Below are 288,358 nucleotides of genomic sequence, written 5' to 3' on the forward strand. Positions count from 1 at the left end.
GCAAAAACTGTTTTAATTTTATCCATTAACTGGGCTTTTGTATTACTGGAAGTGCGATTGGTGTCTTTTTCAACTGCGCCCCATACAAAATAATCCATGGGGTTAAGGTCTGGGGAGTTTGGAGGCCAAACATTTGGACTGGTGAAGTCGTAGAAATTTTCAGACAACCATTTTTGACTTTTCCCAGAGGTGTGGCAAGGGGCCGAATCCTGCTGCCATACATACGGCCTACCATTGGCTACCCTTGTTATCCAGGGCTTGACTACAGTTAGCAACTCCACGAACAAAGCCCGAATTCCAATGCCAGGGTTCTTCAACACCTGTTCCTGCAGATTTGCGAGGAATTCTGCTGTACGAACGCAATCAGATCGTCTGCTAGGGATCTTTCTTCTTGCTACATCCTCGTAGTCACCATTGCAAGTCTCTAGTTCATGCCTGATTGTTTTTACTGTATTCAGGGAGCATTGGGCAGCAGTCGTAATATCCTTATTTTGATGGCGGGCAGGAATCATCATGATACAAGTTATTCTCTTCCATGATTCAGGTGGGTTCCAGCTATCCATCCTTTCTGACATCTTGTATATGAATGAAGAAGGGTCCAAACTTTTAAATGAAGAGAAGTGTGTGTTAATACATGTAACTTACGGAAAAATATAATTAATTATAAATATGTCAAATTTATCCCGAACACCCTGTATATTATTATTATTATTATTATATTCACTGCAATACAGTGGATTTTTTAAATAGTTAGTATTAGAAGAGATAGTGTGTTGATCCCGAAAGGCCAAGTATTCAATTTTTTTCGTCCCTCCCTCAAAGGATACAGCACATCTCCAAAGTCTGGTCTTACTCAGAATCAGACTTTAGGCTTCTGAGAGCGGTGCACTGGTATCACTCTTGCTCAGATTAGTGGCCTTCTAATCAATTTGGAAGCCTGTAATCACCTATTACAGGAGTCGTGGTGTCATTTTGTTTCAGCACATCAGTAGCATCTATGTGTGGGTGGGGAGGATAGTTTTCATACATCAGCAATGGTAAGATGTCCATCTTTAGAAATGTCTAAAATATCTGCATGATATCCTGTAACATTTGCTGAAGAAATCCTATGATTTTCCAACATGTTGCAGACTTTGAATTGCCCTTTAAAGAAGTCTTTTGGAGGTCTGAAGTGGCTTGAAAATTTTCCATCATCAATCATCAGCAAGATGTCATCAGAGACCTTTTCAGACTGTGTAAATATATATATATATATAGAATTAATATAAACAGGGAAAAAATACTTGGTCCATTTATGATAATAATTGATTTATTTTTAATTTAAACTTCTAGTACTATTTATGATAGTACTAGAAGTTTACAACCTTTGTAAACCTTTAGAGTGGAACCACATTTTCAGTTGCTATGGTTGCATCCAACTCAAATAAATCTAATCCACGAACCTCTATCTGGTTAAAAAGGTTCATGTCCAACTACAGATATGAATATGTCTGATGTTAAATCACAAATGATTATACTTAATTTCAATACAGAATAGATAAATGAACTTTTTCAACTCTTGAATGTTTCATTTCATTGCCATATACTATTGTTTTTACAATATAATCTTGTTTTCAACCTAGTGTAAACAAACAATAAAATTAAAGTATCTTCTAGACAGATGAGAGCATTTTCTCTTCTTCCTTCTCTCTGTATTCTTTAGGCTCATTCTTCAAGTAGCCAGTCGTGGTGATATCCTTTTTCATTTTTGGCTTACACCAGACTAAATGGCAGAAAACGAGAACATAATTTCTTGTCAAGTATAGACTTAATGGAAGAACTTGAATTCATCTGTTCATATTCTTTATTAACGAAAAAAACCTCTTAATACAAATAAATAAATAAAAATACAGTTTGATGTTGACTTTAATAATAGACCTAAAATATTTTTTAACAAAATTTAATTATTTAAAAGAAAATATGGAAATAGACAAAGGCAATTAAGTTCTGTTTTTGTACATAAAGTTCGGTTAAATTTCAAATGTCGTACTTAACAGGAGGAGAATTAAAATGAAACCTTTAATACTAGCATCCACTTGCTTATAAAATCATCCAAAATTGTCAGTGAATTGTTTGGTAATTAGGAAAGATACGCTAATGTTTCTTTTAAGTGAACTGTTTGTCTTTTCTTTGCTTGTTTAAACAAAGGGGAAAAAAAAAAACGTACAAAAAATAAGTGATCACGTACGTTCGCCTTGCTATTAAAAATTGCTAGCGTCTAGAATTATAGAAGATAAAAATAGAAGATTACAACAGTTCTTTTGTTTATCATTTACGAAATCTTTCTCTTGCCTAGTATAATACGCATGGATAGGCTTATGTGCTCGTCAGATATGTTGTAATAGGTTTCACGGTATGATAAGAACACAGACGGTTAAGAAAATAACTATTTATTAACTTAAAAGCTAATATTTCGCTGGTATTATATCCAGCATCTTCAGAGCACACAACACAAAGTTTGTTACAAATGCAAGACAACCACAATCCGGTGTAACAGTGGGGCTAGTATAAGTGATTGCAGCGTGCAACACAAGACTAAAGTTCTAATATGGCGCCATCTAGATTTTAAAAAAAAAAATTTTTCAAGCTTTGAAATAGTAGTCCAAATGATAGTCTTAGAAAGTTTGAAAAAATATAAATTAAAAAATAAAAGTAATAAATATTAATTTAGTCTTACGATGACTGTCTCCCAAATCTTTGGTAGATTTATACAGCCATACTTGTTAAGGTTTGGAGTATGTTTGAAGGCTTCTGTTGATTCCAGGAACAACCTCTCTGACTTGTAGAAGCTTCTGTGCATTACTTTTGTTTCTTTCCAATTGATCCTGTGCAGGGGTATCCAAAGCATGGTCTGCCAGACCCGACTTAAGATAACGAAAGTGTCGGATATATTTTTTGTGTTCACTGAGGCGGATGTCCACATTTCTTCCTGTCTGTCCGTAGTAGGCTTGATGGCAAGAACAAGGCACTTCATAAACACCTGGATGTGATAAAGGAGTGCATTTGTCCTTAGGTGAACGGATGAGAGTTGCTAATTTTATATAAGGTTTAAATACTGTGCGTAGTCGGTGTTTGTTAAGCACCCTTGATATCTTTTCAGATGTGCTTTTAATGTATGGGATGGTGATGGTTTTGTTGTAGTCTTCTGTGGTAGATAGAGAGGATTTATGATTTATGATTTGGGAGACAGTCATCCTAAAACCAAATTAATATTTATTACTTTTATTTTTTAATTTATATTTTTTCAAACTTTCTAAGACTATCATTTGGACTACTATTTCAAAACTTGAAATTTTTTTTTTTAAACCTAGATGGCGCCATATTAGGACTTTAGTCTTGTGTTGCACGCTGCAATCACTTATACTAGCCCCACTGTTACACCGGATTGTGGTTGTCTTGCATTTGTAACAAACTTTGTGTTGTGTGCTCTGAAGATGCTGGATATAATACCAGCGAAATATTAGCTTTTAAGTTAATAAATAGTTATTTTCTTAACCATCTGTGTTCTTATCATACCGTGAAACCTATTACAACACCTAGTACAAGTCTTCACTAGACGCAGCCTTATTTTTTAAAGCCTAAAATCGGTTTTAATGGGTTGAAATAAAAACACTTGTATTTTCTGAAAGTACATCATTGAGAAAAATTCTTAGAAAAAAATATTCAAATTAGCATTTTGCTCATAGTGATAAATTGATCCGCCAATATCGTCCACTTAATTTTTTTTTTTTAATTTATGTTGTGTCGTGTCTGCTATTTGCATACTACTCATGAATACTACTCATGCGATCATTGCAAATGTTCAGTTATCGGTCATATGCGATGTGTAGTGTGTATTTTCAAATCGTCTATTCAACTCCCCCCCCCCAAGATTAAATCATGCGTGCGCTACTGCGAATCAGTCTCTTTATAGCCGATCGGAGGAGGAGGTTATTATATACTAGTGTGAGATGACATGTTACATCACAGATTCCATACATTACAACAGGCACTTATCTTCACAAAATCATTTTAGCAGAATTACTAAATCGTCTGTAAATTTAGTGACTGTCGGTAAAAATTAACCGGAATCAGACGTGATATGTCAATGTCTAGAAATAGTAAGAAATTAAAAAAAGTTCTTGTGTGCACGCATAAGAAAGATAATAACAGTACTAATTGGCATATCCTACAGTCCATACTAGCGCCCTCTGTAATCAAGAGAAGAAGATGATAGTTGAGCTAATAGACTGCTGCATTTATAACCAATACCAATATGGTTATTACGAAACAGTCAACTGGGGATAATAATTAATCATTATTCCCATTAGTTCATTGCATATATGTCATTAATAAATCGTTCTAAATAAATTTAAAAAATGTCTGTTAAGTTTCCTATTCGCACTTAACATTCTTCCGATTTCATTCTTAAATAACTTTATAATAATAATAATAATAATAATAATAATAATAATAATAATAATAATAATAATAATAATAATAATAATAATAATAATAATAATTAGTTCATTAATTTCTACCGTGAAACATATATTACTCATATCTGCACATAACTTGCCATTCCAGACTTCGAAATTTGAGAACCACGACTATACACATAAGCCGTTGAATGTCTGAAAGTAGTTGCCTAGGTAACGGTATTTCGCAATGAGTATTACAGAGCTTCATATGATTTTTCATTTAATACGACTATGCTAAATGAAGAAATGATTGTCTTCTTGAGATCGTATAACACAAATCTTAATTTATTTCATCTCACTTTATTTCGTTCAGTCTATTCTGTATGTCTCGAATTCATGTAAATTCGAATTTCATTTCGATGGAGCTTTATATTGAAACCGGCAAGCCTGTGTACTCAATAAATAAATAAAATCATTTTATATGAATTATAAATGTATGAAAGATTTCATTTATATTGGTTCCACCTTGAACGCACGCAATTACTTTCTTTTTCCGATTAACATCAATAAAATCAATGTATAAATATGAATAAAATACAAATTAATTTTGCAATGTCTTCTTTACTTTTTTTTAAGTAAAATATCGTTCTGCTTTCTTGGTAAAGACCTATTTGTTTAACTATAGTATGCATGCGATTTTTTAAGTTATTTATTCATAATTAAAATTATAACAAAAATTTGTCATTGTAAGCCTTTATTATTTCTTTTCACTGATGACCATGCGCTCTAACACGTAGTACTAGCCGACATTAGCGTTATATGAAATAAAAACAAATAAATTGTAATTCTTAATATACCACTACATATATTTATCTAATCACTACTTTACTCTTTTTTTTTTTTTTTTTTCCATGGAAGAGAATTCCAGACTGATATGTAACACTATATTTGGCTCGTTTTTTTTTGTTTTTTACTTTATCTCATCCTGGCGTCTGCGAACTGGAGATAATAATTGGGCAACCGGCGACCGTGTAGGGTGTCGGCTGATCACACCACCGCTCAGTACGACTTCTGATTGGCTTACAAACACCACGTTAGGGCGCCTCCACAGACAATAATGATCCACTTCCTAAGGCGTCAGAAGTGATGTGGGAGAACCGTACTCTCGAGTACAAGCATCATTTGGCAGCAATCTGTTTACTCCTGGCTGGTGACTTCTCTGCTCAAAAGAGAGCCTTAATGACCCTTTCTCTCTTTCAATGAAATGTGAACTTGTTGAAGTTTGACACCGTCTACATAACACGGCTAATTAATAGCATGCGAGCTGAATAAATAAACTAAAAAAACTTTTCTGGACAAGTTTGAGTTTAGTAAACCCATTGGAACTATTGATATATTTTTTTATTGGCATTTATAACTATTTATAAACGAAACAGATTCACATAAACTGTCTGCCACTTGGCATGAGTCGTCTGCTAACTTGGCAAACGTAAACATATGGAATGAATACATTTTATGCTTTATTTAATACTAACGTTACTGTATTTTCAGTAGGATTTAATATATTACTTTTATTCTATAAGTAGTAAAACATGCTTACTTTGCAATTCACTAAGTTACTCAAATGCTCGTACATAGAAAATTGTGATCGTGTTTAGACAATAACATACTAATAATAACGTCATTGTTTTAATAGCGCCATCTTACTTGAAAATTTTCTACTATTGAGATATGTATATCGTTTGATCGGTGACTATTTGTAATTATTAGCAAAACAAATAGAAAGTGGTGGTAATTGGAGACTACAAATTCGTAGTGAAAATTATTTTTCTTGGCTTTAGTTCAACGTCTGTTCTGTACATGTATGTCGCCTGGTTATATAACTTCAGTTAACGCATCTTCGCGAGTTTTGAATTAATCTGTAATTCTCAAATAATGCATTACATATCTTATGAAAGTAGTTGAAGGTTAAGGTTGAAGGTAATGAAAGAAAGTCACACAATTTATTTTTATATGTAGCATACAGGAGAAAATATACAATTTATTATGCAACTTCTTTTTCCATTTTTATATAAGAAGGGGGATATTTTATTGTAATAAATTTAACTATGTTGTCATTCACTGAATAAGAATCGCTGATATAAACCTAAGTATAAATCATACAACTTCTTGGTGTCTTTATTTATATTAATACCCGTCACTGTACGAAATAGGAGATATGTGGCTACTATAAAATACAATAAATGTTGTTTGTGTTTGGTTTCACTCCTAAACAAACCTTTATTTACGTATGAAGTACTATCGGAATGCTTCGTTTATTGATAGCAGAATAAAAGATGTATACGTGTTTAGTTATATTGCAAAATATTCCTATCTTTGACACTTTTTCCTTCTACCTATCCCTTCCCACACATATCTACGTAAATAAATTCCAGAAACTGGCCTTTTGCAAAGCCATTTCAAGACATTTTATCGCATATCCCTATTCTTCTCTAATGAAAGTGTAATATACACAATTTATACCTTTCAAAAAGATAAAATTATTTATTTTAAATTTTATTTGGAATGTAGAACAAAAATAAATAATGGAACTGGTTAAAACTATGTGCACTGATTGTAAAGTTAAAGGTTTATTTATTTATTTTGCAACACGTGATAACTATTTGAATTACGAATGATTAAAATTGTTGGTATGTTATTCAAGCTCTTTTTACAATAAATAATAGGAAAAGTCATAAATGTTTATATTGTAATTGTTTATATTCAAATAATATTCCAAAAGTGAAATATTATCAGAACAAAGTAATTTTTTTTTAATCGTTCTAATGTATTTGCGTGATAGTTTTAGTACATTCTCCTAGATGTCGCTACACTTCTTCAGCTTAAAGCTAATTGACATGAACTAAGCTTCCATCTGGCTCGCTTTACTGAATGAATCTACGGTACTGGAGCAAAAATAACACTGCTTTTCATACACTATGTATTACTCAAAAATGACAGTATTTAGATTACGTTAATTAGATTAATTTTCAAATTTAGATTAAGTTTTATTTATGACTTGTGTATGCACATAGTAGAGGTTGATGATTAATATAATTCTTTATGTTATCCCCACATTTCGTATATCAGCAGATTTTTAAACATGTCAGCCGAATAAATACTTCTCTGGAAGGTACGTAAATATATCATAGGACGTGGACTTTCTTTTTTTTTTTTTTTAATGTCCTAATGAAAACATTCCTTGTGGTTTATTTCTGGTCGTAGTGCTTCCTTTTACTGGAAACACTCCAGTTCTTTAAGTATATTCCATTCTTCGGTAAATTTGGATTCCAAGAAAGTGTCGTCTGTGCTGCAGCCAAGAAGAGATGAATGGAAAGCAATAATTTTTAGAAACTGATTAACACCTCATGCAGGCAAAATGGTCTAGAATTAAATGGGGGTTACTTCGACGAGGAGACTCGCCAGAAGAAAAAGAAATGAAAAGAGAAACACAACATTATGTAATATAAATTATTGGAAGGGAAGTCACTGGAATATTTTTTTTTATGGTGAATCACACTCAAGGAAGATTGTAAACTCTTTTATTTAGTACCCTAAGTATATGCTAATCTGCTTCATCTTCTTTGGAGATTGGATGGACTGAGATTTAGATAATCCGGTTCCTGTTCCCAACATGGTTTTTCAAGTTATTTAGAAAATAATTTACCACCTCTTTCTGTGTTGCCTCTAAAACAAATTTAGTTTCTCTCTCTCTCTCTCTCTCTCTCTCTCTCTCTCTCTCTCTCTCTCTCTCTCTCTCTCTCTCTCTCTCTCTCTCGGTAAGACTTTCATGCTAATTTCATGGGCATAAAACTAAAAATAACGATATTAATATTTAATAATAATAATATTCAAACCATTTAAGTTCGACATCTTTAGTCGAATATTATGGCGGCTATAATCTGTTCTACTCTCATCCCTGGATGCCCGTTAAAATCACTGATAGTCTTGGGCCAGCTATTCTATGAATTACCTATAGTCTTCAAAGTTGGAGTAAACTGCCTCGCCTACTCCCTTTGGAGGAAATAAAATGCGTTATAGGATTTTTTTTATCGATATTAATACTTAGTACATTTTCTTTCAGCAGTGCACTGTAATTTTAGTGCTATCTCACCATGTGACAAATACTTCAACCTGTTTGCTAAGTCTGTAATAAGTTTCCTGGAAGTTTGTTAGTAGCAGTGTTCACAACTGTAGGATTGAGTTGGTTGTTTGGAATTACGTCTGAAGCATCTAACGCGCCATTAGATGCTTCAGACGAATGCGAAATATACGTCAGACGCAAATGACGAATATACGTCATTTTCCTATATTTGTTCGGTTCTTTTGCTTGTTTTACGGGATGAAAATCCGAAGCTTCTAGAAAAAAAAAAAAAAAAAAAATCCATCCTTCCACATAAGATACCGACTAACTCACTTTCATTTGAAAAATCTTATAAAACAGCACCGGAACGGTCCCAAAACATCTGTTAATTAACACTTGAACGGAAAGCATTCAGGAAATGCGTGGAAGTAGAACGACAGATTGGAAACATCTGCATACCATACCTAAGAGCTGGTTGCATGAAGCCAGCGTTCCAGGTGGACTGTGTGTACGATTGGATTTCCTCTGTGGAACATTGAAGTTGTTTTATTAAAACGTAAAAGGAAGACAAATTATTTATATACAAAAAAAAAATCGTCACAATAAGAATAACAATTTAAATAAGTTTAATCAAATTCTGTACCCTTGAATTTTTAGACTTCATAAACAGACCTGATTTAAGTTTTCGCTCTCTGTAGACACTACAAACGATGCTTTTTTTAGAATTTAAAATAATTATATATTAAAAGTTGTATAGCCTTTTGGCAACGCTTCTGATACCATAATGTAAGCTGAACTGCAAGAAAACCGATTTTAGTCTCCATTAAGGACATTTCTAGATATTTTTAGAACTATTTTCTAACTTACTCGATCTCTGGCACAGGAAAGCAGGTAGTTTTTTCGTCCCCCAAAAAACTGCAGTTTTTAATCTCACATTTCCAAAAAAAAAAAAAAATCGACTGTGGAACTCACACTGTTTCAAATAACATACGAGTGTTCTGATTTAGGATCACAAGATGGCAGTAGTTGTCTGCTATATTCTCTGATGTCTTGCAAGAATCATCAAATAGTCACGAACTCATTAGCGACATCTAAGGGCGAAGGCAAGTTGCCCACCGATTTCCAAAAGTTAGAGCTAAAAGAGCTCAGACTACTCCCTCCCTGGAAAATAAAATGTGTTATTCGATTTATTACATGCATTTTTATATTAAAAATTACTAAATATTAAAAATTTTTCTAACTATACATTACTTAAGATAAACACATGCAGTATTTGTCGCTGCCGATAAGTATAACAACCAAGATGTTAATTCTAAATCCGACTAGAAATTAATAGATTTTATCGAAATCAAATAAAACAGATGACTCTTATTGAGAATTTCTTCAACTCCAGGAAATGTATGGAAATAGTTTTAAACACGATCTACGCATGCGCCAAACTGACTTATGGAGAACTAACTCAGACTTGTGTTATTGCAACGTGAGGAATTTTTATATTTGAAGAAATCAAAGCTTTCCGGCTCTGTTCTCTTTTTAACCTCTGGTCTTTTTATTAGTTTATATTTTTAGAAGTATACGGTGCCCTATAAAAAAAATGAAAAGTTTCCAGAATCTTAATTTATTTTTAAGTTTAGAAAATAAAGAAAAACATGCTTTTTAGTCTTCGCTTAACAATGAAGCATTCCTTGTCAATCTTGTAACTATTCTGCATCATTCGGTTGTCAAGAAAAATGTATACAAATGACAGCTATCGTGATTTCTAGGAAGCGCCACCTAGCTTTGAAGATTCAACTGCAATTATGAAGTAATAAAAGCAGACGCCTTTCATAAGCCACTATATGTAATATGTTCGTTCGTTATGACGTTTATGTCACGTAATATTTCAGGAAATACTTGAGCACTTAAAATATTTCGAAAGAAAAAAAAAATTACTAGGTAGTAACAGAGCAAATAATTTCTGCCGTTTATACGATGATGTCACTCCTTCAAATCTTAATGCAACTGTGACGTATTTGCACAAACTCTTTCTCGACCTCCAGACATAAATGAGAACAAACATTCAATCAACGTAGCTTAAATTACAGATATGACATTAGTAAGCTCCTTCACATCTTGATATGGCTCAAGTTAATTTCAAGAAATTACACAGCCTATTACTAAGATATCGTTTCTGTTTCTAGTGACGATAGGCTTATCTGTGAGTGTCAGATTTTTATTACACGTACAGAGGAAACAAAAATGTTACGTTTGTATTTCTAATGTCGGAAATCAAGTACACGTGGACGCACGTGAATAAATTACATTCCTTAATACCGTATACGGGACTTTCGGTTAAAATTTATTTGACAGTTTTTTCTGAAAATTAAATTCTAATAATTGTTGCAATTAATTTATATTTTATTTAATACTTTATAGCAAGCATTGATATCATTTGCTTAATAGTGTTAAAATGCGTATATTTTTGTTATAGTGTTTTATAAAATATGAATAATATTTTAAACTTTTTATGATTAAATATATTAACAAATTTACAATTATTATAAATTATTAATATTTTATGATGCAAATGAAAGATCCAATATTCTGTATGGTGAAACTTTGTCAAACGTAAAAAAATGCGCCATGTAATCATATTTTATCTGTGCAATTAGCTGTAAATTATAATTGCAAACAAATTACTGCAATTGTTATTATTATGTTATATGAATCCTACATTGTGCAAATTATAAGGATATAAACTGGAATCTGAATGAATCCCGTATACGAACTTATAGTATTGCTTAGTGCTTAAATTTGTATAATATGCATGTAATTTATTTGAGAGATAATAAAGTGCTATTAATAAAAATTGCAATAAATTATTATTATTATTATTAAATAATAGTAATAATATTATAATGTGCTGTCTATAGTAAGATAACAGGTCCAAATGAAGGATAAAACTCTTTTTTTTTTTACAAAGAAAATTTATGTCTTGTTTAATCTTTCATTCAAGTTTGCACGTGAAGTATCTTCACGAGTGGGTTACTTTTATATAGAAGCATAATACATAGAATTATGTACATCAGGAAAGAAGTGTCTTTTGCATTACAAAATATTAAAGCAACTAAATGTGAAGTCCTTTGTCTCTATATGCAAGTAATCTAGTCGCGAAAATACTTCACGCGCAAAATTTGCTTGCTCACGTAAACTTAGATATATATAATTTCTTGAAAAGTATACTTTTGTTTTGTAACTAAGTGAAAAAACTTTAGTTCCACCTCCCACCCCCGCATAACATAATAAAACGACTTATATAGTCCTTATAAGGACTGGCTTAAAGGGGCGAAGCAAGAATGCTTTTCATCTTCCCCGTTATCTGTAGAGGACAGTGTAGGGATAAGGTGTTATTGAGCTATTAAAGCTCTGATCATGGCAGGAGGGTAACAGCAATAGCCGAGCCTCAGTTAGAACTTCATTGGCTACAGCATTGCATTCCATCACCCTCCCCTAATAATAATAAAACGACTGTTGAAATAATGCTTAAATATATTTCATGTATATAAACAGTTAATAGGTGTATCGCCTTATTATTAAAATACTCCGGAAATAAAAGAGATATAGAAAGTTTTTTCACTTGGTTACAAAACAAAAGTATACTTGTCAAGAAATTATATATATCTAAGTTTACGTGAGCAAGCAAATTTTGCGCGTGAAGTATTTTCGCGACTAGATTACTTGCGTATAGAGACAAAGGACTTCACATTTAGTTGCTTTAATATTTTGTAATGCAAAAGACACTTCTTTCCTGATGTACATAATTCTATGTATTATGCTTCTATATAAAAGTAACCCACTCGTGAAGATACTTCACGTGCAAATTTGAATGAAAGATTAAACAAGACATAATTTTTCTTTGCAAAAAAAAAAAGAGTTTTATCCTTCATTTGGACCTGTTATCTTACTATAGACAGCACATTATAATATTATTACTATTATTTAATAATAATAATAATAATTTATTGCAATTTTTATTAATAACACTTTATTATCTCTCAAATAAATTACATGCATGTGGGAATCGACCGTGAGATGCGGTGATTGATTCATTCAATCCAATACCCTTGGAGGGTAATGGATGGCAATGCTGTAGCTAATGAAGTTCTAACTGAGGCTCGGCTATTGCTGTTACCCTCCTGCCATGATCAGAGCTTTAATAGCACCTTATCCCTACACTGTCCTCTACAGAGAAGATGAAAGCATTCTTACTTCGCCCCTTTAAGCCAGTCCTTATAAGGACTAAGTCATTTTATGCGATTGAATTGAATTGGTGAATGACCAAGATGGCGACTCACGTATTAGTTTCGTGTATTATTGATGGCGAATCGCGGATGGATTGAGAGGAGATTACGGACCGAGTGACCGGCAAGTGATATTTGTTGTAAATGTGTCCATTATACCACGCCATTATATATCAGTGCTCTTACCCAAAAAATTCAGAGTCCTGCATAAGTGCCGGTAAGGCTTCAACTGCACGGTAAGCGTGTTTTTTTTTTTTTGTTTTTTTTTGTATGTTTGGTTTTTTTTTATTATTTATTTACTTTAGATACTTCACATTAATAGTCATGGAAAAACAGCTAAATGCGACAATATTCGAGGAAGTATATTATGAATTTATAAGACTAGGTGAACTACTTAACAACAATTGGCCTGGAAAAGTGAACCTTTACGACACGTTTCCCCCGGAAAGTGTCAGACGTTGTCGCAGAAGATCAGTTAGAATCGGTGCCTTCTACTCCTTCAGACTTTGTAAAAGTGCGCGCACGCAAAAAGCGAAGAACAACACAAGAACCGCACAAAGACAACGAAATGGAACAGAATGCTCAGGGTTCGTACGCCGCTATTTCTCCCAAAGAAAAGGTGCCTCCGATCATCCTTAGAGAAAAGCAGAAATGGGCAGCTTTAAGATCCACAATGTCCAATTTGCACATTGGCTTCATTAAGGCCAAAAACATGGATGAAGGCATAAAGATCCAGCCAGCAACAGTGACAGACTATAGAAGGTTGACCAAAGAACTGGACGATAGAGGCATCCAGTATCATACCTTTGCGCTCAACTCGGAAAAAACTTTAAAAGTCGTCCTTCGTGGTGTCTGTGAAGACATTGACACATCAGAAATAGCTGCTGACCTTAATTCTCAGGATCTGCCTCCAGCCAAGGTCAACAGAATGTACAAAGCAGACAAGACTTCCGTGCCATTAGTCCTAGTAGAGATTCATAAAATTTACAAAAATATCTACAACTTAAAATCAGTCTGTGGACTCATCATCACACCAGAACCACTCCGTAAAAGATCATCTTCTGGGCAGTGCCACAGGTGCCAGAAGTTTGGCCATGCCCAGAATCTATGTAGAGCGAAATATAGATGTTTGAAATGTGGGGACAGCCACCCAACCAATACCTGCACAAAGCCGAGGACCACCTCTGCCAAATATGCCAACTGCGGTGGCCCTCATCCTGCGAACTACAAAGGATGTACTCAGCACCCAAAGAACAGACGAATGGAGGCAGTCAATCAGCCCTCCTCCTACAGTATAAGAACACCAGAGGCCCAGGCATCAAAACCGGAGACTCAGCGACCACAGTCGGAGACCTCCAATAATAGAGACACCCAAAAGCAAACAAGAAGTTATGCCGATGTGACCCGTACAAATAGACCAATACCAGAACAAAATCAACCAATAGCACCTAAAAATCTAACAGCTGTTATTACGGCCTCACTAGCAAACATGCTACAAGATTTCAGCCTGTCAAACCCTACTGAAACCTTCACTAAAAGATTTCTTTGTGAAACAAAGAAATCTTCACAGATCATCTGTGAAACAAAGAAGATTTGTTTCACAGATGTGAAACAAATCTTCAATCTAGGTCATCCTCACAGCTCTCATAAATGAATAGTAACAAACTAATTCCAGCATCTCTTCAGATCGTTGCATGGAATGCAAATGGCCTCAAAACAAAATTCTAGAACTCCGAGATTTCACATATAGGTATCAACCAGATGTTATATTAATCAGTGAAACTCATTTATGACCCTCAGACAATCCTAAAATAAGGGGTTATCGCCTATACAGAAATGACAGATTACTCTACAGAGGAGGCGGCACTGCCATCTTCATAAAAAATTACATTAAGCACCACTCTGTGAGCAACCCTTCAACCACTAACCTTGAGATCACAGGCGTGGAAGTAGTCACCAGCTCCGCTGGCAGACTAAAAATCTACTCAGCTTACAACCCTCCCCAAAAATCTTTACTACACTCTGACCTAAACGCTATCTTATGCGTCAGAGAGCCCACCATTATAGCCGGGGATCTGAACTCCAAGCACTCTGCGTGGAATTGCACAACCACCAAGAATGGTTGCATCCTTTCCAATTATTACTTAGGATCAAGCAACGCTGTTGTTGTACAGGCCCCACCGAACCAACTCATCTCAGTACGTTTGGCACTGCTGACATCCTGGATATAGCTATCCTGCAGGATATCAAACTTCAATACAGCATCATATCTATGGATGAACTATCATCCCATCACAACCCAATTCTACTAGAGCTGAGAAAACAAGAATACCTGTCTCCTCCTTCTCACTCCTACATAGCATGGGAAAGACTGTCAACACCACTCAAGGATTATATTGGACCCGTTCCTCACATATGCACAAAAGAAGAAGTAAACTGCAGTTACAAATCTCACACACAACAAATTAATTCTGCTATAACGGTAGCTACCTCCTACAAGTCTGCCCGCAAGCCAAATCGTTTGCCTGAAGACATCATGAACTTGATCAGAGACAAAAACAGAGCTAGGAAAAGGTTCCGTAACACGTGTGCACCACAAGATAAAACAGCTCTAAAGAGACTCAATGGGGCAGTAAGAGATGCACTCAAAGCTCGGAGAAGAGGAGGCTAACATTTCTCAAAGAAACGTTAGCCTCCATTTCACCTACTGATCACTTCATCTGGGGACTACTGAAAAATATCAGAAACAAAGACAGATCCCTCCCCCCCCAATATTCTCTGACCAGGGCCTTGCTCACACAAATGTAGACAGAGCAGAAGTTATAGCAAACAATTTGGAGGAGCAATGCAGGCCTTCGTATGAAAACCTTGACTTTGATCACATATATAAAATTCACAGCAAGTCAGATACTCACTCAAACTTCCTGACTCCAGCACTGACCATATTGCACCAACATCACCTGCTGAGATATAGTACATTATTAAAAAATTAAAGAACAAAAAAGATCCTGGGCCAGACGGCATTACTAATCGGGTGATAAAACTTCTGCCCCGAAAAGCAGTAGCGCACCTGACCATAATTATAAATGCAATCCTAAGACTTCACTATTTTCCTTCCATCTGGAAACTGGCCGATGTAATTCCTATACATAAGCCAGGCAAGGATCCTCAGCTGCCTCAAAATTATCGTCCAGTCAGTCTCATCTCCAACCTAGGCAAGATTGCGGAGAAGGTCATCCTCCCACGTCTTCAAGCCTCAATAAATGAACTAGACATCCTTCCTAAAGAGCAGTTCGGTTTTCGTCAATACCACAGTACTACTCACCAAATGAATCCACAGAATAGTGGAATACATTACTACCAGCTACAACTGGCGTCAATACACGGGAGCTGTTTTCCTTGACTTATCCAAAGCATTTGACAAAATATGGCATTTTGGATTGCTACATAAATTTATCTCAGCTGGTATCTCAATGAAACTGACACATTTAGTTAGTTCATATCTGCAAAACAGGACTATGCAAGTCAAGATTAACGGCACTACCTCATCTCAGCGACCCATCTTGACCGGTGTGCCACAGGGATCACTACTGGCTCCATTGCTGTTCTCTGCATACATGTCTGATATCCTGAACAACCCAATGTCATCCATCATGGTCCTGTATGCAGATGACACAGCATTTTTAGTAAGATCTCTCCGACCACATTTCGTTACTAGAAAACTTCAAGAAAACCTTCTAAAATTAGAAAGATGGTTCTCCAAATGGAGACTGCAAGTAAATCCCCTAAAAAGTTCAGCTATTCTCTTCACAAAAAGGTCGATATCTCCTATAGGAGACATCTTATTATTCAACACCAAAATTATCTGGCAGACGGAAACAAAATACTTAGGTGTCGTCCTCGACAAAAAATTAACTTTAGACCAACACATCAAGGTTACATGTACAAAGGCATCTAAAGCCATCGCTCAGATATACCCCCTAATAAACAGAAGCAGCGAGCTAAACATCAGAATCAAACTGATTTTATACCAGCTGACGATTCGTCCTATAGTTGCTTATGCTTCTCCAGCTTGGAGCCACACCTCCACTACAAATATTATCAAATTGCAACGGGTTCAGAATAAATGCTTGAGAATGATCCTAAACGCCCCATGGTTCGTCAGAAATCATCAACTTCCCCGGATACAAATATTCCTTATATCTTCTCCTTCCTACAAACTTTAGCTGCAAAGTTCTTCCTAAAGACGTCCACTCATCCCAATGATCTAGTTGAGCAAGCTGTAGCCTACGGATACATTCAAACACAAAAGACCAAAAGCCATTTTAACTTCCTTCAGTGATGTATAATCTCCATGCCCATTCTGGGCGAGCAAACTGCTCATAATATTTTCCTTCACTGTGACCGTAACAGATACAGTGAGGTGTCTGAAACGGGGAATATGAAAAACTTTTCGCTTCACTCCTTAATGTGTCTTTCAAATAATCTTTCAATAAAGATTAGCAGACCTTGCGTTTGAGCCTTCAAGTATTGCTTCATGGATTTGCAGAACCCTTTTGTTGTAAGATGATTAATAAGTCTGGCAAAAGAAAGCCTTTTAATATGGCTGATATTGTTTGGCATTTCACTCTGGAATAAGATTAAAATTTGCAGTAAAATATTATTCAAATAAATACATCCCCCCCCCAACCTTGTTTTAATGCATCCAGAAAAAACCGTGGCTGCGCCACACGCAGAAAAAAATTAAATATAAACAGTTGCGATATTTTTACCACTAGATGGCATGAATATGCCTCTCCAAACAACCTTCGTAGATTGACCTTCCAATCAGTTATCTGAAGGTACAGAGATTCGGTAAACATCAGCAATGTAACTGCATCTTGTGAGTTTGAATCTATCGTGTGACCGTAAAATGTTGAAAACATTTCTAGCACTCTATAAGTTTCACAAACATCAGCAGTATACATTATGTGCGTGATCTTAATAAATAAATATATATATATATAGGAAATATCACCAATATCAGGAAGAAAATTAGGAAATATCACCAATATAAACTTAATATTTAAATAGCAAAATTAAAATTTTAAATTTTAATTTTAATTTAAAGTTCTTTAAAAAAATTAAAAGTTCTATTAATAGGCCTTATATTGTCCTACAAACTAAAAATAAGTGAACTTGATACAAGTAGCCTAGAAGTTGTTACCATGAGCTGAAGCTCATGGTAACTGCTTGTCATATTTCGTTATCTATTTTGGTTATTTTTAATGACATGTCAGACGTTACAATATATTTATAATAAACATGTCATACAACAATACAGAAATAGGCTATTTACAAATAATTCTTGGTGGTAGGCAGGAAAAGCTTCTGTTTGGGTCAAAGGATTGAAATCATCCACCTATCTGGGTCATCAGTTGGAGAGGAACCTTGACGCAATAGAAATACTTTCTATGGGGTTATAAGACAACTGTAATACTTTCCGAGTGCAAAGAAAGAGACTTCAAGGTCTGTGAATCCTGGGAGGGGGGGGGGATACTTCACGACCACCCGTCTGGTTAGAATGAAATGGATTTAACATAAAAATCAGCTTGTTACAAAATAACTTTTTCCTTTCTATTTGACATTCTTATTGTCTGTTTTTCCATACGTTGAGCAAAATTTTTACTTTAAAAATAAAACAATGTTCAGTAAACGATGTTTTATATACAAATAAGATGGATTTGTCAGCCTACTTGAAGTAACAGTAGAAATCCTGTATGAACCCGATCAGCTGGTAGAATTCAAACCGTGACCAGGAACGTAATTGGTTGAACCTAACCTTGAATAAACATGAATGGGAAATCAGTTGAGAAACCACCATTGAAGCCTACTTCCTGTTAGTCGAGGTGAGTCTATTTCAATGTATCCCTTTAGGGATAATTAGAGGGTGTTAAAAATAAATGAACGATACCTAAAGTAGGATACTTTCTCCTGGAAAAAGTATAGGGGAAAAATCTAAAAACAATCCTGGAAAAGTCTAGGAGAAAAATCTTTATTTTTTTTCTTTCTATGTAGTTACATAAGCATGAGGTAAGGTCTGTACGTGCTGTTGTAATATTTGATAATCTAAGCTAACATGCTTGCATAGTTAAAGGTGTTTTGTTGCTGCATAACTTGATGGAGTCCACTGCGTTTTATCAGTGTTCTCAGCAATGTAAATTCCTTTGGGTTAAGTGGTTTACATATCTTCAATCCGAATATTTTTTTAGTCCTAATCGATTGATTGAGGTTAGTCATAGGTATCTTATAAGTGAGTGTTAACAGACTTGATCTTTTACTTTCTTTATCTTCAGTTTCTGTTCCTGAAACACCTTCGCCACCTTGCGTTTACTTTCCACGTGAAAAGCATCTTAAGAGATCATCTATAAAAAGTGATCAACACGTGATTTCGTATTTCTGCTTATAGTGCAAAACTGACGTTAAAAAAAAATTCAAACTGCGGGATGTATACTTTATAGTTTTGACCATAGAAGTAGCGAGTTTAGAGTGTTAGCAGTAAATAGGTGGTGACTCGGTTATCCTAAAAATAATAATTGTCGTATTTAAAATATTAAATGAATATAAACAGAAGGTTTCATTGTCCACATAATATTTGAATCTATCTCATTCTAGATAATATTAGATACGTATTTTTGTGGTACATTCAGTGGTCCTCGGGCCATAAAAACTTGTGTTCAAATTACATCTAGGAGGCGAGAAACATAAAGAATTTTAAAAGCGGGATTTGCCCTGTCAAATCTGCCGTTGGACACACAAAATTGGCAGACATCATACAGTTTGATTTAGGAACTTAATCCCTCAATATCAGTTTATCCAAGAAACAAAAATCCTCTAAAAACTATCATCGTATACTTTGGCACAAGACTGCAACCAAATGTTCTCTGTGTTTTTTGCAAATCCGGGGAATGAAATTATCATGACAAAGCATCCACCATTATCACTGGATTCATTGGAGCAGTATTAGCGGATAATCCGTTAAAATGACTTAGATAAAAAAAAAAAAAATGTTGAGATAAATTGAACACATATCACTCTATTCTATTTGCCATCATCTTACTTCTCGGTTTCGTAATTCTTTAGACCCAAATAAACATAGACATGATTCATTATACACGCAGTGGCCAGCTAATTCGGAGAAATCCCATCATTCGTCAGTCCATCGGTTTTTTGCGAGACAGTGTACGAAACGGTGACTGTTGTAGGCTGTACAAAGGCGTAAGAAGATGCTATGTGGGTGGATGAACGCACAAACATAGCATAGCAATAATCTGTAACGTGATCCAACAGACAAGCAACAGAAACTCACCAATTTCTACTCGTGAAGACTAAAAGATGATTGGCTTGATTATTTTGTAATTATGACCGAAGCAACTAAGTTGTTGCTCCCATCAGTTCGTCTGTGCTCAGGGATAAAAAAAAAAAAAAAAAAAAGTCAAGTTTCCTGATGGAAAAATTCTTGCATTTCCACGTGAAACCAGCTAACTCACCTTCAAATGAAAAGCCTTTATAAAGATAAGATAAGGCTTCTTAGGCAGGACTGTCACGTCTTCCTTGCGACTCGTCTACTGGGATCCTGCTTAAGCTAAAAAAAAGCAGCAGCTACTATAGGTACAGTGTCTACAAAGTCACCGACATTGAAAGGTGTGGAAGAGAGTGGTAACACCTTTCGTTTACTTAGTCATGGATCTAATATAGGAAGCATGTAGAATGCTTGAAATTTATTGAAGCATTCGTCTTTATTTACATAACATAAGCCAAAATAAAAACAGGAGTGTTTTTGGTAAAGATATTCTTTCCAGTTAGTACAGCATAACTAAAACATCATAGATAAATGGGGGAAAAGGTTAGTTACAACTAACTCTGTCAGTCGGTAGGCAACTGGTTCCACTAACTCTGATATTGATTGCTTTTGTACAGCGTGCTAGGTAAGAGGCCATTTGCTAACCCTAACTGGTATTGAGTTACAGAATTAACTACTGAGTTTTTTTTTTTTTTTTTTCTGGGAGTAAAAAGCCCTACTTGCCCACGTCAAACATCGACTAACTCTGAAATCGGCTGGCAAAAAAAAAAAAAAAAAAAAAGGCCTAAAAATTCCTTTAATCACTGGCTGGAATCAAATCAATAACAGAGCTTTCTTCCATAGACAACATTACCGAAGTTACCACGATACTAACAGCTTCATTATCATTATATTCAAACATTTTTTTTTTAATTTATCAATTTTTTATTTTTATTTTTTAAAGTTATGAATCAGTAATTAAGATTAATTTAAAATGAAAGTATCTGGTTAAACAGGAATGAGTGTTCATTATGAACTGTGTGAATAGTTCAATTATCAGCACTTTTTTTTTAAAGACACTCAATCGTCTCCAAGAGTATTTCGCAGTGCACATGCACTGGTGATAAGCTTTCTTAGAGAAAAAGAAAATATATATTTATTCAGCAAAGCGAATTTTTTTTTTTTTTTTAATTTCTTTCCTTCACTTTGGATAAACATACGATAGACAGAAGGAGGAAGATAAATGATTTCAAGGCTGTCTGTTTAAAAAAAAAAAAAAAATTAAAAACGTATAAATATCTTTCAATATCTCATTGGTTAGCCCTGTTATCGTATTATTCCTAACGTTTCAATATCAAGAAAGACAGTCAAAGCATCCTCCATCCCAGAAGCGAACTTTTCGCTTCGTTTAGCCTCGTTGATACCAAATAAAAGTTGTGCGACTTTAATATTCTAAATAATTTCATCCTAGACTAAGATGGCAGATATACAAATAAGAATATAAATGCTTTTATATTTATAACACCGTCTCGAGACGCTTCTAACTATTGGGAATAAAAAAAATTAAATTTGCAGTTTTTTGCAAATCGCATGACTCGATCGTTCTATTTAAGCTCCATCAATTTGTTTATATTTAGGTTGAAGATCTTCACTCAGTGAGGATCTTCTAGTAAACTTTCCTGTATTGCCATAAAATATAAAAATATCCATTAGCAGGGATATTGATTTTATTAATATCCCTGCTAATTAATAAAATTAATTTTATTAATTTTATGTGTTCTGGGATTGACATATACTAGAGGTTGGTATAGAAACGGAAAGCGATTATTTAAATACTTGTTGAAAAGCCCTAACTTTCCCCCCCCCCCTCTTCAGTCAATGATGGGATTAGTATTCTAGATGTTTCCAATCAGTAAACAAGTCAACCGTCGACTTGCTCTGTTGCGTCGGAAAGAGTGCGTGCTTCGCTTGAACTACTTTTCTAAAGAATTTAATCAGAAAACTTTTAAAATTAAAAATAGTCATAAACTGATTTTATTAGCTTTTTTTTTTATAATTATTATTCTATGAAATCCTTTACTGGATACAATTCTTTAAACTAATAACTTGTTTACAAAAGCAGAAGACAGATTCATGACGTCATTACAGAAATCTCGTTCTCTGCTAATGCAACCATGACAACAAGCGACAATGGCATGGAAAAGGTAATATTTCGTATGTAATTAATTCTCCTTAGTTAATGAAAGTTTTTTCTTTTCTTTTTTTTTTTTTTTTGTCGTCATTTATGAAACGTTTCAAGTTGATGAGGTCTTCCGCCATCAGATAATAAAATTTTTGAATTAAGCACCTACCCACGCATTTCTCGCTTCGTGATGCCGTAATCGCGTGAACAAAGGTCACGGTGGGAGGCTCACGTGATCGCTGAAATGGCTTTCTTTCCGTTGGTGTTTATCGTTGACTCTTTTTATAGTGTTTATGTTTAACACTGGGTTAACGGTTGCTACATCGCATCTCGACCTGAAGCCGTCTATATCGGGAAACAGGTCAGAGGTCAGAACTGAATATAGAAACACTTGAGTAGAATGTCAATGTGTGTTCTAACGGGACTTTCATATGAAGTCGCCACTTGACCCGACTTATTGTAAACGCAGGGATGTCAACACTCACTACGCTACCCTCATGTAATACGCAACTTTTGTTTTTCCTAAGCAGATCACGATCGAAAAACTTGCCCAGGCCGTCTGTGACTGTTCACATGAAGGATTGCATCAAATTCTATCCGTCTTTCGTACCACATTCTTGTAGTTTGAGCTTCCCCTAACACGTGATAGTAGCTACTAAATTCACCTCAATTACCTTGACCATTATGCTGTGTGTAAGCAATTAACATCATACTTGCAAAAATATTAACCTAATATATATCAAAACTTTAATATATATATCTGTGTATGTGAATTTGCATGTTCTCCTGGCCGATTTACCTGTATGCGGGATAAAAAACCATGTTCCCTCCGTATCAGACCGTCTAACTCATCTTCTATTGAAAAGCGGTGTGAAGGATCATGTTATAGACGGGACTCGAACCCATCCTCCCATATTCATATCAGTAGTTAATCTAAATTAAATAACACAAAAAAAAATAAATAAATCTTTTTTTTTTTTTCATTTTTAACATTAAAGGCATTTTATAGATGCAACAACAAATCAAAAGAATAAATATAATTATAGTTAAATATGCCTAGAAGGGATTCAAGAGAATCATAAAAAAAAATTCCAGTCTCTTTACACAAAACATATTGCCTTATTATTAAAGTCTTTGTTTTAGTGAAAAATGGTTTTTCATTATTAGTATTATTATCTCCATACCTGTTTAACTTGTACAGCGAATACATTTTAAGAATGGCAGGGCTGGAGGAGTCTTCAGTTGGAATTAAAATTGGTGGAAGAAATATTAATAATTTGAGGTATGCAGATGATACCACCTTGCTAGCAGAATGCAAGGAAGATTTGGAAGAACTTATTATGCAAGTTAAAGAAGAAATGCTAACTATGTCCTTAAACTTAACCTCAAAAAGGCAAAAGTTATGGCAACATGTGAACTTAATGATTTTGAAGTAGATGGGGAGAAAATGAAAGTAGTTAACAATTTTGTGCTCCTAGGATCCCGAATTGATAAAGATGGGTATTGTACTGAAGAAGTTAGAAGAAGATTAGTACTCGAAAAGAAAGCAATGATAAATTTAAGCAATATCTTTAAAGATAAAGATATTAGCGTTGCAACAAAAATCAGAATCGTGAAAGCAATGGTATTCCCTGTGGCACTGTATGGATGTGAAAGTTGCACCCTGAGATAGAGTGAAAGAAGGAACATAGATGCATTTGCATTATGGGTTTGGAGATGCTTACTAAGAATACCATGGACTGCGAAGCAAACCAATAAATCTGTGATAGACAGAATAAAGCCAGATTGTTCCCTGGAAGCTATGATCATGAAGCAAAAATTGTCATACCTTGGACATATTATGCGAGGAAATGACAGTCTGGAGAAGATGAGGATGCTTGCTAAAGTTGATGGAAGCAGGAGAAGAGGAAGACCAAGAATTAGATGGGTGGATGGAGTTAAAGAAGCAAATAGAGTGCGCTTGGAAATTCTGAAAGATATGGTCCGGGAGAGATCTGAATGGAGAGTTCATTCAGATCTGTTAACAATGAATTACCGGTAAAAAGTATTTTCTGTACAACCGATAGCGCAAAATCACTCTGAGAAAGTGACGTCATCCTTCAACTTCCGGTTTCGTAATGCAACATAATGCAACATATCATTTCACGACTTCGCATATTTTAAGTTGGAAATCTTGACAGATTTAAGCCAAATTTAAAATGACTCATTAGCTCCCAAAAGATACCAATACTAAGGGCTTCATATTATTGGTGCACTTAAAGGAGAATCTAAATAATTATTTCGCATTCGTTACACGCACATGTGTCAGTATACAGATCTGCTATTATATGTTTGATGTTGAGAATTTTTTATTTCCTCATTTACTTATTTATATGTCTTTTTATTTGTTTGTTTGTTTGTTTGTTTGTTTGTCTGTTTAGTAGTACAGTAAAGATAGCGTTGTATTTTATGTTTCAGGAAGTCTTTTAAGTCTGTTTACTTTTTTTTTTAACGTATATACGAAAGCGTCTGCAAGGTATTAGATACGGCATGGCCTAAAGGAGACTCTTGTAAGCATTGTGTGCGTACAAAGGAATACAGGCCATGCAAATTGCAGACAAATAAACTTACATAAAGATCCACGTGAATCAAACAGAAATGCAAGTTCTATGCTTCAAACGACGCAAACATTGGTAGACAATGAAAGAGTTGCAGTTTACAGTGTACACACACACACACTTACATCGAAGCAAACAATGAGTGGTCCGTTTGTAAACTAATCCTTGTGTGCAAATCGATTTCTGGCAACAAAAAAAAAAAACACATAAAGCGCGGTGAATGCCCTTCGACTGTGCGATACTCGACACAAGGCTGAAAGAAGCCAAAGTGACATCTGAAGTGTACTGTGAACAAACGCCAATTTTCAGTAGCAGTACGAGATTGCGTAATGTCCGATAAGGCATCTCACTGGTTATATTAGGAGTGGCTGCAGCTAAATATACACTCTTTATCTCGTGCTTCATTCAAACCGTTCTTCAAGGGCTCTTCACCAATATCTTTCGAGTGTCTTAAATCGTAATCACTTAGTTAAGTGCAATCTTACTGCTTTCTTTCATGGTTGCCAGTGCCTAGTTAAAGGACGGGTTTATGTACTTTGTAATAGTTATATCTGCAGTTTTCAAATCATTGTAATCAAAAGTATACTAACGTGCAAATGCAGTCCGTGTGTGTGTGTTTGGCACATCTGTGTTTGACAGTATATAGAAATTAGAACAGCACCAAGTCCGTTCGGTTCCTGGGGCAAGAGTTCATAATTCTGTCCCCATTATGATAAAACAACATTCATTTTTACACGGAAAATCTGTGCCTTTTATTCCTTACTCACACATATGTTTACCCACTTCTACAACGTGATGTTATATGATCAGGGTTTTCACAAAAAGCATTACCTCGTATTGATACATCTGTTTTCGCTTCAATTAACGATTTGGGACATTATTTATTCCGGTGAAACAGAGTAAAGATCAGATGTGCTTTTTGTAGGAAAGGAACTGGTGGTCAAAATTCAGTAAATTTTTTTATTTTTATTTTTTTTTTTTATGATCGTCGTTAGGATGTTGTGTGCTGTTAACAACAAGTTCTCTTTAAACAAAATTTTTACAAGATAAAATGCCATGGAAAAATGGAATTGAAATTATAATAAAAGTAATTAATACTATATAATAAAAATAAAATAATTAATCATATATAATAATAAAATAATTATTAATATATAGTAATAAGACACCAAAGAAAAATCAAATGGAGAACGATACAGTTAGATCTGTAAGAATTGAATTTGACTGCGGAGGTAAAAACAAAAGAAAGAAGGTTGAAAAATTCACCCGTGTGTCTGCTGTTATCTTCTGACAATTGTGTATAATTTAGAGTTCGATTTGTCTGGTTCGGAGAAGAGAAAAAAATCTTAGATGTCCTAAAACTAAATTCTTTCGTTTTCGACTAACAACCGAATAAGCAGGAAAAGTGTTTAGAAATCTCTGTTTAAGTCACGAAATTTGAGTTTAGGTCTCCTTTCTTCAGAACATCATGCGAAATGAAACCTATCAGCCACAGAGGCGCCTTTTTCTGAATTATTTTGGTACTTCCAAGTGAAAAGGTGTGCCTTAGAATTCCGCCTACGACGTGAATAATCCTTATTGGGACTTTTCAATAAGCAAAAGTCCTGCAAAAACAAAGAAATTGTTCAGAAGAACACACGCAATTTATAGATATAAACCACTGACTTCAGAGTTTTAGTTGTCCTTAAATGCATTGCATTGCACTGAATTCTTAGATGAAGAATTCTATAGGTGGAATTTCTTCCTCTAGCAGCAAAACAGGCGCCTCTTTTGCAACAAATCCCATTCTTCTTCCACAACAGACTTTAGCCCAGCAAGTGACGAAGGGGAAGCGGCTATCGGCATGCAATGCGACGTCCAAAGACATTCCATACGTGTCCATTCGGATTTTTAAGCTTAGCCACAACAGTTGTTAGACATATTCAGTTTTAAATACTCCACCAATACTCCACTGGCATTGTCATGAATAAAAAGAAAATCTGGGCCAACTTCACTTCTACAAAGTTTCACAGACAGTTCGAGGATTTGTTCTCGGTACCTCTACACAATTAGGATATCCCTATCAAAAACATAAAGAGGTGTGCGCTTTTGATCATTACTCTACCCTAAACGAGAACACTGCCTCCACCGTAAGTGTCCTATCTCTGATGTTGAAGGGATGATACCGCATTTCTCATTCTTTCATGATCAAACAATGGCGAGAATCCGTTTGTAGACTAAAACGGGAATCATCAGAGAACAAGACTGTACCTCATTTGTCATGGCTCCAAATCATGACACCACTGGCTTCCCAGTTGAACATGTTTTCATCTGTGCCCGCAGTGCCTTACTTAATCTGGTCTAACATACAGGCCTTCTTGCAAGGCTACCATCTTAATGTCTTTCTTTTGTTCTCTGAGATTGAGCTATCGGTTCTCTCTCTGACTGTGCTGCGTATCGCGATGGCTGGTTTCCTCTCATTACATTTCTCCATCAGTGCACACGAATACTTACACTGCTCCGTGCTGCATCTACGCTCTACTTCCAATATATTAATGGCTTTCCAGTAACCTCAAATCATACCCATAATTTTGCTAATGATTGTGGGTATGATTTAAGGTTATATTTCATTGATATAATAATAATGATGAAAATGATATTATTATTATTATTATTATTATTATTATTAATCCACAGTTGGACATGACATAAATAAACTACTTTTATTGATTTTCCCTTTCCTTGAAATTTAAGAATACATTTGCATATCGTAATATCTTATATTATCCTAAGATCTCAAGTGAAAATATTTTTAGAGCTCACTGAGAGAATCTGTATTAAAAGGAATGGAATTAGCCAGCGTATGAGACAATATTTGTCTTAATTTATTTGGTCATGGTGCCATCTTTCACTCATCAATCGATGAAAATTGCTGCTTTCGAATACCAGTTTAAGATTCCTTTTCATTTTTACGAGTGTGTCAACCTTAAAGTTCATTGGTCACGATCGTGACGGAAAGTTCACGGTTCATCGTAGAGAAAGGGCAGGTGTGGTTGATCAATAGGTCACTGACTGATTCAGGACTTCTCTTGTACTGAACAGGCACAAGTAACATAGTACCTTTACTAAAAGGTTGTAAAAGAAAACAGCCAAACACTTGAAGGGGGGGACGAGGTTAACTTCGCGCGATATAAAAATATTACAGTGTAATAAATAAATAAAAAATCAACTCCTGAGGCACCAATTATTAACCCTAAAAGCCAAGTACATTCCATGTAAGGAACACCTAAATTCACAAACACTCTTTACTACACTTGAGATTTTATTTAACTTAGAATTTTTTAACTTATTTTATGTCAAGGTCAAAACATATTGTACAATAATCACACTAACAAACTATGTTTTAAAAAACTCCACAAATTACACAAATCTCAAATACAGTTGTAAAATGGCATAATTTTAAAAAGCAGACGAAAAATTTTATCTACAATTGCTAATTAAAGTAGGTGGCGCATTCTACAAGCCTTACATATTTCATGTTTGGCAGAATTCCAGGATTAAATGTAGCAGCAACAATGACAGAAAATCTGAAATACGAGTAGAACGTTTTCTTCAGATATAAAAACTCTATTAAATAAGGATGTATGGTTTCATAAAAATTCAATAAAATAATAAATAGTGATCATGGCAAATCTCTACTTTTAATTATGTAACTTTTCAATGTCAAGAATTACAAAAAAAAAAAGTTTAAAAATTAAAATAACATTAAACAAAAACAGATGACAATGTCAAATTCTGTGTGTGTGTGAGCGAGCACAAATATCACGAGTCTTCCATGATGTTAACACGAGAAAGCTGCTCTCAAAGATAACATTTATCACTGATACCAAAATACACCTAAACAATGCTATTTTAGCAGATGCTTATCCAAAATTATCTCAAGGACTATAAAGAAGCAGTGAACAGTTGGAAATTTCCAAAATATTCTTCTGTTTTGTTAGCAGTCAAGATTTTAGGTTATCTGATGAAATATTACATCATCTGAAGTGCTTTGCCTCCATACGATGTCTGACACCTTTAAAGTTATGTTATGAAATTAGAACTTGCATTTTTTGGAAAATGTCATCCATTTCAAGATTCAAAATATATAAAATAAATTAAAATGAATTAAATTGTATATAATATATAAAACAAAGCATTATTTCGCTTAATAAAAATAATTTTTATTAATTATACAAACTTGTGTTCTAGAACTTTGTAATTTTCTGAAATAACTGTTTATTACTTACAGAAAGAATATTTTAATAAATAAATTAAAAATATAAAATAAATTATTAAAAAAAACAATGAAACAATCATGTCATTTGAAAAAAATATTACTATTAAATATATGTTATTTGATTCGTGTTTGTCCTGTTGGCCCATTCTTAGTCGTCCGAACTCAATCTTTTTTTTTTTTTTTTTTAAACGATGACTCCACACATGAAAGGTCACAAGACCTATAACACTGCAGTGCCACGTGTGGGCAAGTGATTAAGTAGAAAATGTTTCTTAAAGAGTGAGAGTTGTACTCAGTGGGCGAAACATATGGAGGAGATTGCTCCAAAGAATACAGATGGATGGAATTGACGAAGTTGATGAAAAGTTAGTTCGATGTGTTCGGAGCGGGAGAGCACATAAATGTTGGCCAGTAGCTGCTCTAGTTCTTACATGGTTACAAATGGACTAATGGTAATAGCCAATTAAGAGGAGCAACGACCATGAAAGTGCCTGTAGAAAAGGCACATCGTTGAAATAGGGCGCCTATGGGAGAGTGACAGAAGGGAGTGTGTGAGGGAAGGGTCATCTATTAAGTGGATTGCCCTCTTCTGAATATCACCAAGAATTCTTAGGAAGGTCTTAGATGCTCCGCCCTAATTATCATTTTGAATTTCCATTTATTGAAATATTTGAGGACTTAAACAAATTTCCAGGTATTCATAAGCGTATTTGTATAACTTATATTTGACTGAAACATATCTATGGAAGCCATTCTCTCTCTCTCTCTCTCTCTCTCTCTGGCCTCCACAATTGTTCACGAACGTTTAGTGGCAATCAATTATTAAAATTTTTTTTCATGTAAATTAACATACACATTTTTTTTTTATAATTCACAGTATTCCAATTGCTGATTACTTTTTTTTTTTCAAGTTCTTGAATTTGTGTGTGAAATTAGAGAATGAACCAAAATTAAATATGGCTCAGTGAATTGATCTAAAAAAAAAGTTCTTTTTTATTTTTTGATGAATTTTCATTTGTCAGAAAATGAGATTGTATTAGTTCAAACATATGCAACAATCCATGAATTGCTGGAAACAGGGATAACCGTCTGCTTTTGGAATGATAGAAAAGTTGCTTATACTCAGTCTCGATAAAGCCACAATAACCTTGTAGCTCTCGAGTTCGAACTAAATATATCGAAAAATATGAATCATGATATAGTTGTGGAACCCTCGCATGACTCGAATTCCAAATCCAATAGTTTTAATTCGGTGCCATCATATTTAAAATCAAAATATTGGATTGTTACTGGGAACATCTTTGTTGACACGTGGTTACTAGCATCCTTGTAAACATTAACATATTAAATATTTTTTATATCATTCAGACATTGCTTGAATAGAAAATGGCTCAATAATATTATTTATTACTGCCTTCTCCTTCTTGTGCAACTCATCTTATTCTAAATGTCATAGTCCGGGTATATATATATATATACAATAACCCATAGTAAATGTACAATCTATTGAATTAAAAGAATTATGGCGACATACCGTGTGATATATGATGATGAATTGGATTTTCAAGCATTTGGATGATTTTTCAAGATTTTTTACCAGAAATACAGTAATCAATGTCACGTGTATCTTTGAACGCTACTATTTCAGTTGAGTTCAAAGATACAGTTGCAAATAATGCAAATTACGTTACCTGTCATTCGTATTTTCCTTCTTCAAAGTTGTATTTTCCTTTTAAAGTATCTTTGAAAATGTACTTTCTCTTTGGCATTTTTATGGATATCCGATATTGCTGTATATTAGAATAAATAAATTAATAATTTTAAAATAACAATTAAAATTTAATATAGATTATCGTACGTATATGTAATTCAAGATGTGAAGTGTAAATATAATTGTCATTAACTTAGTAAGGCAACACGCATAGAACTCATAAAACACATTGGTTGCCTTGGTATAACACTGCTTCGTTAGATCTGTTACTCACATTTTTTTTTTTTTTTTTTTTTTTTGTAATTGAATACCCATCCGGGCACCATTGCTAACCAACATTTGCTAGAGCTGCATTGAAAACGAGATACTTTCCAATGTGATCAGGAGCATAGTACGTTCCTGGTTATTCAAACTAACCTTTGTGTGTGTGCGTGCGTGTGGTTTAATTTCCCTATCAAAAAAAAAAAAAAAAAAAAAAAAAAAAAAATTCTGCCCCAGATATTTTCGACCAACTTTCATAGATTACAGGTGAGATGTTTCGAGGCACAGGTTAGGGGAGGAGTTAAAGGCTTCGGGTATCTTCAGAAAAACCAGTTCTACTTAACATATTTCATATTTGCCTTACTTTGCAATCAACTCGCCTAACTTCCCCTAAAGTATCGGGCGATCGACCTACTTGTCAATCCTACTTGTCATTACCATTTCACTCCCGTATTAACTCTCTTCACCCTGAGCTAAATTATGGGAAATTGCCAGATGTTATGCTTAAATATATAAATTAAAGCTACTCAAGTCAGGAGTAGATGCTTTTCACAAAACATACAACCCGATTTTTCAAACTCTTCTATTGGATTAGGCAGAGGAAAATGCAGTACTCGTACAATCTCAACTTTAATCCTTGCAAACAATATTGTCTAATTTTTAAGATCTGCACAGACGATTTTTTCCCTGTCTGTGTCTGCCTTCAGTGATTCCAAAATCTTCAGACAAAATCCAATTCTCCTATTTAAATGACGTTTAGCATTCTTTATATAAACATATTTCTGTAGTAACTAAACTAATAGCTCATCAAAGATGTCTTGGTTTGCACAACTTAAAAGACAAATACGCAGAGTGGTTTACTCAGGATCTCGCATATTCTAAGCACTAGTAAAATGGGCCGAGCAGCACAAACCAAAGCAACTTAGATGCTAAAGCTAAAGAGTACATTCTCATAAGTTCTCTGTCAGTGGCGCACCAAGAGGGGAAACCAAGGAGCCCTCTCCCCCCCCCCCAAAAAAAAGAAAAAGGAAAAAACTAGAATATTTTCCAAAAATCTTTTCCTAATTAAAATTATTATTTTTTTTTATTTATGTCGTGTCTTCTATTTCTATACTATTTATGAATTAGCGATCATTGCAGATGCTCAGTCATAGGTCGTATGGGATGCGTAGTGTATTCTCAAATCGCTGGGTGCGCTACTGCTCTCTGGTAAATTTCGAAACTGCTTTACGTTTTTCCTATATCTGGCTATAAAGTATGGATGGATCAATAATATCCTGCATTGTAATATCTTATTTATGGCATTTGAAAACCTTTCAGCTCTACGTTTCTTAAAATTTACCTAATAAAAGTATTAAAACTTCACTACAGATAAATCCAATTTGACCATTTTACATCTTTCCTCCCAATTCCTCAACCACTTCATATTAAATGGAACATTAAAAAAAATATTAAAGCTTTCTCAATTCAGTAACACATTTTTAATGTCTGTTTACTTATAGAAGGATTTTAAATCAATACTTTCGGTTGGTTTTTATATAGCATATATCATTGTTTAATTTTTAAACTATTCTGGAAGTCGCAGATATTGGCATACATTCAGTTCAATTCCAAAAAATAAAATAAAATAAAATAAAAACTGTTAAACATTTGTTTGTTCGGTTTGTTCAAATCGAATTGCATTTGTGGTATCAGTTATAAAAGATACTTCAGTGAAAGATGTTGATGAGTCCTTTTATTTGCATGTTGAAAAACTACTCCTTTTGGTATTTTCTTTTCTTTAAATCCATCAAGTAAGTACTCGTCAAACTCTTTCCTTATGAATATGGTTGGTTTACAGATAAAATATTGAGTGAATTGCTTTCCTGTTAGGTCTCGGTACATGCAGTTCCTTTGGTACACGTGATTGCTCTTATCCGAAACAGATATTCAATGTCAAGGTTGAGCTTCTTCCTCTTCCATTACCAAGAAGAAACTAACAGGAATAAACAGATAGATCGAGTCGAGGAATTACACGTGTTCTTTATTATCAACTTCGCAAACATTTCTGCTATCGAAATTTTACACTAGGTGGCGCTTGATATCAATGGTCCAAATTAGATACAGCGCAATAGATAAAATACTTAATCCGTGATAGAGAATCCTTTAGATTCCTTTTCAATAATATAATATAACACGATATTAATTAATTACTTAATTAATTTTGTAATTGAATATGTTAATAATAGCATGAATCTTATGCTGTCTTTTACTGTTCTATTTAACAGCCTGTATATTGATATAGGTTTTTTTTATTATTATTCAAAAGGTTGTTGGCCGGTCTCATAAAATGATTGGTATCAGAAATGTTTTTTTTTTTTTTTTTTGGTTTCAAACTAATGGGAGATTAGTTTGAAACGAAACAAATTAAAAAAAAAATCGCCATTTTCATTCCTTCTCAAAATTTAGAATGCCAAAACTAAGTTCGAAGAGGCCCACTTCAAAAGGTCATAACCGATACACGGATTAGGACGTCCTCTAAGATGATGAATCAAGCCCATGTAACGAGTCTCTACACCCTTTGGTATCAAAGTAATTATTTAAAAAAAAAAAGCATCTGGCCCCACAGGTCGGAACTTCATTTTTTAACATTCACTTGTATGAAGAGCACGCCCGATTGACGTCAATGCAAGTACAATGACGTCATTGAGTGCGTAGTCCCAGTCATTGTTGACAGGTTTTTAAGATATAAAACTCAAAGAGTGATGAGAACGCGACTTTTTTTTTTTTAGCAGAGTGGAATGATTTTAGTTCGGAATTTGCGACTCACCGGGGTGTAGAATCATTGACCTTTGAAAAAGGTTACTTTTGGAGAATTGCTTGAATTATAAATGTTCGAAAACGATGGGAAAATGCTCCAGGGGAAGAGAAAGGTAAAGTGTATGGAGAAACACTTTTTTTTTTCAGTCTCCTTCAAGAAAGTACGAATCATTTTACGTACTCCATTGCCTGTTTCATACATAGGTTACCTATCTGACTGTTTTGCCTGATGGAGCAACGTTTATATTATTTTCTCCAGTAATTTCTACATGTCCTGAACAAAAATTCAACGATACTTAAAAGATTATTGTTAGCCTGACTATTTTCTCCATGTTTTTCAAAACATTTGTGTGTGTGTGATATTCATTTCCTACTCTGCTGTTTAGATCTTCAACGATGAGTGGCTTTTTCTCTTTCTTGATGTCCCATGACACTAAAGACTCAAAATATTTCTTGTTTTCCTTAGTAGAAAGGTGGTCTTCACTTTCGCTTAGTTTAAGTTTGTTCCAGTAGTGGACTTTTAATGTTCGCTCTGATTTCCTGACGAAGACAGCAATTTTACGAACAATTTTATCAAATGTCTTGCCGGACATTTGATAAAATTGTACCATTAGAACTAAGCGTATGTTAAGCCAATACAGAATATAATTTGGTCGGATAATTGTCCAATTTCCAGTCGATCTTCGTTTGCTCATTACTCAGGTAGATGCATAATAGTTAAAGATTAGACATTGGATTAAAAATCCTTCTCGGTTCTCTTCATTCCTAACAAGCTATGTAGGAATCTCCTCCTAGCATTGATCTTTAAGCGACCACAACTTTCAAATACTTGAGATGATCCAAGTTTGTTTGTTCATTAATTTGATGGTTTAAATCTATGTTCGTTCTTTTATGTTCATGATGAACAAAACGCATCTGAAGTGGACATTATGATCTATGGTGCATAAATGACAATGTGTGAGTTGATTATCATCTCTAAGATATTTAAAAAAAAAAAAAAAAAAAAAAAAGCCTTTCATCTATGCAACAACGTCTATGTCTGGACAAGCAGACAGAGTTCGTATCTTATTGTATGGGAGTTCGTTCTTCAGGATCTTGAATACCAAAGGAAGATGGCGCATTATATTTTTCGCATCAGTAAATGATTTTCTGTTAATGAAATTAATTAATAAAATATCTGGAGAAATAGATAAGAGATTTTTGATAGCACATTATCACAACATCATTATTTGCCGTCATAAACACTTGTGAAGCGTACCAGAGATGGTGGGATGGTCCAACACCATTAATGATTCATTACTAGTTACTATCAGTAACTATCTTTCAGATCGATCTGTTATATGTTGTCAGACAATCATCTGGTATGGTTTTGTCTTCTAATGTTTTCCTACGTATATTGATGCATCCAACGAGATTTATCTCCCACTTCGTCAGGGAAGGTGGACAAGTGCAACTTTCCTTAATTATGTGAGAATAAATAACACGAGAGACTCATAAAAATTTGTACTGTATTTCTGCCTGATTTGACGTCGTCAAATCAGGCGGCAATCACTCTACTTCCCTCTGGATTCTTTAGTTATCACTAAATAGCTGAGTTACACTTTTAATGAATGTAGAAACTCACTGGGATTTTTAACTCGATCTCAAAAAAAAAAAAAAAAAAAAAAAAAACTTCTCTTGGTGCAGCCTATTAGTAGTAATCAACTAGAACATTGATCAAACAATCGTGTATTCTGCACTCGAAAAACTTTATCAACATCAAAGGAAAGGAGATCAATTAATTTAACCTTCATATGAAAAGTCCAGTGTTGCCCTCGCGATTACACTATGTCGCTTTGATGAGCAACTTATCATACGTATTAAACTAAAAGCATTCAAATGGAAACTTGAAACTTCACCATAACAATTCTCCTGCACATTTTTCTAACTGTGTTATCATTTTTGGCTAGTTTCCATTCTCGGTCGTGGCTTTATGCGACTTTTTCTTTCTCTTTTATTTTTCTTTTCTGTAAACTAAAAAGAACTTTAATGGACAAGATATTTTATGGTTGCAAAAATTAAATAAAATCTGCCCATTTAATAATATTGAAAGCAGTGATTGGATGGCGCTTTCAGCAACAATGAACTGAATAAAAGAATGAACACGAATCCTGAAACTTTTAGATTCGAGTCATATATAACTCTGTCCGATACTTTCTAAATGCAGGTCCAAATTCAGCCTCCGATCCTGTCTTTTTTGTCGTCTTGTGGATGCCGTTATCGAAGATGCTTTCAACTTTTTATGTGTCCAATGAGGACACATAAAAAGTGTCTAGTCGAGCCACATATGAGACTGCTCACAAGAACTTTCTGGACACCCTAAATAACAATAAAATAATTTAAAAAAAAAAACAGATTTTTTCCCCAGTAATTTCAAGGTCGGCAGCTTTTTACAGTGTGGTAGATGGCCATTCACCTTGTAGTCATTTCCTACAGGTTGAATAGCAAGGCGATGTGTCGAAATTCTGGGGAGATTCCATAGACTTGACCTTTATTTCTTTACCCCAAAGCAACTGATTTATCTCTCTCTCTCTCTCTCTCTCTCTCTCTCTCTCTCTCTCTCTCTCTCTCTCTCTCTCTCTCTCTCTCTCTCTCTCTCAGCGGAAAAAAGCTCATTACTGTGCTTTTTTCCACTGTCAACCATTTCGACTGAATCCCAAAGGCCATCTTTATTGACGCACTACTCATCGCGGCTATTGACATAAAAAAAAAAAAAAAAAAGTTGCCAAAGGCGCACCTACCAACCATCATGATTTCAAATGTGGATGACTTACCTGACAAGACAAAGAACAAACTGAAACGAGCAGTGAGTGTTGTTAATAAGGCATAAGGCTAATGTAACAAGTCACTACGTTTACTTGTGAGTGATATGGAGTGTGAGAAGGTTGTTCATTAGGATGCGTTCTATTAATGTTTTGGAAAATCCCACGGTGCAGACGAGTATATGAAGATTACACAATATGTACTAATACCTATTTGTGGATCTTTCTTTTCAGTCAGCTTAAATACTCATTGTGGAGAGTAGCAAGCCTTAGAATTTAGGTTAAGTCAGTTTCCCCAGTGGAACCTATGTTGCACACAGGAGGTCAGGAAACGCTGGACTGAACGAAGTCTTGCAACGCCATCAGGTCAGCCACTAGTGTCCTGCCCTGTTATGAATACTAATCGCGTCATCCGCAAGAAATGACGTCTGCGTTTTCTAACTTGTAGTGTCGGGCAAGTGTAAATTCATCTATATATACTTAATTTCTCTATTTCGATAGCAATAAACCATTCCGCCCTTCGCTGTGACCTCTGTAAGCGAACCTCCCCATCTGCCAGCGACATACAAGGTCAAGGTTCTATTACGTAAATCGGAACACTTCTTTCAAGGCCATGCGCACATGCCGACACCGTGAGTGGGAAAAGTCGACTTGTTTCCCCCCCCCTTCCCCATCCCTCGTAGGTCACCTTCTAGGGGTCGGCGAGGTGGTAAGCGATAATCACCTGGGTAAAGAATTGATACACTCCACTGACAAATACTGCTGAGGTAAGAGATAAAAGTGAAGTAGGGTTTCTAGAAGCTGTTGCTATGGTAACGGTTTCTAAAGATACCTCTCTTTCTAGGTGCTGATTCCATTGCGAAACTGAACAGGAAAAAAAAAAGTGCAGCGTACTTTTCTTTGAATGTATGTAAGAGTACGGGAAATGCGAACGACTTGCTTGGTCTAAAATACGCAAAGCTAAGAGCGTCAGAGGCCGACAGCTGATGTCGATGACTCATCCCTTATTGCAAACTGTTAAGAACGTCTAAGAGAAATTATTACAATTCCGTTTGGAATCACACGCAAAAGTTCAGGCCATGCTCTCTCTCTCTCTCTCTCTCTCTCTCTCTCTCTCTCTCTCTCTCTCTCTCTCTCTCTCTCTCTCTCTCTCTCTCTTTCTCTCTCTCTCTCTCTCTCTCTCTGAAATTTTACAGCAACTGTGAAGACACGCGAAGACAAACGACACTCATTTTGATCCTACCTATTTATTCAATGCATTTGCAGACGGATAATACTCGACGAGATTTCACTGACCTATTCGCACACTGTCTCTAAACTGGTCACATCCCACTGAATGGACAACACAAACCATAAGTACGATTTACCTTTTTAGGTCTTATAGGAAAGAATTCACACAAGGAAGAATTCGAAGTGTTCAACTTATGGGATGCTATTTTCTCTTCTCATCCCGAGTTAGCGGTGGGAACAAGAGAGACAGAAGGATTATGGGCATTCTACCTTTCAAGATATCAAAGCGTTGTAAAATTGTATGTAATTTAAAGAATATCCTAATACAGTATGTTTGGAATGGTATTATAATATTGGGTATCTTACCTGCATGTTATACATCGAAGTAAATAATGTTGATAAAATAAGAAATGTTAAAAAAAAGAGCATTTGTCAATTGCCCTTCAAACAAAGATTTGGTTTTGAACGTAGGCTTAAAAACAGATAGTATTTTGTCAAAAAAAAGGATTTTTCTAAAGTAGGCTATATATCACATTCTTCAACGAAGCAAATGTAAACAAAAAGTAAAAACGTTCCATTGCAATTGTGATTCATCATGAAATACATCCTCTGGTCTTTGAATAGTAAGAGAAAAAAATCCTACGCAATTTAAACTGTTACTAGTATACGTAAATTAAACTTTCACCTACAGTTAACTTAAACACTCTCCTCTTTGCAGAAGACCAAATAATAATTACAAATTCTGAAGATAACTTACAGAAAGCCATTTTAAATCTAAATGAGATATCCAAAGATTATGGTATGATAATATCAACAGAAAAATCAAAAACTATGGCGTTTAAAGGACAAGATCCAGCAAGAACTAAAATAGTATTACATAACAAGATCTTAGAACAGGTGAATTCATTTAACTACCTAGGATGTATGATCACTTATGAAAATGAAAAAGATATAAACATAAAAATTGCAAAATATTTAAAAATAACAGGAGTAATAAACTGTATATTTAAACCAAACCTAGTTCAAAAACAAACCAGGCTAAAAGTATACAATACATTAGCCCTACCGGTCTTAATGTATGGAAGCGAAATAATCTGGACAATAAAACAAAAAGACAAACAAAGATTAACAACAGCAGAAATGAAGTTTATGAGAAAAACTGCAAAGTATACCCTATTTGATCACAAAAGAAACGAAGATATTATGAAAGAATTAAACCAAGAACCAGTAATTGAAAAAATTAAAAAATATAAACATAGATGGATGGAACACGTTCAAAGAATGAAAACAGAAAGATTACCAAAACCAGCCTTAAAGTACAAGCCATTAGGAAGAAGAAAACCAGGACGTCCTCTTAAACGATTCAACGATGACTTCTAAGGCTGGAATAGGTCATGCTAGGCCTAAATCCTTGTCAAGTATGATGATGATGATGATGACTAGTTTTTTTTTTCTTTTTCTAATAATTCTATTAGAAAAAATTCATCTCATTTCTCATCTCATTTTCCTTTTTCCCTCTTTTATTTTGCGGTGTCGAGGGGTTATTAATCAACGGACCTCGCCGTTCACAGGATAAGGTGATCAGCCCTACGCCCTGGTGTATCCTATGTCCTGTAGTGTTCTCAAGGCCGCTTTGCGGGATGAAAAATCCCAGATAAACTGGGGAGAAAAAACCTGCTGTCCACGCCCAAGACCGGCTAACTTGGCTATGGCAGATCCTTAAGCTCCTCGCATCGTCGACGGGAATCGAACCTAGGACACGCCTTCCCCAGGCATATGGTTGCGAAGGGCACAGCCACTCCGCTAACGGACATTAGACAAAATTTAAAGGAAAAAAACAGTAACAATTTAAATTGCGTAGGATTTGTTTTTCTAATAATTCTAATTTTTGAGGATACATAGGAATTGGATGATGAAGGCTAATTCTAACTATTACTGAATGATCTGGAAAATGCTGCTAGAGATCAAACAGGGAACTTTTTGAAACCATCTCAGGTCTCCCATAACCCAGAACACCTGGTGACGAAAACTGTATACCACTTAAAGACGTTTACAAAACCCCACATCACGTGGGATTTGAACCCGTTTGGGATTGAGATTGATCGGAATTATAGAAAGAGCAGCAAAGACTCTCTTAACCAATGTATTGTCTGTTAATACATTGCGTAATCTATCTTATAGGCCTAATTTGTGAGGTGAAAAGTCGAATTTTGGGAGAGGAAAAGTCCTGTCATCACTGGATGAGATCGCTTAGCTCATCTCCAGTTGAGAAGTCCTCGTATAAACATCAAAATCCCATCGCTGTTACATCATTAAGAAAAGTGTAATTAAATCTGTCAAATCTGATTAGATTCAACTTAAAAACGTATTAACGTAAAACGTATGAATATACAGAACTCGTAAAATAATTGGAAGAAAAAACATGGCATCGAAATAGGCCAGGATAGAAAAAACATAATGATATATTATTATGATAATAATGTTAGTGATTTATTAATAATAATAAACCACTTTGATGTTGATAATATTAAAACAGAGTTGAATAGTTTTACGTTACCAGTAATAACTGATATTGGTACACTTCGAAAAAAATAAAAAAATAATAACAACAGAACAATCTTCTGATTCTCCAACAGTACATTCTGGGTCATGGGGGAGACAGTTTGACTCCTCGCGTATTTGCTGGAGAGAATTCCCGTTAGCATAGTGTTGGATTCAAAGTTGAACGCTACTAAGGGGACGTCACGCCTCCTATTTTCGCGATGTGGGTTTTGTCACGTACACCTCCTCCCGATAAGGGAATAAAGCGATGGGGGATATCGAAAAGATACGACCAACGACTTCAGGGGCGACTTCGGAGTTAAAATAAATAAACAAATAAAAATAAAAGTTGGAATTCCCGCTGTAGAGTGTTGGGATGAACAGACTGATAATGCTAGGACCGTATACTTCTTCCCATTAATTTTTCCAGCGAGTATAAAATATTTCACATGTTGAAGTATTTCAAAATAAAAAAAAAAATTATTCACCTAGCTATCGTTCTATTGATCTTCTAGTTTCCACATATTACATAAGTAAGACTAGGAAACCCCTAGTTACAGCGATCCGATAAGGAAGACGACCTTCTATGTTTTTGTGCTTCAAAAGTGACGTAATAACTGTTATCGTATGTTTCTGTCCCGTTAGCAACACCAGGGTGTGGTGATGTCACCTCATCACCTCATTGCCATTCCATTATGATATCCCTAACTCATTCTCGATCCTCCCCCCTTCATCTCCTCATCCTTTGATGAAAAGCTTATCTTCACTTTGAAGTAGCCCTTACAAACAATGGGTTAGTTGCCATGGCAACATGTTAAGAGAGCTGCATGTTCTTCGTTTCCAGTGCTACAATTGTTTTAGTCGTGCGTCCTCATAACCTTGCTTTACGATGAGACTTTTATTCATTTTTAATGAGACATAAGTAATGGAAGAAGAAATTACACACTTTCCAATAGATGCTATTATAACGCGCCACCTGGGAACATCATCGTTAAGTATTAAAGTAGATAATCACATCCCTTATGTTATATTTATGATCAGGTGTTTTATAGTTGACTAAAAGCAACATAAGCAGATTATGTAATGAATGGGAGGGAGGAACAAGTCAACAGGATGGAAGTTACGCACGTACCGTATCTAAAGAGGAGAGGTTATTTCATTCAGTAACTAGTCACGCTTCAAATGACATCATCCCTTGTTACAATGACCTGTGACATTGTAACAAGGTATGAATATGCTAACGAGATAACAGTTTCCCTTGTATAGTTTTACAGGGGCTCTTTCTCCAACTGTCCATTTCATTCTGTACTGTTTTTTGTATTTTTGTTTTTACATAATCCAAAATCCTTTTTAGAGGCCAAATAAACTTTTGAAGCCACTTCACACCTCCAACAAGCACAGACAATGATCTCACACCGGGCGATAAAATACGTATATCTCTCACTTGGAATATCGATGCTTACAGTAGGAATTCGAATCTCCACCTGTTGGTTGCAGATCGAGTATACTAACTACTCTGCCAACCAGGCCTGACAAGTCATTATGTATATTTACTACATATAATTAATTCAGATTTTTATATTTTGTTTTCATAATAATAAGGATATAAATAAATAGTCCCATAGCGCTAGACCGCAAGAAAAAAGATTCGTGAGTTCATTTCTTGTCGCTGAGTAATAAAAATTTATGTAGGCATTATTATTTTTCTGTTGGTTCTCAAGATCAGTCGATTGTATTTTTTTTTTCTTCCGGACAACACCAAAAAAAAAAAATCGAGCGTAGAACTCATACTAATTTAAACAGTTATGTATATCAGTTAGAGGTTAGGACCAGCAGATGGCGGTAGTTGTCTTCCGCACTCTCTCACCTAATGTGAAGTCATTCATAGCTTGCTTAGCTATCAGTGACTGCTAAAGTTACCGGCTGCTCCATATAGGACGTTTTTCCGGTTATGATCCTTCATTAGGATAGCTATAATAAAAACTACCGAGTCCAATAAACAGAATATTGCAGTGTTGTCCCAAAAGTATAGAAATGTTTGGCAAAGAATTAGATAAACGGAGACCCCTGCTGTGGAGAAGAAAAGTGTCCATTTTCATGTCACTTTAGGTAACCAATAAGAATAGGGATGGTGCTTGTATGCACTGGGTTAAGATGTAATACTAAAGATTTAATCCACAAACTTCAGTGGTGAATGAGATGGTTTGTTCATATGATCATCAACTCTGCGTTAAATCTTAAATAAAAGAAAAAAAGAAAAAACTTCGATTATTTTCAATAAGAATTCAATTAATGCTAATATCTTGTTTGTTTGTTTTTTACTTTGGTTTTTTTTTTCTCTCTCTCTCTCTCTCTCTCTCTCTCTCTCGCAATATACGATCAGTTTCTTCTAGACGTCTTTTGTTCAGAACTGGGCTGTTCTCATTTAGGTCAACATGAAAGCCTTTCAACATGAAAACATATAAATATGCGTTTCAAAAACTAAGGTAACAAGAAGTCCTTCTTGAAAGCCTTCATTTATTCTGACACGCATAATTCAAATTAATCAGCTGTGCTATGTGTTACTTTTCCTGTAGGAAAAACATCTGTCACACAGATTTATTTTCTAAACCTAACAATAATTTTGAGTAAATAAGACTTGTCTTTTCTTCTTTCAGTTAAAATATTATTCTAAGCGGAGTTCGATTATAAAGAAGGTTTATTTTGCAGCGAACATTCTCTATCCTCATTCATTTTTTTTCTTCTTTCTTTCATTCTCGAAGTAATTTCGGAGATACCATCTTCATTACTAGGAAGAAGTCGCCGATGAGATGTAGAATTTTCCGTATGAAACATGCGTAGTCATGTCGGGGGGGGGGGGGGGGGGGCATGGGCTGGAATTTCCAAAGAAAATATTTCACAGTGAAGCTAATTTCTTCATGTTCTTGTCTTTATTTTTACATTACTTTCACCTACAAACGAGAGAGGTAAAAGACCCTCGAGCACATCAGTGCCGGGTGTAGGACGAAGGTTAGAAAAGAAAGAACCTGTCGGCATTTTTCTGGAAAATCTGTAGTTGTAGTTGCTGAAGAACATTTCATAAGGAAGGCTGTTGCAGAAAGCAGAGGCAGATGGAATAAAAGATCAAGAGAAAGTGTGGATAGGGTTTGAGTTAGAAGAAAGGGTTTATTCATTTAGGCGATAAAACAGAGCCGCAAGGCAGTCAGCTCGGGGAGAGAGAGAGAGAGAGAGAGAGAGAGAGGAACCATCCACCATGACACCCATCTATACAGCAAGCATAAATAATTTCCCATTCGTTACATCATTTCTGAGAATCATTTTATTCATAATTCGAAGAACACGTGATCGCAGTAAAAGATAAAGTCGTTTAAGTCAGCGCTTCCCAAACTGTGGGCCGTAGCCCCTTGGGGGCCGTAAGTTTTGTTGAGGGGGGGGGTCGTGAAATAATGAAAACAAATTTCAAATGTTTTAAGACTAAGTAGATTTTTTTTATCTTAAAAGAAACGTATTTCATTTTTATTATTTATTATTTCTTTTTTGTTATTTTTTATATTTTAATGGAAAAATCCCACATTGGTGTTGGTTCACAAATTTTGCTATTTCGGCGCTTAATGAATATTAGTAAATATATGCTTATCCATATAAGTTTCATTTCAAAAGTATTGATAAGAAGCACAAAAAAAAAGCTTACAAACGCAAAATCTTGAATATAAATTGTATTCAATATAAACACAATAAATATTATAATAATATATGTCTGTATTACGATTTTTTTTTTTCGATAAGGGGGCCGTGAAATATTTTATTTTTTCCAAAGGGGGTCTTTACATCCATAAGTTTGGGAAGCACTGATTTCTGTTAATATCTGTTAATTATATGTCAAATAATTAACAGATATTTGGCTTTCTGTCTCATAAAACATCATTGGTAGGTAAGGATGAACAAGGGAAGCTTAGAATCCAACAGATTGCAGATTGGAAATCCGCGCTGTATTCAATGGTCTTTGATAAAAATTTAACACCCCCCCCCCCCACAAAATTAAATCTTATTTAATATAATTGAAACTTGCAGTCCTCAGAATGACGTTTGGCGAATGTAAAGACTTTGGCAGGTTCTTAAAAGAAGAGTTCTTTGATTAATAGGTCAAATGTCAAGAGAATAAAACTTTTCAAACATGATTTGAGATGCCTTTTAAGTATCGAATTGTTATTCTGCAAATTTCATCTCCATTCATTCCTTTGGAAAACAAACAGGCCGACAGGTTTCTGATTTGTTTGTATTGTAGTCATTCTGAAGTGCTTGCTTCGTAGCCGATTCCTTCTTTTGGAGAGTTTAATTTTAAATTTCAAAAAGTAATTTTAAATTCTATAATTTAATTACGAATTCTAAATGGTCAAATTTTATTTAAAATTTTTGAACTTTTAAATTTTAAATTTTTTTGCTATTTTTAATTTTATTTTAGATTTTTAAATGTTTAAATTTTGAATTTTTAAATTTTATTTTACATATTCAAATTTTATTTTAGATTTTTAAATTTTAGCTTTAATTTACATTTTAATTTAACTTTACATTTTTAAATTTTATTTTAATTTTATAAATTTTAAATTTTATTATACTTTTTTAATTTTAGCTTTAATTTTACATTTTTTTTTAATTTAAATTTACACTTTTTAATTTTATGTTACATTTTTTTTTAATTTTAAATTTTATTTTAGATTTTTAAATGTTAGCTTTTACTTTCCTTTTAAAAATATTTTAACACTAGATTAAAATTATACGAACCGTTAGAAAAAACCATACGATAAATCACAAATCATTAGATAAGTTTTCTGGTAAACCTGCTTTGGGATCAGAAGTTTTTTTTTCTACAGGTCACTTCAGGTCAATACAAAGTATGATGCCACAATGGGATTAAAATAGCAACAACAAAATAATAACGCAAATTTCCACATCACGTAATCTGCCTAATGTTATCAATATAAATAAATAAAGAAAGAAAATCATGGGATTACTTTAGCGTGTATAAAAGGATCTCGTCATACCTCTGTGTTAATTTTTGTTATGGCTATTTAACATCGAGCAGCCGATTTATTTCCATTCTTATTATCAGTATTTGATGTTCTAGAAGAGTTAAAAAAATAAAATAAAATAAAAAGGACAAAAGAAAGACTGGTCTCTAAAAATCTTCCAGCGGCATTTGCTTTTCCATTTCGCCATTCGCAGGTTAAGTTAACCCCAATCCCGTATGTAATTAGAGCATCATAGCGCTTGCTTTAGCACTTCTTTCCTGTAAGTGCCCCGTTTCATCAGCGACCGCGTAACAAATGCACTTTTCCTAGGTGTGGAGAAAGTAACAGTTTTTTAACTCTTGGTCGTATGCTTAGCATTCTCCTTGACCCAGTGACCGACCGCACACGTGGAACTCAAGCAGTCAGTTTGATGTTGTTGACATCATTCACAATAATACACGGCTCAAAATGAGACCCGAAAGAGGTAGAAAGCAGTTAACTGGAAAATGGTGTTGCGTATGTAATGTTTACATGTTACGCAGAAAGAATGACATTTTTGTATTTTATTTCAGAATTTTCTAAGACGAGAATTGTATAACATGTATATAATAACACACATTATCTGCAAATTATTCTTAAATGCAAATGATTGCAAATTATTTCAAGAAAATTATTTTAGAAAATGCCTATTCGGGAGTTATATTGAATTGCAAACGACATTCGAACTTTAGTGCCACAGTAGAATACCAGATGGCAGCAAGTGTCCAATTTCTTTAAATGACTATTGTATATGTGAAACTTGGAGACAGTAGTGTCAAAGATTGCATCAAAGGTACAAGTAGAACGATATTGAAAGCACGTACAGTTTATTAAAACACAAATCAATAGTTCAAGTATCGTTTGCTTAGTTAATCAATGAGGACATCGTTCAACTGTTGTGTACAACAGAATTAACATCGGTCGCATGTAGAAGCATGTAGTCTCCATATTTAGCTTAATGTAATGAATGCGCTAATAATAATAATAATAATAATAATAATAATAATAATAATAATAATAATAATAATAATAATAATGAGAGCTTAAACTAAACATAAAATATGTCTAATGTGAACCGATAGGGATTATTTCTGATTGGAAGATCGAATCAAATAAAACAAGTGGTTTATTGCGACAAAAAAAAAGAAGTCGATTGCGCGTATTTAATAACATTTTATTCGTCTGCCACTAAAAAATAAATAAATGAAAATAAAAATAAAGATTGATAAATAAATAACATATAATTTAATAAAAATGAAAATAATAAATAAAATATAAATAAATAACACATAATTTAATAAAAATGAAAATAATAAATAAAATATAAATAAATAACACATAATTTAATAAAAAATAAATGAAAATAATAAATAAAATATAAATAAATAAATAACAGTAAACAAGTGGCTTATTGCGAACAAAATAGTTCGAATGTACTTATTTAATAACATTCTCTTCATCTTTCACCAAAAATATTTTTTTAAAAATGAATAAACAAAAATAATAATGAATATAAATAAAAAATAAATAAAACTATTGAATAAATTCATTTAGTATATTACAGTTAGGATTCACACTCTTTCAAATTTCAAATACTGGATGCTTTATTGATGGAAATGGGCGGCAAATCAGGATTGTTGTAAACTTAATTTGATATTCAAACATTAGGGATGTCGTTGAATTTAATCTTTTCTCTTTCAGAAAGACGTGTGTGTTTACTTCTGAAAGTTCAATTGCACTGGTACTTTTTCCTCAACCTTGTATGCGTGTCACGGTACTATACTTAAAAAAAAAACCCTGAAGCGGGCCACCTTCTTTTCTTCCTTTAGAAATCCTGGCAATTATCCAAACCGTTTATAGCTCTACATACACACATTGAATACGGAACAAGTTAAAACACATTCCACTTAACTTGATGACGTAATTGTCATTTTTTTCCCTAATATTTAGATGTGTAGAAAATGGTCAAAATCAATTTCAATCCAACGCAAAGAAAATTAAACATTTTTATGTTAATAATATAAACTATCATCATGTAAGAATCAAAAGGGGTTCGGAGAAAAGAAACTTAAGTGTGACCACTCATATAAGACTACGCCAAGATTTATGCTTCGAAAATACTGGCGGACAAGCTCACTTCTGACATTACTGTTGTACTTTCACCTTTGATATTTAATGCTGTCTGACGAAAAATGGTTGTTCGCATAATGGCCGCTTTTACGAGAATAAAAAGGGATTATCTGGCTTTTAAAATTTAATACTCGGCATATAGCGGAAGGTGCAATTTTATGCACATATAAATCTTACAAAATATTGGAACTGTAGGTTAATAGGCAGATGAAAGCTGCTTAAATTCTTCGCAGTACATACGGAAGAAATATTCCAACTTGGCGACAATTCGTAGAAAGGATAGACATAGATTAAAAGCATGGTTGGCGTTGTCTGTTCTTAATTAAAAGGCAAGATCACCGGAAATATTACTTCTAAGATAGTATTGATTATTTGCATTGATTTATCCTGTCTGTTTACCAAAGTGGATACCCGTTAATGTACGTTTCGTATATCTATTGAAGGCAAGCTTGTGTTACAACTAGGTTCTTTCCTTAGAAAAATATATATATAACCGTAAATAATTGCTACGTCTTACAGGTTTCTGGCGATGTTGATAGAAAGAGATTTGGATGTAGAAAGGACAGACAAGAACTAAGATGCATGGCTGATGTTTGGGAACGAGGCAATTTTTTTTTCTCTCTCTCCCTCTCCTCTTCCTGCGTTTTTCAAAGTCAGGTTTCGATTTCTTGATGGTATTTCTAGTCTTTAATGACTTTAGTAAACAGAAAGAAGGAGGCCGATCCCCCCCCCCCCCACAGTGGCATGTTTCTGTTTTTATCGTGAATGGCCTTGGACCCAAGATTTAAAAAAAAATAATAAAATATTTGTGTTGTCCCATTTTGGCTCTATTATAGTGCCAAATAAGATACTAGATCTTATGTTTTTAGATGTGGGGGGGGGGGGGAATAAACACACGAATCCAGTATCTTAATAGTCATTTTTTGTCAACTTTTGACCTCGTGATTAATCGATATCATTCTAACGCAGACGATCATTTCCTAAAAAAAGAAAAAAAAATCTCAACTTAAGAATATCCAAACTAATTTCCCATCTATTTCAACATAATCTGGAAACCAAACATTTGGGAAGAAATAAAGAAGCACGAGAGTACTCCATCTTGCTTGTTACGTGTATTGGCTTGTCATGAGCAAGTAACTTGGTTTCTTAACCTAATTAACGCTCTAACTGCATATTCTGCTAATACTCATTTTCATGTGTTCTCTGGCTGGTTTGTTTGTCTCGCGGATGTACATGAAATTTACGGGAGTCCTCCACCTTGTATGAGACCGGAGTTCAAGTCCCGTCTAGGTGTGTCCCAGTAGCGCACTCAGGGTTTAATCTTGGGGGAGGGGGGGAATCGAGTTGAGTAGATGATTTGAGAATATACACTACGCATCACATCCGACCTATGACTGAGCATCTGCAATGATCGCTAATTCAAAAGTAGTATAGAAATAGAAAACACGAAACAACATTAATAAAAGAAAAAAGAAAAAATTTAATTAGGAAAAGATTTCGGGAAAATTTTCTAGTGTTTTTTCTTTTTCTTGGGGGGGACAGGGCCCCCTCCCCCATCTGTGTGCGCCACTGATGTGTCCTATACGGGATTCGAATTCGAGTATTTCTAAGGAATTTTTGTTACCGATTGAGCAACGGAAGTTGTCATCATAGTGTTTACAGATTAACTATTATTATTGACCTTCCACAAGGAGACATGTCTTCCATTAGTTTTTAACGAGTTAGCAACTTTGTACCATTTTTTTTTTCTAACATACTACTGCCAATTAACGTACTGTTGTTGATTCCAAAAATGTTCTGTCGGATTGAGATCGGAACCTTGCATGGTAGCATTTGAAATATGATATGGTGCATTATTATTTCTTCTGTCAAGTTAGAACAGTGTGTCGTATGTATATCGAACGGTTCCGGTTTATACAAATAGCAACAATACATATATATTTTTTTATTTATATGATATTTAAGATGTCGAACAAAAAAAAAAAAAAAACGGTTATTAAAATTTCACTGCTTTTATGTGAGTGTGCGCGCGCGCGCATATAGAAAAAGAAAAAAAAAACATTTCAGCTAAACTGTAAGTTTTTTTTTTTTTAGATTATAAGAATATTTCGTTCTATAGCATTATTTAACTGCTAATGTTATTATAATGTATTGTATCAAAATAGACGGATAATCAGCAAGGTTAGCTGCATTTCGCGAGTGTGATCACCACGTGCTGTAATCTTGCACTCCACATATACAGTTATTGGTAGCGTTTACAATGTTTCCACTCATCGTCTGTTATCAGCCATTTTTTTTCTTATATCTCAAGAAAGAAATATTTAATGATATAAAAATACATTTGTAGTTAATGTGGATGAGGTAAGAATAAAGTGCTATCTATAGTACACACAACAATCATTGGTTAAAAACATCTACTGAGAAGAGGGGGGGGGAGCGGTAAGATTGAAGACCTGTCAGTCAACACCCTCCAAGTACTCCAGTCAACTTTTAGTACGATTGCTTAATAGAAAGAAGCCAGTACAGGTGAAAACCACGGGGGGGAAAGTGTGATCAAATGAATAAACACATGGGATGCGGATGGGAGATAGCGATGAAGCTCTAGCAGGTGACCTGAAAGGTCAAACCACGTGCGCAATAACTCAAGGCTACGTTGCTATTGAAAAACGCCCAATAAGGGAGGGGGGGGCTTCAGAAGTAACGGAAGTCTTGAGAAGCAAAAAAAAAAAAAAAAAAAATCGTGATAATTTTGCAGAAACCATACAAATCGTAGTCGTTTTCACATAGCAACAGTGCCGTCATGTTCAGGGACTCACGATTGGCACTCCGACAGAGAAATCTGGCGAAGCTAACATTTTACGAAACAGTCAACAAGTTGACAGAATAGCATTATGTGGACGAGCCCAAAACAGAAGCGTCCTTGCCCAAGTTAGACACCTCTTGTGGTAACATGAGGGGGGGGGGGAACTGGTTGATGGCGGGGAGACACACACACACACACACACACACACACACGAGGAAAGGAACAAAATAAATGTTGGTGACACATACTAAAAGAAAAAAACAGCGGGTATAACCAGACACTATGGCGGCAAGCGGTCGAAAGCGAATGGTGTAACAGTTACAATTATTAGCAAACGGGCAAGGCCATTGACAACCGCTTGTCTGAGTGTTGAGCGTGTGATCACCGCCTCGTTATTATTTTCAGTCCCGCATGTACAGTTTCCGATCCTGTTTACACTTCATATCATCTGCACAATTTCTTTCTCATGTTTCCACAGGAAACGTATATATTTAAAGAATGAACAATAAAACTGACTTTATTACATCAATTTTTTTAAAAATTTATTTTGTTATTTTAATAATTTTTTTTAATTTTAATAATATATTTTATTAATTTCCAAAATGTTTATACATATAATTTTGACACATAATAATAATAATAATAATAATAATAATAATAACCATATGATTATAACAGTTTTTTTATATATATAACAATCATAATAATAATTTACAATTATATTGTTCAGAGTTACATAAGTTGTATAATATTACATGTTGTAGTTTACTTCTTTTTTTTTTTTAAAGTTTGAAAAGGTGTGATTATACAACAGTATTTACACATATGCAATCTAAATATTATATTTCCTTATTCTCACAAACATACGGTGTAAACTCATGATTTACATTTAAAAGAATTTTTTTTTTTTTTTTACATTGCATACATTTGTTACAGTTATTATATACTTTACATACATTTGTGTACATATGATACATTGCTTACATTTCTTTACATGTGATATTTACATTACGTACATTGGTTTACATATAATACATACTTTACATACACTGGTTTTCATGTGATATACATTTGGTTACATATGATACATCTTGGGTGAGATTCTTTGCTTTCATCCTCGAAGCTTTTGTGTAAGCTTATCTTCTGAGGATGACACCAGTTGGTTATTATGAATTGGGTTTTTTTTTCCCCCCCCCCCCACCCCCCCCCCCCCCCACCCCCCCCCCCCCCCACCCCCCCCCCCCCCCACCCCCCCCCCCCCCCACCCCCCCCCCCCCCCACCCCCCCCCCCCCCCACCCCCCCCCCCCCCCACCCCCCCCCCCCCCCACCCCCCCCCCCCCCCACCCCCCCCCCCCCCCACCCCCCCCCCCCCCCACCCCCCCCCCCCCCCACCCCCCCCCCCCCCCACCCCCCCCCCCCCCCACCCCCCCCCCCCCCCACCCCCCCCCCCCCCCACCCCCCCCCCCCCCCACCCCCCCCCCCCCCCACCCCCCCCCCCCCCCACCCCCCCCCCCCCCCACCCCCCCCCCCCCCCACCCCCCCCCCCCCCCACCCCCCCCCCCCCCCACCCCCCCCCCCCCCCACCCCCCCCCCCCCCCACCCCCCCCCCCCCCCACCCCCCCCCCCCCCCACCCCCCCCCCCCCCCACCCCCCCCCCCCCCCACCCCCCCCCCCCCCCACCCCCCAAACTGATCATAGCTAACACTACTGCCCTCAGAGGGCGAGCTTAATTGCTCACAAATCTCCCATTCCCAAATAACTCTCATTACAGATAAAGGGGAATATGAAAAGCACTTGTGCTTCACCCATCCTGTCAGTAACGTCAATGGTCAAAACCTTACCGGTCTGGGTAGTGACCCCACCACCCAGACCGGTAGGGGGTCACTACCCAGACCTATTTTTTTATAAATTTATATGTCTGTTTTATATATATATATATATATATATATATATATATATATATATATATATATATATATATATATATAATATAATAAATATTTATAATAACTATATATATATATATATATATATATATAACCGTATATATATATACACACACACTAGGAAGGGTGGGAACGGGTTGTAGGGGATGTATTTTTTCACCCGACATTATGGAATATGTTTTTCCAGAGAATTGTTAGACTTTTGATGACGTCAATTGAGGTAGGTGAGAAATTGATAAAAGTTTGTTTACCTACAATATTCTATCCATTTGGCTGTCATCTCGAGGAAGGGTAGACCTAAATTGAATCTTTATTTTTCGCGGCAGAAGGAAGTGTAAGCAGGAAAGGTCATCTATTATCTATGTCAGAAGAAAGACTCATTAGGACAGCAGTAATCTTTTTGAAGAGTAAACATCCATCTTCATAATGGACCAAATTCTCTTCACTTGATTGCGTAAAGGCCAGCGTTGTGTAACAACGCAAGTGATTTATTCAACCAATGCAGGAAATGCTTTAATTTGGTGTAGCGCACGGCTCAGATAGCAAGATGGTCAAAGAGGAAATGGCCTACTACTTGCAGTGGTCAGTGCATATGTTATTGCGTTGATTTCAGGCGTCAGCGTGTCGTTAGATGGCGTAGTTTGTGATGTTGGTAACTATCACCATGGGAACAGCTGTTATTTCTGGTTAAATGTTTTCAACATTTGTGCTACGTATGTAAATGCTCTGATGCGTCTAGCATAAGGGAAAGCCTCAATATCGTCCTTTAGATGCCGGTGTAGAGTAGTGGGAAAGTTACACAACATGTACCTTTGGTTCATATTACTGTAGGAATAATTTTTCGAAATAAAATGGTCTTTTCAGCTGAAAGTGAGTTACTCTGTCCTGTACAGAGAAGACAGAGGTTGTTTATTATTATTATTATTATTTATTCACATCATCGATACACAGTCAAACAAGATTTAAACAACAATTTGACTGGTGATACAGAACAATTCAGATTCTACCCAAGAATCTAAGAATAGTCTGTCAGGTAGCGTCGTAAAATATGATGGCCTGTTCCAAGTAATGCTGGTTTTTTTTTTTTTTTTTGTAGATCATATGGGGTCACGTCGTTGATGTTTTATTGCTGTAAATAGTTGGATGGCGTCTTTGAAATTGCGCCAAGTGCACGGATAACTATTGGGATGACTTTGGTGTGTTTAAGCCACAGCCGGCCAGCTTCGATCGCCAGATCTCGATATTTGGTAATTTTTTCCCAGTTCTTTGTTGTTAATGTTGTTATCACTAGATACTGCGATATCAATAATCCAAACCTGTCGATGTTCGATAATTGTAATGTCAGGTCTATTGTGTTCCAAATGACGATCAGTTTGTATTCTAAAGTCTCAGAGAATTTTTTCTTTTTCGTTTTCCAATACTGTCTCTATTTTATGCTGCCACCATTTATCAGAGGTAGGGAAGCCATATTTGTTGCATACATGCTAATGAACTATTTTGGCCGCTTGATCATGGCGGTATTTATAGTCAGTTTGAGCTATTTTGCTGCAGGCACTGATTAGATGTTCTACAATCTCATCTTTTTGATCGCATAATCTGCATTTGCTGTTATTATTGATGTTCAGAATTTTTGATTTCATTGCATTAGTTTGTAATACATGTTCTTGAGCTGCTAGAATAAATCCTTCTGTTTCTTTTTTAATATATCCATGTTGTAGCCATTGCCACGTCTTGTGTTCGTCAATTTTGTCCTCAGTATATTATCAATTAATCATATCATTTTTTAACATTTTATTATTTCTCAGATAAATTACATACATTACATGAACACAATTGTGCATAATAGATACTTGCACGTACATGTTTTTTAAATAATAATAATAATAATTGTTTACAACGTATATTATTATCATATTAACAATGATAATTATTACACATGTTTTTTTCATTTTTGACACTATAATATATATACAATATCAACGGATATAATTATTCTATATAATAATATATATATTTTTTTTGATAATATTATTTTTTCTATTATCCTCATACAGAGTATTTACATATGTACATTTAAGACATATTACATTTTCTGCTCTGTACAAAATTCTGTACGCAGTTTAAAATACCTTATTTCTTTTTAATATTTTTATCGTTAAATATAAATACACATAATCTTTTTTTTCATATCAGTATCATCATTTGTTATTATAAACGGTATTGACATATACATTACATTGTAATGTATATGTATATGTAATAATTTGCAGTCTATGATTATGAGGATTAGTTGAATGAGGCGGGCTAATCCCTCCCCTCCCCTACTTCGAAGCTAGGGTTAGCGTTTATGAAGAGAGTGGGATTAGCCTTCACTATTTATGTTGTTGCTACTGTTTATGGATGGAATGTAGGCGTTGGGTGCTGGTGATTTGTCATGTGTACACGTGTTAATGCTATATTAAATGTGTTGGTATATTTTCCAGAGTTCTTGTTTTAATGTTCTGTAATTATCTATGGGTTTTAAATTTCTTGGTAGGTTGTTGAATTGCGTGGGTATCAGATGCGATCTCACAAAAGAACCGTATGAATTGTTGAAGGGTGTAGGATAAAGAGTTGTTGTGGGTCGTGTTATACGATATGTGTTTCTGTTGTTTCCATGGGCGATGTTGAAGTAATTCCTTATTATTGTTATGTAGTGTTTCAGATTTTTAATGCTCAGGATTCTGTGTCGCCATAAGCGTTTCGGATATTGGCTGTTGTGTATAAGGTCTCCAAATCACTGTTGACACAAGTTTCCTGTGTAATATTTCTACTTTTGTTAGGTAGCTGTTTGATGTGTTTGCATAGATCGTTATACCGTACCTGAGTAGATATTCACAGATACCGTGGTATAGAATTTTTTTTTATGTTAGATGGAATCATGTCTTTTACTTGGAAAGTTTTGCTGCGATGATGCGTTGTTTAGTGTGTAGGTAATCTATATGTTTTGTCCATTTAAGGTGGCAATTTATGTAAGGCCAAGGTATTTTGCATGTGTTACGGGTTTGATTTCGGGACATTGGCAGGTATTTTTTGTTGTCAATGCAGTGGTATGTGTGACACTGTAGCGATAGTGGCGCGGGCGCGAGATTCTCGGATTATGTATTATTAACATCTGTGTCTTGGTGTCATTGATTACAATTGCATTTTGATAGAAGTATGTTGTGATTTCATTTAGGTCTTATTGTGCTTTGGCGAGAGACGTGTTGATGTCTGTGTGAATTGCTAGTAGTGCGATGTCATCTTCGTGCTGAAATATTTGACTTCGTGTGGCCAGGCTATTAACATCGTTAATGTATATGTTGAATAGAGTAGGTGATAATATGGCGCCTTGTGGGACACCGTGTTTTAATTGTATACCCCGGCTGTAACATGAGCCTAGATTTGTTACTTGTTCTGTTTGAGAGATAGTTCCTGAACCAGGTATACAGTGTTCCTCTTATACCTATTGAGTATAGTTTGGTGAGTAGTATGTCTTGTTCAAGGGTATCAAAAGCTATGGTTAAGCCAAGCAGTATAAGGACAGCGTACTTGTTTTTATCGAGGACTTTGTTTATTCCATCGGTGATGTCTTCTAATAAAGTGATGGTGCTTATAAATAATAATAATAACAATAATAATAATAATAATAATAATAAGGCGATGGGACAAATTGAAAGCGAATCACAATGCGTTCAATGCTTTCTTCGTATTTGGAAACGAATAAAAAAGAATTTTGATGTTAGCGGAAATTTTGTGGTCGATTTTTCCTTATAATTTAATAGATAATCATCTATATAGATGTATAAAATTTCCCTTGTCATCTTCAGATGTTTTCGATCACATTTTGTTTACTTCCTTAAACCAATTTCTCAAGGGGGGAAACTGCAGTCAATAAGCGATGCCATTTACCAGTCCTTGGACTTGCAGACTTTGTTCCTTAAGTTTTCTGTCCACGAGTCAATCAGTCATATGAAGTTTACTGAACAGAAATAACATTTGTTGCTTAATCTCAACTAAGTGTGCACATCTTTTGGTGTTGTCGTCAAAACATGACGTTATCAGGATAGGGATGTAATCTTTCTTGTAATCGGACTATTTTTTTTTTTTTTTTGACAAAAGTGTTGAGAAAACTGTCGTTTCGGATCAGAGTCCAGTGGAAGCGATGGTAATTTAAGCAATATTCTTTTCGGTCTCTGCATTTGTAATCCCCCCCCCCCCCCAGAAATTGATAAACTAATAAGTTTTTTTTTTTTTTTCTGTTTAGAAAAGCATTTGGAAACGCTTAACAACAACAACAACAACAACAAATCATTGAGTCCCGTATTTTGTTACACCTTTCCGTACAATATACCATAAACATTATCGCAGTGTAGATTCAAAATTGCGTTTGATGTAATACCACCGAATAAACAAATGTTATTCCGTCCTATGTAACTGTTTTTAGGAAGTTTAGTAAAAGAAGAAAAAAAAGAATCTCAGTTATACGGATAAGATTCTACGAATACAGTTTTTTAGATGCGTTTCATAATCTGTCAGCAGCTATTAGATCCGTTTCGTCTCTCTTTCTGTTCATTTGTACAAAAACTGTCTAGACAGCTTTCATTCTGATTTGGTACTTCACTAAAATCAGATACTAAATTTGAATGAAATCTGTCCAGAGAGAGAGATCATTGTTCGTTACAAATTAGGACATAAAAGTCCATATTTATGAACCAAAAATGACATCGGTTCAGCTGTTGTAATAGTGAATGGTGTCACAGCACATGGATTGCGAAATGCACCTGACTGTCACGAATTATTTTTATACTTGGGTTGATTCAGGTGTTAGTTTTATGATATATTTTTAATGTGAATCTCGCTAGAGACCAAACAGAATTTTGATTTTTGATTGTAGAGCCAAAGTCTGAAATATGAGGCCAGTATTCAACAACATGTGGTGTTATATTTATTTAAGATGGTTTATACTTTTTATATATCGGCTTATGGTTGTTTATTACTTTCTTCATTATGTTTATGGTCGGCTTATGGTTTATTCTTTATACTTAATTGGTTATTCCTTAATTTAATCCTTTCTTATTTTAACCTTACTCAATTTTGGTCCTACCAGCTCCTCTATTGTTATGTCGCTGCTTCTCTATATTATATCTTGTTCTACCTTTAAATAGCCCTCCTTCTAATCTACTGTCGTGCCCTTGAAATATTAATTCAGATTTATCTCCTCTTCGGATATTGGCAAAATTTATATTATGCTACGCCAGCCAATATCCTATAACAGAGGAGACTCTTGTTCAGGGAAATAATTCTAAATTCAAAAGGGATACACACAATAATTAATCTCAAGCTGGTGCTGTGCTGATTCAGATAGCAGTCGTGAACCGAATCTCACTTAAGCAATTATATCTATATTCCTTCCCGCCAAAAGTTTCTATTTCCTAAGTGATGGTTTGAATTCGTAATCAGGCATAAACTCGGGTATAAGGTACAAAACATGTTTATTGGAAAAACATAAAACATTTACAGTTAAGAAAATTCAAATACCCAATGGATCAAAATTCACTCTAAGTTAAGGTTCACACTAAATCACAATGAATCTGAGTATGCTAAATCCTTCGATTACGTAAGGATAAGATTAAGTACAAGCATAATACTACCAGGATATAATTCCTTTCACAATTTGTTGACAGAACACGCATTGAACACTTTCATTAATACTCTATCAATAACTATCTTAATTCTAAATCTCATTAAGTAAGCCTAACCATTCACAATCAAATTACTGCCTATCAACAATCCTTGCTTGTTCCACAGGGTCTTAATTCAATCAAATTCGCACTTAAAAGTTCTCTACTGGTGTCCTTTAGTTACAGTATACACAAATTTCTTATTCTTTTAAGCGATTTTTAACATAGAGCGAAAATCTTTACATTACCGGATCCTTTCAGATTTCATGCCGCCATCTCATGTAGATCTGGATTACCTTACTGTATATTTATTCATCGGCCGTCCTTTCGCCTGGCGATGCACTACGCTTTTTCTTTTTAATCGTTTCCGACTGTTGCGTGCTGCCTACCGCTCCGCAGGAAACTTTCTCCGATGGGACATTCTGCTAAGGCTCAATTCCGCATAGGCCGTCGTATCGCGATCAGCTCCGCTTGGAAATCTTCAAGCATTTCCAAGAAAAGAACCCGCCGTCCGTCATTACCGTAGTCGACCCACCGCTCTCTCACGACTCCCCCGACAACTCCCCTCAACTCGAATCCAGCCACCCGAGATCAAAAGATCAAAAAGCCTCCCTAAACGCATAACGCATAACGTTACTGGCTGGATGGGTGAAGCAAAAATGCTTTTCTTTTCCCCCTTTATCTCTGTAATTGATACTGTGAATGAGGTATTATTGAGCTACCTGCTCGCCCTGTTGGGGCCTGAAGTTAGTGATGTTCGCTGTGTAGTAGAATAGATTTTGGTCTTCTGTATTTGCAGTGTATTGCTTCACTGTAGTTGTTGGCTTGTTTGATCAGTGGATTTGAGTGCAGGGTTGCCTTGGAAAAGAATTTCTCAGCTAAGTCGTGGAGATGCGAGCGGATGTAAGGGATGTTTACTTCTCGGTGGATCTGGGAGTTTCTTATGTACCATGGGGCATCTAGGATCATTCTTAGGCACTTGTTCTGGATTCTTTGTAGTTTTTGTATGTTGGTTTCTGAGGTATGACTCCATGCTGGAGAGGCGTAGGTGATAACTGGGCGAGTACAGTTTTGTACAGCATTAGCTTGTTTCTTACATCTAGTTTGCTTTTGCGGTTGATCAGGGGGTAGAGTTGTGCAATTACTCTGGATGTCTTCACTCCTGTTAGTTTGATGTGATTACTAAATAGCAGTTTGCTATCCAGTTTCACACCAAGATACGTTGCTTCTGTTACCCATGGGATCTTGAGTCCGTGGAGCTGGATGTCATCCTTGCTGGTGACTTTTCTTCTGGAGAACAGCACAGCAGAACTTTTCAGGGGGTTTACCTGGATCCTCCAATCTGTTAGCCAAGTTTCTAGTGTGTGTTGATACTGCCTTGCAGCCTTCTAATTGCTAGCTGAGGGCTGCGAGATCTTGAAAGTATTGCGGTGTCATCCGCATATAATGCTGTAATGATATTTCTCGGGTTTGGGGGGATATCAGCTGTATAGATCGAGTACAGTAGAGGTGCTAAGAGGGAACCCTGTGGCACGCCTGCACGGATCTTGCGTTTGGATGACACTGTTCCATTTAGTTGGATTTGCATGTGTCTGTCACTTAGGTATGCTTTAATTAGTTTGACTAGTTTTATTGGGAAGTTAAATTGTATAAGTTTGTAGAGAAGTCCCTGATGCCATACCTTATCAAAGGCCTTCGCTATGTCGATGAAGACTGCAGCCGTCTGGAGATTCCAGTTAAAGCCTCCTGCTATGTATTCTACCAGACGGTGTATTTGTTGTGCTGTGGAGTGTTCTCTGCGGAATCCGAATTGCTCGTTTGGGATGATTCCGAGCTTGTCAGTGATTGCTTGTAGCCTTGTGAGTATAACCTTTTCAGTGACTTTTCCAAGACTTGATAAGATGCTAATGGGTCTGTAGCTTTCTGGAAGTTGAGGATTCTTACCTGCCTTTTTTATAGGTATGATATCTGCTGTTTTCCAGGTTGTCGGGAAGTGCTGAAATCTGATGATCGCGTTTGTTATATTAACAATATCTATTATTGCTTTTCTTGGAAGCAACTTTAGTGTTCTGTTGGTGATGCCATCAGGGCCTGGAGCCTTTTTGTTGCTCAGTTGTGCTATGATTTTGGTTATTTCCCCTGGGGTAGTGGGGGAGATGGGTTCTGAGGTATCAGTGAGATTTAATGCTTTCCTGACATGGCGATGAACTTTATAGATGAGATTAATGTTAAGACTTTTGTACGATGGGCTGCACTGCTCCTCCAGGTTGTCTATGAGGGCTTCTGCCTTTTCTTTGTCTGTGTGTACTATTCCTTGTTTGGTTTGTATAGGAGGTAAGGGCTGCCTTTTGGTGCGTAGGATTTTTAAGAATTTCCATATGGAGTGATCTTCTGGGTTGAGTGTGGTTAATTTGGTTTACCATTCTTGATTTCGATGGTTTTGTAGAGCTTCTCTGACTTTTCTGTTGAGTTTGTTTAGTGTTGTTTTGTCCTGTGGTGCTCTAGTGTTGTGATATCTCTTTCTTGCTTTGTTCTTGGTTCTAATCAGGTCCATGATTTCTTCTGGGATCCTGTTGGTGGTGTGGTGGAGAGTGGTTTGCTTTACTGAGGCTATTGCTTTCTGCATTTGGCTTGTTAGATTGATTATGGCTATATCTATCTCTTCTTTTTTCTGTATGATGGGTGGTGGACCAATGTATTCTGGTAGAGTTTTTGCGAGTTTGTTCCAAGCTATAAAGGAGTGCTGGGGTGAGAACTGTTCTTGATTGCCTAGCCTGAGCTGAATGGGGTTGTGGTCTGATGAAAGTTCTTCTATTGTTTCTAGTTGGTATTGGTATGGGATGTTTTTAAGTATTACGATGTCCAAAACATCTGATCTTCCTGTTGGGCTGTGGTGAGTGGGCTCAGTAGGTCCAACCACAATGGCAGAGTTGTGCATTGCATAGTTGTGTAAAATGTGTCCTTTGGTGTTAATGGATGAGCTAAACCAGGCTGTATGCTTGGAGTTGAGATCTCCTGCTAAGATTATGGAGTCTTTGGATCCGAGGATAGAGTCTAAGTTAGATATCAGTAGTGGGATTCCAGGTGGGTTGTACGCTGCGTAAATCTTCAGACTGCCTGCGTTGCTGGTGTACCTCCACTCCGGTCACCTCTAGGTTCATAGATGGGAGGTTAGTTACTGCGTTATGGTTTAAGTAGCTTTTTATGTAGACAGCAGTGCCTCCTCCTCTTGCACCAAGTCGATCCTTTCTGTACATGATAAAGCCTCGGAGTCTTGGATTATTTGCTGGTTTGAGGTGTTTCGTTGACTAGAATGATGTCAGGTTTGTATCTGGATGCAAATTCTTGGAGTTCCAGGATTTTATTTGTTATTCCATTTGCATTCCAAGCTACAATCTTTAGTGAGTTTGGTTTGTGTTTTCTATTCATGACAGAGGGCTGTTAGGATGGTTTGTGTTCCTTGTAGGAATCTCTTTCTGGAGGAAGGCGAGGCTTGTCATGCTAAATTCTTGCAGCATGGTGGCAAGCGAGGCAGTTAAGATTTTTTCTAAGTTGGAGCCTCGCTGTTCGTAGGATGTGGGGTTCTTAGGTTGTGCAGCCTCAGCATACGTTTTTGTCATGTTGGTTGGCTGTGTTGTTGGTGTGAACTGAGACGAGGGGTGAGTTGCCTGCTTGGTAGTGGAGTTGTTACTGGGAGGGGGTCTGAGGCTAGTTTTTGTTATCCCACGATTTCTTGGGTGGGACATGCACCCCTTGTAATTGGCAGGGTGAGGTCCTCCACAGTTAGCACAGCATGCCGGTGTTGTTTTTGGCTTGATGCAGGTGCTAGTCGGATGTTCTTTGCCGCATTTTAGGCATCTGTAGGGTGCTTTGCAGAGCCTTTGGGCATGCCCAAACGTTTGGCATCTGTGGCATTGTCCTGCCGATGCCTTCTTTCTTAGTGGCTCAGTTGTGATTTTGAGCCCACATATATTTTTTAATTCGTATATTCTTTTTTGCGTGTTTGATATCTCTACCAGAACTAGTGGCATAGGTTTTTTTATCCGATCTTAGCATTCTGCTCACTTTAACTGGGGTCAGGCCTTGGTTGATGAGATCGGCATTGACCTCGTCGGTCGTGATTCCCTTGGCAACCCCCCTGAGCACCACTTTAAGGTTCTTTTCACTGGCCAGTGCGAATGTGTGAAAAGGCAGCATGGAGTTGTCCAGCATTTTTGTAATCATGCGGTAGTCTGGGACTGATTCAGGTTGTATCTTTACCCCTTCGTCTGTGTTTCTGGCCCAGGAGTAGTTGATGTTCTGTTCTCTGAGCGATTTCGAGACTGAGGTCCACTTATGTTTGACTCGGAGAATTACCGGGGGTACCTTTTCTTTATTTCCCGATACTGCTTGTGTGGGCGCATTTTCTTCCGTGGGATCGTCCGCGGTCCTTCGCCTTTTGTTTGTGTGTTCATCTGCTGTTGGTTCTGTCTGTCTGTTGTCCTCGGGTGTGGGGAGGGTAATGTTTTGTTCTGTGATATCGTCCTCTTCCTCTTCGGGTTCCTCTGCCTGTGTATACAGTTTAAGGTAGCCTGGCCATTCCGTTTCGAACTTTTGAAGGAGTACCTTAAATAGTTCTAAGGCTTCGTCTCTGTTTATGTGTTGAAGAAAATCTTTAACGTTGTCCATTTCTAGTGTGTGTGTGTAGGGGTTCAAAAACGATGGTAAATTCGCATGGAACTTTCGTAAAAATCTTAAAGCTTACCTTTACCTGGGTGGGTGCTGGTAAGGACATAGGTATTGCAGTCTTCAGAGTCTCTTCGCTATCTCGCTGGTAACAGTTCTTTTGGTAAAGAGAAGCAGAATAATCCAAATTCGAAAGATCAGTTCGTAGTTCCCGATCAGTTGAAGGCATCACATTCAATCAATTCATTAAAAACAAAACTTAATCACTGCTGTAATAATACAAGGAGCGCTGATAAACACGTCTGTACTCACTGATAAATAGTAAAACAATCCTCAATCAATCAATCTCCAATCCTCATGCCTCCTCCAGCCTCCCTAAAATGGTGCGGTTCGTCTTTTATTCACCCTTTTGGGGCGCCCCCTATTCGATGTGGTTTTCACTCATGAACCCTATCGTTCATGCCCCTTGGTTGATCCTACACTCCCCTAATCTGTTAGGTTACATTATTCCAGGTAGCCGTTCTGGCGTCATTTTTCCGCGTAGGTGTAGTCTCCATCGCTACGCTCGACTCGTACAGATTATACGCGATTATTCCGGATTACTACTTAACTTATAATTTTTCTCAGAATTTCGTAATGTACAAGACAGCTTAAAATTGGGAATTACAAATAAGTCAATAATTCCCTTACACAATTCTTACTATTTTGACATATAATTCTCTGCTTCTCATTTCAGTTATGCAGGAATAACTCTCACTATATGGCACGCATGGACTAAACATCATGTAATAATACCTTATAATTATTAGCTGATGTGCAGATCTCCTTAATAAGTAGTAATTATCATGTTAAATCCTGAATAAAGAATTTACTTGTAAAGCTCTCCATTCAGGATCTAACAGTGGCAATTTGCCAGTTTTGGGGCATGACAATCCCGAGTTTTCTGGAGGCAAAAACTTGCCAGTCCGTATAAGATTAGCTCATCTTCAGCTATGCTGAAAGTGTTGTTCATTACGAATTCATTTGCAAGAAGGAATATGGTGAATCAAGTACAGACCAACAGTTAACTGGAACCTCTAAAAAAAGTCTGATGTCGCAAGAGTCCAGTAGTGAGGCGCTATTTAACCTTTTGGTCCAGTAAGTCATTGCCCCACTATGCAGATGCGTATCTTGCATTCAACTATGGTTAGTTGAATGCAAGTTGAAATTCCAATCAACATGAAGAGATAAGAAGGACGGCATTCTAATTAAGAAGAAATACGAAACAGTGGATTCCAGAATTGTATAGTGAGAAGTAATTCTAAGATAACCATGTTACAGTGGACCTATAATTAACTTGTCTTTCAAAAACACACACAAACTAGGGGGGGGGGACTATACCCCTTGGCGCCCAATCCCCCGTCTTCCGGACTGGTAGGCCGGTTCTCCTTGAATTCTGATGACTCGACACTCAGGGTAGCTCCTGAGTTTCGAAACGTGACATAAAAAGGCTTATCATTTTTTATATATATAGGGTAGATTAATATATATTAACTATTTCACTCACCAGTTAGAAATACCACAGTTTTTATAGTTAGACGTTTATGATTCTCTTAGCCATGATCACATCATTTTACTTCACAGAATCTTATGGAAACAAATGATTGGTAAATAACCAGTCCTCAATAGATACAGAGAATTGCAATATTTGGAAAGGAGTTGAATAACAAATCTCTTAGGGAAACAATCAAGTCAGATAAATGCACCAGTGGCGCACCCAGGGGGGGGAGCAAGGGGACCTTCCCCCCAAAAAAAGAAAAAGGAAAAAAAAAAAAAAACACTAGAAAAATTTCCAAAAATCTTTTCCTAATTAAAATTCATTTTTTTAAAAAAATTTATGTTGTGTCGTGTCTTCTATTGCTTATGAATTACTGGTCACATAAGGTGGGAATACGCTGTAGCTATCGCGAATCACCGCCACTATGAACGCAAGGCAAACGAGGTAGTGTTCGGGTGGGGCTGGGTTTGCCCGAGCCAGGCCAGAGGAAATCACGGGTATCATGTATTAGCGATCATTGCAGATGCTCAGTCATAGTCGTATGCGATGCGTAGTGTGTATATTCTCAAATCGTCTTATCAACTCCTCCCCCCCCCCCAGATTAAATCCTGAGTGCGCCACTGAAATGCACTGTTGAATTTTTACGGAACCTAAACTGAAGGTATTTTTACTGTGATATTTCCCTTATGATATTTGAATTTTAGTCATACCGTTTCGTATATTTCTTTTCTTTTCTTTTTTTTTTTATCTGCATTTGTTAAGCAAGTGATTCACCTCCCTCTTAATCGTGTTAGGCTCAATAGTCACGGCTGAGTAACTTGCCGGGATAAAAACCCTTCCAACTCTATGAAACAAGTTAACACATCTTCAGTTGAAAAGGCCTATAAAGGTTCCTCATATTCTATACAGGATTCGAACCCATGTCTTTACAATGAAAGGGTATTGACTCTACGGAATGAGGTATGGTGACTCTTAGGTATGATTTGATTCTAAAGTAACCTTAATCTATCGCAGACGGACACGATTACAACCACAACGCTAATTGGAATGAAGAATATCGCCTTTTATCTAGCACTCCCGGGAATGCACTCTACCTTGGCGATGGCGAGAAGTAGACACCCGCTACGTACCGATTTCCGAAAAAAAAAATAGGAACCAGAGTACCATTTTACTCCCTTCGGGGACTGAAGTGGCTTTATGACAAGAGTTTTAACATGGATGCTCATACCTCCTGGAAGTAACGTCACCTTTAAAGTTCGTGGCGCCTTTCAAAAATGAAAAAGGATATTTAGGAAGGCCAGTCCAACAGAAATAAATGCCATTAAAATTGAAGAAAAGCACTTTGATTTATAAAGATAATATTTTTCCCCGATTAACTGTTTGAAGTTATCTATATTTTAAATTAGGCTCCTTTTGTCCTTAGCACTCACATACTAACTCCATTTTGGTGTGGTAGGCTTTTAATAAAATATGTATTTTTTAGTTTTGTATGTCACTGCCGCCCACGAAAGGCTTCACTCCCAAAACTCTGAGACATAGGAGTGACCATACGGAGTCCAATGATGTCACATGTGAATAATTGACTAGACGGGAGCAGAGCTAGGTAGGAAAAGGGGTGGAACAAAATGAATCTAACAAATATTCACGGCATCTACCTTTATCCTATTCACAGGGGAACAACGTTAAGGGAAAAAATAAAAATTAAAAGCTGTTTATTGGTATGCCTAAAGGTGACACTTTTGTTTCTTCAATGACAAAGTGTGACCTTTTGTAGTTGCTTTTTTTTTTCGAGTGCTGTTAGTGTTAGTGAACTTATTAAAAAAGTAGCAACAACAGATACATAGAAGCTTGGTCTCTTCGTACGACCGTGAACTTCGTTTCTCATGTCAGACAGTGGGGGGGGGGGGTTTGCGAATAGAAAAACAAATAAAATAAAAAAATGATAAACATCTCTGAAGGAGTGGAGCATGGATCAATGTTTAAGGGGAAAAATCTAATCTTGTCAAAATTATATGGATGAAAATGTTTATGAAATAGTTTATAATTTTTTTTTTTTTAAATAAAAGGGCAATCTGGTCATAATGTGTTCCAAAAGTTTTGGAACCCGCGTTATTATTTTTTATTATGATGATAATAACCAGACAGTTATTAAGATAAATATTACATATCGTATTTGCATTTTATAAATTACGAAACATAACGAGTTTGAATTTTTTAAGATTTTTTTTTGTGTGTGTGTGTGTGTGTGTGTGTGTGTGTGTGTATCAATTTCTTATTGTTCTTCTGTCTTATTTCATTCACTTTCACTTCGAAAATAGCATTTGCGCGTTCCCGATTTAAGAACCTCTTATTAAAAAAATAAATAGTTTAACAGATCTTCCAAAGGGAGTGGATAGTAGTTTTTTAGAGTCAATTATTATAGTCCTTTAAGGTATTTTTAGTGTGATATTTCCCTTATGATTGAATTCTAGTCATATGGTGTTTATTATTACACGTCAGAAAATTAACTTTTCTATTATGAACATTGTAGTTTTTAAAGTGGTAACTATTTTGCTTGTATAACAGTTGGAAAATTTTACGTATAAAGCACGTGATTTCGCGTGTGTTGACTAATTCGTTCATCGGCGTATTTCTTTCCCCCCTTCAATATGAATTGACTCTTCTTGGTATTCTGCCAACGATAGCTCTCGCTTATGTGGTCGGACTATATAATTTTTTTTTAAATTTATGTATTTATTATTTTTTTTTTTTTTGTACTTGGTAGGTAGCCTATATCTACCTATCTACCTATCCTCCCATGGCAAGGTGGAGTGCATTCCCACGGCATGCTGGTAAGAGGCACATCACAAAGTCTGCGCTTTGATAACAAACAAACAAACAAACAAAAAAAAAAAAAAAAAACGGAGACATTTATAGGTACATGAAAATTTTTGTCTAGATCAAAATTAAGATAGTCTAAGAACTTTTACTTGAAAATAAATAAGATGAGAAGAGAGAATATATCCGAATAGGATAATATATAATATGTTTAGCCACAAACTACAGTCCAAGTTGAGCAGAGTATGCGGTATTAGTTTGATGAAATTTCCATTCATCCGATGTCCCTTTTTTTTTTTTTTAAATTGAATTGTAAGGATGCAACCAAATTTCCAGATTTAGATACGGATTCATGGTTTGATGTTATGGAAGGCATTCAATATGCAACTCCTTCGTAATCCAACAAGACATCGATCACATCGAAACAATGATCACAAACAACTAAAGCAAAATACAAACTGCCCTTGTCTACACCGCTGTTAAAATTGCCTGAAGACACAACACAAACACTTAACGCAGGCACAATCTCCCACACTCAGTTTTTAACCGAGGTGTTAGGATAAACTATTCATTTAGTAATGGAGACAATTTTTTTTTTATCCGATTAAAGCAACGAAGGATTTCCACTTTGGACGAGGTAAGGATTTAAAGAGAGAGGGGGGAGGGGGAGAAAGAATCATAAATGGAATAGCATCACGTTTCAGTCTCTGCATGAGTCGAAAAGTCAATTAAAAGAAGTAGCTATATCGTCTATAAAATGGTATTTTCGATCAAAATAGTAATTTTACGAACTTTTATTTGTTAATTATTTACAGTAAACACCGAGGGTCCTTGTCACTAATTACGTTCATCTCTAAGTTACTGGTAATCTATTTGATCTACTTGCGACAAACCAGTTAAACAAGTTGTTTACTTTTCTTTCTTTTATGTTCATTCAACTATCAAGTTTCGCTTTCTCGATCAAATTTTCTCTTCCTAAGTAGGTTACTTCTAAGCATAAACGTTTGTTTATGCGTGGCATTCTCCACTCAGAACAGATTAACTGGATGGGCACCAATAAAGATCGCTAAAGACCAAAGCAAGCAAATTGCTAAAATGAACTTGATGACCTTAAGAAGAAGAAGACAATAATAGTAATTAAGATACAAATTACGCGGGGTATGCTGGAATGATCTGTTGCTTGTCATGTGATGAACCAACGTCAAGTATTCGAAATGAGACTTCTTTCGCATTGTTGTTATACTGTACTAACATTAACAACAAGGTGTGACTTTTTTTTTTATTTATGAGGTTGCCTTGCCCAGTGGGACGTTTGGAATTATCTATGCAAGGATTAAGACCATACAATCTTTAATAGGTCTATCATTATGTTTTTCAGGAGAAAGAAAGAAAAAAATAAGCTATCTGAAGAGAGAAAATCGCCATCTACTTCAGCTATCTTGTTCTTGGAATTGTTTCTGACTCGGTATTGTCCTCCATGGTGTCAATTTGGTCCGACGGATTGGATTCCTCCTGCAAGCATTCCATGTGCTCCCCGGCCTAACAGAAGAATTATCTCCTGATTTGAATCCCATCGAACATTTGTGGAAGCATGTGAAATGCAGCATTCGTCGGTCAACGACACCAGTGCATCTCTCGGTTGCTAACTTTCAGGACATTATTCTGATTAGTTGGTCCAGAATACCTCAGGACATCTTCCGTGATCAACTGGAGTTGATACCAAGTAGGGTACAAGTGCCAATGCCGAGACGGGTGCAAGGGATTACTTGGCCAAAGGAGGCCCAACACGTTACTAGGGTAGGTATCTGGACTCATGAGTGTAGTCACAGCATAGGCATGCTTATGTTGTGAAAATGCTACTGATGTTTCATTAGTGGCATTGTAATTATTTTTTTTTTTCTTCTGCTGCTAGATAGACCTCGTTTTTAAGATCTATCTGGCGTGAACCTCCCTGAGCAATCGTACACAAATCAATTCAGAAATTTATTTTAATTCCGACTGCGCCACTTAATTGATCTAATTTATGTTAACAGTCAGGGCGAGAAGAAGACAAAATGTAATCTTACACTTCTACACAAATATCCAAAAATGCAAGTCGTGGTTCGCTGTGAAAATTTACTCCCCTAGGTTCGTTAGTATTTTCGGGATAGTGCATTGGCTTAGGAATTAGAATCAGGCAATTGTAAAAACAAAACATATTTATTTTGACTTCAAAGACATGATACAAAGCATAAATACTAACTTAAACAAAATGCACACATTAACTCATTATCTGAACATCATAGATTATAACACTTTTACCAGCAAAATTACTCAGTCTTACGTATCACAGAATATCCTCTATGGCAGCGCTTCCCAAATTGTGGGCCGCGGCCCCCTTGGGGGGCCTTAGGTTTTGTTGAGGGGGGCCGTGAAATAATGAAAACAAATTTAAAATGTTTTAAGACTAAGTAGATTTTTTTATTTTAAAATAAACGTATTTAACTTTTATTATTTCTTTTTTGTTATTTTTTATATTTTAATGGAAAAATTCATGCATTGGTGTTGGTTCGCAAACTTTGCTGCCTGCGTATTTCGGCGCTTAATGAATATTAGTAAATATTGCTTATTCGTATGTTTCATTTCAAAGCAGTGGTTAATTGTATTTACTTCGAATGCTCTCCAGGGAAGCTCCAAATCTTCCTGTCCCTTTCATCAAGCGTTCTTAATCAGGGACTGTTGATATTGACTTTATATACATATCAAAACTCGTTTTATATTATCACTGTCATCCGAGTTAGTTTTCTGTTACCAATAAAAGTTTCGCATATACTTCACACATGAAAAAAAGCTTAAACAAGTTCATGTGGGGAGATAGTAACTCGCTTGCAGTGGTAAACAACACACCCTCCTTAACAGTCACTATACTGCAGAGGCAATAAAAACAAGTACTTTTATTATGCCAGTGAATAAGGTATGAGCAGTCTGTGTAATATATTTCTCAACAAATAGTGCAATTAGAGACAACTGGGATAAAAACACACACTAATTAATGAATCACATGTCCCCTCATACAGAAAGTATGCTGTATAGACTGAAACAAAACCATATGTTGCATGGGCAAACACAGTATCTAACTAAAAACTATTGTTATTAATTAGATGTGTGTGAGTTCGATTTCGCAAGGCAGCAATAAAATTTAAGGAACTTGTTTAAATTCGTAAAAGTGTTAAAACTAAGTGTTAATTATATAAGTGTTAATTATATATATAATGAATGTTATGGCAGTTTCACATATGGAATTCGGTTGAAGAGAGTTAGCATTTCAACTCAATTGTCAGCTACGCTTTTATCTTTCGGTTGCGCGATCTTTTGTTAATATCGCACCAATCATATGCACGTTTTAATAACCTGCCTTTGCTGTCTGTTTCGCGTTAGGCTTAATTACCTTAAAGGGAGAAAAGTCACAAAAGAGAAAAATGTTCCTGGTCCGGGGATTCCCTTATTCAGGTAATATTCACTAATTTCATGTTATCAGTCTGTGGTGTGCCAGTATCGGTAAGTGGTGATATTATTTGATCGATTCTACGTTAAAAAATTTAACCCTGAAATGGATAAGTGGCTGATAAAAAATAAAAAAAAATTCCCGCGAACAATCAGAAGAAGCAGAAACAGACTCAAAAAAAAAAAAAAAAAAAAAAAAAAAAAGGACAGTGTTTCATATTTTACCAGAACAGCCCGCATCGTCTTCAGAACCAAACGGTAAGAGGCAAAAAATGTAATATTTGCATTTGATTTTTGCAATATTCGCTGTGCATATTTTGTATTGAATATAAATACAATAAATATTATAGTAATATATCTCTCTATTACGATTTTTTTCGAGGGGGGCCGTGAAATATTTTAATTTTTGCAAAGGGGGCCCTGACATCCAGAAGTTTGGGAAGCACTGCTCTATGGGACAAATATAACTCATAAGCATACACAATTGTTATAAGAACGTTATAAGAACACAGTTAATTCTCTTCCATTACTTTTTCTAATTAATTAAGGCTAATTCAGATATTGTATCAAACATCCCGAGAATCAGATAACATTAACGAAACAAGTTCTTCAAAAAAAAACAAGACATTTAGTTCACATACAGCCGCCAGTTAACAATCAGTCTCTTTCTTTCTATTTACGATTTCTAGACACAATCGTATCTCATACCGCAAAACAAAACGAGGGCTTACTTATTAACAATTTCCCGAGGGGAAAGTTCGATTCCTTAATGATGCACGTGGACACTTTTATCAAGTCAAATCCTCGATAGTCTTCTTCGGATTATGCACAGGAGTTCTGCCGTGGTTATCCGCAGCCTACAGCGAGCGGGCGGCAGAAGTACATCAGGCATCGGCGGCGGGAAAAACTATCCTCCTTCTACTCCGGAAGGAGCCCTCGTAGGTCCTCGTAGGTGCTGCGCTAAAGTCCAGGAAAGGTCAGCCACAGGTAGAAAAAAGCCCCGAACCACGTGCTGTATTGCCCTTTTATTCAAATCGCAGTTCTTTGTTCTCAATTCGGAACATTCCAGGATTAGCCACGAGCAATGAATGAAACTACGTCATCGCAGGCTGTTTGACCTTACGATCTTTTTGGCGCTCGGCGCTAATCCGACTTATGTCTTTTTAAGCTCTTAGTAACATTTCTTTAGTGCAGGTGCACTTTTAACAGCATACATCTTTACAATTCTTTTATTATTGCAACTACTTAGTACATTCTTATATTTTAATTTTCTAGACAAAAATTCTAATTGTAAAATAATTACCGAAAATCTGTTAAACAAAAACTTATTTCTCGCGATATTTTACAGCATTTTATCAACCATATCACAATCGGATCAGTTTACTCTTTACCAAAATGCTTAAAGGACTGTTCATGCAGCCAAAAATGTTACAGATATAATTGTTATCCTCCCTCCCTCCCTCAAAGGCAAAATTATAACTGCGATTCTGTATAAAACTAAGGGGATGTTGGTGATTTTAATACCAACCTCTTCCAGAAAACGTCAGTTAGTTTCAGTTTCAATGTTTCAGCACTGATGGAAAGTATTGAAAGAAATATCGCTGCAGATTTCTCTAAGAATTTCCAAGCAATGGATTAATAAAAGAGTCAGTAATATGAAGTGCCAGAAATTTGGGAAGCGTGTAACAAACAAGTCTTGTAAAAATATCGCCATTAATAAACGTATTTATATCCGAAGATTTCTCAAAAAAAAAAAAAAAAAAATCTAGCTTAAATCAAGGAATAATAGATTCGTTATGTTTCTTTGAGTTTTTTTTTTTTTTTTTAATCTATGACTTTTACCTATTGAGATAAGCCATAAAGAGGTCTTTCATTACCTACACTCATGCATATCAATACGGTGTCGTAAGGTTATTTTCCACAGGTATGATAACACCTTTGTCGTGGCCCTGTGGAAATATTCAAAGCAATTGTGGCATTACATTTAAGGCAGTGAGTGTCCTTTAGTTCGATTTTTTTCCGTAACACTTATAAAACCCTTATGACACATATCAACAACAACTCAGACATGAAGGAAGTCGACATCTGTTCTGACATATTGGAGTCTTGATGTACGATAACAACATTACCTTGATGGCTACGTACAACCTGTATTATGTTTGTCATGTTGATTGTCGGGATCAGTGAAAAATAAGAAACAAAAAATTACAGTGAAATCAATAAAATGGGGGAAAACGATCACCGAATATTACGAATACATTCATTTCAAGGTAAAACAATTATTAAGTCAAACATGAAAACCTTGCATTGAAATCTCTCGACTTGTTTCATTAGCATCAGTTCCAATTTAGAGATTAGCAACATCCAGGAAAGGTTCTCTTATATTCTGATTTATTAAATTTATCCTTGCCAAAACGAAAGTATGAAAAATCACCAGATAAAGAGATAGTCAGTATTTGTTTGAAAGTTTTCCAAATAAATTGTTTGTTGTCCTGAATAAATTGAATTATGAGGAAGCACGGGAAAACCCAAACGGCAAAATTCTTGTCATCTTCACAGATTAAAATAAATAAATAATAAAAAAAAAACATGTGTATCGAAAACTTGCATTGTAAGCCACTAATTCCTCTTCCTCACAAATTGCCGTACATTAAACGACTCTTATCATAGTCTAAACATTAATTAGGGATGTGAAATTTGTGAAGAAATCTTTTAAAGTAATTAAAATATCTGTTAATCGTGATAGAAATCCAAATTGAGCCACTGTACTCCGACACGATTCATTATATTGGGAAAGAATATATGGGGTTCGACTGCGCAGACTCACTTAACAAAGCTGTATCAATATTGTGGTCAGTTTTGTTTGATTGATGTAGGCCATCGTGAATGTAGTGTGTGTTTAGAAAAAAAAAAACTATATTAATTCACAATGAAAATTAAGAACAACTTAATTTTCATTATGAATTATGAAACACAAATATTAAGAAAGAAAAAAGAAAGAAAGAAAATTAACTGTTATGCAAAAAGCTTGTTCAGGTTCAAGGCTAGCTAATCATCTATCCGTATTAAATATAACTCTTTTGCCCTTTTTGCAATGTTGTGCAACTTTTCGTTGAAATCTGAAGGTCTTTGTGGTGATATTTTGATGTGCGATGCCTGACAAATTATAGTGTTTAGCTTTTTAAAGAAGAATGCAAATACCATTTTAGATTCTGAGAAACAAATGTTGAAATATGCACAACAGCATAAAATATTGTTTGTATATATATATGTTTATTTATTTATTTATTTATTTTTATTTGAAATGAAATATAGTTATCGTATTCCACTATTGCACTATTTTTACGGAGTGTTTTGCCATCTTGGCTACAATATACATACCCCTATAGCGTGTGTTGTGGTTATTCATGAGTTGCGTGTTTTTTTTTTTTTTTTTTAAACCGCATCACTAATTCTGGTGAAATTTAGCATTCGGGAGACTCTTACTAAAATTATCGACCAAATTCAGCTTAGACAGAAGCAATTAATTTCGAAAAATATAAGTAAAAAATTCACATATGCTATTACCATGAATAAGAAGTTGAATACACGAATCTCCTTAAACTGTATATAACTGCCAATTTATGGTACATATTTCCCCATTGTTGTGTATGTATGTACATTTTTGTTTGCAAGTACTCCAGCAGACTGAATAATCACTATTATTCAGGTACTATATCCTTCACGAAATAAAAAAAAAAAATGATAATATCCAGTCATGTTAGTGTACTTTTCTGGTTCAGGGTATAACAGCACTATTGTATCCCGGAACGACATTAAAAAAAAGAATTAAAAATTAAAACGAAGTGCTCCGAAAACAGCTAATGTCAACATAGCAGTTAGGCCTAACTCTTAAGCCTAACTAAGAAATGCAGTCATACTTGAATCCAAAATTAGGCTTAGTTAAAAACTGCACTTAATATGTCATTAAGGTTAAGTATATCTACATAATACTTAATGTTGTATGGATTACAGTAACCACCTTTTCTTATTTATTATTGTGCAGTCGGAGGGGAGGAAGAGAATCATTTGTAAGAAACAGAATACGAAATAAATATTACAAAGCACTACAATTGGTGTGGTGGTGATTTTAAAGGCAAGGTTTTGTAAATGGCTTGTCATACGTGCAATTTTTATAGCTACGTCTAGATTCAGTGTTTTTACGTGTGTTTACAAAAAAAGTTATGTTCCTTTGGTAGTTAAATTGTTTACTGACACTCCCCACAGAGAACTCACTTAGCATGTGTATGGGGTTAGGCACAAAGGCAGTGTCATTTGGTCAAGGTCAGCTGTCTTGGGACAACAGAAGCGATCGAGGCTATGAGACTGTAGAGGTAGATGCAAGTATTAGAAAAGACTGCGTCACGATTGACGGAGTATGTAGATAGAGGATGATGAGGACAGGAGCAAAGAGATGATCAGAGAAAAAAATGCCGTATGCAATGAATTAGCACTAGAACACTATTCCCAATCTGATCTTTAATTAATTAGGCAGTGATTATCATATTTAAGGTCATTCTGATTTTCCATATCTGAAATGGGTTTCTTGATATTCTCCTGTAGCATAAGCACAATTGAACTTTTCAATTTCTACATTTTTCGTTTGTCCTTGAAATGTTCTCTGTTTTTATTAGCAAGAACTAGGGAAAAACACTCGTGTTTGGCATTCCAAAATATTCTTATAAGAATGATCGAAAAATAAATAAATGCGTTTCACGTCTGTCTCAAACCTGCTTCGAATCCACCGACGTCGCGTCGTCAGAGATTGCCTTGAAAAGATATTTGTTAACACAAGCACACACACTCCAACACCCAGGTGTGTTTTAACGACTTCTTTATCATTTTAACACCTACTCGTTTATTATTAATGATTCCCCCCCCTCTGCTAATAAACAAAACACGTATAGCGATTCAAAGCTTATTAAGATAAAAAATAATTAGCTATTCATTCCTCAATGTCAAAATACTCGATACAGTAGACAAATTTCTCTGAATTATGTAAATGGATTATCTATGAGCGATGGATTATATCGATTGGTATGAATTCTCTATGTTTACTTAGTGAAACACGGAGTGCTATTCTGTGATACATTCGTTCGTGTTTCAGTGGCCGGTTTGACTGTTTTGCATGATGAAAACATAAATTTCTAGGGGGGGGGGGGTAAAACCCTCTATCTCTAGCGGTTACAGAGATGGAGAGTAAAATCCTCTATCTTTGTATGAAACCCGCTAACTAACAACATTCAGTTGCAAAGTTCTTTTAAAGGTTCTTCGAGTCGCTGATAGGATTCGAACCACACACACACAGATTGGAATGCGTAGGCACCTTGTACTCGGTTAATCAGGATTCGATTTCCTACTTGTGGAAAACCATAAACAAAGCCACAATGCAAAACGGTACACCGAAACTGAAAACCCTTCTCAATTAGCACCAATCGATATAACCCATCGCTCATACGTGGAATTAGCAAGGAATACTCATTTCATACTTCCTTCCATGGGTTAAATGCTGACACGATATAAGAAGCATTTTTGGAAATTCTTAAACCAGAATAAAACCTTATCTCCTTACTTTTAACAAAAGTGAATGTATTACAACGCCTGCTTTCAACTTTTGATTGTAATTATTAGTTGAAAAGAAATATTAGCAAGAAATCTTTCTTGGATTTTGTTATTAAAATAGTATATGTTAACACGACAAAAGTATGAACTTTATGTTAAAAGTATAAAAAACAAAGAACTTTTATAATTTGAAATGATTATTTGGTTCTAATCTTTGTTATTAATCTCTATCCACGGTTCAAGGATTAAAAAGGATTACACCAGACATAACCAATTTTTACTTATTTTCCCTTTACTATTAGTGTTTCGATCTTTGTTAGCTCTCATTAATATTATCCTTCGGCGAAGTAAATTGCACATTAACCCTACTAAGAATTTTTTTTTTTTCCTTAACCACAAACTGGTAAACAAGGTGAATCTCATACTTGCACTTACCTTTGGATAGCATGTTATCTTCGACCTTCAATGTTTCTTTATTTCCAAGAAATAAAGAAACAATGAGAGGGTGGGGAGAAAGAAAAAAAAACCGACCGGTGTTAATACCCAACTTGCATTTATTTGCCATTTTCCTCTTTAGAATTGAATTTTGTTTCTAAATATGAGAATCCTTACATTAAAACAGGATTAACAAAAGAATCCTCAACTAATTCTTGAGGTGGATGTACGTTAAGTAGTATTTCGACATTTTATTGCCTGGAGAACTGTCTGGTAAAAGGCAGCAATCACCTTCAAGATTGAAGCTGTCATCCTAACTATCAAGGCCATGAAAAGCCATATCCCGATAAGGGGGGATAGTCTTGAAGCGTTCAACATCCCTCTTCTGCTGTTCTCAATGACTTGTAATTAGGGGTGGGGGGAGTGCTGGAACCAGTTCGGCTGAACTAGTGTCTAATTATTTAAAACAGACAAATGAAGGCTATCTTTTAGTGACAACGTGTTATCACTCAACTCAAATGGGAGATGATTTTCATCGAATAATAGCTTCAGCGTCTTAAATGCTATGTTACTAAAAAGAAATCGTTCGATGACAGATAAAACTACAGTACTGACAAATCTTTGCATTTTTGGACGCAGTGAAGACATTATTCAGCTATTTTCGTTAACCAAAGACTTTGGATTTATATTGATAAAAGGAAAAACAAAACAAACAGATATAATCATCCATTACCTTCATTTATGAGGAGACTCCGTAGCATAGTCGGTATAAACGAAGCCTATATAAACGTTAGAAAGATCTGTGTTCGATTCTTCTACGACGCGAGGAACTTCATCAGGTGTTTTCGACTAAAGGTGAGTTAATCGATCTCATAGACCAGCGGGGGATTTTTTCTCCCATAAATTCGGTTTTTTTTTATCCCTAAAAACAAAACAAGCAAACCAATATGAACATACATATCTACAGACGTCCAACACTTAGGGGAATGTTGGTTTGCTTGCGATGGCCTCCGGCTAGGAGGTAGATAATTTATGACCAATACCTCATCTTGGATATTCTGGATACTCCCGTACGCAAACAATAGTAACCTTAATTTATTTTCATACCTTCAATTAGTTTCGTATTACTTTTACATTATCTTTAATTAGTTTCATATGAATTTACAAAAAGAAAAAAAAAAAGAAGAAGAAAAGAAAAGTAAGAACAAAGAGGAAAGATACGTGCAAGTAATGAATTTCCTCACAATGATAATTATCCTATTTTTTTCATGTGTGTGTGTGGGGGGGGGGTCTTGTTTTTACCCCAGATTCATTGTCGTTGAAACCGTCTGACAGAGTAGCTTAGGTATACGAGATGATCTTTCAGTCTGACTATTACAGAGGGGTAAGATCTCCAATATATTCCTCTTTTTCGTGTGTCTTGTAGATTGGCTATCGTTCAGATTTGCAGAATTCAGTTATTTGACTAATGTCTCTTAAATTCTCTATTCGCTATTCAACTGATAATAATATGGCACATTTCAATCACATTGCTGTGGAGAGAGTCTGAGAGTGTCAGCATCGGGTAGTGAAGGATTTAGGTGTTGATGAATTTGTGCATTATTTTCGAGAGGACAATGGAACAATAGTTTAATGGTTGACTTTTATTTTTTCTTTTGAATCAGCTGAATGAATTGGATTGCATGTTGTAGGGTAGATACTGGAGTCGTATGGAGTGGAAAATGTATACGATAAGTGATAGGTTTGGAATACAAAGTTAAAGAATAGTTTGAACATACCATCCAATAGAATTAGGTAAGAAAACTTTAAGTTCGTGCAGATCGAAAACAGATTACAGGTTTGTTATTCTTTGACATGGGATGTTCGATCTAAGGAATGCACAGGTATCTATCACACCCTCGAGAGAAAGGGAATATAGTCCACATAGGTAAGGCAGGCCGTAGTTACTGATGCTCCAGAGACTCATGAACAGCTCCTACACCGAAAGTGTTCAAGTACGATCTAGCAACAAAATAATTCGCAAGCTGGTCCGGAATCCTCTTGATGCGCGACCATCAGGGTCCACTTTGTGCTCCACTTTGTGAGTTTGAGGTCTTTCCGAGCATTCTAGACATTTAATGTGTTCTGAAAGACTAATCCTGGAATTAATCTGCTTATTTGCCGTCTGCTCGATGTAGTATGCGCAAAAAATTAGAAACAAAAATATTATTGTGGGGGTGATGGGAATCAGAGACGCTTGATTTTCATATACATTAGCAATTTGTTCTACACAACACAGTAATGTTACGCCATACGGTAGGCGTTTCGCTTGAAGGTGGAAAGAAAGGTAAAGTACGCAATAAATTAATAGGCGACAAATTATGTCCAAACATAGAAAAAAGAGCAATATAACAAAAGGATATAAAAATGTAAATGTGGCGGTGAATGATTTAATGAAAATAAACAAACACTGCTATTCTTGATTTTTGATGTTCATCATCTACACAGAATAAATTGATTTTGATTTTCTTTTCTTTTTTCTTTCGGTGTTGAAAGAAAAATTCTAAATCTAGATCGTCTCATCGAAGATATTAATTTTTAAGAAAATGAATGGGATTAATTAACTGAAAAATTCTTGTTTGCTCGGTAATAGGTTAGTTTATGTTTTATAATCGGAATGTAAAAAAAATTACAAAAAGAATTCTTTTTTTATATAAAAGAATGGATGTAATAAAAAATTAGGTGTAGGCAGAGCTTTTGCTTTCGGTTCAAGAATATTTCTTGAATTTTTCTGATTAGGATAACAAAGTTGGACGTCATAGCTCTGCGGTGAAAGGTGAAAAGTCATCTTCAGACGTGTTTTGCATTGAAGGAAAGATTTTATTGACATGTTCCTTCATTGCAATTCATGATTACGTTGAGATTCAAGGTTTTGCTTTGGTGTGTCACGAAGTTTTCAAATTAACCTTCATTATGTCTGGTAGACCAAAAAAAGGGTCGACAACCATTACTCTAGGTGATCAACATCATCTCAATCTCAAGGTCCCTCGATCGTTAATTATATGTGTTAGTGCTGTACAGATAGCGATATACAAAGCTATGAGAAGCAGTTATAAGGAGATTTTGTTTTTCGCTGTGTTTATGATGATGTTTGTGTCCTATTTTTAATTTTTTTTATTTATTTCGCACACGTTTAATAAAGTTTGTAGCAAGACACTATGCGTCCACATGCGTGTGTTGTTTTTCTTTTTCTCTTTCATAGAAAAGTGCAAAAATAATAAGAGACTATTTTTAAGAGAGTAGACGAGGCAATTTAGTCCTTTGGGTGCAAAATAGTAAATAGCTAGACTCCATCCTTAGCCGATCACAGAATAGCTGTCCAAAAATTATTAGTAATTTTAAGTGACAGCTGGGGAGGAGAGTACGGCAGACAACTGCTGCCATTTTGAGGTCTCTAACCCTAACACTATAGGTAGATTTTCTTGAGTTTACTGGATGAAAAACCTGAGTTTTCAGAAGGAAAAAAACAACATGACCATGTCAGACGACTAATTCGGAAACCGGTCGAAGAAAGGCTTAGAAAAAGTTCTAATCGGCGACTAGAATCGAACTTAGAAGAGTATTTTTTTTTGGAGGGGAGGGGATGCTTGGTGTGATGAATGTAAACATTTCCACTGGTTTTCCCTTTCAGTCGTTTCCGACCGTAGGTGACTTTGTAGGTATTGCCCACATAGTATTCCTAGTGAGATTTTTACAGGGTAGTTCATCATTGTTTTCTCCAACACCCTAATTTTATCCGTTTTCGGGATCGGCATATGGCTGGGACATAAAAGTCCCAACCCAGGTCTTTCCGACCAAAGGGCTTCGTCTATACTGACTGAGCTATGGAGGCTAACATTTCCACATCGTAATTAAAAAAAAAAAAAAAAAACAGAAAAATTGTAGGCAACAAAAGTGAAGAATAGAAAATATAAACAAAATCTAATAATAATATAATATCACAGTAATAACAATAATAATAAATAAAATAATTAAATAATAAAAGAATATCAATAATTTAATAAAGAATAATAATAATAAATTTCTGACATAATATATAAAATGACAATCTCAAAATAAAAAATTAAAAATATCAAAATAAAATAAAATAAAACAGTAGAAATATACAAAAAAGGACAACGCGAAAAGGCAGCTAAGGCGTCTTGATATAGGCTATGTTTATAAATATACACCCTTTTTTTTTTTTTTTTTTGCAATTTCCCAGAGGGAGAAAACTTTTCCATTGCACACGGGGTTTGAACTTCAGTCGTTTCAGCCAAAGGGCATACTCATTTTATCTTTCCGGAAGTGCAGCAAAGTGATGATAACAGCTTTAATTAATAACAGATCTTATCGGTGTGGGCACCATTCACAAAATAACTAATGTAAGTTTTCTACTTTTAAGTAGTTTAGACGATCGACTTGTTGATTGTCTGTAATAAAGTAATTTTACTGTAAGTGACAGTAATTATCTCAGTAATGCAAAAAATTAGAGCATGTCCTAAAAATGAGCATTTTTTTTTTGTGGTGACCCATATGAAAACCCATTTCCTTTCAGTATATAATCTATGCCACAACACTTTCCCATTTTAAATTTAACCCCATTTTAAAGAAATAAAAATAATTCCTCATATATCTTCAGATATATGAGGAATATCTGCCCCTCTCTTCACACGAACGTGTGAAGAAAGGGTCAGAACTGTCAATTGACCATCACTTTGTTGTCTGCACTCTACGGATTCAGAAACCAGATGCTATCATCAACGCTGGTAGGCCTAAGCAGCTATACCGCGTGAAATGGGAGGCATTGGAAAATGAGGCTGTGAGGAAGAATTTTACAGATGACATTTCCTCCAGGTTCAAAGAGATTCCCAAGCATACTGCAGATGTTGAGGAGGAGTCGGAGCTGTTCAAAACAGCTGTCACTGCCTCTGCACTCTTCATGCTGTGGCAGAAAACGGCTCGACGTGGCAACGGGCAGTGAGAAAAGTACACCTTAGTGGAACCAAGAGGTCCAAAAAGCTGTCCGGGTAAAAAAGGAGGCCTACCTACCATGGCTTAGGGTCAGGTCACCTGAGATGCGTTTCCAGTATTTACACTGAAGCACGGAAAGCTGCTGCTGAGGCAGTAAAGACAGCAAAGCAGAAAGATTGAGAATCCTTTGGAGAAAGATTAGATTCATCCTATACAAATGCAAAGTATTCTGGCAGACCATCCGCCGCCTTCGAGGGAGGAAATCGCTCACAGCAAGGGCAATTAAGGCCTCTGATGGTGCACTGTTAACGACCGAGAAGGATATCCTCCACAGATGGAGGGAATACTTTGAGAGCCTTCTAAACCCAGGTGGCCCAGCAGTTGTGGACATCCAAGAGGTGCAGATCGGGGTGATGACTAGTCTCACAGCAAAAGAGGTCAATTTAGCAATAAAATCGCTAAAATCGGGCAAGGTTGCTGGTGATGATGAAATTCGGCCCGAAATGCTAAAAGCCTTAAATCGAGACGGCGTTCTTTGGCTGACTCGAAAGTGTCAGGCTGCTTGGATATCTGGGCAAGCACCAAAGCAATGGCAGACAGGCATAATAATACCAGTCTTCAAGAAGGGAGACCAGAGAGATTGCAGCAACTATCGTTGTGGCATCTCTCTGCTCAGCCTGCCTGGGAAAGTATATGCTGGGTGCTTGGAAAGAAGGTGCAGGAACATAGTTGAGTCAAAGTTACAGGAAGAACAATGAGGCTTTCGTCCTAGTAGAAGCACAGCTGACCAAATCTTCACTTTAAGGCAAGTCTTCGAGAAATCTTGGGAATATGCCAAGAATGTCTACACATGTTTTGTGGACTTGAAGAAGGCATATGACTGGGTTCCTCGGGATAAGCTTTGGCAAGTAGTACAGGAGTATGGAGTGGATGGCCAACTATTAGCTGCCATCAAGTCCCTGTATGAATGCCAGGAGTTTTATGTCAGGGTAAATAAACAGCACAAAGTCTGAACCTTTCACGGTCTCCGTTGGCCTCTGCCAAGGGTGTGTTCTGTCCCCCCCTCCTTTTCATAATATTTATGGACTGGATTGATAGGCACAGCCGAGGCAGTGAGTGTGTCAGAATTGGAAGATGTAGCATTGGACATCTGCTTTTTGCAGATGACCTAGTTCTGCTTAGCTCTTCCACAGATGACCTCCAGTGGACCCTGGATAGGTTCTGTGGTAGCTGTTGGAATGAAGCTAGAATGAAGATCAGTGTGGCCAAAACTGAAACATTTGTGGTCTCAAGACAACCATCCAGTGCACTCTACATATGAGCAGAGTCCCACTGAGGCAGGTGGAGAAGTTTAAATACCTTGGATCCATATTCACGAGTGCTGGAAAGTGGGACGTAGAGCTAGATACTCGGATTGGCTCAGCAAGCGCAATATTGCGGGAGCTTGGCCGTTCGGTAGTATTGAAGCGAGAGTTAAGCCAGAAAACAAAGCTGGCTGTGTTCAATACAGTCTATGGTCATGAGAGTTAGGTAATGACTGAAAGAATGCGGACACGAATCCAAGCGGCTGAAATGAGTTTCCTTCGAGGGGTTGCAGGGCTGACAAGACTCGACAGAGTCAGAAGCGCTGCAATTCGGGAAACCCTCAATACTCAACCGTTGCTTCTCCGTGTTGAGAGATCACAGTTACATTGGTATGGGCACCTGGTCAGAATGCCACAAGAAAGGCTCCCCCAGCAGGCACTCTTTGCCAAGCCAGAGGGTGGGAGGCTGCGTGGAAGGCCAAGGACCCGCTGAATAGATTATATCCAAAACCTTGGGTGGACACGTTTGGGAATCCCACTAGAACACGTGAGCTTGGTGGCAGAGGATCGTGACCATCGGAAGTTCCTCTTGCAGCTGTTGCCCCCACAACTCAATTAGGAAAGGTGGGACTTGAAGATGTATGTATGTATGTATATCTTTAGATATCAATCGCTGAGAAACAATAATTATATGGTTTCAATTAAGGATGGCAGCATGGCTTTTTCTCCCTAAAACTCAGAAAATGTATTACATATTCATATATAATTTACTATTTTATTTATTTATTATTTTTTTTTATCAATACGCACAATACCTTTCAAAACTAAAGCACAGTCAGTGCCATGTGTGGACAAGTAATTACGAAGAATGAAGGAATATGTTGAAGGGCTTCTTAAACAGTTTAGTGATGAAAGTTCGGTAGATTTGAAGCTGAATTGTACATGGATATCGACTAGCAGTTACTTGTACTCAGCTTCAAGTGAAGTAGAGAAATCTTGGTGGCTAGTTCAACACACATTGTCCGTGGCTCATAATGATCCACGGATTTCGTTTTTTTATGCTCAAAAGATTATTTCATCTGACAAAATTCTTAAAATCCACGGAATAATAATAATAACACAAATCATCTAATGCCTTCTATTTCCGAAAGGGAGCAGGCAGAGCCCCTTTATTCCTAATAAACTTTTTGAAGACAGTTTGGCAGCCATTCTCCATCCTTCAAGCCTTTACTGATAGTGAGCGGATGATATTAATGAAACAGTGTGTTTCCGAAGAGACTACGCAAGACAACTAACGCCATCTCAGTGCCCTAAGTCTTATTTTCTAATGACTTTAGTTTTTCGAAGAAAAAGCTCTTCTAATTTTCGGTAATAATGCCATCATATAGCGACTTAAGATATAATTAAGACCATTTCAATTATCATGATAATTTAAGTAATCATTTAAAATATAATTTGAAATTAAATTGTATTTTTCTTCTTTTAAACGCTTCAAAAACTAATGCATAGATATCAAGAAGTAGTTGTTTTTTTTTTTTTGTAACAAAATCTTATGTAAACTTACTGCAGTTTGTAATTTAATAACGAAATAAATATTGGTTACATTATTTAAATGAGTCAAATTAAAGATGTATTGTTGTTAATATTACGACTATTATTATTACTAGTAGTAGTAAGTGTCTCTATTATTCTTAAATAGTGGTTGAAACATTTAAAATATAGCTTTCCGGTTTTGCGCAACGACAGGTAGACATAATCGGCCATCGGTAGTGGCCAAACGACATTTATACGGAATATTTTGTCCCCCCCCCCACGCTTCCCTCTACATGACATCGAACTTACGATAACATTTGCGTTTGCTAAGTTGCTTCCAATCATTTGATGATTTTGCAACCAACGAAACAAATATCTTAATAGTTGCCTAACACAAATTTCCGCTAGATGTCGCAAGCCCACGCAGAAGAATAGCAATGCTAATAAAACACCACACTCGTGCAAGCATACCGAATTCTTTCATAAAGACAAACCTATTAAGTCACTTGTGCGCATTCTGCGAAGGCTATAATACAGATTACGTAATACTTTTTTTAAGGATAAAAAAGTGTACTAGAACACACACACACACACACATGCCGTGCATCCTTGACCACATATTACAACTTATTTCGTGTGTGTGCATTCTGTTTCATGAACAAAGAAACCTACAAAGCTGTGCCATCATATTTAAATCTTATTTCCATTTTGTCTTGATCTTTTTGTTGTAATTCATTCGATTGATGGTAGCTGTCAGCTTACACGTAATTTTAATCCTATACCAATTGTAATAATTCGCTGAAATAAGGCATCTAAACATCATTCCAACAAAATAATATTAGCAACTAGATCTGCGTAACCTCTACCGCTAAGAGATTAACTATATCGCACTCTTAAAGAGGAAGGGACGAAAACTTCCGGAGAAATTGTTGTAATGCTATATGGGGTTATATTTACATTGATGTTACGTCACAAATTCAAAGTAGCAGTTTAAAGTATTTTAAGAATCTTAAAAATCATTGGTTGGGATATTTTCCGAAGGAGCCTTAAAAACAACTATATATATATATATATATAGAAAGAGAGAGGCTGTTTCAACTTACACATCCATTGCATCAGATCCTGTAATACAAAGACTGCATTTCCCTTCGAACATATATATATATATATATATATATATATATATATATATATATATATATATATATATATATATATATATATAGGAGGAGAGAGAGAGAGAGAGAGAGAGAGAGAGAGAGAGAGAGGCTGTTTCAACTTACGCATCAATTGCATCAGACCCTGTAATGTGAGCTATTTCAGCTCTGCCCTGAGTGGGCAGAAGTGGTTATTTGTCGTTGAGTGTTAGGATGGCTTTCGGTCTTTTATGTTTCTAGTGGTCATTAGCGTCATAGTTTCCGGCTTGTTGTATCAGTTGGTTTGGATGTAGATGTCTTCATAAAGAATTTCTCTGCTAAGGAGCGTAGTAGTGGAGAGATGTAGGGGATATTTATGTCCCGGTGGATCTGGGCGTTCCTGATGAACCACGGGGCGTCCAGAATCATTCGCAGGCATTTGTTCTGTAGTCTTTGTAGCTTGAGGATGTTTGTCTTGGAGGTATGGCTCCAGGCTGGGGAGGCGTATATAACTGTGGGACCGATCACTGTCTTGTACAGTAGAATTTTGTTTCTTGAGCTTAGTTTGCTGTGTCTGTTGATCAAGGGGTATAGCTGGGCGATAACTTTTGAAGCTTTGGTGCATGTGCTCTTGGTGTGGCTGTTGAAGCATAATCGCTTATCGAGAATTATTTCGAGGTATTTTGCTTCAGTTTTCCAGGGAATTTTGGAGTTGAACAGGGTGATGTCTCCTTTGGGGGAATGCTCGTCTTCTTGTGAAGAGTATCGTTTTGCTTTTCTGGGGGGTTTAATTGTAGTCGCCATTTTTCTAGATTCAGGATGTAGTTTTTTGGTAACGAGATATGGTTGGCGAGATCTGCCTAGAATAGCCGTCATCAGCATAAAGGGCGATGGTGGATGTGAGAAGATTTTGAGGGATGTCTGCCATATAGATGTTGAACAGGATCGGGGCTAGCAGTGATCCTTGAGGAACTCCGGCGAGGATTTTCCGTTGGGTTGAGACTGTTTCATTGATTTTGACTTGCATCCTCCTGTTGGAGAGGTATGATTTGATCAGGTGTATCATGTTTAGTGGAAGGTTAGCGATGATAAGTTTGTAGAGGAGGCCTTGGTGCCAGATCTTATCGAAGGCCTTTGAGATGTCTAGGAAGACGGCTCCAGTGTGTTGATTCCAATTGAATCCTGTGGTGATGTATTCTACCAGTCTATGGATCTGTTGGGTGGTGCTGTGATTTTGACGGAAGCCAAATTGTTCTTGTGGAATGATATTTAGTTGGTTGACATGATCTTGGAGTCTGATGAGGATGATTTTCTCAGCTATTTTCCCTAAATTGGATAGCAGGCTGATGGGACGGTAATTTTCAGGTAGGTGTGGGTCTTTGCCTGGTTTGTGAATTGGGATGATGTCAGCTATTTTCCATGACTGGGGGAAGTGCTGCCATTTGAGGATGGAGTTTATGATGTTTGCTAGATGTGCTATGGCTTTGCGTGGTAGTGCTTTGATGACTTGGTTAGTGAAGCCGTCAGGACCTGGGGCTTTTTTGATCTTGAGATGGTCGATGATGCCGATTATTTCGCTAGGTGAGGGAGGCATTATAGGGCTTAGATTGACATCGGGACGATTTACTGTGAACCTGACTTTACGATGGATCTTGTATACATGGCTGATGTTTAGGTTCTCATATGCAGGACTGCATTGTTTCTCTAGGTTTCTTGCTATGGGTTCGGCTTTGTCAGCATCTGTGTATGCAAGGTGCTGTTCTGCTTGCAGAGGGGGGGGGGATTTGCGCTTGTTTCTGAGATTGTTTAGGAATTTCCATACGGAGTGATCTGCTGTGGAGATGGAGGTGAACTTGTTGTCCCATTGTTGGTTCCTGTGGTTCTGAAGAGCTTCTCGGACAGATTTGTTTAATCTGTCCGAGAAGTGTTGAGGGCTGTTTTGTCCTGGGGAGCACAAGTGTTAAGATATCTTTGTCTGTTTTTTTCCCTTATTAAGTCCATGATTTCTTCCGGGAGAGGATTTTGTTTGTGGGTAATCGTGGATACTATGGCTGCTGTTATGGCTTTATTGATTTGATTGGTGAGGTTCTTTATTGCCGTGTCTATTTCTTCCTTGGCTTTTATATGGGGAACCGGACCAATGTGTTCTGGTAGCACTTTCCTAAGTTTCACCCAGATAATGGAGGTTTTTTTGGGGGGGGTGACTGGTCTTTGTTCCCTAAGTGAAGTAGGATTGGGTTGTGGTTTGATGATAATTCGTTCAGTGCTTGAATGCTGGGCTGGTATTTGATGTTGTGTAGGATGGCGATGTCTAGGATGTCGGCTGTGCCAGTTGGGCTGTGGTGGGTTGGTTCAGTGGGTCCTGTTACGACGGCGTTGTTTAATCCTGTGTAGCTGAAGAGGATACAGCCATTTTTATTTGTAGTTCTGCTGTTCCAGGAGGGATGTTTGGAGTTTAAGTCCCCAGCAACGATGATGGATTCATTTGTGCCTAGTACAGCATCTAAGTCGGAAAATAGCAGGGGAGTTGTAGGCGACGTAGATTTTAAGTCTTCCAGTTGAGTTTCTGTGGACTTCGACACCGGTGAGTTCCAGGTTGAAGGGGTGAGTATTCCATTGTGTCTGATGCAGTTCCTGATAAATATGGCTGTACCACCACCTCTGTAGTCAAGTCAGTCATTTCTATATAGTGTGTAGCCGCTCACTTTTGGATTGTCTGCAGGTCTTAGATGAGTTTCATTAATTAGGATGATGTCAGGGTTGTATCTGTGAGAGAATTCTTGAAGCTCCAGTGTCTTGTTTTTTTAGGCCATTGGCATTCCAAGCGGCGATCTGTAGTGAGTCTAGGAGTAATCTAGTTTTATTCATTAACAAGCATTGATAATATGGTTGGAGTTTCTTTTAGAAATCTTTTTGTGAAGTTTGGTGAAGGGTTTGACTTACTGAAGTCTTGAAGCATGTTTGCCAATGAGGCTGTGATGACTGTTGTCATGTTTGGAAGAATTTGGTCCTGCTGGATGTCTTTGGATGAGCGGGCTACTTCGGCGTATGCCCTGCTTCGACGGTGGCTTTCCAGACTGTTGGTATTTTCCATTTGTGAGAGCTGGTATTTTGTTGTCTTTTGTTGGGTGTCAGGCAACTGGGGAGTCGTCAACTCTGGTGCCTGTGGGCAGGGTTGAGAGATCTGTTTCCTTTTGTTGTTTGTTTTATTCTTAGGGTAGTGACTGTAGCCTCTGTAGTTTTCCAGGTGGGGGCCCCGCAGTTCGCGCATTTGGCTGGTGAGGTCCTGGGTTTTGAGCAGGTTGCTGTGGGGTGGTTTTGCCCACATTTGAGGCATTTGTAGTCTGCTCTGTAGAGTTTCTGTGAGTGTCCGTACTTCTGACATCTGTAGCACTGGCCCGACGAGGCTCTTTTCTTTAGTGGTTCTGTTGTGATTTTCAGACCACAGATTGTTGTTATGTTGTATATGTTCTTGTGTGTTTTGGGTATCTCAACGAGTACTAGGGGCATTGAACTCTTGTCAGCCCGTAGCATTCTTCTGACCTTGACAGGTGGGAGATCGTGGAGGCAGAGGTCTTCAGTAATTTCATCTGTACAGATGTTTTCTGTTACTCCCCTGAGTACAACTTTTAGGTTTTTCTCCGACTTCAGTGAGTAAGTATGATATTTAATATTTGACTCATCCATGGTTTTTGTGAGGAGTCTGTAGTCGCCTACTGTGGCAGGCTGGACTTTAACTCCGTCGTCTACGTTTTTTGCCCATGAATACGCAATTTGGTGGTTTTGCATAATAGGCCTAAGGGCCGTCCAACGTTCTTTTTCCCGTAGAACAATTGGAGGAACTTTTTCGTTGTTGGGTGTGGGGAGGTCAGTGTTGGGGGTATCTTCTTCCTCGTTTATCTGAGTCTCTGCTGTTTTACGTTTTTTCCGTGCATGGGTTTCTGTATCATGTTTTGGAGTGGGAGCAGAGATTATCAGGTTCATCTTCCCTTCTTCCCCTGATGTTGAGTTGTCCCCTTCTGTGGAGTCGTCTGTCGCTGAATATAGGTTTAGAAACCCTGGCCACTCTACCTCAAATTTCTTCAACAGTTTTTTGAGGAGGTCGAGCGCCAGCTTCTAATCCGACGATTGGATAAAGTCATCGGGACTTAAACTGGTCATGTTTAAAATATTCAAATATATGCTTACCTGAGCTGGATCTCAAGGACTTCCGTATATCGTATAAACACAAAATACATCACACTAAAGGACTATCGTGAGACCGCAATCAACACTCAAAACACATTCGAATGACAATGAACAGCGCGACTTGGAAATATAGACTTTACGGCGAATTCTCATGAGAAACGAAGTCTTTACAAGTTCCCACGCTCTGTGAAAAAAAAAAAAAAAACCCATATTGCCATCATATCATATATCTCTCTATCTTCCTCCCCGACCAAGATCAGCCGATCGGATCGAAATAGGCGATAACATAATATAACATCATTGGCCAGAAGGGTGAAGCAAGATGCTTTTATTCCCCGTTGTCTGATAAGGAGGATGAATTGAAGGAAAGATTTATGAGCTGAGAGCTCGCCCTGGGGGGGGCACGGAGATTAGTCATTGTTGCAAGTATTTAGGATGGCTTTTGGCCTCTTGTATTTGAAGAGGTCAGTCTCTTCATAGTTTGCTGCTTGTTTAACTAGATCGTTGGGGTGTGTAGAGATCTTTGAGAAAAATTTTTCTGCTGTAGTTAATAGGAAGGAGTAGATGTAAGGGATGTTTGTATCTCTATGCAGTTGCACGTTCCTTACAAACCACGGTGCGTCCAATATCATGCGCAAACATCTATTTTGCACTCTCTGCAGTCTGAGGATGTTGGAGTTGGATGTGTGGCTCCAGGCTGGAGAGGCATATGTCAACATTGGGCGGATCGTCAACAGGTAGAAGAGCACTTTGATTCTGGTATTCAGTCTACTTTTTCTATTTATTAGAGGGTAAAGTTGTGCAATGGTTTTAGATGCTTTCGTACATAAGGCTTTGGTGTGTGGGTTGAACGTTAATCTTTTGTCCAGAATTACTCCAAGATATTTTGTTTCTGTTTGCCAGGGGATTTTGGTGTTGAAAAGATAAAGGTCCCCCCATGGGAGTTGCCATTATTCTGGTGAAAAGTATTGCTACACTCTTCTGGGGATTCACTTGTAATCTCCATTTGGAGAACCAATGTTCTAGTTGTAGCAGGTTTTCTTGCAACTTTTTGGTGACAAGATGAGGTCGTAGAGATCTGGCAAGAACTGCTGTGTCGTCCGCATAAAGTGCTAAGATGGATGACATTGGGTTGTGCGGGATGTCTGCCATATATATTGAGAATAAGATCGGAGCCAGTAGGGAACCTTGAGGAACTCCCGCAGAGATCCGTCGCTGACTTGAAACTGTACCATTTATTTTGACTTGTACGTGTCTGTCCTGGAGGTAAGATTTAATTAGGTGGACGATACTTGATGGTATACCTGCTGAAATGAGTTTGTGTAGTAATCCCAAGTGCCATATTTTGTCAAAAGCTTTTGCTATGTCAAGGAAGACTGCTCCGGTGTGCTGGTGCCAATTGTATCTGGTGGTGATATACTCAATTATCCTATAAATTTGTTGAGTAGTACTGTGATGTTGTCTGAATCCAAATTGTTCCTTAGGAATGATATATAACTCATTTACTGAGGCGTGGAGTTTAGAGAGAATGATTTTTTCAGCAATTTTGCCTAAGTTTGAGATTAGGCTGATGGGTCGATAGCTTTCAGGCAGGTGTGGATCTTTACCTGGTTTATGCACTGGGACTACATCTGCGACTTTCCAATAGCTGGGGAAATAGTTAAATCAGAACATGGCGTTGAATATGGTGGTGAGATGTACAACAGCTCTTCGGGGCAGCAGTTTTATTACTCTATTTGTTATGCCATCGGGCCAGGGGCTTTTTTATCCTTTAGCTTCTTTAGAATTTCATAGATTTCCGCTGGTGAGGTGTTTGGAGGTATGTTGTTGCAGGTATCGGTGACTTTCAGTGCATGTCTGACATGGAGGTGGATTTTATAGACATGTTTGAAGTCCAAGTTGTCATATGTAGGGCTACACTGTTTTTCTAGGTTCTTTGCTATCTCTTCAGCTTTTTCTGCGTCCGTGTGTACTAGTCCCGTGTCTGACTTGAGTGGGGGAAGAGATTTGCTTTTGTTTCTCAGACTTCTTAATATGTTCCAGATGGAGTGATCGCCGGGTGATACAGAGGCTAGTTTGGCTTCCCAAGCTTTGTTCCTATAAGCTTTAAGCGCTTCTCTAACTTCATTGTTCAGTTTATTGAGAATCCCCTTGTCCTGAGGTGCACAGGTGTTGTGGTACCTTTTCCTTGCTTTGTTTTTGTTCCTAATTAGATCCATCCATGATGTCTTCTGGAAGTCGGTTTGGTTTAAAAGTGGTTTTGGTAGAGGTGACAACCTTTATGGCAGAGGTGATTTGCTGAGTCAGACGTTTGACAGCATTTTCAATTTCTTTTATGGAGCTGATGTGAGGGACAGGTCCAATGTGTTCTGATAGTACTTCTGGAAGTGTTTTCCATAAGATAAAGAAGTGGGGAGGAGGCAGCAGTTGTTCCTGCTTTCCCAGCTGGAGCAGGATTGGGTTATGATCAGATGTCAGCTCGTTTAAAGAGACTAGGCTATACTGTAGCTTAATATTTTGTAATATAGCAATATCAAGTATGTCAGCTGTGCCATACGTACTGTGATGGGTTGGTTCTGCAGGGCCTGCCACCACTGCATAATTTGAACTGGAGTAGCTAAAGAGTGTGTAGCCATTTCTGTTTGTAGTTTTACTGTTAAATGCCGGGTGTTTCGCGTTTAGATTACCGGCAATGATGACTTGATCATTATTGCCTAGGACGGCATCTAGATCTGAATATAATAGATTCTTTGAAGGAGGGTTGTAAGCTGCATAAAGTGTTAGTTTCCCAGTTGAGGCAGTGGGTACTACTATTCCTGTGAGCTCTAGATTTTCGGTTGAGGGGCTAGTTACAGAGTGGTGATCGATGTGGTTTTTTATGAAAATGGCAGTGCCTCCTCCTCTGTAGTTTATTCTGTCATTTCTGTGGAGAAGGTATCCTCTAACTTTGGGGTTGTCTGTCAGAGTTGTGTCCTTAAGTGGGATTCGTTTATTAAGATGATGTCTGGGTTGTATCTTTGTGCAAACTCTTGGAGTTCCAGAATCTTGTTTTTAAGTCCATTAGCGTTCCAAGCAATGATCTGTAGGGAAACTGGAGTGCTTTTATTTTTATGCATTTATGAGAGCTACTAGGATGGATTGGGTTTCTTGCAGAAATCTTTTCCTGGAGTCTGATGTGGGGTTAGATTTGCTAAAATCTTGCAGCATATTTGCAAGGGAATTTGTGATGACTGCTGCTAAATTTGAGTTGTATTGCTCCTGAGTGGTCTTTGTTGAGCGGACTACTTCTGCATAGGACTTTGTCTGCCAATTGAGGTTTGCTTCGATCCGGGCTTCTGGTTGCGGCATTTGGTTTTGTATCGTGTTTTGTCGACCTCTGGAGGGTTGAGGAGTTGGAGCTACTGCTGCTGGTTTTTGTAGATTAGTAGAGGAAGCAGATCGTGTTTTTTGGGTGTTGTATACATCCTTTGTAGTTTGCTGGATGCGGGCCCTCACAGTTTGCACATTTAGCCGGGGTGGATTTTGGCTTAGTGCAGGTATATGTGGGGTGGCTCTCTCCGCATTTTAAACATTTGTATTCCGCTTTACACAATCTCTGAGCATGACCATATTTTTGGCACCTGTGGCACTGTCCTGATGAAGTTCTTTTCCTTAGCGGTTCTGGGCTGATTTTTAGCCCACAAATTGAAGTTAGGTCATATATGTTTTTATATGCCTGGTGAATCTCCACTAAGACGAGTGGCATCGGACTTTTGTCTGCTCTGGTCATTCTGCTGACCTTGATGGGTGGTAGGTCTTGGTAGCAGAGATCGGCGGCTATGTCTTCTGTTTGTATGTGCTCTGACACTCCACGGAGAACCACCTTCAGGTTCCTTTCGGAGTCAAGGGTGAAGGTATGATATTGTACACCTTTATCGTCTAGCTCCTTTGTGAGTCTGCGGTAGTCCATTATAGTGGCAGGTTGGATTTTAATACCATCGTCTAAATTCTTTGCAGTAGAGTATGCTATCTGTTGACTAGTCATAGTTGCCTGTAGTTCTGTCCACCTATTCTTTTCTCTTAAGATAATTGGAGGCAATTTCTCTTTAGTGGAGGTAGGAGGGTCAGAGTTGTGTCCATCTTCCTCCATACCTTCATCTGTATGTGGTTCTGTCGACTGAGTTTTGCGTTTTTTCCGCGGGTGGGACTCTCCTTGATCCAGGGGGGGGGATTGGAGACCACCAAATTCAATTTTTCCTCTGTATTAGCAGAATCCTCACTTTCCTCATCATCTCTCGTTGTGGAGTACAGGTTCAAGTATCCTGGCCATTCCACTTCAAATTTTTTTAGTAATTTTTTGAGTATGCTTAGAGCCAGACCTTTGTCTAGTGTTTCTATCAGGGAGTCGGTATCTATGTCAGTCATAGTTACGACTAGTAGGTTTTGATTCGGGGTTGGTCGATTACTAAAACTGAAAATTTAGTAGCGAAACCTCACATATCGCTGCGTGAATCTCAATCAAAATGCACTCCTTTGTATCGAATGCAACTGGAAAAGTTTTCCACAAGTTAACTTTTCTGCAATAGCTACCGTTAAAGTCCAATAACGTATTTTCTTTTAAGAAATCAGGACAATTTCTAAATTGCAACTAAATCAAAGTCTTACCTCTATATATATCAATCAAATTACATCACCGAATTCACTGAGTACTTCACAGACGCCATATAAAAATCCATAATAGGCGATTGACTTTTGACAATTGACATTTATGTCTTTAGGGGTGAAGCAAGATGCTTTTCATATTCCCCGCTATCTGTTGTGGTTGCAGTGAAGGTAAAATTTATGAGCAGAATGCTCGCCCTGATTGGGCATGGAGATTATGCATCACTAAAGGAGGCCAATATAGCTTTTGGTCTTCTGTATTTGAATATGTCCGTTGGATCGTATGCTGTAGCTTGTTGAACCAAATCGTTGGGATGTGTGGACGTCTTTAGGAAAAACTTGGTGGCTAAGGATCGTAGAAAAGAGAAGATATAGGGAATATTTGTGTCTCTGTGGAGTTGAATGTTTCTAACATACCACGGAGCATTCAAAATCATTCTCAGGCACTTGTTCTGCACTCGCTGTATTTTGACGATGTTAGCATTAGAGGTGTTCCCCACCCCCCCCCCCCCCCACCCCCCCCCCCCCCCACCCCCCCCCCCCCCCACCCCCCCCCCCCCCCACCCCCCCCCCCCCCCACCCCCCCCCCCCCCCACCCCCCCCCCCCCCCACCCCCCCCCCCCCCCACCCCCCCCCCCCCCCACCCCCCCCCCCCCCCACCCCCCCCCCCCCCCACCCCCCCCCCCCCCCACCCCCCCCCCCCCCCACCCCCCCCCCCCCCCACCCCCCCCCCCCCCCACCCCCCCCCCCCCCCACCCCCCCCCCCCCCCACCCCCCCCCCCCCCCACCCCCCCCCCCCCCCACCCCCCCCCCCCCCCACCCCCCCCCCCCCCCACCCCCCCCCCCCCCCACCCCCCCCCCCCCCCACCCCCCCCCCCCCCCACCCCCCCCCCCCCCCACCCCCCCCCCCCCCCACCCCCCCCCCCCCCCACCCCCCCCCCCCCCCACCCCCCCCCCCCCCCACCCCCCCCCCCCCCCACCCCCCCCCCCCCCATTTAAAAAAAGGGGGAAAAGAAAAGCATTTTTGCTTCACCCATCCAGCCAGTAACGTTATGCGTTATGCGTTTAGGGAGGCTTTTTGATCTTTTGATCTCGGGTGGCTGGATTCGAGTTGAGGGGAGTTGTCGGGGGAGTCGTGAGAGAGCGGTGGGTCGACTACGGTAATGACGGACGGCGGGTTCTTTTCTTGGAAATGCTTGAAGATTTCCAAGCGGAGCTGATCGCGATACGACGGCCTATGCGGAATTGAGCCTTAGCAGAATGTCCCATCGGAGAAAGTTTCCTGCGGAGCGGTAGGCAGCACGCAACAGTCGGAAACGATTAAAAAGAAAAAGCGTAGTGCATCGCCAGGCGAAAGGACGGCCGATGAATAAATATACAGTAAGGTAATCCAGATCTACATGAGATGGCGGCATGAAATCTGAAAGGATCCGGTAATGTAAAGATTTTCGCTCTATGTTAAAAATCGCTTAAAAGAATAAGAAATTTGTGTATACTGTAACTAAAGGACACCAGTAGAGAACTTTTAAGTGCGAATTTGATTGAATTAAGACCCTGTGGAACAAGCAAGGATTGTTGATAGGCAGTAATTTGATTGTGAATGGTTAGGCTTACTTAATGAGATTTAGAATTAAGATAGTTATTGATAGAGTATTAATGAAAGTGTTCAATGCGTGTTCTGTCAACAAATTGTGAAAGGAATTATATCCTGGTAGTATTATGCTTGTACTTAATCTTATCCTTACGTAATCGAAGGATTTAGCATACTCAGATTCATTGTGATTTAGTGTGAACCTTAACTTAGAGTGAATTTTGATCCATTGGGTATTTGAATTTTCTTAACTGTAAATGTTTTATGTTTTTCCAATAAACATGTTTTGTACCTTATACCCGAGTTTATGCCTGATTACGAATTCAAACCATCACTTAGGAAATAGAAACTTTTGGCGGGAAGGAATATAGATATAATTGCTTAAGTGAGATTCGGTTCACGACTGCTATCTGAATCAGCACAGCACCAGCTTGAGATTAATTATTGTGTGTATCCCTTTTGAATTTAGAATTATTTCCCTGAACAAGAGTCTCCTCTGTTATAGGATATTGGCTGGCGTAGCATAATATAAATTTTGCCAATATCCGAAGAGGAGATAAATCTGAATTAATATTTCAAGGGCACGACAGTAGATTAGAAGGAGGGCTATTTAAAGGTAGAACAAGATATAATATAGAGAAGCAGCGACATAACAATAGAGGAGCTGGTAGGACCAAAATTGAGTAAGGTTAAAATAAGAAAGGATTAAATTAAGGAATAACCAATTAAGTATAAAGAATAAACCATAAGCCGACCATAAACATAATGAAGAAAGTAATAAACAACCATAAGCCGATATATAAAAAGTATAAACCATCTTAAATAAATATAACACCACATGTTGTTGAATACTGGCCTCATATTTCAGACTTTGGCTCTACAATCAAAAATCAAAATTCTGTTTGGTCTCTAGCGAGATTCACATTAAAATATATATCATAAAACTAACACCTGAATCAACCCAAGTATAAAAATAATTCGTGACAGTCAGGTGCATTTCGCAATCCATGTGCTGTGACACCATTCACTATTACAACAGCTGAACCGATGTCATTTTTGGTTCATAAATATGGACTTTTATGTCCTAATTTGTAACGAACAATGATCTCTCTCTCTGGACAGATTTCATTCAAATTTAGTATCTGATTTTAGTGAAGTACCAAATCAGAATGAAAGCTGTCTAGACAGTTTTTGTACAAATGAACAGAAAGAGAGACGAAACGGATCTAATAGCTGCTGACAGATTATGAAACGCATCTAAAAAACTGTATTCGTAGAATCTTATCCGTATAACTGAGATTCTTTTTTTTCTTCTTTTACTAAACTTCCTAAAAACAGTTACATAGGACGGAATAACATTTGTTTATTCGGTGGTATTACATCAAACGCAATTTTGAATCTACACTGCGATAATGTTTATGGTATATTGTACGGAAAGGTGTAACAAAATACGGGACTCAATGATTTGTTGTTGTTGTTGTTGTTGTTAAGCGTTTCCAAATGCTTTTCTAAACAGAAAAAAAAAAAAAAACTTATTAGTTTATCAATTTCTGGGGGGGGGGGGGATTACAAATGCAGAGACCGAAAAGAATATTGCTTAAATTACCATCGCTTCCACTGGACTCTGATCCGAAACGACAGTTTTCTCAACACTTTTGTCAAAAAAAAAAAAAAAAATAGTCCGATTACAAGAAAGATTACATCCCTATCCTGATAACGTCATGTTTTGACGACAACACCAAAAGATGTGCACACTTAGTTGAGATTAAGCAACAAATGTTATTTCTGTTCAGTAAACTTCATATGACTGATTGACTCGTGGACAGAAAACTTAAGGAACAAAGTCTGCAAGTCCAAGGACTGGTAAATGGCATCGCTTATTGACTGCAGTTTCCCCCCTTGAGAAATTGGTTTAAGGAAGTAAACAAAATGTGATCGAAAACATCTGAAGATGACAAGGGAAATTTTATACATCTATATAGATGATTATCTATTAAATTATAAGGAAAAATCGACCACAAAATTTCCGCTAACATCAAAATTCTTTTTTATTCGTTTCCAAATACGAAGAAAGCATTGAACGCATTGTGATTCGCTTTCAATTTGTCCCATCGCCTTATTATTATTATTATTATTATTATTGTTATTATTATTATTTATAAGCACCATCACTTTATTAGAAGACATCACCGATGGAATAAACAAAGTCCTCGATAAAAACAAGTACGCTGTCCTTATACTGCTTGGCTTAACCATAGCTTTTGATACCCTTGAACAAGACATACTACTCACCAAACTATACTCAATAGGTATAAGAGGAACACTGTATACCTGGTTCAGGAACTATCTCTCAAACAGAACAAGTAACAAATCTAGGCTCATGTTACAGCCGGGGTATACAATTAAAACACGGTGTCCCACAAGGCGCCATATTATCACCTACTCTATTCAACATATACATTAACGATGTTAATAGCCTGGCCACACGAAGTCAAATATTTCAGCACGAAGATGACATCGCACTACTAGCAATTCACACAGACATCAACACGTCTCTCGCCAAAGCACAATAAGACCTAAATGAAATCACAACATACTTCTATCAAAATGCAATTGTAATCAATGACACCAAGACACAGATGTTAATAATACATAATCCGAGAATCTCGCGCCCGCGCCACTATCGCTACAGTGTCACACATACCACTGCATTGACAACAAAAAATACCTGCCAATGTCCCGAAATCAAACCCGTAACACATGCAAAATACCTTGGCCTTACATAAATTGCCACCTTAAATGGACAAAACATATAGATTACCTACACACTAAACAACGCATCATCGCAGCAAAACTTTCCAAGTAAAAGACATGATTCCATCTAACATAAAAAAAAATTCTATACCACGGTATCTGTGAATATCTACTCAGGTACGGTATAACGATCTATGCAAACACATCAAACAGCTACCTAACAAAAGTAGAAATATTACACAGGAAACTTGTGTCAACAGTGATTTGGAGACCTTATACACAACAGCCAATATCCGAAACGCTTATGGCGACACAGAATCCTGAGCATTAAAAATCTGAAACACTACATAACAATAATAAGGAATTACTTCAACATCGCCCATGGAAACAACAGAAACACATATCGTATAACACGACCCACAACAACTCTTTATCCTACACCCTTCAACAATTCATACGGTTCTTTTGTGAGATCGCATCTGATACCCACGCAATTCAACAACCTACCAAGAAATTTAAAACCCATAGATAATTACAGAACATTAAAACAAGAACTCTGGAAAATATACCAACACATTTAATATAGCATTAACACGTGTACACATGACAAATCACCAGCACCCAACGCCTACATTCCATCCATAAACAGTAGCAACAACATAAATAGTGAAGGCTAATCCCACTCTCTTCATAAACGCTAACCCTAGCTTCGAAGTAGGGGAGGGGAGGGATTAGCCCGCCTCATTCAACTAATCCTCATAATCATAGACTGCAAATTATTACATATACATATACATTACAATGTAATGTATATGTCAATACCGTTTATAATAACAAATGATGATACTGATATGAAAAAAAAGATTATGTGTATTTATATTTAACGATAAAAATATTAAAAAGAAATAAGGTATTTTAAACTGCGTACAGAATTTTGTACAGAGCAGAAAATGTAATATGTCTTAAATGTACATATGTAAATACTCTGTATGAGGATAATAGAAAAAATAATATTATCAAAAAAAATATATATATTATTATATAGAATAATTATATCCGTTGATATTGTATATATATTATAGTGTCAAAAATGAAAAAAACATGTGTAATAATTATCATTGTTAATATGATAATAATATACGTTGTAAACAATTATTATTATTATTATTTAAAAAACATGTACGTGCAAGTATCTATTATGCACAATTGTGTTCATGTAATGTATGTAATTTATCTGAGAAATAATAAAATGTTAAAAAATGATATGATTAATTGATAATATACTGAGGACAAAATTGACGAACACAAGACGTGGCAATGGCTACAACATGGATATATTAAAAAAGAAACAGAAGGATTTATTCTAGCAGCTCAAGAACATGTATTACAAACTAATGCAATGAAATCAAAAATTCTGAACATCAATAATAACAGCAAATGCAGATTATGCGATCAAAAAGATGAGATTGTAGAACATCTAATCAGTGCCTGCAGCAAAATAGCTCAAACTGACTATAAATACCGCCATGATCAAGCGGCCAAAATAGTTCATTAGCATGTATGCAACAAATATGGCTTCCCTACCTCTGATAAATGGTGGCAGCATAAAATAGAGACAGTATTGGAAAACGAAAAAGAAAAAATTCTCTGAGACTTTAGAATACAAACTGATCGTCATTTGGAACACAATAGACCTGACATTACAATTATCGAACATCGACAGGTTTGGATTATTGATATCGCAGTATCTAGTGATAACAACATTAACAACAAAGAACTGGGAAAAAATTACCAAATATCGAGATCTGGCGATCGAAGCTGGCCGGCTGTGGCTTAAACACACCAAAGTCATCCCAATAGTTATCCGTGCACTTGGCGCAATTTCAAAGACGCCATCCAACTATTTACAGCAATAAAACATCAACGACGTGACCCCATATGATCTACAAAAAAAAAAAAAAAAACCAGCATTACTTGGAACAGGCCATCATATTTTACGACGCTACCTGACAGACTATTCTTAGATTCTTGGGTAGAATCTGAATTGTTCTGTATCACCAGTCAAATTGTTGTTTAAATCTTGTTTGACTGTGTATCGATGATGTGAATAAATAATAATAATAATAATAAACAACCTCTGTCTTCTCTGTACAGGACAGAGTAACTCACTTTCAGCTGAAAAGACCATTTTATTTCGAAAAATTATTCCTACAGTAATATGAACCAAAGGTACATGTTGTGTAACTTTCCCACTACTCTACACCGGCATCTAAAGGACGATATTGAGGCTTTCCCTTATGCTAGACGCATCAGAGCATTTACATACGTAGCACAAATGTTGAAAACATTTAACCAGAAATAACAGCTGTTCCCATGGTGATAGTTACCAACATCACAAACTACGCCATCTAACGACACGCTGACGCCTGAAATCAACGCAATAACATATGCACTGACCACTGCAAGTAGTAGGCCATTTCCTCTTTGACCATCTTGCTATCTGAGCCGTGCGCTACACCAAATTAAAGCATTTCCTGCATTGGTTGAATAAATCACTTGCGTTGTTACACAACGCTGGCCTTTACGCAATCAAGTGAAGAGAATTTGGTCCATTATGAAGATGGATGTTTACTCTTCAAAAAGATTACTGCTGTCCTAATGAGTCTTTCTTCTGACATAGATAATAGATGACCTTTCCTGCTTACACTTCCTTCTGCCGCGAAAAATAAAGATTCAATTTAGGTCTACCCTTCCTCGAGATGACAGCCAAATGGATAGAATATTGTAGGTAAACAAACTTTTATCAATTTCTCACCTACCTCAATTGACGTCATCAAAAGTCTAACAATTCTCTGGAAAAACATATTCCATAATGTCGGGTGAAAAAATACATCCCCTACAACCCGTTCCCACCCTTCCTAGTGTGTGTGTATATATATATACGGTTATATATATATATATATATATATATATATATATATATATATATATATATATATATATATATATATATATATATATATATATATATATATATATATATATATATAAAACAGACATATAAATTTATAAAAAAATAGGTCTGGGTAGTGACCCCCTACCGGTCTGGGTGGTGGGGTCACTACCCAGACCGGTAAGGTTTTGACCATTGACGTTACTGACAGGATGGGTGAAGCACAAGTGCTTTTCATATTCCCCTTTATCTGTAAAGGAAGTTATTTGGGAAAGGGAGTTTTGTGGGCTTTAAACTCCCCCTCTGGAGGCAGTTGTTATTAGTTATGATCAGCTGGGGGGTAGAATAGCTTTCGTTCTTTTGTGTTTGTACTACTCTGTTTCATTGTAATTGATAGCTTGTACGATCAGCAGGTTTGAATGTGAACTTGACTTCACGAAGAATTTTTCTGCGAGATCACGAAGAAGGGAAGAGATGTATGGAATGGCGATTTCTCGGTGAATCTGTGAATTTCTGACAAACCATCGGGCATCTAGAATCATTTTAGGCACTTATCTGGATTCTTTGTAGTTTTGAAATGTTTGATCTTGAAGTGTGACTCCATGCTGGTGAGGCGTAGGTAACGACTGGACGTATTACCATCCGGTAAAGTAGTAATTTGTTTTGTAAGTTCAGTTTACTCTTGAGGTTGACCATTGGTTAGAGTTCAACTATTACTTTGGATATATCTTGGCGCCAATAAGATTGATGTACTTGTTAAATAGGAGTTTCTTATCCAGTAGATAAGAAAGATATTTGGTCTCTGATTGCCATGGGATCTTTTGACCAGAGAGCAGGATGTCTTCTTTGTTGCAGATCTTTCTTCTTGAAAACATCATGGCTGAGCTTTTGACGGGGTTTACTTGAATCCTCCAGTTGGTGAACCAGTTTGCTAGCTCATTGATACTTCCTTGGAGTCTAGTGATTGCTAGGTGAGGGCTGAGCGATCTGGCCAGAATAGCGGTATCGTCGGCATAAAGGGCCGTAATGGTGGTTCTTGAATTTTGCGCCTTGAAGAAACAATTCCGTTGAGTTTTACTTGCATGTATCTTTCATTGATATATGAATATATGAGTTTCACTAGTTTAATTGGGATATTGTTTTCAATTAGTTTGAAGATAAGGCCTTGGCAACATCCAAAAATACAGCAGCAGTGTGGAGGTGACAGTTGAAACCATGAGTGATATGTTCTGTTAGTCGGTGAATTTGTTGCACCGTGTTGTGAGCTTTGCGAAACCCAAATTGTTCATTTGGGATTATTTTCTGTTGGTCCACTGCTGTTTGCAGTCTTGATAGGATGATCTTTTCTGTTACTTTGCCGAGGCAGAAAAGAAGACTGATGGGCCTGTAGCTTTGGGGAAGTTGTGGGTTATTACCAGGTTTTTTCAGAGGTATAATGTCCGCGACTTTCCAATCAGAGGGAAAGTATTGGAATCTTAAGATGGAATTGGTAATATTAACTAGATGAATTATGGCTTTCCGTGGGAGTAGCTTTATTATTCTATTGGTAATGCCGTCAGGGCCGGGGGCCTTTTTATTCTTCAGATGGGAAATGATATTTATTATTTCTGTTGGAGATGTGGGGATGATGGTTTCTGAATCATCCTTAAGCTGACTTAGTGCATTTCTAACTTTACGATGGACTTTGTAAATAAGATTGATATTTAAGTTTGCATAAGATGGGCTGCATTGATTTTCCAGATTGTCAATTAGGGCTTCTGCTTTTTCTTCATCTGAGTGTGCAATTCCAATTTTGGTTTTCATAGGGGAAAGGAGTTGTCTTTTGGTACGAAGAGATTTTACAAACTTCCACATGGAGTTATCTTCTGGGTTGATTTCTTTCAGTTTGGTTTCCCATTTGGAGTTTCTGTGGACCTGGAGGGCTTCTCGAACCTGTCTGTTCAAAGTGTTTAAGGTTGCTTTGTCCTGCGGGGCTCTGGTGTTGTGATATCGCTTTCTGGCCTTGTTTTTGGCTCTAATCAGGTCCATTATCTCTTCTGGGATCTTGGAAGCGTGGAAGACAGTGGTTTGAGTGACTGATGCTATTGCTGTGTTGATTTGCCTAGTTAAGTTGTTTACAGCTTGATCTATTTCTTCTTTTTTACGAATGACAGGGGGAGGACCGATGTGGATTGGAAGAACCTTAGAGAGCTTGTCCCATGGTATGAAAGAATGATGGGGAGAGAGTTGGTCTTGAAGTCCTAACCTGAGTAGGATGGGATTATGATCTGAGTTAAGCTCTTCTAATGTCTCCAGCTGGTATTGATATTTGATGTTTCTGAGGATAACTATGTCTAATACATCAGAACTTCCTGATGGGCTGTAGTGGGTGGGGTCAGTGGGTCCAGCTACTATTGATGAGTTGAGTAATGTGTAGTTGTATAAGGTACGTCCTTTGGTGTTGATTGACGAACTGAACCAAGCCGTATGTTTAGAGTTAAGGTCTCCAGCTATGATTATGGAATCTGTGGAGCCGAGGATGGAGTCTAAGTCTGCTGTCAATAGTGGAATACTGGGAGGATTGTACGCTGCGTAGATTTTGAGTTTGCCAGCGTTATTTGTGTGCACCTCCACACCCGTCACCTCAAGGTTTAGAGTTTGGGGGTTGGTCAGCGAGTTGTGGCTTAAATAATTTTTGATAAAGATAGCTGTTCCACCTCCACTAGAGTTAAGTCTGTCTGTCCTGTATAAAATATAACCTCTTAGTTTTGGATTGTTTGATGGTCTGAGGTGGGATTCACTGATCAAGATTATGTCTGGATTGTATCTTTTTGCAAATTCTTGCAGCTCGAGAATTTTGTTTGTTAAGCCATTGGCATTCCATGCTGTTATCATGAGAGAATTTGGTTTAAATTTTTTAAACATTATAGAGAGCTGTTAGTATGGATTGGGTTTCTAGGTAGAATCTTTTTCTGGAAGATGGTGAGGTGCTTGCTTTGCTGAATTCATGCAGCATTGTTGCAAGTGACGAGGTTAAAGCTGAAGTGAGATTAGAGCTTGTTCGCTCTTGCGATGAAGAAGTCTGGGTTCTTACCGCTTCTGCATATGATTTGGACATGGTTGATGGTCTAGTGCCTTCCTGTGATGTTGAATGTGAGGTAATATGTTCTGGAGGGCGGACTTCTTGGATGTGCATTGTGTCATTTCTTGGAGGAGCGTGGTTACTTCTTAATGATCCACGGTTTTTTGGATGGAAAAGGCAACCCTTGTAATTAGAGGGGTGTGGTCCTCTACAGTTAGCACAACAGGCAGGTGTTGACCTGGGTTTGGTGCAGGAGTTGGTTTGATGACCCTCACCGCATTTTAGGCATCTATATGCAGCTCTGCACAGTTTTTGGGCATGCCCGAACCTCTGGCATCTGTGGCACTGCCCTGCCGATGCCTTCTTCCTTAGAGGTTCGGTTGTGATTTTAAGCTTACAGATGTCCGTTAATTCATAGATGCTTTTTTGTGTATTAGAGATTTCGACCAACACCAGTGGCATTGGTGTTTTATCTGATCTCAACATTCTAGTGACTTTGGTTGGAGTCAGTCCTTGATTGATGAGGTCAGCTGTAATCTCATCAGTTGAGATGCCTTCAGCCACTCCTCTTAGAACTACCTTTAAGTTCTTCTCGCTTGCTAGCGCAAAGGTGTGGAAGGGCAGTTTGGAGTTGTCAAACAATTTGGTCATCAAGCGATAATCGGTGACAGTGGTAGGGTGGATCTTTACACCCTCTTCCGTATTTCTTGCCCAGGAAAAATTGATATTATGATCTCCTAGGGATCTTGAGACTGAGGTCCATTTGTTTTTGTCTCGAAGGATAACTGGAGGGACCTTTTCTTTTCTGTCTTGGGAGATCTGATTTTGTTGAGTTGATACATTATCTTCCAGTTCACCTCCCGATGTTCTTCGTCTTTTATTAGATTGTTCCTCATGAGAACAATCGAGCTGTCGGGGAGACTTTGTAGGTAGAACAGGTGTAATGTCCTCTTCTATGTCTAAATCATCATCTTCAGTGTCATTTACTTGAGTAAAGAGATTCAAGCAGCCAGGGTAGTCTGTATCAAATTTCTTAAGGATGAATTTGAGAATGTCAAGTGACATATCTTTGTTTAGCTGTTGAATGGCGTCCTTGATATCGTTTACATTCTCCATTCTTGTGTACGAAATATTAAGATATATTTCGGAAAGGTATGATGGCGTATAGAACGGGCTAGGGCCAGAAAATTGTATCAAAAGTTAAATTCTTACCTTTTATTCTGTAAACAAAGCAGATTCACAATATCTAAAACTCACTAATCACCACTGATATCAAAAAACATTCTTCACAACAACAACCGTCATGCGAGACTACTATGCGAGACGCCATCTTTTTTAATAATCCCGGTAAGGTTGACAATTGACAATTGACATTTATGTCTTTAAGGGTGAAGCAAGATGCTTTTCATATTCCCCGCTATCTGTCGTGGTTACAGTGAGGGTAAAATTTACGAGCAGTTTGCTCGCCCTGAATGGGCATGGAGATTATGCATCGTTATAGGAGGCTAATATAGTTTTTGGTCTTCTATATTTGAATATGTCCGTTGGCTCATATGCTGCAGCTTGTTGAATCAAATCATTGGGGTGTGTGGACGTCTTTAGAAAAAACTTGGAAGCTAAGGATTGTAGATAAGAGAGAATATATGGAATATTTGTGTCTCTATGGAGCTGGCTGTTTCTAACATACCACGGGGCGTTCAGAATCATTCTCAAGCACTTGTTCTGCACACGCTGAATCTTGATAATGTTAGCGTTAGAGGTGTGGCTCCAGGCTGGAGAGGCATAGGTGATTATGGGACGAATCGTCATCTGGTAAAGTTGCAATTTGATTCTGTTGCTGAGCTTGCTATTTCTATTAATTAGCGGGTAAATCTGAGCTATGGCTTTAGATGCTTTTGCACATGCAGACTTGATATGTTGGTTGAAAGATAGCTTTTTGTCGAGAATTACACCCAGGTAATTTGTTTCTGTCTGCCAGGGAATTTTAGTATTGAATAGTAACACATCTCCTGCAGGAGACATTGGCCTTTTTGAGAAAAGAACCGCTGAGCTTTTCAGGGGGTTGACTTCCAATCTCCACCTAGAGAACCAACCCTCCAGCTTTAGAATGTTTTCTTGAAGCTTTCTAGTAACGAAGTGGGGTCTGAGGGATCTGGTTAGTATTGCCGTATCGTCCGCATACAGCGCTAAAATGGAAGTCATCGGATTGTGAGGGATGTCTGACATGTATACAGAAAACAGCAATGGAGCCAGTAGAGATCCCTGTGGCACTCCAGCAAAGATATGGCGCTGGGACGATATAGAACCGTTAATTTTAACTTGCATTGTTCTATTCTGAAGATATGAACGGATTAGATGAACCATTTTTAGTGAGATGCCGGCTGAGATAAGTTTGTGCAGGAGTCCAAAATGCCAGATTTTATCAAATGCTTTAGATAGGTCTAGGAAAACAGCTCCTGTGTACTGGCGCCAGTTGTAGCTGGTGATGATATATTCCACAATTCTATGGATTTGCTGGGTAGTACTATGGTGTTGCCGAAAACCAAACTGTTCTTTAGGGAGGATGTTTAGGTCATTTATTGAGGTTTGGAGTCGTGAGAGGATGACCTTCTCTGCAATCTTACCCAGGTTGGAGATGAGACTGATTGGACGATAATTCTGCGGTAAGTGTGGGTCTTTGCCTGGCTTATGTATAGGAATCACATCAGCCAGTTTCCAGGTGGAAGGAAAATAGTGAAGTCTTAAGATTGCATTTATTATACTGGTCAGATGCACTATAGCTTTTCGAGGCAGCAGCTTGATCACCCTGTTTGAGATGCTGTCTGGTCCAGGAGCTTTATTGTTCTTAAGTTTTTTAATAATATCATATAATTCAACAGGTGATGCGGGTGCAATATGATCAGCACTGGTATCCGGGAGGTTTAGTGCATGTCTAACCTGTCTGTGGATTTTATACAGATGATTGAAATCAATGTTGTTATAAGATGGTTTGCACTGATCCTCAAGATTTTTAAGTATGGCTTCTGCCTTATCTGCATCTGTGTGGATTAGGCCCTGGTTTGAGATTATAGGGGGGAGGGATCTGTTTTTGTTTTTGATGTTTCTCAGTAGGCCCCAGATAGAGTGATCAATAGGTGAGATAGAGGCTAACTTTTTATCCCAAACTTCGTTTCTATGCGTTTTAAGTGCATCTCTTACTGCTCCATTCAATCTATTAAGCACTGTCTTATCCTGAGGAGCGCGAGTGTTACGAAATCTCTTCCTAGCTCTGTTCTTCTCTCTGATCAGGTCCATAATGTCCTCAGGCAAACGATCAGGCTTGGGAACAGGTTTCTGGAAGGTTGCAACCATTATAGCGGACTTAATCTGTTGGGTGAGGCTAGTCACTGCAGAATCCACATCTTCTGGTGTGCATATGTGTGGGACGGGTCCTATTTGATCCCGAAGTGCTTTAGACAATCTCTCCCACGATATGCCTGAATGAGGAGGAGACAGGCATTCTTGTTCTCCCAATTGCAGTAGAATTGGGTTGTGATCCGACGACAGCTCGTTTAGTGATGTAAGGCTGTACTGTAGTTTAATGTCTTGCAGGATGGCTATATCCAAGATGTCAGCAGTGCCAGATGTACTGAGATGAGTTGGTTCGGTAGGTCCAGCCACAACAGCATGGTTTAATCCTGTGTAGCTAGAAAGGATACGACCATTTTTGTTAGTGGATTTACTGTTCCAAGCAGGATGCTTTGCATTGAGGTCTCCAGCGATGATGATCGGTCCTTTTACTCCAAGGATGGCATCCAGATCTGAGGTCAATAATGTCTTTAATGGAGGGTTGTAAGCAGAAAAAATTTTGAGGTTCCCAATTGAGTTTGTGAGAACATTGATTCCTGTGATTTCGAGGTTGGTGGTAGTAGGGTTGGTTATTGAGTGATGATTGATATAGCTTTTGATAAGAGTGGCTGTACCTCCACCTCTATACCCAAGCCTGTCGTTTCTGTAAATCTGATACCCTCTGATTTTCAGGGTGTCAGCAGGCCTCAGGTGAGTTTCATTAATTAGCAGTATATCTGGGTTGTATCTATTATTAAATTCCTGGATTTCTAATAGTTTGTTTTTTATACCGTTGGCATTCCAACCGATAATCCTAAGAGAGTTTGGGACGATTTTTTTCCTATGCATCAGAGAGTGCAGATAATATGGATTGGGTTTGCTGTAGGAATCTTTTTGTGACACTTAAGGATGGATTTGAGTTGCTGAAATCCTGGAGCATGTTTGCAAGAGAAGAGGTGATAACAGCTGATAGATTTGAGTGTGGAGTATTCCGGTTCTGGGTTTGTACTATCTGTTTGGAGCGGGCCACATCAGCATATGTTCTTACTTGATGTTGAAGATTCGTTTTCTTAAGGGGCTCAGTTAATGATGGGCGAGCACCAGTTGTCATGTTCTCACTCTTGGAGAACTGAGTAGCCTGAGCTTCAGGAACTCTCGCATTAGATGACGAGGTAGATTGATGACTGGGATCATTCCATCTGTTTTTGGGATGATGCATACACCCTCTATAATTAGCAGGGTGGGGACCCCCACAATTAGCGCACTTAGCCGGGGTGGTTTTTGGCTTGGCGCAGGTGTTTGTGGGGTGATTCTCGCCACATTTTACGCATCTGAACTGAGCTTTGCATAGCTTCTGGGCATGGCCAAATTTTTGGCACCGGTGGCACTGCCCAGAAGATGATTTCTTTCTCAATGGTTCTGTGGTGATTTTGAGTCCACAGATTGATTTTAAATTATAAATGTCTTTGTAGATGTTATGAATTTCTACTAAGACTAAAGGCATAGGTGTCTTATTTGATCTAAACATTCTAGTGACCTTTATGGGGGGTAGTTCCTGTAGGTTAAGGTCAGTAACTATTTCATCTGTGTCAATATCCTCAGAGACTCCTCGTAAGACTACTTTCAGATTTTTTTCAGAGGCAAGTGAAAATGTGTGATATTGGGTTCCTCTAGTATCCAGTTCCTTTGTAAGGTTTCTATAGTCAGCCACCGTGGTGGGCTGAATTCGTATTCCCTCGTCTGCATTTTTAGCAGACGTGTAATGAATTTGTGAATTTGCCATGATGGTTCTGAGTGTTGTCCATCTCTGCTTTTCCCTTAGGATAATCGGTGGCACCTTTTCATTGTGGGAAACAGAGGGATCTGAAATGGGAACATCCTCTTCCATACCAACAACATTTGTTGATTCAGCAGCAAGAATTTTTCTCTTCTTACGTGCGTGAGTTTCTTCTTGATCAGAAGGATTAGAGGTAGAGACAACTAGATTGAGTTTTTCCTCCACTTGTGGGGAGTCTTCATTTTCCTCAACTTCAACTTCAGGTGAGGAATACAAATTTAAGTAGCCGGGCCAATCCCGTTCAAACTTTTTGAGGAGCTTTTTAATAAAACTGAGTGCTAGCTTTTTATCGAGTGACTCAATAATAGTGTCGGGGTCAATCATGCTAGTAGGCCATGTCAACTTGAACTTCTTTTGTAGTTTATCAATGAGTTCAAGAGCTGGCTCTCTTTCGAGCAGATCAGCAAATACGTCCAGGTCAGGCACGCTCATATCGATTTAGTTGCGTATGTGCGTTAATAAAATATCCCGCAGGTCTAAAGACCTGCCAGCAGAAGTTTTTGTAAAATATCCCGCAGCCGCAAAGGACTACCAGCAATATCAAGCATAGGCGCGTCAACTAGCAACAAGATGTTAAAATACAACAACGACACTAATGGCAGTAGGCCTAGCGTATCGCCTTTGCGAAGTCAGTTGACTTACCTTGTATGGGAAATAAAATGTAAAATGCCTGTTTATTGCGGCAAGCAAATAACTGATATTACTAATGAATATAAGCATAAATCTCTGAAAACTTATCAGTCAAATACACAATTCACCATCAATAACACACGACACAAAACACTAACACGCGAGCCGCCATTTTTTCCCCGGTAAGGTTTTAGTAATACAGAGCCTTATCAACTTTACCTATAGAAGTTGCGGCAAGGTGTTTTTATTTTTAATAAGAATCTCTGGAGGAGATATAGATGTAATTAATTTTTTTAACTTGGGGATACTGTATATTAGGGTTACCAAGTAATTTTATAAGCTTGGTTATAATATACAGTATCCCCAAGTTAAAAAAATTAATTACATCTATATCTCCTCCAGAGATTCTTATTAAAAATAAAAACACCTTGCAGCAACTTCTATAGGTAAAGTAGATAAGGTTCTGTATTACTAAAACCTTGGTGTGTAGGGTCTACCTACTCATTGAGGAGACCTCAAAAAAGGTTGAAACCGGTCTGGGTAGTGACCCCACCCATAATGTATTGCAGTATACATCATTTAGTGAGATGATGTATACTTTACATTATGGAAAATACTAAGAATAGTGAACAGAGCTTTACCACCTTTACAATGAGTTGCTCTGGTGTTGTACCATCTTTAGACTTGAACTATGTTTCAGGCGCAAACTTAATTGTTTGCATACTTGGGATTAGGAGTTAAATAACCAAGCTTATAAAATTACTTGGTAACCCTAATATACAGTATCCCCAAGTTAAAAAATAATAATAATACATATATAGATAGATAGATATAGATAAATACTATATAACAGCACGAAAGTAAATAAAAGATAGTAGCTCCTGTATACGTTTATTTTAATTCGAAATATTTAAAATTAAATTATAAAATATTTTTAATAAAATTGGATGAAATTAAATTTAAAATATTTAAAATTAATATAATCATCGGCCTGGTTGGGTGAGTGGATAGCCTATCTGTTCTCCCACCAACAGATTGTGGGTTCGAATCCCGACGTGGGTATGAATATAGACAATTGTACAGCTCGTTGAGTTTATAAAGTTGTCTTTAAAATTTAATAAAAATATTTTATTAGCGCATCAAACAATATAATAATACAGTAATGCCTTGGCTTACGACGCTTCGCTTTACGACGATCCACTCCTACGACGCTTTTCAATTATGACTAATGCCCTTATACGACGCCTTATTCGGTCATACGGCGTTTTTAGCAGTATTCATGAACTCAGTTTACGACGTAGTTGCTAGCTACATCGCTCTGTGTTTTGGTGTTTCGCTGTGAATTGTAAATTGTTTATAACTATTAGTTTATTTTATTGTTGTTAATAACGGCAGATAAAACTGATAGTGGGTGTTGCTGTTCCAGTGCAACGAAGACTTGAACCTGTTAACATTACATACTAAGATAAAAGTTATTAAATTTAATGACGATGGTGTATCGAACACTTTTAGAGGTCGCAGGCTAAACTTACTGTTGTTACAGTTATTATAAACAAAGATAAAATTTTAAGTGAAGTAGAGAGTGTGCTACACTGGGTAACACTACCGTTATCCGTAAGCATAACAGTCTTATAGCCGAAATGGAAAAACTTTTAATGACCAAACTGGTTGGCCTATTCCTTTATTGCCAAGCTATTCAGAATAACTTTTTCATTTAAGAAAATTATCCTACATTTTTCATTTGCGTATCTAACGTAAATAAATGCTTTATTTAGGTCATTTATGCACATATACGACTGCGTAAAATGTTATGTGAAGTGGCGCCCTCCTCTTTCTTAATTAACTGACTACGTAAAGACAGTTGAGTTGGTAAATCATTCTCCATGCAGGTGTGCCAGCTGTGGTTTTACAGTTCTGTTATCGTCATCCACGACTATTACAGAGAAAAGCACGCATGCGCTAACGAAATGTAATGCACTGCTGCTCTCTGGTGAAATTTCTAGCAACTTCTACACACACACACACACACACACATGTTACCAGACAGTGATTAGCAAACTAGTCTGTTTTTATTGACAAAACAATTATGTCAATACTTCGCGTGCAACCCTGAAAGTGTTTATCTTACAATTTCATTTGAAAAACTATAAAATAATTTATGAAAAAAAAAAATCGTGGCATGCAATTCCATAGTAATCATTACATGAGAAACACATAAAAAAAGCAGGAAAATAACGAAAAAAAATTACAAAATTTTTAGCGTGTATTATCAGAATTTTCTGACAAATTTTTCCTATTGCTGTTTGTCTCCCATCTGTCGAATCGTCTCTCATTAAGTGACGTCATCAATCGTGTGATTGGTTTGTCCAATGTCCATCGCAACACTCAAATGTATTTGTTTTTCTGGATCTCTCTGATTTATTTCATTTTAATCTTGTGTTTCATCTGCAACTTTGCATTTGCTAAACTTTTGTGCGCTGCCCCAATTCACATTTTATTTTTGACATTTTCAACCATCACCACAATACGTTCGGCTACCATTACAGCTTTCCATTGTGTCAATAATGACGTCATTCGCCTCAATCGAGTGCCTACAAACCACTGATTCGATTTTTATCAAAAATCGTAAATAGCGTGTATATGCCATTAAAAAGACTGCCTGCAAAATTTCATTAAGAACTGTCAGATCACGCGAACATAGATAAAGTGAGTGCTAGAAACGAAGATACTAACATCGCAATGTATATTAATTATATTATCGCCAATAATGGCGACAATTATAATTAATTTGTTTTGAACTAGCTCATGTTCAAACCTATGAGCTCTTCTTGGTATTGACTTGACATCAATTTAGTATATCAAATAATCCTAGCTCTGTTAATGTTTTGAAAACAAAAGTACCTTTGCGTTTTTTCCACGTATAACTGTTTTTTACAGTTTTTCCTGCTGATCTACGTAAGCTATCACTTCATGCTACACAAGGAACTGCCAAACGATAACATCCTTTGACGTCATTTGAATATCACGCCATCTTTTGTCTCTTTACTCTTAGCTAAATGTGTTTTTAATGCCATATTTTCAACTGTATTAGATGGGACTTTGTTTTTGAATCGACTTTGAACGTGTGGTTTTTATATGAATGCAATCAATGCAACAGCTGGCATAGTCTGATACTATGCCAGGTGTGTGTTTTGGCTGAACAAACATCAGATGTATTATCTGCTATCGAAATCTGATTTCCTGAATATCCCAAATTTCTACAATTTAGATAGGGAAGCCTTAAATTTTTTTTAGATTATTTTTATTATCATATTTAGTACATTTTATTTTCCACTAAAATATGTCATTGGAAGAGATTTCACAATTATTATTTTTATAATTAATTCCCTAATTAAAAATTATCTAATAGATACTCTACTTATTTATTATTATTATTATTATTATTATTATTATTATTATTATTATACACACTTTATTGGTAGACTACACATGGTGTTTTGTGGAATGGAGTGACCTCCTTGGAGGGTCATATAATAATAATAATAATAATGATGATGATGATGATGATGATGATGATGATGATGATGATGATGATGATGATGATGATGACATACGAAGCGAAGGCATAGCATGACGGTTACTTTACGTTTATTATTATTATTATTATTATTATTATTAATATTATTATTTATTATACTGTAGATATGCATTAACCGCACAGGAAAACTAAGTATAATAGCATCAGAAGGTTGCTGACTTGATGGGTGAAGCATGTATGCTTTTTATATTCCCCTTTGACTGAGAGGGAAGTTCTTTGAGTGGAGAGTTATTGAGCTTTAACCTCGCCCTGAGCATGGAATTGACTTGGGTCTTTTGTATTTGTAGAATTTGCTTCATTGTAGACTGAAGATTGCTTGATCAGCGGGTTTGGATGATTGGTTGTCTTGGTGAAGAACTTTTCTGCTAGAACGTAGAACATAAATGTGATGTAGGGAATGTTGACTTCTCTGTGAATCTGGGAATTTCTAATAAACCATGGGACGTCCAGAATCATTCTCGGGCATTTATTCTGTATCCTCTGCAGTTTTTGAATGTTTGTATCCGAGGTATGGCTCCATGCAGGAGATGGGTAAGTGATGACTGAGAGTATTACCATCTTGTATATGAGTAGTTTGTTCCGAGTATCCAATTTGCTTCTTCTGTTGATCATGAAGTAGAGTTGTGCGATTGCTTTGGATGTCTTCGAGCTTATGTGTTTTACATGACGTGAATTGGAGTTTTTTGTCAAGCATCACGCCGAGATATTTGACTTCAGTCTGCCATGGGATCTTGACTCTTAGCAAGTGTATGTCCTCCTTGGTCTGGATTTTCTTTTTAGGAGAACAGTAGAACAGTATGACTGAACTCTTCTAGGGATTTGCTTGGATCCTCCGGTCCATCAGCCACTTCTCCAGTGTATGAATACTGCTCTTTGGAGTCTTCTGATAGCCAGTTTGGGGATGAGAGATCTTGCTAATAAAGCGGTATCATCAGCATATAATACTGTGATTGTTGAACTTGGGTTTTGAGGGATATCACCTCTGTAGATAGGAAATAACAGGGGGGCCAGAAGTGAGCCTTGCGCCACACCTGCTAGGATCTTGCGTCTGGTTGATACACTTTCATTTATTTTGACCTGCATGTATCTGTCTTTGAGGTATTGTCAATTATTTTTATTAGATTAACTGGTATATTGAATTTGATGAGTTTGTAGAGAAGATCTTGATACCACACCTCATCAAAAGCCTTCGCAGCATCTATAAAGACCGCAGCTGTGTGGAGATTCCAGTTGAAACCTTTTGCGATATATTCGACTAGTCGGTGTATTTGTTGTACAGTGCTATGGTTTTTTCTGAATCCGAATATGAATCTCGTTTGGAATAACACCTCATTTATCCGTTGCTAATTGAAGCCTTGTAAGGACGACTTTTTCCGCAACCTTTCCAATGCTGGACAGAAGGCTGATAGGTTTGTAGCTTTCGGGGAGTTGAGAGAGTTCTTTCCAATTTTTTTGATTGGCGTGATATCAGCCGTCTTCCAAGTTATGGGAAAATGCTTGAATCTGTGGATGGCATTGATAATGTTGACTAGATGCGCAATGGCTTTTCTGGGGAGTAGTTTGATTATTCTGTTTGTGATTCCATCTGGACCTGGAGCTTTGTTGTTGTTGTTGTTCAGATGGATTATGATATTTGTAACTTCTACTGGAGAAGTGGGTGTGAGAGGTTCTGAGTTATCCTTTTGTTGTCTTAAGACCTGCTTGACTCGGCGGTAAATCTTGTAGATTACATTGATGTTCAGATTTTCATAAGAAGGGTTACATTGAGTTTCCAAGCTGTCAATTAGAGCTTCGACTTTTTATCTGTGTGAGCAATTCCTTTCTTGGTCTGTATTGGGGATATAGGTTGGTTTTTGAATTCCATAATATTCAAAGTTTTTTTGTTTTGTCTTTTTCAGCTTTCTTATCCCTATTTGCTTTCACTCCTCGTATTGCTAATCATTTCGTAAATTTAATTCTAATTTTCATATTTTTGTGATAAGCATAAAAATAAAGGAGTATTCTTAAGATTTAGAAGAGGTAAATGCTAATATTTATTTATAAGGAAAAAATTCTTGGAGTTAAGTTAGAAGGAAAAAATCCAATTTAGTTGGGGGAGAGGAAGGAAACAATCGAATCCACGATTTTTAGAGGAATATTTTCACTGAATTTTGATGTTGTAAAACCTGATTTGCTTGATTTGCGAAATGCAAACTGTAGATGGATAAACTGCACTGTTTAAGACAGCCATGTAATAGTATATCCTTATTTAAATGAGTCCTCATCTCGTACAGAACAAAAGCTAAAGCAAAAGAAATTAAATAATTTTGCAATGAAATATTTCAGTATAATCTCGAAACCAAAACTCGCGAAACAAAATAGTGCATAAAAATTCAACTTAGAATCTTGTTATTTAAACTGGAGAATTACATGCATTGTAACATAAATGTAAGTTATTCAGAGGCCCAGTTGGGTCGGGTTGCAGTTTATTTAAAAGTCCAATAATAATTAAATTAATATGAATGAAACAATTGTCAAAAATTATATAAAATTATTGATGCCAAAACTAATTTTTGAATCAAATGCAATACGGATTAAAAGCCAATTTCACACACACACACACACACACACACACACACACACACACACACACACACACACACACACACACACACACACACACACACACACACACACACACACACACACACACACACACACACACACCAGAGTGCCGTAAGTTACCCTTTCTTCGTCTCAAGTGGTGGTAAGGCATTGAACATGGTGTGTTTGTGTTGGTACCTACCTGGGGGAAACTTAATTATTCTTATTTGGAGTAATATCCGTTTAATGTTCTATGTTGTTTCAGTATTTACGGTTTTCAGCTTTCTGTACATCCCAAGGTTTCTCTTTTCGAATGGTAGTTTGGTGATCATGTCGTATATATATAAAAAAACTCCGGACTGCTTTTCCATAGTGAGTGTTGTATTTATATATATCAATATGTATTTGTTGATTGTGCTCTTGTATGCCGTTCTGGTAATTCTGCAGCTAGGATGGATGTCGTATTTTAACATAACTGTATCTTGGCATAAGCGTTTTACCTTACATATACCTGTATATGAGAACTCACGGGACATACTGTATATGTGTTCTGTTTTGTCATTGTGGTCCGCACCAGTGTGAGATCTTCTTTTTATTCTTAGAACATCAATTTTACTATTTCATATTGCAACGATTATAATCTGCTAAGTTTGTAGTCAGTCTGCGCAGAATGCGTCTGATGTCATTGCGTATCTTAAGATGTTTTCGCATAATGCTTTATAGATGAGTCATTTTATACATGTCGGAGCAATGTCTTTTTATCGATATAATTTGCTTGCTGTTATCCTGAGTTTGTTGCATAGGCAGTTTGTATGGCAATTCCAACTTTGATGAGCATCGAAGCAAAGTCTGAGATAGCATGTTGTTTACACCTGTGTGATGGTTGTGGTTTTAGGATCACCGTTTTGTGTATAGGTATTTAGTTTCTATGTATTGGGCTTAGGGAGTTTTGAATATCATTAATTTCGTTTTTTTTTTCAAGGTTATATATATATATATATATATATATATATATATATATCCTGATAAAGATTTTTCTCATTCTAATTCGAACCCGGATCTTTCTAACCAAAAAGGCATCATCGAAGTCTCATGTTAGACGTTCTTAATATGAAATAATCAAGCTACATCTTTTTCGCGATCAGATTGAGGGTAGTGTGGCTGTGGTGAATATGTTGTGGTCAAGAGCTACTGCTCCTAGTATGAAGAACGTTTAAGAGAATTGTCTTAATGTCCAAAATGGTGAATGTTACCTATTACAATTCTTCTGGACAATGTAATGCTTCCTACATTGTGGCAGTTTTACAGGACAGATCCATGTCGCTTTTGACACGACAACCAAATATGACATGGCTATAGTTCAGGTTGTCTTTCGACACAGTTTGAGGAAAATGATGGTGAAATCCTAATCTCAGTAAAATCGAACATTTTGGGACGAAGCAGCACCTCAGGTGTGGACCAGACCGTTGTGCTCAGCATTGAGGATTAGTGGTTATGATGAAGGAAGAGAAGTCCAAAATATCTTGTTTAAAAAAGTATGTTCTTAGAAGACCGAAAACTATTTTTCGACTAAAGGAAAGGTCGCACGTATTCCGATGTGCGCAATTTAAGTTTTCCTGAAATATAAGAATGCCCCAATCCGTATTTCAACACAGTATGCGTATTTAGAATATAATAAGATGATTACTGCCCATTAATATAAAGCTTAATCTTTTTCCTTTTATTAAATAAAATGGTAATTTGCCAACAGTTTTTTCCTTGTTTTGATTTTTAATATAACCTTCAAATTCAAAACGAAGGACTGTCTTAGGTTGAATGCAAATGCATAAACAGAAAAATAAAACCATCGCCATAATAGTTGTAAACTATAAGCTCACCTCCGTAAATAGTGAAAAAAAAAATTAAAGATCTTGCTGTTGAAAAATATTTTTATCGAATCTGAATTTTGATTTTAGTTGCTTTAATCTGAATTGTTTCTCACTTTGAGTTTGCCTTTTTATTTGTGACTTCGCTCTTTCCTCAATAACTTTAGGTTAAACCAAATTATACTAAAGATTTCTTCAATTAGTGAATTAATAACTAATAAAATAACTATTAAAATTTAATTACAGTTTTTTTTTTAAGTAACCAGACTTTTAAATGACACTTGCGTAGTTTGTAATCACTTTCACGGTTTCCAGAGTTAGTTCATCGATGGGACAAATAATGGGTTTCTTTTCTTTCTAGAAAAAAAAAAAAAAGAAAAAAAAAACGCTGATTTTGAACCTAGTAAGATCTACTGTTGAATACACGCAAGTACGCCCAAATAATCACAGTTAGGATTAGGAGCATCGCTTCCCTCTTACGATGATGAAAAGTGGAATCTAGCTGCCTACAGATTAAAAAAAAAGATGTTTTGGGAGAAAGTTTTCTTTCCTTTTCTAACAGTCAGAGCGAAGATGTTATGTGGTAGCAGACGGATCCCTTTTGGGCAAGGTGTCTTATGCCATCCACCTCAGCTGCTTTGACCTTTTTCATTAATAAAAAAAAATCTCAATTACTGAATGATTGAGAACCAATATGGAAAGGTGCACAAAAGCAGAAAAATAAATAAATAAAAAACGGTGTACAGCAATAACTCAGATTTTTCGTAAATCTTATAACGTGTTCATATAAACTATAGTTGTTAAATCAATATTTATAATACCAAGCGTAACAATTATCTGAAACAATCACAAAACAGCGTGAGCACTTTTTTGTGAAGCATTTTTGTGACGTCATTCATTCGTAATCACATCAAATTAATGTAATCTACAACCTTTTGGAAGTTATGTATGATAGCTTATTTATTTCGTTTGTATCGCAATTTAGCCTCATTGTCCCACTTAAAACGGTCCAGTCATGACCAAAATTGACATGACAGGAATCAACCAAATCTTAGCAGCGATTCCAAATAAATTCAATTCAGATGGACGGAATTCTTGGCGCTCCCTTCTGAATCATTTTGGTATTACCAAACATAGTCCAAATTCAACTAAAACTGAGATGACCCCTGACAAAGTTTAGTCAAAATCGTAAATACAACACTAGAATCCATCCACTCATAGTGGAGGAATAACATGAGTACTAGCGGTGACGAATTGACAAAACAACTGTAATAAGTGCTTACGAATTCTGTAAAATACTTAAATTGGTGCTGATCTTGGGCGTGGACAGCAGGATTTTTCTCCTCAGTTTATCTGGGGGTTTTTCCTCCCGCAAGCAGGCAAACCGGTCCCGTGAACACACGCAGCTACAGCCATAGAATATACCAGGAGGCATAGGTCTAGTCACCTTATCCTCGGGATGGGTACGACTTATAAGGGCTTAAGATAGCTCTGTAACAGGCCAGTAGGTCTAATACGTAGAAGAGAAAAGAAGAAGACTTAAATTGGTCTGTAATAGCAAACCAGGCCTACTGGTTGCTATACTACTTAATATATATTATAAAATAAGACATATTTAACTATTTAAAAGTTGCATTCATACTAATTGTTTATCTTGTATATGAAAGTGCAAATTGGTATTGGTTTGTATTCAATTGGTATATGGCTTGTAACACACACGCGCGCGCGCGCGCGCGCACATTGAGAGAGAGAGAGAGAGAGATCGGAACACTCCATTATCCAGTACACTATACGTTAATGTAGTGAAGACCATTAAGAGATATCTGGAGAACAGCTGTTGCCTTCTCTTCTAACGACTGTGATATTTCCTGCTAACCCATCAGCAGATTCTGATTGGCAGAAACAAGTCGTCCTATACTGACGACAGTGAAATAAGCGAAATGAGATCGCTAATGATATCCTTTTAGAGTAATAACATCGATTTCATAACAAGATGACCATGAAATCCAAGTTGATTATTTGATAATGATAGGGAACAATATCAATAGAATGCCAATTTTCTTTACATTATCTTTGATAATCTTAGCACTGTATAAACATTAACATCACTTTAATATTAGAATCGTTTTTTGTGTAAAAGAAAAACTACGTCTTAATATTGCAAAAAGTATTGTTCAGATTAATGTTTAGATCAATCATGAAATCAATTTCCAGATGGCAGCACGGTAGTTCTAAAAATGCGGAAAACTGCCAACAGTAACGAGCGCTGGAGACAGATTAACACTCATAAATGAGAAAATAAAACCCATCATAAAAGGAAGAAGGAAAGAAAAATTAGAATAACAAAACAGAATCATGATAAAACACTACAGGAAGGTAAAGAGACTAATAATCTCTTTTGACATGCTACTATGAAGTGTACTAAACCAGGAAAAAGTAATCAAATATTTACAAGAGTTTTGGTGACGGGAAAGAAATTTAAAATATCTTTCATTATCAGTGATGTCTGCTCTAAGGCGGCTCATATTTATATGGATAAAATACTGTCAGAACCAATTAAAGTTTTGAATTTTAGAAAGATTAAAGTCACATCTAACTGGTGAAAGAATGAATGGATAATGTTATAAGTCTTAACTTTGAGCAATCTAAGACGCACTTAAAATCCAGTGTTCCCCTGGAGTTTGGCATCTCTGCATTATACAACTATTCAGAGGCAAAGTTTAAAACCGGTGGAACATTTCCTTTCAAGATGGATAAAATAATTAGCATAAATATTCCGTTTGTTTCTGTTTAAGACTACAACACCATCACAAGGCCTTTCCGTTCTTTGAAGATGGTCTAGTCTTAAGAATTGGATGTGTGTGAACAACATTAGCTGCTGCAACATGGTGAATATAACGTAATGCATTGTTCAGGTGCACGTGTTCCCTTGGAAGAGTAGGAGAGCCCCTAAATTACCAGCCACCAGCCATAAATGATGGCTACATCTCCTTATTCTTTATTTTCCACACTAAAAGTTTTAACCCTCTCGTTAGCAACATTTGAGTATTTTTCCTCATACGGAGCTTACTATAGTATCCTATGGAGACAGGGTTAACCGTACTTTCGTTACCAAAATTGAGTTGATTAAGTTGCTTGACCACAAGCCAGTAAAGCAAATAATTACACAAAGGAAGAATACGATTGCGATGTGCTATTTTCATTAACCATCCCTCAAACCGCAAGTTGATGTCTCCGACAATGGTAGTGAATTAAACTAGCAATCGCTGACTTTATAATGCTTTAAAAATATAGCTACAAATTTGTGGTTAATATTAAATGTATAGATCGCTGAGAATCGTTCTCAAACTTGAAAAAAAAAATTAAATAAAAAACAAAAACTAAGCATAATACATATGCTTAAAAATAGAGCAACCAATATTATCTCAGAAGAAAAAGATCTCCTTTGGAACTCACTCTCTTATCTCAAACACTAGTAAACAACGGTTACCCAAAAAAATCAAAAAGATTCTTCATAGGAACCCTCCACAGCAACAACATCCTGTCACGCAATATACATCGCCCATCGTCATCCCTTATGCAGGCTCAGTTTCAACAAAAAACAGCCAAACTCATGAGGTCTTTCAACGTCAGAGTTGCTCTCAAACCTGTTAAAACTATACGCCACATTTTAAGATCACCAAAGGACATTAATGCCTTTTTCAAATACGCAGGTGTATACAACATCTCATATTCCTGTGGATTAAATGACATAGGCCAAACATCAAGAATCCTGGAAATTCGAAAAAAAAGAACATATAGGGGACGTGAACAACAACAAAACAGACACTTCAGGATTAGCCCATCGCTTCTCGATCTCTAATCACAATATCGATTGGGATAACAGCTCCATACCTTATATAGAAGAAGATTTTCGATGTGGAAACTTCAAAAAAGACTGCTATTGTACTCCGTTCGGGAGAAAAAATCTGAACAGAAATCAAGGAATGATTCTAAAAGACATCTGGAAAAGCCTAATAAATTCACTCAGCTTACCAGAATTTCATTTCGCTAAAAACTATACAACGCGCGCTCAATAAACAATGACTGAGACACCACGCTCCATGCTTATGATGTTACGCGTCAGTTTTAATTTTAATTTATTTGGCTATGTTACTCTATTCTTCTTTTTTACTAGCAAACGTTATTGTAACCAGAATTATCTTCAATGAATGGAAAAAACACTTCGCTGTGTAAGTGACGTGGCAGTCCTACTTTCATTTGGAGAGAGAAAGAGAAAGAAGTTGTGACATGAGAGGTCGCCAGGAATTTAAAGGTTGATCTTTGGAAAGGATGTACGTGGAAACACCACAGGAGGAAATTATGTGGATTTAGTTGGAGGCAGCTTTGAGTAACGCCATGGTATGAAGAAGTGCAAAGGAAAGACCTGCTGTACACAGGAAACAGTCAAAGGATATTTGAAAAAAGGCAATGCTCGATTGTTTCCTTCTTTCAGAGGTTTATAAAGATAAATCGACCGAGCTTAAACAGATGAGTAATATCATTCAGCAGAAATCACAAATATAGTTCTAGAACATCCCCAGCATTGATGGAAAAATCTAAGGAAGGAAGCATTCAACAAAAAAGGAAATTGGCGATTCGGTTTCAAAGGGTTGAAAAGTAGATCTTGTGTTGGTAACTTGGTAATTGGGCTTTTGGTTCACACGCTATAAAATGCCTCGGAAATGTCTAGGAAAACAGTGATTTCATCTAACTCGTACTGCTGGGTTGCTATGCGCTATTCTGGTTTCTAGGGAGATGTAGAAACAGTCAAATAATGTAGAAACATTACTTGCTTACTATTCAAATATATATGACGGTAATGTTTTAATACATTACAGTCAAGTAATATAGAGACAGACAGATTTCAACATCATCTTTATTGGCCGTAGTTCTACCCATTTTGCACCAATAGCAAACTACTAAATATTTTCCTTCATCATTTATATACAAATTAAAGACGAGTGATTCAAGCACAGAACCTTTAAGGATTTAATTTAAATCTATGAGTTTGTTAAGACATTTTATAGTGAGAATTTCGCAATTCGTGTTAGGAAAGAAAGAACAAAGCGTCATCCGTTGGAAGTTGAGTGAGAATGCAGTTAAACGAAGAGAGTGAGTTACCTATACTCTCGCCTTCACAGTCGCTTCACGCACTGCTCGCGGAAGTAATGAGTGAATTTTTGACGGTAACGACTTGATAAAGAAGTCTGATAAACGAAATTAGAATGGATCTCCCGCAACGACTCTTAGGTGGCTCGTGCATATGCACTGAACTGCAGCACCCCCAATTTTTTTCGATATATAAATATATTTATTAATTTTTTTATAATATATTTGCTTGTAATATTTAATTTTATCATCAACAATCCTATAGAATTCTCTTATTTTGTATAAAAAATAATAAAAATCCATCTTGTAGTACTTAGGAAGGCGAAAGACGCTAGCAGCACTGTGTTTACCAGTGTCATATTACTAGTATTTGCTACGCGCGCAAAAATATGCATGCCATAGTGAGATGCGAGCTATTAGCGTAAATGCGGCACTGTCCGTCGCGCAGTTCCACTGTTGTTTATATGCAATTTGCGCCAGTAGTAGGAGTGTTTGGAGTGCTTATCGTGTTTACTCTTTAAATATTTGGACATTACAATTCAAGGATTTAATGGTAATGTCCAAAAATTGTGAATCCATTCCTTTAATTACAATTAAAGGAATGGATTTTATTTTGAAGTAATTTTGAATTATACCAAACTGTATAATTTTATCGATAATAAACAATATTTTTCATGTTTAATTTTTTTATTAAATTTTTACCATAATTTTGATATTTTATCCAAACACGTATACACTGTGCTTACAGTGTGTTTGTATATTTCAAAAGTTACAGCACCCCCACGATTTCAAGCCAGGAGTCGCCACTGACGGGATCCTAACCCAATCTCTTCTTTGGCCGAAAATTTGAAACAACTTGAGGTTATCCAACTTTTAACTTTGAAATAAAAATGAAAAGATATTGTTTAAATTGAAAAAAGAACAAGCTAAATAACAGCATATTTTTTTATTCTCTCTCTCTCTCTCTCTCTCTCTCTCTCTCTCTCTCTTGTGTAATATTCCTCTTATTTCTATTTTTTTTCTACCTTTTTCTGACAATCTTTTAACCTTTCACTATCTGATAAGTTCATCTCATCCTATTTTTGTGTTTTGTTTGTGCATTTAAATCGTATTTTAATACGTACTCATTGTATATAATACGTTTTTCATTAGAACAATTATGTGCATATTTGAATAGTATTAATGAACTTACGTATCAAATCGATGTTAGTAGAGATTTGCAGTGGATCAAGGAGGGTCTTGTTTGCAGAGACGCATCCTTTCTCGTGCTATTATTATTTTTTATATTTTCATTTTTATAATTATTTATTTATTTTTGTTTGTTATATTTATTTATTTTTCATTTTTATATTTATTTATTTATTTTTGTTTTTTATATTTATTCATTTATTTTTGTTTTAATTTATTTATTTTTCATTTTTATTATTTTTATATTATATATATATTTTTTATATTTTCATTTTTATATTTATTTATTTAGTTTTACTTTTATTGTTTACTTCTATTGTTTATATTTTATTTTTAATATATTTTTTATATTTTATTTTTAATATTTTTTTATATTTTACGTTTAATGTATTGTTTATATTTTATTTTAATGTATTTTTTATATTTCATTTTTAATGTATTTTTATATTTTATTATATCATTATTTTTTATATTAATCATTTGCTTAATTTTGAAATATATTTAAGGTGTGTTATTTGGATATGAATGAAAATCATTTCGTTGTAAATTAAAGCTGGTATGTTTGTTATCTTGCAAACATTTTACTTACTGGACAAACTTACTTCATTATTAATTCATTTCAAGTCGTAACAGTTTACACGTGTATGACATTTACGAGCAGCACCGTAGTCCTAGAATATTTAAGCATTATTTGGCATTAATCAGATGTTATCGTCTTTGTGGAATTCAACAGGAATTTCAAGTATGAAAAAAACCTTGAACAGTAAGTTGAATTTGCCTTGCATGGGCAAATCCCAGTATCAACACGACATCCTGACTTCTGTAATAAAAACACCCATATGAACTGTTTTCAATGACTTTGTGGTTATTAATTTTTGGTTAAATGTTATTTAGAAAGGTTAGGGTATTTCCGAACGGGTTCCGCCTTGTCACGAGGCACAGCACTGCATAATCTTAGTCTCAAGGAAACGGTTTCCTTGATTTAAAAAAAAAAAAAAAAATTCCATAAAGCTAAGCGAAAACAACAACTCTAAAAATTAAACATGTTGTAAAAAGTAAAACAAAACTCTAATAATTCTTATAATTGGTAGATAATTGCTATTTAGACTTATTAAAATTAAAAGTAAAAATACACCTTGTTCTTTATTATATAAGACACATATATAAAAGTACTATTTAAACTGCAAGCATGCGCTTTCAACTTATTTCAACTTATTTTCAAATTATTTAAACTGAAAGCGCATGCTTGCAGTTTAAATAGTTTAAGCTCAGCTATACTATTCACCAGACGCAAAGCCTTCATCCAAGATGGCATTCAACTCCTCGGAAAAAAGATACCATGGCAGACAGAAACCAAATAACTTGGAGTACAGCTAGACAAAAAGCTAAATTTCAACAGCCATATCAAGCTCATAGGCACAAAGACATCCCGAACCATAGCCCAACTCTATCCCCTGATCAACCGCAACAGCAAATTGGATACACGCAACAAGCTGCTACTATATCAGATGGCAATACGACCAGTAATCACATATGCATCCCCAGCATGGAGTCACACATCCAAATCTAACATCCTGAAACTACAGAGGATACAAAACAAATGCCTGCGGATGATCTTGGACGTCCCATGGTTCGTCAGAAACACGCAGATCCACAGAGAAACCGGAACCCCCAGACATCCATTCTCTCCTTCATGACCATGCGGAAAAGTTCGTCAGCAAGACAGACTTTCATCCCAACCCATTAATCAGACAAGCTTCCAGTTATAGTGAACATGACTATCACAAACATAAAAGACCCAAGGCAATCCTGTTCTCAGCAGAACAGAGCTAACTCCATAGTTCACAAAGTGCGAGCATAAGGCTCACAACCCCCCCCCCCCATCAAGCTTCTCGACACAGACAAAGGGGAAAACAAAAAGCATTTTATGCTTCACCCAGCAAGCCCGTAACGTTGTTGTTGCAAGTGCATGACCATGAGCGAGGAGGAAGATGACGCTTATATTGAATATTGAATAGCTCAACAAAGGGCGGGCGCTCAGCATTCTCAAAAAGATTGTAAGAAAAGTAGAACGCGAGTGGTCCGTTATCCTTAATTTCTACTCCTTGTCAAGAGAAGTGGAAGAGGGCAAAGACAGTGCCCAGATGGAGGAGAAGCTGGATTTGGTGATTTCCACTCCCCTAGACTTGGAAGAGGTCCGTGCGCGCAAGAAGCGCAAAACCACCGACGCAGAACCTCCCATGGATTCCGGTATGGAAAATTACACTCCCAGTTCCGATCCCTCGGACTCCCCCAAAGAGAGGGTGCCACCGATCGTCCTCCGGGAAAAGAAAAAATGGACACATTTAAGGTCCACCATGACAAACTTATAAATACAATATATCTCAGCTAAGAACATGGATGATGGCATAAAAATCCAACTTACTACCGTAATGGACTATAGAAAGCTGACCAAAGAGTTAGATTCAAGTAATACTCAATTCCACACGTTCTCTCTCGGCTCGGAGAGGAATCTGAAGGTGGTCCTGCGAGGTGTTACAGAGGATGTAACTACAGATGAAATAGAGGCCAACCTCCACCACCAGGACCTGGCACCTATTAAGTTCAGTAGAATGACTGGAGCAGACAAAACCCCTATGCCTCTGGTTTTAATGGAGATCCATAAAGCTTACAAAAATATTTATGACCTAAGATCAGTCTGTGGACTCCGGACACCCCAGAGCCTCTGAAGAAGAAAGCTTCAACTGGACAGTGAAGACTTTTAGACTCTGCAAGGCAGAGTATAAATGCCTGAAATGTGTCAAGAGCCACCCCACTAACACCAACACAAAGCCTGGGAAAAATCAGCAAAAGCACTCTCAGAGTTCATTGGCCCTGTTCCTCCTATAAGGTCAAAGCAAGAAATTGAAACAGCAGTCAAAAATTTTACTCAGCAAATTAATGCAGCCATAACAGCAGTCACCTCTTACACAACTCGCTCCACAACAAATCGGTTACCGTCGGATATTATGAACCTGATCAGAGATAAAAATAAAGCTAGAAAAAGGTTTCGCAATACTCATGCGCCTCAAGACAAAAGAATTCTTAACAGATTAAATGGAGCTGTGATAGACGCCCTCAAAGCCCAGGGATCGGCTGTGGGAGGATAAGTTGGCTTCTTTCTCACTTGCGGATTACTCTATTTGGGGACTCTTTCAGGAATCTCAAAAATAAAAAAAAATCTCTTCCCTCTCTACAATCGGACCTGGGCTTTGTGCGCACGAATGCAGAGAAGGCAGAAACCATTGCAAAAAATTTACAAGGGCAGTGTCGACCTACTTATGAAAACTTAAATTTCAACCACTTGTATAAAATTCATCGTCATGTGAGACATATTCTAAAACTTCCTGATGCCTGTACTAATCAAATTGTCCCTACTTCACCAGCAGAAATCTACGAGATCATTAAGAATGTTAACAACAAAAGAAAAAAGCTCCTGGTCCAGATGGCATCACCAATAAGTTATTAAACTACTACCCCGCAGAGCCATTGTGCACCTTACCAACATAATCAACGCGATTATTAGATTCCGAAATTCCCTTTCCCCGTGAAAAACTGCTTATATAAGCCCCATTCATAAACCAGACAAAGACACACATCTACAGCAAAATTATCGTCCCATTAGCCTGATTTCAAACCTGGAAAAAGATTGCCAAGGGTCATCCTCACCAGATTCCAATCCATAATAGATAAGCTGAATATCCTTCCAAATGAACAATTTGGATTCTATCAACATCCCAGCACCACTCAACAGATCCATAGACTAACTGAATATATTACCACAGGCTACAATTGGCATCAACTTACCAGAGCTGTCTTTCTGGATATGACCAAGGTCTTCGATAAGGTGTGGCATTATGGTCTGCTCCACAAGCTCATCGCCTTTAACATCCCGCTACAGATAGTACAGTTGATCCAATCATACCTCAGTAACAGATTTAAGCAGGTCAAGATAAAAGGAACTATATCTACCAAGCGCCCCATTCTGGCTGGTGCTCCACAAGGATCATTGCTGGCCCCAATTTTGTTCTTGATATTTATGATATTCCACACAATCCAATGTCATTTATTTTGGCCCTCTACGCTGATGACACAGCGATACTAACCAGATCTCTACGCCCACACCTAGTCACCAAACAACTCCAAGAAAACCTACAAATTTTAGAAAAATGGTTCTCCAATTGGAGATTATAAACCTTTTGAAGAGCACAGCTGTGCTTCTTCTCCAGAAGAACAGTTTCTCCTACAGGAGACATCTTCCTGTTTAACACCAAAATTCCTTGGAAAACTTAGAAGTCAAATACCTTGGTGTACTGCTAGACAAAAGACTAACCTTCAACCACCACATCAAGAAATCGTGTGCCAAGTCATCAAAAGCCATCGCCCAGCTCTATCCCCTAATAAACAGAAACAATAAATTACACACCAGAATCCAACTGCTTCTCTACAAACTGATTAGTCTTCCTATAATCACATATGCTTTGCCAGCATGGGGCCATACCGCTGATATTAATATCCTCAAACTGCAGCGAGTGCAAAACAAGTGTGCCATCGTATGATTCTGAACGCCCCATGGCTTGTCAGAGATGTTCGACTTCATCGGGACACAGACATCCCCTATATATACTCTTTCCTTCAGTCTCTTGCAGCAAAGTATTTCCTAAAAACGTCTACACATCCCAATCTAGTGGTGCAACAAGCTGCTGACTATGATGAAACGGATCTGTACAAACACAAAAGACCTAAAGTCATCCTAATTTCAAGAAATGATCTATAATCCCTTAGCCCTCTCAGGGCGAGCATATTGCTCATAAAGTATTTTCTTCACTGTATCCATACAGACAGCGGGAAATATGAAAAGCATCTCGCTTCACCCTTGGAGTCAGTAAAGTTGAAGTTGAAGCATATTACCTTGATGGACCTGTGGTTTCAGTCAGGATTTCTCCATGACTGCAGGTCGTAAAGAGTCCAGCTATTCCTGTCTTGGGATTTTCTTCCAACTTTCTTAATCATTGGGTCTTCCCACCTAAAGGCTGGTCTTCCAGGTTTCCTTTTGGTATCTCTCGGATACCAGTTTGTAACTCTGACTGTCCATCTGTTGTCTCTCATTCTGGCGAGATGTCCTGCCCATCTTCTTTTGCTGTTGTAGATTGTTTTTATTATATCTGTGAGTCCGGACTCCTTCCTGATTTCTGTATGTCTTACGTGGTCTATTTTGTTTATGTTGCATATTCTTCTTTCTATTGCACGTTGAGTTGTTATTAAGTTTTGTTCTTCTTTTAAAGTTGTGTTCCATGTTTCACTGCCATAAGTTAATGCTGGTAAGATGTGACTATTGAAAAGATGGACTCTTATGTCTATATCTATGTTTTGGTTGGTAATTGTTGATTTTATTTTGTTGAAGGCTATCCAAGCAGCTCTTTTTCTCCTTGTTATTTTATTTGATATATCATTATTCATTTTTATGGACTGGCCGAGGTAGATGTATTCTCCAACTTTTTCGATGGTGTGAGATTCTAGAGTGATTGTATGATCTTCAGTATTTGTTTTTCATCCATCTTGTTTTGTCTGGGTGTATTTCCAATCCAATGTTTTGGCAGTTTTGACTTATGTTATTCAGCATTGATTCTAGGAGTTTGGGTGAGTGAGACATTAATACCACATCATCGGCGAATAATAGGATATTTAATATTTCACCATCAATGTTTATTCGTCTTTCATGTCAAATTTTCGAATGATGCTGTCCAGAGTAGATGTGAAGAGATTAGGTGATAAGACATCACCCTGAAGTACTCCTCTACTTAAGTTAATTTTAATCGGGTGATTGAAAAAAGGTGATATTTGTTGTGCTTTCTTTATAGATATCTTTTATGAGTTGGATGTATGCTTTTTCTACGCCTTGTTCTATTAAAGCTTGGAATACTGCGTTATGCTCAACAGTGTCAAATGTCTTTTTAAAATCTATAAAAAGAAGACAAAGCGGGATCTGGTATTCTCTGCATCTTTCTGTTAGTTGAGTAATAGTTTGAATGTGATCTATTGTTGAAAAGCCTTTTTTGAAACCAGCCTGTTCTTTGCAGCTATTTTCATTGATGGAGGTTTGTGTTCGGTTTAGGATGATTCCGGCAAATATTTTATATGTGTGTGCTAATAGACAGATAGGTCTGTAGTTACTGATGTCTTCTTTATTACCTTTTTTATGCAGAATTATGGTCTTTGATGTTTCCCATTCAGTGGATACTTTCCTTAATTACCTTTCTGCTAGAGCTTTAAAGAGTATTTGTCCAGCCATTTTTAATTCATCAGATTTTATACCATCAGTTCCTGGTGATCGGTCATTTTTCATATGGTGGATAGCCATTTTTATTTCTTCAGGTAAGACAGATGGTATTTCCATATTTTCCAAATTTTCGTCTGGTACTGGAGCTGTAATTACTTGTTTAGATGAGTAAAGGTTCTCATAAAACGATTTTACTATTTTTTCCATATCACCTCTGTTTGTGTGTCTGTTTCCTCGATTGTCTATGAAGGCTGACGGTAGTGGTTGCTTTAGATTTATTTCTTTTTCTACTTTTTTTTAGGCTACTGCGGAGCCTAGCTGCTTCTGCCAATTTTGTTGTTCTATATATGTTATAGTCGTGTTTGATATTCTGCCTCAGTTGTTTACAAATAATTTTATATTCTAAACGATCTTTCTCTATATCTTTCAGTATTCTTCTTTTCTTCAATAGTTCTATTAGTTGAAGCATATACATGACTTAAATTCGATATTCACAAGTTAGTTTGCCACAATTTCATTCATAGTTGTTAAATTTTAATTCAATTAACACTCTCCATCCACAACAGATAGTTAAAATACTGAACGAAATGAACGAAAAGCAAATGCCTCAACAAGTTGCATTTATGCTAAAAAAACATGGATTTTTATTTCACTGATATATTTTGGGATGTTCTTATCACCGCGATATATCAAAAATGTTATCAAAAAATCATTTTCATTTTTAATCTGTTTCAGACTCAAAAAGTAGATTAAAGACAGTATGAATTAATATTTGTTTATTAAAATAATCTATTTTTCTTTAAATAAATTTCGTTAGTTCATGCAGGTTACTATGAGGTCAATGACCTTTTATAATGATGGATGTTTAGTGTCGTTTCACGAATTGTGCTTGAAAAAAACATTCCGATTTTCTACAAAAAGGTTACAGCGTCTTCTATTGTCAACATTTCCCCCTAATTACTTCAACAGACTTTAAACCAATTTCCTTACCTAATTATCCTTTGTACACTAAGTAAAGACAGAGTGAATTTTATTGCAAGATCCCAAAGAAATTTCTTGTTTTATTGCTAAATTTCACTCTTACTTTCTTCATCTTGTAATTGCATTTTATGTCTCTTTATTTCCAAAAACACTCACATTTCTTTCTTTACTAGAACGTATTTACGACAAACTGACATGCTTCGGTTGTTTCGAGGCTATGGAAAAACCCAATATCAGTTTACGAGGTTATGATAATATCATTATTGTCAACAGCAAATATTTATATTACATCTTTGTCTTTTTTTTTTTTTTTTTCTGACTCACATTTCAGGAAGTGGTTTGTATGTCTTAAAATTTCCCGAATATCTCTGTCAACAGCAAAAGGAAACATTAAAAGTACAAAAGTTACTTTCATTCATAAAGCTAAAAATTTAAAAAATGGATCGGGAAAGTTAACGGTTACTGTGTGTAAAATTTGTAATCACCCATAGTTGGGAAATCACAAGTTATGCAAAAGAATAACAAAGAGTTGTTTACATTTTGAGTAGATACAAATTTTCCCATCAATAGTCGGAGTAAAAAAAAATAATAAAAATAAAAATAAAAATAAAAAATAAAAAGAGTAAAAAAAAAAAATAATAATAATAAATAAAAAACTTTTATTCAGTAGTATTTAATTTAATAGTAAATTAAATTAAATAAAATATTTTTTTACATTATCTGATTATGATAGAATAATAATTAATGTTAACCACTGTAAGCAACTATTCCTACTCCGTTACTTGCTAAGAATAATAAAAATAAACTTACAAAAAAAACAAACATATTCTTCACTACAAGGTTAAGAATTATAATTAATCACCAGTATAATTAAGGAAAACCTGCTACTACATTTAGTTAATTTCCATCGTTTAATTACTTTTTGCACAGATTTATATATTACTATATTTACATGGTTTATTTTCGTTTTTCATCCCATTCAAAATACAATTAACGCTTTAGTTGGACCCCTAATGGTCTCGTAGGAATTGTAGGCTTAATTAACTCGTGAAAAAACCAGTTTGGTTTTCTGTTATGACAATTAACTGAACAGTATGTAGTATTTTGTTGTCGTAGATTCCAAGTGGTTGCTTCGCACCCGAATGTACAACCTTGGTTAGTGACAAATAACATCGTGTGTATCGTATTAAAATGTTATGCTTTTCAACTTAATGATCATACAAATTTCATTCTCTTAATGATTAGTCTAAAGTTAGGAAAACTTTTTAAACACCTGGTGTCCAGTCGCAATACATTTATATTCCACTTATATTTCTTGCGCGTCTCATTAACGGCGCTTAAAAGCTGGCACAATGCCAATTCCCTATTGTTTATGATGTATATTATGTCATGAGTTTATTTTTGTTTTAGCTTTAATGTGTTTATGAATGCATACAGATGGCCGTATGGATATTCTTCGTTTTTACTCTTACAATCGAGATGTAGGCCATAAGATTATTTCAGCATCTAAAAGATTATTACTCTCAATCTTTTCCTGGGCTTTCTTATATCTCTTTTTTCTTTTAGATTCATATTTAATTGTTTCTTTGGTGTCTTCCATTGCTTGTAAGTCCATTCTTTTTATGTTTTTTTTTGTTTATTTTATCATTTATTAATATAAGAAATAATAACTAATTTTTTAATACATGGTGTATATCTGGACAATTTTTCGAAGAAGAAATGAGATTATGACTTCCCTATCAGAGGCCCAGTAAGTTTCAAACCTTGGAATCCCCAACGAATTGACACTCGGGAAGCTGGACAAAGCAACCATCACCTTTTGGCTTCTCTAAAATTGTTTCGAGCTTGTCTAACTCACTGTTGGAAAAAAATTCACATATTTCAAGGCTTCCCTTTCAATCAGAACTGGGAAGGGACATTCCAATCTGTGCCTGTTCAAAACAGCACGCATTTTAGATTTTTGACAATTTTTTTATTTTATTTTTTAATGTTGTGCCCATACATAAGAGGTTGGTTGATCAACCTATAAGAGAAACTTGTTTACATTTGATTTAAATGACTCCCTCTCTCCTCTGGAACAGTCTCCCCCCCGCTGTGTTTCCTTGGGAAACACAGCGGGGGGGGGGGCTGTTCCAGAGTGCAGCATTAGCAGGGATGAAGGAGGAGGAAAAGAAACTTGTTCTGTGGGTTTCACAGAATGTTGGGCGACAGCTGTATGTGTTCCAACAAGCTTAGTACTGAGTGGAGGAACTATTGATATTATTTCAGATGAGCATTTGCCATGGAAATATTTATAGAATATACAATTGAAGGGACCCATCTGTGCATGTTCTATGTCTATGTGAGAGTGAGGGGAGCGAGTTGGTAAGAGATGGATCGTTTATCAGTCTAATTGCTCTCCTCTGTACTGAGTCAAGCATTTTGAGAGAGCTTTTAGGGGCCCCACCCCATACGTGGGAGCAGTATTCAATAGCTGGGAGGATTTGTGATTTGTATAATATTAACAGCTGGTCATGGGTGAAGTAAGGACTTAGCGAAAGAGAAATCCTAGTTTTTTTTTGTTTTTTTTTGAAGGTGAGGATGCAATGGTTGTGATGTATTTATGCCAGGAGAGGTTTGATGTGAGGGTAATTCCAAGAAGAGAAAGATCTCAAACTGTCCGGAAATATTGATATCGTCAAAAAGAATACTGGGAAAAAATTATTAGTTTTTTTATGGGAAATAGGATAGAACTGGGTTTTATTAACATTGAAATTGATGAGATTATCCGAACCCCATTGGAGGATGGCTTGGAGATCAGAATTGAGGGTGGCGTGGTTGATGCTCTGTAGGTTGAGGTGAGTTGTATAGGGTGAGGTTTAACAAATGCAAGCGAGGAGTGTAGTGTGCTATCGTCTGCAAAACTGTGTATTGGGTTGGAGGTCAACTGAAGTAGGTCGTTGATATATAGCAGGAACAGTGGCGAGCCAGCCATGTTCAATGTGTGCGACGCACACAGGCTCCAGGATAGTAAAGGAGCCAAAGATTTGGTATGATATTTTAAATAAAGTGAATTTTGTCAGCAAAATACTGCAGTCTTCATCTATGAATCACCAACTTACTTTAGATGCATTGAATGATCTAAATCAATTTTTAAATGATTATAGGTCTGATGAAACTTTCGAAGAAATTCAAGGGCGAATGCTGGTCTTGAAATTCGCGCTTTCTCTTGTTATCGTTCAGGGAGTGAGAGGAGTGATTGAAGTCCGATTAGGGGAATAATGAATTACTGACCATTTAAAACTATATATTTAGAAATTTATGTACATTTAATCATACAAATACAACATTTATTTTACAAATGATGTTCTATCTTTTTCAATTTAGCTATTTGAATACAAATTCTAACCTACAGTTCTTCGTTATAAACTGGTGAATAACATCGTCATAAAAAGTTGGTTGTAACTTAATTTTCCCAAGCAACACGTACACTTGTAAAGGCTGACTGAAGTTCACTGGCTAGAGCTACTTTGACTGCGTATGGCCTGTGTTTAAGACGACATGAAGGGAGAGGAAATGGCTATGCGCACATGAAATCACAGTGCTGCAGCGAGGACCTGGAAGCTCCTACAACCGAGCAAGCCAAGGTAGCTTTGCCTAGACGAGCAAGCATTGGCCTTCGATACACAACGCAAAGCTTAATTATTGCCGCGCAAGCTTAAGACGCCTTCTGTCTACAAAAATAAAAGCCTAAATGGAATGCTTATAAATGCGTGCATTTATTAACAAGTAAATATTACTTCTTTCTCAATTAATGAGCTTGCGCAGTAAGCATGGAGAATTCGCCACTGAAGAAATTGTAGAAAGCTGAAATTAATTGCAGCAAATTTGACGCAGAATCTGTATTTTGTAGCAGTAGACCACTAAGGCGACGTAAAAAGACAACACAATTTGATTATGAACATGAAAATGAAAATATAGTAGATCCTGAAATTTCACTGAAAGTAATTCCTTTTCTCTGCATAATAAGATCAAATATTACAATCTTTGAAGGAAAGATTTACTTTATTAAAAGAACATATGAATTCCTTTCGGTTTTTGTATTTGTTAAGTACTTCCCGAAATAAAGAATATTTATTATTTTTTGTAAAAAGTTACAACAAAAATTAACACATGAGTATCATTCAGACATTGACACAGACAATTTATGCGAAGAAATTTTACACTGTCAACTAGTTATTTCTAATTTTAAAAACGATATATATCAGATAATTCAATATATTTACTGAATTATCTGATAATTCAGTACATATACTCCTTCGGATTCTTTTGTCATTACCGGTATCTGTAGCATCTGCCGGAACGGTCCTTTTATAAACTTAAAATTATTAAAAAATACTTGCGCTCCACAATGGTACAAGACAGACTTTCAAATCTGCAGAGTCAGATATTTTGGATAAACTTGATCTACATGATTTTATTCAAGAATTTTCATTAATGAAAACTAGAAAAATTCAATTCACTAAGTGATTTTTCTTTCTGTTTAAATATTTATTTAACTACTTCTTTACCCTATAATGTTTAATATGTTCCTATTTTATATACTTATAAGTTACAATTATTTATTTATCTTATTATTTATTTACTTTATTTTTTTTTTCAAATTATTTTTGTTATTTTTGTACCTTTCTTGTATGTTTATTGTTTTTTATACATTTTTTTTGTAATTTCTGCTTTTTTGTTCAATAAACTTATAATTAATATATTTCGTATTTCATTTTAACTCACTGATACGTTTTTATAAAGTGATTTTTATTGGGGGAGGGGTATAGGGGCGCCAAATAAAGTTTTGCACACAGGCGCCGGACACTACTGCGCGCCCCTGAGCAAGACTAGGTTGGTGAGAGGACAGAACCTTGTGGTACCCCAGCATTAGTTGAATGGTGAGAGGATAAGAAACCATGCACCATCACAGACAGTGTGCGTCCAGACAGAAAGCTGGCAATCCAACTACAGAAGTCCTGAGACAGGCCAAATGATGGTGGTTTGCTTACTAAGCCTTTGTGCCAGACCTGTCAAAGGCTTTGGAGATATCAAGTGCAACCACTTGAGATTCGTCAAACTTCTCCATGGCATTTGTTCAGACATGGGTGACGTATGTGAGCAGATCTCCTGTTGATCGGCAGCGATGGAATCCATACTGGTGGTCGTTTATTAGGTGGGTTTCTTCAAGGTAGTGTAGGAGTTTTGAATTGATGCCTTTTTCCATTACTTTAGACAGGACCGAGGTAAGCGAGATAGGGCGGTAGTTAGACGGCAGTGACTTGTCGCCCTTCTTGGGAATGGGTTGAATGTAGGCCAATTTCCAGGCTGTGGGATAGATAGCAGTGGAGTAAGAGAGTATATACAGGTGACATAGGATAGGAGTCAATTCTGGTCCATAAACTTTCATTATAATTGGGGGAATGCTATCAGGGCCAGGAGACTTGTTGTGTCTAATTTGGACAGTATTTTTCTGATCTCATCCTGGTAAAAGGATATAGGAGGCATTGTATGTTGGGCATCTGGAATGGTTGGGGGACATTTGCCTTCGTCAGTTATGCATGCAATGGAAGCAAAGTGTGAAGCCAGAATATTGACTTTTTCTGTGAGTGATGATGCAATGGAGCCATCTGGGTATGATAGGGGTGGGAATAGTGTTGGGCAGAAGTTATGGCCAATTGCTTTGGCGAGAGACCAAAAGGCTCGGCTGCCTCTTGGACAGGTTACTAGTTTCCTGCTTTTTGCTCTTTCGAACTCTGTTTTGGAAGCATTGATTATTTTTTTGCATCTATTCCGGGCTTTGGTATAAGCTCTAAAGAAGGATGGGGTTCTTGATTTCAGCCAGTTAGCATGTCTAGTGTTTCATCTGTATAGCCTTGGCACATCTTTTGGAGAACCAGGGTTTAGCTAGGGAATGGCAGTTCAGAGTAGTATGTGAAATGTATGTTTCCATGCCGGTGAGGATTACTTTGGTTAATAAGTCCGGTGCATATATTTGGGTTTGAAGGTCGGAAGCAATAGTTCAACCATGGGAATGTGTACAGAAGTTGTGGAGGCTGTCCCACTTGGCAGTATTATAATGGCAAACTGTTCTTGTATGGGAGGGTCCGTGTTGTTGTTGCATGGGAGAGCAGATGAGCACTAGATTGTGGTAGAATCACCTAGGGGGCTCACTACTTTCTGGGTTATCTGGTATTCTGGTTGGCATCTGAACAAGTTGTGTACGGTCGTTAGTGATGGCAAATGTTTCAGCATCTCTGCCTGCAAAATCTGTACAACTGGAGGAGGAAAACAATTGATGTTGTGGACATTAAAATCTCCTAGGATGATAATTTTCTGTTGGGAAAGTGGGACTGGAAAGTTGGTGAAGTGGATATGAAAGGTTCTGTGAGGCATATATTTAACCGCAAGGGTCTTGCACATTTCCTATGTAGTGCCTGCATACTGTTTCTTTGGGACTGGAAAGTTGGTGAAGTGGATATGCAAGGTTCTGTGAGGCATATATTTAACCGCAAGGGTCTTGCACATTTCCTATGTAGTGCCTGCATACTGTTTCCATGGCGACTACTAATGGAGTTACTTGATTTTTGCACCAGTTTGACTTGCTTGCAGTATGATCCAACTGGTGTCTCCATTCTGACATTTTTCAACAAGTTATCTTCGAAGCTGGCGACCTTGTTCCCTTTGTTCAATTACATCTAATTCACCAACGATTGTAAAACTAAACGTTGATAACTACCACGAAGTCTATAGACAATAAAACTCGTCTCTGTAATTCAGGCGTTTGTTGGTCTTTCACGATGTGGAGACATTTTGTCGCAGATGACGCTAGTACTGTAGTGTGCCTCTATGGCCCTATCAGCCAGTGGCGGCCGGTGAATTTAAGTGGGGGTGTTGCATATATATATATATATTTTTTTTCTTTTTTTCCTAATCAGTAACGAATTTATTAATAAATAAATTTGCATATTAAAAATTTGCTTTATTAAAAATATTTTATCCTCACCACGAACAAACACCAATAATAAAAATTTCGTATCAATTGCAGTGACAAGCGCAAACGAATATCGGCGTTAGATCGCAGTGCATTTGTTTCGTGTAACGATAATTGAAAAAATATTATTCTTTTCATTTTTCAACAGTGACACTCGTTATAATTCAGCCTTGTATCTATAATAAATAAATAAATAAATAATTATGTTATTTTAACAAAATAAAATAAGATTTACAAAAAATAGTTCACCACGAACACGCACCAATAATAAACGTTTCATATCTCACAGAAATAACGCGCGCAAGCTTATGATACACTGCCCAAGCGGCAGTGTATCTAATGACGTAACGTGCAATGACAAGCGCAAACGAATATCGGCGTTAGATCGCAGTGTAATCAAACGCGTCAATCGAACAATTCCAATTACTAACTATTCAATCAATGTCAAAACATAAGCTGTAACCTTTAAGATGTTGTACTGCATTAATATAATGTTGTAAGCATTGTTATTATTTATAAACACAAACAAAATTTTTTTTTTTTTCATTTTTTCCTTAGGCGTGTCGCAGTGCTTATATACGGGCTGCCACGGCAATCTCAGCTTTCAAAACATTCGAGTGGTGCTATCGTTTGTTTGTTTGTTTGTTTGAAAGCTGACAGGACCATCAGGGAATGGAGTGATCACAGGTCGTTTGGTTAGTACGTCGTGAGAATACTTTTTCTCAAGACAAATGACAAACTACCAATCGATTTCCTAAAGTTAAGCTTGACCTTTCAAGGGCTTCACCTCTTCCCTTTGAGGAATGAGAAAGTTTTATTTATTTTATCAAATCGAAGTACCTTAATTATAATTAAAAATAGTATAGAGAGTTAGCAGGCTTTTGAGTGCGAAATGTTTCGTATATATTAAAATCAAGTAGTGCATTATTTTTACAATAAAATCACGTCTTAAAATAGAATTACATAAAGATTTCTAGGCTCAGCTTTTTTCCAGAAACCAATGTATTTTTTTTAAATAAATAACTATAGTTCTCCATTGAATTAGAATAACATAGATAATCATCAGACTTCCTGGGAGCAGTGGCGGCTCACGGCTTGAAATCGTGGGGTTCTGTAACTTTCGAAATATACATCGTAAGCACAGTGTATACGTGTTTGGATAAAATATCAAAATTATGGTAAAAATTTAATAAAAAAATTAAACGTGAAAAAATATTGTTTATTATCGATAAAATTATACAGTTTGGTATAATTCAAAATTACTTCAAAATAAAATCCGTTCCTTTAATTGTAATTAAAGGAATGGATTTACAATTTTTGAATATTTAATATTTAAAGAGACGGAGTAAACACGATAAGCACTACGAACACTCTACTACTGGCGCAAACTGCATATAAACAACAGTGGAACTGCGCGAACGGACAATGCCCCACTACGCTAATAGCTCGCATCTCACTATTACGTGCATATGCTTGCGTGCGTAGCAATATGACACTGTGGTAAACACAGTGCTGCTGCCGTTCTGCGCCCTCCTAAGTGCTACAAGATGGATTTTTATTATTTTTTATATAAAATAAGACAATTGTATAGAATTGTTGATGATAACATTAAATATTACAAGGAAATATAAATAAATTAATAAATACATTTATATATCGAGAAAAATTGGGGGGTGCTGCAGTTCCGCAGTGACTATGCACGAGTCGCCCCTGCCTGGGAGAATCCCCAATATTTCCTCTGGGGGAGAAGACCTCAAGTTCCTGACTGTACCACTCTTTAGCACACTTTTGCTGAGTGATATTTTTTAATTTCATTTCAACTGTATCATATAAAGAAAGTGAGAAAGAAAGACATGTCGGACATGTATATTATGAAACAGACACCGATCGAAAATGAAAATGATACACGATTATAAACTTGTTCTTGTTCAAGGCCACCTAGCGGTCCCTTTCTACTCTTGTGTTCATGCGTGAAGGAACTTCCGATGTTTACACTCGAAAATAACGGTTAAGGAAAGGTCTCTGTTCAGTTATTTTACTCGTAAGGTACCTCATGCAACTAAACAGGATAAATGGCGCTCATATAACTCCTGTATCTTCAAAAGAGAATACGCGGAACTCTTTTTACTCCTTTTTTTTTTTTTTTTTTTGAAATCAGTAGGTCTCCATGTTTAGTTCTCTCTGAGAATTTCATTCATAGAATTATTCTGAAAAGAAACGGGGAAGAAAGTGTATGACAGCCAACTGCCACCATATCTTGTTCCTAAATCCTAACTGGTATTATTGTTTTAAAGTTTGAAATGGTGTGAGTTCGACGGTCGATTTTTCTAAGTTGTGTCGGACAATTAAAAACGCGAGTTTCACGGAGAAAAAGAAAAAAAATTCTACTTCGCTTTGTCCAGACTGACTAATCCAGGAATCCACCAGAAAAAAAAAAAAAAAAAAAAAAAAAAAAAAAAAAACACTAGAAAAGTTCTAATCGATGACTAGAATCGAAATTTGATCAGTAGGATAGATTATTGTTATTATTAATTGCACTAATTAAACATAACGATTTCGAATTTTGTCTTGCAATTGCACATTAAAAATAAAATTGAAAAAAAAAAAAGACAAAGAAATCGTATTAACGATCCCAAAAAAGCTTATTTCATTAAACCTAACAAGTCAAGTGTTTTTCCCATTGTGTGAAATCCGTTAAGTGTTTCCACATTTTTCACAATGCATCTGAAAACTAAATAAACATCTTGAGTGCTACTTAAAAACTATTATAAAAAAACCCTTTGTTGCCAACAATAAGTAAACAATACTGTCACGTGCACCCGTTGGACCAGTGCCAAGTGCAGACGGAGTAGATCAACCACACGACATCATTACTTGTCAACGAGTGTTCACATATCCGGACCGGTTAATTGTCGTTACGAAGTGTGTCAAAACACTTTAAAGAAAAAAAAAAAATCGAATAACAATTAAGGATTAAGGGAAGAAAGAAAGAAACAAATACCCCCCTCCCCCCAATTTTTGTCGTAGGAGTACGGAAAATAATACTTGAATATAAAGGAAAAAAATCCTAAAGCTTTCATTGCTAATGGGTTACCATAGAAACGAAAGTCGACTGTCAAACCTAATGAAACAAAGAAAACAATTTTTTAATTAATCTGTATTTTTATTTTCATGTCTAAAGTAAGCTTTTCCCGCGATATATTTTCAGTAATAAGTACTAAGGGTCGTAATAGCTTTGAGCACCAAACGTCATTTTGAATTAGGCAAACTAAACCAGGTGTTTGTCTTATTCGCAGCATAGTTTGATGATCTTGTTGCATTATATGTGTTATGCAAATGACGTCATCTTACCTAATGGAGTCCTACTAACAATGTCACGCTTACGTTAACATCATTATTTCCGAGCATGCGTACACTTTCAGGAGCAAATTAAAGACATTCCTAATTACATTTCTTTAAATAAAATTTGTATGTTACAATGCAACCATTGAAATCAGTGATGTTCTATTTTTTTTGTTTATTTATAATAAGCAAAATACGTAAAATAAATAAATAAAATACACCTTTCGTTTATTTATTAAAAAAAAAAAAACAGATTAGAATCGCCATATTTTGTTTGCTTTTGTTTTTTTCTCTCCAAAATAATAACCGAAAACTTATTTTTCGAAGAAATAATAATAATAATAATAATAATAATAATTTCTTAAAATGTTTAAAGTAAAATATGAAGTGAGTGTAATATACTTGGCGAAAGGGAAAAATTGCAGCCCACCCGATGTCGAGGTCATTAGCTGTGTTAGGAGCAGACGACTCATGTTTAAATACTGTGAACCTGACGTCTGCCACGGCAGGTTAGTGACCTAAAAAATTCGGCCACCCATTATTAAAAAAAAAAAAAAAAAAAGTCTGGTTGAGAATCTTGAGAGACAGAGGATGGGATTCAAGACATTTTCCCACACTTATTAGGGCTCTATTTGAACTAAGATCAAACGTGATCCTGCCCTTCTAGACATGCTTGTAGAAGATCTGATTTTTTATGTTATTGACTAATTCAATTGGAAACTTTATATATATATATATTTTTTTTTTTATTTAAATTTTTAAATTTTTTTAAATGGTTTTACGATTTAAAAATATGTCGAACTGTTATCTTTTATAATCTAAATTTTCAAAAATGTCTCACTATTCTTCTAGATTAAATACCCCCTCCTTGCACGCACGCGCACGCACACACACACACACACACACACACACACACACACACACACACGTAATAAAACGAAAGGTTACATTTCAACACCCTCACTTTTTTACTAAGAACATATCATTGTGATTGCATTTAAGGGCATGCGCAGTTCGTCATAACGTTAAAAAAAAAAAAAAACAGTTCACTCTTTCTACAGATAACAAAACTATTTCTATTCGTCATATTTGCTTTGCAAAAGCTTCACAAGAATTTTGTGAATTACAAGACTATGGTTTAGGAACGATTTAAACGCTTGCGAATATTAGAGATAACGAACACAGTCTGAATGATAGTATGAAAGTGAAAGGAAGCTATCTCTAATGTTGGAAGCGAATGAGATGACTGCGTGTCACCATTTAAATCATGGACCTTTCCATGTATTTCATTTTAACCCTTTTCTACTGTCCTAAATCTGACTGTGGGTTTAATCATTTCGAAGTAACACAAAGTACAAAAAATGCTGAAATCTCGAGAGTCGACATCGTCCTTAATGCTACCAATAGATGGTGTCAACGTAATTAGTCTGACCTCAGAAATGTCCTATTTTAAAGAAATGCCACTTTTTCGATACCATGGCAACTGCTTACAATTGACTGGAAATGGGTTAACAGACCACAGGGTTTCGTTTGTGTGTTTTACGAGTATATTTGAATTACACTTCATTAAATGTTTCTCGTTTCGAAATATACTATAATCAACAATTTTAGATGTTTGTCAGTTTTTTTTTTTTCCCCTCCTCGTAAGCCTCCCTTATGGACCGAGTTTCAGTTGTATACAGAATAGCGATGAAACACACACAATGAATAGTTTTGTATGCAAAAGTATAATTTTTTAAAATAATGATGATTATAAGCATTTTATTTTAGACGAATATAAGTAGTGCTAGCTATAATTAGAAATGTTTCTTATTTAGCGCTTTGTGGTAACACTCAACCTCGGTGATGACGAACAGCGAAGCCAGACTGCCTTCCGATTTCCAAAAATTAAATCTTTAAACAGTGTTGGTCTTTCTTTTGAGAACGAAACATATATCAGAAGATTTTGGGAGACTAAGTATTAAGATATATAAAGAAGAGTAGTGTATAAAAATGAATACATGACATATTTCGAATTATATAATGTAATACAGCTAATTATATTTCTCATTCGCATCCCTCAAAATATATTCATGTTTTTCAGTGCAAAATAGCAAACTATTTTTAATTTACAAAATCACACACAACATTTGAGTTAATTGACATAACTAGAATTGTAACTGCTAGTAAAAAAGCATTTGAAATAGCAACTGAATCTATAGGCTTTTATTAGTGTAAATATATATCTGTGTGTACGTAAGTGGGTTAAAATTTATAAATAGTTATTTGGTAATGTTGTGTAAAAATCAGATCAGAGTAATCTGTTTATAACGCAATTGTTAATAATTAATTTATAGTCAATTATAGTTATCAGTAATTATAATGCGGATTTCTGCTTGTATGGTCTTTAATTTTTATGAAAAATTCAAAGAACTATAGACAGCTGGGTTGTTAGGTCGGAGTGTTTTAAGTTACGTTCCAAAGGAGATAACGGTACAAGAACAGTGTATTATTAATTGCGTGTATTCTTTTTATTCTTTCCCTGTTTTATGGAATTAAAAAACCAGAGTTTCTTATAGGAAAAAAACATTCTCTCTTCGTATGAAATCAATTAGTTCATCTTCAGCTGTAAGTGTTTTAAAAAGTTCCAGACGTAACCTAAACCCAGATCTTTCCAACTTCGTCGATACCGACTGAACTACGGACGCACTTTCTCTTCAGATTTATCACTCGCGCGGAGCTCTTCATGCTTCAGTTCTTTCAAGTATATTTTTACCTTTCATACGTCGATATTCATTCTTCATTGATTACGGATTGTAATGGGAGTCTAAAATCTATATATCAATGGAACAATAACATAGATATTTCTATACTACAAAATCAAAGAAAATTATAACTATTCTTACACAGAATCTGATCATTCAATTGGCCTCAATGCAAGACAAATTTCTACAGAACGAATTCTTATCATCCATGAGTGGCATCAATGAGATCTCCATGCAGTGTTGCATTCTTGGAACTTTTGTTTTGTTGGTTTAATTTTGTCATAAACAGATCATATGTAGGATAGACCATCTTCAAGTCTCCTTCTTTTCGGTTTTATGCATGAATATTCATAATCATCTGAGCAACAATAAAATCTGTGCATCTTAAATTCATTCTACCGTATAATGCAATAAAGTAATTAATCGGAAACCTCAAATGATTTAATTACTACAGAAAAGGGCGTTTCAGGTAATATTTTTTCATCTTATCGTGACCTATTTTACTCATTATCTCACAAACTTTCGATTTTTATTGCAATTCCTTTCGATGAAACAACCCGCCCTTTTTTTTTATTTAAATGGCAATTGTTATTTCTAAGCCAATTGCTGCGTGTGCAACAGACCGTCGCCATCTTTTCATTGTTAGATTTCAAGCGCCACCTAAGGATATTTCCTAAGACGATGATTTACTAATGAATACATAAATTATTGCATTAGTCAGCTGATTTGAAAGACAATTAAAACCAAATCAAATTATTATTTTAAGTCGCTTAATTAATTCAGGTTAGCTTGTGTTAATTTGCTAAGTTTTTAATTAATTCCATTTGGACTAATTAAGTTTTTAATTAACTCCATTTGGACTAATTAAGTTTTTAATTAACTCCATTAGGACTAATTAAGTTTTTATTAATTTGGATCTGTATTCATTCGCCTTTTAATTAAATAAGCAAATTTATTTATTTAGATTTAAATTGATTTACTTTGTTGTTTAAGTAATTCAATTTCTTTCGATTAAATAATCAGTTTTAATTTTAATATTAAATAATTTAATTTTAATTTAAAAGCACGCAGGTGCTAGAAAGCTTGGTGATCTGATTACAATCGGCAGAAATTTAAAACTACTTTTAAAACGAAACCTAACCCTAAAAATGGGAACTTTTATTTACATTTCTGTATCAAAAACTATCTTGATAATAATTTCAAATTAAAGTTGGCTTGTGAACTTGGTGTTCTTTAAATGATATTTTGAATTTCATTTCGCTAATTTCATAAAAAAAAAAAAAAAGGGGGAAAAAAAACTGTTCGGGACTCTCTGCATCAGGTAAATTCATTTGTTTGTTCAACAGAATGCAGACAGGGTTCATCAGAATCACAAAACAACAATCTCCGGATATGAAGGTTGAGTGACACAAAAACTACGAACAATAGATTTTTTTTTTTTTTCTCGCAAAGCCCATACTTTCGCGCATGGGCACGATTCTGGAGAGAGTGGCGTGATTTTCTTACACCTCATCGGTTGGAGGTGACCCAGATCCATAACTGGGCGTGTGCAGGCCATTCGAATAACGATCACGATGACGTCATTAGCATACCTGTTTTTTCTTTATGCGGTAGTGTTCCCTGACCTCTAAGTTGTAGGGACATCGTGTCATCCACTTGCGTACTCTCTTAAACGTAAAGTTCACATCCGAAAGATAGAAAAAGAAGAAAAGGATAAACGAACCTCGCTACATTAAACACGCATGCGCACGTATTCACGCACACACACTAACAGAAAGATCTAACTAATGATCTGAGAACACTCTGGTGGTTGAAGTACAATCAATGACGTCATGAATAAGAATGTAATCAATAGCCCTCCTGTTGGTGCAGTTATACTGGCCAAACAGGAGACGTCTCCTGACTAAGGACTGGTCCACTGGTATAAGTAACGGGTGTGCTCTACTTGAAATAACCTTTACTTATTCAGGTACACACGTTTCTTGAAGTTATGTGGATGTCAAAAAGAAAGGCTTATATTTTCTGAAGGTGGTAATCTACCCATCAAATTGTGTCTCGGTAACATTAAACAAGGACAGAACTTGAGATTAAAAAACTGAAACAAACAAAAATAATAATAAAAGTGTTCCGACTGAAAGTAGGCAGTTTAAATGCGCACATTTTGGATTCTTTCAGACCGTAAAATCGATTAGGAAATGTGGGTCAGGTGAAAAATATTACGGTAGCCATCTTTCCGTTGATTTCTTTTTCCACCTGGCAAATAGGATGCCACAGGAAATTACCGTTTGTTTTGTGCGTGCGTGCGTGCGTGTGTGTGTGAGTGCGTGTGTGTGCGCGTGCGTGTGTGTGCGTGCGTCATTCAAACACACACGATGCGGTTCTTGTTTCAGGCGTAGGCTAGCGATACGAAACAAACTTGTCATTTCCTTCTCTATTGTGACCTCATATTTTTTGGTTTCTCTAATTAACGAACTAAGTTCCAACCCCGAAGCGTGAATAGCATGGCCGCAAGAACTAGACCTTATGTTTACTGACATATTACTGACATATATCCAATAAGACTGTATTCTACCACGTAATTACCCATCACTGCGCGCGCATACAAATATTTGCATGCAATGATCACTATGACAACGTGAAACTAGCAGAACTTTTCAATACGCGAAGAAAATTAAAGCAAATAATAATAATAAAAAAATGCGTAATATAAATAATAAAAATATCATATAAATTAAATATAAAAGTTCTTAAAGTCTAAAAGAAGCGATAAACCTACTTTGTTTCATTATTTAATGAAAAATATTATAGTAAATGAAATAAATTATAATGACAGTTAAATAATATTTCTCATAAATGAAAAATAAATTTAAAAAATAATCTAAATATGCCGCTTCCGGGAAGAACAAATAACAATGTATAATTCATAGAAAATGTCATTATTTGAACTTAAAGATCCAACTCAGTTGATTAATGTATTATCTCAAACAAGCATGCTCACTGATAAGCAGAGAAACTTACTACCTGCGTAGTGACGTCATCGTTATCAGAGCAATTAAACCAAAAGCCATTTTTAGGTTTGCGTGCTGTAATCAGGTTATCGTTTGTATCATGTAATTTTGAACTATTTGAGTCGTTTTCACAATTTTACGACTAAAATTTTCCGATTGAAATCAAAACTACGATAATTTGATAATTTAGCAGTGATTCTAAGTACACTTAACATGATGATTTTTTTTTTTCATTTAAAAGAGTCCAATTTAAACCTAAAATTGTAGTAAAGGTCGACAAATTTTATTAAAATTTATTACATGTTAAAAAGATTATCAACTTTACGCTGAAAAATTATTTTCAGATCCGAATTTAGATTTATAGAAATAGATAGTCTAGATTTTCAGATAACGGTGTGTGTGTGTGTGTGTGTGTAATCAGGTTAGCGTTTGTGTGTGTGTGTGTGCGTGCGTGCGTGTGCGCGCGCGCATGCTTCAACATGTTAGATGATCCTCATCGCTCGGTGTGAGACCACGCAAACCAGCTTAAGATCTTTAAAAAAAAAGAATCTTAGCTCAAGGAAATGTCATTAAAATGTTGAAATTTGAGTGTTATAAGTAGGAAGCTACAAAGCTAGCGTATTATATCTGTTAATTGCGTGTGTTCTCGAGTTCATAGGAATTCAGATAACTTTCATATAAGACCAGCTAACTCATATTCGGTAGAAGCCATTATGACGGTTCTTCGCCTCCCAGATAAAATTTGAATCCTGGTGTTGGAAACACCAGGATTCGAATCCCAGGTGTTCTAATTCCTAAATGAGAGATTCCATGTAGGTAGCGCATCATAAGTGATTGCTGGTGGATTTATCTATTATTTTTAAAATGATTGAAATGAGAGAAACAGGAGAGTAATGTGATGGTAAGGATTTGTCATTCCTCTTAGGAACAGATTAGGCATGGGTTAGTTTCCGAGTTAGAAGGTAAATATCGGTGGAATTGGTGTAGAAGAGTGCAAAAAGAAGTTGATTCTCGAGCGAAACTTTCAGAACAATTTGGAAAAAAAGCCCTCACGAGTAGGATACATAAATGTTTCTGATCGAACAACTTTCTTCTGATCTCATTCTGGGGGGAAAAAAAATTGAAGGTGGAATTGATATCGTTGTATCAGGAATGGAAGAATGGCATTTATAGAAGACATCAATTCAGAATTGTAGTAAAAGTTTAATTAGCCACAGGGATCATTTTTTTTTTTTAGCAATGATACAATAGATCTATCCAGTTGCAAGGTTGGACAAAAGTGAAAACCAAAGCGTTTGCTAGATCGACTAAAAAAACGAACTGCTACAGATGATGCGTTTTCTGTTTGTGGCCCTTTCGAAACCAGTTTTGATGTGATGATAATTTGATAATTATCATAATATGATAATATGATATGATAATTTTTCACTTATATCAAGCTTTTGTATATACAAAAAATAAAGACAGAGATCAAATGAAAGTTAGTTGCCATAGACTTGATTCCTATAGCCTTGGCATACTTCTTGGTGAGCTTAGATAAGGGAAGAAAAAGGGACTTTAAAGTGGCATGGGGAAGAAATGTTTCGTAATATTTGTTTCAACGATACGGTCAGCGTAAAGGTTTCCATCAAAGAGACTAAAACGATATAGGAAATGAAGCATGCGAATCACAAACTTGTCCCTTTTGAGAATTTTGTAATTCCACACAACACAAAATCGACTTCGATGTTGGGTATTTCAGCATCATCGTCATCAGTAGTACTCATAGGACTTTCTGGTCTACGACAGCCAAGTATCCTTGCCTCGGTTTAACGCAACAAACTATGATGCAACAAAGACTACGAGACGTGGTGCATCTGTGAATTGTGCTTCCTCCGTGTGGTATTACTGGGGATGAAAAATCTGAGTTTCCGGAAGGGAAAAAACCCTTCCTCCTCCGTCTGAGACCGGTCAATTAAACGTAACATGAAACGATCTTGTAATTTTCGAGTCCTTGACGGAATTCACATTCGGGTCTGCCAAAGGGACAATACTGTATGACTTCGAGATTGCACCACGAAAAAAAAAAAAAAAAAAAAAAAATTAAGATTTAAAGAGGAAAGGAATTTAGAAGGAGTCGATTCTAAGTTAGTCATAATCTGACATCAGTCAGAGTGACATAAGCACAAATTTCCCCTTCCATCTCAATTCCCCCTTTCACGCACACATGCGTGATATGTGAAGTTTTTTAACCTTTCTGTTTAGATTGATATTAAAAGAAATCCACTCCCACATTTGAGACGAAAAGAGTCCAAGATAGTGTTAGTGATAGCTAAGTGTTTGTCGTTAAGAAAGGGTAGATTGGAAGACTGTCAATAGAAACGGATCATTGAAGATGAGCAACGGTCATTAAATTTGGTTAAAACGTAACCTTCGCCCATCCATGGAGTGGTTTGAAACGTTTCAGGAAGTAGGCATCGTTCCGTTAAAGAACTAAGACAGATTGCAGTATTGTAATGTTCAGGACCTCATTTCTTTGTAATGTAAACAACTAAAATGGAAACATTCATTCCTCGATTCACTTTTAATTCTAATTTCTTAATTAAGTATTGGTTTTCAAACAAGTGCATGAAAGGTTGTACAAGAGAAGAATTAAGAACGTCATAATTGGCTGTCATCGAAATCTTCATCCTCCATTTCTGATGACGCAAAAGCTTGAAATACTCGCAGCAACACCGCATCCAAAACCAACCTCGGAAAGACCAAAAGCAGGGAATTTGCATTCCTATCCAAATTGTACCTATGTTTTCTAGTTTCTTACCAAGCTTTCTGATTATTTACGGAAGTAATATACCAGAGATTAAACAATCTCTCAGGGAGGGGATCGCCATGAAACATACGAAATCTATTTTTCCATATATTTAAATGACTTCTATGAATAAACTTATTCCTTTATGTAAAAATATATTGATAACTCTACGACCGTTGTCAATGTGACTACGACGTCATAGAGTTATCAATTATTATTGTTATTATTATGGTCACTATCTTATTCTGGCCATGATGGTCACGTGATCATTTGGTCATTATTATGTTTTAAACACAGCACGAGTCTTTTGTCCTAATAGGAATTTTTTTTCTTCATTAGAGTTTGAGAGGTGACATTAATAATACTGTAATTCTTAATTTTTCTCTCTCGCCTTCGAAAATTAGTTTTCTAATAAAAAAAAATCTGCATCTCTCATTGAAAACTATTGTAACCATTAATTTGATGTTAATATTAGTTGTCATATTAATTAATAATAAAGAAATTCGATTTTCTAAATACGATCAAATATCCTCCGCTGATATACTGTATATCCCTCCAGTGTCAACGGAACATGATTTCACAACACCTTTATAGCCATTGAGAAAGTTTAATAGATCTTGATTGTATTATTCTCTCTCTCTACCACACCTAGATAGCAATCACATGGGAGTAGGCACATAAATAGCTTAAGGTGTGTAACATAATGTGGTTTGGGCTGACTCGCTGATGATTCGACAATTTTAAATGGAATCTCGTTTGACAGGTTACAAAGAATAGATTAAAAAAAAAAAAAAACTTTATATCAAGCTCTTGATGAAAGTCACAACTGTACGCTATTTATCCACACCTCAGAGTTAGATGGCTTCAAATTCTAAAATCTCGATCAAGACTAACATAAGGAAGGAGAAGAAACAGATTAAGTATGAACAAAAAGTATTGAGAATAACTTACTTTCTATGGTGACCGTGAGCAAATTTCTCTTCTTGCAGACAATGCCAGTTATATAGCTTCTGAAATTCAGTATTCTGTTACTTCATTTTGTCTTGTCTGAAAATCGGGAATAACGGGTGTGGGTTTTACAATATATATTTTAAAATTCGATAAGAGACAATCAAAAACTAGATTGAAAAAAAAAAAAATAATAAAAATAATAACAGTGGAAACTTTCACTGTAATGATACTTTTACTGTTTCAATGCATTGAGCTTCCCCCCCCCCAAATATATATATATATATATATATATATATATATATATATATATATATATATATATATATATATATATATATATATATATATATATATAAAATAAAACCAACAAAAGACTTAAAACCACGACAGGAAAGCCAGAACAAGTACGTGAATGCTGATGGAGGCTGCTTTGAAGGGAACACTTTGTTATCTCGATATTCTTGTATCAGACTTCGAAATCGTATGATAGAGGCTCTATTGCCAATATAAGAACTCGAAGTAGTTCTTATATTGGCAATAGAGCCAATATAATTAATCGTTAATAAAAGGAATTAATCGTTCAATTTAAAATATCCGGTGATATTGTTTGGAGATATCACTAGTAAATCTTCAGTTTTTTGTCCTAAGTAACCCTATTAATTCCTAGTTTGGAATCCTAGTTGGTATTCGAACTCCAGTCTTTCCAAACAAAGGGAATTGTCGATACCGACTATGCTACGGAGCCTTTTAATCGAAATGCTTGATGAAACTGTTGAATGAGGATTTTCACCAATATATAAATACTTATCATTCACTCTATAAAGTGGACTTTCATATCAGCATTTCCGAAGCCTTTTTGGACGCGAAGAACCATTTCAAGAATTAAGGTGAATTGTCCGGTCTCATACGGAGGCGGTTGATTTTTTATTTCCTGAAATTCGAGTTTTTCATCCCGCAAACACAGACAAGAAGACAACGCGCAGTTAACAGACATAATACAGTGACCTTATAGCTGTAGTTACTTCTATCGTAATTGAACAACACCCCAAACTAGCTTCTCCCAGATGGTGCTCAAAATGCTTTTGACTTAAGCGTCCTCCAATTAGTCGGTTGAACAACTCGAAGGCGTGGGGGATAATTCGCCGAATACTCGTTCCAGGCCTGCGTTATACAGCTCGAAGCATGTTACTTGGCGATTAATGTCACGTTCAGACACAAGACCAAATGATCCAGTTTCCGTAGACATCGGTGCACGTCGATAAAAACTTGTCTATCAAGGACAATTACGTTAGGAAATCGCCGTCGGTAATCTTGAATAGCAGCTTTTGCATTGCTAATGAAAAAAAAAAAAAAAAAAAAAAAAAAAAAAAAAAAAAAAACGTAAATAAAGTAGATGTCAACGTACTCTTTGTTGTTGAAAACTAAGACAAAAATCCTTTTCAGAAAACGCAAGCAGTTAAAAAGGGATTAATCCAGAAGACAGTAATTTAATTATCTGTGGGATTCGATTGATCATGTTATGTGTGTCGCGTCTTCCTATTCACAGTACTTACGGTATACCTCATTTGAACTTCTGCAGGAAAGAACTGGGCTCGAATCCCGTCTAGGATTGAATTATTATTGTTAATATTATTATTCAACAACCTACCAAGAAATTTAAAACCCATAGATAACTACAGAACATTAAAACACGAACTCTTGAAAATATACCAACAAACTTAATATACCATTAACACTAATATACTCATCACAAATCACCAGCATCAAATGCAACATCCCATACATAAACAGTAGCAACAAATAGTGAAGGCTAAATCCCACTCTCTTCATAAAAGCTAACCCAAGCTTCGAAGTAGGTGGAATTAACCCGCCTCACTCATCTACACGTAATCCTTATAATCAAAGAATGCAGATTATGTAACAAAATAGTCAATAAAGTATATATATATAACAATAAAGAAGATACTGATTATTATGTGATAATATCGTTAATATAATACTCTTATGTAACATGAAAAAATAATGTAATAAATTATTCTTATTATTAAAAAAATATGTAAATAATGAGTTTACATTGTATGTTTGTGAGAATTAGGAAATATAATATTTTAATTGCATATATGTAAATACTGTTGTATAATCATACTTTCTCAAACTTTGAAAAAAAAATAGTAAACTACAAAATGTAATATTATATAACTTGCGTAACTCTGAAGTATATAACTGTAAGTCATTACTGTGATTGTTATTTTAAAAAATAGCAAAAAAATATGTTATCGTCATTATTATTGAAATCTCATTATATGTAGCACTTAGTGCTGAACCTTGTGAAATAATATACTGAATGTTACTCAAGAGGATCATTGTATATATGTAAATATTTGAGAGATCAATAAAATATTATTATTATTATTATTATTATTATTATTATATGGGCATCTCCATGGAATCTGAAGACTCAATCTATCATACCTCTCCTTGAACCCATTAACAGACAAAGCACTCACAACTGACTCTGGCAACCCATTCCACTCATTCACCGTTCTCCAAGCAAAAAATCTAGTCCTCACACCCCTACTGACCACACCCTTATTCAACTTCGAGGGATGACCCTCTTGTTCTGGTCCTTCTAGTCAAGTGCTGAAACATTTCCCCTGCATCTATCCTATAAAACCTTTTAAGCAACTTAAATGTTTCTATTACATCCTCTCTTTTTCTCCTATTAACCAACTTCTACAATCCAGACACCTTCAATCTATCCTCACAGGGCACATTCCACAGGCCAAACACCAACTTCGACACTCGCCTCTGAATCCTCTCTACCGCTTCCTCGTCCCCAAGAAAACCAGGGGACCAGACCTGAGCATAGTAATCCAGATGTGGGCATATCAAGGCCTTATAAAGAGGAATTACAACTTCCTTATCTTTACTTGTTAATGTGTTCTTCACTAGCCAAGTAATGTGCTACCTTAGCAATATATTCTCTAAACTTTAACTCTCTGTCTACCCCTCCCCCCTAAATCTCTAGCTTCATCTATTTCCTGGAGTGCAGTGCCATCAATGGCTTGTAATCTATTTATCCCAAAGTGCATAACTTTAAATTTCTTGACATTAAACTGATACCCATTATATTTTGCCCATACTAACAGCCTATACATGTCATATATGACAGCCAACAGGTGATTTAAATCGTCCTGCAAGCTTTCCACATTGCCCTGATTAACTATTACTCTACCTAATTTCGTATCATCAGCAAACAACTGAATATTTCCTTTCAGGTTATTTCCTATATCATTTATATACAAATTAGACAGCAATGGTCCCAGCATTGAACCTTGTGGCATACCACTAGTCACCTGCTTTCGCCTCGATTTTGCCCCTCCATATATCGCTTTTTGATATCTGTCCAGTAGCCACCTTCTTATCCATTTGTTCATTTTTTCATTTGTTCTAATTTGCGTAACAGTGTGTCACGTGATATTCTGTCAAATGCCTTTGCAAAATCCTGCAAAATCATCGTCTAGCCATTTCCATTATCCAACTCAGCTGTTCCTCTATTATAAAAAAATTAGTAAATTACTAAGGCATGACTGACCTGTCACAAAGCCATGTTGCCCCTCCTACAGTGTCATATTTTTATCTACTCATTCTTGAATTCTCTTTTTGACCAATTTTTCTAATACTTTTGCCATCACGCATGAGATACTTATTGGTCTATAATTTTGCATAAGGGAGGTTCTAAGACTGTAGTCTTAGAACCTCTCTTATGCAAAGGAATAATTTTGCCCATTTTCCACTCCCTTGGATCTCTACCAGAGTTGAGACTTAAATTAAACAGCTTAGTCAAAGGCATTGCCAGTTCTTTTGGACATTCTCGCAAAACCCTAACTGATATTACATCTAATTTCACAACTGTATTTACACTGAGATTCTGCAATGTCCTAAGAACCTCCAATTCATCCATCCCACATTAGTGTCTGTCACATAGGTTAAAGCAGTATCACTAGGAATGCTTGCAAAAGTAGTCGTTCAGTAACTCAACTATTTTATCCGCTTCCGTCTCCTCGTGACCATCATTGCTCATTAAAGTTAATATTCCATAGTCATTCTTCCTGTTACTTGCCACATAACGAAATAACTCTTTGGGATTTCCTTTGGCCTGCTCGGCTAGGTTCTTCCCATAATCTGATTTTACCTTCCTTGCCATGCCAGTTATCTTTCTTGCCTGAGCCTTGTACTGTTCATGAGTTTGCTGGTCACCTTTCTCTTTATATATCTTCCACAGCATTTTTTTCTTCTGCAGCTCGTGCTTAATTTTTTCAACGAACAAGATAGTCAGCTTCATACGGAAGTAGAGGGCATTTCTCATCCAGCAAAAGAAGCAAACCGGTAGACATCGGTGCCATTAACGGCATAATACACTGATCTTATAGCCTTCATTTTTTTTATTATTTCCACCAAAGAAAGGCTGTAAACCTTTAGTACCTTCGTACCATGGATGAGTTAAGTATTTTTTTTATTATTTATTTATTTTATATTTTACTTAGTTCAGAAACCCTGCTCAAGAGAGACCAAACATGGAATTTTTCAAGCATCCAATAAGCAGGAATGCGATCTCACACCAGGTGATGAAGTTCATCTCCCACCTATAGACAATCACAAACATCCATCCATGTCCATGGTGGGATTTGAACTGCAATCTATTGGTTGAAAAGCAGATACGCTAATCGCTTTTCGACCTCGGCCAACCAGGCGGGCAAAATTACATCCAAATCCCGAAGCTTGCATGAGATACCATTCGTGGTATCTCACGATTCGTGGCGTGTCACAGACTTCTTAATCTAGAATCACCACTTCTTGAATTGGATGAAATTAACTAGAAGGAATTCGACGACTTTTCGTATTATTAATGTTCAAATACAAATCCTTAGTTAGCACAATACCTCAGAATTCAATTAAATCTTTTGCTGATATATCCTTACCTTATCAGGAACCAATTTAAATGTGCGATAGATTTTTGTTTTTTGTGTATAACTCAAATCATAAGTCGGTATTGATTTCATCTCTCATAGACTTTTTTAATAAGTGAATAAATCCCATAAATTTTTCTTTAAATCTCTTTGAACCTAAGCGCTTTCCATCCATGAAATCATACGTGAGAATGAGAATTTTTATTCCACAATTAATTTTAGACTTTCCTTCGTATTTGTTTTTATTTTCATTCTGCTGTTACTTCTCTAAAATTATAATTACTTGCTGGATTTAATGAAAATTAGTATGGTGAATCCTTGCAAAAAAATTCCGAACTGTATTTATTTATTCATTTATTTAGATTAAACAATTTCGTGCACTTACTTGTTTATTAGAATTCTCTTCGCAGACTTTTTAACAAATATTTCTGTTGGCTTTATGGCCAAGTCATACACTTAAATATAAACCTCATTGGTACATGCGCAACAAACGCTTTAATTAAAAGTGATTGGTGAAAGTTTTCGTTTGTGTTTGTTGCATATTTTATGTATAGAATTTAGGATTTATTGTTGTATTCAAATACTAGTAAAGATATTTTTTATGAGATTAACATGTGAACAGCCATTTATTCTACAATATTTTTCTTTTTATTAATAGAGTGATTCTTAACGAGATTGATATACAATATATTTTGACCTTGGAATAAAATCAACGAATAAAACTCTAAACATAAATACGTAAAAAGGCACATGAAAGAAAGAACGTTTGAAGGTCACGCAATCAATTTATTATATTAATAAATATAAAACTCATCCTGAAAAGGTAAAATTTTTAGAAAATTTACCTTTTCAAAACTTAATTTGAATATATATGTAAACTTTTTTTTTGTCTGAAAAACTATTCACTCACTTTCAATTGCTAAAATATGTTATTTTTTTTAATAGTTTTAGTTATATTTTTTATAGTTTTAATTGTTTCGTTTTTTTTTTTTTTTCATTTGAAAAATAAGCACTGGTCTTATTCCTCAAAATTACGATCTATAGATATTCAAGTGCAAAATAAGTCAATAATTTCATTCTTTCTTTTTCTACGTTTAACCTTCACATGGATAGACAACTGAAGGTCATGTATTTCTATATAAGAGGGATTATAAAACAGTATTCTTTATTCACCAGATTGTATTTGAAAGACTAAAGCGACATACAGTATTTTAGACTTTCGTAACGAAGGCTGTGAATCAAATTTGTGCATGGTGTTTGTCAAAATTTCATCCTTTCCGTTTTGCTCTTGAATCCCAAAGTACTCAAAATTCTATTTTGAGGTGTGCTATTGAGCTAGAAACGCCCTAAGTTCTCTAGGTAAATGCAAATGTGACAAACTTCGAACCTTCACAACCTATTTCAAATTGCTATGGGCACGTTTTTCCTAAACGTCGTTGAATTTTATACATATTTGCATAAATATCTATTATATGTATATACTGTAATGAAAAATTATGAACATCTCCAGCAGAAGCATACCTGATGTAATCAGAATAAAAATAGATTTAAGAGGATATCTAAATACATATAATTTTATTGACCAGTGCGTTTGGTTAGAACTAAAGGGGACGTAGAGCAGAGTTTAGCATTATAACATGATGCACTGGTGCTTGAACCGCAAACACTGGACTCTGGACCTGAAAACAAGCGCTTTTCAAAAAATGCTTTTTCAAATGCATTTGTATATGTTTTCTGACGGAGATGAATTCTTTTTCCTGGCTTTCCTGCATCAGTGTAAGCCCGTGAATAAATGCTCAATGTACTAACATAACATACTTCCCTTGGCTTTATTTAAAATTGCTGTAGCATCAATTCTAAATAACTACATTTGTAAACTTCGTGAACATACGATAATATAATTTGTATCAGTGATGAAACAGGTCTACATATGACTAAATAAGACCACACCATGAGTCTCAAGCTCAAGTCATCGGTTACATCTGGATTTTAAATTATAACTTTGGCAAATAATAAAAGAATAATAATAATAATAAAAACAAACAAACAAAACAAAAAAAAAACAGGAGATTGGTTTAAGAACGTTAATGTGTACAGATTTGTTTCAATGGCAAATTCGGCAGCTTCACTTTCTTGGCTAAATTATGTTTTAAGATTTGCAATCCGTTTATTTTGATATCTTATATTTCTTGCATTCACACTTTGCTACATTTTATTCTTTCGTCATATCATTAAAATAATATACAATATCACATACATGAGGCCCAGATTCTTCAAAATTAAAGCATATTAAGCTTGACTTTTAAACTGCAAACTTTCTAGATTATTTTAATGATGTAAAATGGATATAAAAAAACCATGAATCATCGACTTTGATTTTAGGTTTCAGAAAAATCAATGTATCTATCTTTACAAATCTATCACACAAATCCAAATTTTGTTAGCGCTCCGAGCAATTCCGAATGCTGTAGATTTGCGATCGCACTTTCTCTTCATTTCGTATAATGCACACGAGGATCTGAGTTTGATTGTCTCACCGACGACAACAACAACAACAACAACAACAAGAATCATTCCCAGAGTTTTTCGAGTGGTGTTGAGTTGGTGAGTCTAATGCGAATGCCATGGGATTTATCCATCTGGAAATTTCTGTTATTCTATCTTCCGAAATCAATACGTTGGCAGTAAAACAATCCGAATCATGCATGATTTCATTGGGGGGGTGCTTATTCCAATCCGCACTGCCGAGAATTCTATGAAGGAGTTGATCCACACAGTGTACAAGACAGAGAATAATCCAATACACCTTTGTCGCTAAAACCAAACTAAAAGAAAATTATATGAAATAAAAAATGAAAGGAGAAAAAAAATTCTTTACAGATTTATTCAACTATTTCGGACATTTATTAAATGCTTTCAGTAAATTAAAAATACTATCAGAGCGCCCTCTGGATGCATTATTTTAATATGCATTTTCAGAATCTCCTAAAAACGAATTTTTAATATTGTCCGTGACAATCTCAAACAGAAATTTGAATGGCTGGTTCCTGTTTCGAGACTCCTTTTGTTGTTACTACTCAACTGTATAAATTAGGATTTATATTTCTGACTGACCAGAAGAAATTTTAGTATTATCTAAAGGTCATGAATATGGTGTTTCTCATAAAATAAATAAATAAAATAAAATAAATAACAAATAACAACAACAACAACAATAATAATTAATAAATTAAAAATACGTGGACGGACCTTTTTCATACACATTTTCCTTCTTTCTCTGACAGGATTCGTTTTGAAGGTATTTTCAAAGCAACTCCATCCCCTACGGAACTTTTCTGAATTACAAGCACTCAAGTTCTTCGAAATCCAGAAAAATTGTACTTTATTTTATTTTATTTTTTCACCGAAAGACAAGTCTTCTCCACTAAAATTTGATATGTAACAAGAGCTCATAATCTGGTAGACTCTATCCAGCAGTCTACCAGATTGTGTGCTCTTGTAGCCTATCGAATTTTTGGCAGTCTGGTAGATTTGGCTCTGTTAATCACATGAAATACGTACATCAAGTTTCATGTAAACCTGAACAGCCAGACCATCCAAAACATATCTTAGATAAACACGGGGTTCTTTGGAAAAACACAAAAATCGTGCAAACAGTGGATTTCTATGAAATGACTGTAAAAACAGGCCTGATGACCTACGTTTACCTCCCATTTGTTGTTGAAATAGTACTTCAACAATTTGCTAATATTTCCTGATATTTTAATCTAGGAATTAATTGCTTCAATCTCATAAAAGTTTCATAATACATTGCTGACTTTTTTTTCTGTTAAATTGTATTATTCTGTTTCTTGTATTGACAGTATCTACGTAACAAGTGAAAGTTTCACTATTAAATAATTAATTTCAAGTGTGTTATCCATTTGCTTATTCGGCGTAATTTTGTCTACTTACGGTCCTATTTCAAAACAAATTTTCTGTTCATATTACAGTATTATTATCATGACACCTCAAGACTTTCTTAAGAAAGAAAATGATGAACACGTTTTTTTTCCATTATATATCTTGATATTGAAAGAAACGCCCTTCAGAATATCCTTACTCCTCGTGTGGGTGGATTTCTGCCTTATTTGCATTTTTTTTTTTTTTTTCAATCTAGTAGTAGTTAACATGAATCATCAGAATGTTTAATGCGGAAAATCGTTTAGTATCTGGTGACATCCGGTGATACACAATTAAGAATTTCAGGAAATGATATCACCATGTCGAATTACAACACACAATCAGCACATCAAGTTGTACTAAATGTATTACACACACACATATATATAATATTTTATCATATTATATAATATTATATAATTCATATATAATAAATATTTTATTTTATTTTACAGATACATGAAACATTTGTTACACGTAATTTTTTTTATTAATCACCTCTTTATTATTTGTTTATGTGAAATAACATCTGACCCTTCTATAGACATCGTATCGCAAAAAAATTTTGAAAACAGAATCAATACGTTGGTGCTAGGGAGGAATACGACTTCTATAAAATTGGACCCTCCTTCGGAGAGTAGATATGATTGTCATTTACTACTCAGTTGTTTTCTCCAGTGCTGGAAGAATATCTCGTGGGAATTTCAACTCACAACACTTGATATAAATAACTAAAGCCAGAAAACATCCAACTACAGCAGTTTCGTTATTGTTCAGTGATATCAGAATTATACTCGTTATGATAGTAATTAAAAAAAAGGGAAAAAATAGAACTGAAAACATGTATAATCAAAATTTGATTGTGTCTTTTACGCATTATCGGTGAAACTGTATGGTTAAATAGAAAGCAAAACAACAATTAAACGGTGTGTGTGTGTGTGTGTGTGTGTGTGTGTGTGTGTGTGTTCCTTCACTTTCTTCACTCACAACGTAAAGGCATTGGGAGCCTACGGTGCAATTTTTTCATCCGATCTTAAAATATTTGCTTCTTCTTACAGAATATAGTCATAAGCTGTTTACCATTTCCTCCCATCACTGAAGACATCATAGATAAGTTTTTTTTTTTTTCGGTTTTAATAAATAACGATTAAAAATAATCACATGCGCAGATGGACAAGCAATATTCAATTTATTGGTTGGATTGCATCATTTTTTCCTAGAAAATGCAATTGAACAAAAGGTTTATTAAGTGGATGTTTCTGTCTCTTCTTGGAACCCAATGTCTTTGTAGATCTGTGAATGTAATTATCTGTTTCATTTGGCACTCCTTGATTCCACCCCCCCTTAACATAAAAAAGGATTGCTTCTTACATAATGCAATGTCGTTCAATGTCGTTTATGGTTTCCCGTTGCCATGGCTCATTATTGAGTTTTTTTATTATACACATATTTGATAGGTTGTAATAAAAGATAATTCAAAGTAATAATCTCATGTGTTGTAGGAACAAGTAATATTTTGTATAATAATTTTATTTGTTGCGATTCGCTGTTTCTTAAAAATGCAGTTTAAATAAGCGTACTTATTTTTTTAACTAAGAATCATTAAATTGAGGAAAAATGAAGGAAAACTCTCTGAATTCCAGAAATTATCACGGATTTTCTTAAAAATATATAATAAATTTTAACTTATGGATGTGAAAGTTTCTAGGTTAGAAACTTTTACCTTCTTCACAAACTTCATTTTCTCAAGAAACACAGAAATAAAGTATAAAGTGTCCTAGAAGACAGAAATATAAGATCTGATAATATTGGAATGTTGACAGATAACAGATTAATTTGGAGGAAAACTGTCCATAAGAAGGTAGTAAAGATGCATCGTAATATCCTGTACATCCCTCAAGGTTTGTTTTACGACAATTAGCGCAACATCTACAAGAAGAAATAAAATGATAATAAAAAAATATTGCTCAAAATTTTCCAGAAATGTGTATAAAGTCTGAAATAAACTGATGATCACTAATAGAAGTTTTTAATATAATTAACATCTTTATATTAATATTAGGTCCCTTTTCGTATATCTCTTTTTGCAGCAGCTCACAATTAGTCTTCAGTGTGGAAAGGTAGGCTCCTCTTTAAAAGTCGGGTTTTTAACTCACGAACTGAGAAAAATCAACTGCAGTACTCGCATTATATAACATAGTAAAACCAGTTAGGATTAAGCGCATGAAATGATGGAAATTGTCTGCCATATTCTCACACCCAGCGATGAAATCAGTGGCGGACATTAACTTAGCTGGCGGTGAGACTAAAGAGCAAAGACCACCAACCTATCATTTTCCAAAATGTTAGTTAAGAACAGAAAAAGATTTGTCTACTTCCTCTTAAAAATAAGTGGCATTAGAGAATCTATTTATGTATTTCCTTTATCGTCAGAACTGGTATTAAGGAGTTGCTTGGATGAGCGGACAGCGTTTCCATTCTCCAACAAGTGATGGTTCAAATCCCATTTTGTCAGGGAATTTTGTGAAGGTCAAATTTTATTTATTTTTGTGACAGATAAACCAATGTTATTTTGAAATCAGTTAGAAACTGGCAGTTAATTTAGTCTTATGGGTTGTGGACCGGAATGACAGTCACTGCTTACTGCTTTAGCTGATTCTTTGATTATCTTCTACCGGCACTTGTCTTTCTGGAAGGTTTATCTTTAAGTGAAAAAAAAAGTTCTTAGAATGGCATCTGGTGTCCATGCCGCGATTCAAACTGAGGCGTTTCAACCAAAGAATAACTGTTGGGGCTTCGCCAGTATAGTATTGCAAGTCGCTAATCCAGCAGTACTGTAATGGAGACGAAACATGGCACTTGTTCAGACTATTTCAATTTATTCAGTTATTTTCATGTGAAAGATTTTTTTCGACGTTTACGTTTCGCATCATCTAACACACATAAGCAACAGTAGTAGTGTTGCCAATTTAGCTCTTTTGGAGCTAGATCTAGCTCTTTTTTTTTCTTCCCTAGCTCCAAAATTTTAATCTAGCACCTAGCTCCTTCAGAACTAGTTTCAGCTCTTTTTAGTTGTTTTTATAACTTATTGTTAAAGAAATTGTTTTAAAAGTTTTCCGGATAAGGAATTTGATAAGGAATTGTATTGTACGTTTATAAGGTTTATAAGGTACGAGCATCGTACACTTCAAACGTATGAAGTGTACTTCAAACGTACATTTCAAATGCACGATGACGTCAGTCAGTCAGTCACGTGGACAAACAGTCTGCCATTTTGTCGTTTTAAAGTTGATAGCACTGCTACAAGTTAGTCTTTGCACAGTGTTCTGGTTAGTAGTTACGATAGCGAGTGGGAAGTTTTCAAAGACCGATCGTAATTCGTTGCAGTAAAGAGTTGTATACCCTTCTTCAAAAATGAGCAAAGAGAAAAATAAAGTTTACAAGCAAAAATTTAGGAGGGAGATTGGTTGCAAATGTGAATGTTTAGTAAGTGGTTGTGCGAAGTTCCTGGTGACGCTACAAAAGGCCACTGTTTTGCAGATGTGATATAGCTGCTAAATATTGTCAGCTTGTAAAGCATAGCGAAACTAAGAAACACCTTGCTGCAGTTCCATATGAGGCTGTTCCTATTACAAATATGCTTGTGAAAAAGTCTGATGAGACCGCGAACTTTGAAGGTAGGTTAGTATTATTTCTTTGTTGTCACTCATCATTCAACAGTTGCGATCATCTAGTAGATCTCTGCAAAAATATCATCGCAGACAGTCAAATTATGCCAAAGGTAAAAATGCACCGAACTAAGTGCTCTGCAATTGTAAAGAATATTCTAGGTGAGCATTTTGAAGATCTAATTGCAGACATTGGAGATCAAAATTTCAGCTTGCTAATAGACGAATCGAATGATATCACAGTGAATAAGATTTTAGGAATGGCCATCATTTATTATAGCAGGAAATTCAACAAAATTATGCATACATTTCTGAGCATGATAGTTCTAGAAAAGTGTGACGCTAGTGGTATTGTGGCTGCACTGAAAAAAGAGCTCTTGACCAAGAAACTGGACATTAACAATCTCATTGCAATCGGTACAGACAATGCCAGTGTTATGGAATTATCTGTACCGATGTTGTTCATAAACGCCATTATGGCGTTTATGAACAACTGAAGGCATATATTCCCTCCTTAATTTTAATTAGATGTGTATGCCATTTATTACAACTGGCAATGTCTCACACTTGTGCAGAATCTCTCCCAAGAAAATTAGAATTTTTAGTTGCCGAAACGTATAAGTGATTTTTCACATTCTTTTTCTTCAAGACAAGCAGCATACAAAGAGCTGTATCAAACTAACGAAAATGATGCTCCTCTGAAAATTGTAAGCAATTGTGCAACAAGATGGCTCCCCATTGAACCTGCAGTAGACAGAATTCTCAGCCAGTGGTTGGAATTAAAAACTCACTTCTAAGTCGTGAGTGTGACTGAGAAATGTTACAAAGCTCAAATTTTGTGAGAGATGTACAAAGATGAAAAGAATCTGTTGTATCTTTTATTTTTGCATCCTGTTCTAGTTCAAGTTCAGCAAGTTAACAAAATTTTCGAATCTAACGGTGCGGATAAGATGGGATTATTTGAAGACCTTTCTCGTTTGATTCGCTCTATTGCTAATATGTTAGTGTTACCATCATCCACAGTCGAACCTCTACAGTCAGAGTACTGTAGTGTGTCTATTTGGATCCCAATCCGAATCTTGGTTACAGATTTGAAAGAAAAATTTCAGAGTTGATGATACAAAAGAAAATAACGAAAAATGATGAGTTAGAAGTAGAGGAAGACAGTTTCTTCTTGGTCTCTTCAAACAGCTTAAGCAAAGGTGCCTGAAAACTTGAATATTTTAAGAATGATGTCTTCGTTTTCTGTTGACAATATCCTGAAACATATAAAAGATCCTGCTACTCCCATCTCAGAAATAATGCTGAAAACAGAAAAAATGTTGCTGCTGCTGGATACTATCCACTTAAATAAATGGACAAATATAGAAAAGACTGAGCTATTCTGGACTGAAGTACGAGAATATAAAGATGCATCAGGAATGAATCCATTTAAAAAAATTGCTCAGTGTGCAATAAATTTATTAATACTGCCAAATTCTAATGCGGAAATTGAACGAATTTTTAGTTCCATGAATGTAGTTAAAACTAAATTAAGAAACAAGATGGAATTGCCAATGCTGACAGCTATTTTGTCAGTCAAGTATGGCCTTGGGCGTAACAACAAGTGCTCTACAGACTATCATTTACCAGCATCTACACTGAGTAATATTGGAACGATGGCCACATATAATAAAGCTGAAAATCTAAGTGAAAAGGTGGATGAATTAAGCGCAGAAGATCACATGGAAGATGTATTCAGATACAAAATTAATAACGGAAAACTCATGTACAAAGATTATTTAATAGTATAATTTTCGCATGTGTGTCACAGGTATCTTCAGTACATTTTAAGCTCAAATTAAATAATAACTGACAATTCCAAAAAGCGCCACCTACGTAGTTGGTGTAAGATAACTAAAAAGGTCAATAAATTTCCTAACAAAAAAAAAAAAATGTATACAATAAAAAGTTTGGAAAGATTAGCTGATTTGTAAAGTACTATCTCCCATAAAGGGGATAGACGTAAACGTCAGATCTGTTTAAGTTAGGAGAATAAAGTAGTTTCACATGTTTCTTTATAAAGGCGTTCCATGACATTTTTGCTGTATGGAATGGCTCTTCTGATGAACTTCAACAGTTTCTCACTAAGTTAAACGCACTTCATCCTAGGATCCAGTTTACCCTAGTTTTCCGTTATTAATTTTGTATCGATATGTCTACTCACGGTATACCTCTTTTAAAACTTAAGATGTATTTAGCCACTTACATGCAAGTATCACTTCAACTTGAATACAGAAAGCAACTTAAAAGTATCAGCTACTACTTTTAAAATTTTAGCTTCAAATTTTTATTTTTAACTCCTTTTTAGCTCTTTTTGGTTCTTTTTTTTTTTAAAGATTTAGCTGTTTTCATCGATTTTCATTTGGCAACACTGAACATTAGTATGTGGTCGTAGCGTTTTGTAAGAATTTTTTGAGAATTTTAGAATATTATTCTGTGACCGATTTATTTGTTATATGTTAAATAAATAAAAGAAAACATCAGCAGGAATATTCTGTTCTTCTCGCTTGAAATGACAAAAAAAAAACAAAAAAACTTGAAAATGTTGCAGCTAGATATGCAACTATTCACTAAATTTTAGCACATTTTAAGTCATTGTAATTTTTAAGTCATGCTCTTTTGTTAAAGTTTTTTTTTTTTTCCCTTTTGTTAGCAACAGAGTGGCTTGGACAGGAATTTATTTGTTTTGGTTTATTATCAAAGTCTCCCAGTCTGTACATAAGCGTATTATGATTATTATTTACAGAGGGCGCTGAGTAAGCATGCAAGAGCACAAGCGTTTCTAAATTACAAACCCAGAGTCGATTTAAAATGAGAACTAGATTTTTATTGCACTTGGTTGGAAACAAACGAAATGATAAGATGGCCAACCTGGTGTAATAAAAACCAATCTTGAGCAAATGATCAAATTACTTTTTCGTTCATTCATTGGCGAACTGTTTTCTTTTATGACTTTTTAAAATTTTCTGAACACCACAAAATGGACACCTGAAGTGTCTAGAAGGACCCTGTTTAAATTCCCGCATTATCTAATCTTTAACTCATCCACAGTGCTTGATGTGTTATAGGTTTACAACCTTCCATGGATAGGAGTAATATTAAAAAAAACCAGGAAAGGAAAAAAAAATGCATGATTAACAATCCGATAGGCATTCATGCAACAAACACGTAATAACTTTACATTCTGTAGTTCCTAATAAACTGTTTTTGAACTATAATTCTCTTCTACTAATAGTTGTTATTATCTTGTTTTATCACTCCGAGGAAGATGAAGACCGGCTTGGCAAAACAAGTACATGTATAATGTTAGTCACACTTCCGATCCACTAATATTATTTCAGATATCAGTGTCAGACGCATTATCACGTGTTACTCATCTGCTTTGTATACAAAGTATGACATACTATTTACGCATTGATGAAAATTAAATATAAAAATAAAACAGTTTCCCTGAAATAGTTCACCATTCAAAAATGGCTGTGCTAACAATGTTGTTAATCTTACTGGTCTGAAGTAGTATTTCTTAAACTTTTCCAGAGTGCGGAACCCTATGAAAATTTACCCCCACCCCCCCAAAAAAATATATATATATGTTTCTTATGAATGGCATTGCCTACTAGCTCTATTTAGTACTAACAGTTCTATTTATAACATCTTATATAACTATAAGATAACCAAGTAATTATTTTATATGTACATTTAACCGAAATGAGTCAATGAAATAATTTTAATAAAAGCTTTTCCCTTTTAACATACTTTTCTTGCACATACAAGAACAAATTATCTTCGTACTTTTGTATATTTGACCTATTTAGCTAGAACAACAATAATTATTTGGCCACAGTAGTTTAAAAATATTTGTAAGACAATGTAATGTGTCCCACTTAACATAATCTCATAATAAATCTGCGTTTTTTTTAAATAAAAATGGCGTGAATTTTATGCACTAGATTAAACTTACCTGTTTACTTTAAACAAGCTCATTTGCCAAAGAAGCCAACGATTTGTTGACTAAATGGCTGCGTAATCGTCTGCTTCTAATGTAGTGTTTAATACAGTCAATTCTAAACAGCAAATCTTCTCTGGCTCGAAGGTAAACAAACAAATATCCTGAAATGTATTCTAGGTTGCATGCAATAGAATAGTGTAGTTTGTGTTTTAAATTCAAAACATAAATATAGAATACGAAAATGGGAATTACAAAGTGTGATATGAATAAATTTAGCAATACTGGATATTATCACCTCTACCGGCGGTGTGCTAAACTAAAACATATCACTTCTCTTGCAAGGAAAAAAAATATTTATTAATAATAATATAAAACTAACATTTTATATTAGTTTTATATTATATATAAAACTAATATAAAATATTTATTTATTTGTTTTTGCGTTACAAACGTAACGCAAAAACAAATCCTTCCCGAACTCTGCTTTTCAATGATCACCAACTTCTGATTACTGTTTATAATTTTTTTAAAATTTTATTTTCACATATCTGTTTACCTATCTACTTTCACATGCTCTAGTTTCTAGAGATGATATATCAGGCATCTTTCTACTAGAATCTAGTAGGAAGATGCCTGATATATCCACAGATGACTCATGGTAGAAGTTTACATTTTTCAATTCGTATATAAGTTGTTTTCATTGGATAATAGTTATTTGATAACATGGTATTTTGTGGTGAGTTACTTTTTTTTTTATGGTAGAAAATTCCCTTATTAATAAATTTTAAAAAATTATGAAACACGAATGACGTTGTTATTTATTTATAATCTCATCATTTTTCATTGCTGTTTAATTATTTCAAATTCTGATGTATTTCAATTACTAAGTGAGAAAAATAAGATAATCTGGCCTGATTCAAGTGGATAGCATATCCGCCCTCTAACCAAGAGGCTGCGGCTCAAATCATGCAATAGACATGGGTGTTTGTGATTGTCTAAATTTAGACGAGATGTATTTCAACGCCCGGTGCGACTCGGCATTCCTGTAGCTTGAAAAAGTTTAATGTTTGATCTATAGAGCAGTGTTTCCGAATTATGTAAAAAATAATAAATAAATAAGTAAAATTAAAAAATGCATAGCCCGCCCATGGTATTGATGTGCTATTTAAACTTACGTGGGCGAGAGTCACATAAAGAATTGACAACCAAAGAATATTGCAATGCATTTTCGAATATAGTTGAAATCAAAAGAGCATCGAATGCGCAAAAACTCACAATATGAATCATATCGCGCATTATCATGCCAAGATGGATCACTCATACGTTAGTATGTGAACGGAACTTCATGCAAAACCGGAATTTACATGAGGAAATTTATTTAAAATGTTTCACAGATTATGAAATAGACAAAAGCATATAAAAAAAAAAGTGGGAACAAACTTGAAATACATTTTCTGATCGAGTTCATCGTAAATGGGAAAGAAAAAAAAAAGGAATAAACCATGTAAATAAAAAAAATTCAAATATTTGATTGTCAAGCCAAAGATTAAAATCTAAAAATAAAAAAACGCTAATACATAGAGCTAGAGATTATTAGAGAAATGTACCATCGAAAATGAAATTCAAACGACTTGTCGTGCATGTTTAGCTCTGCTGTATCAGACTAGCGGAAGTTCTGTAGCCAGGTCAGCGTCCGAAAAGCAACAACTTGATATCTTCGCCCACATATACCCACCCTGCCATGCATACTTAATTGTAATTTAACAATAATATTCATTATATCAGAAGATATTGAAAATACTTTGAAAGGATTTATCTTTGTTTAAGAAAAATATTCTGATTAAGCCCGTTTTGTTATTTAATCCTATAAGTTATTTTTTATTCATTAGAGGATTCCTATTTATTTTATTAGATGAATAATTTATAATCACTTTGAACAACCCTTTAATGTTTTTGCTAGGAAATTTTAAAAAATTTTTCTGCCCGAAAACGTCTATATTTCTCCTATATGGTTACTTAATAGCAACGATTCGTTGCCCTAGCAACGAACACCGATGCAGACAACAATGTAGCTTTCACTTTTAGCAACAGGGTTTATTATTTTCAAAATAAGATTCTTTTGCTGAATAAAACATGTTTTGATTTATTTATCTTGTCAAAGAATCTGATGCCAACAGAATATTTAAGTATACCATACCTAGATATCGTTTAGCAGCTCCACCTGTCTGCTAAGTATCTGTATTATGCTCCAATGTGGGAGGAGAATCAGTGTTCTGCTTATTCGAATTCATATGCAATTTTTATGGAGATTTTGAACTACTGAACACGCCCTCAGTATAATATATTACACTGCGGGTGTGTTCAGTATGTTCAAGTATATTATAATATATTTTTTTTTAAATTCAGGTTCGATGCTAGTCTTAAAGAGACGCGAATTTTATGAACACGATAAAGAATAACAGTTGAAAGAATACAAATAACATACTAGAAAAAATAAATAAATAAAAAATCCGCGAACGCCTTTTATTCCCCTACAGCGAGTATTGCAAGGCAGTTCATTTTAATTTTAACTTAGGAAAAGGAGATCACTAGGTTGCCCTTCGTCCGTTAAAAATAATTTACTAACAAGCAAGTTAGATATAAAATGCTAGGGATCAGTAAGTTGGGGAAAAAAATCCAACTGCAATGCGTCTATACTTAAGAGATTTCTATTTTCAAGGACTGGAAGTAAAAAAATGAAACGCCATATTAGTTTTTACGATAGAAGGAAACAAAGCTGTTCTTGAGGCAACAAAGTAACATCAAAGTATCACAAATCAAAGGATCTTAAGAGAGACACATCCTATACATATTAAACTTTACATATCATGATTATGGCAAATCATGAAGACGATTTTCATCTTGGTAATATAATTCATAATAATCGAGTGGTGATATGAATATCAATACATTTAACTAAGATTTCCTGTCTCAAGCAAAATAACTGGATATGCTGGCCAGCTACAACTTGCAAATGCCATAATAGATGCTATGGACATCATGTACGACTTTTTAAATGCCATAACAGGTGTCGCTAAAAGGGGAAACTAAAGAAAATCGCTTGCAATAAGAACACTACTTATCTGATTTCAGAAATTATCTTTTAAACAGAACACAAATCACATATATATTAAATATAAAATTAATGGGATTCACAACTTGGTCACCTAAAGTCAAATATATCAATACGCAGATGATACCGCATCCTTAGATATCAGTATAGACATCAACACTGTTCTCTCTCTCTCTCTCTCTCTCTCTCTCTCTCTCTCTCCAGAGCACACAAAAACTTAAACGAAATGATGACCCTCTTCTACCACAGTTCGGTTATAATAACATTAAAACGGAGATGACAATTTATAAAGAACCCAAGAATTATGAGTCCTGCACCATTCGTGCTACGCAATCCAAATCTTACCCACTATACAGTCACATAGCATTACATTAACAGCAACGGGTTCCACTGTCCTGGAAATTGTACCCAAAATGCATACTAAATATCTTGGACTTGACGTATTCTGACATTTTAAATGGACAAAATATAGAATACTAAACTCCACATCATTGTTGAAAAACTCTTCTAAGCAAAAGACATCATTCCAACTAAAGCTGGAAAAAAAAAAAAAAAAAAAAAAAAAAAAAAACTTTGTCCAAAATACTGTACAGGTTTTTTTTCTCTCTCTCTTGGAAGCTGGAACAAGTAAACAACATTTTGCAAAACAATTGTCTGCCCTTCTCGTGTCCTTCGTGTCGTTTCTCAATGCAAAACACTGTCTTAATTGTATTCAAGTTTGATATCTTTGGGAAAATTCGAGACAAAACCTGTTTTTAAATTCGCAAATTATTTTATTTATAAAGTAGTAGAATAAAAAGATTAAGGAGAAATTACCCTGTGGTTGAAAAGAATGTGTGGCTCAAACAGACGATTTTTAATTCACCAATGTTAGATTTTCAGGAGATTCGTGTTGTTGTTGTTATCTGGAATTACAACCGAAGCAAGTAAAGATATGAGAAGCATTATGCCTTTTAGTTGCGTGTGTTCTTCTGGGGATCTCCTTTATTATATTAATTAATGCAATTCCATGTTTGGAATTGTATTAATTGAGCTAGCCGTTAATAAAACAGCATGCACTTATGGTTTTAACTGCCAATCAGATAGAAATTTCATTTGTTTAACTCCCTTGTTTCTTCCGTATGTGTGTATTCAGTTTAGCGCATTGGTTGTTAATAACAATATTTTTTTGACTTTTTTATTGTTCTTACTGTCGGCTCTGTTCAGCAAATAACCTGAAAACCCATGAGGTCTAATCCTATTCTAAATGCAACTCTCACAATTCACGTAATATTTAACAATACCTTACGGTGAATGACTCTTTCTTGCATTATCCTTTTATATTTATTTATTATACCTTATAAAAGGGACCAGTCAGCTGATACGGAAATAACGTTGTTGCCTTTTCATATTGTCATTGTATGTATGTGATCAGTCGTTCCATTTAGAGTTTGCAAAGAACAAATGCATTGCAGGTGGACGTACTGATCACTTAAATGTCATTGATTTTTGCCAAAGGATAATCTTGTGGTCAGTTTTAATACCAATTCCATAATAAATCAATTTTAATTTGAATAGTTACCATTGTAAACACAGAAGACATTGGTGAGATAACCTTTAATGCTCGAGTGACCGCAACAACTTCACAGCTCTCTGAAACAGAACAATAGTGAACAGAAAAATCTACCACATCGAAGGGACATAGCCGTGAGACATTCTTGCGGTGTCCATCTTCTCTACTTTTTTTTTTCTAATATTTCTTAAGTAGCTTGTCTTCAGTGGATACTTTAAAAAATTATATCAGCTATGTTGATTAGAACAAAAGTCGAATGTGGTTGGTTTTTCAGTGGCGTAGTTACAAACACACATGTTCAGACTTGCCTGAATTATCCTCCTGAGCAATTTTAACAAGTTTGACCTGAACGGTACTGAATAACTACAACAATATATGTTATGGAGGAAACAGGTTTATTAACAAAGGAAATATATGTTTACACTTGATGATATATACTTCAACAACTATTGATGGAATCTTAATCGAATAAAGCATTAACGACGATAGATTCCCTCTCTGACATCTTGGAGAACAAGGGTTGGGACATTTGTTGGACATATTATGCAATTTTATCCCTTAGGGTAGAGTACCCATACCTTCAACATACCCCAATACCTTTGTACTCAATAACTTCAATATTCGTGCACGAAATGGAATGTTTTTTGCACGACACATCCTATGCAAATCCTGGGTGAACGGAACCAACATATGTTCGATGCGGCATTCGCTATTCAAGGACACAGTTACACCACCCTCTTCAGTGAAGTAAACCCAATTATATTATGGCCAGAAACCGCACACTATGCGATGACCTCGCTGGGAAGAGGTTTCTCTTAGACAAATTCAGATCTCGACAAACCAAGAAACCTGTAGTTTCGTCTGTTTACATGAGTTTGCAGTCTTAAATAGAAATGTGCTTCGTCCGAGAATCAGACATTATGGAGGAAGGGGAGAATCTTTATAGACAATGACTAGCACACGTGCACAGTATATTCTTGCAGTGCAGCGTAGTTCGTTGCTGTTAAACACTGGCCAACCTAAATGACGGAAGAAAAGGCAGATGCTTCCAAGTCAGTGCAACTGTGTCTGGGTAAAATGCTGTGAGAAGGGAACTAACGGAGTTTGAAAGAGCTGTTATGATAGGATGCCATATTGCAGGCCTATTTGTTTGTCAATTGTATAAATTGGGCCATCCCAGGTCAACAATCAGTGATACTAAATTGAGATGGAAGTGCAGGCAGTCAACTGCAAGTGATACCTACAGTGGACGACCCAACACACTCACCGAACGTGAGTGTAAGGTGCTACGAAGGATAATGTGTAAAATCCGCCATTCATCGGCTGACACACTGAATGCATAGCTCTGCGCTATATGTTGTGACCGAGGGTCACAACATGGATTTCCATGGTAGAACTGCAATATGCAATTCCACATTACCCGAACCAACATGCACTGTCATCTTCAGTGGTACAAAGAGCGTGTGCCATGGGACGTAGAAACTTGGAAAGCTTGTTATGGAGCGACGAATCACTCTATACCCTCTATCGAGTAGTGGATGGGTGTGGAGGATGCCCGGTGAATATCTCTTATCCAGAGTGCATAACTCCAATTGTAAAATTCGGAGGTGGCGGTGTGATGTTATGGTCCTGTGTTTCCTGGTTTGGCCACGAACATTGAACTCCGAGTAGCATCTGAATATTCTGGACAATGCAATGCTTCCTATTTTTTTTTTTTTTTGGCGTTTCTACGGAACTGACCATTGTCTCTGATGCTGCCTGCGTGGTTTGTGGACATGAACATCACCACACTTGACTGGCCTCTGAAGAGCCCTGATCTCAACCCTATTGAATATCTGTGGAATGAACTGAAGCGTTGGTTGAGGTCAAGGAACGTCCGTCTCACCACACCACAGTCCATGACCTCATTACACGCCTACACGAAGAATGTTCCAAAATTCCAATTTATCACGATTGTGGTTGTACGCTTGTGGAAAGAATGCTCCAGGATTACTGCAGTCATCGCAACAAAAGGTCTTACATCTTATTAAGATGGGGTTTCTCACAATGGTGTCCGTTAACTCTTTTCCAAGCAGTATATATATACGGCCTATCTCATATAGAGGTGGCAGGGATTTTTTCCACGGAAACTCGTCTTTTTCATCTCGCAAAAACAGGTAAACCGGCTGGAGAAGAAAGGTGAGTAGCATACTCCACACACTAATCTCATAGCTTTGGTTAGCTCTTTGGAATTACAGCCAGAGCTACTAAAGCAATTAGATATTATGTTTAATGTTCCGGTGGCTTGTCTGTTTTGGGAGGAAGAAAAAAAATTCCGTGTTTCTAGGATTCATACTGTGTTCTTTCTTAATAAAGTGTTATAGCTTATACTTTCTTGGGGTGGTATTCAGAAATGACGTTGCAGAGTTTCCGTTCTCGGAAACTTGAGTTTTTTTTTTTCATTCCAACAAACCAGACATCTGTTAAAAGCAAACGTTTACGTTTGGGTCATAATTCCTATCACTTTTATACAGGACATGTACCTGTAAGATATCCACTAGCAGTAATTTTTTTTTCGATAGTAATCCTACACACGAGAGCTTCAGAACTTGTAGAACAGCAATACAGTAAGTGTGTCAAGGTCAGGCAGAAAGAAAAACAAAAGGGTTATTGACGTCTTTTTTTTATTGTTACTTGGAAATACTGTTGTATGAACTTCTTTCACTAGAGAGAAAGCCTGATTGCTGTTTTGAATTATAGCAGAAGCTATTAAGACTATGAGGCCAGTACATTATGTTTGTTATTTGCGTGTATTCTTCTGGTCAGTTTGCCTGTTTGGCGGGAAGATTTTTGATTGAAATCATAGTTTTTTATAAAATAAAATTCTGAAGACCTGTATGTGACAAATTAATTAATTTTCAGTTAATAAAAACTTTATGAATATCGTTGGCGTCCTAGACCGGATAAGAATCCAGGTCTTTCCAATCCAAGGGCATGGCCGTTATTCAGCAACGAAGGCTCATTGGAGGCAGCACAGCAGGATGAACAATGAATAATAAATACGGTGAGTTTGGAGTTCAAATGAAATGATATATATATATATATATATATATATCAGGGGCTTCGCGTGCCCATTTCGGTTGGGTCTGTTGTGAGGCTTATACAACCCGTGCTACAAAATTCACGTCAGTTTTACCATATGATTGCATTTTTATTGATGTATGAAAGTTGTAAGCGTCTATAGCACATCAGTGCTCATCTTAATTGATCCAATGCAATTAATTGTAGGATAACATTGAATATATTTATCAATTAATATAATTTAAAATATGGAAAGCATAAAAGTCATTTGAACAACAGCTACGCTTCACTTCGTGATGAGATTAGATTATCATTGACAAATACTAAAAGTGAGACACGGATAATTTGAATTTTGATGCGATTTTTAAATACACTCATATAATACGCACAGAAATCGGAAAAAGTAATCACTTGGGAAATTCTTATTTTTCCGGAATGAATCAAAGAAAGGCTGAAATAACTCGTTTTTAAGTAATTATGCACAAGTTCCAGCCTCCTTCGACTATAATCAATCATACAATCCATTAAAGCTCTGGCAGAAAACGGGGCATTTAGTAGATGGTCAACACTGTTTCCCATGTAAATATGGGCAAAAAAAGATATAAATTATTTATAGAAAATTATATATTAAAATCTTGTCTATATCGGTGTCCAAAACACGTCAGTTCACACTTTGCGCACACAAAACAGATGAAACTCAGAAAACAAAAACAGCAACTCATGACAACGTTCAATTAGATTGGTTGACACAATGACCAATCACAGCCACTGATTTCTGTGTGCTATTGTCTCAGCGCGCACTCTGCCTCGCCTTCTGGTGTACATTTGACCCAATGCGCTATCTGTATATTCTGTTCAAAGGGCTCAAAGGTGTCCGTATTTGTGACCTCTTACCCGGGCTGTTCACGAATGCGATGCAATGTTTACACGTCGAAAAGTGTCCTCTTCATGAAGTATTAGTATATTGCGTTTAATTTTAGGAATCATGCGAAGCCAGGAAACAGCTAGGTGTGTCTTTCACAGGAATAAATGTAAAAATAAATATCGGTGATATTGCTATGTGGGTGTGCACCACACACCTAGGACATCCTGAATATACGCCCCTGATGTGTGTGTGTGTGTGTGTGTGTGTGTGTGTGTGTGTGTGTGTGTGTGTGTGTGTGTGTGTGTGTGTGTGTGTGTGTGTGTGTGTGTGTGTGTGTGTGTGTGTGTGTGTGTGGTCTTAGAATTAAGGTAGGATTCCTTGAAGAGACTGAATTCTTTTAGATTATCTTTCTCCCACAGAAAAAAATACGTTGATCAGTATTTACGGAAGTAGCTGTGAATACTGCTTATAGTTTCTGAAATAATAATGCAGAGGAGGAGGAGGAGGACGTGCGACATGACCAGAGAACAGCAGCTGGTTCAGGAGGAATTTGTGCCAAACACGATTAATTGTCCTGGGGATATTCAAAACAATTGCTTATGTTTATTCCAACTTATTCGTTGAGTTCGTCGAGAGGTGGGTGGCATGTGCAAGTTTGCTTATATAATTCATACGTAAGAATTCACATGGATGATAGCTTAGTTGGTGGACTTTTAAATGATACATACGTTGAATGTCATTAGAGATCTAAATTATTTTGAAATAGACCGAATTTAAGACAATAGATCTGCTGTTGGATTAATATGGATTTCTCTCGCTTTTTGGAATGAGTTAAATATTGGCTAATTTTCACAAATTCCAAGCAGCTCGAGATTTTTCTGGTCTCTTGCTTACAGAAAACTGCTAAGTAAGAGGTGTGAAGTGTATGATGTAGTAACACTATTATAAAATATTTTTTGACCAGCAATACTTGAGTTGGAGGAATATATTTAGTGCAAAGAATCTGCTTTGTCTTTTGGCGCTGTTGCTAGAGAATCATGTGGAGTTGGAAACAAAGTGGCGACAGTTGCAGCAAATAGCTTTAGGACCAAAAAAAAAGCACAAATGTCCTGTGGACACGAGGCAAGTTTTGCACTTTCGCCTTTTCAATGTGGGCTGTAGGTTCATTATATTTTCAAAGGCATGACGATCTTAAGAATATGATGAAAAGAAGACAGAAACTTTGAGGGAACAATTGTGACGTGCTTTGTTTTATTGTGAACTACTTTCTTGCGATTGTTGAAGAACTAGGATAAGAATCCAAAATTAAAATAAAATAGGTGAATGCAAGAAGATTGAAGAACCGAAAACAACTGTGTGACGAGGTAAAGAAAGAAAGATACTCTAAAATAACTGAGGGAAGTACATTGCACGGAGGCAAACATTTATAGCAAGTTTTTATCAGGATTATCTATGAGAGAGAGAGAGAAGTGGAGTGAAGTGAAGTCAAGCTGGAGTTATACGTTAAAATCTCAACGGAAATAACTTCACTATTACAGTAGCTGGATTACAGGAGGTTAAGTTTAAGGAAAGAAAGTCATAGGATCTGAATTTTTTGCTGAGTTAGGAGGGTGATACCTGCAGCAAAGGAAATGCATAGAATCAGATAAGGAAATGCTAAGTCAGAGCCAGAGTAAATCAAAACACAAGAAGTCCATAATCATGTAACACTGGCATTTGATAGAGGAGTGTACATAAAAGCATATGTTCTTCTTTAAGGTGAAACAAAACACTATAGGGTGTAGTTGGCAAATGTCCGTTAGACGATAAGGAAGCTGAAAGTGCAGTTAAACTAAATGCGTCTGAATTTGGAGATAATATAAACTTTGTTTAAGTTAGAATTTCATTCATATGTACGGATTCAATGCCTTCACTTTTGTGGTGGAGGATATTTTGATTTCATTTAGTAGAGAAGTTCTTTTTTATTTGTCACAAAGGATCTACTTTGTGACAAATAAAATGTGTTTGTTTTATTTCTTTTTTATGAAAATGTGAAAGGAACATGAAAAGCGGGCAAATAATGAAATTTTTAGGATGCATTCTAAAATGAGATAACACTTGGCTCTTATGACCTCAGTAATCCGTCACCCCCTCCATCCACAACACAAACTGACTATTAAGTTTGATCTGATGTACTATTGGCAGCGAATGTCTGGGTGCACTTAGGAACGAGAATGTTCTGTGCTCTTGCAAGCTGCCAATCAAATCTTCAAAGAATAGCTTTCATCACACTGCAGCAGTGGTGATAGGGTGCATCATAGTCTGGTGCACCGCATCACTACTGGAATTCATTTTTATATTTTTTATTTATTTTTTACCTGATCTTGAAACCCTACTGTAGAGACTAAATATAACCAAACTCTCTTCTCTCCAAAAAAGGTCCACTTAAACTCAACAGCGGCTCGTCATTCTGAATTACTTTCTTCTTCCTACACTCTACCGTAGGATAGTCCTAGGCAAAGTTTCTTTCTCAGTACTGTCCCGAATGGGTATAGTTGCTCGCTCAATTGTCTTCCTTGGTTACGTCTTCCTCACGATGTGAGATTAGCATTTTTCCATAACACTCTAAACCAGGGAGGTCTTGGGTTCCCCACTTGCGATGGTTAGTACCTAAATTGTATCTATCCAGCTTACAAACATTTTCTCTCTACTTCAGAATTATCTTGCGGTCTCTAGGAGTTCATGTATTAACGATGATTACCGATGTACATCCTGATGGATGCTTGATGGAAGGACACCAATTATGACTATCTCGGTTGAACAAAGGTTTTAATGTTGCACCATTCAGTCGACGGAGCTACGCTACAAGAATCTAAACGTGTTCAGCATCAATGGATCAAGAATAGGACTCTTCCTACCTGGATTTAATTAGGATAAGGATGCTTTGAGACTCGATCTTGTACAATTGGGGAAGAAGTGATGACAAAAAATACAGAGCAGATAGTCATAACATAGAAACTTTGGCTCATGTTGCTCAATGTTGTTATTGCACACATATGGAGTATGTCAGAGGAAGTAATGCAGTAGTCAGGGTTACAGAAAATAGATCGAATAACAGCACTAGAACTCCACTATAGGACTAGTATTGGACTGAGGACACCTGACCATGTAGTAAACAGAGGAGATGAATTAATTATTATCGACGTACAAGTTGTGGTTGCTGGGCGATCATTCACTATCCTTCATCATGATAGTTCGGCCTAGTATACTGAACTATCATGATGAAGGACAGTGAATGATCCAAGGCTTAGTATGGTTACTTCAGGAAGAACATCATATCGTACCAAAATTATCTCTGCAGCCGTATGTATCCCTTAAAGGTGTATGGTGTCAGAAAAGTTATATGGATTTACTAAGCTTCGGACTCTCTTTGGCTGATTTCAAGATCACCAGAGAATGACTTCTCGAATCCACCCTCAGGTCTGGAGCTGGATAACATAAGTTATAGGGTATTGTTAGGGGACTCAGGCTTCTTTTGGTCATACATATGAGACCACAGTATGTAGCACTGCAAGGCAGTGTCTCACACTAGGCTTTTTCATCTCCCACCTAAAGTCAATCACAAGACATCCATGCCCAAGGCGGAATTCGAACCCACAGTTGTCATGAGTGTATACAGCAAATTGGTTGGAGAGTGTACACGCTGACCACTCAGTCAACCAGTTCAGCAATTTAGAATGTAACTAATGTGGGTCGCTGTTCAGGCGATTTGAATAGAGTATCTATGTAATGAGGTGATTAAGGAGTTTAATAGAAGCAATTAAGACTCTGAGACCAAGCATGATGTCTGTAAATTAGGTGTTCTCCTATCCGGGGCTGAAAAGACCTTATAACGGTTCTTCGCGTCCCAGATGGGACTGTGTCTATTGCGTTTACTTCGTTTTAATTAGTTTTCTACCATGTGATTTTTTGACTGCAGTAGGCATAATCTATAGTAATAATAGTAATGAGAAGAATGCTAACGTATAATTACATAATTTAAAAAAAAGCAGCTTAATTTACTTTGTAGGTCATTGGTTATTATGAATATGCGCAAGGCGAACAACTTTCACACTTCAGATTTTTTCTTGAAAAGCTGAAGGTTGAATTGCTGGAGCATACTTTGTTAGGAAGCTTGTTTCAGAAAATAGAAAACAAATGGAATAGCGGAAGAGGAGAAGCAAGTCTGATGCATTTACAGTCAGTTCATGTGCAAAGTACAGTGACAATTGGCCATTCCGCCCCACCAAAGAAAAAAACTGTCTCAAATTTTTTTTTCCCTTTGAGATTATACCCGACATTGCGTGCTATTATGGCAATTAAAACAAATATTTGCTTATTTTCTTAATTAAAAACTGGCAACAAATCTTGGTATATTAAAGAAAACACATTCTAAATTATCGAAAAGATAACGGCCACTTTAATTTAGGCAGCGGTTGCTTTTGTTTCAACAGACCAATAGAAAGCAGAAGAACGATGGATGCCAATTCGGTGACGTACCCATGAGATAGTAATTGAAACAAGTAAGGACATGATCACATGGCTATGCAGAAACAAAAAGGAAAGACACCAAAAGAGAGAACTGGAAAGACATGGTGCTGCACCCTCTTACTGAGGAAGCTACATGAAGAAGAAGAAGGTGAAGGAAGAAATCATCTACAGTGGAGTAGCTAGGGGGGGGGTGAACGGAGGAGGCGGTCCGCCCTGGGTTGCACTTTGAACCTTTTTGAACTTTTGCAGTTAATTCTAAAATACAGTCTCGAGAACTCATTTCCAAATATTGTAATACTACTGCGATTTTTCCTCATAATTGCTGTAAGTTTGCTAGTTGTGAGAGGAGTTTTTCTAAATAAAATTGATTAAGATTTACCAATATTACTATGAAATAGACTTCGCCAATCTCATCGTCGATTTTGCTAACAGAAAAGCAAGAAAAATAACATTTCAGAATGTTGAAATTAAAGTTTTACTTCAAAAATAAACGGTGTTTCAATTTATTTCGTTCCTTATTTCCGTTTAGATTTTTTTGTAGTATATTTGGTGTGTATTGAGGGGGGGGAGGAAACTCAGGGACCGCTCCGGGAGGCAAAAGATCTAGCTACACCACTGATCATCTATGAGACGAAGTTCACTTCTCTGGACATAGCATCAAAATTTAAAAATTCTCGATTTTTTAGGGATGTTTTTGGAGCAGCAGTTCAAACGGAATTTCAAGGATAAGCGGATTTGTACAGAGTTAGTAATTGAATGGATAGAATTATCTGGTATATGTAAATGCACAATTCTCCTAATGTCAAAGAAATAAAAGTGTTCTTGATAATATAGCCTTCATAATTTGCACAAAATGTTATATAAATAACATGACAGTCTAGCGGCAGTAATTGGAACTACTTATTTTTCAATTATTGGATTGTGTTCATCAAACGACGAATTCGGATGTAATGGTCCCGCTTCGCTATATTAACTTATTCCAACTGACTACACGTAGTAAGCTAATTATAAACTCATAGGGCCTTCTATATAAACCTGGCTGAGTATATCCCAAAGTAATTGCGTTCATGGCGCGATCAGCGTGTAAGCATTTGTAAAGCGGCAATGCAACATTCTAGTACTGCGTTTGTTGACAAGAACAGTGTGTTTTGCACAAATGCATGGTTATCTCAACAGGCGATATAATCTACCACAAGTTCATAAACATTAATGACGCAATTCTAACCCATAGGTTGCAAAGCGGAGACGATATTCACCTGCCCAATAGAATTGAGTTGTAAATAAGATTACGCTATTTATTGGAAATAATAAAAATAAAAATTATTTAATTATTTTTAAAATCTTCACTTTATAATGAAAATAAAATGTGAAAGGAAAAATGAGGTACGCTATTCATTCACTTCGGTATTAGCAACATGGCGAAAAGTTTTTACTACGGGGTCACGTGATTCCATTGATGACTGTTTCCTACGCTAAGACAGGGTTCATTGTCATGGCACTGAAATACTTGTACACATCACTGTCCCTCAAGCTTTAGGATTTGGGGCGGAGGCTTGCTGTAACTGGTATTTAAACATAGTTTCCGGGTTTAGGAGAACTGGAATCACACTTTGAACATTCTATTATCCTCTTGGTACCTCAAAGTATTATGATTTACGGTATTATGAAGTAATAAAACTACAATGAAATAAATGAACTGAAACTAAATCAGATGGACAATTGGATGCGCAACTTTTATTTTTAGTATACTAAGCAGAAACATTATATCCTTAAGGTCATCTACGTCGTTAAATTCAATTTCCGGTCCAAGGTACAGGTGTTTCACTAGCCATGGGAGGTGAGGTTTCCATTTCGATCGAACTGGGTCATTTTTGGACTTTTTTTTTTTTTTTTTTTTTTTTTTCTGACGGTCGAAATTAGATACTTTTAATTCTGCATTAAACGCATAGACAGTAATTGCTTTAAAAATATAAATGTTATAATGATATTATAACGACATAGAATTTGTTGTATTATAAACGTACAATAAATTATTCATACAATTCATAATTATAACTTGGTAATAACGATAACATAGGTTTGAATCCCGTCTAAGAAAAAAAAAAAAAACATTTATAAAGGTTGCTCAACTGAAGGTGAATTAGCTGATCGCTTTCCCTTCCGGAAGCTCCGATTTTTTATTCCACAAATTAAACGAATCAGTCTAAGAATATAGAATAACTGCCCTATTAAGTAGGTTTGTATGAAGCGAAGTTTGGCCGAGACAAGTTGTTGAGCCTAACACGTAAGTGCGGATGAGATTATTATTATTATGTGACACCTCCAGGGAGTCCAAAGACTCATCGAGGGAGAGTGTGCCAACAGCATCGAACGATTAACCCTTCCAACTACTAACCGCGCTCAAAGTTGCTTAACTTTTTGCATGAGCTATTAGTAGCAGAGGCTCTATCAATCGACCAACCTTTACTGACATATTTAACATGAAACTATAGTGCCTATGAAAATAGGCACTATCATAAATAATATAAATAAATAATATCATTATAACATTTATACTTTTAAAGCAATTGCTGTCTATTACGAAAGTACTCCAAAAACAAATTAAGCCATATATAGAACTGGCACTAGGAGAAGAACAAGCCGGTTTCAGACCAGGGCGAAGCACAATTCATCAACTATTCACCTTAAGACAGCTAATAGAAAAGACACTAGAGTACAACCAAAGTTGTTACATAAATTTCATAGACTTTCGTCAGGCATTTGATTCCATCCATAGAAGAGAACTATGGAAAACTATGGAAGAATGTGGAATTCCCAACAAAACCATAAGAATAATACAGAATCTATATGAGAAATCTGAAAGTGCAGTACGAATGGAGGACACCTTAACCAACTGGTTCCACACAGAGAGCGGAGTAAGACAGGGATGCAATCTGTCATCAGACCTGTCCAATCTTACACTGGAAGAAGCAACCAATAAGGCCTTAAACAATGAAGACTCCGGAATCAAAATATATGGGAAAAATGTGACAAATTTAAAATTTGCAGACGACATTGCATTACTTGCAAGCACAGAAGAAAATCTACAGCGAATTTCTGGTAAAATAAAGGAAGAGTGTATAAAATCTGCATTAAACATAAATATAGACAAAACAAAAATTATGCAAATAGGAAAAAGAAGCACCAATCTGAAAATTGAAATTGATAGTAAGAATCTAGAGCAGATAGAAAACTTCACCTACCTTGGAGGAGTTATTGAGTACAATGGTGAAATTATAAAAGATATAAACAGACGAATCAGTCAAGCATCCCAAACTTTTGGACGACTTAATAAAATATGGAAGTCAAGAGACATCAAACAAGTAACAAAAGTAAGAATCTATAAAACAGTGGTACTCCCAATACTCCTCTATGGAAGTGAATGCTGGAATCTCAAAAAGGCTGAAGAGAAAAAATTATTAGTTACTGAAATAGGTTGGCTAAGAAGATTACTTGGAGTATTTCTGCTGGATCGACTAAGAAACGAAGACATAAGGAAACGACTAAAACAAGAAATAACAATAATAGACAAAATCTAAGAAAGAAGACTGCGATGGTTTGGCCATGTGACCAGAATGGGAACAGAGACTACCATCTAAAGCCCTGAATACAATGATGGAAGGTAAAAGATCCAAAGGACGGCCCAGAATTAGATGGATAGACAAAATAAAAGAGGACCTGAAAACCAAATCACAACAAGCGACACCAAACTGAACAGAATTGTTCAGACTCTCCCGGGACAGACAAAAACGAAAAGAGTTCATTGGCCTCATCATCATCCACATAGATGATGGAAGAGAGAAGAAGAAGATAGTGCCTACTGCCTATTTAAATAGCGAAAAAAAGATCGATTATAATATAATATATATGTTATGTATTAGTCGTCAATCGTATTCTATCAGATGAAGTACTAACTATCGCTATGGTGAAACACTGACACCGAACAGCCTACCGATTACCTAATTTAGGGGTAAAAGATTCATTAAATTTTAATATATAAAAGTTATTTAAATATTATATTATGACATAATTTTAATTAATTATATTGGATTTAATTCATTAAAATGAAAAAGGAGTACGTTACATTCAGTGGTGATGGTTTGAAAGACCATTGCAGCTACGTCGTTTATGTTATTCTTTATTTAACAAGTGGGAATATACCGTCATAAGCATCATCATTCTGTCCAGTATTAAGTATAATGACCTGTTATGATCTGAAGGCATCTCTTTACTGATTTTTCTGGCAGTCTCCTTCCTTTAGATATGTATCAAAGAACGTGTCAAGGTATCCTGATTCTGTCCATTCTTTTTACAGGTTATAAACCATTTTTGTCTATATTGCTGGGTATATTCTATTATAAGTATCATGTTTCGTTTATTTATTATATGTTTTCTTTTTGTCTGGTCCAGTAAGGTACATCCTACAGTTCTCACAAATCTCATCAACTGACGTAAACTAAGGTTTGTTCATTCTGCTTTCTGATGGTGCAGACTTCACTCCCAAAGGAAAGCATTGTTCTTGCTGATGTCTTGTATGCTTTAATTCTGGAAAACATCTGTACCTTTTCTTGGATTAAAAACTTTATTAATTATTCCAAGTACTTTGGCGTACTTTTAAATGTTATTATTAGGTACATATTGCAGGGTTTTTTTCTCCCGGAAACTCGGGTTTTTCTTCACGCATACAGACAAATCGGCCTTCCAGAGCACACGCAATTCACAAACAAAAAATACTAGCTGCGGTGGTGGTGGGCAGTAGATGGCGTGATGTAGGTGATTGGTAGTAAGGTTCTGTGTAGTAGTGGAGACGGAGAGTTATACAGTAGGTGTCCTCCTGCGATGAGTCTTCGGACTCCTTGGAGATGTCACGAATAATAATAATAATTATTAAGGCCAATTTCTTCTTCAAGATAGTGATGAAACTCATAAACCAAGACTTACAGGAAATCTTTAGGTCTTAATTGATGAGTTTCATCAACATATTTAAATGATTCCATATTGATACCATCTTCTGTAGGTGATTTATTATTTTTGAACATACGCTGCCTGGAATGAAGTCAACAGGCACTATAGTGTGAGGAATAAAGTCATGGCACCCATCTTAATAAGATGAACAACCTCCTTTCACTGTGATGACTGCAGTAGTCCTATGGGGCATACTATCCACAAGCATACAAATAGCGATCAATGGGAATTTTGGACCATTCTTCCTGTAGGCATGTAATGAGGTATTGGACTGTTGTAGGGCAGATGTCCCTTGACCTCACCTGACATTCTAATTCATCTCACAGATGTTCAGTAGGATTGGGATTGGGACTATGTGGACGCCAGTCAAGTGTGGTGATGTTCATGTCTGCAAACCATGCAGTTACAGCAGTAGCCTTATGACATGGTGCATTGTCATGCTGAATGAGACAATGACCAGTTCTGTAGAAATGCCACAAAGAGGAAGCATTGCATTGTTCAGAATGTTCAGATATGTCTCGGAGTTCAATGTTTGTGACACCACAGTAGTCAGAGGCCAAACCAGAAAAAACAGGAACATACTATCACACTGTTGCTTCTGAATTTCATAGTTGGGGTACACACTCTGGAAAGAGACATTCACTGGACATCTGCCACACCCATCCACTGCTCGATAAAGGGTGTAGCGTGATTTGTCGTTCCATAATGCAGCTTTCCAAGGTTCTTCATCCCACTGTACACATTCTTTGCACCGTTGAAGATGACACCGCTATATTTAAGATGACTTTTGGTTCACATAATGTGGGGCTTGCATATTGCAGTCCTATCATGGAAACTCATGTTGTAAGTTTCCATGGTAGCCATCCTGGCTCTGAATGATTTTGTGCAGATTTGTGTGCCTGTCAATACCCAGAACTCCACATTCAGCATGTTGGCTGACAAATGGCAGTTTTTACATATTATCCTTCGTAGCATCCTACAGTCACATTCAATGAGTGTGGTGAGGTCCACTTGCAGGTTAACTCCTTGCACTTCCATCTTAGTATGGTATTCCAACACCTCTTTCAAACTCCGTCAACTCCTTCTTGCACCCATTTCATCTGCGAGCGTATTCCTTCAATTTATACCAGCTACAAACATGTGACTCATTACATGGCACAATGCACCCTTCCCATGGGGTGTCTGTTGACTTCTTTCCAAGAAGTGTATTTAATATATAATTCAATTCCTATATAGAAATGTGTTCTACCAAATTATTTTTGGATTATATTCAGGATTTATTATTATTATTATTTGACACCTCAGGGAGTCCAAGTACTCATCGAAGGAGGACACCAGCTCTATAACTCTGTCTTCACCATTCAATCACCAACTGACTGCAACTACACCAACACCATCTACCACAGACCACCACTCATATTTCCACAGACAATCACAAACATCTATGTCCACGGCAGGATTCGAACCCATAGCCTTTTGGCTGGAAAGCAGATACACTATCTCCTCGACCAACCAGGCAGGCATTTATATGCCCATAACTCTTGAAAATATTGTAGTTTTATCAGTCACATTGATTCTTATATTCTCTCTTGTTTCTTGATTCAAATTATTTAAGCTTTTATGTTATCAGATTGAAGTTTGTCAAATCTCTCTCAAAATTAAATATGAAATTATTCTAGCTTTATCAGTGTCTTCTCTTCACTTCCTTTTACTGTGGTTTTCTTTCTATTATACTTAATCTTATCTTTGATTGATATGGTGGTAAATACTTGTTAAAAGCATTTCTCTTCTATAATCCTTGAAATATCCTTATCTCACTAAGACCTCTTTTACAATGCCACCTCTTCTTTTCGTCTAAATGTTCGAATGCTGCTGTTTATTATGACAAATATTTAACCACTATTCTTCAGTTGTCACCAATTTGTATATCTTCTGTTAATTTTTTAACTTTCTATTGAAGAAAAAAAAAACACACTTTGTACTGAGGGTCTTTTCAGAAACTGAAGCAGTCATCTTCTTTAGTTTCTGTTTTCATTATTTTCAACCATTGTGGAGGAAATCAAATTGTATGAAATAACAGGAAGTGGTGAGCTTCCAATTCCAATACAGCTTCTTTTTGCTAATTTGTTATTTATCATTATGTATACTCGAGGAAAACTCAAATTATATGGAACACTGTTTTTTGTGTAAAACGGCATTCCATATTCTGCATTCTCTTGCCATCCAGATGGATTTATGAAAATCTTTTTTGTGGGAAGAATGTGTTTAGAACTTTAATAATATAAACCACATAATTGATTAGACATCTACCATTTCTATTAATGGTTTGCTTTTCATATACTGATGGCTGAATTAATTTTACTATTGCCATTTCCAGCATTTACATATTCAGACTTATTTACTTTGGTAGTTATTTCTTGAAGAAAGGAAATAAAAATAATAAACCAATGACAGTCATTTTATCCTCATTGTAATATAATCATAATTTGTATTTTTCTTTCATTTCAATAAATATAAGGATGACTTTCTTTTCTAGAGTTCTGTGCATCATTAATGCTACTCCTACTTTTACTCTCTCATTAACTACTTATGCCACTGTAAAATTATATGTAATGATTAATTAGTTTCAATTCTCTCAACTTTTCTTCGATTTCAGATATTACTGCAATTTTCATTTATTTATTTCTACTTAAGAATTCATCTTTGTGGCCTATGCCTTGGACATGCCAATTACCAATGTTAATTAGATTTTTATATTTCCATTACATGTTCTCATTGATAAACTTATTCAAATCCTTGTCTTCAACCTTTAAATTATTATTATTATTATTATATAACACCTCCAGGGAGTCCAAAGACTCATTGAGGGAGGACACCTACTCTACAACCCCACTACTCAATCCACCAACTAAAACGAACTGCAACTACACCAACGGCATCTATCACCCACCACCACCACTCGTATTTTCACAGACAATCACAAACATCCATGCCCCCAGCGGGATTTGAATCCAAAGTCTTTTGGCTGGAGAGCATATAAATCCAGTCACTTCATTTCCTTCGAGACTTGAAAGTGATTTAAATGTCCAACTGACTGGTTTGCTAACTGAGAAGTCATAAGTTCCTTAATGTGAATGTGCATCTTAAAATCTCTGGACTAGTATATATTATATTGGCATTTCCTCCATGCTACAAACAAACTAGCACGTTTTTTGTAGCATGTATACCATGAGAAGATGAGGTTAGCAGTTGGATAGGAGAGGCTATGTGTGTGATCCACCTATATCCCATACTTCCCTATATATATATTAAAGATACCAAGCAATTTTATAAGCTAGGTTTTAATCCTTTTTCCCAAGTAAGCAAACAGACAAATAAGTCAAGTTTGCACCTTCACGTAGTGTAAATCTGAGGCAATTTGTGGTAAAGGTGGAGTAAGCTCCGATCACTTTCCTTAGTATTTTTCCCCTAATGCAAAGTACATCCCCTTGTGGAGATGTATGATGCTATGCATTAAAGGCTAGGGCCACTACCCAGACCGGTTATGAACTTTATTGAGGTCTTGTCAGTAGGAGCCAGCTGCATTACTTCAACCTTGGAATTTTTAGGTCTGGCTCCCATTGACGAGACCTCAATAAAGGTTGAAACCGGTCTGGGTAGTGGCCCTTGCCTTTAATGCAAAAAACACATCTAACTTTCTACATATATATATATATATCATAATTTCCTGATACATTGTTCATTCTCCACTGTACTTGGTTATAGTGTTGTGGTATGCAGAAAATATATCCCCCCACCTCCCTCTCTTTCTTTCTTGTATGATGTTGCTATTAGACTGAAAGGAATGATGATGCTGTAACCCTTCTCTGGCAGAATAGATCCCTTTCATTTCAATCTTAATATAAGAGGTTAAAGTTCTTACCCTCCTCTGACTGTGACAATGTTTGTAGACAATTTCTCACTCACTGATTGAAGACTCCAAGTAAATGGTTCATCGCCTCTCTCTCTCTCTCAGTGAAGGCATCATGCTGTGTTCTCTAATATGGTAGAGATAAAAGTTGCATATCAATCTTTCATTGTGATGAAGAGATAATTGCAGAACTGTTAGCTTCTTTGTACATGCATGAGGTTATTCTTAGAGCTATAGTTCCCTAGATGAATGGATCACTTTGTTATTAACAGGAGTAAACCCGAAGAAAATATGACAAAGAGTTAGTTTGGTCACAGAAGAGGCAATTCTCTGAAAAATCTGAGTTAAACTGTATAACTTAGTGGGAGAAGGAAGGAAGGGCACTGTATATCACTATTAAGTATGATTCCAATTACATATTTGGTTTAATCCTTTATCCAAGTGTAAGCAAAAAAAGTTTGAGCCTGAAGTATTTTCAGCACTGGGGCAACTTGTGGCAAAGGTGGTATAACTTCTCATCATCACTTGCCTTAGTATCCCATAATGCAAAGCACATCTCCTTGTGGACATGTATAATGCTAAAAACTTCTCTCAACATATCTCTAATCCAAAGAATTTTAATAAGGTGTGACACCTTTTGGCAACTGGTATATGGAAACATGACTTCTCCATTACTTCCACCTTAGTATCTCCACCTCTGGGTCTGGCTCCCACTGATGAAACCTCAATAAAGGTCGAAACCAGTCTGGGTAGTGACCCTTCCTTTAATGCATAGCATTATAGGTCCAGAGGTAAGTGACTAAGATGATAGCAGGTCTGTGGAATGAACCTTATGAGAACAGGTTGAAGATTTTTGGGTTGCAGAAATTGGTCAATAGGCAGAAAAGGGGAGATATGATTGAGACATTCAAATTGCTGAAGGGTTTCTATAGGATTAATTCAGAGGATATTTTTGAGATCAGGACTGGTGGTGGGAGAACTAGGGGACATCTATGGAAGCTGGACAAGAGTGTGGTTAGCAAGGGTGTTAGAGCTAGGTTCTTTACTTTTAGAGTGGTAAATGAGTGGAATAAACTGCCAGAGTCTGTTGTGGGTACTATGACAGTGAATGAGTTCAGGGTAAGGTATAATAGATACTGTGAGAATGTCGAATAGTTGTGTGGACATGATGTTTAGGGCCTCCCTCAATGAGTCTAAGAACTCCCTGGAGTCGCCCATAATAATAATAATAATAATAATAATAATAATACATGTCTGCAAGGAGATGTGCTTTGCATTATGGGATACTAAAGCAAGTGATGAGAATCTTAAAATCTCTGAACCCCAGTTCTGAAAATACTTCAGGCTCAAACTTTGTTTGCTTACATTTGGATAAAGGATTAAACCAAATGTGTAATTGGTAAGATAGCCAAGCGAAAAAACTTCCATCATTAAGTATGATTGTATCATTAAGTATCTTCACTGGGATATATATCTGGAGAGAGATATATATCCCAGTGAAAGAGTGCTTGCCGAGATGCAGAACAATTCCCTGATGAAGTTGCTTGCTGTGACCAGATTAATATTGATATATTAGATATTGTGTATGCCTTTATGCATAATAGAAGAGTTAAATGTAACCAAGGTATTGCAAGGACAAGGAATGTATAGACTGTCTTCAACTGCGGGTTCCAAAAGGCCTGCTTCAGAAATGATCTCAGGCTCACCCATCAGAAAAACAAATCTGATAATGCCTATTTGTTCATTCTGGTTCCCACATGCAAGAGTTTGTTAGGGAATGAAGAAAGTGCCTTGTGAGGTCTTTTGGAGAGGATGTCTGAGGTGAGGCCTATTAACATAATTGCTAATAGGCCTCAGTAAGGTTGTCTTCACTATGTATTGTGGAGATAAGCTTTTCCATCTTTGAAGGACATCTAACTAGAAAGTCATTAGATATTGCCATCCTTAAAATAAAGAATATTCTAAGGATGGCAATATCTTTATTATCCTGTAGTCAATAGATAATAAACTTTGGTCTTGCTTCTGAATAAGAAAGTAAACAGAGCAAGCATGACAAGCAATTGGTCATATTCCATATGAAATTACACATTTCTGATTGTATTTTTGATGAACTCTCTGTAGGAATTTTTTGTGTATGCCAGAGGACACTGACTGATGTTTGGTTATTACCTTTAATTATTACTCCTTCTTTAGCAGATGTAAAGGCTTGTCCTAAAACCCATGCGCGCACGTGTGTGTGTGTGTGTGGAGGGGGGGGGAGAGAGAGAGAGAGCCTGCATTTTATATTCCTCATATATCTGGTCATTGCCTGCTCTATTATTATTATTATTATTATTATTCAGGCCTCCATGGAGTCAAAAGACTCATCGTGGGAGGTCCTTCCTAAGAACATAAAGTCTGTCAAGACTCAGTGAGGGAAGTTCCCCCCCCCCCTAAGAAACACAAAGTCTATCATACCACTCCTTAAACTCATTGACCATTCTCGCTCTCACCACTCTATCAGGCAATGCATTTCATGGTTCAACCACTCTCCATGCAAAGAAACCACTCCTCACCCTCTCGCTCACAGTTTCCTTTCATAACTTCCAGGGATGGCCTCTTGTCATCACTCCTGTGATGACAAGAGGCCATCCCACTGTTCAACCAAGCAAAAGAACTCCCCAGTGTCAACCCTGTAACCACCTCTCAACAGTTTAAAAGTCTCAATCATATCACCTCTCCTTCTTCTATCCATCAATCCATCAAACTCTGCAGTCCACATTCCCTCAGCCAATCCTCATAACCAAAATTGTACAGTCCTGAAACCATCTTTGTCATCTGTCTTTGTACCCTTTCTACAGTTAATTTATCCCCTTCAAATCCTGGGGACCAAATCTGAGAACAATAGTCCAAGTGTGGTCTGATCAGAGACTTATAAACGGAATGATAAGCCTTTTATCTCTGCAGATCAGTGTCCTTCTCATAATTGCAGCAATCCTCTGTGTTACCTTCAACACCTTTGCAATATGTCCCCTAAATTTCAGGTTTCTATCAATCATCAACCCCAGATCTCTTGTCTCCCCTACTTCCTCCACTATAACTCCTCCCATAGAGTATGCAGCATCCCATCAATGTTTCCCAAACCTCGAGACCTTACATTTTGCTGCATTAAACTGACACCCCCATTCATTTGCCCATCTATCTAGCTTATTCAAATCCTCTTGCAGGGCTACCACATCTGCATTATTACTAATAATCCTTCCCAGCTTCACATCATCTGCAAACAACTGAATATCCCCTTGCAATCCACTGGCAATGTCATTGATATAAAAGTTAAACAATATAGGTCCTAGTACTGAGCCCTGTGGAACCCCACTTGTAACCCTCTGCTTCCTTGAAACTGCTCCACCATACACAACTCTCTGATACCTATCAGACAGCCAATCCTGAATCCAGTTGACCAATCTGACATCCAGACCCATGTGCTGCAACTTAAATATCAGCTTAATATAAGTTATTATAAAAACTTTTCTCACCCTTTGCTTATTTTCACTGCTGTCCTATTTATTTGTCCGATATCTTTATATACAGTTGCACATTATGTGTGTCAGATGTATCCTAACCATTTCTACTGCTCTGTCAATCTCTTTTCTTGCAGTTTATTAACCGGTGGTATTGGTGTAATTTGATTATGGATTTTTCCCAATCACCCACCTTATAGTTTCATGTTCATTTCTTTCAGCTTTTCATTTCATTCATTTCTTTCAGCTTTTTGGCTGAAAGAGTCTTCTGTTCAAACACCTTTCAAGTCAATGCCTTATAGTCACTCCTAGCAATAACTAACAGTAATAAAACCTCATTCACAATTACATCACCAAATAAACTATCACCAAATCTATATTCTAAAATGTTGTGTAATTTCCATCACATGCTGCCTTAGTAATTATACCTCAGAAACTCTACAAATTCACCCTTTGTTTCCACACACCAGCTCTTTCTGCAACATATTCTATTAGACAAACTGGTTGCCAAGTGGTTAGCGTACCCACTCTCCAACCAGCAGATCACAGGTTTGAATCCAGCCGTGGGCATTGATGTTAGTGATTGTCTTTAGATTGAAGATGAATTTCATTGCCTGATGTGAGACCACTGTCTCGCTTATTGGAGGCCTGAAGTGGCTTGGAAAAAAAAGTTCTATGCTTGGTCTCTAGTGCAGGATTTCTGGACCATGTAAAATAAATTTTAAAAAAATTTTTTTTAGTAGACACAAGTGAAATTATATTGTGAAAGAGAGATGGATGACAAGAAATCCCTGAAAATTGAGTAAGAATATAATCAAAAAGGTTATGAGAACTATATTTTTCTGTTTGCAATGGTGAGTGAATGAGCAAAATTGATTTCCAGATGGAGATATGTGTGAGTTTAAGGAGAGGTATGGTAAGTGGGCCTTCCCTGATGAGTCAATGGGCACCTATAGGGAAAGCATGACACCAATTAGTCTGCATTTGTAATGACAAAAATATTATTATTATTATTACAACCTCCATGGAGTCGGCAGACTGTATGGAGGTTGTTGGCTGAAAGCGTCTTCTGTTCAAACACAGTGGGAGGTTCATTCAACTGACAACATATCTTTATACTTAATCTTAAAGTCCTTAACACTTCCTGCATTAACAACATATTCTGGTAATGAATTCCATTCACTGACAATGATGATCTCCAGGGATGATCTCTGGTTCTTCCCCTCTCACCTTTGACTCTTTTTATAATCCTCTGTGAATTAATCTGACAAAATCCCCTCACTAACTCTCGCTCTTAGCATTCATTGCTATCATTAAATCCTACAAATCCTGTCTCACAGAAAATCTTTTGCTACCTAGATCATTTGTCCCTATAACTGCAATAATCTCACTCGCTCTATCTTTCTGCAATTTCACAGCCTGTTATATCCTTAATCTTTGAACCTGGATAACACGTTTTAATTACTCTATCATCCTTCACATCCTTAATTATAGAATCCCCATGCAGCACAATATCTTTTTTGCTCCTTTTTAATTTGACATCCTTTATTCCACTGATGCTTGTTTTTGTCCCTGATCTTCTCTCACATTCTTTTGTATGTCGCTCAGCAATCTCTGCATATGTATTTCTTCACTATTTATTCCATGTACACACTCACTTAATCCGTTACTAAATAATTTCTCACTCCTTGTCATTCTTAATCCCCCCATACTTTCTATTCCATAAAAAATGTTAGAACATATTGGAATGCTGCAAGGTAGACTATACAATTTGGTCAGATCAAAATTATAAAATATATTACAGTCATTTAAAAATGCCAGTTCCTTTGTCTCAGGAGAAGTTGCACAACACAATTTGCTCCACACGCTTCTATCAATTACATTGGGATATGGCTTTATAAAAAAGGCATGTTTCCTATGAGACTGATGGCACCTAACTGTGAAGTCTTCATGATCACTTAACAAACCAGATATATCATCATGTCTTACACTAAAACTTCGGTGTTTATACGAGTCAATTAATACAGACAAAACAGTTGATACATTAGAAGATGTGAAATGGACTGCATAATTTTTCATTTCTACCTTGACATCAGATTCAAGAGGTGATACCATAGACACACAAGATGATAAAGATGTTAAGTAATTTGGATCGACATCCCTAGTAACTACAGAAGAAATGGTTGACTCAGATGACATATCAAAACTAGAAAATAAAGGATTGATGTCATCACTACCCAAGATTTTGATTGGCAGGTGAGAATTAACTGTAGCATCAGAAATTGAATGGGAAAATACACTGGTATGCACAAATTCACCTGAATTGATGAAAGGATTGTTGTCATCACTACCCAAGATTTTGATTGTCAGGTGGGAATTAACTGAAGAAATAAGAAACTGAAAGGGACAATACACTGGTATGCACACATTCACCTGACAGTTGGCCTTCAGCAACCAGGTCAAGGCCACTAGAAAGTTGATTTAGATGACCATACTCATTTGGCAAGTCTGTCTCTTTATCCTTTAATGATACCAAGTCATCTATAACACTGTCTCTTGAGTTGTCAAATGTTGATTTCAAATATTTACCCAGTTTAATTTTACTAAGTGGGGATAGAAACCAGCATTTCAAGATGCTTAACCTCTGACAACGACTGCCTTACATTACCTATATCAGACTTGTTGGCCATTTGACTCTTTGTAACGTTCAGATCTAAGTTCATCATAGGTCTTTTTTGACGATTTTCCCCTTGTTGACTCTTACTTATCTGTGTTTCCTTCTTTGAATGCTGTTTTCTTTGGCCAGACACAATATGACTATGCATGTTCGGTTTCCCTGCTTCCTGACGATCATTACCTGAAGCTCCCTGCTGTATGCCTTCAACAGAATCATAGCCCTTAATAGCAACTTCCAAAAAATCTTTAATTTTAAGCAGCTCTGCAGCTTTTAACAATGATGGAAGCATATTGTACCATCAACCTTAAGTCATTAATCTTCATATCACTTAATGTCACAACAGGATGATTGCTTGAGTTCTCTAAAAATACACTGTATAGAAGAGAGCTGCTTGCAGACAGAACTACTTTGTGAGCCTTAAGGGTCATTCCCTCACATGATAATGTAACATCCACCAAACTTTCACTAGCAAGTAATTTATCAAAAGCAGTTAATATATTAACTGCTTTTGATAAATTACTTGCTGACCCCAGATGAGTCTGACTCCATCAGGTCTTTGGGTAATAATAATAATTAGATCTGTAATTGTGCTCTTTCAAACAAATTTTCTGTGATCTTGTTATCATATTGAGTTTTGAACTAGGATTAATATAAAATACTCATATTAGGATTCTTTAACCAGAAAATTAGGGTTCTTTAAAGTAACATGCTAACTACTTAAAAAACTGCAGGAATTGCCAAAATGCTTCATCAAATACATCATTACACAGACAACATTAAACAATAAAAATACCTAACAAAATTTACATACGTTGCTTCAAATAATCATCTCAGTATTATACACTTATAATCAATAGTTTTCAATTTAACACCCAGTACACATGCTCTGAGAATGGCAAAATTGTGCTTAACAACAACAAAACGATCACAATAGCAAGACAAGATTAGGCTTAACAACATCACTACCAGAACAGTAAGATTAGGCTTAACGGCAACGATTCTATACTCATACAATCTGATATCAAATACAAACCAATTATACCAAATAAAAATACTCCATACAAAAATGTAAACACATACTTCAAAGAAACATCTAACTGAGAATCTGCAAATATTGCAGCCTAAATTTAGCTGGTACAGTTCTAACAAACGCTATTTGACCTTAATTAATGACAAACAAAATTATCCTACATGTACAAATAAAAAAAAAGTGCTTCATAATTGCATTATTGTAGAATGACATTTCATAGCAGATGTATTTTTGTTTTAAATACATCTGCTATGAAAATTGCCATGCTATATAATTTACGAACAAGTTAAGCAGGGTCCAAGAACACAATACTACGACACCACTGGTTATTTTTCTTTTTTTGAGACATTGCTCCATCATACACAACCTGCTGGCATTGTTCAGAGAGCCAATCTCTGATCCATCCAACCAATATACTATTTATTCCCATCCTCTGCAACTTGCACACCAATTTATTATTATGTGACACCTCCAAGGACACGACTCATCGAGGGAGGGAACTCTACTCTACAACTCTCCATCTTCACCATTTAATCTACCAACTACATAGAACTGCTACTACCAGCAGCATCTATACTCTATGCCATGTACTGCTCACTACCACCACTAAAATTTTTTGTCTGTAAATTGTGTGTGTTCTCAAGGTTGATTTGCCTGTATGGGATTAACACTTGAGTTTCCAGGAGAAAAAACCCTGCTACCTTCATATGAGATCTGCTAACTCATCTTCAATTGAAAAAAATCCATATAAAGATTCTTCTCATCATGAAGAGAATCAAAGCTTAGGCCTTTGCCAGCCAAAGGAAGCAATGTACCATCATTCTTCCAATTGTGCTATGGAGGCATTAAGTGTGGTAATCTATCAAACGCTTTTTGCAAAGTCCAAGAATAACACTGTATATGTTTCTCCCTTACTGAACACAGCTCCATAAAATGCAAGTAAATTGGTAAAACAAGACCTACTCTTTACATATCCATTCTGATACTGACCATCATAAAAAATACTTCGTCCATCAATCCAATCTTGTATTCTATTCCTAACCAATCTTTTCAACACCCTGACTACAACAGCAATTATGCAGACTGGTCTATAATTGAAAGCTTCTGTTCTAGAACCTTAGGCCTTGTAGAGTGGTACTATTTTGCCTTCTTCCTTCTTCTCCATAGGAACCTTACCTACTGCAAGACGTTCATTAAATAACTAGGTCAAGGGTATAGCTAACTGTCGTGCATATTCCTTAAGAATACATGGTGATATGTCATCCATTCTCATGGCCTTACTGGCATCTAACTCAATCAACACTTGATATATCTCCGATTCTTTCGTTTCCAATTCTTCTAATATTTTCCTCCCGTCTATATATTGTACGGCATCATTTAAACCAGTATGACATATGCTGATAAAGTGCTCATTCAATAATTCCACTATATCCTTTGCAACAGTTGCAAAGGTTGCAACCTTTGCAACTGACACTCTTCTGCGATCAGTGTCAACCTGTTGTTGGAGGTTTTTCCACTTGGTTAATATCACATATTCTTATGGGTATGTATAATGCTATGCATTATTTAGTAGTCATTAGTAGTCACTACCTAAATAATGCTATGCATTATTTAGGTAGTGACCCATAATGCGTAGCATTATTTAGGTAGTGACCCATAATGCGTAGCATTATACATACCTATGGGTAGTTATTATGGGAGGTTATTATAGTTATTATGTTGCCCCTTCCCATAATGCATAGCATTATACATACCCATAAGGATATGTGCTTTGCATTATGGGATACTAAGGCAAGTGATCCGCTTGAGCACTACTTTGTTCGCCTTCTGTTCACAGCGGCTGTGATTCCTGAGAGCTATAGGGTATTCCCACCTTATGAGACCGCTAATTCATAAGTAGTAAATAAAAAAAAAATAATTTTAATTAGGAAAAGATTTTTGGAAAATTTTCTAGTATTTTTTCCTTTTTCTTTTGGGACATGGTCTACCCCCCCCCCCCACCCAACAGGTGCGCCACTGTTCCTTACCATACTAGTCGCCCTTCTTGCTTGCGCTTTGTACTGCTCATGAGTATGCTGATCACTTTTTTCTTTATATTTCCTCCATAATGTTTTCTTTCTTTGCAGGTCTTGCTTTATATTCCTACTCATCCACTTAAGTTCAACTTGGTTTATCCTCCTGACATTGGGTATGTAGTCTGATACTGCTACCCTCAAGCAATCTTTGACCACTTGCCATGCACTGTTCCAAGATGACTCCTGAATCTCTAATAATCACCAGCCTTATAATTAAACATAAACCTCTTCTTGACAAAGAACTCCAGGTGTTTGGCAACTTCCCAGCACAAGACCACATGATCACTCTCTCCCCAACTGGTGCAGAGTTATGGGTACATCTTCTGATGCCATTATCATATCCAACACCCCCCCCCCTTGTCCCCTCTATAACATGTTATTTCATGTAATTATCCCTTAGCAACTGTATAAATCCCACTTCCACCTTGCTATGCCCTCTTTCCTCCCTCCCATCAATGTTCCCCATAATAATTGTTCGACTTATTATGTATCAGCAAATCAGCACTCATTGTGCTGATAAATGTACATCTTCCTGCAGACCCTCTGGTCTATAGCAGAACCTAATAACATATTTTGTCCTTTGCCTCTATCTCACACCAGACAGACTCAAATGAACCATTTCCCTCAGACCTAATATCCTCTTTAACTTCTAATTTTGTTGGTTGTAATTCTTCAGCTATCATCAGCAATACCTACCTCCTGTCCAGTTCCTTCTATCCTGCCTGAAAATACAATACAATACCCTTTACATTCTATCCTGTAACTATTATCATTTTCAGTCAACCAGGTCTCAGTGATGCCTATAAATTTTGGCCAAGTTGAGCAGCTTACCAATGCCAAAAACTCCTGATCCTTATTCCTGATACTTCTTGCATTCGTGTACATGCATTTCAATGTCCTTTTGTACCCATAGTTACCCTTATGTCATTACCAATCCATTTAAACTGGAGATCTGTGAAATCCTGTTCAGCATTGCATCATCATCTGGCCCCCCCCCAGAGACATTGTGTCTGCACCCCCCTGTGATAAATGAGCACCCATGCTCATTATCACGGGGGGGGGGGGGGACAGACACATGCTAGATTTCATCCTCCTTAATATCTCTAGTTTTTCCCTGGTTTTGCACTACCACACTCTCACTAAACAACACTTTCTCCAAATATCTAACTCCAAAACCATTCAGATGCAGTCCGTCAAGCATATACAAGTCCTTTTGTTCATCAAACTCACTCCATACATCAATAAACTGCACAACTTCTTATTGACTTAATGAAGAATTGGAGAGGAAAATGTTAAATTGATCTTCAAGTAGCACATCATTTGTAAAGAGCAGGCCTTTAAGGCTGGCTGAGTGGTAAGCATATCTGCTCTCCAGCAAAAAGGATGCAGGTTTGAATCCTTCCGTGGGCATGGATATTTGTAATTGTCCTACTTACTCTGTGTGGAAAGGGAACCTGCAACCCTACCACATCTTCTAGCATAAGACTTCACTCCCAAAACCTGATGAAGTATGGGAGTGACCATACTTCATCCAGTGATGCCAAATGTGAATAGCTAACTAAGGCCTTCAAGGAAACTTAAGACTATAGAGTTCAGCATGCAATGTTCTAGCACAGATATTTACATTTCTGGACAATTTAAATTACTGAGAGAATCCTGTGCTGCACAATGGGAAGATCATTTTCAATATGTTTATATCTATTTACTGTTTCTTGGGTTTCTTTTAATCCTCAGTTATCCAGCTTTTAGTGATGTCAGTTAATCTCAGGTAGTTTATCTGAGATTAACTTTTACAACTTCATATTTGAACATTTCTGGTCAAATTCCAGCTACCTTTCCATATTACAGATTTCTAATGGCTTTTCTACCTCAAGTATCGATATGTACTCTTGATTACATTTCTCTTTTCTCTGAATATTTTCTACTGCTGTCCTCTCACTGCTTATCTCAATTAATAATCTTTCAAAGTAATTGCCCTAGATATTTTTAATTATTCCAGAATAATCTAGACAAAGTAATTACTCCAATATGATGGTACAACATGAAGATCTGTTGTTGTTATGCACCAGAGGCAGCTGGTGCATAGACACTGCGGAACTGCAGCACCCCCAATTCTTCTCGACATATAAATATATTTATTAATTTATTTATATTTGCTTGTAATATTTAATTTTATCATCAACAATCCTATACAATTCTCTCATTTTGTATAAAAAAAATAATAAAAATCCATCTTGTAGCACTTAGAAGGGCGCTAGCAGCACTATGTTTACAACAGTGTCATATTACTACGCGCGCAAGCATATGCACGTCATAATGAATGCGCGCTATTAGCGCGTAATGCAGCACTGTCCATCGCGCAGTTCTATTATTGTTTATATGCAGTTTGCGCCAATAGTAGTGTTCGGAGTGCTTATCGTGTTTACTCCGTTTCTTTAAATATTTGGACAAATTCAAGGATTTAATTGTAATGTCCAAAAATTGTAAATCCATTCCTTTAATTACAATTAAAGGAATGGATTTTATTTTAAAGTAATTTTGAATTATACTAAACTGTATAATTTTATCGATAATAAACAATATTTTTTCATGAAACAAAACAAGAAGAATATATTTTATTTTTAACTAATTTTGAATTATACCAAAATGTATAATTTTATCGATAATAAACAGTATTTTTCCATGTTTAAATTTTTTTTTAAATTTTTACCATAATTTTGATATTTTATCCAAACACATATACACTGTACTTACAGTGTGTATGTATATTTCGAAAGTTGCAGCACTCCCAATTTCAAGCCACCAGCCGCCACTGGTTATTATTATTATTACCAGAGACTTCCAATGCATCATTAAGGGAGACCTATATCACCCACACAGCTGCCATATCTATTCTTAAATTCATTCACACAACATCTACACTCACAACCTCCAAAGGCAATCTATTCCAATCATGCTGACAGAAAAAAAATAATAATAATAATAATGATAATCGCGATTTCACCCCTTTCTTGACTGCATTCATCTTTAAAAATTCCATCTACTAGTATATTATATACCATATAATATGACCCTTTCAGAAGGCTGTAGGTCTATATCATATCATCAGTCTTTCTCCTGTTTGCTAATATCTCCTCCAGATATCATCTTGAGCTCTCTCCATTACACTTCCTACAGTATATTATATCTGTATCACCTTAGAAACTAGGGAACAGATCTGCCCACAGTAGTCCAGATGAGGTCATATCAAAGCCCTGTAAAGAGGCAAAATGATTTCCTTATTCTTATCTGTCAACAGGGCCATCGCCAGATTAGATCGTGCCCTGAGGCAAACAATTAAATATCGCCACTGATGGATTATAAGACAAAATATAAGAAAATCTCCAATTGCTATTTTGTTTTTATTACAAGAGAAACATTAATGGAAAACGATTACATAATAATATTAATTAAATGTTTGCTTTACGGGGATATCGCACATTAAAACCGTTTATAAGCTCTTTTAAATTTAAATTATAAGCTATGTCATCCTCTATCGATATAGCTAAACCAACCAATCTATCTTGGGTCATTGCTGTTTGCAAATAATTTTTAATCAGTTTAAGCCTGGAAAAACTTCTTTCTGCACTTGCTATGCTGCCTACAGGAATTGTTAGTGTAGCGACGCCGCCTACCACAATATGGCTGAACAAGTGGCCTGCCTCTATGCTATACCCTGTCGATGGTACTGCTTGTCAATGTTTTCAGAATTGCAATTATCCTCTGAGTTGTATTTGCAATCTTTGCCCTTGTGCTTCAACTTTCTGTCTACTAAAAACTCTAAGATCCCTAATCTAATCAGTTTCTATCATAATTGGCACAACTGACAATTTTAGAATCTCTTGAAATATTTGTTCAATAAGAAAGAGAAAACATAAATAACTGGTAAAACTTAAATTATTATTTTTTTTATTACTGGACATTTACATGGAGTTCTATTGCCTCAACAGGGGAAACCCAAACCAACCGTTATTCACACAATACCTATCACAACTCTCTTTACTGACTCTCATTTATTGACAATGCAGTTCAGCTACCTCTAGAATAATTTATCTTATTCATCATGTTCCAAGCAAAAAATCTACTCCACATATCCCTGATATTTATCCATTTCCATTTTTGCAATATGTCCCGAATTTCATTCCCCGTCATTTTATTGTAGCTTGTATACAGTTTGCTCACTATGTCAGTCTAAAGCTGAGGAATTTTTATAAACTTATGATCAATATAATAAACTCCCATTCAATGACCAGAATCATTGCAGTATGTTTCACTCAACTAGAAACTTATCTATCATATTGAATCTTAAACTTACTCATATTCATAGCATTCATATTGCATTCCATTAATATATACCACTCATTCACCCACCATACTCCACATAAAAATCTGCTCCTCACGCTTCTCTTCACCACACCTTTATTACACAACTTTTGGGAGGGGAGGGGCTCTTCCCTCTTCATCACCTCCTCTATGTCCCTTCCATATTAATCCTGTAAAATTCCCTCATGCTTGAATATCTCTATCATGTCATTTCTTTTCTTCAGAGAGGTTTTTGGTTATCATTCATGATAGCAATGACTTAGTGGAAATAAAACCACAGCATAGAAGAAACAAAATTAAACAATAGTTTCTCTGTCATGGAGATATCATTCTTCAGGAGTACACTATAAAACTCAGCATGCACACAGACAACACACAGAAAGTGAAAACAATTGGACTAAGAGCCTAAAGTTCTAGCAAGATGATCCTCTATGGATGTTAGTTAATACCCTTGGTTATTTGATGTAAGTCATAAAAATACAGTTTCCTTGATAAGTTTAAACATTCACATTAAGTTAGATTGGTGTTTAAGAGTAGCTACAGATTCCAGAAAAAAAAGTATCTCATGTTTATATTTGCAGTAATGAAATATAGTGGATTTTCTCTATTTCATTCTATGAATAGCTCCACAGCACAGTCTATCAGGTCAGACTGTCCACAGTTTTTTTTTTTTAATCTGAATCCTACCTACAAAAGGTTATAAACTTATCATACATTAGTACCATGGGTGGTCGGGTTAATTTCAGACCTCCAATAAGTATGGTAGCAACTGTGAACAAGGCAATGAAATTCATCTACTACCTGAGCCTGGTTATTCTTCCTAAAATGTCCGAATACAGGAAATAGTAAGAACATCTGTGTGTATGGGGAGGGATTCAGTATTTTGCTAATTATGTCAGAACTGTAGTTATTGGATAAGAAAGTAGGGTAATGACGATTGAGTTCAGATGTTAAGGATGATAAAAATTACTAGCTAGTGTTTTTTAATACCATATTATTGGGAGTGATGGGTATTTGCTTGTGTGAATAGGCTTTCTGTATATTGCCTTTCTAAAAGAAAGGATACCACTGGAGCACAGCATATACATAACAAGAGAAATCAGCCTCCCCACTCCTTCAAAAAAAAAAAAAAAAAAAAAAAGGTGACTCCCTGCTCCCATAATTGGCAGAATTAGGATTCCTGGAAAGTGGGTTGAATAGCATAATAATATGTAATTAAATTTTTATGCATTATGTGATGTATGTTGTTAATTCATTTCTAGTGTTTGCTGCCTAAGATGACCAACTGGCCTCACTCTAAAATTTTTGCATCAAGTACAAATGCCCCACTTGCTCCATCCTTGTTTTGGCATTAGAAAGATGTGTTATTAGTCTCAGAAAGGGATGACTATTATTACTTTATTTTTCTATAGTAAATTGGATACCAGGATACTGGCTGTATCTGATGTGTCACATGACAAAATATCATCAATATGTTGTAATTTTTTTTTTTAATATCAGATCCATACATAAAAAGTTACAGAACTTATAGCACATCAGTGCCATGTGAAAAAGAGAGTACATAAAATGAAGACTGTGGATGTGTTTCTTGAACACTGGAGATCATAATCCTTTGGGAAGATAAAGTGAGGGAGGTAGACAGAATGAAAGATGAGGAAGAAAAGTTAGTTCAGCAAGTTTGAAGCTGGACTGGACAGTAAATGGATATGTACCAGCAGCTGTTTGTGTTCTCACAGCTTTGGACAAGAGTGAAGAAGTGATGGTTACCAGCTTCAGCAGAACATGTCCATGGAAACATTATATACAGAAGTAACATAAGGCAGAAACCAAACTCTGTGAGAGTGAATCTCTGAGAGAAGGATCCTCAATTAAACAGCCTGTCATCTTCTGGATAGCATCAAGCATTCTTGGGGAGGTTTTAGGTGTGCCACCCCAAACATGAGTGGTATTCCAGGGTTGGGTAGGTTAAGTGGATTTGGAATGTATAAGTATTAGCAGTTGTATGAGAAGCAATGACTTGAGCAGAAAAGTACAAGAGGCTGAACAGCTATGGCCAGAAAGTGTTTGCACCTGGAAAGGTGAGTCAGTCCAAGAAGAGAAATCTATTGTTTAGAGATATTGTTATTATTAAGAGTATGAGAAGTTTTGTTAGCACTGAAGTCCATAGGGTTATCATTCCCCCCACTGAAGCATAGCAAGAGGATTAGAATTAACTAGGTGGTAGTAAGCTTAAGAATGCATTGTTGAGAACATCTCCTTCAAAATTCACCACTAAATTAGCCATGGGGAGGGGGGAGAACATAGCAATGGCTTCTTTTTTGTTTCAATATCTTTCTGAGTGAGCAAAAGCAAAAAAGAAGCCGCTGCTTCTTTTTTTTTGTTTCACTAATATCCCCCCCCCCCAAATAACATTATAGATCTACAAATTTGTAATGTTGTTTTTCTGTGGGGGAATATTAGTGTTAGGATATCGTTACAGGAAATATTTGTCAAGAATAAAGAATACCAGTAATGACCATAACATTTGAATCATTTAGAATAAAATTTTCAATGGAGGATTTAAAATGGGTGAATTTTTTAATCAGTGAGAGTATATGGCCAGTGAAAGGGATTAGTGGCTAATGAAAGAGAGAGATCACCATAATTGGGCCAGAAAGGATTACTGTGATCTCTCAATTATTCAACCTTTAGATAGCTGATCCAACACACAAAACTCATAACACACAGTGCACTGTGTGGATAAGCAGTTAAGGAGAAAAAATAATCTATTCATAAGTTTCTTGAAAAGCTGCAGATTATAATCATTTTGAAAAAAAAAATTAGGAAGGCTGTTTCAAAGAACAGAGGTAGATGCAATAAAGAAGAAGACAAAAAGTTATCTGTCTGAAGGTGACCTTTTGTATGAATATCAAAAAGTGGTTGCTTGTGTTCTTACATGATTAGAGGAAAGAGTGTAGGAACGGTAGTGGACAGTTCAGTGGAGCAATGTTCATGGAAGTACCTATAAAAAGGCATAATGCAGATAGAGTGCCTATGAGAAAGTAAGTAGACTAGAGTAAGTCTGTGAGAGAAGGGTCACTTATTAAGCAGACTGCCCACACAATCAAAAATTTGGGACATTTTTGTTGCACCAGCCCAAATGTGAGAACAGTAATCTAACATTAGATTTCCTTGATGGATTGGTTGGTATATCCAAACCAACAGGCTGTAGGTTCGAATTCCATCATAGGCATGGATCTTTGTGGTTGTCTAGGTGGAAGTAAATAAATGGGATTTATAGTGTTAGGAGTTGAGCAGGAGAGAAGCAGTGTTTTGCATGAAAAAGAATATCATAGTTTTAGATTATTATAATAATTATTATTATTCAGGCCTCCATGGAGTCAAAAAACACAGTCTATCAAGACTCATCGTGAGAGGTCCCTCCTAGGAAACACAAAGTCTATCATACCACTCATTGACCATTCTCACTCTCACCACTCTATCAGGCAATGCATTCCATGGTTCAACCACCCTTCATGCAAAGAAACCACTCCTCACCCTCTTGCTCACAGTTTCCTTTCATAACTTCCAGCGATGGTCCCTTGTCATCACTCCTTCCTGCTGTTCAACCAAGTGAAAGAACTCCCCAGTGTCAACTCTGTAATCACCTCTCAACAGTTTAAAAGTTTCAATCATATCACCTCTCCTTCTTCTATCCACCAAACTCTGCAGTTCACATTCCCTCATAGATGATGAAGAAACTATGAATGCATAGTTTCCCAAAACTTATCTTGACTGGAAATCAGAACATCATGTTTAGGATTCTGTTTTGAATTTCATTAGTTAATCTTTGGTCCTTGAGAATGATATGATCAGTGTTTAAGACATTGGTTATGGAAGATCTTGAAGCTTAGATCATTTGAATATACTACAAGATTTCTTGAATGAAGAAGAGGAATGGAGAGGCCTATCATCAGTAAAACTAGAGTAGGTTTGACGTTAGAGGTTACTAATGTATAAGATGAGGAGCATGGTTAAGAATACAGAACCCTGGGATACTCCAGCATTGATAACGAAATCTGAGAGCAAGTCATTTATCATGACAAATAATGATAGAGAGAAAGAAGAAACTGGCAGTTCAGTCACAAAGGTCAGGAGGGAGACTACTAGATAGTAGTTTAATAAGATCTCGATGCTAATCAAATGCCTTGGAAATATCAATTATCTAATACTTCAATTTTCCAAACAGAAAACTGATTTCCCACTATGGAAAAATAGCTGAAGAATATATATATATGGTTTATCAATTTTAGGTAACCAATATAACTAGGGGAAAGAGATAGTGGTATTAAAATTTCCATTGTTCAAGACTACAGTAGCACTATCCACTTTAGTAATTGGCTCATGGAGGGGTTTCATTTAGAAAGTAAGGTGGCTCATTTGAGGATGTTGGTTATGTTGAGCTTAACATTCTTAATAATATCTTGCCAGAGATGCCATAACTAATAATAAATAATGCCGGCCTAGCTGGCCGAGTGGTTAGCACATCTGCTTTCCAGCCAAAAGGCTGCGGGTTCGAATCCCGCCATGGGCATGGATGTTTGTGATTGTCTGTAAAAATACTAGTGGTTGTGGTGGGCAGTAGATGGCATTGGAGTGTATTATGTGACACTCCCTGGAGGTGTCACATAATAATAATATCTTCACAATACTATGATTTCTAAAGTTTGTACTACTTGTGCAGATACTCCTGTATAGTTGTAACCAAGATTAAAAGCACTGAAAACTGTATGATTGAGTTTCTTAGAGGAAAGACTGATAAAAAATTTGAAGAAATTGAATCTGTAGCTAGTTTTCATAGGAAACAGTGGATGAGGTGATGGTATTGTAGATAGAAATTTGAAGTTCATAGGAAATGTTGCAAAGCAGGGGCGAATTCTCCATGCTTGCTGCGCAAGCTCATTAATTGAGAAAGAAGTAATATTTATTTGTTAATAAATGCATGCATTTATTAGCATTCCATTTAGGCTTTTATTTTTGTAGACAGAAGACGTCTTAAGCTTGCGTGGCAATAATTGAGCTTTGCATTGTGTATCGAGGCTGATGCTTGCTCGTCTAGTCAAAGCTACCTTGGCTTGCTCGGTTGTAGGAGCTTCCAGGTCCTTGCAGCAGCACTGTGATTTCATGCACGCACATTTCAATTTCACGGTTTCACTCTGTTGCTTAAACACCGGCCATACACAGCCAACGTGCTCTGCCAGTAAGCTTCAGCTAGCCTTTACAAGTGTGCGTGTTGCTTGGGAAAATTAAGTTACAACCAATTTTTTATGATGATGTTATTGACCAGTCCATAAAGAAGAACCATAGGGTAGAATTTGTATTCAAGTAGCTAAATTGAAAAAGATAGAATATCATTTGTAAAATAAATGCATTTGTATGATTAAATGTACATAAATTTCTAAATATATATATATAGTTTTAAATGGTCAGTAATTCATTATTCCACTAATCTTCAATCACACCTCTCACTCCCTGAATGATAACAAGAGCAATTCATTATTCCACTAATCAGACTTCAATCACACCTCTAACTCCCTGAATGATAACAAGAGCAAGCGTGAATTTCAAGTCCAGCATTTGCCCCTGTTGCAAAGACAACTGACAACCTCTTCAGTACTGCAGAGGAATGCTGCAATACTGAACAGGACAGTCACAAGAAATGATAAGAGGGTGGTAGTTTCACTGTATAAATCCCTGATCAGATTACGTTTGGACTACTGTGTTCATATCTGGTCACTGTCCCCAGAATTTGAAACAGTTGAACAGCAGAGAAAGTACAGAGGCAGATAAAAATTATATCAACACTTCAGACTGTCAGTTATAAGGATAGATTGAGGACACGTAATCTGCAACGTGTGGTGGTTAAATCACAAAGGGGTGTTATGGTCGAGACATTTAAGCTGAGAGGTGTTTATGAAATATACACTGGGAAGAATTTTCATATAGTAAAACAAGTGTTAAGAACAAGAAGTCATCCCTGGAGGTTTATGGAGAGTAAAAAGCATTGCCAGAGGTGATAATGATTGCATAGATAATTAATGCATTTTAGTGTATATGTTAAGATAGACCTAGTGATTAGGATGGCTTGTTAACAGCAAGTCACTTAAACAAAATGTAAACCTGGTTGTGCCTTGTATGGTGATAAATTTTTAAGAGACAAGGGTTTCCCATTTTAGTTCAAGGTATAGATGCACTTGGAGAGTTGCAGTGAGCGGAGCACATTGTTGAATTCAAATTATGTAAATAATTTCAAAATTCAATATGATAGACATGTTGCTAGTTGAGTGGGCTGCCCACAATGAGTCTACTGTCTCCATGGAGGTTACAGTAATAATAACAGTTGCAGTACTATGCCCATGGAACTTCACTTGTAGCATTCCTTCTCCCCAGTACCGCTCTCCTATACACAACTCTAATAGCAGAAAGCTAACTGTAATTCAGTCTGCTAATTTAATATCTCAACCCACATGTTGCAACTTAAATAATGACTTATTGACATCCTGTCATATGCCTTTGCAAAATCCAGAAAAACTTGTGGTACATGCCTTTCACTCATCAACCACTCATTGTATTATTATAAAAGGCAACCAGATTACTAAAGCTAGGCGAACCTTTAGCAAATCCATGCTGACCTTTATACATAATAGTACTCTCATCTGTCCATTTTTTTTAAAAACACTGATTTTTCCAAAACCAACTCTTAACATCTTAGCAAACCAGCTCTATAGCTTGATACTACAATTTTGCATTTGCCCACCTTTCCAGCTTATTCAAATTTTCACTACACTTATGCAAAGGCATAAGGGGTGACCCTCCCCCTCACTTTCCACTGTCCAAGGACTTGTCTCATTACAAGACTCACAATAAACAACCAGATCAATGTCACATTCAGTTCTTTATTAGTACATTCCCTTAAAACACGTGGCAAAATCTCATCCAGTCATACTACCTTACTGACATCTACAGTACTTAGTATTTGAATAAAAACTGTTTTACCAGGTTTTATTTGTCTAATAATGTGATCATTAAACAGTTCAACTACATCTACATTAGTCACACAATTTCCATTTCCATCCAGCGAGGTTATTCATCCACAATCATTTCTCCTCTTACTGGCCATATAATGCAAGAACTTGGATCACAGTGCTAGTCTTACTATACTAGTCACCTTCTAGCTTGACTGTTATATTCTTCATACAACTGTTCTCCACCTCTCTTGATACTTTTTTGCATAACTTCTTTTCATTTGCAATTCCTGTTTGATTTCCCTAACCACCCATTTTATTCAAAATCACTAGCTTTTTCACTCGAAATATGCAACTGCCATCAACAAATATTTACTAACTCCCATGCACACTCTCTTCCTTCAAATTCTCCCAAGCTAGTTTCTCTTATAATCACTTGCCTTATAATTCCACATGCCTGTTCATCCTCCCAAGATTACATGGTCAATCTGACCAATTAGGAACAAATATGATATCTCAGTCTTGCTAAGATCCTCTGTTATGACTAAATCCAAAATTCTTGATCCTCATGTTCCCTATACCACATGCTGCCTAAAGATCTGTCCCTCAATTCTAGAAATTCAGTTTCCTCTATCCAATTTATATTACTAAGTTAAAATTTCCCATAATGATCACTCATTTCACACTTGCCAAACTAATTTAGCTAAACATTCTTCCCCCCCCAACCCAGTTTATATCAGTGCCTCAGTAAATATCCTGTCCTGCCCACATCTATCTCACACCAAATATACTCTTAAAGCTATCAGTGTCATTTACCCTCCTGATACTCAACCTTGAGAAGGCAAAATTCACCATAAGTGACACTAAACCTCTGAGTTTACCCCACATAGAAATCTGCTATACCTTTCAACTTCTATCCCTGTCAGGACATTATCATCTTATTGCATCAACCACATCACTGATACCAAGATTCTTTGGTGAGAATGCATTCCCTTTATTCCTGACATTTGTATATATATATATATATATATATATAGAAAAACCAGTGCAATGTCAGTATTCCCAGACTATATTTGGCACTGCAATACACTATGTATATTATATTAGGGCATTTCTTAAAAATAGCAAATTTTAAATATCTTGAATTTTGTATAAGGCACCTGCTGATTTCCAATAATAATAACAAACTCTGTGAATATTATTATTATTATTTTGGGCGACTCCAGGGAGTCCTTAGACTCATCGAGGGAGGCCCTAAACATCATGAAATGATATAGAGTATATTTAGGGATTGTGACTGTTTTTAATAATGCTTCCAATAAAATTACATAATTTGCTTCTTTTTTTTTTATTTTAAAAATCCACTTTAGTGACAAAGTGAATTTTAAAATTTCTTTAATTAGCAATTTTTTAACATTTTTTTTTTAAATGAACGTCAACTTCAGTTATAGAAGATATCACAAAATGCGACTTTATTATTCAAACAGGTTAATACAAAGTTTACAAATTCTTAAATTTACTGATTTTGTAGCTGCTGTTTTATCAGTGTTGCTTTCTGTGGTTGGAGTAATTCTTCGTGAAGTCACTTACGACCAACCAAATAAACTGTTTCTGGTTTTCATTATTGGTGTGCAGTTTTCTGTATTTGTACATCATGCCTTTCTGCAATGTTGTTGACAATTTTCATGAATTGAATAATCTTGTTTTACTTACTGAAATGACTCTGTTTCATTCCAGTAAGCAGCATCCGTGTTCCGTAAATCAGCAGGAAGTCTGGTGATAGAGAAGAATGCAGTGTTTGAAGAGAGTGAACAAGTGGCATCAATGGCAGAATCATATTAAAAATGAAGATATCAAGACTTTGACATCATTAGCAATCAAGAATGTGTAAGCAGACAATCACAAGCGATATTGTCAATTAAACTGAACTGGAGAAGAAAGTTTAGCAAAACAGGTGTTTGATGCCAAGAAAAAGACCCATAGGAAGACCAAGATATTGTGAATTGATGCAGTCGCCAGAAGTGCTCTAAAAACTAGAAGACAGAAATATAAAATATGACAAGTAAGAGACCTTACGCTGGAGGTTTAATGGATTATACATATAGCACTGGGAAAGGATTAAAAACTATTTTAATTCTTCCAATATTTTGTCTCACTCAGACATCTTCAGGGAGTACAATCTAGCACTTGTAACACATGCAAAGGCAACACAAAACCGAGTGAAATGTGAATGAAAGACTAAAGTCTCCTAACTAGGTGGGGTGCCTGCCCTCTATGAGTGCCTATATAGGAGGCCTCAGATGTAAAATGGGTTCTCAAAGGATTAATGTGTTCCATATATTTTGGGAAATATTAATGCATCCGTATCTATTTAAATTAGGCTGATTTCTGAGGACAGCTGCAGATTCTAAAAGCAGTTTTTCTTTCCTAAATTTGCAGTGATGAAAGCATGGCAGATTTTTTCCTGTTGACTATATGAGTAGTATCCAGTGCACGATCTGCAAGACCAGGGACACATGGAAGTGAGAGGCCAAATGGAGGAAAACTGCTGATAGGAGATTAGTAATGATGTAAACTTAATGATGTATTACTGTCACAGTATCCTGTGTACACTATCCTTCAAGGGTACATATTAGAGAATCAAAATACTAGAGATGACACAAAAAATGACATGCAAGGGTTTCTCTCCCCCCCCCCATATGGCTTCATATAGTTAATCATCTGTAATATCTATGAATGGTGGGGAATTGATTTGTATTTCACAACTGGAAAGCCAAAAATCATATGGATAAATTTTTCTTGAACAATTAGATGCATTCTATGGACATACAAAAAATAATACAATGAAGGAAGCAGGATGATGGCTTTGGTTTGACATCTCAGCATTAATCTGTGTAGTTGTTCTGTGTAATTTTTTAAAGGTCTCCTATCCACAAAAGTTAAGACATGCACAAAAATCCCACAGTACATCCTGCAGATAGGTCAAGGAATTCTTTTATAATTTTTATTACTTCATTTTTTACTTTTTAAGTTTTTATTTTTAAATAATCTGGAAATCCTGTTCTAGAGACTAAATAAACATGAAACTTTTTTCAAGCCACTTCAGACCTCCAGTAAGTGGGATGGTAGTCTAATTAATGACAAGAGCCGTACTTACACTTTTTCTGAGGCAGGCAAGGTCCAAGGCTCTAGAGTACTCTGGGGCGCTTTCCCTCATTGTTTAATGCCTTAAATTGGCCCCTAGATAGAGCCTCATGCTATAAAACAGTGGTTATAATACTTATGAAATTAGCTTTGGGAAAGGGCAGATTATAGTATCCTTAACATATTTTTTAAAATGAGTAATTTGGTATAATTAATATAAGGAACCTTCATGCAATTTGAAAATCATGGGAATTCCACACTGACCATTATTCACACTTTACCTGTTGCATCTCTCTTTAAATTCATTCACTAACAAAGCATCGATACCTCTGGAAAGCAATTCCATTCATTCATGACTGAGTAAAATTAGATGCTTACAGAACTTGCTAATAAACTTGTTAACCTGCTAAATGCTAATACACATGTAATAAATGTGCTGGCCTGTTCAACAGTTCCAGCCAACAGGTCAATAGGTTCATAAAATCAAAAATCATTTACTACCTTGTGACATAGTGGTAGATAATTCTCCATTGCCTGGTGTGAGACTATCTTCCCCACTAAGCAGAGTCCTGAAGTGACTTGAAAAAGTAATGTGTTTGATCGCTGAAGACAGGTTCTCAGATTATGTAATCCTTACCTCACCATAGGTGCAAAACATGTTTTAGTTATTTACAACCTTCTGTGGCTGAGAAGTGACACACACACACACACACAAAATTAAATTCATAATCATTTTATGTTATGAATAATAATATTTATAATCCAGATATTATTAAAAATACAAATTCAATCATTAAAAAAAGTTTAGATGAGCTTTGCACCTAAAAAAAAAACATTTCATGATATAATGATGTTTGACTAATTATAATGTTCCCATAACTTAAGAAAAAGACCATGCTGGTTCATTTAATCAAATTTTTTATTCTTCTTCTCTCCTTTAAAAATATTTTAGATATCCATAAAAAAAAAACATTTTGCCTAGCATAAATGGAGGGATTGAGAGCAGTTGATGATGGGGAGGAGAGGCTGACTATAGGTGAGCAAGAGGTGTATGGGGAGTTGAGTAAACTAGATGTTAATAAGGCTATGGGACTTGATCATATATCACCACGTATTCTGAAGGAATGTGCCAGAGAGTTGACACCTGCCTTGACATATCTTTTTTAATATGAGTCTTGCACTCGGTCAAGTTCCTAAGGAGTGGAAGGAGGGCAAGATTGTGACACTTCATAAAAGGGGTGATCGAACTCAAGCATCAAACTATAGACTTTTCTGTGTGTCAGGTGTTGTGGTTAAGTTGTTGGAGAAGCTTGTGAGAACTAGGATCCAGAGTTGGGTTGATAACAATGGATTATCTTTGATGGACAGCATGGATTTGCTAAAGGGAGGTCATGTTTTAGTAATCTACTTACTTATTACAATAAAGTGACTGCTTCCTTAGACAGAGGAAAAGGATACACAGTAATATACTTGGATTTCGCAAAGGCTTTTGATAGAGTACCTCATGATAGGTTGACAGTCAAACTAGAGCAGATGGGGTTGGATATTAGATTGGAGACTGGCTATCTGATAGGTATCAACAAGTTGTGTATGAGGGAACGATATCCAGGAAAAGGAAAGTCACTAGTGAAGTGCCTCAGGGGTCTGTTTTGGGTTTAACTTTGCTGTTTAACTTGTATAATAATGATATAGGTGAAGATTTGGATGGAGATATTCAGTTGTTTGCAGATGATGCAAAGTTAGGACGAACCATGAAGAGAAGAGAAGATGTTGTGGCCTTACAAAAAGACTTGAATAAATTGAGTGATTGGGCACAGGAATGGGGATGCGAGTTCAATGATGCAAAATGTAAGGTTTTAAAATTTGGAAAACAAAGATGGGATGCAGAATTTATGCTTGGTGAGAATATATCATTGGAGGTAGAGGAAATAAGAGATCTGGGGGTGATAGTGGATAAGGATCTAAAATTTAGGGGACACATCACCAAAATTGTGAAGACAACACAAAGGCTTCTGGGAATGATGCGGAGGACACACTGACGTGTAGAAGTAGGGGGATTCTTGTTCCGTTGTATAAGGCTTTGATTAGGCCACACATGGACTATTGTGCTCAGATTTGGTCACTGGGCTTTCAAAAGGATAAAGAGATGTTGTAAAGGAGACTGATTAAAGGTAGTTTCTGACCTCTGGAATGTCAGATTGAGAAGAAAGATTGAGAAGATGTAATTTGGACAGGAGGAAGAGGGGAGATATGATAGAGACCTACAAGTTGGTAAGGGGTTGTTATAGGATCAATGTTGGAGAAGTTTTACAAAGAATAGTGGGAGATCAGGGGAGAACTAGAGATCATCCCTGGAAACTGTATAAAGAGGGTGTGAGAGGCAGTTTTTTTTCATGCAGAGTTGTGAATGATTGGAATGCCTTGCCTGAGAATGTGGTGTCTGCAAAGAGTTTGAATGTGTTTAAAACACGGTATGATGAACTGTGTGTGTGATAAAAGGACCTCCCAGATGAGTCTTTGACTCCATAAGGTCTTGGGGTGGTAATAATAATAAGCACTTGAACATTTATTATAGGACCAATTACTAAATCCTCAAGAATTATATGCTTCTATCAACTTTAAAATCAATGCTGAGTGTTATTGTAATTCAGAGTATAAAGGTTCAAAATGCTTGTTCCTTCATAACATTTTTTGACAGATATTTTAAATGTGGAGAAAACAACTGGAATATACTAATTAATATCTATCGATATCCATTTATATCTGGAAAGCATTCTGTAATCATATTTTGTTATATACTTAATATTAGATTACAGATGGCACACACTTCAAGACCAGGGAAGAAAGTCGAGTTATTAATACTGCATATATCTTCTTACACAGCCATTACTTTCTTTTAATCTAAAATTTACTTGCATTTTGAGAATAGAACTACCTACTGATCAGAATAAATACATCACTTATTGTTCCTAATTATTTTTTATCATTAAAACTGAGAATTCTGCTTCAGGAGAGAACTGGTGATATATATATATAAATAAACAGGAAGGGAAATAAATGCTTTAAAACTTCAGAAAGAAGTTATATATTATTATGATATATATACACACACACACACAACAGTTAAACAAGGAAATCAAAAAGCAACTGCTGAACAAATGATTCTGGAGATGGCATAAAAAAGCTGAAACAGAAGATAGTTATATATATATAATCAATACTAAAAGCAGATGTAGTTTGGTGACACTGTTGAAAAAGTAACAAATAAATGGGATGCATGATAAGAGGATAGCCAGGAAAATTCATTTTCCTTTCTATTTCTTTTTTTGTTTATCATAAGGCTAATTTTTAGGTATATTTTTGTCTACCTGGTTAGTTAAGTAGATAACATCTCAGTCTATAGGTTCAAATCCCATTATGGGCATGGATGTTATTAGAGCATCGTCATGTGATACATTGCTTCACTGCTCAACCAATAAAAAGTGGGGGTTTATGCGAATCCCATCCACCAAAAGGTTGTAACCCTACAGTATGTGAGTACCATGGGTGGGCTAAAGGTTAGATAACCTGGAAGCCCTTCTCTAGACCTAGACCAAACATGAAACTTTTGTAAGGTGGTGGCCTCATGACAGGCAATGAAAATCATCTACCACCTAAGACACTCATAAATGTCCATGCTACACAGAATTTGAATCCACAGACTGTTGGTTGGAGAGCTGGTATATATTATCTGCTTGGTCAACAAAAAGATGACTGGTGGTAAGAGTTTGTAAAAAAAAAGTTCAGCATTTGGTGTCTAAAGCAGAAATTATCTAACACCTAGCCAACCCATAGTACTGGTGTACTATAAGTTTACCTTTCATGAATGGAATTTACATTTAAAAAAAAAAAAAAAAATACACATATGGAGTATTAGTAAAAAGAATGACTACTGCTGATTAATACTAATAGAAAGGGGTAAGTTAGAAGAAAAAATGAATAATAAACAGTAAGCAACACATGATGTTAGATCATTTTGTCTTAGTTAAGCTGAGTAGGGCTGCAATCTGAAACAGCATGAAGAGAAGTAAGGAGTCTATGAATTAGGATGGAACATCATGGATACAGAGGAAGACACTGCCCTTCTCTTGATATGGCTACGTAAAGCTAGTGTTGAATTTTTAACTCTTGCTCATCAGATTTTTTTTTTTTTTTTTTTTTTGCTACATCAATTTCCTGCAATTAGAATGCATTTCGTTTAGGTTATAGAATAATGGTTACAGAGAATTTTAAAGTGGTGAGGAACAGAATGCAGGATTCACATCTGAATCATAAGTTGCTTAGAATTTACCAAATCTACAACAAAAATCAGCTTGTTTTATTAGTTAGTGATTACAATGCTGCAAGGATCTGGTTCAGATTCATTCATTCCAATCAGCATATTGAACACATGGTAACTAAAGTGCTGGGAGGGGGGGAAGAGGTGCAGCTGTTTATAGATGAAGGATAATAATATGGTACACTTTTTTTGAGCATATTAGCAGGCTCAGAAATTAGGCTGCAACTCAACATTTAAATGCAAGCTTACACAACCAAGACTATTATATTACTCAAGTAAATGGAGAAAGTTAAAGATTCACATGTACTAGTGGAATAGTACATGTGAATCTTTAACTTTCTCCATTTACTTGAGTAATATAATAGTTAGTACATATGATCAGCATATTATCCAGTATTGTAAGCAGACATAGTTCAACTGCATAAGATAAAAAAGTTTATGCATATTTCAATTATGCCTGGGTATGGGCTCCTTGGCTGATATAATGATAGTTTAGAAATATATATGCAGAAGTTATAGAAGTAATTTTATGGCAAAGATTTTAGGAATAGTGAATAGCAACAGCATGACAAGCAGCTACTAGACTATGAATTACAGATCTAGTCAAATGCAGAAAAAAGTAATAAAAAATATAACATTATAATTTATTGCATACAACCTTTTTTTTTAAACTTAAAAGTTATGGTAATATGATAAAATGGACTATCTTTAATAAGAAAAGTTGGCTTGACTGAAATGATGGCCAAAGGACATAATTCTAGTTGAACTAAGGCTATATATATATATATATATATATATATAAGCCAGGTGAAGAAGAAAATTCAGTTCTCAGGTGGTGAAAAGTTGGAAGTGTTGCAAGAATAAGAAGCATAGGCTGAACAATTCAAAACTTAAATATACTGTCATTGATTTCCATACTGGAAATCTTGATTATATGCTAATTAATACAAAGCTTAAGAGAGAGACAGAACTTGCACTTTTCTTCAAAGTAAAAGTGAAGAATCAGTGATTTCATTGCAATAGGTGAGAATTAACATACAGCTATTAGTTTAAAATGAATTAAAACATGCCATGAAACAGTTTGCAAAGAGAAAAAGTTAACATCCATTTAGAACATACCTTTTATATTAACATCCATTTAGAACATACCTTTTATATATATATACATACACACACACACAGGGTGTCCCAAAATTCACGCAAGATTTAAATTTAGCACCATTCGTGCAGTAAAGTGTTGCCAACGAGGAAAAAAAGATAGCGTGACAGCTGACAGTTCAGGGTTATTAAAGCATTATTATACATACACAGTGAAGAGAGTTCGTTGAATTGATTATGGAACAACAATAAGTGGATGCTTATTTTTCGAACAAAATCATCTTCAGCGATGAGGCGCATTTTCATCTTGATGGCTTTGTTAATCAACAAAATTGTCACATTTGGGGTTCAGAAAATCCACGAGCGATTGTTGAGAAACAAATGCATCCACAACGTGTCGCTGTTTGGTGCAGATTTTGGGCTGGAGGCATCATCGGTCCATTCTTCTTCGAAAATGTGGCTGGTAAGGCAATAACAGTTAATGGTGCTCGCTATCGCGACATGATAATCCAGTTTTTTGTGCCTAAATTGCAAGATATGGATGTGGACGACATGTGGTTTCAACAAGATGGTGCCACATGCCATACAGCCCGAGAAACAATTCAATTACTGCACGAGTCATTTCCTGGTCATGTAATTTCCCGTTTTGGTGATCAGAATTGGCCACCCAGATCATGCGACTTAACGGCGTTGGACTTTTTTCTTGGGGGTTTTTTGAAGTCTAAGATTTATGCCAACAAGCCCATGACCACCCATGCCTTGAAGGAGGAAATTGAGCGCTGTATCAACGAAATTCAGCCACATTTATGTAAAATGGTCATGGAAAATTTCGACAAAAGAGTGCATATGTGCCAGCAAAGCCGTGGAGGCCATTTACCCGATATGCTATTCCATGCATAACCCTATACTTTGTTGTTTATTATTTTAACGGTATAATAGAACACAGAAACTAAGTAAATAATTAATTTATTGACTTGATGCTGATATTTCGCTGGTATTATAACCAGCATCTTCAGAGCACAAAAACACTGTTTGTCACAATACGCGAGACTAAAACAACATGGTGTACTTAACCAAAATTGTAGCAGCAACACAAAGACTAGAGTCCTGATTTTGGTGCCCTCTATCTGAAAGAAAAAAAAAAAAAAAAAAAAAAAAAAAAAAAAAAAAAAAAACCGCTATCATATATTACTAGAGTCCTAGAAAAGTGCTAGTTTTTTCTTAATATGACTGTCTCCCAGATCTTCGGCAAGTTAATACAGCCATATTTGTTGAGATTTGGAGTGTGTTTTAGGGCTTCTGTCGCCTCTAAGAACAATCTCTCTGATTTATATGGGTTTCTGTGTAGTACTTTTGTGTTTTTCCAGTTGATCCTGTGTGCAGGGGTATCCAGAGCATGGTCTGCTAGGCCCGACTTCCCATAATGATATTTCCGTACGTATCGTTTATGTTCGCTGATGCGGATATTCACAGTTCTTCCTGTTTGACCGTAGTAGGCTTGATTGCATGAGCAGGGTACTTGGTAGACTCCTGGATGTGATAAAGGAGGAATGCTGTCCTTGGGTGAGCGGATGAGGGTGGCTAATTTGCTACATGGTCTGAATGTGGTGCGTAATTTATGTTTATTGAGGATTCTTGAGATCTTTTCGGATGTGCCTTTAATGTAGGGGATGGTGACTGTTTTGTTGTAGTTCTCTGTGGTAGATGGTGGGAGGGGTTTCTTAGGAGTGTTTAGTATTTTGTTTATTTTATGTGGATTGTAGCCGTTGGCCAAGAAGGTGTGGCGTAAGTGAGTCAGTTCAGCAGTCAGAGCCTTGTCATTTGAACAGATTGCTCTCGCTCTATGGGTTAGCGTTTTTAATATGCCATATTGTTGAGAATCACACCATCATCCTTCTCAACAATATGGCATATTAAAAACGCTAACCCATAGAGCGAGAGCAATCTGTTCAAATGACAAGGCTCTGACTGCTGAACTGACTCACTTACGCCACACCTTCTTGGCCAACGGCTACAATCCACATAAAATAAACAAAATACTAAACACTCCTAAGAAACCCCTCCCACCATCTACCACAGAGAACTACAACAAAACAGTCACCATCCCCTACATTAAAGGCACATCCGAAAAGATCTCAAGAATCCTCAATAAACATAAATTACGCACCACATTCAGACCATGTAGCAAATTAGCCACCCTCATCCGCTCACCCAAGGACAGCATTCCTCCTTTATCACATCCAGGAGTCTACCAAGTACCCTGCTCATGCAATCAAGCCTACTACGGTCAAACAGGAAGAACTGTGAATATCCGCATCAGCGAACATAAACGATACGTACGGAAATATCATTATGGGAAGTCGGGCCTAGCAGACCATGCTCTGGATACCCCTGCACACAGGATCAACTGGAAAAACACAAAAGTACTACACAGAAACCCATATAAATCAGAGAGATTGTTCTTAGAGGCGACAGAAGCCCTAAAACACACTCCAAATCTCAACAAATATGGCTGTATTAACTTGCCGAAGATCTGGGAGACAGTCATAAAAAAAAACTAGCACTTTTCTAGGACTCTAGTAATATATGATAGCGGTTTTTTTTTTTTTTTTTTTTTTTCAGATAGAGGGCGCCAAAATCAGGACTCTAGTCTTTGTGTTGCTGCTACAATTTTGGTTAAGTACACCATGTTGTTTTAGTCTCGCGTATTGTGACAAACAGTGTTTTTGTGCTCTGAAGATGCTGGTTATAATACCAGCGAAATATCAGCATCAAGTCAATAAATTAATTACTTACTTAGTTTCTGTGTTCTATTATACCGTTAAAATAATAAACAACATGTTCGACGAACACATAAGTCTGTCCACACGTTTAACCCTATACTTTATGAATCAATAAGAAATTACAATTTTTAATTAAAAACCTGTGTTTTCTATCAAAATTACTTCTTGCCTGAATTTTGGGACACCCTGTATATATATATATATATATATATATATATATATATATATATATATATTTGGAAGGTCACTTCAAATGAAGAGATGCCAATGCACACAAACATGCTCCAGTTAAACAGGATGTGGTGTACACAAAATTAATAATTTCCATTTCTGTATACTCCAGTTGGGATGGAAAGAACACTGTTAAAGAATATTATGCAAAGAAAGACCAGATTTGAGGGACATCTTCTGAGAGGTTCTTCGGAACACCTGACAAGAACTATATTACAAGGGAAAGTTGAGGGGAAGAGAAGACATGGAAGACCAACTAGAGAGTGGTTTAATGACATCGTGGAATGGACTGGTTTAAGAATGATGGAAGCGACAGACAGAGAGAAATGGAGAAGAGCTGCTCATCTGCTGCAACCCTCCTGCTAGAGGATGCTACTGGATGATGATGACGAATACTCCAGAAGTGACCAAATTCACCCGTGTCATACAATTAATGTATCATATTCCTGATTATAAGAAATGATACTGTGTCACAATAAGTTCTATACTCTCCATTCATTTAGTGATCAAGATAAACTAAACTAATGTGGTAAAGCTATAATTTTGAAGATGTTAAGGTACTTCAGTAAACAAATTGCCTTAGTAACAATGTTCATTTTTTTTCGTCTGTACTGATGTTCTATTATATGCCTCCATAGCACTATATATACCTTTTGGTATATCCCATTAAGGCCTTTTTAATTGAAGATTGTCAATAATGAAGATGTAGTTTCTTTGTGGAAACTAACTACAGTTTTCACCTCTGCAAAAGTAGACAAACTGACTGGAGACATGCAGTTAAACACAATGTTTTTTTTTTTTATTTATTTATTTTTTTAAGATGCCTTGCATAATATTAAAAGATTAAATCATACTCAAACAGATATAACTTTCAGCACACTGCCTTAAGGAATTCTCACCCACCTTGCCACCAAAACTACACTAAAAATTTAATTGTGGTTGATCCTCATTGGAATGTAATCTAGTGATTTAGGCTTCAGGATTCCCCCCCCACCCCACCCCAGGAAGACACCTGTAACCTACTATTCTCTTAAGCCCGAAGCAGAAATGAGAATTTTGTGGATTATCAAAGCTGATATTAAGAAACATTATGATATGCTATAGTAATCAAATAATGGATCAAAGAATGTTTAAATCATACCTTTTTTTGGTGTGAAAAAAAATTAAAAACAAACATTTAACTTAGTTCTGCTGCCTAACTAAAATTCATTACTTACATATGCAAAATCATTCTAATTTTTATCTACCCATAATCCTAAAATAAGTTGCTATGGTAAATACTGGTCAAAATTACCGACATTTTATATGAATCCCTGCTACAAAAGGTTGTAAACTTATATACTATATTAGTACTATAGACTTAGAACCTTTGTAGATGATCTAAGGGTTAAGGAATAGAGAAACACTGCTCTAGAGAGCAAACATGCACCTTTTTCAAGTCACTCCAATATGGGATGAGGTCGCAATTGTTTGATGCAATTCTCCTACACCTAAAGATACACACAAAACATCCATATTGGGATTTGAACCCACAGCATGTTGATTGGAGAGCAAGGATGCTATCTACTCTGACAACCAAGCCATCAGAATTATGTTGTTTTTTTCATTTTAACCACAGGCTTATTACACATCTGTCAAATGCACACACCTAAGCATGCTGGCCCTTGATAGTGCAGCCAAGGCATTCAAGAATTAAAAGTATGTCTTTGTTGTTTCTGATTTAAGTTTATTAACTAGTAAATAGCCTCAAGCAACAATAAATTCAATAACTTATTAACTACTTGCAACAATACCTAGATGCCATTTCAAAAATGGTACTAGGACAATTATGGGAGAGGGGAAAAAAATATAAAAAAAACCTAGAAATAAATGTTATGTTTGACAATTTAAAAGAGGCCCACTGGAATATTTCTGCAAGAATTCCAATATTGCTGATAAACAATAGTAAATGAATGTTAATTTTCTTATGTATCCCATCACAAAAGGTTGCAAAACTACCACGAGGTAATAGTTAAATAATCCAGGACTAGAGCCAAAACGAACTTTTTTTTCAAGGCCTCGAAAATAAACAAGATAGCAGTTATATACACACATGCTAGAAAAAAAAAAAAGATTGTATTTTTTGTGACATCTCACAACATACCACTAAGGAACATAAGATCAGATAAAACTGCAGATACTTTCATTCTCTTCAGACTTAACAAAACAAGGCTGGCAACCTAATACTTTAGGACTATCACAAACATCCACATGGCTGTATCTGCAGTCTCTGGATAGCAAACCAAAGATAGTTTACACTTAGCTTACTGAGTAGTCAGTGCACTAAGAACAGTACAAACATGTTCAGAAAAATAAAAAAAACAAGTATAATGTTATGAGTGAAATTTGTTTCATAAGCTGTATAATTGTTACTGTTAGTGACAGCTTTAACTTAAGTGTACATTTATTTCCTTCAATCTCAAGTGAGGGAAAAAAAAAAAACTCAAGAAAAGTCAGAACATTTATTCAAGAAAGGTTTTTAATGACATAGAATTCTGTGATAAGTTTTCTGACAATGGCGTATCCACAAAAGGCAACATCTTTCTGTTCAAAAGAATACAAATCAACTAAGCTGATTGTATTCTTTTGAACCAAGTGATTGTAAGTTAAATTACTTTTGTGCTTTAAAAATCTCTGCAATAAGAATGAAATAGCCACAAAAATAAAATTATAGTTAAAAAAAATTCTTATAATTTTTTTTTTTTTTTTTAAATTCAGCTTTAATTTTCTATAATAGGCTACATACTAATGCTTCATCCAATGCATTAATCTCAAACCTTGAACAAAAACCACTGTGTATACTGCTATTAAATATCTTTATGGTGGAAGGGGAAAAAAAAAGTTTAATTTCATCAAGAAATATTTAAAAAGTCATACAATTCATCCTGGAGGAAAGTTATATACATAAAACATTCTCACTGATCAATTAAATAGGAATTCCAATTCTAAACTTCGGATGAAAGAAAGTTATTTATAAAATTAATGAAATCTAATATACAAGTACACTTTTGTATTATCAGAAGAGTTATACTATATATGCAAATAATTCAACATATCTAACATCAGTTAAACACAGTTAAGAAAATCTTTCAGGAATGCCAAATTCTTGGAGCTTTCCATAGAGAACATACTTCAGCATCATTGTTACATATCTGAAATTATAACTAGCGCTTTTCATCTTCATTTGCTGACTTAAATATGACTAGGCTAGTTTTAGACACCTTTAAATAATCCATTAGATGTCAAAAGGGTGATTAATTTCAAAAAATACTGTCTCCCCCCCCCCCCAATGAGTTGTGAAGAAGTGCTCTAAGGAAAGCATAACCAGTCTATGATCTCTCTCACTAGAGATACAAATAAATATTAATACAGCTTACGTACCACTAAATTTACAACTATTACGGGCATGGCGACCGAAGTTTAAGCACAGCATCATTACGGTCTGCAAGAACAAACAAATGGTGGTCGCAGAATAAATGCATATAAATACATAATTATTTGTTACCAAAGTCCGTTTTGTAATAACAGAATATTTCGATTTAGTAAATTTTCTTAGTATTTTAATACAAACCATGCAGCAACAAAAAAAATTAATTACTAATTAGTGCTGATTTCAAGTGATACAGCAATATTCAATATTAAAACTGATCAGTTTTTAAATAGAATTTAAAAGTCTTAAAGACAAAAGACAAGAAAGTATACAACATAATACAATAACGCTATAACGCGCATAGTAAGTTGGTCTTTCCGATTAAAATGGGCATGAACAATTAGCAGACTACCAGAGCCTAATTATTCATATACCTATTTCATCTTCTGAAACAAATGAAATCTTCGCCTTAAATTACTTAAGTGATTAGACTGTGCTTTGGCTAAATGAACTCGGGGATCTTAAATTGCACACCAGAAAATATATAGAGAGTAACTAGGCTTAAACACCGAGACTCACGGATATAACTTGCACTTGTGTATGGCAGTCAGAAACCCGGCTGTCAAATGGCGTCCACAGGGGTATAGGACATCTCTTTGCTTGGAGATATGTATAATAGGCATACTCCAAACTAGACACGGTGCGTAACTCAGTTACCATATTTTTTTCTGTCATTCACGATGTTGATCCCATTATACACCATTTTAAAATAGATTTCCCCCCTTTTTTCTGCAATGCTACAGAGAAGATGCATCTACTTCTTCTTGATATCGACTGGCCAGATAGTCTGCCGATTCTGATAGTTGATTTAGTATAGCATGCAGCCCTTGAAGATGGTACCGGAAGGCGTTAGCAACACGGGAACCTTGTAAGGTTTGCTCATCCACGCTATCACGATCAGTAGCGATGCTCTCGATATCGCTGTCTGTTTCCTGGTCGGACGGAAACCCTGTGCTACCCAGACTATCATCTGAAGATTGTCGAAGATGTTTAAGATTCCTTGGGGAAGATCTGCCGCTCATGGGTAATATTGGAGGTGGCTGGGAGGTTAATGCAGGCCCCCACAACAATTCATTTTTAACGTCTTTTAACATTGAATAAAAGCTGAACATATCTGCTCCTGTCACTGTTACCGGTAACTGATTAATTTTTCCAGAAACAAATTCCATATCCTGAAGACGAGAGGGTACCAATACTGTAGCGTCCATGTTGTTTACAGCTTTCACAAAGCGGTCCATGGAACTAAGAACAGACTGCTGTGAACATGTAAATCTCTCTTCATTAGGCCGGCTGGTTCGACGTACAGGCGTGTTTCTGTTAGTATCTAGCCGTCGCATAGCATCCACACCGTGCAACATGGTGGAAAAATTATAACCGGTATCAGAAGTACCAGACTCTTGCAGCAGCTGCGTGCCCTGAGCGTTAAACAAGCACTGGCCTGCGTAAGAAACCCGACGGGACTTTTGAGAAGCTGGCTTCACTTGACCAGCATAAGACAACCGCCTCGAGCGACCCTGTATATTCGCCATACTACGTTAAGAGGGTATAAATGGCTTTCGGCGATGAATTCCTTTTTCCTTCTACAGATCGGATGTTACGCACGTAGACAACTGGATTTTTTTAGCAGGGGAGGATGGATTAAGAGAGGCTGTCGCTATAGAAGAAATTCATATCTGTTAAGGAAATATATATGAAGGCACAATCTACTCACTAACGTATTTATCTGGGCAGAGCAGTAAGAGATATTCTTGAGATAACAACAACTGTATATTGCATATAAACAAATGGCGGCGAACGACTCTCCCTTGATGTACAGTAGACTAATCCGTTTCCTCCTGCTGATGTCGTTCCACGATCAGGTGAGGTAACAGAGATTCCATTGGTTCTCTCACAGACTGCTGCCACGCCTGCAATACAACTGTGCACGTGTTACGCAGCTGAATCACTGCAGCGTGGACTGAGTATCGTTACGGTGAAGTGGTGGTGTTAGATCTGAGCGAATCCACGAAGAATTTCATAATAGCGTAAATACTAAAAATTATTATAATAATAAACACTCAGCAGAATATCCAACATAAACGTAACTTTTCTCTCTTAACATTTCATAAGATTAATAGATATCCAACAATATTTAAAACTAAGCTTGTATGAATAATTTTTTAATATTCAAAAATGTATTTAAAATATCTGCAAGCTCATGGAGTAATTTCTAAGTTATTTCTTCAAAATATATGCTAAAATATAATGAATACTCAGCAAAATGGTTTATGTAAATCTAACTTTTCTTAGGATCTCTTTACGATTTATATATGCAGTGTAGTGCGATGGTATTAAAAGCAATTAAAAAACTGAGTTTGTATTGGACATATGGAGTATATTGCAGTAGAGTGCCCTCCCAACGACGAGTCCTTGGACTACTTGGAGATGTCGCATAATAATAATAATATTCAAAATGTATTTTATATTAATTGGGAATTTATACATTTTTTTAACATTTATGCTAACACACACACAGTTGATCCTTGAAGAACGCGGTTTTGAACTGCGCAAGTCCACTTATACGGATTTTTTTTAAATATATATATATATATATATATATATATAATATTTTATAAATAATTATTTATAATTTTATTTTATTTATATATAAATTTATAATGTTATTCAGTGTAAAATTGATTATTGTATTATTAAATTGATTTTCATTATGTTGGTTGGAAAAAAAAAACATTAGTTTAATGTAACTCAACTCATCATCGAAGTTAGCTGAGCAAGGGATGCAGAAGAAGAATGTCAACTTGTCGGCGTAACACTTATCATATTTACTCGAAAATAACTCGCCCTCGCGTATAACTGGCACCCCTGATTTTCTTTCCAAAAAAATACATTAAAAAGTGTTCCATATGCCTCGCACACGAAAAATGTTTAAACGTGTTCACATCGAGGCGAGGCGATAATAACTCGCTCCTGCGGTTAACAACACGCCCTCCCCAACAGCCATTATACTGCAGGTGCAAGAAAAACATAGTTTTATTGTATCCCTGATTAAGGCAAGGAGGCTTTTGCAGTCTGTATAATATATTTCTCAACAAGTAGTGCAATTAGAGACAGCTGGAATAAGAAAACATGTGATTCATTAATTAGTGCCGAATTAATGAATCACATGTCCCCTCTCACAGAAACTGCGTTGTATAGACTCAAGCAAAACCGTATGTTGCACTGGAAACACATCTAAATCTTCATAGTCCTCTCTGGTATAAAACTAAATTTAACTTGTACGTATTGTAACAATTTAAAAAAAAAAAAAGGTTGAATAATTTATAAGTGTATAAAAAGGATATCACCTGTAAATGGTTGACGTGCCAACAAAATTCTCGAACATGCCATAGGTTCGCCAGGCTAACATAAGGCAATCAAGTTGCTGCTTCTTCGTTATCAATGCACGAATCGCTATACCTATAAATAAATATGAATTTTTTTTTCATATTATCTTTCTTTCTTTTTCGTTCTTTTCTTTCATTATCTTAATTTCTTTTTCACATTATCTTTTCATCTTTGATAGTGTTAGTAGTACGTATAACATCTACAGTGTTGTGTATCATATAAGCCAATATTGATGTAGGTACTGACAGACGGACGACGTAAATTTACAGTATCAATAAATGTAGTGCATTTCTGAAAATGTATTTTCACTTCATTACGATTTTCTTAATAACATTTTCTTTTCTCTAGCTTACTTTATTATAAGAATACAGTATATAATACATATAACATACACAGGGCCGCCCCTAAGAATTTTGCTGTCCCATGCAGTAGCATATTTTTCCGCCCCTTCCTCCTTATTTTTCGTATAGTTTATGCCAATTGTGCCCCCCCCCAAAAAAAAAAAAAATTTGTCGCCTCGTGCAAATACACATCTTGCACCATCGGTATAGCCGGCCCTGAACATTCAAAATAAGTGTCAATCGACTGTTTATGTTATTGGTAAAGCTTCCGGTCAACAGTAGAGTCTTAGCAAAGTTTTTTGGGGGAGTCAAACGTTATACGTGGATTTTCGAACTGTGGTGGGGATCTTCTTCTTCCTTTCCAGGCTTATAGGCCAAGTGGGCTGTTCCGGACTCAATTTCATCTTTTTAAGGGTCTTCCTCTGCATCGAGTACCTTTTGGGTGGTAATTTAGAATTTGTTTAGGTATTCTGCTTCTATTCATTCTCAATATGTTATTTTCATTTTTTTCTATACCAAATAACTGTTTCATTTAGGGAGTTTGTAATTCCAAGTTTTTTTCTGATTTCGCTGCTTTTCATTTTGTCCATTATTGTGACTGCTTCAGTTCTGCGCAGAAATTTCATTTCAGCTGAAAAACCATAAAGTAAGGTTGGTTTAGCTACTGTATTGTAGATTCTTATTCGTGTGTGTTTTTGTACATAATTGGGTTTAAAAATTTTATTTATAATGCCTGTTACTTTTAAAAAGTTTGATATCTTTGGTTCTATATCAGATTCCTTTTCATATGACATTGTGCAACCTAAATATTTGAATGTATTTGCTTGCTCTATTATTTTGTTCTTTATTACTATTTTGCATCTTATTGGATTAGCACCTTTGAAGGCCATGACTTTTGTTTTGTCTGCTGATATTTCGATACCATATCTTTTTATCAAATTATTTAGACTGCATAACGATTTTTGTAGTTCATCTTCATTGTTAAAAAGAAGACTAGCTAATCTGGTGTTACGGTTTATCTTGAATCCTCCTTCATTAGTTATCTTCCATTCTTTTATTATTTTATCTATGCACACATTAAATAAAACCGGTGAGAGAAGGCAACCCTAACATACTCCTCTATTTATTGGTTTCCAGCTTGATGTTGAATTATTATACTTCACATGTATATTTGATATATATTAAATAAGGCTCTGAAGAGTTGGTTTGGTATTTCATATTCTTCAAGGATTTCCCATAGTTTTTCTCTGATAATTTTATCAAATGCTTTGGTGTAATTTATAAAAGTTATGAGTGTTTCTATGTCCATTTCTCTGCATTTTTCAATTAATAATTTTAACGTAAATGCAGAGTCTATGCAAGACCTGCCTTTTCTGAATCCATTTTATTCTTCTATTAATTTTGGGTCTACTTACGTTTAAGTTTTTATGCTAAGATTTTTGCATATACTTTTTAACAGGTGCTAAGTAAGCTGATTCCACAATAATTGTTACAATCAGATGTGTGTCCTTTTTTGTAGATGGGGATAACTATTGCTTTGGTACAATCTTGTGGGCATTTATATATATATATATATATATATATATATATATATATATATATATATATATATATATATATATATATATATATATATATATATATATATATATGTCATCATCATCATCAAATTCCTGCCATGTACCCACAAGGGGTGATAGTACTACAGGATATGATAGAGTACTACATGAAAAAATTATATCATTACTAACTTCCTATCTACAATTTTCCTCCAAATCAGTCTGTTACTTGTCAAGACTCCAACATTATCAGATCTTATATTTCTATCGTCTAAGGCACTTTGTACCGTATCAATCCACCTATATCTTGGTCTTCCTCTAGGTCGTTTTGCTGCCAACTTGGCAGAGAACACTTGTTTTGCTAATCTTTCCTCGCCCATTCTGTTTAGGTGACCATACCACCTGAGATTGGCTCTGCTAACGCATTCCTGGATGCTGACAATGTCAAGTTCTTTACTAATATCCTTGTTTTTAATATGATATTGCCATTGATGCCATCTGTTCACGCCTATAATCTTTCTCAGGACTCTCATATCTGCGGTTTCTAGTCTTTGGTCAAGTTCTTTACTTCTGACCCAGCTCTCAGATCCATAAGTTAAAACTGGTTTGAACACTGTCTTGTATACAGCTAATTTAGTGTTCCGACTAATTTCTCTCTTAGTAATATATATATATATATATATATATATATATATATATATATTGAAAATTTTACAGATTTACAGCATGCGGATGAAGAAATTTAGTTAACACAATTTAGAGAAAAATTATTCACTGTTAAGTTACAACTTCAGGAAAGTAACCTTACATTATTTATAAGTAATTAATTATAATTCGTTGAGCAATCAATTGATTTTGTAGTTAACTGATTCTATTAAGAAACTATTCTGATAAAATTAATTGTGATAAGAAAATAGTGTATGCTTAAAAATATCATTACCTCCATTTTAGTTTATTAGTTTAAAAAGCATTCATAACTCCTCTGTTTCCACTACGCTAAATTGGATGTCACTTATGGTAAAATGGCTCTGAAAAATCTGAAATGGACACCACGAATGGTAAGTGACCAAAATATTATATTAGAGACAACCACATGAATGCTAATTGGAATCTACGAGTAACTCGGAGTGGTACTTGTAGTAATAAGTTGCTGGCAGAGATTATAAATAAATGGATTAATTCCCAGAGACAATATTTTCATTCATACGCGTGGTAGTATGGGAAGATTGTAAACGTCAAGGGGACTGGTCGAGTCAGAACAGGATTTAGACTTTCTGGAGTCTCTTATTCAGAATTTTTAATGTTGTAAGTTCCATACATTCTGATGTAGTCTTCAACTGCTTTTTTTTTTATTGTAAATCTGATTTTGGTGAAGTATTTCCAAAACTCTTTCCTTACTGCATAGTATAGTCAGGGACTACCAGTTAGTGAATCTAAACGGAGTGTCCAATTATTCAACAAAAGCACCAATACCAGAGGACTGTAGAAAACTGTAGTGTGGTTAATGCAGTTAAAGCACAAGAGTGTGGAAACAACAACAACACGAAACCATGGACCCATCACGCTTTCTCATCAATGCAAAATACAGTGATCCTCTGAAGCATTTTCCTGAAATTCTTTAGGCCAGTAGAACAAAGGCTGAATACTACTACTACTACCTAATCCTCGTTTCATATTAACATGTCGATACTACCAACAGACTAATGTGTGTCACAAGATACTATCATCCAGGAACAGTTGCAGGCATATGGCAATATTGATATTGCCATAACGAATTGCCCATCTCCTCGGTTGCTGGGTCTCAATGCAGTTGAGATCCAATTTTTGGAATATCGTTAAACGAGATGGTCATGGCAAGAATTGACCACCAGAAAATCTGAGAAATTCATCATGTTCACCTGGAATGTGATACTTGCTGAGCATTTTTGTAACCTCGAGCAATTGTTATTCTTAGAAAAAAGTCATCGTTTGGCCCTACTCTCCAACTGACTCAAAGAATTCGAAGATGTTTCACTGCCAGCGTGCTGTCTTAGGTCCGAAGATGCTAAGATCGTCGTTGCTTCTTGGAATCGTTACTCAAAGGTATTTTGAAAGCACACTGCGTTTCGGCACGCTAATTTAGTGTCACAGTTTAGTATCTCAAATAATCTGGCAAATCAGTGCACAGGGTTTCTTGAAAATGGTGCTGTATTTTAAACGCCATTATTGTTCAGACAGAATAATTGCAGTTACTTAACGTAATACACGTTCCCTGTTCAAATAATCTGGTGCCCTATTCCATTCGAAGTGGTAAGTGTCAAGGTATTTCATAACACACATCATTTGTGTATGCAGCGAGATTGTACGTGTTGTAGAATTGCAAATCTAGAAGCTAAACCTATTTTTCTCAGCTGAGTAAAAGATAAACAGTATTCTTTCTCCGTCATGAAATTTTTACATAGGATGTCGAATATGCAGAGCATTTGCTACATCACCCGAGAATGTAAAAATAAAATAAAGTTATAACTTCAAAACACAATAATTAGACTTCATATGTATATCAAACGCGAAATCAATGTTGATCTGGCGGGCATTTCATATCCCATCACTGTCAAATTCAACTGTCTTATATAAGTCTTCGCGATGAGTCTTCGGACTCCTTGGAGGTATCAGGAATAATAATAATAATAATAATAATAATAATAAGTGGACCACATGTGGTTGAGTATTAAGCTTTGGTTCTTATTGCATGTGAGTGAACGAATCATTTCCGAAGCGTCCTTGAACTTCGGATTTAACTATTACAGGAAATGTACGGTATTTGAGTTTGCTGCCAAAAAGTTGTGTTCTATCTGGTTGTTTGTAAGGCTAAACCTGATTTATGTGATCTCTTTTCGATACTACTTTAATATGTTCGTCCAAGCTGATTTCGCCAGTGTGGCGCGCCTGTCTCACACTAAAAAAATAAAATAAAAATCAACAAACACAGTATATTTCTTGCAAACTCTTACAATGTTATGCTCTAAAATAGGGGATGTCCCAGTTTTCACGAGTATTGTCTAATGTAAGTCTAGAAAGAATGTGGATTGAAATCAGTGTAGATCTGAGGACTGGAACCTTCTTCGCTGGATTTAATCCTCTTTTGGGAATATTACCAAATATATTACCGAACAGAATACATGATATAAAGCTGTATTAAGATCAAAATTCTTTTTAAGGAATGCGAAAGATTTTGATATAATGAGGCCTCTTATACTGGATTTAAAAGGTCAACATCTTTTTTTAATATCTCTTACAAGATGAAAATTTTATTTAAGTTAAAGGATATTACATCCCATATTGTTTCTTAGCCGAATAAGAAACTCAAAGAGTTTCATGCCGAATATAGAAACTATATAAAGTTCGGCAATTCCAAGCGTAAGCAAATACCTGGATTGTTCAACACCTGACCCATTTGATAGTGCAAACTGAGGCAACTCATAGTAAGGGTGGAGCAATTCGGCATGAAACTCTTTGAGTTTCTTATTCGGCTAAGAAACAATATGGGATGAAAATTTCATTTTAACAGAATGCTCCTTGCCTGTAGCCCTGTGGAAATGACGTTTGCTTCCATAGTACTTCGAGTTCTTCTCTACTCTTTTAGCCAGCCGCTGAGAGGAATAATATCACAATAATGTAGGCATAATTACCGTAAAGGGAGAAAAGTCACAAAACAGAAAAATATTCCGGGTTCGTGCCCGGTGAATAAAAAGTTCCGGGCCCCGGCTGAATTTAAACACAGGCTTGAGGTCACTATCAGTGATAGATGAACGGTAGAGTTTAGCTGCTTATCACTTTTCAAAAAGGCAGGTAAAGGAGCTCCCTCTAAAATGCATTACAAGATTTATTTTTATTTTAGTTTTATTAGGACCAACAGATGGCAGCAGTTGTCTGCATACTCTTTCTCTCTCTCTCTCTCTCTCTCTCTCTCTTTCCTGAAAAGCTTGATTTATTGATAGCTGGCTCACTATTAGTTAAGGCGGATGGATAGATAGCCAGCTATCTATTCATCTTCAAAAAGTTAGTCAGGGTTACAAAAGCTTTGTCTGTTCCTTTTGGGAATAAACCACATTGGAGGATTTATTTTATTTTTTATTTATAAAATACTTATTCTTTATATTGTCATGTCCTTTCTTCTTTATTAGTAATATATTTCTAAAAATAAATCCATCTTGTTCTTCAAGACTTTATCTAAGCCTATTTCGCCTTCTAAAACATTATACTCTCATTTTTGTCCTAAGCTATCCTATATAACCTTTCCTTTTACATTTATATTTAATTATTTTTATTTATTGTTTTCTCTTTCTCTCTGTCTCCCCCTCTCTTTATCCAATTTCCTGAACCATATGGCATTCTTGGTAATTCTTTGAATTGATACCATTTTAACTTTATTTTCTTCTTTTATCTTTTTTTTTTTATTGCGTCATATATTACTCCAGATGGCATAAAACGGTGTAATTTATTATCTACATCATTATCAGTAATTATATCAAATTTTATTTCACATCAAAAATTGAAAACGTGTTAGCTGTTCTATGGGCTTTTACTACTGCTTTGGTTTTTCTTCTCATCAAAGATTAGAAATGGTAGTGGCCATTACTTTATAAAATTTAGGTAAGGTTCCGTATGTTATTTCTTCAGTGTCCTTTTAATCATTCCACAGATTTTCTCAAATTTATTTATTCAACTAAATCGTTATATTTTAGATATGTTATTATGCAATCTAAATAATTAAACTGTGTCACCTGTTTTATAATTTTATCTTCTGTGACTATTTTTGATCTAATATGATTTCTGCCTTAAAATACCATAATTTTTGTTTTGTTTTATGAAAAAAAAATATATATATATATAATTATTTAATTTCATATTATGTTGATTGATATTTTACCATTTTCTCTTCATTGGTATACTTCAGGTAATTCAACACATATTTAAGAAATGCAAGAATCATACTTTACTATACCTGCACCTAACAGGCATATTTTTTCAATCGCCCTCTCGTGGTCGGTAAATCTAACATTCGCTTACATCTAGTTATACATTATTTACAAGACACTGTTCAAGTGAAATTTATTATAGTTTCTTTCATTCTTTTTATATTATACCAGGATTTGATTTGTTTGTCATTGAATGCCTCACATGATAAGCAAAATTATTATTATTATTATTATTATTGACTGCTATTGTATTAATTCATAATGTCGAATATACTCTGGAAAGTGAAATAAAGTAACCGGAAGAAAAATAGGCATACTAATAATTGTTTTTTCGGGTGGTTGTCTTCTAAAATCGGATAAAATGGCCACATCAGTTTTGATGCAAAGATCTTCTTGGTATTACTAATCTATCCTAATTTTTTTAATTTTTTTTTATTCTAAACTTCTGAAGATGCTATTTTTTTTTTTTTTATTTTCTTCTGAGTGTTTATTTATTTTAAATGTAGATTGGCTGTCCACCGCTCCCTCAGTTAACAAAAGTTAGAACTAAACGGTTTCATATTTTGGTGAAATAAAAGTTATTTATTTTATTTCTCATTTTTCATGTATATCACAACATACAGAAATAGACACGTATTCATATCGGCTTGCATAAAGTACGCTGTGCGTAAGATACTTGATATCACTTTCCTAAACAGCATACTGACAAAAAATACTCACTCATCCGACAAATATAGCAGATTTGAAATAAATACAATAAGTGAATGCTGAAAAATATATTAATAAAAGAAGAAATGTTTTAAAAAAGTAATAATAAATGAAGTCTCTCCCCATTACTGGTTTTGAACGAAAATGAGTCTGTATGTACAACGTGCGGAACGGTCAGCTGTTCTGTAGAAAGCTTCGCGATTGTTCCAGGCAGAGTGGCGCCAAAGATGATTCACTAGTAGATTTGACAGGCACAACAAAAAATGACCAAGAAATCATGGTCATTTTATAACAGAATAATTTTATAATTTATTACGTTATGAAAATATTTTATACTATGATATGTATTGATTTTAAACTGAAATGTACGGAAACTAAATTAAAAAGAATACTAAATAAATATTTAATTGTTGTATTTTTAAGCGCAGAACTCCAAATTGATGCTTCCTAACCTGAGGGAAGGGAAATCGTGTGCGAAAAAAAAAAAAAAAAATCGTGTATGACAAAAAGAAAAACACGATGAAATAGAATTAAACATGTTTTTTTTTTAAATTATTCATGATAAAATAAGCAACACGAGACCACATCAAAATACGATTGTCAGAAATAGGGGAATTTAGGTGTTAACTTATTACCTCTAATGCCAGCAGACGAATCTAATTTAAATTACCAGTTTTGACGTAGTGTTGATTATTATCTGCATTATGGAATATATTGTGTTATTGCAGGACACACACACACACACACACACACACACAAGAACAAACAGTAAATCGGAACATTTTCAACATCCTTGTTCAAAAGAAACACTGTAGGATAAACTGACTTGTACCTTCTTCCAAAATTCGAAAATTTAGCTCAAAGGGATGAATTTAAAATTCTTTAGTAGTTTAATGAATTCCTAATACCACCATACATTTTTTTTTGTATTAATGATATCCATAATGATATAATGTATAGCCTAAGTTATTGTTCTTCGATTTCACTGGAGGTATTTCGTAATCCAAACTTCTTTCACTGTTTTATTCTTTATTTCAATCTATCTCAAGATTACAAGAAATACACCAATAGCGTTTCAACTATAGGATTCATCGTTATCAGTACTTGTCAGTGAATCCTATTGTTCCTAAATATCCTCACTAATAAAACTGTCCTCAAGTGCTAAATCAATATCATCGCTCGGTGTGAGGCTCCCATCCTCACGCCTGGCGATGTATTTGATTACTGGAGGCCTGAAGAGCCCTACTTGAAAGGGTTCATGTGTGACATATGAAGCCAAGTTTCCAGATTATGTAAAAATATAAAATAAAATTGTAAAAAATGAAATAAAAACCTTAGACTGAACAAAGTATTAATGCCTTATTTTAGCACTTCTACAGATGACTGATTATCACGGAGACAAGTTACGTGAATCGCTTCGTACTTTACGATTCACATCATACAGAATGAAAACAATATGATGTACAGGGTGATCAAAATTAAGGCCTCGTGGAGCACCACCCAGTGATCCAAATTCTGCGAGACTTTGCAGGAATACATTGTGCGTCATGCAGAAGCGATATCTGAGTTTTTTTTTTTAAAAAAAAAATAATAAAATTCACCAGCAGGAGAGTTGTAAATGCCAAATACATGGGATTTGCATATCACGCAACTCGACAGGTGCCAGGAGGGTTTAAAAATCCTCCACATATACTATTGCATGTGCGCTACTTAATAGACTACTGTTCACAATTTTTTCAACTGCTTAATTTCATTCAGAAATCACTTCAAAATATACTTCATGTAAATTATGTAAAATTGACATAAATAAATAGGTTAATGCTTTTATTCTCCAAAGGAAATAAGCAAGGCCATTTAGCCCTAATTAACCTTTGCAAACCGATCTCATCTCTTAGCAATCACATATAAATGGCCCAAGTCTATCAATAATTTTTAATAAGTATCCAGAGTTGAGAGTATAGCAGACAACAGTCGCCCTCTCGTGGTCCATAAATCTAACATTCACTTACGTCTAGTTATACATTATTTACAAGACACTATTCACGTGAAATTTATTATAGTTTCCTTTCATCCTTTTTTGCATATTTATAATGATTTAAGAGAACTAAATTAGATTATTATATTATATTGACATTTTAAGTTATTTAGGAGGAAGGGTTTCTTGGTCTTGTTTTAACATGAGAAATTGTCGCTATATAGTTATTATTCAAAATATTAATAAAATAGCTAATTTTATCTTTCAAATTGGAATTCTACTTTCATCCCAATTTTCTGGCGAATATGCTTTTCACACGACTTTGAAAAAAAAAAAAAAACACGAATAATTACATGCGGTTATGAATACATGACATCGTAAGCTATTATCATTATTTGACACCTCCAGGGAGTCCAAAGACTCATTGAGGGAGAGTGTGCCAACAGCATTGAACGATTGTACTCTTCCAACTACTCACCGCGCTCAAACTTGCTTAACTTTTTGCGTGAGCCATCAGTAGCAGAGGCTCTACCAATCGACCAACCTTTGCTGGCAAAAGGTAAAAATGCTCCCCGGCGGGGAATCGAACCCCGGTCTCCCGCGTGACAGGCGGGGATACTAACCACTATACTACCGAGGAATTTATAATCACTATCTGCAACTTACTACATATGCAGCTATCAGTTGATGTTTATCATCTTCTGACTGGCAGCGATGAATTTATTATTATTTAATAGAATTGTTTTACCGATAAATCAAATAATCCTTTTCATGCTTCCGTTAACATACTGTGCTTTAGCACACGTAGGTTTCTGTGGTTAAGCAGTTCTGTAAGAAGTTTTATTGGGACCACATTATAATATAAGGAGTTTATTAAAAATAAACAATTAAAACCTGACAAGTTTCGGGCATCGTAAGACTTACATCATCAGGGGGTAATGGTACATAAAAGTTTTACGCAACAAAAGCTTATTGACGATTAATTACACATATTAAATATTTTTGATAACTTCCCAACTATTAAATAATTGATAACCCAAAATACCTGGTTTAACTGTTTATTTTTTAATAAACTCCTTATATTACAATACTGTGCTTTTTCAGAAAATATAAGGAGAGAAAGAAAAACTTGGTTACAGAATTCTTCATTACTATACTGTATTACTACTTTATTGGTGAAGCATTTCAGAGATTAGTAACATATATTGATTCTCATGTGAACTCACTGGTCAAGAAAGATTTTGTAGGATTTTATAGTACCAGAATTTTTTCTGGTACCATAAACTTTTCTGGTCAACAAAGATTTTGTAGGATTTTATATACCAGAATTTTTTTGTTACAGGCTTGCTAAACAAAAGCGTGGCTAAATAAATATTTCCCAGTGGGGAAAAAAAAATAGCAAAGGTGTTTTTTATAAAAAGAACATATATATAGTTAAATTCAAGTGTTTCCATATTTTACTATAATTAATATCAGGAAGAAAATTTTTTAAAAATCTTTAAAACTGCACACAGATTTAAAAATGTTCATAAAAACTCATTTCCTCTTGTAATCACCTCTGTTTTTCACTCTTTGAATAAACCAGCAGCGGTCCCCCATCATCAGTTTTTTCTGGTACTGTTTCTTCATTACCATGATAACCTGATCCGTTCACTTTGCTTTTCAGTTAATGTAATGAGAACGAGTAATGTTACGCAAGTTTTTGGGAGAATTCCAGATGAGAATTGATCAAGTGAATCACCATGGCATCCATATTGGTCGATGAAGTAGGGTTTTATATATTTCAACTTTATATTTGACTCTAAGTCCTTCGATATTCATTTAAATCTCCAACAAGGTCATCTGCTTAACGATAGTAACAAATTCTATACTTTATCTCGAAACATGAAGATAGAATTTTTGCTTTCATTTCTAAAAAAGCACTGACTTTTTGTTCTTGAAACTAATTTTTTTCCGTCGATGAAGATGAGTCAAACATTTTGGTCTGTTGTTTAGATATTGAAATCCTCAAAAAAATCGTGTAATTCTTTCTCTTCATTGAAATGACATTTGTTGACAACTTTATAAATGCTTTCACATGATCACGATGAAGTTCTATTTTTACATCGGAACTCTCTTTTGGTAATGGAGCAGAAACCAGAAGATCTGAAGCGTGAGGCACTAAATTTACGATAGAGTCTAATTTCGGGTATGATATCAAATGTTTGCTGTTCATAGAAAATTCAGATATAATGTAATTAAACAGAAGTAACAGCCTGTTACACGATCTTCTAGTTATCTTCAAATCATTGGCGCTCAAAAAAGTTACAGACCAGCTTTTTCTGTGGATCCACTTAGTCGAACTAATTGTAACTTTTAAATGCAACATAAAAAGTAAATTAAAAAGAGAGAGAGAGAGAGAGATTGATGAAAGGCATGTTCAGATGTATTATTCAAATGATGAAATATTTTCAAACTACGGCCACATTCTTGACACTCATAAAATTATAAAAGGGTTGTTAAAACAATAATGACTTTGAATCATTAAAAATTTAATATTATCACTGAATAATTTATGATTACAGATTAACTGCATGCATTCTTCTGGGGGGGGGGGTATGTCTAATTTTGCAGGATGAAATATTCGGTGGTGAAGGAAAATCTTCTGCCATCGTATGACATGTTTAACACACCATCAATTAAGAAACTCTTATACGGATTCTTCGCGTGAATATTAGATTAAAAAACAAGTGTGACGAAACGTCCAGGATTTCTAATTCTACCCATTATTAGATTTAAACCTTACTGTCAACTTAAATTATTACGTTTATTTGCAAAATATGTCATGGCACCGACATATTTATTCAAGATCATGCATGAGAATCCTACATGGGATATTGGCAGCAGATCCGAAAACTAAACTAAAAATTGATTTAAAAATTAAAATAAAATGCATTGAGAATCCTGAATTTCAAATTTACTACTATGTATACAAACATCGTCTTTCTTTTGCATCAAATGAAATACGAAGTTTTATACAAGTTCTGTTTGATTCTTCATAACCTTCTTTTATTCGTATATGACACAATACAAGAATAGATAGATATACTTTCATGTATTATTTAAATAGAGTTATTATTCATATAAAAATGGTCTTTTTTTCAGCTTTGTTCCCAAACAAGTTTAGAACTTGCTGACCCTGAAATCAAAGAACTGACAGTTGAATTTATTTACTTTTTTTTTTTTTTTAATTTGATTACTTCTCTCTCAGTAGAATTACAATACTAATCTTGCTCGTCTTTTAACCATTAAAAAGTATTTCCTTTTCCCTATCCACTTTCCGGAACCTGTTTTGGTTAAGACTAAAATTTCGGCTTCCAGATCTGTATATAGGTCATCGCCATCTCCCATCCTATCAATTATGCGCACGTTTTACTTCAGGGTAAAAATCGCGTTGTCTTCTCTTAAAACATTTCTTTCATTGACACCAATGCTGCTCTGGTTTTTTAACCACTCTTTTATGAATATTATTATTCTCAAGTGAGCCTCCGTAGCTCAGTCGGTATAAACGAAATCCTTTGGTCGGAAAGACCTGAGAAAGGCGAGGGTTTTTTCACCCGGAAACTCGGGTTTTTCATCCCTCAGAACAAGCAAACCGGTCCCGTGAACACACGCTGCTACAGTCATAAAATACATATACCTAATCCCTCATTAGGAGGGTTCAACCCATCCCCCACAAAGGGGGGAATCCCATACGAATAAAATAAATTATTCTCAAGAAAATGAGTATTGCTCTTCGATTAAAAATCGATCGCGATATGTTTTGCGTAATATGTTGAAATCCTCAATGCGCCTCAGACTGTTGAAAAATACTTTTGCATTTGTAAAGATAAATATTATGAAATAAATTCAAGAGTAAATATTGATTACCGTTAAGTTTAAGGGGGGAGAATTATTAGTATTTATTATATGACCACAGATTTCAGTGGATATAATGATGCTGGAAAGCTTGCTGAACAGGACATAAACAGAAGGGATAAATAACGAGCAGTAATAGCTAGTAAGGCGAGTTTCAAAATGATATAAGGATGGATGAAGATCCTTTTCTTCTAGAATTTCCACAAAAGACAGAATTATTATTATTATGACCAGGAGCAGCAATTGCTTAGGCACGGCGGAAGGGCAGCACTCCCAATTTTTCTTGCTATATAATTATATTTATTAATTTATTTATATTTGTTTGTAATATTTAATTTTATCATCAACAATCCTATATACAATAAAATCTCTTTTTTACACTTTTTAGGGGACTGATGGAAAAACATGTAAATAGCAGGAAATGTAAAAAAAAAACATTTAAAAAAGGCTAAAAGATGACTTACTGCTAGTATGTGAGTCTACATACTGAGACTACAAAATTTAATAACAGAAAATAAATGAATTCACAATTACTTACATTTATCTATTTAAAAAATGTTTAATTTTTAATTTTTTTTTTGACATAGCGCCAGATTGCTTTGCACTGAGTTCAATGCTTCACCTGTTTTTTACTATCGTGTTCAAAGTGGACACGGAGAGTCCAAGATCTTTTGCTAAATGCACACGTGTTCCAGCATGCCAATCTACATGTCGCAGAATTGCCATCTTTTCTTCTACCGAAATACATTTTCTGTCTTTTTTCTCCATGTTACTAACATGGATAATCCACCACTGCAACTTGAAAGCAACTTTCACACGCTAAATTACGTAGCAGAAATTCTGCAATATCAATTCGTACTGTGATTGAAAAATCACGGTATTGTTCATCACTGCATTACTGCTGCAAGTGTGCAGGTCACCGTGATGGCGGAAACGAAACTACAGCCGAAAGCATCGCCATCTGGGAACAGAAATACGCAGATTTCCGAAGAAATCGATTCGAAAATCTGTATTGTCAGCCGAGAAAAAAACGCAAATGAAGGGAAATAACGTCCACATCAATTTGTTAATGACGGGAAAACAATATATCGTAAGAATAGGCCGTAAGACGGGACCAACGGAAAATGACGTAAATGGCAGGAAAACGTAAATTGCGGGAACATAAAAACGGGGTTTTACTGTAATTCTCTTATTTTGTATAAAAAATAATAAAAATCGTTCTTGTAGCACTTAGGAGGGCAAAGGACGCTAGCAGCACTGTGTTTACCACAGTGTCATATTGCTACGCCACAAGCATATGCACATCATAGTGAGATGCGAGCTATTAGCGTAATGCGGCACTGTCCGTCGGACAGTTCCACTGTTGTTTATATGCAGTTTGCGCCAGTAGTAGAGTGCTGTAGTGCTTATCGCTTTACTCATCTCTTTACATATTTGGACATTACAATTAAAGAGATAACATTTTTTATAGTTTTTATTTTAGAACATTATTGGGGTTATTGACAATTATGACCTTAGAATTTTTAAGTAATTTTGAATTATACTGAATTGTATAATTTTATTGATAATAAACAATATATTTTATTTTTAAGTAATTTTGAATTATACCAAACTATAATTTTATCGAAAATAAACAATATTTTTTTATGAAACAAAACAAGAATATATTTTATTTTTAACTAATTTTGAATTATACCAAACTGTATAATTTTATCGATAATAAACAATATTTTTTCATGAAACAAAACAAGAATATATTTTAAGTAATTTTGAATTATACCAAACTGTATAATTACATCGATATTAAACAATATTTTTTTCATGTTTAATTTTTTAAAATATTTTTTACCGTAATTTTGATATTTTATCCAAACACTTATACACTCCCACGATTTCAAGCCACGAACCGCCACTGACTATGACTATATTCAATTAGCAGTCATAGTCAAAGAGGGAGGGGAAAAAAACGTGTAAAAAAACTGTCATCTTTGATTGGTAGTTGTCTCCCAAATGAAACTATCCAAAATCAGAGAAAATGAGAGATTCCCCTAATGGCAGTTTTCTGGAGTTGAGATACTGTTATATTTTGGAGGCTCAGCTTTTCATAAATTTTCTTGGTATTGCTACTAGTGTCCCTGTGACAATTGGAACTACTACTGCTCTTTTGTTCCAAAATTGTTGAATTTAAGCCTCCAGGTTTCTATACCTGGTCAATTTTTCATGTATTTTTCTTCTACTCTACTCTACTGTCTTCTGGTATTATCGCATCTACTGATGTAGTGGTGCAGGTTTAGTATTATTTGCCATACATGCTGTTTGATAATAGTCATATCTGGCATATTGTGTTCCAAATGTCAACTGAATCTTAACTAATAATTAATTTGCATTTTTATTTTCAGTAACTTTTCAACTGTAGGTACTTGGTATTTCAGACAATAATATACTAACAGGTTAGGGACCACGAGATGGAGACACATGCCAGTCATCTCTCAATCTCACATCCTTATAATTAGTGATAGTCTTGGGGCAGCTATCTCTGGATTAGAGCTAGTTCTTAGCATTTTAAATTTATTTCATGAAAAAACAAAAAAATAGTGCCTGTGTAGCTCAGTGGAAGTGGTGTTTGCACTCCTCAGCAGTGGTGTAGCTAGAGCTTTTGCTGCCCAGGGAAGTCCCTGAGTTTGCTGCCCCTCTCAATACATGCCAAAAATACTACAAAAAATCAAACCAAGCAGAGGGAAATAAATTAAAACACTATGTTTATTTTTGAAGTAAAACCTTCATTTCAACAATGTAAAATGTTATTTTTCTTGCTTTTGTTAGCAAAATCCTCGATGACATTTTCGAAGTCTATTTCATAGTAATGTAGGTAATTCTTAATCAATTTTATTTAGAAAAACACCTCTCACAACTAGCAACACTCACAGCAATTGTGAGGAAAATTCGCAGTAGTATTACAATATTTGGAAATGAATTCTCGAGACTGTATTTTAGAATTAACTGCAGAAGTTCAAAAACGTCCAAAGTGCCGCCCAGGGCAGACCGTCCCTCCCTAGCTATGCTGCTGCTTCTCAGTACTAAACCACCTGAAGATAGACTCAAGTTCAGGTCTAGTCGCCAACCAGAGGAACATTTTCTTGCCTTTTTTCGACTGGTTCCCGAGTTAGTGAATCTCTGGCACGGGCAAGCGGGTTTTTTCTCCTAGAAACTCAGATTTTTCATCCTGTAAACTCAAGAAAATCAAAGTAGAATCCACACTATTTCAGACATTAAAAATATTGTCTTAGGGACCACAAGAATGAAGCACTTGTCGAGCCACCATCTCTTCATTGTAGGCTGCTTAAATTAGTGATAGCCTTGGGCTAACTATCTCTGATTGGCTACCATTAGAGATTGAGCTGCCAACTGTCTCCAAAAGTTAGGACAAAACGGTCTCACCTACTCTCCCTATACAGGAATAAAATATAGGCATTAGCTGATTTTTTTTTTTTTTTTTTGAAAAGTTAAAAACCTTTCTATAATTTGAAGACATTCAAGGTGATGGCATTAAGAGAAACAAAAACTGGTTCAAAAACTATGAGATTCTCAGAATCAAGTTTTAATTTAATTTTTGAGTCAGCAGTACTTTTCACGTAATAACAGAAATGGTAGGTAAGAGGAGTTAGGAGATTAGAAAGTAATTTTAAAATTTTGAATGTATGACATCCTACTGTGTCAACAACTAGTCTAAGAATATATTCAGATTCATGTAGTGTGGCAGATCATAAATTCTGGATGATCTATCATGGTAAGTTTGTTTTTTGGATATCTAAATCAAGAGAGAGAAGATATTACCTAGTAGATTATTTAGCTTAAGTTGACTGCTGATGGGATTCCTTTTAATGGCAAGAGAGACATTACAATCTCGGAGAACTATTAGAGTTCAAAGTAACAATTTCAAAAGTTGCATAGATAAAAATAATTTAAAACAATTATTAATTAAAAAAAAACAAATATAAATAAAATAACTGATAAACAATAGTGATCATGTCCCAAGTTTGGCATGCAGTCTGAGCAGATGAGGTTCAGACAATTAATTGCATTTCACATGTTTCAAGGAAGAGATGACCAAGTTTGATCTTGCTAGAATGAAGAAGTTTTGTCTGGTTCCAATGAACTCTGTGTCTAGTGTGAATAGCATGAGAAGCAAGGATAGACTTGTCAGATTTCAAAAATGTAATCCAGTCTTGATATTCTTCGATTCCAATTAAGACAGAATAGAATGGCCAGTCTGTCCATTCTATTCTGTCTTAATTGGAATTTTAAAGGGGTGTTTAAATACTTTTAACATCAGATTATAATCTTGCAGAAGGAAAATAATTATCAATAATTTTTTGAATGGTAAATTTGTTATATCCATCACTCATCAGATTGCTTTTAATTTTATTCAGTTCATCTAACAAAAGGGAATCAGAAGAGCAGATTAATGTACAAGCCTCTTGATTATGCCCATCTTCTGGATGAGAAATGTATCTGCCAATAAAGGTTGGCTTCTGGCAAAATGAAAATTCAACGTGATCTGTGAGATTTCAAATTATTAAGGTATCCAAAAAGGATAGATGCTTATTGGAATCATGCTGAACAGTGAACATGACATGGGAATAGGAGTTCATTTTCTCTAGAACTGAAGTAATTCTAACTCAGAGCGGAAGTACACTACACATATATTATCAACAAAACTTAACTATATATGAGGTTGAGGAAATATGGTGTCAAAGAGTTGTTTTTCTGGATGCTCCATAAAATAATCAGCTAAGGCTGTTGAGAAAGAGAGAGGACTGCCCATCACTGTTCTTTGATTTCCTTGAACAAAATAACTTATGGTATTTAAAGTAGCCTGCATTTATGATGAATTTAAATAGGTTAACAATGTTTTCTGGAAAATCAGTTTGTAAAAATTGAAGAGTCTGTTATAGTGGCATGTTGGTAAATAGTGAGACTACATGAAATGAAACAATCTCGTTATTAGACAGATATAGATCTTTTATTTATTTTTTTCTTTAAAATCAAGACTGATTTTAATATAAGAGTTAGTGGTAAGTGAGATTCTGAAGATGTTTTGCAAGGTAGTAAGTGGGAAAGCCAATACAGTCCATTATTGGGGGTAGTGTGATGTCATTCTTATGTAATTTAGGATGACTATAGAGATGAGGTGGATGACCATGATGAATTTGTAACCTCTCAGCAGCAGTGGCATCCCAAGATTGTACATTTTCTAATAATTTTTTTTAATTTGCTGATTTGGTATTTTATTGGAGATCCCTGCTGATAACACTGTATGTTGATGTATCTTTCAATAAGATATTAACTTTGCGATTATACTCAATGATATTCATAACAACAGTGGTATTACCTTTGTTGGCCTTCATGACAATACAAGTGCTCCGATGTAGGGAGCAAAGAACTTGTAATTCTGACAAGGGTATATTTAAAGGAGGCAGTTTTGTTTCATGTAGAATTTGAACAATATCAAAACATAATTTATTCACTTCATCTGTGCATAATTCTCTGATACTTTTTTCTACATTTATTATAATTTCTAAGTGTGGTATATGTTGAGGAGACAAGGCAAAATCAGGAGACAGACAAAACATTTAGTTCATCAACTGCTAATGGTCTTTTGGTTAAATTCATAACCCAGATGTTCAGTTATTGGTTGAATAGAGCAGTGGTTTATTCCTTATAATATTTCTAACTTAAGGATTAATCTATGTTTATGGATGATATGTGCTCATCTTTTCCAAGGATAGTGAAACATGAGAAATTAATTCAAAATGTACTTGACTGAGAATGTCTTTTAAAGTACTTTCAAGTTCCAGAAGTTGAGTATTATTTATTATTATTATTATTCAGGCCTCCATGGTGGTATTATTACTAATATACTAATAATAAGACTCATCGTGGGAGGTCCTTCCTAAGAAACACAAAGTCTATCAAGACTCATTGAGGGGCGGTTCCCCCTGAGAAACACAGAGTCTATCATACTACTCCTTAAACTCATTGACCGTTCTGGCTCTTGCCACTCCATCAGGCAATGCATTCCATGGTTCAACCACCCTCCATGCAAAGAAACCACTCCTCACCCTCTTGCAAACAGTTTCCTTTCGTAACTTCGAGGGATGGCCTCCGTTTCTTCATTTCACATATCTGATCTAATAATAAAGCCTTGCTTAAATTTTGATAATCTTCTGAGCAGATTTATCAAAACGGTCTCCTTCGTGTTCTCATATACTCACCTGTGACCAAAACACAAGCTAATATATGCATGCTTTATGACTTATCGTGATTCATCTTTTCAATATAGTTAACAGTCTGTCTCTCTGATGATGTCAATACAATGTTGGATGAAACATGTTAAAGTTCTTGAATAAAATTCTATATATTTCTGTTACATGTGTAAACTATGAAGTTTTTAAAATATATCTAGTACACGTTTCATTAAAACTATTTAGAACACTTACTCCAACGTGAGTATGACCATCTCTAGTTTTGACCTTATGAACAACAGTAAAAAGGCCTTAAGGTTGGATCTTCACTGAGTTTTAAATATATTTTTGCAGCTGAACCTTGATATCATCAATTTTATGGCAAAGCTAATGACAGTTCCACTGTATAAATTTTTGTTTTTGGATTTGTAGCCTTATCCAATTTCCGAGATGTTGAGGACTTCCCTTCGTCAGGCCTGTATTTATTTATTTATTGCTTTAGAGAAGAATGGATGGTCATTGTCCCTCTCTTCTTCTGAAAAAATGTTTAATTCATCACCTCATGTGTCAGGATCATTTGGCAAGCTTAATTTACTTTCAGTGGATGAAGAATCCATTTTTTCTATGGGGAAGTCTGGTGGTTTATCTGCAGGTGAGATTCTGGCCATCATTTTCTTGACAAGTGAGTTCTCATCAAATGGGATCATTTTTGGAGTTGTTTCAGGGAGGCAGATCATAGGTAGTATAATAAATTTAGTTTAATCCTTTATCCAAGTGTGAGCAAACAAAGTTTGTGCCTGAAAATATCTTCAGGACTGGAGTAAGGTAGTACAACACTGGGCAACTCGTAGCAAAGGTGGACCAAGCTAACATCACTCCTATCTCAGTATCTCCCATAATGCAAAACGCATCTCCTTGCAGATATGTATAATGTTATGCATTAAGGGAAGGGTCACTACCCCAGACTAGTTTCGACCTTTATTGAGGTCTCTTCAGTGGGAGCCAGGCCCAGAAGTGGAGATACCAGGTAGAAGCAATGGCAAGGTCATCTTTACCTATAGGAGTTGCCAAACTGTGTGCCACCTTTTTATTAAATTACTCTGGATTTAGAGAAAGATTTTGAAAGTTTATTTTTCACTTGGTTAGACTATAATAAATTTAGTTTAATCCTTTATCCAAGTGTGTTAGCTTGTTCCACCTTTGCTATGAGTTGCCCAGCGTTGTACTACTACCTTACCCCAGTCCTGAAGATATTTTCAGGCGCAAACTTTGTTTGCTCACACTTGGATAAAGGATTAAACTAAATTTATTATAGTCTAACCAAGTGAAAAATAAACTTTCACCATAGGTGGTACAAGTTCACACTGCAAAGAGAATCACTTATGATTACAAAGTTCAATTATGGGGAAATTATCAGATGGTGGAATAGACATATGGGTTTGAGTTACTGATATTTTCTTAACTGTTACCTTCTTAGCATAAGATTTCAGGATAGATGTGATGGTGATGGATAGCTTCCTTTTTGCATCCTGATATGATATACTTTGTTCTGTTTTTATCTTTTGTATTTATTTTTCATTCTTTTAATTCAGACATGCATGAGGAATAAGCTGGATGAGTTCAGTGACAGTTGACACATTTAGCTTTTTTTTTCTTTTCCCCCCAGAGCTTGATTTATTATCATGCTCTATGCTGTCACATAAGGCACCAGTAGTAGAGCCATAAGAGGTGTTTGGGCATACCCATATTTCTGACATTTAAAGCATTTCAGTGGATTACCAATGTACAGCCTAATAGGAGAATTGAGATACCCTGCTTTTACAGATGTTGGAATTTGAGATGTATCGAAGATAAGGATGATGTTCTTGGTTGGAACCAGGTAACTATCTTGACTTATCAGGATCTACCATATACCAATCACTCCCTGAGCTTTGAGCTCTGAACACAATTTTTCTCAGGGAACATCAAGAAGATCCCATTTTAATATCACTTCTCTACAAGAGTTGAGTAATTTATGAGGTGTTACAGTAACTGGTACACCCATTGATGCTGCACTGAGTATATTTTCTGAGTCCATAACTCATTTTTAACAACATCAAATAATTTTATCAAAAGATGTTTTATTAACTGCTTATATTTTGCTGAATTTCAAATCAGCATGATTTGGAGCACAACACAGCTTGTATACACGACAGTGTAGTTTCTTAACTGTTCTGTGAGATCCTGGGAGTCCTAAACCCTTCTGAATAAAGAAGGGTGACATTTTCCTTATTGGCTTTTTTTTGCCCATTGAATGGATGATGAGAAAGACTGGTATATTTGTGCTGTTGTCACATGTCTTGTTTTTTACTGATACCATAGCTACATCAAGTGATGTAGCTATGGTATCAGTAAAAAACAAGACATGTTGAGTCAAGGTCATACGCAATGTGTAGTGTGAATTCTCAAATTGTCTACTCAACTCCCCCCCCCCCAAGATTAAACCCTGAGCGTGCCACTGAGACAGTTTAATTCACTAGTGTTTTTTTTTTTATTAAAGTTTTACTTTCTTCTACATTTGTAATTATTAATCAGTGATATTTTATATTACTTCAGTCAAAATCTGTCTTCTCAGATGATAAGGAAAACCTAAGTGCAGTATGAGTACAACTGACCAATCAGTCCAAGAAAGTCTCAGAAAGAGATCTGATATGTAGGTAGAACAAGAACATGTAGGTTTGTTTTCCTTTCCTTAATTTTGTTTCATAGGTTATTGTTTTTACTTTTTGTTGGTTTGGTTTATTTACGTAAGTCATTAATACACCCGACTCTCCAAAACAACAGGGTATGGGTTTGAATCCTGCTGTGGGAATGGACTTTTGGATGTTTGTGATATTCTGATGTGGAAGATGAATTTCATCATTCAGTGTGAGACCACTGGATTATATATAAAAAATAAATAAATAAAATAATAAAAATGATTAAATTTTTTATCCACCAATGGTACTAATGCACTATCAGTTTATGACCTTTTGTGTATCAAATCAAATCAGCGATCACATGACCAGAGGAAACAACCAAACAACTAATACTGCATTATGCCCGCACTCCCAGAATTTATGGCCATAAATTCTGGGACTATGACCGATAGTTGAAGGAATTAACAGCCCTAATTATCACTTAGCTAAGAAACTAGTGGCCACACTCAAGGAATTGGTAGGTCATTTCCCCCTCCTGAAATACAAAATACACAACAGTTCGTAAACAGAATTAGAAACATCACATTCAATGACAAAGATTTATTAGTCAGCTCTGACATGATTGCCCTTTTCACTAATGTCCCAATCAATGATACTAATGATCATTCTTTTCTCTTACAAAGCACAGTTCTGTCCTCTTTGTCCACATACTCTGCTCCAGATATTTCATGTGTCAAAATAATTTTTACCTACAAAAAGAAGGTACGGTCATGCCCCCCCCCCCCCCCAATAGCTAACTTTTACATGGAAGATTTTGAGCAGTGAGCTCTAGATTCTGAAGCCAAACTCTGGCTCAGATAGGTTGATGATATTTTTGCCATTTGGCCCCATGGCTGCAAAACATTAAATACATTACTACAGAGGCGTAGCTAGGGTGGAGCAGAGGGGGCAGTCCGCCCGGGCGGCACTTTGAATCTTTTTGAATTTTTGCAGTTAATTCTAAAATACAGTCTAGAGAACTCAGTTCCAAATATTGTAATACTACTGCGAATTTTCCTCACAATTGCTGTAAGTGTTGCTAGTTGTGAGAGGAGGTTTTCTAAATAAAACTGATTAAGAATTACCTATATTACTATGAAATAGACTTTGCCAATGTCATTGACGATTTTGCTAACAGAAAAGCAAGAAAAATGACATTTTAGAATGTTGAAATTAAAGTTTTACTTCAAAAATAAACAGTGTTTTAATTTATTTCCCTATACATCGTTTTGACTTTTTGTAGTATTTTTGGTGTGTATTGAGAGGGGCGGCAAACTCAGGGACCGTCCGGGCGGCAAAAGCTCTAGCTACACCACTGCATTACTAAGCCACCTGAATAAACAACACAAATGTATCCAATTCACCATCGAAAATAACTACTCTCTTCCTTTTCTAGATACATTCGTCACACGTCTTCCTTCAGGCTGCCTCTCTTTTACGGTCTTCTGCAAACCTACACATACAGGCCAATACATACATAAATCATACCACCATCCAATACAAAAACTAGGAGTCATCAGCACCCTCAAACACAGAGCCCTAACAATTTGCTCCAATGAACAAGCTCTGAACCAAGAATTTGAAATCATTAACCAAACATTTGTAAAAAATGGCTATAATAAAAAAACAGTTCACAAGATCCTCCATAAAAATGCCATTAAAAGCAAAAATTACAAGAATGCCATACCCTACATTAGGGGTATTTCAGAAAAAATAGATAGAACATTGGTAACAAGTAAACTAATGTCTGAAGACAACCTTCAAACCGCAGGCAAAATTAAGAAATTTACTTAACTCCTCCAAAGATCCTCTTCCATACCTTACCCACCCAGTGGTTTACAAAATTCAATGTATACCTGTAACCTATCTTATATACAGGAAACAGAACACCATCCCAATCAGAAAAGATGAACACAAACACCACATTAAATACCTCCACTATGGTAAACAAGCCTATCAGACCATGCACTCCAAACATGCCACAGAATTGACTGGAAAGGCTCTAAGTCCCTACACTGCACCAAAACCTAGTTTGAAAGAAAATTCAAAAGCTTGTGAAATGCAGTTGTTACTTGCTTAATGCTAAGTAAAGTAATTATTCTAACACGTGTTGTGTCTCCATAAATTTTTCACTATGAATGCTGACCGCCAGGTAACCTTAAAAGAAAGAACAACCTTTTATGGGGTGTAAACATAATTTTACAGGATTATTATGAGCATAATATTACTTGATGAAAAGTGTAAATTGGTTATCTCACTGCAGAGGATATAGAGGCATTTAATGAACAATTCAGCAAGGTATTTTTATCCTCATAATTATTCTATTATGCAGAGCTTGATTATAGAGGGATGAGAGGAAGGACTGATATGAATGAGCAGAAAGTATATAAGGAATTAAGTAAACTAATGTTAAAAAGGTGGAAGGACTGGATAATACATTACTGCATGTTTCAATGGGATATTTTCAGTGATTTAATGGCAGCCTTGATGTACTACTTGTTTGACAATCCTTGCAATAGTACAAGTTCCAAAAGAGTGGAAAGAGGTCGAAATCTTCTACTTCACAGAGAGGGATGATAAGATTTATTATTATTATTATGTGACACATCGAAGGAAGGCACCCACTCTACAACTCTCCGTCTTCACCACTCAATCCACCAACTACAATGAACCACAACTACCACCATCATCTACACCAGTGTTTCCCAACCTTTTTGAAGTTGCGGACCCCCTGTAGCGAATGTTAATATGTCGTGGACCCCTTGTAGCGAATTTTTCAGTTAATTCACCGAGGCCCCCATAAAATCCAAAATGGAAATTTTTTATATTTTACATATTATAAAGGTGAAGTAATAAATTACAATTTTACAACACTAAATGTGTCATTTATGACAATGCAATACTGTTATAAATGGAGATATTCAGAAGAATATGAACATATCAATTAGGCCAGGTGTGAACAACAGGTGTGAGCAACATGATAAGATAAAGTTTAATGGAAATAAACTACCCCCCCCGGATAGCTTTGAATTATTGAATTCAAAGCAGAGGATATAAAATGCCTCTATATCCTCTGCACTGAATTCAATAATTCAAAGCTTTGAATTATTCGCAGACCCCTGGGGGTCCACGGACCACAGGTTGGGAAACACTGATCTACACTAACACCATCTGCAGCCCACCATCCCCACTAGTATTTTCACACACAATCACAAACATCCATGCCCACAGTGGGATTTGAACCCGCAGTCTTTTGGCTGGAGAGCAGACATGCTAACTAGGCAAGAGAGAGAGAGAGCATGTGTGTGTGTGTGTGTGATTAAGATGATGAAAAGGTTGGTGACGAACAAGATCCAGAATTGGTTGAGTATTAGAATTCCCTATGATGGTCAGCATGTATTTGATAAATGGTGGTGTGCTTTAGCAATCTACTTATATATTATAACAAGGTGATAACAAATGCATTTTATTTTAATTGTTACATGGAAATTAAAAGGAACTGAGTGGGTTTGATAACAGATTTGTGAACTGAATAGGAGATTGACTGTATGATAGCTATCAGCAAATTGATATGAGGAGCAGTATCCCATAAAAGGTAAGTCATTAGTAGTGTGCTGCAGAAATCTGTTTTGGGACCAGTACTGTTTAACTTGTGTTAATGGCATTGGAAGAGATTTAAAATGGAATATATAGTTGTTTGCGTATAATGCAAAGCTTGGGAAGACTATGAGAGTTGTATAAATGTTATGCACCTCTCATGATGTGAACAGACTGTGTGAGTCAGCAAGTGGATGGAGTTGGCAGCTCAATGTTGAAAAGTACAAGGGTTTTGAAATTTGGGAAGAAAGGATGGAACACATAGTATACAATTGGTGGAAATACCTCAACAAGGTGGAGGAGATAAGGAGTCTGGAAATAATTGTGGGCAGAGATTCATAATTTATTGGTCATATTGTTAAAATTATGAGGATATCATAAGAGAACATGGTAATGATGTGGAGAGAAATGACAACAGAAGTAAGGAGGTTATGATTCGATTGTATAAGGTCATGATTAGGTGGTATACGGATTACTGTGCGGAGATGTGGTCATCTGGATTTTGAGGGGATGAGGATATGTACTTGAGAGAGGAGAGTCCAAAGTTGTTTTGAATTTTATGGTATACCACTATAAATGCACTAAATCAATGTTCAAGAGCAAAAATTAATAGGTGTACAAATAATATGCTTGATTTCTATATAAAAATGCAATACCAATAAAATCAAATAAAAATATACAGATAATGATAAGATTTAAACAAAATTATATAATTGAGAATGGTTTAGAAATTTAAAAACATCAGATGCATTTTAACTTGGTTGGTCGAGTCGTTTAATTTTAATGATGCACAAGTATTGATGGCCTTTATTACTATGTCCATGGGGATGGACATGGTGATAAAGGCACATAATAGTCATCAATGATTACATTTAAAATAACATTAAAGGTATAAATATACATTCTAAAACCAAACCAAAGCTTTTGTATATGAACACACATAGAATTCTGAACAGTTAAATTTAGAATTAAATCTATATAACACATGTGTTTAAAATAGTTATATACAAAATTATAAATTAGCACAACATAAATATTTAAAAACATCGGGTATATATGACAATTCTGATAAGATCTGCCCAAGTGCATAAGGCTCAAGTAGATTGGTAAGGGTCTGAAAATAACGATTGCTCATTAAAATAAAGATTACAATCAATCAATATATGATGAATAGTTAAAAATCTTGAAGGATGTGTCTGATGAGTATGACCTATGTGGAGCTGAGCAAGAATAATGACCTCTCTACAAGCCCTGTGCTGATTGGCCTGCCACAGTTTAATTTCAGGCTTAATCTGATGTGTTGTTGGTGTCCTATTCCATGATGTTTGCCACTGGGAAATTGTCATATCACTTGCTTGTAATTAGTGTAAGGGGCATACCCCATTCATGAGCCATCTCCTATCTAGGAGACTGACTACCATGATGTAACTCATGGCTAACTACGGGTGTAATGATGTGGTAAGGACCCCAATCTCTTCCACATATTGTTGTAAGTATTCATGGCTGTAGATTCATGTGTATTCACAGGGCTGGTCTGCCTGTTCAGATGGACGAAAAACCAGGATGAAAAACCCTCTACCTCTGTATGAGACCAACTAACTCACCTTTAGTTGAAAGAGACCAGATAAAGGTTCCTCATGTCATGGATGGGAATCGAACCTACGATGTTTTTAAATCTTTCCGACCAAAGGGCTCCATCTATACCAACTGAGCTCAGTTGGTTTAGATGGTTATACTATAGTCTTTTAAGGTATGAGGTGACTTGTCTGCAGCCTCGTTTCACCTTAATTCCAATATGACTTATGATCCAACATAGGTAAACCTTCAAGTGAATCTTTCAAATCTAATGCAGTATGATACACTGGATCAGAGGGAGCACTGGATGAGACTGGACTGGTATACAAGACTTCTCAAAAAAGCCTTAATCCCAAAATGGGTAATATCCTTTATCTTACATATCCTGCATATGTAAGATAAAGGATATTGAACCAAAAGAGTACTGGATGCCAATGATATACCAATTTTCTCAAAGCCTGTAGCGAGCTTAATGAGTGAGTATAAATAATGAACATTGTGGTAGTGTTTCATCTTTATGTAATGTAATGCAAGCACTATGGCATGCATATTTATGTGAATGACAAGTTCAGTTGTCCAGTAAATATTCAGTTGTTTGCAGATGATGTGAAGCTTGGGAGGGTTATAAGTAATAGTGCTAACATTCTGGCTCTTCAAGAGGATTTGAATAAGTTGAAATAAGCTGCAGGTGGTCAAAGGCATAGGGATGTCCGTTTAATGCAAATAAATGTGAGGTTTTCAAATTTGCAATCCACAGAAGGGATGATTCATACCCACTTGGTGGAGTTATGCTGGAAGAAGTGGAGGAAGCAAGGGATCTTGGGGTGATTGTGGATAGAAATTTAAAGTTATGGGGACATATTGTAAAGGTTGTGAAGACATCTCAGAGAACTGCAGCAATTTTGAGGAGAACTTTGATCAGAAGAGATAAAAGTGTGCTGGTCCCATTGTATAAAGCTTTGATCAGACCTCATCTGGATTTTTGTGCTCAGATCTGGTCACCAAGATTAGAAGGGGGGGGGGGAAATGAAGTAACCTTGGAGAGGGTGCAGAGATGGATAACAAAAATTATGTTAGGACTGTACATCACTGATTATGAGGATAGACTGAGAGCACATGGACTACAGAGTTTGGTTGAGAGAAAGCAAAGGGAGATATGATCGAGACATTTAAGCTGTTGAAGGGTTACTAAAGAAAGAGCCACATGGTTTCATTTCGGTGATATAAAATTACATAGGGAAAGTGGATATTAAAGATTCAACATTATTTTAAAACCGAATGTTTATAGAAACTTATGAAAGTTTCGTAAAATTTGACCTGAGAGCTTACAAGAATACAATCGTCAGCATCAGAGTTGCCTCAGCTTGCACTACTTAAGAGAACATGACCACTGCAATAATGTTGGATCTTTAATATCCACTTTTCCTATGTAATTTTACATTATCAAAATGGAGCTGTATGGCTCTTTCTTTAGTAATTACTTTTACACACTGATCAAGAGTTCACTTATGAAAAATATATTTCTCTGACATTTAATTTCTATAGCACTGAATGAGCAGGGGCGAATGCTGGTCTTGAAATTCACGCTTGCTCTTGTTATCATTCAGGGAGTGAGAGGTATGATTGAAGTCTGATTAGAGGAATAATGAATTACTGACCATTTAAAACTATATACTGTATTCAGAAATTTATGTACATTTAATCATACAAATACAACATTTATTTTACAATGATATTCTATCTTTTTCAATTTTGCTACTTGAATACAAATTCTACCCTACGGTTCTTCTTTATGAACTGGTCAATAACATTGTCATAAAAAGTTAGTTGAAACTTAATTTTCCCAAGCAACATGCACACTTGTAAAGGCTGGCTGAAGCTCACTGGCTAGAGCTACTTTCACTGCATATGGCCTTGGGTTTAAGACGACATGAAGGGAGCAGAAATGGCTATGTGCACGCATGAAATCACAGTGCTGTAGCAAGGACTTGGAAGTTTCTACAACCAATCAAGCCAAGATAGCTTTGACTAGACGAGCAAGCATCGGCCTTCGATACACAACGCAAAGCTCAATTATTGCCGCACAAGTTTAAGACGTCTTCTGTCTACAAAAATAAAAACCTAAATGGAATGCTTATAAATGCATGCATTTATTAACAAATAAATATTACTTCTTTCTTAATTAATGAGCTTGCGCAGCAAGCATAGCAAGCATGGAGAATTTGTCCCTGTGAATGAGAGTTTTGCTCTCTTAAGGTTTGTTGTTTTAAGGATACTTGCGACATAAGACTGAATGATATAATCACGTAATCACAAGAAAGATATTTATTTAACCAAATATTTCGGTCTGGAAATAGCAGACCATCGTCGGTGGTATTACAAGAACAGTTTAAAAAATATACAAGCTAGAATACTAACAATAGATCGTTGAAATTAGAACATGCCGCGTGATGTTATATCACTAAGTATGAAACGAAATATTTTGAAGTAGAAACATGATTGAATTTGCTATTAAAAAAAAAAAAAAAAAAAAAAAAAAAAAAAAAAAAAAAAAAAAAATTAATGAGTAATCTTGATTAGGCTTTCCCAGATTTTTGATATAGATATGCAGTCATTACGATTCAGGTTGGGATGATGGAGCAAGGCCTCCACGCTCTCCTTGAACAAACGTTCGAACCTATAACGGGATCTATGTAAGAGGCGCGTTTTGGACCAAAGGATGCTGTGGTCAGTTTCAATCCCGTGTTGAGCCAAACCAGACTTTTCAGGTTTATTGTGAAGAATGGATGATTTAACAGCTACGTATTCTCCTATTAACAAATTGTCTTCTCATTTTCCTTCTCCTAAAGACAAATGCTCAACTTTATCTCTTCCTGGAGTTTATCAAATTCCTTGCAACTGTGATCTCTCTTACTTTGGACAGACTGGACGTTCTCTTGAAAAAAGAATCCAAGAACATCAATCATCCATTCTTCACAATAAACCTGAAAAGTCTGGTTTGGCTCAACACGGGATTGAAACTGACCACAGCATCCTTTGGTCCAAAACGCGCCTCTTACATAGATCCCGTTATAGGTTCGAACGTTTGTTCAAGGAAAGCGTGGAGGCCTTGCTCCATCATCCCAACCTGAATCGTAATGACTGCATATCTATATCAAAAATCTGGGAAAGCCTAATCAAGATTACTCATTAATTTTTTTTTTTTTTTTTTTTTTTTTTTTTTTTTTTTTTTTTTAATAGCAAATTCAATCATGTTTCTACTTCAAAATATTTCGTTTCATACTTAGTGATATAACATCACGCGGCATGTTCTAATTTCAACGATCTATTGTTAGTATTCTAGCTTGTATATTTTTTAAACTGTTCTTGTAATACCACCGACGATGGTCTGCTATTTCCAGACCGAAATATTTGGTTAAATAAATATCTTTCTTGTGATTACGTGATTATATCATTCACTCTTAAGGTTTCTGCCTGGTCTCTGAAGAGAACTAACTAGTTCTCAACAACTATCAGGTCAGTGAAACTTTAAAAAAATGCAGTAATAAAAATAAGCAGGTAAACATACAGAGGTAGGGGGTTTTTTCAACCAGAAACTCAGGTTTTTGTCCCCCAGAATAGACAAACTGGATTACAGTCAAGAATACGTCCCAGCCATATGCTGGTCCTGAGCTTGGATGAAATTGGTGGGTTGGGGAAAGTAATGGTGAACTACCCTGTAAAAATCTCACCAGGAAAACTTTGTGGGCATTGTCTACAAAGTCACCTACGGTCGGAAACGATTGAAGGGATAAATCATCATCATTATTGGACAGTCGTGTTCTTTTAAGTAGTGCAAGCTAAAGCAATTAAGTTCTCATAAGCTCTCAGGTTAAAGTTTACAAAACTTTCATAAATTTCTACAAACATTCAGCTTTGAAATAATGTTGGGTCTTTAATATCCACTTTTCCTATGTAATGTCTGATGATGATTTATCCCTTCAATTGTTTCCGACTGTAAGTGACTTTGTAGGCATTGACCACAAAGTTTTCCTGGTGAGATTTTTACAGGGTAGTTCACCATTGCTTTTCCCAACTCACCAATTTCATCTGAGCTCAGGACTGGCTGGGACATATTCTTGACTGTAATCCATTTCTGGGGGATGAAAACCTAAGTTTCTGGGTGAAAAACCCCCTACCTCCATATGAGACTGGCTAACTCATCTTTTTTGAAAGAGACCAAATAAAAGTTCCTCATGTCTTGGACGGGAATTGAACCCAGGTCTTTCTGACCAAAGGGCTTCGTCTATACTGACTGAGCTACGGAGGCTCTATCTAATGTATGAAGGGTTATTATCGTATTAACACCGAGGATATTTTTCATATAGTAGAAGAGAAAAAGGAACAGAGACAAGAGTTATTCCTGGAAGTTGCAAAAGGAGATGGCGAGTAAAAGAGCAAGGACTAATATTTTTGCACGGAGAGAACATTCTATGTTCTCTCCATACACAGAAAGAACATGGAATGCACTGCCTGAGAGGGTGGTGAATGTGCAGACTGTGGATGACTTTAAGGAGTGGTATGATAGACTTCATGTTCATAAGTGTTGACCTCCAGCAATGAGGCTTGTGACTCCATGGGGATCAGGAAAATAATAATAATAATAATCTTTGCAGTATAATTGCTACATTCAATTGGGATCTGATTAAATGTTTTACCATCTGGGAAGACAGCAGCTGCTTCAAACACATAAAGCAAAATAATCTGATTTAGATGTTCTGTATAAACAGGTGAACAGAGAAGGAGAAGGGTGAAATGTTTCCCTTAATTTGCACAAAGAGAAGGTGCATAGGGGCATGCAACTATAGCAAGGTGATAGCATATTCAGAGGCATTTGCAGTAGTGTCTGCAGTAATGTCTAGACCTTGTATTAATTCTTTTATACACAGTCTGAAGGGAGTACTGACTGGTGAATAAATTTTTGGAACATAGACAAAAATTACTTGTCCACAAGGGATGAGCTGGCTGATGAATCAACAATACATTTCAAAATAAAACACATATTTCGTGATTTGTGAAATTCTTCCTGCTGCTATCATACCAGTAATATAACACATGGTCATGCTAAAGCAGTGCCTGATGTAATAAATAAGCAGCATATATAGGTCTAAAAATCTTAACATAAAAACAAATGAAACATGTCTAGCAGGCATACAAGGTAATAAATAGGTAAAAAGCATAAACAGATATTAAAAAGTGCAGAAAAAAATATAAAAGGCGTGTAGAAAACGTGTAAAACAAACTATAAAAAAGTATAAAAATTTCATAAAACATTCATAAAAGTCAAGTTTTAAAAGAATATATACAATAAATTCAAGTATCAAAATGGAGGATATGTACAGAATTTATATAAAATGGTAAACACTGATGTTCTGCAAAAATATAAAAACCAAGGTAATGCTTGATGAATCTGATAAAATCTGCCTGAGTATATAGGGCTCAGGAAAATTATGAAATTGATCAAATAATGACTGTGCACATTAATGAAAGGGGGTTAGTCGATTAAAATATGAATAACGGTTAGTCCAGTATCATATAATGCATACATTGGCATGTCACTATAGTTCGCCCACCGATTAGAGATCCCTCGACACTTCTGCGCATGTCAGAAAAAGGAGAATCCATTCCGATAATAGGGTTAATCATTTCGTATTGTGGGATGAGTTGTTTATTATTACAGGTCGGAAAATTAGCTTCTCTTTTATGATTATTGTAGTTAACTCTGTTTGCTTGTATAACAGTTGGAAAATTTTACCTATAAAGCACGTGATTTCATGTGTTGGCGACCAATTCGTACGTCCTTCATTTCTTTCTCCCCTTCAGCATGAATCGACTATTCTTGGCAAGACGCCAACCAGAGACCTATAAACGGTGGGCGAACTATACCTACCCTGCAATGGCTAAATCCTATTCATTGTCAAGCCATAAGGAATAGTTACTGGACCAGTTTGAACTTCACCAATCGCTAGTCTTTATGTCAAAGCAAATGAATCACCTTTGTCATGTTGACGTCAACATCTATCTCTATTATATGCTACCAAAATAAAATCTTGCTCAGCTTTGTACAGGTCAACAGGAAGGAATTAGATTACTATGACCTATACAAAGCTGAGCAAGATTTTATTTTATGTTTGTTGCTTTGCAGCACTTATCTCACAACTGATGTATGTGAGGGAGAAAAATGAGGTTACTGTCGAATATGAACCTCATGTTGGTGTAATACGATAAAATTTTGTCCTAGACTCAGTTCTGGGTCTGAATGAAGACTACATCTGTGGCAAAAATGCATGCAAACTCTCTTCTGTTGTGAAAATCTAAACCCATTTACAAGCTCCCACTTTCAAAGATGTTCAATGGCATGCAGTAGCTGTCTTTCCATGACCCTCATATTGCACAAATGACAGAAGACGGTGAAGTCGTCCACATAGAATGCATTACCTATAGCTGAAAGAAATTGTCCTGTTATTGAGTTAACTTTGATTGCAAAAAGTGTAACGTTAAAACAGAAGATTGTGAGACTTCCTCGTTTGGATATATGGTATGCAGAGAGAGGGGTTTGAACTCGGACTGGGAAAATTCAGTTGGATAAAAAGAGAGAGATTCTTTCTCAGACTAAAATTGTGTAGGTCTATGAATATTCCAAATCTGCAAGCAAGTAGTGTAGTATGCTTTTCCCCAAAGAAAACCAATATACAAAGTGCTAGAGTTTGAGGAGGTCTATAATGGATGTTGGGGATTGAGTTCGAGGTTATATCATAGTGTGTAGTGTTCGTGCAAGCTCCTGATAAGATAAGTATTATTTTCAGTTATCGTTGGTAAAATTAGTTAATATTGCGTAGCTTTGTTTGCCTTGCGTATTTTAGTGCGTCTGTTTGTGTGTTTTTGGCGTGTATAACTTATTATTTGATAAAACACGTTGCAATAATTATGGCACCTGTACGAAGGAAAATGGCGGCCAGTAATGATGGTTCGCCATTGTTATCAAAGAACAGTAGTATAAAAGAAATGAGTCAGTGTACTAGCTGTGAAATGTACGCTTTGCGGAGTGCGGTCGGAGTGTGGATAGATGATAATAAAAGATTGAATGTGTGTAGAAAATGTAGGGAGAATGAGGAATTGAAGTGTATTTCGGATCGTGAGTGTGATATTTTTGTCAAACTTCACAATGAAGAAAATAGCGATATGACAAGAAACGGCAAAGTTGTACATGAGAATTATGAGAGTGTGAATGTAGAAAGTGTGAATGATAGTATTAATGATTTCTCAGAGAATAAAAAAGATGAGATAGATGCATTGAGTGAGATCACGTTGTTGAATGGTGCGATAGAAAGGGCAAAACAGCAGCTAGAGTGCATGAACAAAAGTCCTGAATGAACCAACCAATAATAAAAGGTATGACAGGAAAAATAGGCGTATGAATGTGAACATGAACAAAATGAAGGATAGAGTGCTGTATGGAGACTCATTAGTATGAGGTGTGTTAGTAGAGGATTTGACAAAATCGTACCAACCTGGTGCGACTATAAAGGATGTAACTGAGTCTATTAGAGAGCAAAAGGAAAGGGTGAAAGAAATGATTGTTGTGGCAGGTACGAATGATTTGAAAGGAGATAAAATGGAAATGATAGAAGACCTGAATGAATTGTTTGAGGTAGCAAAAGAAAAGAGTGAGAGAGTTAGAATGATTAGTCTTTTGCCACGGTATGACAGTGAAATGTTTAAAAGGAGGGCCATAATTGCGAATGATTTATGCGTGGGTTATGTATGACGAGTGGGGTGGAATTTGTGGACATGTGGAGTGAGTTTGATGGGCGAAAGGATCTATATAAGATGGATGGCTTGCATTTGAATGGTTATGGTGTAAGAAGATTTGAGAAAGTGTTGCTGAATGTAGTGGATGTGCAAATTCAGGGAAACTAGATTTGTTAAGGGGGGGGGGAGTAGATATACAGTCCTTAGGGAGGCAGTTGAATGTAAGAATAAATATAATATGCTAGAGCAAATAAGGACAGAGTAGGATAGTTAATATAAGGCATCAAGGTAGGGTTGGGGCTAATGGGGGTCTTAAATTCATGTACACTAATACTAGGAGTATTAGGAACAAGAAGGAAGAGTTTTTGGCCATGGTTGGCACTTCCAGACCACAGGTTATTGGTATTAGTGAAACATGGCTGACTGTAGATGATATAGCTAGTGGGATTGAATGTGATGGGTATAGTGTGTTCAGGAATGACAGAGAGAATAAAATGGGGGGAGGAGTATTGTTGATGATAGCTGATGAGCTACAGCCAAGGAGAATAGAAGTTGAATTGCAGGATAGAGAAAAGAGCACATTTGAGGCCATTTGGTGTGAGATTGTGGCTAGCAGAACTAAATATACAATTGGGTGCTGCTATAGACCAGGTGATGGAAAAGATGGTGGTGACAATATGCACAAGCAAATAGAAGAAAGGAGGGTGATTATTATGGGAGATTTCAACTATGGTCGCATTGATTGGAGTGAGGAGAGGACACACGGGAGGAAGGAATTGGATTTTATGCGGTTATTAAGGGATAACTATCTGCGACAGCATGTAATGGAAAATATTAGGGGTCAGAGAGTGCTTGACCTAGTAATTACATCTGAGGATTTGGCTGTAACAAATATGATCACATTGCCACCAATCGGTGAGAGTGATCATAGGGTCTTGACTTGGGAGGTGGCTAAAGGTGTAGAATTTTCAATTAAGACAGGGTACATGTGGAATTATCGGGCTGGAAAGTATGACAAGCTTAGAAGTTTGATTGGTTCAGTGCCATGGCATGTACAACTGCAAGGACTAGAAGTTGATAGTGCATGGGAGGTAGTTAAGAAGTGCTTGCATGAAGCAATGGCTGACTGTATACCTAGAATCCGAATAATAAATCAAGTAGGGGTTAAATGAATGAATAACACCATTAAGCTTGAGCTGCAAAAAAAGAAACAACTATGGAGGGAATTTAAGGAGAAAGGTGCCCGGCAGGCACATGAACGGTATAAAGCGCAGGCCAGAAGGGTGATGAGGGTGGTAAGAGAAGCAAAAAAGGATTACGAAAGAACATTGGCCATGCAGGCTAAAGAAAATCCTAAACAGTTTTTTAGATATGTAGCAAGTAAAAGGAAAAATGTACATGGCAGAATGATTTTAAAGAATGCCGATGGTAGGGAGGTAACTGAATCAGTTGAGATAGCTGAGTTACTGAGTGAGCACTTTGCAAGAATATATCATCCAGGTGGTGACATTGCAGAAACGAATAAACCAGTAGATTATACGGGAATTGTGGTGAATGAAGTGGAGGTGAGTAGTCTATTGCATAACCTCAATGTCAATACATCTGTGGGATTGGATGGTATACCAGCTAGTACGATGGTATACCAGCTAAAGAATTGTCAGTACCCTTGACCATTTTGTTTAATTTGAGTCTCGGGTCTGGGTTAGTCCCGAGCGGGTGGAAGGAGGGGAAAATAGTTCCACTGCATAAAGGTGGTTCCAAGACTGCTGTTGTAAATTACCGACCGATTAGCATATCAGGAATCATTGTCAAGGTCTTAGAGAAATTAGTCAAGAAAAGAATATAGGATTGGATAGATGAAAATGGGATATTGTATGGGGGACAACATGGTTTTGTGAAGGGTAGATCATGCCTCAGTAACTTGCTCACGTTTTATAACACAGTGACGGCTGAACTGGATAGGGGTAATGGGTTTACAGTGATACTACTGGACCTTGCCAAGGCCTTTGACAGGATACCACATGGAACTCTAATCAGTAAACTGGAGCAGATGGGGATAGATATAGGGTTGGTAAGAAGGATAGGAGGGTGGTTGAAGGAGAGATACCAGAGAGTGGTTTATTCAGGAGTGGAGTCAAAAAGACGTCTTGTGATCTAGTGGAGTGCCGCAGGGCTCTGTTCTTGGACCACTGCTTTCAATTTGTTCATCAATGATATTGGAAAGGATTTGAGAGGAAGTGTTCACTTGTTTGCTGATGATGCAAAGTTGGGTAGAGCAATTGTGAGTGCACAGGATGTCAAAATTTTACAGGATGATTTGGATAGTTTGGAGGACTGGGCTAGGAAAAATGGATGTCAGTTTAATGTGGCAAAGTGTAAGGTTATGCACTTTGGGGTGAAAAGAATAGCAGCAGTATATCGCATAGGTGGAACCGTACTCCAGGAGATTGATGAGGCCAGTGATTTGGGAGTGCTGGTGGATAGGGAGTTGAAGTTTAGGGGGCACATTGCAAAAGCAACTAAAACAGCTCACTAAATCACTTGGCTTATGAAAAATACTTTAACATGCAGAGAGAAACAAGTTGTTGTTCCTCTGTATCGAGCCTTGATAAGACCCCATCTGGACTTCTGTGCCCAGTTATGGGCACCAGGGTTTCTTCGTGATGGGGAGGAAGTGGAGGGTCCAGAGACGAGTGACCAAGATGATAGCAGGTCTGTGGAATGAACCTTATGAGAATAGGTTGAAGATTTGTGGGTTGCAGAAATTGGACGATAGGCGAAGGAGGGGTGATATGATTGAGACATTCAAATTACTGAAGGGTTTTTATAAGATTGATCCAGAAGATAATTTTGAAAATATGACTGGTGGTGGGAGGACTAGGGGCCATGCATGGAAGCTGGGCAAGAGCGTGGTTGACAAGGGTGTTAGAGCTAGGTTTTTTACTTGGAGAGTGGTGAATGAGTGGAATAAGCTTCCAGAGTCTGTTGTGGGTGCTACGACTGTGAATGAGTTCAAAGCAAGATATGATAGATACTGTGTGAATGTTGAATAGTTGTTCCAGACATGATGTTAGGGCCTCCCTCGATGAGTCTGTCGACTCCTTGGAGTTTCCTGGAACAATAACAATAATAATAAAATAATAATAATGTTTGTAATGGACCATACTAGATGATCAGTTGTAAAACAATATTTGCAGAAGAGAGATTGTATTCTGAAAAAAAAAAAAAGAAAAGAAAAAAAAGTTGATTATCTTAAGAATCCACAAAAAACATCAGTTAACCATTTTTTCCAGACTCCTGCACAACCAGCTAGTTAGAGCAGTTGGCTGATACTTTACTGGATTCAGAAAGTCAATAAAAATAACAATAGCTTTTTGCCAGATATCCAGAAACCTGTTCTCAGATAAGATAAAATTTTGTTGAAAAGGTGCAGCAGTTGATCCATGACAGATGGAAAAAAGATGATTTACCATCTCATAATAGATGTTATTTGGTCAACAGCAATTGGGCAACATTTAAGCAAAGCAGCTTTAATTTCTTCTTTTGTTAACACTCTGTTGTATTCTTTGGTGCTGTTCAAAGAAAGCAGAATTTGTTGTTTGTCTGCCTTGCATTTTTGAGCAAGGAACTTGGGGTGTGGGTGGAGATTTTGCAAAAATCTTCCTGAGTGTGTTGGTAATCATGCATCTATTATGTTTAAGGATAGAGAGCTGGTGGGTGGCATATCTGCATTTCATATTATTATTATCCTAAGACTTCCAGGGAGTCACAGACTCATCTAGGAGGTCTTTTGTCATACACACAGCTCATGATACTGTGCCTTAAACACATTCAAATTCAATGCAGACACTACCCACTCAGGCAATACATTCTAATCATTCACAACTCTCCATGCAAACAAAACTTGCTTCTTGCTTTCTTGCTCACACCCTCCTTATACAGCTTTCAGGATGGCTTCATGTTCTCCCCCAATCTCCCACCATTTTTTGAAAAACCTTGTCAATGTTAATCCTAAGTCCAAATTGAATGTCATCAAAGACAAGAATGGAGCACTACTAACAGAAGAATTGGAAATCAAAAACAGATGGAAAGAATACTGTGAAGAACTGCACAGCAGAGTGGATAAAGAAAATTTGGATGAGCCCTCTCACTAGGAAAATTTCATTTTGGAACTTCCTTCGCTTAAGCATAAAGTTGAAAGAGCAGTTAAGCAGCTTAACAGCAATAAGGTCCCAGTAGAGTTAATTAAGGCCATGGGGGATGGAGGGATAAGAGTGTTTTATAGATTGAATCCAAGGATATGGGAGACAGGATCATGGCCTAGAGACTGGAAGAGGTCAGTTTTTATACCACTACATAAGAAAGGAAATATGAAGAATTGCAAGAACTATCAAACCTTTGGTTTAATATCTCATGCAAGCAAGATTTTATTGAAGATCATTCTAAATAGGATTGAGGCCAAAGTTGAAGCGGAGATTCCTGAGGAACAAGCTGGTTTTAGGAAAGGTAAGGGTACCAAAGATCAGATCCTCTGCCTTAGACAGATCACAGAAAAGTATAAACAATTTATACTCCCTCTGGTAATGTGTTTTTTAGACTACTCTAAAACTTCTGACTGTGTTCAGCATGTGAAACTGTGGGAACTAATGAAAAGAATGAGTTTTCCTCAGCATACTATCATGTTGATAACTAACTTGTACAGGGAGCAAGAAGCCACAGTAAGAACAGGTGTTGAATTAACCAATTGGCTTCAGGTTGGAAACAGAATTAGGCAAGGATGTTTACTTTCTCATCACTTGTTTAGTATCTGTGTTGAGGACATCATGTGTAAAGCACTGGATGAGTTCAAGACAGGAATTAGGATAGGTGGTAGATTGATCAGTAATCTGAGGAATGTTGATGATACCGTACTCCTCTGTAACGACAAGGAAGAACTAGGACAAATTCTTGATAAAGTTAACGAGATCAGTAATAACAGAGGACTTTAACTCAATCCTAGTAAGACAAAGATTATGGTTCTCAAAGGAAATACAAACAGGGAAGCTCTTGATAACCAATTGTACCCAATGGTGTGTTGGTAAATTTTTTAACAACCAGCTCGCGTTATATGACCCAGGGCTGGCGTGAACTGTGCAGAGGTAGAGGGCCCTGCACTAGCAAAGCAAATGCCCTAAACTAATTATTTTTTATTTTTGAGGGGAATCGCTATTCTATTTCGCACAGGGACCCGCCAAGTATAGAACCGTGCCTGATGTGACCAGGGAAAAAGTGTGGGGAAAGAAAGACGAGCCGGTGTAGAATATTTTGCCATCATGTTTTTAGGTTTTTTCACATACTTATCTGTGAGCCTCTTATATTCACGAGAAATTACACTATGACGGTATTTAAAGGTATTTAATTAATGAATATTTCGCGTCGGTCTGTGGCAGGATACATAGTGAATGTTTTCATATTCTTTCACAAAACAAACTGTGCAAATAACAAAACTAAACAATAATTCAATACTTATTTTTATTGAAAAATATTTTTCCAAAATATTTATAATAATTTCCAAAGAGAAATTTGATTTTCACTAAAATTTTTCTCCTTTTTCTGTTGTACCCCTCATATCTGTGATTTTTATTTATCCACGAATTTACGAAAGGTGTAGCGTCCCATTCTTTTAATTCTTTGACATTAACTGGCTCGCTAAATTTGAAAAAATTTAGCAGCCAGATTGTGCGAGCCGGTCCCAACACACCACTGAGTGTACCTTAATGGGGAAAGAATTGAGGAAGTTTGAGTACCTTGGATCCATTATTAATGTGAAGAATTGCTGTTTAGATGTCAGAAGAAAATTAGGAATGGCTAAAATAAAGTCAGAGACTTGTCTAAAATCTGGAGGGATCGATCTATGAGATTTGGTGCATATGGTCAGATATCTAAGAAACATACCCCATACTTTGTCTTATCATTTTTTGTGACATCATTTTCATATGATGCTGCATGACCTTTGGCTGTATTATTATATGGATCAGAGACATGGAAGGAAGCTGAACAAAAAAATGAGGAAGCTAAATTAATAGTTTAAAAAAAAAATGACTGTGTAAAATATTAAAAATATTTTGACCCCAGCATATAACAAATGACTTATAAGTTGACTGTGCAAAAAATAACATCACTAATGAAATTTTTAAAAAAAAAATGCAGATGAAAATGGATACTGAAAATGGACAGCAGAAAGATTCCTAGAGTAGCTTCAGAATGAAAACGTAAAAGGGGAAGGCTTAAATTAACATGGCAGAGAATGATAGAAAAGGAAAGAAGATTGGCTGGCTGAAAGAACTGGAGAGAAGCCGAACTGGTGGCTCAGTACAGAGGTATCTGGAAGAAATGGACCTTGGCTTTATGTGTCATGAGGCATGAAGAGAATAAGAAAGTATGCAGAATTAAATTCTGCAAACTTAGGCAAATTTATTCTAGTTAGCTTGCACAATTTTTCATTGTGAGGGAGAACAATGTTTCCTCTAAAAGAGAGAGAGAAATAATCACTTCCATATTTGTTCGCTTCCACTTACCATATAAAAAGTTGAGTGACGGATGTTTCTCCTCTTGCCTTTGTGAGCGATATCCTTCAAGGTCAAGCCAAACATACACAGAGACCCCATAACCTCCTAAATTTCAAGGTACATCAGTTGTAGAACAGTGCTGCTGCAAGTCAGCCATCAACACACAGTCCAGAACTTGTTAGTAGCAAGTCAGGAAGCTTCCTGGTATGTGGCAGCAGGCACATTATCCCAATGCCATATACTCTGCCAGGTCATACATGAGAGGAAATCTGAGTAGTGGTATGTGGGAGGCACTATCAAAGTCATGTTATGGCAAGGAGACTGGTCACTCTCTGTATGGATGTCATGCGCAACAGTCCATCTCCACTCCCTACACATCCCAACTTTATCATTCTATCTAAACCCAAACCCGAACTAGTGAAAATTCTTAGAATGATGTGATAAAAAAGAATTTCCTTCATAAAGTAATCCTAACAAAAAAAAAAAAAAGCCAGAATGTTCTGAATAAAACCTCACTTTTACATCCATTTTACTAATATCCATAGCATTAATCAACATAAATTAGCATAACATAAGTATTTAACCAACATAAATAACATTCACTTGCAGTTATCCAGACTATTACTTAATGCCTGCTCCAAAAGAGATACAGAAATTAGTCTCGCTGGCATGAAGGCCTTCATCTCCTATTCTACCCTAAATCCTCATCTGCTTTCTGAGCTTGGGTTCAACAGAAAGTGTATCAAAGCAGTCGAAGAACATTGATTGCTGGCTTCCTCTCTGGTCATCATTCACTGTGTGTCATGGAAGATGGCCCCTCTCTTTGGGCTTCACCACCAATGTAGAAGCACCACAGGGCTCTATCATGCCAGATGTTCTTTTTCTCTTGTATATAAAAGACCTAGTCTCAATCACCACAAATCCTATTCACAGCATTGCAGATAATAGTCCTATCCATTCATTCCACTCATTTGACAAACCATGCATCAAGATAATCTACAACCACCACCTTAAACATTGTTTTATGTACTATCCTTTAATGACAGAAGGACAATCTGGTCATGTTCAATGCCACCAAAACATAGTTATCCCTCTTCTCTCAGAAATGAGATCTCAGCTAACCTACCCTTACTCACAGTAATACACAAATCACCAGACAAGATCAGATTTCTCTGCTTAGACTAATGTTTAACTTCAGTCTCTCCTGGCATAAACACATCATACACAGCTTCCTTAGCATCCAAAAAAACGAGACATCCTCTTTAATTCAAGATACTATTTTACACCCAGCAGACTCTTAACTTTATACAAATTTCCAATCTACCCATCCTTAGAATATTGTTCACATGTTTGGGATGGTGCAACTAAGGCTTCTCTAAAAATTCTTGATGCTGTCTGGATGAGAACAATTTGGCTCACAGATGATCCCTCACTGAATGACTCAGTTCAACCTCTATCTCAGAGATAAGTGTTTCAGCAGTGTGTCTATTCTACAGGCACTTCAAGAGTCATTGCTACACTGAACTGACAACTATCATTCCTCCACTTTCTGTTGCACCTGTCAATACAACAGCAGCAGCTGTACACTGCAAACAAACTGCTTGTCCTCTTCAGCTTTTATTCCATCTACCTCTGCCCTCTGGAACAGTCTTTTGCAAAATGTATTCCCAAACAACTACAACTGGCAACTCTTCAAAAAAAAGTCAAGAAACTTCAATCTCAGTCAGGGGTGTGCCAGTAGTGTCCAGCGCCTGTGTGCAAAACTTTAGTTGGCACCCCTATACTCCTGCCCAAAATAAAAAATCACTTTATAAAAACGTATCAGTGAGTTAAAATGAAATACAAAATATATTAATTATAAGTTTATTGAACAAAAAAGCAGAAATTACAAAAAAAAGAAAACGTATAAAAAACAATAAACATACAAGAAAGGTACAAAAATAACAAAAATAATTTGAAAAAAAAAAGTAAATAAACAATAAGATAAATAAATAATAGTAACTTACAAGTATATAAAATAGGAACATATTAAACATTATTGGGTAAAGAAATAGTTAAATAAATATTTAAAAAGAAAGAAAAATCATTTAGTGAATTGAACTTTTCTAGTTTTCATTAATGAAAATTCTCGAATAATATCATGTATATCAAGTTGATCCAAAATATCTGACTCTATTGATATAATGGCAAGATTTGAAAGTCTGTCTTGTACCATTGTAGGATGCAAGTATGTTTTAATAATTTTAAGTTTAGAAAAGGACTGTTCCACAGATGCTACAGATATCGGTAATGACAAAAGAATCCGAAGAGCAATTATAAAGTTTGGATAAACTGTGATTAAGTCGTGTGAATAAATATACTGAATTATCTGATATATATCATTTTTAAAATTAGAAATAAATGGCTGACAGTGTACAATTTCTTCACATAAATCATCTGTGTCAATGTCTGAATGGGGATGTCAGTTTAATGCAGCAAAATGTAAGGTCTTGAGGTTTAGGAAACATCGATGGGATGCTGCATACTCTATGGGAGGAGTTATACTGGAGGAAGTAGGGGAGACAAGAGATCTGGGGTTGATGATTGATAGAAACCTGAAATTTAGGGGACATATTGCAAAGGTGGTGAAGGTAACACAGAGGATTGCTGCAATTATGAGAAGGACACTGAACTGCAAAGATAAAAGGGTTATCATTCCGTTATACAAGTCTCTGATCAGACTACACTTAGACTATTGTTCTCAGATTTGATCCCCAGGATTTGAAGGGGATAAATTAACTGTGGATAGGGTACAAAGATGGATGACAAAGAGGTTTCAGGACTGTACAATTTTGGTTATGAGTATCGGCTGAGGGAATGTGGACTGCAGAGTTTGGTGGATAGAAGAAGGAGAGGTGATATGATTGAGACTTTTAAATTGTTGAGAGGTGGTTATAGGGTTGAACTGGAGAGTTCTTTTGCTTGGTTGAACAGCGGGAAGGAGTGATGACAAGAGGCCATCCCTGGAATTTACAAAAGGAAACTGTGAGAAAGAGGGTAAGGAGTGGTTTCTTTGCATGGAGGGTGGTTGAACTGTGGAATGCATTGCTTGATGGAGTGGTGAGAGCGAGAACTGTATGATAGACTTTGGGTTTTTTAGGGGGGGACCTCCCCTTGATGAGTCTTGACAGACTTTATGTTCTTAGGAAGGACCTCCCACGATGAGTCTTTTGACTCCATGGAGGCCTGAATAATAATAATAATAATAATTCTCATGTGTTAATTTTTGTCGTAACTTTTTACAAGATAATAAATATTCTTTATTTCGTGAAGTACTTAACAAATACAAAAACTGAAACGAATTAATATTTTCATTTTAATGTTCGTAATCAAATTGTGTTGTCTTTTTACGTCGCCTTAGTGATGCTACAAAATACAGATTCCACATCAAATTTTGCTGCAATTAATTTTAGCTTTCTACAATTTCTTTGAAAGTTTCATCAGATCTATAATCATTTAAAAATTGATTTAGATCATTCAATGCATCTAAAGTAAGTTGGAGATTCATAGATGAAGACTGCAGTATTTTGCTGACAAAATTCACTTTATTTAAAATATCATACCAAATCTTTGGTGCCTTTACTATCCTGGCGCCTGTGTGTGTGTGTTGCACACATTTGGCCGGCATGCCCCTGATCTCAGTCCTCAATCTCTTCTGCACCCACTTCACCAACATTTGTAGTATTAACACAAACAAATGATGTGCACTACCACTATCTATAGACATCCCAAACTAAACATCTGTTGTTTTTTTTGAACGAACTTTAAACTGTGGTTAAAACAACCAGAGTTCACGATTATCCAAATGACATGTATTATTTCTTCCATCACAGATAGGGCATAAGTGCATTTGTACAGTGATATTCCTTGCCATTCAAAAGAAGCAATTTAAGTGTTATGCTACCAAAATGTTTGCAAATAAAAGTTGTACAAACATTTAACTCTCCTTTTTTTTTACCTTCTCAGATTTAAGGTTTCCCATTGAGGTATACATTTGTGTTTCTAACTGCTCTCCTAACTCTGCTGATCACTTTGACGTTTTATTCTTGAAGCACGATTTACAGCAGTTAGATTATCTATCCAAATGGTAAAGTCATTCACTAGTGCAGGAAGCCCACATTTCCAAATGGTTCCTTTTTTTTTCTAATTTTCCTCACCAAGCTGTAAAAGGAATGGACAATCTACTGTAAGCAATAAAACTAATGAAAATCATGCATCTACTAACCCAAATAAGCCTCTCTCTACTCCTCAAACACAAACACTCTAGATATGTTTGTCAGTTCTTCTATATTGTTGAGGTCACTCCTCCTCTTGATCATTTACAAGTTTCATCAGGATGGCCTCATTCAGCCCCCCCCCCCTGTCAATTTTGTGTCCTTAGGCATCACAGCAGTAACAAGTGAGATGATCTCTGGGAATTTTCCTACTATTTTTTATGGTAAAACTACTTATTTCTATCTATTCTCAAGATCCAAACACTTGCTATGATGAGGGTTCGTTTCATGTTGGGATGAAAGCCTTCATTCCTCACTGCAATTTAAATTCCTATCCAATATCCAAGTCTTAGTTTTACTAAAAGTAAGCAAAGGCAATCCAAGAAAAAAAAAATCAGCATACAGCAAGTGGCTTAAGACAAAAACCTCAGCTTCATTCTCAGTCTGCAACAAAGCTACAAGAACTATAAAAGAACCATTAACAAATATAAATCTGAATTTGAAAGAGCTCAATGCATCTTGCAGATGGAAGTTGCAAATAAAAGTTGTGCCCTCTGGTCCCTAGAAGAGGCTGCTTGGAGCAATCTTCTTCCCATCTGTATTCCAACGCTTTGTCTCTCATGGGCAGTATTCTAACAATACCTAAAGACAAAGCTGACATCCTAGTGTCATTCTTCTTTTCCACCTCCTTCACAGATAACCAAAGCAAAACACTCCCACCAAGAAGAAGGTGCAGCAATCTTCCAGTGGTGGCCATTTACCAGAAAGAAATCAGAAGAATTTTAAATAACCTATATATTTAAAAAGTCCGCACGGTTAGCCTAGTGGCTTTGTGCTTTGCAACCATATGACTGGGGAAGGAGTGTTTAGGGTTCGATTCCCGTCGACGACATGAAGAGCTGAAGGATCTTCCTCGGCCATAGCCAAGTTAGCCGGTCTTGGGCGTGGACAGCAGGCAAACCGGTCCCATGAACATACAGGGATACAGCCAGGAATACTTCGAGGCATAGGGGTGACCATTCTATCCTCGTATTTCGGTTACGAAATCCAAGCATGCTTGGAGGGTTGTGGGCCTTAAAGGCCTGTTAAAGCCATTGAGATAGATATATATTTAAAAAGGATTGTGGTCCTGATGATATCCCTGAACTGTACTTATGAGATGTGTTCCACATTTCTACACTCTATTATTTGCAGTTCGCATCTACCCCACAACAAGGAAGTAAAGCCCTTATTCAGCTCCTTTCAAAACAAAAAGGAAATAAATACTTCTATTTAACTATTGACCTACTGTCTTTCTCAGTACTCTCTAAAATAATGGTGAAAGTTATCAAGTGATCAATTTATTGTTATCTGAAGACCCTTTGTAAGTATATGTGTTCATCAGAGCTCTATGATATCAACTACCCTCATGTACATAAATGAACTTTCACTGAGGAAGTTGTTAAATATCACAGCACTCTGAGGAAAAACACGACTAGTAGTTGGAATTCAGGTAATGATGAAATCAAGAAAATGAAGAAAACAGGCCAACAGTTATTATTATTAATACTAGTATCAAACCTCTATGAAGCTAAAAGGCTTGTTGCAAGAGGGCCATAGTCTCTCTCTCTCTCACATAGATGCATCATACTGCAAATTAAATGCATTCACCATCTCCATACTCACCACACTTTCAGGCAATGCATTTGAATCACCTATATCACTCTTCATGCATGAAACCTATTCCTCACCCATCTTGCTCACATCCTCCTTATATAGTTACCAGGGATGGCCTCTTGTTTTCCACATGTCTCTGCCTATTCTATGAAAATCTCATCCATGTTAATTTGATAATAATCCATTACCAACTTATATATCTCAATCACATTCCCTTGCTCCTTCTATCCAATAAACTTTGCACATTGCATTCCTTCAATCTGTCTTCATCCTCAACATTCCTGAAACCAGAAAGCAGCATAGTCAATTGTCTCTGAACCTTTTCCAACGTATCTTCATCTTTTTGAAAACCAGATGACCAAATCTGTGCACAGTAATTCATTCATATTCAAACCCTTATATAATGGAATTATAACATTCTTACTTCTACATGTCAGTGTCCTCTGCATCACTGCCAGAATTCACCGTGTTGCCCTCATAATTTTAGCAAAAATGTGCCTGAAATTTCAGATCTCTATCCATCATAACCCTCAAGATCCCTCACTTCCTCCACTTCCTCTAAGATATCCCAGCCAATCTTATACTCTGCATCCCATATTTGCTTCTGAATTTTAAAACCTTAAACTTTGCTAAACTAAACTTAACACCACTCATTTACCTATTCACTTAGTCAATTCAAGTCTTGCAAGGCAACAACATCCATTCCACTTCTCATAGTTCTTCCCAACTTCACATCATTTTCAAATAACTGTAAATCACCATTCAAGCTCTTTCCCAATTTCATTTACATAAAAATGAAACAGAAATGACCTCCAAAACAGAGCATTAGGATGCACTACTAGTGACCTCTCTATTTTGGGATATCACTTTGCTATACATAATTTGATGATACCTATCAGACAACCAATCTCCAAAATCCAATGTACTAATGTACTATCCAACCCCATCTGCTCCAATTGAATTATTAGCTTGTCATGTGGCAATCTATCAAAAGCTTTTGCAAAATTTAAATATATCACTGTGTATCCCCTTTGTCATGTGCACTTGTCACCTAGTTATAAGTAAATCGTTGCTAAAACACAATCTTCTTTTAGTAAATCCATGCTCTGCCATGTTGCCCATTAAAGGGAATGCTGCTATTTGTGAACCCAATTTGAAATCTTGGTCCTCACTAGTCTAACAATTTGACCATAACTCCAGAAAAATGAATCAGAACAATTTTACCATCTTCCAACTCCTTTGGAACATGGCCCAGTCTAAGACTCATGTTAAAAAGGCACATCAAAATTGTGAAATTCTTGGAACATTCCCTCAAGACATGCAGTGATATGCCAACAAGTGCTACAGCATTACTGACATTGAGTTTACTCAATTCTTCACATAATCCTGCTCACTCACCATCAATACCTCCTCCACCCTTTCCTATTCACTAAAGTTCTATACTATGTTACATTCATGAGGATGAATATCAGTATGAATTACTCATTTAACTCTACTATATCCTTCTCAAGTCTACACTGTTAGCCTAGTGGCTGTGCACTTCGCAACCATACCTGGGAGTGTCCTAGGTTTGATTCCTGTCGGTGACGTGAGGAACTGAAGGATCTTTCTCAGCCATAGCCAAGTTAGCTGGTCTTGAGCGTGGATAGTAGGGTTTTTTCCTCAGTTTATCCTGGGGTTTTTCATCCTGCAAAGCAGACAAACCGGCCTTGAGAACTCAACATTATGGACATAGGATACACTGGGGCGTAGGGCTGACCACCTTATCCCGTGAACGGTTTGAGGTCCGATGATTAACTAACCCTCGACACCACAAGGTAAAAGAGGGAAAAGGAAGATGAGATGAAATGAGTTGAGATGATATCCATCAACTCTTATCATTTTACCACTTTAATGAATATCATCCTTCCACAATAATTCTTTCTTGTATAGGTTATATATCAAAAGAACTCCCTAGGATTTCATTTGGCCTCAACAGCCAACTGCTGCTTATACTTCACTTTTGCTACTCTTAACAAGCAAGTCACCTTTCTTGCCTGATCTTTGTAATATTCATATAACTGACTATTACTGCTCATCTTGTGCTGCCTTCACAATGCCTTTTCTTCTTCCAAACTGCATGTGTCAGCTCTTCATTCATTTCACACCTACCTTATTTGACCTTCTGACCTTGGGAATACATTCAAACAATGCCCTCTGCAAGACAATTCCTGAGAAGGACCAAGCAGCATTTATCTCCTTTCCATCCAATTGCTGATTACATGATACTGTTGCAAGCCAACTCCCGAGTTTGTCATAATCACCAGTTTTTTAATTCCACATAATATACCTTTCTCACAATAATGCTGGCCACAATCCAAATAATCATGATCACTTTCATCAGAGGAAGGAAGATTTGATGCTTCATTCACCATATGATGAATGAAGCGCCACATCCTCTAATGAGAAACAAATCCTTGATCCTCATGACCTAAGGTCACTGTCACTCAAAAATTCAAACAGTGTTATCTTTTACTCTCCTCAACAATCTCCTGATACTATCATTAGTACCTATTACTACTACCAACTATTTTGCTCGCTTGCTTCTCATATTCATTGCTCCAGTCACTCTGCCCATTCAACTCCCAAGAAAGGACACTTTATGTCTGAGAATTAACCACACCTCTATTAACTGAATCTCCATACATTGCCACTCTCAAATCATTCATTACCTATTTCATACTGCCATCTTTTATTCCAATCTTCCCCACTCTTCCATATATATCTGTTATTTTTCTCCTTTCACTATGCAATTTTCACTTCATCTCTTCTGCTTTTATTTGAGGTCAGTAGGTGTCGCACTGATATGATCGTCGGCTTGTCGAGAGCTCCTGAAAAGATTAGTAGTATTTTATGTTATCATTGGCAATTTTACTAGAATTTTACGTAGTATTGTTTGCTTTTCGTTTCTTGGTGTGCCTGTGCGATTTTTGTGTGTTTTCTGTGTTATTTTAATTATTATTTTTAAGATAAGACAGCGATTATATGGCACCGATTAAAAAAAGGTGGCCAGGTCGGCATGTTTGTTTAAGAGTTTTGATATAAAAGAGTTCATGCAATGTGCTGTCTGTGAGATGTATGCTTTGCGAAGAGCGGTGGGAGTCTGGTTAGATGGTGATAGTGGAATTAATATGTGCAGAAAGTGTAAGGAGAATGAGGATCTAAAGCATGTTTCGGGTGGCAAGAGTGATATCGTTAAAGAAAGTCAGAATATAGAAAATAGTGATGTGATAAGGAATTGCGAGGTAGTACCAGATAGGTGTGAGAGCGTCGCTGAAAGTGTAAATGAAGGCAGAAATACAGAATGAATGGATGATTTAAATGATAATAAAAATGGTGAGATAGATGCAAGTAGTGAAATCGCATGGTTAAGCGGAGCGACACACAGAACAAAGTGGCAACTAGAGCATAAGGAAAAATGTGTACTGAACGTACTGACTAATAAACGGCGAAAGTCTGTTATGAAAAATAAGAGAATGTTCGTAAATGTAAATAAAATGAAGGAGCGAGTGCTGTATGGAGATTCGCTATTAAGAGGTGTGATAGTTGAGAGTTTGACGAAATCGTACCAACCGGGTGCGAACATAAAGGACGTCAGCGAATCTGTTTGAGTGCAAAAACAGAGGGTGAAAGAGATGATGATCGTGGCAGGAACAAATGATTTGAAAGAAGACAAAATGGAAATGATAGAGGATGTGAGGGAATTACTTGAGGTAGCAAAAGAGAAGAGTGAGATAGTTAGGATGGTGAGTTTTTTCACGGTATGACAGTGAAGTGTTTAGAAGGAGGGCCATAATTGCCAATGACTTTATGCGTGGGTTATGCATGGAGAGTGGTGTGGAGTTTGTGGATGTGTGGAATGAATTTGATGGGCAAAAGAATTTATATAAGATGGATGGGTTACATTTGAATGGATTTGGTGTATGGAGGCTTGAAAAAGTGTTGAGGAATGAAGTGGAAGTACAGACTCAGGGAAACTAGATTTATTAAGGGGGGAGAGTAGATATGCAGACTTTAGGTGGGCAGGTGAGTGTATGAATGAGTATAATATGCCTGAGCAAGTACGAAGGACAACAAATCAGAATGGGATAGTTAGTATAAGGCATTGAAGTAGGGATGGGACTAATGGGCTTCTGCAATTCATGTACAGTAATGCCAGGAGTATTAGGAACAAGAAGAAGAGTTTTTGGCCTTGGTTGGCACTTCCAGGCCACAGGTTGTTGGTATTAGTGAAACATGGCTGACAGAAGATGATAAAGCTAGTGGGATTGAATGCAACGGGTATAGCGTGTTCAGGAGTGACAGGGAGAATAAAAAGGAGGGAGGAGTGTTATTGATGATAGCTGATGAGTTGCAGCCAAGGAGTATAGAAGTTGAACTGCAGGATAGAGAAAAGAGCACATTTGAGGCTATTTGGTGTGAGATAGAGTCTGGCAGAACAAAATATACAATTGGGTGCTGCTATAGACCAAGGTGATGGAATAGATGGTGGGGATAGTATGCATAGGCAAATAGAAGAAATAAGTGGAAGGAGGGTAATTATTATGGGTGATTTCAATTATGGTAACATTGACTGGAAGGAGGAGAAGGCACATGGGAGGAAGGAATTGGATTTTATGTGGTTATTAAGGGACAACTATCTGCGACAGCATGTAGTGGAAAATACTAGGGGGGAAGAGAGTGCTTGACCTAGTGATTGTATCTGAGAATGTGGCTGTAATGATCATGACCATGTTGCCACCAATTGGTGAGAGTGATCATAAGGTCATGACTTGGGAGGTGGCTAAAGGAGTGGAATTTACAATTGAGACAGGGTGCATGTGGAATTAACGGGCTGGTAAGTATGATGAGCTTAGGAGTGTGCTTGGCTCAGTGCCATGGCATGTAAAACTGCAAGGGCTGGATGTTGATAGTGCATGGGAGGTGGTTAAGAAGTGTTTGCAGGAGGCAATGGTTGACTGTATACCAAGAGTCCGAATAATAAATCAAGTGGGGTTAAATGGATGAATAACACTATTAAGCTTGAGCTGCAAAAAAAGAAACAACTATGGAGGGAATTTAAGGAGAAAGGTGACCGGCAGGCACATGAACGGTATAAAGCGCAGGCCAGAAGGGTGATGAGTGTGGTAAGAGAAGCAAAAGCAGATTATGAAAGGAAATTGGCCATGCAGGCTAAAGAGAATCCCAAACAGTTTTTTCAATATGGTGCAAGTAAAAGGAAAAATGTTCATGGCAGAATGATTTTAAAAAATGTTCATGGCAGAATGATTTTAAAAAATGCTGAGGGTAGGGAGGTAACCAAATCAGTCGATATAGTGGAATTACTGAGCAAGCGCTTTGCAAGAGTATATCATCTAGGTGGTGACATTGCAGGAATGGAAGAACCAACAGCTTATACTGGAATTGTGATGAATGAAGTAGAGGTAAATAGTCTATTACAGAACCTCAATGTCAATACATCTATGGGATTGGATGGTATACCAGCTCGTGTCGTACGTGAAGTGGCTGAAGAATTGTCAGTGCCCTTGACCATTTTGTTTAATTTGAGCTTCGGGTCTGGGTCAGTCCCAAGGGGGTGGAAAGAGGGGAAAATAGTTCCGCTGCATAAAGGTGGTTCCAAGGCTGCTGTTGAAAATTACCGGCCAATCAGCATAACAGGAATCGTTATCAAGGTCTTGGAGAAAATAGTCAAGAGGAAAATACAAGATTGAAAATGGGATACTGTACCGGGGACAGCATGGTTTTGTGAAGGGTAGGTCATGTCTCAGTAACTTGCTCATGTATTATAACACAGTGATGGCTGAACTGGATAAGGGTAATGGGTTTACAGTGATTCTACTGGAAATACTTGCTAAGGCCTTTGACAGGATACCACATAGAATTCTAATCAGTAAAATACAGCATATGGGGATGGATATAGGGTTGGTGAGATGGATAGGAGGGTGGTTGACAGAGAGATATCAGAGAGTGGTTTATTCAGGAGTAGAGTCCACAAGACGGCCTGTGACTAGTGGTGTGCCACAAGGATCTGTTCTTGGACCACTGCTGTTTAATTTGTTCATTAATGATATAGGAAAGGATCTGAGAGGAACAGTTCATTTGTTTGCGGATGATGCAAAGTTGGGTAGGACAATAGTGAATGCAGATGATGTCAAAATTTTGCAGGATGATTTGGATAGATTGGAGGTCTGGGCTAAGGAGAATGAATGTCAATTTAATGTGGCAAAATGTAAGGTTATACATTTTGGGGTGAAAAGATTAGCAGCAGTTTACTACATTGGTGGAACTGTTACTCCAGGAAATTGATGAGGCACAAGATTTAGGAGTGGTGGTGGATAAGGAGTTGAAGTTTAGGGGCACATTGCAAAAGTGGCCAAATCAGCTCATCAAATCACTTGGTTGCTGTAGAATACGTTGACAAGCAGAGACAAGCAAGTTATTGTTCCTCTGTATCGAGCCTTGATAAGACCCCATCTCGACTACTGTGCCCAGATTTGGTCACCTAGGTTTCTTCTTGATGGGGAGGAGGTTGAGAGGATCCAGAGGTGAGTGACCAAGATGATAGCAGGTCTGTGGAATGAATCTTATGAGAACAAGTTGAGGATTTGTGGGTTGCAAAAATTGGTTGATAGGCAGAGGAGGGGAGATATGATTGAGACATTCAAATTACTGAAGGGTTTCTATAAAATTAATTCAGAAGATATTTTTGAGAACAGGGCTGGTTGTGGGAGGACTAGGGGACATGGAAGATGGGCAAAAGTGTGGTTAGTAAGGGTGTTAGAGCTGGGTTCTTTACTTTAGAGTGGTGAATGAGTGGAATGGGCTGCCAGAGTCTGTGGTGGATGCTGTGACAGTGAATGAGTTTAAGGCGAGGTATGATAGATACTGTATGAATGTCGAATAGTTGTGATGAAGATGATTTGGGGCCTCCCTCGATGAGTCTAAGGACTCCCTGGAGTTGCCCGTAATAATAATAATAACTTGAATTACTTTCTCACTGCCATTCACTTTCTATATCCAGTCGGTTGCACTTTGTTGCTTTTCACATTCACTATCTTACAGTCTGTTGGCTTATCTTTTGCATATGCTACATTTCTGTTACCTTCAAATTACCTCTTTTACATTCATTTACTCCTTCAACTCTATTCTCTAATCACACTCAACTGCATGCCTCTCAGTATTAACATTTATTATTTCATTTTCTCCTTGACAGGTCTCACATGTATGGTTCATGAAGCACTACTTATGACAACACAGTCCATTCCTCTTACTAATTTCACAAATTAGTAAGAAAAATGGAGGTCTTCTCCAAGCAGTGTCCTAAGACTGATTTTTACAGTATCCTTCACTGGGGCAACCTGGTAGCACTGAAGGTAACCTAGTGGTCTTCAATACTTCTAAAACACAAACTTGCTTTCATTTTTTTTTAATCACAAAAAAAAAAGATTTTATTTCATCTCTCCTTATATCTGATACTACCCAGCTAACCAGATCTCTCTTCATGTGTTGATATAAATGTCAGCCAATTTGTGATAGAAAAGACTAAAAATTTATCTCTAGCCTTTTGTATCATAAACACATCACATGCACCACCTGCAACATCCTTAGCTTTGAAAAAAAACTTAGTATCCATTTCACTCAAGACATTCTTTTTGCTTGTCCAGACATTCACTCTGTGTAAATCCCAAATCCATTCAATCTTAGGATAGTGCTTTCACATTTGGGATGAATGCACCAAAAATCTCCCTAAGAATTCTTGATACCATCCAAAAGAAGGAAATTTGGTTGGAACCAACATAGGCTCTGTTCTAGAGAACTGGCATTGATCAGGAATGATGGATGCCAGTCTGCTAAGCCCACAATAATGTTAATGAGCAGCAGCAGCTGCCCAACATCACTTGGTAGCTCAATTGCTAATCCACTAAACTTTGCTTCTCCTAGTACTGCTTTACATTATTTCTAATCTCTGGAACAGCCTTCCTCAATGAGGCATTCCCAAAGGAATACAACCTCCAGCTGTTCAAAAAGAAAATTGTCATATTCCATATGTTAAGCATAAATTTAGCATTTATCAACAATAAATGCTAAATTCTGCATTTCCAATTACATTCCCTGAGGCAATCAAAAAAATTGAAAGTAGAATATATGCAATGCTTACATTATGTGCTATGTAATCACTATACCACAGGAACTTGCTCAGTTATTATTATTATGCTTCCATATGTTATTATCTTATTTGAATCCATGCCAACATAATTAAAATCCCGCATTAAGATCAAATCCTTTCAACTATTTAACCAAATTATCTGAATGTTTCACAGTTGCTGTCCTCTAAATTCTCAGGTCTATAACATCACTCCAAACAAAATGGTCTCAAAGCCATTATATTGCTGACCTATAATTTCACTTAAGTGGGCATAATTTCACAGCTATCATTAACTACAATAATCTCCTTCCTGTTATTTCTATCCTGCTGGAAAAATTTTTCAGCAGGATAGAAATAACTGACCTCTACATATTAATATCAATGAACCAAACTTTACATATACCAATAATTTGGTATATTATGATAAGGAATCTGCTCTTTGAGCAGATTCCTTATCACTATAATTCCACATTCCCCTAGATGTGAATAGCATTGCCCATATCATCTCTGTAGTTTTAGATGGTCTTTATGCTACACCTCTTTCTCCACTCAGAACACATTCAGTTTTGTTTCATACTTTTGCTCATCCATTTATCTCATTCTCATATCTAAATACTACAGGGTGGCCCATAAGTCATGAAGGGGTTTAAAATGTGAATAACTTTTCTGATTATTAGTTTTTCCTTTTTTTTTATCCTAGATATTCTAAGGAACATTGGGAAATTAATCGTGGAAAAGTTCACGACCTATCAACAAACCAAAATCATTGTTGGGCTGTGAACTTCTAAGGTATGTTTTTGGCAAGCAAATAATTTCCAAAGATATGCAATTAATTAGTCATTATGTTCTCCAGATCTGGCAGCTCCTGACTTCTTCCTGTGGGGTTGCCTGAAGGAAAAAGTGTATGCAAACAAGTCCCAGACAATCCAACAACTGAAGGTGAACATTCATGCAGAAATTATGATGCTGCAGCCAGAAACATTAACAGATGTCATGGAACTGCCATAAAAAGGGCCTGTCTTTGTGAAGCTGAAAATGGAAGGCATTTACATTACATGGTTTTTCATGAATGTTTAAACCTGTTTGTGACTTATGGGCTACCCTCTATATATACAAGCACAACCACTCTCTCTGTTGTTTTTGCATCCATGTTCCTTCCATTATTCTTGCTTCTTGTCTTTGTATATTCTCAGTCACTCTCTCTCTATAACACCTAACAACAACTGCTCCAAAAATATGAAGTTATCAGCTTTTTAAGTACTAAAGAACAAATGACAACAGTGATCTTAGGAATCTGAAGAACTTAGATTAACATTAATATAGTGCAACATGAAATTAAAAGCTTAGTCAAAAGTTTATTGGGAGGTGAGATGTCATGTCAATCCCAGTATAATTAATTTACCAAATCAAGACTTTAGCAGAGCAAATGCTGCTACACAAAAATCCAGACATACAAATATCACTGTAATTTTAAATTTCTCTTGGGCATTATAATTATATAATAGCATCCAATGCATAATTCAGTAGCAAACTCAAATATTTGTCTTAGCACTCTTAAAATATAGATATAGATGTATTATTTTTTAGATACAGTAATCCACCATTTATCTGACCTTCAATTAACCAACCTTTGCATGTCATCCAAATTTTGATACAGTGCCACATAAGTGTACTTCAATTATTCAACCCTTCAATTATCAGAATGGCAAATTGCCATTCTGATAATTGAAGGATTGAATGATAAACAGCAGATTATTGTGTAAATCTCAATTATAACAGCATTTTAAAAACGGCAACCCTATTAAGAAAGAATACTCACTGGATCAAGGATGAAACTTTGTATAAGGAATTGGAAAGCTGTTCCTTGCCAAGTTTGATTCTTATATACCATCTTCATGATTCCAGCTGATAAGTGCAGCAGATGCAACATAAGTAGCACTCACAGTTCCAGATCCTGCAGAATGTCTCTGCCACTCAAATTAAAATTAATGGCAAAATTTTTTTAGTGCAGTAATTATATGATTATTGAAAAACAAAAAAATAAGATATACCAATATCTGTAAGAAAACCTTAATAAATAGAACACCTACAACTATCATTACATTAGGACAGAATGGAAACAGTAATCCAGACAAGGAACTTAACAATAAGGCTCCATGGAGTTAAAATAATCATTGTGGGGGGCACCTATCACACATAAAGGTAAGTGAATTGCATCTTAAATTATTCACCATTTTAACACAACTTGTGTTAGAAGACCAGCCTGGTTGGCCAAGTGGTTAGTGCATTTGCTCTCCAGCCAAAAGGCTGTGGTTTGAATTCTGCTGTGGGCACGGATGTTTGTGATTGTCTGTGAAAATACTAGTGGTGGTGATGGGCAGTAGATGGTGTTGGTGCAGATGATGCAGTTTGCTGTAGTTGGTGGATTGAGTGGTGGAGACAGAGCTGTAGAGCAGGTGTCCTCCCTCGATGAGTCTTTGGACTCCTTGGAGGTGTCATGTAAT

General features: G+C 36.1%; 1 protein-coding gene, 1 long non-coding RNA gene and 1 other non-coding gene across 8 annotated transcripts; all 3 read right to left on the minus strand.

The window, feature by feature from the left end:
• Positions 1 to 1,291: 1,291 nt before the first annotated feature.
• LOC150093082 (uncharacterized) lies at positions 1,292 to 235,515 on the minus strand. 6 transcript variants are annotated; one of them, XR_016550425.1, is made up of 6 exons: positions 168,775 to 168,995; positions 152,192 to 152,287; positions 30,892 to 30,990; positions 28,451 to 28,508; positions 23,145 to 23,278; positions 9,172 to 9,723 (listed from the first exon to the last, which is right to left on the minus strand). It is a non-coding gene; the product is annotated as an uncharacterized LOC150093082 (long non-coding RNA). The 6 variants fall into 6 exon arrangements; XR_016550427.1 differs by lacking the exons at positions 23,145 to 23,278; positions 28,451 to 28,508 and adding an exon at positions 1,292 to 1,762 and having other exon boundaries at positions 9,535 to 9,723; XR_016550424.1 differs by lacking the exons at positions 23,145 to 23,278; positions 28,451 to 28,508 and adding an exon at positions 1,292 to 1,762 and having other exon boundaries at positions 9,430 to 9,723.
• On the minus strand, positions 225,484 to 228,198 carry LOC150093083 (mid1-interacting protein 1A-like). The gene has a single exon (XM_090413388.1). It carries the CDS (start codon positions 227,992 to 227,994, stop codon positions 227,203 to 227,205), a length of 792 nt encoding a protein of 263 aa, XP_090269514.1. The 5' UTR covers positions 227,995 to 228,198; the 3' UTR covers positions 225,484 to 227,202.
• A 4,443-nt stretch (positions 235,516 to 239,958) lies between the features above and the next one.
• TRNAD-GUC (transfer RNA aspartic acid (anticodon GUC)) lies at positions 239,959 to 240,030 on the minus strand. Its single transcript has one exon. It is a non-coding gene; the product is annotated as a tRNA-Asp (tRNA).
• Positions 240,031 to 288,358: the final 48,328 nt, after the last annotated feature.

Source organism: Typopeltis vanoorti, chromosome 24 (assembly GCF_054136105.1).
Source record: "Typopeltis vanoorti isolate ZY-2024b chromosome 24, IOZ_Tvanoo_1.0, whole genome shotgun sequence".
Taxonomy (NCBI): domain Eukaryota; kingdom Metazoa; phylum Arthropoda; class Arachnida; order Uropygi; family Thelyphonidae; genus Typopeltis; species Typopeltis vanoorti.

What these genes read in the sequence shown, in the direction of transcription:
- LOC150093083 (XM_090413388.1), bottom strand. Translation starts at nt 227,994, where the DNA reads ATGGCGAATATACAGGGTCGCTCGAGGCGGTTGTCTTATGCTGGTCAA.